At 44.8% G+C, this 258,377-nt stretch overlaps 1 protein-coding gene across 3 annotated transcripts; it reads left to right on the forward strand.

The window, feature by feature from the left end:
- Positions 1 to 31,190: 31,190 nt before the first annotated feature.
- Positions 31,191 to 165,896, forward strand: TMEM245 (transmembrane protein 245). 3 transcript variants are annotated; one of them, XM_073678486.1, is made up of 18 exons: positions 31,191 to 31,888; positions 37,355 to 37,472; positions 40,916 to 41,017; positions 53,593 to 53,706; positions 54,897 to 55,088; positions 60,782 to 60,951; positions 61,477 to 61,500; positions 75,713 to 75,817; positions 76,024 to 76,106; positions 94,464 to 94,554; positions 102,670 to 102,768; positions 103,165 to 103,296; positions 103,850 to 103,972; positions 105,826 to 105,971; positions 128,586 to 128,686; positions 143,065 to 143,239; positions 161,243 to 161,437; positions 163,079 to 165,896. In XM_073678486.1, the coding sequence occupies exons 1-18, from the start codon at positions 31,250 to 31,252 to the stop codon at positions 163,122 to 163,124; spliced, it is 2,655 nt and encodes an 884-aa protein (XP_073534587.1). In that variant the 5' UTR covers positions 31,191 to 31,249; the 3' UTR covers positions 163,125 to 165,896. The 3 variants fall into 3 exon arrangements, 2 of the variants coding, with proteins under 2 accessions (XP_073534587.1, XP_073534588.1); XM_073678487.1 differs by lacking the exon at positions 61,477 to 61,500; XR_012320093.1 differs by lacking the exons at positions 128,586 to 128,686; positions 163,079 to 165,896 and having other exon boundaries at positions 161,243 to 161,374.
- The last annotated feature ends 92,481 nt before the right edge of the window (positions 165,897 to 258,377 follow it).

A 258,377-nucleotide genomic window follows, 5' to 3' on the forward strand; every position in this document is an offset into this window, starting at 1 on the left:
ACCCTATTACCCCCTTGCCACCGCACCAGGGCAAGTGGGAAGACCCGAGGTTAAGCGCCAGATTTGGCGCATCTTATTGATGCGCCATTTCTTTGTCAGCTGAGGGCTAATGTTTTTAGCCTCGGAAGGGGCCAGGATCCATGGCCCCTTCCCTGTCTATAATATCAGCTCGCAGCTGTCTGGTTAGCCTTTGCTGGTTAGATTTTATAGGGGGACCCTACTTTTTTTCTGAGGTCCCCCTGTAAACTAGCTAGTAAACGCTAATCAAACAGCTGTGAGCTGTTAGTATTAGCGAAGGAACATTTGGGCCTAATGGCTCCTTTCTAGGCTATTAATATCAGTCCGTAGATGTCTATAGGGTGGAACCCAAGTAATTTTTTGGGGGGTCTCCCCTATAATAACCAGTAAAGGCTAAGCAAAAAGCTGTCAGCTGATATAAATAGCTAGGGAATCTTTAGGACTATGGGTACGTTCTCAGAATATTAACATCGGCTTTCCCTCTTCTTATTAGGAAATTTACTGGAGACCCTACTCCTTTTTTTTTTTTTTATTATCAAGTACAGTAGAATACACACCCAAGGTTGTTTTAGTTCTCAGCTTCCACGTGTTCCAGCAGCTGGAAACGGCAGTAATCTTAAAGGTTTTGTCCGGTCAGAACCAATAAATCTGAAGTTACTCTGTGTGACTGCAGTCTTATGAATCCGCCCAGCGCACCCATTGTGCGCTGCAGGGATTTGCCGCTTTCAGGCCCGGGCCCGGAGGGTATTTGATCAGTTTTGATCAGACCCCACAAAGTTTTCCATGAGGTTTACGGGCCTCGCAGCTGCCAGGAGACCTGTTGGTTTTGAACTCTGTTGCAAGGTTACCTGAGATCAAGCCACCGGGTCTCACGGTGGCTCTAGAGCCAGACAGGCGCCGGGTGCTGAGTGCATATCATTGTCGCCTGTTCTCCCTAAAATCAGCGCGACCAGGCGACAATGATGGGAGCTGTAGTCAGCACCCGCAGTGTGTAAAATAAAGAATTAAACTAAAAAAATAAAACAGCATGGGCTCCCACAGATTATTCAATACCAGCAGAGGGAAAGCCACTGGGGGCTGATATTACTAGCCAGGGAAAGGGGCCACTAGCTCAAAATGTTTCCTGGCTATTAATAACAGCTCACAGCTATTTGATTAGAGTTTACTGGCTAGTTTACAGGGGGACCCAGGAAAAAATTGACATAGGGTCCCCCTATAAAATCTAACCAGCAAAGGCTAAACAGACAGCTGAGGGCTGATATTAGTATGCAGGGAAGGGGCCATGGATCCTGGCCCCCTCCGAGGCTAATAACATCAGCCCTCTGCCACCCCAGAAATGGCGCATCTAAGAGATGCGCCAAATCTGGCGCTTAACCTCGGCTAATCCCACTTGCCCTGGTGCAGTGGGATAATAGGTTTGGGGTTCATATCAGCCTTGTATTAGCAGCTGACATGAAGCCCAGGTTAGTAATGAAGGGTGTCTATAAGACACCCCCATTACTAACACCATAGTAAAAGGTTTTAAATAAAGACACAGCAAGAATAAAATCCTTTATTTGAAATAAAAGTCCACACCATTTTTTACACATTTATTTAAAAATAAAAAACACAGTTATACGCACCTAACGCCCAATCCATTTGAAGCCATTGTCACCTGTAAAAAAATAATAATAATAAAAAAACAGCAATATCCCTCACCTGTCTAAAGTGATGAAATAATCGATAGTGTCCCATGACGATCAGCAAATGTGACTGCTCTACATGACAGCAGGCTACACACTGACACAGGCAGTGTTTAGCGCTGAGCTGCTGTGCGAGAGTTCACAGGAGTTCATCAGCTGATGAACCCCGGTGACCTCACGGCACAGGCGCTGCGTGAGTACTTTCTCACAAAGCGGTGGTGCCGTGAGATCACTGGAGCTCATCAGCTGATGAACTCCTGTGAACTCTGTCACGGCAGCTCAGCACTATAAACTGTGGGAGCGATTACACTCCTGTCAGTATGTAGCCAGATTCCAGGTAGAACAGTCACACTTGCTGATGTGACTATTTTACAAGTGAGAGTCGTAGGACAGTATGGATTACGTGGATAGCGGGGGATAGGTGACTATTATGTTGGTTTATTATTTTTTCTCTTTTACAGGTGACATGGTCATCTGGGTGTTAGGTGACTATAACTGTGTTTTTTATTTCAATATTTATTCATTATTTTAACTTTTTATATTTTATTTTACTTTGAGCACAGGCGCTAGCTGATGACTACTCCCATCAGCCGCACCTGCATTCTCTGATGGGAGTAGTAGTACTCTTATCAGCCAACGCCTGTGACCCATGGTAAGCTTTTTACCGCGGGTCACAGTGACAGCTGCGGGATCACACTGTCATCTGACAGCATGATCCCGCAGCGCTCTGACCTGGGGTAAAGATCTTAAAACCGATCAGAGGATCAGAGACCCTGTTTCCCGCACTGTCACGCAGTTGACAGCGTGGGAAACCACGGATGCTCGGGCTCCTGTAGTATAAACATGAAAAATGGCTATTTTATATTTTAAATCCATATTGAAATAAAATAGGAACCAGACATGTCAGCATTTGTATGTATCCTACCTCAGTAGACTAGGGGTCATTAGTCCAGACATACTAAAACATAGCTTTAGGTTGATTTTGCTAACAGTCTGAGGTTTAATCTTTATTGCTGAAGGGAATTAGCCATGAGAGATCCGATGTAGAACCAGACACAGACGATTGCACAATATTGTAAATAAGACTACAGGCATATGGCTTAAGATGGAAAAGCTTATTGTAGCACCAAAAATATAAGTGGCTATCTGAAACCCATTATGATGTATCTAACCTTTAATTAATATTCTGATTATATATTCTTTGTTAGGCTGTGTGCCCACGATGCGTTTTTTAAGCGTTTCCGCAGCGGCAAAAACGCTGCGGAAACGCTTAAAAAACGCATGGTAGAAGGCCTGCCATGGTCCCCAATGATAATCCGCATGTGCTGTGCACATGCTGCTGAAATTTCCGCTGCAGATTATCATTGCGGAAAAAAACGCAGCACTACCAATTATTTTGCGGAAGTGCTGCGTTTTCGCCACCATTGACTTGCATTGAAACGCATGGATTACGCATCACTGCATATGTAGATGCGCATTCCACGCTTTTCAATGTGCGGATGGTACCCGGGTCTAGAGGACAGGAGACTCTCCTCCGGACTCGGGTACCATAGAACCTGTAAAAAAAGAATAAAATAAAAAATAAATGTTATATTTACCCTCTGACGGCCCCCGCTGCGCTCGTCCTCCTTTGCCTGCAGATCGCGGTGGACTGAAGGACCTGCGCTGACGTCAGAGTCATGTGACAGCATGTCCTTCAGTGCAGTGTACCGCGAGCTGCCGACAAGGGAGAACGGAGCGAAGCAAGACAGCGGGGGCCATCGGAAGGTAAGTATAGATTTATTTTTTTATTTTTAACCATTCTTTACGGTCACACTATATAAATCCATGCCGTTTTATATAGTGTGACCAAGTTGACAAGCACTTTCCAAGTGATGCTAAAATCGCTTGGAAAGCGCTTGTCAACCCGCATGCGGAAATGCATGTGAAGAACGCTTCACATCCGCATGTCCCTGGCAGGAAAAACGCATGTACAATCCGCATGCGTTTTTTTCTGCCAGGGAGATGTAGAAACGCTCAGGAAAAATCCGGAGCATTTCTTCATCGTGGGCACATAGCCTTAAGGTGTACTTTATCTGTGAATGTATCTCACTGATACATAGCTTCTTAACACAATATACTGTCTGGGAAGAAAACCTTGTTCTGATTTATAACCCGATGTAGGATTTGCTCTTACCATATGTAAACATTATGACAGAAGTAGAATGGTCCGTGAGTAGGTCTTGTTCGGTATTGCTTATCTGTGATAGCTGGCCACTGTCACATGATTGGAATGTTGGACAACAACCTATGAACTTTCATGCTTACGTAATATTAGGTTGTGTAAGCCTTTTTCTAAAATATAAAAGCTGTTGAAGAATTCAGTTATGGCAGAAGCATTGTGGACCTGTGAAGAGGACGCTCTTCACAGTGTAGGACCTAGGACGCATTCTCTGCCCATCGCTGAACGCTTCTCCAGCTGAAGTTTCCGGACAGATGACGTACATGCTACTAGGGAAATCTTTTTCTTCTTCTATTTAATAGTAAGTATGCAACCTTTATAAGTATTTAACCTTTATAACCTTTAATCTACAAAAGTATACGCAATATCATAATATCATACTATTCCTTTGATCCTATATTTTATCTTTCAAATTAACTGTTATAAATAAAATTGCATTATATTACAAGTGGTTGCCTTCTTTAAAGCCGTATCCGAACCTTATTGCTAAAAACTTGGCAATACAGCCCCCCATACATATGAATGGTGTTCGGGTTCTGGTACCTGAATTCTAACTTTTAATAGCTATTCGGGCAAACCCAAACATCCAGGGATCCCCCAATCTCTATTCATGACTCCATCATAAGAAAGAGACTGGGCAAAAATGGCAGAGTTCCAAGGCAAAAATCACTGCTGAGCAAAAAGATCATAAAGGCTTATCTCAGTTTTGCCAGAAAACATCTTGATGACTGCCGAGACTTTTGGGAGAATACTCTGTGGACTGACAAGAGAAAAGTTGAACTTTTTGGAAGGTATGGTATCCCATTACATCTGGCATAGAAGTAACACAGTATTTCAGAAAAGGAATATTACACCAATAGTAAAGTATGGTGGTGGTAGTGTGATGGTCTGGGATTGTTTTGCTGCTTCATGACCTGGAAGACTTGCTGTGGCAAATGAAACCATGAATTCTGCTGTCTACTAAAAATCCTGAAGGAGAATGTCCACACATCTGTTCGTGACCTCAATGTGATGCGCACTTGGGTTATGCAGCAGGACAATGATCCAAAACACACCAGCAAGTCCACCTCTGAATGAAAAAATTAAGACTTTGGAGTGGCCAAGTCAAAGTCCTGACCTTAATCCGATTGAGATGCTGTGGCATAACCTTAAAAGGTGGTTCATGCTCGGAAACCCTCCAATGTGGCTGAATTACAACAATTTTGCAAAGATGAGTGGGTCAAAATTCCTCCAGAGCGTTATAAAAGACTCATTGCAAGTTATCGCAATCGCTTGCTTGCAGTTGTTGCTGCTAAGGGTGGCCCCAGTTATTAGGTTTAGGGGGCAATCACTTTTTCACACAGGGCCCTGTAGGTTTGGATTTTTTTCCCCTTAATAATAAAGACCTTCATTTAAAAACTGCATTTTGTGTTATCTTTGTCTAATATTTGCATTTGTTTTGTGATCGGAAACATTTAAGTGTGACAAGCATGCAAAAGAATAAGAAATCAGTAAGGTGACAAACACTTTTTCAAACCACTGTTTGGGGGCTCTACACTTTATGGGGGCACAATGTATCGGCAAGCAATAGATGCTACTGCGCACGAACGGGCGCCATTTTGCTACAGGTAAAAGAAACTTTCCTGCAGCAATATGGCTCCCATCGCTTGCGCAGTAGCATGTCTCGATTGCCGAGATGCTACTGCACATGCGCGGCGCCATATTGCTGCACCCACACCCTCACTGAAAGCACAGTGACCTGTCAGAGGCCAGAGATAGGAATACATGAATACAGAAGCAGATCACATGCATATCTTTATGGCAGAACTGAAACTAAAGATTATAAAAGAACCACTGGATGGATTTCATCATCAAAGGTATAAATTTACTCAGTGTAACGGCGCCCACCTGGCAGTGTATGTAGTTTACTAAGCACAATCCTGCTGACAGGTGACTGAACAAGGATGTGTATGAGGAAAAGGGTTTTTAAAGATAAAAGGGAATATCTAACTCTGTTTAGAAATAGCTATTGTCTTTCATAGGTGAATATTCCTTTCATCCACACATATTTGCTGGACACTAAGACACCAAAAGAAAATATAGAATATTGGAGATTCTATAAACTCAGTAGGGATAGGATATACATTTTCACCGGGGGCAAAGTGGGGAAGAATATGCATATTTTTTCATATCTGTGGCACCTGCCTATAAGCCATAAATCTACAGTGGCCAGATAACTGACAACAGCTATGCCATGCTTGGTCTCTAAGTAAAGATAAAATCCCAATAAAAAATATGGCATCAATCTTCAACTTCTGCGATCATCCAGAGAGGAGGTATCGCATAAGTTGGGGATGTCATAAAATCATGAAGAGCTGAGATCAGCCCTCAATCTGGCCCATGTGAGGTCAACCTGGGGTAGTGTGTTGGTAGGACTCAGGGGCTGATAAAAGATCAGTCCGAATTATGATCTGGGTTACTGTAGAGTGATACATATTGTGTATGCAGGAACCTCGCTTGCGAAACAGCCAATCTAAGTTCTCTCCTTCGGCTAAACTAAATTGTCTTCGCAATCGGCATAGTAAGTTCTTCTGTCAATCCCTTTTATTTTTCCGTAACTGTATATGCTGTATTGTTTTGTCCACTTTGTAAAATCTTTTGTATATTTTTCATAAACACTACATCCCTTTGGATTAAATATAAAATGTAACAGTTCTGTTCTTTTTGTTCTGTAATCGTGCCTTGCCTCAGAGCCATATGCTACCTAGAAACATAGCAGGCATCCAATTAGCCAGGGTTTAAAAACGGATTGGTGGTGGCAGCGAGTAGTCTGGGCTTATTGTGGAGTTAGCAGTGATCGTAAGGAGGGATATACATATATTCCAGGTGTTAGAATCCGTAGGTGTATATGTCATACGCTCTCTGTTAGTTTTCCGATAACCGGCCAGTTAGTGCAAACAGCCTGCAGCCTCTTCCGTTAATTATCGGCCAATCGTGTAATTGTCCGGATGATAGGGGGCAGCAGAGAGCTGTTGGCTCCAAAGACCACAACGGGTGGTTCTGTGTGACTCCTGGTCTGTGATTGTGATAATTGGATCTATGTTACGGGTCCGGGTGGTGGAACCTCTGAGCTTCGGTGCAAGGAGGGACCAGGGGGGCGTGACTAAGTGCCTACACGGCCCGACCAAGGCTCCGTAGGGAGCCGTCTTTCTTCTTGACGAAGAAGAATCCTGTACTAGCCGGAGGTGGATTTCTGGATAAATCCCCTAGCAAGATTCTCCTCTATGTACTCAGACATGGCCCGGGTCTCAGCCAGCAACAAAGGTTAGATACGCCCGTGGGGAGGAGAAGCACCAGGTACCAGGTCGATGGGGCAATCGTACGGCCTATGAGGTGGTATTGTCTCTGCTTCCTTTTTTGTCAAAGACGTCCGCATTGGACCAGTAGGGTGCGGGCAGACCAGGTAGACTAGCCAGAGTAGATGGGGGTCGAGCTGGACGAACCGGAACCAGACAGGACTCATGGCATTCCTGACCCCAACGGAGCACTTCACCAGATCTCCAATTCAGGACGGGCTCATGTCTTTGTAACCAGGGTGGACCAAGCAAGAGGGGGAGAGAGAGACCGGACAGCATATGAAAGGAAATCTTCTCCGAGTGCAGCATTCCCACCTGAAGGGTTACAGAATCTGTGACGAGTAAGATGGTCTTCGGAAGAAGCCTCCCATCCACGGAGGCAACCGCCAACGGTTCAGCCACATGTATAGTAGGAATCTGATACCACTCCACAACAGCCTGTTGAATGAGATTCCCAGCGGCACCGGAATCCAGATGGGCAATCCGAAGAAGCAGGTCTCACCACTGGAAATAAAAACAGACAGAGTCAAGGACGGAGAGGATTTACTCTTGCCTAGGACGACCTCTCCGAGAGGTCCCAGACACTGGAGTTTCCCGGCCTCACCGGGCAGGAACGGATCTGATGCTCTTTACTGCCACAGTAGAAGCAACTCCCCTCGGCTTGGCACGTCTCCTGGTGAGACTTGACCATCCTGGTTTGATCAATTTGCATGGGCTCAGGCGAACATGCCCGGGAAATTGCTGGTTGCGAGGCTGGCTTTTGGAATACAGGAGCAAGACCCGGAAATCTTCTCTCCCGGGTAGTCTTCTTAGCACGTTCAAGAAAACGGATGTCAATCCGGGTAGCTAATGACACCAGGTCCTCCAGGGTGGAAGGGATGTCACGACCGGCTAGTTCATCCTTGATCCGTCCGGAAAGACCCTCCCAGAAGGTGGACATCAGGGCCTTGTTGTTCCAGGCAAGCTCAGATGCGAGGGTTCGGAAATATATGGCATACTGGCCCACGGAGAGGCTCCCTTGGTGGAGACGGAGAAGTGAGGAGGCAGTAGAAGATTTTCGTCCGGCCTCATCGAAGACCTTCCGGAAGGCAGCGAGGAAAGCTGGAAGATCGCACACCAGGGGATCCCCTCTTTCCCACAGAGGGTTTAGCCATGCCAATGCCTCCCCGGTGAGGTGAGACATGATGAACGCCACCTTGGCCCGGGGAACTGATGTGCCAGGAGTTCAAAGTGCAGCGTGCACTGATTTAAGAAGCCCCGACATAAGACGGGGTCCCCACCAAAACATGGAGGCGCAGAGAGCCGGGGTCCAGAGCCGGATGCCATAGCGCCACTAGGTTGAGGTGCAGCCGGAGCGGGTGCCACTCGGCTAGAGACTGACACAGACGGGGCGGGAGTTGACAGTCCAGGCGGGAGTTGACAGTCCGCAAATAGGTCAGGATAGTCTCCTGATAGGATCTCTGACGTGAGATCTCCTGGTACAGGTCAAAGAGTGAATGAGCCCGGGGGCCACCGGATTCCATGGCCTGTGCAAACTGTTATGGGTCCGGGTGGTGGAACCTCTGTGCTTCGGTGCAAGGAGGGACCAGAAGGGCATGACTAAGTGCCTACTCGGCCTGACCCAGGTTACACGGCGGCTTAGTCGACTCCGTGAACCAGGGAGGAACCAGGCAGGTGGACCACGTGCCACTCTGGGACCGACCTTGTGTAAGAGCAGGTGACTCCCACAGGTAAGATGGCAAGAACTGACCGGTACAGCGGATGAGCACGGCAGGAAGACTGACGGGTGGACCGGGTAGATAAACAGGCTGGCGGGCACAACTGTAGACAGACTGGAGAACAGAACTGTTAGACAGGCTGGCGGGCTAGACTGACGGAAGGCTGGCAGGCAGGACTGACAGGCAGCGGGACCTGAGGGCTAGAGCAAGTGTTTAGCACATGGAACAACAACCTTGCACAGGCACCTCCATATTGGAGGAGGTGCCTAATATAGGGGAAGTCCTCCGGCCATTGGCGGTGACTCTATAGGACGGCGCGCGCGGCCCCTTTAAGAGGGAGGGACTGCGCGCGCACCCTAAGCACAGAGCCCGGGAAGCTGCGCGCAGAGCGTGCCACAGCAACAGGGGAGCGGAAGGACGCCGGACCTGGACCGCAGTGGTGAGGGGAAGGCATCTCTGCCAGGCTGGAGGCAGAGACGCCGATGCTACAATCTAATCGATGACACCGTAAACTATTCTACCTAAATCTGTGCTCCAAAAGCCAAATAGCGCTCTTTCCTCCTCAGCCCTGACACGTAGCCTAACAGTAATTTCTGACGACATATGGGGCATCACTGAGTTCGGGAGAAATTGCGCAAGAAATTATGGGGTCCAGTTTCACCTATTAACCCTTGTGTACCTGACAAATTTGCAGCAAATGCAAAAATTAAATTTTTACCAGTAAAATGTCATATTTTCGCGTCTCAATGTTATAAAATTCTGTGAGGCACCTATGTGTTCAAAATACTTACTGCGGGGGCGTGGTTTGCAGAGGACAGAAGCAGTAGGAGCTCCTGCAGTTCCTCTATTAAAAGCTACTTTAGCATACTTAAAAGTGGATTTATATGGATTTAAAGTTGTGGGAAGCCTTCTGGAACATGGCAGAACTATCAAAGATGAAGAAACAAGTGGATTTAATGAGGAAACAGCCTTTGTTTGGACTGAGGACAGAGCGGAGGAATGCTGTGGTCTCTGCTTCCTTGCTTGCTGTAGGAGTGACGTCATAGAAACATGGAGGCCATGCGGCCCTGGACAGGAGTGCCCGAAACACTCCACATACTGTTGCAGCAAGAAGGACTACAACCTAGGTGTCCGGGATTCATTTGGAAAGGGACCAAATTATCAAGAGGAAGGATGAAACCCCGCAGTGTCCCCCGCGGACCCAGAATTCTTACAAGGGACCCTCTCCTTCTCAGGTGTTGGATAAGCTTTCCTCAGCTTTAGAGGGGTCCATCTGCCCCTCTAAGGCATATCCACCAGTTGCTGGGGAGAAGAACATCGCAAATGAGACCCTGACTGAAGGAGCAGTGAGTGTGAATACATCGCAGCAGCGCGGCAGTCCACACCCCCCTCCCTAAATGTGTGCTGTGCCACCCCTAAAACTTTAAGGCTCTGTGCCCACGATGCATTTTTTAAGCATTTCCGCAGCGGCAAAAACGCTGCAGAAACGCTTGAAAAAAGCATGGTAGAAGGCCTGCCATGTCCCCCAATGATAATCCGCATGTGCTGTGCACATGCTGCGGAAATTTCCGCTGCGGATTATCATTGCGGAAAAAAACGAAGCACTACCAATTATTTTGCGGAAGTGCTGCGTTTTCGCCGCCATTGACTTGCATTAGAACGCGCCAATTCCGCAAGACTGCATCTGTACTTGCATAATTGGCGCGTTCTATTGTGCGGATGGTACCCGGGTGTGGAGGAGAGGAGACTCTTATTCACACCCAGGTACCATTAAAAAAGCTGTAAAAAAATAATAAAATAAAAAATAAATGTATACTTACCTTCTGGCAGCCCGCGCTGCGCTCCTCCTTGCTTCCCGGCACTTCGCGATGGAATGAAGGACCTGTGCTGACGTCAGAGTCATGTGACGGGTCACGCGGTGCTGACGTCGGCAGGTCCTTCACTCTACCACTGCCGGCAGCCGGGACCGAGCGAAGCAAGACAGCAATGGCCATCGGAGGGTAAGTATATATTTATTTTTTTATTTTTTGACATTCTCTCGGTCACACTAATTATATAAAACCATGCTGCTTGCATGGATTTATATAGTGTGACCAAGTTGTCAAGCACTTTCCAAGTGATGCTAAAATCGCTTGGAAAGTGCTTGTCAACCCGCATGCGGAAATGCAAGTGAAGAACGCTTCATTTCCGCATGTCCCTGGCAGGAAAACGCATGTACGATCCGCATGCATTTTTTTCTGCCAGGGAGATGCAGAAAAATCCTGAACATTTCTGCATCGTGGGCACATAGCCTTAATTCAGACTCCAAATTTCTGGGGGATACTCCTCAGGGTTCCCTCTGCCCCACACAAGCACGCACGAGCCCCGCAAACAATGTGGTTGGTGTGTCATAGCTACAGAGCCCTTCTGGCTCTGCTGAACTGGCAAGGTCGCATATACTACACTTAAAAACAAGGGATCGCGGGCAGAGGAGAGCGGATGGGATCCTGACTGCGGGAGAGGTGACTGAGACTACATTGCCGAGGCGTGGAGATCCGCGCCACCGCTCCCTAGAAGAGGGCTGTGCCACCCCTAAACCTCCTAGGGCTGGCTCCATATATCTGGGGGGCATCCCTCAGGGTCTCAGGGAACCCCACAGACAAAGTCCTCAGCATGTCACAATCACGGATCCCTTCTAGCCCCGCTAAGCCGACAAAGACTCCTATAAAACAATATAAAGCATACTTTAACTAGTGCTACAGGCATTACTTCAATAAACAATGGTGTCTTTTTATCTGACCCTTATGACACCCCTGTTTATTAGGAGGAAAACCGCTAAAGAAACAAATCCTAATAGTGCTAAATCAATATCTCAATTAGATCTCACTAGGGCACAAAACTATAAATTCAACCTACTTAAGGGGACCAATGAACTATGTATCAAACTCAATAATGACTTTTCTGACACTATTAGATCAATTTGCAACCCAGATGGAGAACTGTCTAATAATAAGATCAGCAATAATACAGACAACTCTGATGTTGCCTCTGATTCTATATCTGAAATAACCGCATCCTCTCATTCTAATATGGAGGTGGAGGGTATGTGTTCAGAAGAGTTTACTGACACAGCTGAATCCATCAACCTGAAGAGAGTGATAGTCCAGATCACTCATGTTCTGAAGACTCTGTTGTCGACCATTATATGGACTATATGGAACTTCACGTGACAGGTAGATGTCCAAATAGAGAAAACCAAGCAGTTATCTTTTCAGACTCTCAGCAAATTCGGAATCCTATACAAATGCTTTGATGGGGACAGTGATACTGAGAATATGCCAGCTATTAATCCTAGTCTATTTAAGGAATACCAAATAAAAGAACAGCATGATGGAGAAGGTGGCCAAGTGCACATTTGTCCTGAGGGACTAAGGCTGAGTGCCCACTATGCGTTTTTCAAGCGTTTTTGCCGTGGAATTTCCACAGCGAAAACACTAGAAAAACACTTGGTAATACGTGCCCCATGGTCCCCAATGATAATCCGCATGTGCTGTGAACATGCTGCGGAAATTTCCGCTGTGGATTATCATTGCGGAAAAATATGCAGCATGTCCATTAATTTTGCGGACACGCAGAGTAATTGACTTGCATTGAAATGCTTAATATCCACATGACTACATGTGTACATGCGGATATGAAGCGATTCAATGTGCGGATGGTACCCGGGTCTGGAGAAGAGGAGACTCTCATCTAGACCCGGGTACCATGGTACCTGTAAAAAAAAAAAGAATTTAAAATAAAAAATAAAGATTATACTTACCTTCCGATGTCCCTCGGCCTCCTCAGCGATGCGTCCGGTGTGTTGTATGGGTCGCGGTGGTGTGAAAAGACCTTCCATGACGTCATTTAGTCATGTGACAGGTCACGCGACCGCTGACACCGGGGAGACCGGAGAAGGAGACCGGGGGCCATCAGAAGGTAAGTATCTTTATTTGATATTTTTACCATTCTTATTATTTTTTTTTAACTATTACAGTACTTGGTCACACTATATAAATCCATGCCGGTTGCATGGATTTATATAGTGTGAACAAGTTGTCAAGCACTTTTCCAAGTGATGCTAAAATTGCTTGGAAAAGCGCTTGATAACCCGCATGGCGAAATGCATGCAAAAACGCTTGATAAACGCTTCTACCTGGCAGGAAAAACGCATGTAAAATCCACATGCGTTTTTCCTGCCAGGGAGAAGCGGAAAAAATATGCAGCATTTCTGCATTGTGGGCACATAGCGTAAGTGGTACTTACATTCTGAATAATATAAGTAGGAATATCATTCCCTTTATCAATAACGTACCTGCTTATGATAATCCTCCCTCAGAAGAATTAATGGAAAATATTTGTAATGCTTTCCTAAAGACGATTTACCAGAGAATAAAACCTGGCACCGAGATAATCAGACAGGGGCAAACTCAAACACTTGTGAACAAATTTTAATAAAAAAGGTGAATGCTTCAGAAACTTTCATTAAAAATATACTAATGGAAATGATATCCCTCATGTGATAATACACTAACTTGAGAGCTGGCAACAACCCTTAATCCTCAAAAAAATTTGGTACACATTCCCAAACATAGTGAATCTTAAATAACCAATACTTCCCTAATTCAAGCTGAAATCTCTAATTCCCTTAATCAGATCCAAAAATAAATTTTATCTTTTAAAAACTGCTTGGCCAACCTTGAGGATAATAAGAGGAAAAATCTAAAAATCAGAGGAATTCCAGAATCAATTAAACCCTCCCAATTAAAGAAATACGTCTCTCTAATGGTATCCCAACTCCTGCCCTATACAAAGGAAGACAATTTAGTTGCTAAAATATATAGGATCCCCAAGCCAGACCTTCTACCATCAGGACTCGCTAGAGACGTGATTGTGTCCTTTTATTCACCTTGGGTGAGAAACGACTTATTCGCACTAACTAGAGACTCTAAAAAACTCCCAGCCCCATACAACAATATAACCCTGTTCAAGGATCTGTCCAAATCCATGATCCAAACATGGAAATCATTTCGGCATATAATGCAAGAACTTCTACGTGCTGGAATAACCTACCGTTGGTCTCAAACTTCATCTCTGCAAGTAAAGAAAGGCTCAAGAACATTCTTCATCTCTTCTCCAGAGGAGGGCGCTGGTTTGTTGAGACTCCTGGGCTTAACAACTCCTACACATCCACTTGACTTCTTTCCTACATGATGAACTTCTTTCTTCATCTTATATCAAACCTCTTATCAACGTCTTACAGTCTGGATTACAATTATATATAACTTCCTCTGATGGCTTACTTTTCTTCTGGATTACAATTTGACTATACACTTTGGATAACAAATAAATTATCTAAGCATACTGATTTTGGACTATATCTACCATTATATTTTTTCAGCTTACAAATTCTTTATGGCCAATAACTTTCATGAGCTACGTAATTTGGGCCTTATGCGAACAAGAAGAAACTATTTTGTATACTCTTAATACATTCATTTCTAGGACATTCCAGATATCACTTTGTATACTATACAATTTGAACCGAACTTTCCTCCCACAGGGTCAATGAGATACGCCTCGACCCTTGACAAGTACTCATACTCAACCAGTGTTTTCATTGTAATGTACCAAGCTGTTTTACTAATTATGTCTCTAATATTTTAACGGTAACTAAGGTTTGAGCTACAAACATTTAAATATTTGACATTTGACTCTTACTCTTAACTTGTATAGGGATACTCTTCCCTATATTCCTTCCCTCTCTCCTTTTCCCTCCCTAATAAATATTTTTGTGTCTCGTTAGTATAATTTTGTTTGTGTTATAAAAAATTTCAATAAAAACCATTGAAACACAAAATACTTACTACACCTCTAGATGAATTCCTTAGGCAGTGGAGTTTCCAATATGGAGTCAACTGATGGGGTTTCTGTTTTTTCTGGCACTTCAGGTGCTCAGCTAGTGGAGCCCACAATCTATTCAAACTAAATCTGCATTCTAAAAGCCATCCAATCCCTGCCGTTTGCTCAAACAGTAGTGTACAACCACATGTGGGGTACTGCCACATTCGAGAAAAATTGTAAAAAAAAATGTGGGGTCCAATTTATCCCATTATCCCTAGTGTAAATTATAAATTTGGTGCTAAAACAGTATTTTAGTGGAAAAAAAACAAACAAATTTCTCACATCTAAATGTTATAAAGTTTTGTGAATCAACTGTAAATTAAAAAAGCCCAGCACACCCCTAGAGGAATTCCTAGAGGGGTCTAGTTTCCAAAATGGGGTCACTTGTGGGGGGTTTCTGCTGTACGCATGTCAGGGGCTCTCCAAATGCGACATGGCATTCAGAATCTATTCCAGACAAATGGCGCTCTTTCCTTTCCTAGCCCTGCGTCATCGTGTTCAGGAGAAATTATGTAACAAATTATGAGGTCAGTTTTAACCTATTATCCATTGTGAAAATTACAAATTTGGGGCTAAAACAACATTTTGGTGAAAAAAAATGAAAAATGTTAATATGACGACCTAATGTTATCAAATTCTGTGTAGTACCTGTGGGTTCAAAATGCTCACTATACCCCTTGACAAAATCCTTGAGGGGTGTAGTTACCAAACTGGGGTCACTTTTGAGGGGTTTCCACTGCTTAGGCACATCAAGGACTCTCCAAACGCAACAAGACACCCACAGACCATTCCATCAATGTCTGTGTTCCAAAATGTCACTTCTTCATTTCCAAATCCTGCTGTGATCCCAAACAGTAGTTTTCCCCCATATAGGGTATTAGCATACTCAGGAGAAATTGCTCAACAAATATTATGGTCCATTTTCTCCTGTTACCCTTGTGAAAATAAAAAAAATTGGGGTTAAAATAAAATTTTGTGTAAAAAGTGAAATGTTCATTTTTCCCTTCCACATTGCTTTAGTTCCTGTGAAGCACCTGAAGGGTTAATAGACTTCTTGAATGTGGTTCTGAGTACTTTGAGGGGTGTAGTTTTTAGAATGGTGTCATTTGGGGTATTGTCTGTCATATAGGCCCCTCAAAGTGACTTCAAATGAGATGTAGTTTCTAAAATAATGGTTTTGTAAATTTTGTTGGAAAAATGAGAAATTGCTGATCAACTTTTAACCCTTCTAACTTCCTAACAAAAAAAATATGTTTAATAAAATGATGCAGATGTAAAGTAGACATGTGGTAAATGTTATTTATATTGTGTGACATAACTCTCTGGTTTAAGGGCATAAGAATAAAAATTGCGAAATTTTCAAAATTTACGCCAAATTTCCTATATTTTCACAAATAAATGCAGGTCATATCAAACAAGTTTTACCACTATCATGAAGTATAATATGTCGCGAAAAAACAGTCTCAGAGTTCTTGAGATCCGTTGAAGCGTTCCAGAGTTATTACCACATAAAATGATACTGGATCCAGTTGGATGACCCTGTAAGTGGGCTGCGCTGCTGAAGTAAATCAATTCTTCAGCGATGATGATGATAAGGCTTCTTCTTATTAACAATGCGTTTAAACGCCATGCCGGCGTCTTTTTCATGTAGAAAAACCCATTTGGATCCAATATCTGCTGGAGGATTTATCTTCCAGCCACAGGGCAGCAGCAGCTGTTTTTTTTCTTCATGCCTTCATATGAGTTGTGCCTGTCACAACTCCATCAGGTGAGTGTAACCAGCACTCTTTTACTCTCTCTCTCCATAGGGTATCACCCTATTGTGCGCTCTGTTCCCCACCTTTAGATCTACATAAAATGACACTGGTCAGATTTCAAAAATGTGCCCTGTTCATTAAGGTTAAAATGAGCTCAGTCACTAATGGGTTAAACAGTACTAATCCTAACTGCCATTCTCGGGTGATGAGACCGAGACATTATGGTTTTAACTTAGAAAAATTACAAAAATAAATGGGTTTCACATCCTGCTCTAACTGCTTTTTTTCACTAAAACCGCAGCAAAACTGATACCTTCGTATTTTGCTACGTTTTTGCACTTACTCATTGCTTTCAATGGGTGAAAAAATCCTACAAAAACGCTGAAAGTGACATGCCACAGTTTTCAAAAACGCAGCAGTTTTCCAATTCAGTGAGGGAAAAAAAAAACAATCTCTGAAATCTCATAGCTTTCGCCGGTACTGTAAAACGCAGCTTAAAATTTGCATAAAAAAGCAGCAAAAATGCAACGTGTGAACATAGCCTAAGGTTGTCATTCAACCAAGGAGCATCTAACAGCTGGCTCTACAGTATTAGCAGTGCCTGAGGAGAAATCATCAGCACACAGTTCTATAGTAATAGCAGTGCCTTAGGAGAAATCCCCAGCACACGGCTCTATAGTAATAGCACTGCCTGAGGAGAAATCACCAGCACACGGTTCTATAGTAATAGCAGTGCCTGAGGAGAAATCACCAGCACACGGCTCTATAGTAATAGCAGTGCCTGAGAATTCACCAGCACACGGCTCTATAGTAATTGCAGTGCCTTAGGAGAAATCTCCAGCACACGGCTCTATAGTAATAGCAGTGCCTTAGGAGAAATCACCAGCACTCGGCTCTATAGTAATAGCACTGCCTGAGGAGAAATCACCAGCACACTGCTCTATAGTAATTGCAGTGCCTTAGGAGAAATCTCCAGCACACGGCTCTATAGTAATAGCAGTGCCTTAGGGGAAATCACCAGCACACTGCTCTATAGTAATAGCAGTGCCTGAGGAGAAATCACCAGCACACTGCTCTATAGTAATAGCACTGCCTGAGGAGAAATCACCAGCACACTGCTCTATAGTAATAGCACTGCCTGAGGAGAAATCACCAGCACACTGCTCTATGGTAATAGCACTGCCTGAGGAGAAATCACCAGCACACGGCTCTATAGTAATAGCAGTGCCTTAGGAGAAATCACCAGCACACGGCTCTATAGTAATAGCAGTCAGGGCCGGCTCCAGGTTTTTCGGGGCCCCGGGCGAAAGAGTCTCAGTGGGCCCCTTTAACACATACCACGATTCATGATGCAGAGATACGGCGGAGAAATATATATATATATAGTACAATGCAAAGATTTCACTTCTTACATTACATGAGTGATATCTATTGTAAATTCCACAATAGCTCAGAAACCGGTGAATCGCTCCACACAGAATACTGGCCCCCATATAAGGCTCCATACGGAATACTGGCCCCCATATAAGGCTCCATATGGAATACTGGCCCCCATATAACGCTTCATACGGAATACTGGCCACCATATAAGGCCCCATACGGAATACTGGCCCCAATATAAGGCCCCATAAGGAATACTGGCCCCCATATAAGGCCCCATACGGAATACTGGCCCCCATATAAGGCCCCATACGGAATACTGGCCCCCATATAAGGCTCCATGCGGAATACTGGCCCCCATATAAGGCTCCATACGGAATACTGGCCCCCATATAAGGCCCCATACGGAATACTGGCCCCCATATAAGGCTCCATACGGAATACTGGCCTCCATATAAGGCTCCATACGGAATACTGGCCCCCATATAACGCTCCATACAGGATACTGGTCCCCTTATAAAGCTCCATACAGGATACTGGCCCCCATATAACGCTCCATACAGGATACTGGTCCCCTTATAAAACGCCATACAGGATACTGGCCCCCTTATAACGCTCCATACAGGATACCGGTCCCCTTATAACGCTGCATGCAGGCTGTTACCCCCCACATAATGCCCCATACAGGCCCCCCCCCTTTTAATGCTCCATGCAGGCTGTTACCCCCCACATAATGCCCCATACAGGCTGCCCCCCCCTTATAATGCTCCATGCAGGCTGTTCCCCCCCACATAATGCACTATGCAGGCTGCCCCCCCTTTATAATGCCCCATGCAGGCTGTTCCCCACCTTATAATGCCCCATGCAGGATATCCCCCCCTCTCTTTATAATGCCCCATGCAGGATGTCCCCCCCTCTCTTTATAATGCCCCATGCAGGATGCCCCCCCCCTTCTCTTTATACTGCCCCATGCCTCCATACATTAAAAAAAAAAAAATCAAATACTCACCTCCCTTCTCCTCACCTGCTACCTGCTGCCCGCTGCCCGCTGCTCGGGTCCGAACTCCAGCATTGTCGGCGTCTTCCCGCTCAGCGCTCCCTGTGACGGCTCAGGGGAGGGCGCGGTGTAAAGACGTCACCGCGCCCTCTGACCTGAGACGTCACAGGAAGCGCAGAGCAGGAAGACAGCGGATCTGCGGAGGGACGGGGAGAGGTAAGTATCCAGCTGCCGGGGCCCTGAGCAAGCGGCGGAGAAAGGCGGGCGCTGACACCGCTCTCCTCCGCCCATAGCCCAGCGGGGTGCGCGACCGCCAGTGGGCCCCTCTGCCTGCTCAGGGCCCCGGCATTTGCCCGGGTGCGCCGGGTGCTGACGCCGGCCCTGATAGCAGTGCCTGAGGAGAAATCACCAGCACACGGCTCTATAGTAATAGCAGTGCCTTAGGAGAAATCACCAGCACACAGCTCTATAGTAATAGAAGTGCCTTAGGAGAAATCACCAGCACACTGCTCTATGGTAATAGCACTGCCTGAGGAGAAATCACCAGCACACGGCTCTTTAGTAATAGCAGTGCCTGAGGAGAAATCACTAGCACCCAACTCTATAGTAATAGCAGTGCCTGAGAATTCACCAGCACACGGCTCTTTAGTAATAGCAGTGCCTTAGGAGAAATCACCAGCACACGGCTCTATAGTAATAGCAGTGCCTGAGGAGAAATCACCAGCACACTGCTCTATGGTAATAGCACTGCGTGAGGAGAAATGACCAGCACACTGCTCTATGGTAATAGCACTGCGTGAGGAGAAATGACCAGCACACTGCTGTATGGTAATAGCACTGCGTGAGGAGAAATGACCAGCACACTGCTCTATGGTAATAGCACTGCATGAGGAGAAATCACCAGCACACTGCTCTATGGTAATAGCACTGCCTGAGGAGAAATCACCAGCACACGGCTCTATAGTAATAGCACTGCGTGAGGAGAAATCACCAATCAACAACACTTACCCATGGGCTGAGAACCCCCCCAGTGGGGATGAAAGGGTGCAAGGACACCTACCGAACGTGCGTTTCGCGTGGACAATGCGTTGCTTTGTCAAGGGATGAAAGCAACGCATAGTCCACGCGAAACGTGCGTTGGGTAGGTGTCCTTGCACCCTTTCATCCCCACTGGGGGGGTTCTCAGCCCTTGGGTAAGTGTTGTACTATCTATGGTCTTTTACATTGCACTTCTCAGCATACTGCATTTCCATGTTCCTTCACCTGTGACCTTCCATCTCTTTGGCTTTGACTTAATGTGGATGCACCATAGCAGTATTGTCTGCTTCCCCCTCTTGCTCTATAAGCCTTTATGTGGCCAGGTGTTAAAGGTGCTTACTGTTGGTCGTGCCATAAATATTTTTTGCTCTACTCTGCAGCATTTGCCCAGGGCTTACTACTCTCTTTTGGGGTGTCTGCTCTTTTCTTAATACATCGTTTGTTATCCTTTTTTATGGACTCTTTATGAATTTTATGGTGTATCATAATATTTATTAAATATTTTTCTACTTTCATTAAAAAAGCTCCCTCTGTCTCTTGTTTTCAGATGACACAGGCAGTCTGTAGCGCTGAGTTGCCGTGAGAGAGTTCACAGGAGTTTACCAGTTAATGAACCCCGGTGACCTGACTTATGGCACAGGACCAGCGTGAGAACTTTATCACGCAGTGAACTCAGTCACGGCAGCTCAGCGATGTACACTGCGGGAGTGATTACTCTCCTGTCAGTGTGTAGCCGGCTGCCGGGTAGAACAGTGACTGTTCTACAAGTGAGATAGTCGTGGGACAGTATGGATTACGGTGGATAGGTATTATGTTGGTTTATTTTATCTCTTTTACAGGTGACATGGGGCTTCAGGGATTAGGTGTTAGGTGAGTATAACTGTTTTTTATTTCAATATTTATTCATTCATTTTAACTTATTTTTTAACTCTGAGCCCAGGTGTCGGCTGATGAATACTCCCATCAGAGACACCTGCGCTCACTGTTAACAGTGACAGCAGATGTAGGCTGATGGGAGTAGAAGTCTCTCATCAGCTGATGCCGGTGACCTGCGGTAAGCTTTTTACCACAGTCAAAGTGACAGCTGCGGGATCACGCTGACATCTGACAGCGTGATCCTGCAGCGCACTGACCGACGGTAGCGATCTTACTGCCAATCAGAGACCCTGTTTCCTGCACTGTCACGCTGAAACACCTGAACCCAAAAAGTAACACGGACATCATGAGGAAGTCCGTGTTCAGGGTCCATGTGTAGGATGGTGGGACAACAGTCCGGCGCTTCAGGGATGGAGATATATGCTGACCCACCAAAGTGGTACAAAGTATGGATACCAGTGTTCACATGAATATAAACCTTGTTTCCTGCAGATATCAGCTCATCCATTTATATATGCTAATGTATGATATGTATAAGCTGCAATGGCGTCTTGTGACCAGAGGAGGTCACTGTTTCCTTACTACTCTCTGCTAAGTTTGTTTTTCAACGGAAAACAACGGAAATTGGTATCTAGGGGAGATGGCAAAGATGGGCAAGTACAGCCGGAGGCCCGCGTGAGGAGTGACGGTTGTCGGAGAAGGAGACCAGCCACGATTGTCTGGATGGATATACCCCCGTTTGGGAAGGAAGCCCCCTCAGCTGCCTGCTAGCACCTGATGAGTCAGACCCGGGTCTGTAAGAGATGTAAAGGGGAATTCCCATCTGATAGATCCTATCCCAATGTGCAGGCATCGCAGGACCTTAGAGATCCATGGTTACGTCCACTGATAAAGTCACAGTTAGTTAGCTAGTTGCTAGTGGTCGTAACCATGGATACCTAAGGTCCTGCAATGCCTGCACATGAGGTAAGAGAGATAGCGAATCAAAAATGCTATACTACATTTCTAATTGGAGATATTTGCTAATATTACTATTATTACACCTACTACATATTGGGATAGGATCTATGAGATGGGAATACCCCTTTAAGGCCCTCGGCATCATTGTAGAGGGTAACCGTGCACGCAACTAAATTTTTTTTTGGTGCCTAAACCAAAGCCCGATCAGAGGCCTGTATATAGCTAGTCAGTTAGTTAGATGGTGTTTTTGCGCAGGCCAGAACTTTCCCCACTAACGCAGCCCGGGATCTTGTTGTTATTTAGACTTTTATTTTTTAATTTATGCTGGACTCCTGAGTATCTAGTACGGTGTGGCCGTACCTCACGTGCTATATAATTGAGTAGCTTTGAACCTTACGGACAGACTTGTTTTACATAGTAATGTGCTTGAAAGGCACCTATGAACATTGCTATCATAAAAGTCCCTGATCCAAAGTCCTGTTGGAGCAGCTGCTGTTAAAACGTAAATGTGTACACTAAGCGCTTTGGGGAGCCGGGATATTTAGAAGTAGTATTATAAGATTGTAAACTGCTGTGTTGCACCGCGGGCAGCCCAGGCCTCGTATTCACGGAAATTGTTCCTGGTTCAAGTATTAATAGTCTTTATATTCTGCAGTACATATCGTGGGCTGCTCTGCCGTACACCATAATAGTTTCAACTCTAGACTAAGTGTTTGGATTTGTATACGTTGTGGGTGTAGTTTAATATAGCTCCCTCTTGATTGAGTAAAAACTTATTTTCTGGGGATAAATTGTCTGGGTCGTCTTCCTTGTCTGTGACTTTGTCGTATCCTGAGAACCCCCTCGGTACTCGGCTTACAATTTGGCGTAGTCAGCAGGATACGACGATCATCATGAACGGGGACGCAGCGGGAGGTGGCGCCTCCGCGCCAACTGCACCAGCACAGGCCCCAGCCCTGGACCTTTCAGTGACATCGGGCCAGGTGGCCCCGATGGTGTTCGAGCGACCCGCCCCACCTCTCCGGCTCGTGTAGAGTATCTTCCCGCAGGGACGTTAATTCACCGCATGGCTAAGTTTGACGGTAGTAATATAGACCTCCAGGATTGGAAAGAGAGGTTCCGAAGCATGGTTAAATTGTGTAATCTAGCCCCAGAAGCGCAAGCAGAGGTGGTCCTGAGCACACTAGAGGGGGGTGCTAGGCGGACGCTGATGGTGCGCTCTGAGCCTGAGAGAGACACTGTGGAGAAGATACTGTATTTGCCATGCTGGAGAGGGTCCATGGGTCCCGTATACAGGTGACCCAGCTGAGGAGTAGTTTCTTCAACAGGCCGCAGGGCGAGGAGGAGACACTGATGCGGTATGCAAACGCTCTCCAAGAGGCGGTACAGGAGATTCGGAGGAAGGATGCCACAGGCCTTGGCGCATCTCAGGAGTTAGACCAACTCCTGAGGGATCAGTTTATTGCAGGTATTAGTAGTGAGTCTTTGCGCGAGAAGCTCAGAGAGATGACTCGGAGCAATCTGGTTATGACGTTTGATGGTAGCTACGTGGTCGCTCTGGAAAGAGAAAAAGAAATCAACCCGGTGGTCCAAAAATCAGTGAGCAGTGCCCAAATCACAGAACCTCGAGTGGAATCAGGAGAAACAGTAGCCATGAGGGAGGCTCTCCGGGCCTTGACCACGACCCTGCAGGAACAAATGCGAGAACTCAGCCTAGAGATAGCCGAAGAGAGGGCTCAACCACCCCAAGCACCACCCGTAGCATCTCAACCTCGAACCCCTACAACAGGTTCGGCAAGAGGAAGGAATCGCGCGGGATACGGCACTACAGAGGCCCAGCCCCGCTGTGGACGTCAGTGCTGGTACTGCAGACAGTATGGCCACACTGTTCCAGAGTGCCCTAGCCTGACGAGACCCGAATCAGCGTTAAATGTCAGCCCGCCGCAGTAGATCGGCAACCTGCGGCGGTCCACCAAAAGCCGAGCCCAGTATGTGAGGAAGATGACCTGTATGCCAGTAGCTCCCTAATGGAAGTGGCGTTAGAAGGCCGACGTGTGCGCTGCCTAGTTGATACTGGGTCAGAATGTACCATTATGCCTCTGGAATTCTTCTAGAGAAACTTTGGACACATGATGGAGCCCGAAGACGGGAGTATCATTAGACTGATGGCCGCTAACAATCGCGAGATGAATGTGCGAAGGATAGTCTGGATGCGGGTCCATCTGTTTGGCCAGAACATCGGTAAGAAGGGGATCGTGCTGGTGAATCACATGCCCCAGATGGGATTAGATGTAACGCTGGGAATGAATGTGCTGCGAGACTTGGATCACCGTCTATATGCCAAAGAAGGTCCTAACTATTGGCAGCAGACCACTACGCACTGGCCGACTCAGAAAGTTCTGCAACAAATGGTGAGGAGCTGTGGGCTGCAGAACATCAGGAGTGGTTGGCCTGTTGGACAGGTGAGAGTGCCCCCTAGAGGACCGGTAAAGATTCCACCATGACAGGAGAAGTTATTGATGCTACCCGTGGGGACTGGACAACGGTTGAATGGGGTGGAAGTCCAGATTGAGCCTGCCAACCGAGTAGACACGCCGACCCGACCACTGGTGGCTTGAACCCTCGCCACTGTGAAAGATGGCTGCGTGCCCATACGCTGCATTAATGTCCTAGACACTGAGATGATTATTCCTAGGAGGACACTATTGGCTGAAGTACATGTACTCAACGGGAAGGTCATTCGACGGGAAGATTTCACGCTGTGGCCTGAAGGGAAATGCGCTTGGACTTTTGCCATAGAAGTTCGACAGAAGGAGCCCCCGACGGCGGATTGGAATGGTTCCATGATTATAAGTCGAATGGGAGTGGATCGGCGTACCCTAATCTATGGGCAACAGAAACTCCTGGAAGACACTCTTTGGGAATTCCAGGAGGCGTTCTCACGACATGACGAAGACTTTGGGTGTGCCTCCGCCATCGAGCGTGAGATTCCCACAGGTGATGCCACGCCAGTCAGGGAACGATACCGGCAGATTCCACCTAAAATATATCAGGATGTGAAGGACATGGTGGCGAGTATGCTGGAGAATCAGGTGATTCGAGAAAGTCAAAGTCCCTGGGCAGCCCCAGTGGTCTTGGTGCGGAAGAAGGACGGGTCTCTCCGGTTTTGCATGGATTATTGAAAACTGAATACACAGACCGTCTGGGATTCGTACCCCCTTCTACGGATTGATGAATCATTGTCTGCCCTGAGTCATGTAAAATTTTTCTCGACTCTTGAGTTGGCCAGTGGATATTGGCAGGAGCCGGTCACCGAGAAGGACAAAGAAAAGACAGCTTTCATCCTACCTATGGGACTCTTTGAGTTTAATTGGATGCCTTTTGGCCTGTCTAACGTGCCAGACACCTTTCAGCGGTTGATGGAGCATGGTTTGGGCGACCTCAACTTCGAGTTGGTATTGATATACTTAGACGACGTGGTGGTGTTTGGAACCTCTTCGAGGATCACCTTCAAAAGCTGTGACAGGTCCTAGAACGACTACGGAACCATGGCCTTAAGATCAAGCCTAAAAAGTGCCAAATATTCCGACGTCAGAAAGAGTACCTAGGACATGTAATCACTTCAGAAGGGGTACAACCCGCCACGAACAAAGTAGAGGTAGTTCTGAACTGGCCTCGTCCAAACACGCTATGGGAAGTGCGAGCCTTCCTTGGACTGGCTGGGTATTATCGAAGATTTGTACCCAAGTTTGCCCATCTGGTTGGCCCGATAAACGAGTTGCTGAGAGGTGTCAAAGGAGGACCTAAGACTCGGCCCATCGAATGGGGACACCGACAACAAGAAGCATTTGCGGCTGTGAAAAAGGCCTTGACCAGTGCTCCGGTCTTAGCCTATGAACGATTTGATGCCCCATTTTTGTTGTACACTGATGGAAGTTTGCATGGTCTGGGAGCTGTGCTGTCTCAGGTACAAGATGGCTGCGAAAGGGTGATTGCTTATGGCAGCAGAGCTTTGAGGGATTCGGAATGTAATCCTGATAACTATAGTTCCTTCAAATTGGAACTATTGGCGTTGGTGTGGGCCATGACAGAACGGTTCGCTGAGTACTTGACAGGTGCTGAGGTGACCGTAATGACAGACAATAACCCATTAGCACACTTGGAAAATGCTAAACTAGGTGCCCTCAAACAGAGATGGCTGGCCCGACTCTCCAAGTACCAGTATCGCATTCGATTCCAGTCAGGGAGAGAGAACGGCAATGCAGACGCCCTCTCTCGGGTTCCTGTAGGGGTAGCAACCCAGAGTGTCGATGAAGAGTTAGAAGACACTGAAACCCCGAATCTCGGTCAGTTGCCCCTGTTGCAGAACGTGCCCCATTCAAGTGGGGTGGCGTCCGGGATGACGATGATGCTGGGGAAAACACTGACAGATTGGGAGAGAGTTCAGGGTGAGTGCCCAGACATTCAAAAAGTAAGAGAGTGGGTGCGAATTAAGGTCTGGCCCCAACCAGAGAAAGCACGTCTGGGTTCTGAGGGTGAGAAGTTGCTGAGACAGTGGGATAGGTTGAGTGTTGTCCAAGGGCTCCTGTGCAGGAGAGTGTACTTGCCGGCGGAGCTGCAGCAGCGACAACAGATTGTTATGTGAAGGTTTCACCAATTTAAGATACACTAGGTAACTGCTCTCCTCCAAATTAGAGATGTCCGAGTGCATGCAAAGAAGCTAATTAACCAAATCTGCTAATCTGGTTGATAAACTTCACTCAGAGACTGAACCACGCGAATGGCATACTTTATTACGTAGACATGGGGTTAAATAGCATTCTCCTTCTAGGTGGGATTAGTAAAATTTATTGCTCTTTTCTGATAACTTGGCATGCTGTAATTTGTCCATCTATGTATCTCTTGGTTTGAGTAATGCCTTAGGAATTCCGATGGGAGGGGTGAGTTCGTTTCTCAACGCCATCTTTGCCAACTCGACATGAATTTCTCTGTTATCAGCCGTGCACATGCATACGTCATTCCCAGGAAATCATTTAGTTGTTCGTGTCTACAAATTAGAACAGAAGCTGTTAGTTATATATTCATTAACTATTAACATAATCCATGTGCATATACGCATTTGCATACATACATACACATAGGTTATTCCATCATCCCTATATTGATTCACATTGATTAGGTAATCTATTAAAAGAAACTAATTGATTTTCTATAATATATACACTGTGTTCCAAGTTATTATGCAAATAATATTTTCTCAGATTTTCCCAAATTACCTATATGAATTGCAGTCATTGTAATTTTCCAGTCAAATAACTATTAGAGTACAATTGAAAGGTTTTTGTACAAACTGCCTATGATAACAGTATATTTTTAAAAAAATAAAAAAGTCAAACTGCACTCAAAATGCATGTTCCAAATTATTATGCACAGCAGAGTTTTCAACCTTTTCATTTTAATAAAGAACAAAAAAATGGTCATTTTTGAAATTATAAGCATTAGCAGGTTATTACAAACTGAAATCAAACAGTTTTCAACTCAAAACTTTATTCTAGGTGATGTTACATTTGCACATAGGACCGCTTGTTCGAAAGGAGCTTCTGAACTCGCTCGTCCATTGAATTTGTCAGGTTTTGGATGGTGTCTGCTTCAATTGTTTTGCATGAGGACAGAATACCCTCCCAGAGCTGTTGCTTAGATGTGAACTGCCTCCCCCCATCATAGACACTCCTTTTGATGATGCTCCAGAGGTTCTCAATGGGGTTGAGGTCAGGGGAGCATGGGTGCCACACCATAAGTTTGTCCCCTTTTATGCCCATATCAGCCAGAGATGCAGATGTGTTATGTGCAGCATGAAACGGGGCATTATCATGCATGAAAATGATCTTGCTGCGGAATGCACGGTTCTTCTTCTTGAACCATGGAAGGAAGTGCTGTTTGAGAAACTCAACATACATTATGGAGTGCATCTTTACCCCTTCAGGGATCCTAAAAGGGCCGACAATCTCTCTCCCCATGATTCCAGCCCAAAACATTACTCCACCTCCTCCTTGTTAGCACCGTAGCCGAATTTGCATGGGTGTCCATCAACCAGCCATCCTCCACTCCATCTATCTGGACCATCGAGATCATTTCATGCATGATAATGCCCCGTCTCATGCTGCACATAACACATCTGCATCTCTGGCTGCTATTTTTTTTGGTGCCTAAACCAAAGTCTGATCAGAGGCCTGTATATAGCTAGTCAGTTAGTTAGATGGTGTTTTTGAGCAGGCCAGAACTTTCCCCACTAACGGAGCCCGGGATCTTGTTGTTATTTAGACTTTTATTTTATGCTGGACTCCTGAGTATCTAGTACGTGCTATATAATTGAGTAGCTTTGAACCTTACGGACAGACTTGTTTTACATAGTAAGGTGCTTGAAAGGCACCTATGAACATTGCTATCATAAAAGTCCCTGATCCAAAGTCCTGTTGGAGCAGCTGCTGTTAAAATGTAAATGTGTACACTAAGCGCTTTGGTAGGGTCGGCGTCAGCACCCGGGCAAGTGCCGGGGCTCTGAGCAGGCAGGGGGCCCACTCGCGGTCGGGCACCCCGTTGGACTATGGGCGGAGGAGAGTGGTGCCAGCGCCCGCCCTTCTCCCCAAGCTTGCTCAGGGCCCCGGCAACCAGATACTTACCTCTCCCCGTGTCTCCGCAGATCTGCTGTCTTTCTGCTGTGTGCTCCCTGTGACGTCACAGGTCAGAGGGTGCGGTGACGTCTTTCCACTGCGCCCTCCCCTGAGCCATCACAGGCAGCACAGAGTGGGAAGACGCCGGCGACGCTGGAGTCCGGACCTGAGCAGTGGCAGCAGGTTAAGAGAAGTGAGGTATTTGATTTTTTTTTTTAATTTATGGAGGCATGGGGCATTATATGGTGGGGTGACATCCTGCATGGGGCATTATATGGGGGGTGACATCCTGCATGGGGCATTATATGTGGGGGGGGTGACATCCTGCATGGGGCATTATATGGGGGGTGACATCCTGCATGGGGTATTATATGGGGGGAGAAGTGATATCCTGCATGGGACATTATATGGTGGGTGACATCCTGCATGGGGCATTATATGGGGGGTGACATCCTGCATGGGGCATTATAAGGGGGGAACAGCCTGCATGGGGCATTATAAGGGGGGAACAGCCTGCATAGGGCATTATGTGGAGGAAACAGCCTGCATGGAGCATTATATGGGGGCCAGTATCCTGTACGGAGCGTTTTATGGGGGCCAGTATCCTGTACAGAGTGTTTTATGGGGGCCAGTATCCTGTACGGAGCGTTTTATGGGGGCCAGTATCCTGTACAGAGCGTTTTATGGGGGCCAGTATTCTGTATGGAGCGTTATATGGGGACCAGTATTCCGTATAGAGCATTATATGGGGTCCATTATTCTGTATGGAGCGTTATATGGGGGCCAGTATTCTGTATGGAGCATTATATGGGGGTCAGTATTCCGTATGGAGCATTATATGAGGGCCAGTATCCTGTATGGAGCGATTCGCCGGTTTCTGACCTATTGTAGAATTTACAATAGATATCGCTCATGTAATGTAAGAAGTGAAATCTTTGCATTGTACTTTATATATATTTCTCTGCCGTATCTGTGCATCATGAATCGTGGTATGAGTTAAAGGGGCCACTGAGACACTTTCGCCCAGGGCCCAAAAAAACCTGGAGCCGGCCCAGCGCTTTGGGGAGCCGGGATATTTAGAAGTAGTATTATAAGATTGTAAACTGCTGTGTTGCACCGCGGGCAGCCCAGGCCTCGTATTCACTGAAATTGTTCCTGGTTCGAGTATTAATAGTCTTTATATTCTGCAGTACATATCGTGGGCTGCCCTGCCGTACAGCATAATAGTTTCAACTGTAGACTAAGTGTTTGGATTTGTATACGTTGTGGGTGTAGTTTAATATAGCTCCCCCTTGATTCAGTAAAAACTTATTTTCTGGGGATAAACTGTCTGGGTCGTCTTCCTTGTCTGTGACTTTGTCGTATCCTGAGAACCCCCTTGGTACTTGGCTTACACATGCCTGAACACTAGGTGTTCGGTACACACCCCGAACTTTACTGTTTGGGTTCGCCCATCTTTAGTCATGAACACTGACCTGGGTTGGGGTAGCGGTATTGCAACCACTAGAGGCAGCACAGGCAGGTAGCGTAGTCAGGAAAAGCCAGAAGTCTGTACACAGGAGCAGCAGTATAATCTTGGAGGGTTTAGCAGGTTGCGTAGTCATCGTGCGCAACCACATACCCTTTTCCATCCACTGTGCTTGTATGGTAGAACGCAGCGTTCTGGATGCACTGCAGGTGAGTTGAGTCTGAACCGCTGCACATACTGATGGCGGCACTTACTACCCAGAACAGACAAGTTTCCTGCGCTCTATGGCTGTGTGCACACTATGCGTTTTTTAAGCGTTTCCGCAGCGGCAATTCCGCAGCAGAAACGCTTAAAAAACGCATGGTAGAAGGCCTGCCATGTTCGCCAATGATAATCCGCATGCGCTGTGCACATGCTGCGGAAATTTCCGCTGCTGATTATCATTGAGGAAAAATCCGCAGCACTACCAATTATTTTGCGGAAGCGCTGCGTTTTCGCCGCCATTGACTTGCATTGGAACGCATGTAATCCGCATCACTGCATCTGTACATGCGGAATCCATGCGTTTCAATGTGCGGATGGTACCCGAGTGTGGAGGACAGGAGACTCTCCTCCGGACCCGGGTACCATAGAACCTATAAAAAAAGAATGAAATAAAAAATATACATTATACTCACCTTCCGATGGCTGCGTCCGGTCTCTTCTACGGCTCGCGATGGTCTAAAAGGATCTGCTATGACTTCATTTAGTCATGGGACGGGTCACGCGACCGCTGACGTCATAGCAGGTCCTTTTAGACCACTGCGAGACACCGGGGAGACCGGACGCAGCGGAGAAAAGACCGGGGGCCATCGGAAGGTGAGTATAATGTTGCAGTCTTGCAGATGTCACACGGTCCAATGCAAGTCAATGGCAGCAATTACGCTGCGTGTCCGCAAAATTAATGGACATGCTGTGGATTTTTCCGCAATGATAATTCGCAGTGGAAATTTCCGCAGCATATGCACAGCACATGCGGATTATCATTGGGGACCATGGGGCACGTATTACCAAGCGTTTTTTAAGCGGCAAAAAAGCTTGAAAAACGCATAGTGGGCACTCAGCCTATGGGCCAGTGAGCAGCCGCTGGGGGCGGGGCTTTGACGGTATCTGGTGGGCGGGGTGTACACAGTAACAGTCGGGCAGGGGCAGTGGACGCCCTCAGACATGGCAGAGAATGAGGATTCTTTTCATGCCACCCCTCCATCCTGCAGCCTCGCACCTGGCCCCCGGCCTGGCATTCCTACCCAGCCGAGCAGTGCGCCCCTGCCCGAAACCCCCGCCGCGACCAGGCAGCCGGCGCAAACTCCCCCCCGCAGCCCTCCAGCCCTGCTCCAGCTGCCGGCCGGGCTGCCGCTGCGCTTTGATCGGAACATCAAGCAGGCTTTCTACAACACCGGAGCGCTGCTGTTCGCGGCCGGGTGCTGCGGGGCGGCGGTGCTCGTCTACTTCATCCTGGAGGCCTTCCTGCGGCCGCTGCTGTGGGCCGCCCTGTGCGGCACCTTCCTGCACCCCTTCAAGCACTCGCTGACAGGAGTGTGCCGCCGCTGGCTGTGCCGCCTTCAGCGCCAGGGCTCTCCTATCGTCCTGGCAACTCTGCTGCTGCCCGTCAGCTTCGTCAACCACAGCCTGGAGGCCCTGGGGGAGTTCATTGCGCGCCGGCTGCGGGTGCTGGTCCCCGTGCTGGCTGGGGCGCCCCTGCTCTACCTGCTGTACATGGCCGGAAGCTACCTCGGGGTGCGGCAGCTGCTGGCACATGTGTGCGGCCTGATCTGCGGGGCTCTGGACTACTTCAGCTCACTGTGGGTGAGGAGGGTCACATGCACTGCACACTGTGGTGGTCTACACACAGGGAGGGGGCACTTCCAGCAGTACTTGGGGAAGGGACGGTGTTAACTGTAGTGACCAATCTGAGGGAAGGACCTTCTGGTTGGCACAAAGCTTACACTAGTTACTATGAGCAACAGCTGCACTGTATCCTGGTGATCTGGAGATGGCGCTCAGCGTGTTGGGGTTGTCAGAGAATAGGCATACCTTATAAAAAGGTAGTCAGGACCACGGGCTAGAGCAATGTCTCTCCTCATAGATGGGATGTGTGGCCGTAGGGAGCGCTGTACACCTCCTGCATCCATGGATGGGACGTGTGGCCGTAGGAAGCGCTGTACACCTCCTGCATCCATGGATGGGACGTGTGGCCGTAGGGAGCGCTGTACACCTCCTGCATCCATGGATGGGACGTGTGGCCGTAGGGAGCGCTGTACACCTCCTGCATCCATGGATGGGACGTGTGGCCGTAGGGAGCGCTGTACACCTCCTGCATCCATGGATGGGACGTGTGGCCGTAGGGAGCGCTGTACACCTCCTGCATCCATGGATGGGACGTGTGGCCGTAGGGAGCGCTGTACACCTCCTGCATCCATGGATGGGACGTGTGGCCGTAGGGAGCGCTGTACACCTCCTGCATCCATGGATGGGACGTGTGGCCGTAGGGAGCGCTGTACACCTCCTGCATCCATGGATGGGACGTGTGGCCGTAGGGAGCGCTGTACACCTCCTGCATCCATGGATGGGACGTGTGGCCGTAGGGAGCGCTGTACACCTCCTGCATCCATGGATGGGACGTGTGGCCGTAGGGAGCGCTGTACACCTCCTGCATCCATGGATGGGACGTGTGGCCGTAGGGAGCGCTGTACACCTCCTGCATCCATGGATGGGACGTGTGGCCGTAGGGAGCGCTGTACACCTCCTGCATCCATGGATGGGACGTGTGGCCGTAGGGAGCGCTGTACACCTCCTGCATCCATGGATGGGACGTGTGGCCGTAGGGAGCGCTGTACACCTCCTGCATCCATGGATGGGACGTGTGGCCGTAGGGAGCGCTGTACACCTCCTGCATCCATGGATGGGACGTGTGGCCGTAGGGAGCGCTGTACACCTCCTGCATCCATGGATGGGACGTGTGGCCGTAGGGAGCGCTGTACACCTCCTGCATCCATGGATGGGACGTGTGGCCGTAGGGAGCGCTGTACACCTCCTGCATCCATGGATGGGACGTGTGGCCGTAGGGAGCGCTGTACACCTCCTGCATCCATGGATGGGACGTGTGGCCGTAGGGAGCGCTGTACACCTCCTGCATCCATGGATGGGACGTGTGGCCGTAGGGAGCGCTGTACACCTCCTGCATCCATGGATGAGACGTGTGGCCGTAGGGAGCGCTGCACACCTCCTGCATCCATGGATGAGATGTGTGGCCGTAGGGAGCGCTGTACACCTCCTGCATCCATGGATGGGATGTGTGGCCGTAGGGAGCGATGTCCTAGAGCAGTGTTCCCCCAACTCCAGTCCTCAAGGCCCACCAACATGTCATTGGAATTATCACCTGTGCAATACTAAGGAAATTCTGAAAACATAACCTGTTGGTTGGGCCTTGACTGGAGTTGGGGAACCCTGCCCTAGAGAATGGTAGTTAGCAAGGTACAGATCATTTATGACTGCCTGTTATATGCAAGAACTAAGAGTGCCATGTTATCTTTACCCTTCTCTCTTCCTGGTACAAATTCGCGCATATTACCTACAAAATAATGGAAAAGTGATACATCAACACTTAAAATCTTGTCTCAAGACAATTTTACTGTGCTTCACAAGGCCATATGTCTTAAAGAGGTTGTCCACTACTAGTACAACCCCTTTTTAATCCGCATGTTTTCCCCTGTAAAATAACGCTCCCTTCCAGCGCCATACCAGCTTCCGGGATTACAGTTCTGTCACATGATGCTTGTGGCCAATCAACACTGGCTTCACCCTCCCTGCCTTCGGAATCCAGAGGAAGTCAGAGCTGTGTCTGGCTACTCGCTTTCTTTTGCTAAGTCCAAAGAAGGAGAGAGTGAAGCCAACGCTGATTGGCTGCAGGACTTTCATGACAACTATGTCACATGAGCCCTGGGAGAGCGAGTGCCAATGGCGCTGACACCAGAGGTGAGTGTAAGGTCACGGTTAAACGTTCAGTATTTGGTCAGTATTTTACATCAGTTTATGAAAGTCAAAACCAGGTGAAAACAATGAGAGGAAAAGTATAAGGCTATGTGCCCACGATGCAGAAATGCTCAGGATTTTTCCTGAGTGTTTCTGCATCTCTCTGGCAGAAAAAAACTCATGCGGATTGTACATGCGTTTTCCTGCCAGGGACAAGCGGAAGTGAAGCGTTCTTCACATGCATTTCTGCATGCGGGTTGACAACCGATTTTAGCATCACTTGGAAAGTGCTTGTCAACTTGGTCACACTATATAAATCCACGCAAACAGCATGGATTTATATAGTGTGACCCGAGAGAATGTCAAAAAATAAATCTATACTTGCCTTCCGATGGCCCCCGCTGTCTTGCTTCACCGTCCCGGCTGCCGGCAGATCGCGTTACACAGAAGGACCTATGACGTCAGCGCAGGTCCTTCAGTCCATCGCGAACTGCCGGCAAGTGAAGAGAAGGAGAGCGGGGGCCGCCAGAAGGTAAGTATATATTTATTTTTTATTTTATTCTTTTTTTTTACAGTTTTCTATGGTATCCGTGTCCAGAGGAGAGTCTCCTCTTCTCCAGACCTGGGTACCATCCGCACATTGAAACGCATGTTATTTGCATGTACAGATGCAGTGATGCGGATTCCATGCGTTCCAATGCAAGTCAATGGCGGCGAAAACGCAGCGCTTCCGCAAAATAATTGGTAGTGCTGCGTTTTTTTCCGCAATGATAATCCGCAGCGGAAATTTCCGCAGCATGTGCACAGCACATGCGGATTATCATTGGGGAACATGGCAGACCTTCTACCATGCGTTTTTTAAGCGTTTCTGCAGCGTTTTTGCCGCTGCGGAAACGCTTAAAAAAACGCATCGTGGGCACACAGCCTTAGAAACACGTCACCACTTCTGTATTTATCACCTACTCCTGGTTTTGGCTTACAGATACTAACCAAATACTGAGCGTGACCTAAGTGTTTTTATTTTATGGGTCCAAACGTGTTGATTATGATGGGATTGTCTGAGGAGTAGACCACCCCTTTCAATAAAAAGAAAAAACTTCAAAACCCTATAAAGTAAAATCGTCCTAGAATCAATTATCAAATATTTGACTTTGTAAAAGCATAAAACAAGTAAAAGTTACAATAACTAATCTGATCTCTTTTAGCAAATTAAAGTTGGATTTTATTTACAGTGTTGATACTTCCATGCATTTGGCTGGCAAAGTGCCATGATCCTATAATGCTTGGCACTGAACACTTTACTTGAAGTTGCAGTAATAAAGTCAATTAAACTGGCATCTTATTTCTTATCCCAATATTTTCTATGGAACTCTACGAGACAGAACCTGGTCTGTCCCTTTTTGATGTACATGAAATCTGACAAATTACTTTGAAAATAACTGTTTGGAATCATCCTTATGTGTAAAACACAGGGATAGGGGCGGGTAGCACTAAATTGTTCCACCCTTAGGCTGTCAAGTTACAGTAGTTGTAAAAACAAGTCAGACTAGTTCATAGTTTTTGTTTTTTTTAATTGCTAGACAGTAAAACCTTCCATAGATGTCTCATCTTAAATGAGTGTTTCTGGAATAGAAAAAAAAAATCCTAAATACCTTAATTAGCAAATAACATTTCAGTGTATTTAGGGATATACTGTAAAACATTACAAATTCCACCATCTTGTTAAACTGCCAGAAACCTGTCCTTGATCAGGGATGTCAGACTCAAACTCACAGAGGGCCTAAATAAAAAACTTGATCAAAGTCACGGGCCAACCAGTATACAGAATAGTGGGCCCCTCATAGTCCCCCATACAGAATAGTGGGCCCCTCATAGTCCCCCATACAGAATAGTGGGCCCCTCATAGTCCCCCGTACAGAATAGTGGGCCCCACATAGTCCCCCCGTACAGAATAGTGGGCCCCACATAGTCCCCCTGTACAGAATAGGGGGCCCCACATAGTCCCCCTGTACAGAATATGGGGCCCCACATAGTCCCCCTGTACAGAATATGGGGCCCCACATAGTCCCCCCGTACAGAATAGGGGGCCCCACATAGTCCCCCCATACAGAATAGGGGGCCCCACATAGTCCCCCTGTACAGAATAGGGGGCCCCACATAGTCCCCCCGTACAGAATAGGGGGCCCCACATAGTCCCCCCGTACAGAATAGGGGGCCCCACATAGTCCCCCCGTACAGAATAGTGGGCCACAGAACTATGTGGGGCCCATTATACTGTATGAAGGACTATGTGGGGCCCATTATACTACATGGAGGACTATGTGGGGCCCATTATAATGTATGCTGGTTGGACTGCGACTTTGTTCAAGTTTTTCATTTTGGCCCTCTGTGTGTTTTAAGTTTGACATCCCTCCCCTACACAGTCACAAGGCTAAAAGCCCTTCTGTGTTTACAAAAACACCTTTAATATAAAACAACCCAAAAACATCTGTTGCCAGTAGAAGCTTTTTAGCTGAGATAAGTGGTGAATGGTTGAGCCAAGGTGTTCTCGCTTTTGTAGCTTACAGACAAGATATGCTTTTGCATACAGGTAGCACGTTCTTACTAGTGTTATCCGCTTCTCATAGTAGATCATTGAAAGAAGTGGATAATATTCTAGTCGGCTTGTGACTGTCTGTAGGCAGATACTGACGGTCATCACCCAAGCAATCTGGCAAGTGAGGGGAATCATGTCAGTGAGTGTAGTGCACACTGCTCACTATGTGATTTCATAATGGCGAATCCTGTCTTCAGAAACTATTCCAAACCTAGAAAACTTCTAAGAGCGTAAAATAATTGCTTATCTGTTCAATGCCCTGCTGGTCATGTGACGTCACGTCAGTCATGTGACTGCTGGAGATCTTATCAGTAATGCTTGTATACAAGACCAGTGATTTGCTACAGTGGTAATGAGACTGATGTATGTGATGTCATTGCTGGAGGTGCATCTGGGGATTAAATTGGAAAATAAAGATAATTTAACACATTTCTTGCTTTTAACCTTTTTTTTTTTTAACAAAAAAAAAATCCCCTACATATTGAATGCATTAGGCCACATACAACTATTTACAAAGAAGAGCCATATTAAGACCACTATGCGCGTGCGGCTTTATTCTTTATACTGCTGGCAAATCTGTTTATGTGCAGTAAATGCATAGCCATGCCTGGATGAAGCGCAGGTCCGCCGCGGCCATGTAGCTTTGTATGGCGGCTACGGTTGTCCTTGTAATCCATGTATACTGATTGTTGATTTCTTTCTAGATTTGGACGCTGGTTGTTGGGTATGCTCTGGCAGTCTCATTCAAGTGGAATCCAGATACTCAGCGCTACCTTACTGCCTTTTCAATTCCTGTATGGCTCATACTGCTCTTCCACTTGGGTAAATATTTCAATATTTTGATTAATCTGCTGCCGCCATGACCTTTTCTATGAACATAAAAACTACAGCATGTTAATGAACTATTGGTGAAAAGGTAAAAATCTGTAATATCAGTTACCAGTGCTAATATCGCTGCTCACACCAACTGTACAAACTATCAAACAGAACAAACATGCCTTATGCCAACAAAACAGCTAGTCAAGCTGCGTTCCCAATAATATACTATTCAGTATGACTGTTTGAGGCTTAAGTAGCTGGGTATTTACAGTTAATCAGTATTATATTGTTAATATGTGATTCCTAAGGTTGTCTACATGTTCTAGAGATCTGGCTGCCTTAGTAGTTAAAAGGGTTGCCCGGGCATATTAACATTTGCCTAGAGGACGGGATAAGTAAAAAATAAACTCGACCATACTCGCCTGCCGACACCCACCGGGATCCAGTGCAGGACATTGGCGCATTGACAGGAATCTGTGATGTCACCATCTACTGGCTCACTGTGGACTGTGATTGGCTGCAGCAGTCAGACAACTCGAGCAGCACATCATTGTATGTTTTATGGTGACGTGCTGCACAATGTCACCAGTCCGCTGCAGCCAGTTACAGGCCGAAGCTGGCCGGTGGCTGGTGAAATGATGACCTCATCACTTCCTGTCTGCACAGACCACGCGTGTCCTGGTAGGCGAGTATAGCTGAGTTTGTTATTTTTCATATATCCCACGTTTCCTATACAAAGATTTTATTTTACCCAGATAACCTCTTTAAAATGTATCCGTAAGGCCCTGTTAGTATCATATTGATGGCCTGTTTTGATGTATATTCATTGGATAAAGCTGCTGATGGTGCCTCTGGATCAGTCTAATGACCCTTCTTCCCAGTAACCTGATGTAAATCCTGCCTTAAAAATTGTGAAAACATGCTGTGGTACTCTCTTTAAACTTTAACCCCTTGAGGATAAAACTTATGGACTTTCAGGATGTTCAATGTACATTTTCAGAATCTTATAATGACAGTAGTCATTGTTTTTTTTCCTTCATTCTAGCTGTATAAAGCCTCTTTGGTGAGACAGATTTTATTTGTCTCACAAAAGAGACAAATAAAAAAAAAGTGTCATTATTTGAGGTACAGTACTGGGGAAAAATGCTACAAAGTCAGAATGTTTAATAGTTTATTTTTATCAATGAACCAATTGAAAACTGAATGCACACAGTTTTAGAAGGAACTTGGTAGGAAGTTGTTCTAAACATCTTCAAGCTAATAACAGCTCTCTTATGGATGTTTCCCTTTTGTATTGTCATGTAATCCTAGAGCGTCTCGATTTATGTTGAGATAAGGGTTCTGTGCGGGCCATATCATCACTTACAGGACTCCTTGTTGACCATTACACTGAAGATTGTCATTAAGGACTATCGGCTTTATGTTTTTGGTCCTTGTCCTGCTGCAGAATACATTTGGAGCCAATCAAATGCTTCCCTGATGGTAGTGCATGATATAAACCTATAAAGAATTGAAAAAACATTCTTTATTAGATCAACAACATGATAAAAATTCTAAATATGGGATTTTAAAAACAAAACCACAATAGGCAAAGAGATGACCTAGTGGAGAATACAAATACTGGAAAAATAGTACAATAGGTCATATGCGGTGCAAATAATTTACAGGAATGGGACATAAATGCACAATGATGTAATTCTAAAATGTTATATAAGTACATGCATGTACATAATATACCAAGTGGTATAGTAGGTGAACAAATGTCATTGCAACATATATCATACATTAAGGTAAATAAACAAAAAAGACAGCCTCACCGTGTCCTCTTAGTATAGCTCAGTCCGTTTTGCAATGCTGTGGGTCTCCAACCAATAGCCGTGACTTAAGGCTTCACATAAGAAAAATAAATTTGGTGAGTCCCAAGAATAATTAAAATCCTCAATTTATTAGAAAATAATTAAAAGATCATACAGGTTGGGGATACATCTCAACGCGTTTCTGGCAAAAGCCCTTATTCACTGAGATACAGATTCCTTATGATACATGGTATAAAAACAAATGGTAACCAACCATTGATCAATAAACACATATGTTAGCAATCAATCACATTTGAGAATAATTAGCACAATCACAAGGCTAAATCCAAGAAAGCCAGAGAAAAAGAAAGAGAAAAAAAAACAAAAAAAAAAAAAAAAAGACATTCAATTCTCTGAGATCTAATAGAGATAAAGGGTATCATTCCTATAGTTCACGCCATTGGGGTATTTTGTATCCAGTTTAATAATCCAAAATAACTCTCTTAGGAGGAGTTTTTTCCTCCAATCCCCTCCTCTAATAGGAATATCCACTTTTTCTAACCCATAGAAAGAAAAATTATTCAATTCCCCTTTATGTCTCTCTACAAAATGTTTGCAAGCTCCTGAATAGGATGCATTTTTATTTTTGATGTTGGTGACATGTTCTGCCATCCTTTTCTTTAATTTGCGTATTGTGCAGCCAATGTATTTAATTTTACATTCTTTGCAAAATATGCAATACACAACATGGTTAGTATTGCAATTAATAAATCTTTTTATATCATTGGCTGCATCAATTTTTTGAGTTTGCAATGTCACCAACATTAAAAATAAAAATGCATGTATGTACCTTGTATGTTGTTACTGTGCTCAGTATTGTCATGGTGTATGACCAGAGACATGACACTTTCTTCCACAACCTCATCTTTGTAGCAGAGTTTGTTTTTTCCTCACCTAGTTTTAAAGGGAATCTGTCAGGTCATTTTGGTGATACATTAATATTGCAGTCTCTTGATGACATGTAATTTTTAATGTACATATACTTTTTCTGTACATGTAGTTTTTATTGTTGTACTCCCCCACTTTTGTCAGCTATAAGTTTGTGACGCTAGTGTGCTCTACAGCTGTAAGTAGTCGGCTTGTTATATGTTGCATGCATCCTAGCTCTCCTTATTCTAATACATCACTAAGATGTACCCCCATACTTGGTGCTTCAAACTTGACTTTTTCAGTTTGTTTAGGTTTCCAAAATCTCACTTATTCGTGGTTAACAAGAGCTTGGTCCTCAGATCTGCCTAATTGACATACACAGAACTACCACAAGTGTTCTATAATAGTTTGGTGGATTACACGAACTGTTATTCAGCCATGACTCACTATTGGATGTTGGATGATAGGGTTAATTTTGCCGTAAAGTGCTTCTGAGGTTCAGCAGTATAGACACCTATGCTGGCACACAAGTTCTGTGGCTACTTCATACTAGCAATCATTGGTCTCTGACACATCAGAAGATATGCAAAAGTTGTTATAAATGATAGCTCCATGTAGATTTGTACTGTGTAATGATATAAAATACTGTTATATGCTGGTTATTTTTTATGCTGTAATTTTTCTCTCTACTTACGTGCCCTATTTTGTGTTCTTTTTCAGCATCTGTTGCTGGGCCTTGGAAGATTCCAATTTTTCTCATGATCGTGTTCCTGATGACAGTGGGTACACTGCATGAGAAACAATCTGTTCAAGGGTCATCAGGTAAGGAAATATAAAAACCCCAGTGAATTGTTATTTCTTAAAACACAAGTAGACTATTCAAAGTGATTCATGAATATAAATATTTGAAGATGACCATGGAGATGCAATCTCTTATTTCTTCCACCTTTCATTATAGACTGGCAATAACCCGTTCCCGAGCCTGTACTGCCTTTTTATGTCCTAATGGTCCTTATTATGAATACATAAAAACAATAATGTCAATAGTAATGGAACAAGAAACCAAAGTGCAATGTGCATAAATGAACACCAACATTTAAAAATCTGGTATACAAGTGTGACCAGAGCTCTTTCTGCTAATCCCTAGATCAATATCTAGAAAGCAAAATACCATATACTCGAGTATAAGCCAACTTTTTCAGCAAATTTTTTATGAAAAATGAAAAAGCCCCCCTCGGCTTATATTCGGGTCTATACTTATATATAGCATATACCAGTGGTGTAGGGGGGTTGCGGCGGCAGAGGAGCGGACACATGCAGTAGCCGGCTGCTGCAGTTACCACGTGTGCCCACTGCAAAAAAAAATGAATATTCACTCTTCTCTACGCCCTTGGGCATGGAGAAGACTGAATATTCATTCTCTTTAGCAGCGGGCACAGAGGATCGCTGAGCCTCAGCGCTGCTGCTGCAGTGTACGCTATTATAGAAAATGACTATTCACTCCTCTCAACGGCCATAGTGCCGGTGTGGAGAGGAGTGAATATCCCCACAGTTCACCTCGGCGTCTGAGGGCGCATGGCAGTGACGTCATGCGCTGCTCAGATGCGGAAGTGGACGCAGCGCTGGAGCAGAGGCAAGGAAGGTGAGTAGGAGTGTTTTATTTTTTTTTCATGAGTGCAGTGATGGGGGGCCATGCATCCCAGGAGTGGGGATGAGGGGTGCCATGCATCCCAGGAGTGGGGATGAGGGGTGCCATGCATCCCAGGAGTGGGGATGAGGGGTGCCATGCATCCCACGAGTGGGGATGAGGGGTGCCAGATCAGATAACCTCTTCAGTAGGTATCAGGACTCTATTATTCTCCATTCAAAGTCTGTGCCATTCACAAGCCTAACAAATCAAACATCTGCCTTCTTAGTCACTGTGTCAAATAGTTGGTTGTGCAATATACCATTCACAGTATTAGATCAGCAATATAATGATGCAGGGAGTTGCTAGAATCATTACCTACAGATCAGTATACATACACATCTCTTGGTAAGTGGTAACAAATTAATGATAGCAGCATGTGCCTGCGTAAAAAATGGCTGTTTCTGATACCCATAACTTATTTTTCTGGAGACCCCTACCAGTAGGAATTAAATGATTTATCCACTACAAGGTAACCCCGATTTATTCAATTCAAAACATCATCTAAAATAAAAAAGTGTGTTTCCGCCTCCTGCAGTGGCACCGTTCCAGCGAAGTTGAATTGCTGTTCTAGGAGGCTCGTGAGGTTTTTGTGTCACGTGCCAATTACAGCCAATGAGCAGTCACTCGTCAACTGCAGCTTATCAATATTCCATCAGGGCACCCGCTCATTTGGCCGCAGCCGTTGATACAACATTGTGACATCATTCTCCTGGAAAAGTGGTACCGATCTCAATGGAATGTCACCAAATCAAGAAGTGAGGGTACACTGTTTATATTTTACATGAGGTCTTGAATCGAATAAACTGGGTTGTAGTTGTAGCTGAATTTACACTGAAAGATAATTGTGAGCAAGTGTTCTTAAAAACATGATAACCTTTCAGTGTGATCAGACTGTTGATCACCCAATGCACGAACAAAACACTTGTTCATTTGCTGACATACAGTGCTGCTCACCATTATTGGCACCCCTTCATTTTTTTCATAGACTGTACAATATCTTTAGAAATAAATGGAAATGTACCAAAGTTATATCCTCAGGATGTTTTATTAGTGGTCCAAAGTAATACAACAATAAAACATTTGTTTTTCAACTTCCATGTTGCAGTTTCAAAGAAGAAACAGAATAAACAGCATGTGCAGAAATAAAGGCGCCCCTAATTAATACTTGCTTGCACACCCTTTGTCATTGCTGACAGCCTCCAGATGTTTCTTGTAGCCATCTATAAGCTTCTTGCACTTCTCAGCGGGAATTTTCTCCCACTCTTCCTTTGCAGTTTGTTCAAGCTCTTGAATGTTTGCATGGTTCTTTTTCCCAATGGTCGATTTCAGCTCACCCCAAAGATTTTCAATAGCATTAAGGTCAGGGCTCATTGCTGGCCATTTTAAAACAGTCCATTTTGTCTTTTTCAACCATTTCTGTATATTTTTGGATGTGTGCTTTGGGTCATTGTCCTGCTGGAGGACTCATGATCTTCGACTCAAACCAAGTTTTCTTACACTGGGTAGGACATTTCGCTCTAAAATCTCTTGATAATTCTCTGATTTCATGATTCCTGTGATATACGGTCAAGGCCTCCAGTGCCAGATGCAGCAAAGCAACACACAGCAAGACACAGCATTATGGATCCTCCACCATGCTTAACTGTTGGTAAGGTGTTCTTTTCCTTATAAGCTGCATTGCACCATCTGTAAACAGACTGTTGCTTTGCATTGCCAAAAAAGCTCTATTTTTATTTCATCTGTCCACAGAACATTTTCCCAGAAGGATTGTGGTTTGTCAAGGTACTCTTTGGCAAAAATCAGTCGTTTCTTTTTATGTTTTCAGCAATGGTTTCTTCCTTATCCCTCACCCATAAAGCTCTGCTTGGTTTAGTGTGCGGCGTATGGTACTTGTTCAAACCATGACCCCAGACTGTTACAGGTTGGCCATCAGGTCTCTGGATGTTTGACGTGGTGTTTTTTCCACCTTTCGTACCAACTTTCAAAGACATCTCTTGTCAATTTTCCTCCTTCCCCCCACGTCCAGGGAGGTTCTTGACGGTTCCATGCTTGGCAAACTTCTTAATAACATTGCTCACTGTTGAAACTGGGATACCAAGGTCTTCAGAGATGGTCTTATACCCTTTGAAAGTCTTATGTTTGCTAATAATAGCAGTTCTGATGTTCTCAGACAGCTCCTTTGTCCTCATCATTGTGACAAAGGAACTGGGCCTACCATGTGGCTTTTTAAAACACTGAAGTCCTCATTCATTGGGTAATTGATGTCACAAGGGCACTGACAGTTAACCCTTTACCCCCGAGGGTGGTTTGCACGTTAATGACCAGGCCAATTTTACCAATTCTGACAACTGTCACTTTATGAGGTAATAACTCTGGAACGCTTCAACGGATCCCACTGATTATGAGATTGTTTTTTCGTGACATATTGTACTTCATGGTAGTGGTAAAATTTCTTCGATATGACTTGCGTTTATTTGTGAAAAAATCGGAAACTTGGCGAAAATTTAGAAAATTTAGCAATTTTCAAAATTTGAATTTTCATGCCCTTAAATCAGAGAGATATGTCACACAAAATAGTTAATAAATAGCATTTCCCAATTATCTACTTTACATCAGCACAATTTTGGAACCCAGATTTTCCTTTGTTTGGAAGTTATAAGGGTTAAAAGTTGACCAGCGATTTCTCCTTTTAACAACAAAATTTACAAAACTATTTTTTTAGGGACCACATCACATTTGAAGTGACTTTGAGGGGCCTTTATGACAGAAAACACCCAAAAGTGGCACCATTCTAAAAACTGCACCCCTCAAGTTGCTCAAAACCACATTCAAGAAGTTTATTAACTCTTCAGGTGCTTCACAGGAATTTTGGGAATGTGGAAGAAAAAAAATGAACATTTAACTTTTTTCCCCAAAATGTTTCTTTAGACCTCAATTTTTTTTTACTTTCGCAAGGGTATCAGGAAAAAATGGACCCCAAAATTTGTTGTGCAATTCCTCTTAAGCATGCCGATACCCCATATGTGGGGGAAAACCACATATGGGTACACGACAGGGTTCGGAGGGGAAAAAGTACCATTTGACCTTTTAAATGTAAAATTTGCGTCATGTTGCGTATGGGGAGCCCCTGATGTGCCTAAACAGTGGAAACCCCCCACAAGTGACACCATTTTGGAAACTAGACCCCTCAGGGAACTTATCTAGATGTGTGGTGAGAATCTTGAACCCCCAGGTGCTTCACAGAAGTTTATAACGTTGAGCCGTAAAAATACAATTTTCACATTTTTCCCACAAAAATGTTTCTCAGCCTCCAATTTTGCATTTTCATAAGGGTAACAGGAGAAATTGCACCATGCAATTTGTTGTGCAATTTATCCAGAGTAAGCCGATACCCCATATGTGGGGGAAAACCACTGTTTGGGCGCATGGCAGGGTTTGGCAGGTTGACTTTTTGAATGTAAAATTTGCCCGAATAATTAGCAGACGCCATGTTGCGTTTGGAGAGCCCCTGATTAGTGTTGAGCATTCCGATACTGTAATATCGGGTATCGGCCGATATTCGCGGTATCGGAATTCCGATACTTAATTCCGATACTTTTACAATATCGGATACCGGAATCGGAAGTTCCCATAATGCCTGCGCTCTGCAGTGTCTGTGAAGGATGACAAGTTGGATGGCAGCGCGATCCAGCCTGTCATCAGAATGCCATCCCAGCGGGGGAGAATTCTCCTGATTGTTTAAAAGCCGGCGGGCGGTATAAAGCCGCCGGCTTTTAAATAATCACACAGCCCCATACTGCTTCCCCGCAGCCTCCCATCCCGATCCTCCGCTCCCCTCGCCACCTCCCATCCCGATCGTAAGTTAGGACCGGGCGGGGAGCGCAGCTCCAAGGAGCGGGGAGTGAAGGACCCGGGCGGGGAAGCCGGCAGTGAAAAGACTTCACCGCCGGCTTTCCCGTTCTGTGCTGCGCTTTCCCGCCGGTTATTTCAAATGAACAGCTGAGGTATCAGCTGATGCCGATCAGCTGTTCATTTGAATTAGCCGCGGTGCCCTCAGAGGGTTCATGTGAGTTCATGCTTGACTGCATGAACTCACATGAACTTTCCCACGGCCGCACAGGTCAGCCTCACCTCCCAGACGATCAGACCGTCATGATTAGTGTGTGTGCGGGGTGTGTGTGCGCGATGTTTGTGCGGGTGTGCGCGGTGTCTGTGCGATGTGTGCGGGTGTGCGCGGTGTGTGTGCGGTGTGTGTGCGGGTGTGTGCGTGCAGGCAGACATAGGCCGATGTGACACTACTACTCCCATCGGCCTATGTCTGTCCCCGGTCCACTCGTGCCAGCAGGATCAGCTCGATGGGAGCAGTAGTTCCCATCAGACTGATCCTGCTATTTAAATTGCCCTACTGTGTCCCCAATAAATGTTAAATACATGTCATTGGTGGCCAGTGGTTACCTAAAAGAAATTAGTTCATACATTACCTGTCCCCGCCGATCGCCACCTAAAATAAAGTAAAAAATAAAAAACTACACCTATACTCACCAAGACACCTAATTCCCCGAAGCCATCGATCTCCTGTAATAAAATATAAAATAATAAACCACAACCTTATCCTTACCCCTCCGTAGCAGTCCACGAGTGTCCCACGAAGATCTCCAGTTCAGAGCAGCCACATAGAATGAGACCGCTCTGAACCGCTGCCGCCGCTAGAATGACGGGGCCGTAAGGGTTCACCGGAGTTCAGGCAGCGCTGCTCCGGTTAGCTCCTTTACGGCCCTGCTGTATCGTGAGAAATTCCCACGGTACAGCAGTGCCGTAAAGGAGGTCTCCGGAGCTGCGCTGCCTGAATGCACTCCGGTGACCTCAGTCAGTGGCTCCCGCTGCCGGGAGCGGACGTGTTCCCGGCAGCGTGAGCTTACAGCAGCCATGCACAGCTGTCACCATCTCCAGATGTGACAGCTGTGCATGGGAGATCAGCGCAGGAACGTGGACAGGTAACTATTATTTTTAGTAAACTAAGAATTAAATAAAATTGTGTGTTTTATTTCAAATAAATTATTTTTTTCTGGGTGTAGTGTGTTTTTTCTTTTTAACACTTTGTAGGTTAGTAATGGGGGTGTCTTATAGACGCCCATCATTACTAACCTGGGCTTCATGGCAGCTGGTGCTGACATGAACCCCACCACTATTACCCCCTGCCACCGCACCAGGGCAGCGTGGAAGAGCGAGGCTAAGTGCCAGAGTTGGCGCATCCTATGGATGCGCCATTTCTGAGGCGGCTGACGACTGGTGTTTCTAGCCTGGGAGGGGGCCAATATTCATGGCACCCTTCCTGGGCTATTAATATCAGCCCCCAGCTGTCTGCCTAGCCTTTGCTAGCTATTAAAATAGGGGGGACCCCACGTCATTTTTTTGGGGGGCGTCCCCCATTTTAATAGCTAGTAAAGGCTAGGTATTCAGCTGGGGGCTGATATTAGTAGCCTGGGAAGCTCCGTGGGTTTTACCCCCTTCCCAGGCTTCAAACATCTGCCCCAGCCGTCTGCTTAACCTCCGCTAGAGACTAAAATTATGGGGGATCCCACGCCATTTTTTTTTTAAATAAATCCATTATTTTAACACTAAATGACATTTGAGGAGTTAATAAAGATGCAGTCCCTAAATTATTATTTATTTTTTAATTAATTTTTCCCAAAACTTTTGACGTGGGCTTCGCCATATTTTTGTATGCCAGCCAGGTACAGCATCCAGCTTCTATGAACGCGCCATTTTCCGGGGCGGCTGCGGACTGCAATTTTCAGCGGGGGGCAGAAAGCTTGGGCCTCCCTGCGCTGCAGATTCCATCCCCCAGCTGCCTAGTTGTACCTGGCTGGACACAAAAATAGGGAGAAGCTCCACGTTTTTTTTTTTAAATTCATGAAATTCATGGAATAATTAAGAAAAAAAGGGCTTCCCTATATTGTTGTGTCCGGCTAGGTACAAATAGGCAGCTGGTGGTTGGGGGCAGCCCGTTCCTGCCTGCTGTACCTGACTGGACACAAATATAGGGCGAAGCCCCACGTCAATTTTTTTTAATTATTTCATGAATTTCCTGAAATGATTTAAAAAAAATTGACGTGGGGCTTCTCCCTATTTTTGTGTCCAGCCAGGTACAACTAGGCAGCTGGGGGATGGAATCTGCAGCGCAGGGAGGCCCAAGCTTTCTGCCCCCCCCTCCCCCCCCGCTGAAAATTGCAGTCCGCGGCCGCCCCGGAAAATGGCGCGTTCATAGAAGCTGGATGCTGTACCTGGCTGGCATACAAAAATATGGCGAAGCCCACGTCAAAAGTTTTGGGAAAAATTAATTAAAAAATAAATAATAATTTAGGGACTGCATCTTTATTAACTCCTCAAATGTCATTTAGTGTTAAAATAAAGGATTTATTTTAAAAAAAATTGACGTGGGGCTTCGCCCTATATTTGTGTCCAGCCAGGTACAGCAGGCAGGAACAGGCTGCCCCCAACCACCAGCTGCCTATTTGTACCTGGCCAGACACAACAATATAGGGAAGCCCTTTTTTTCTTAATTATTCCATGAATTTCATGAAATAATTAAAAAAAAAAATGCGTGGGGCTTCGCCCTATTTTTGTGCCCAGCCAGATACAACTAGGCAGCTGGGGGCTGGAATCCGCAGCGCAGGGAGACCCAAGCTTTCTGGGCCACCCCCGCTGCAAATTGCAGTCCGCAGCCGCCCCAGAAAATGGCGCGTTCATAGAAGCGCCATCTTCTGGCGCTGTACCCAACTCATCCAGGGCCCTGGTGCGGTGGCTCACTGGGTAATAAAGGGGTTAAGGCCAGCTTGGCATTATCAGCTGGCCCTAAGCCCGAAATTCATGGGGTCACGCCAATATTAGACATGACCACCATGAATTTCTAGTAAAGTATTTAAAAAAATACACAAACACCCAGAAAAAAGTCCTTTAATTGAAATAAACACACAATTCTTTATTGTTCTAAATTAAACCATACTTACCATCACGCCCATTCCAGCTGAAGCCAACGATCTCCTGCAATAAAAGTAAAATAATAAAGCCACATCATCCTTACCTTTCCATGGCTCCCACGACCGCTTCAGCTCTGCTACATCGAGATGACAGGCTGGACCGCAGCAGAACGCTGCCATCCATCCTGTCATCCCGCAGACACTGAGAAGCGCAGGCATACTTCCACTCCTCAGTGTCTGGCTGTGACGGCATCCAGATGAGCCGAGGTCATGTCCAATGAACTCAGCTCACCTCATGTACGTCACTGACAGCGTGGGAAAATTCTCCTGCACTCAGCACTTCAGCGTGAGAATTTTCCCACGCTGTCAGTGACGTGCATGAGGTGAGCTGAGTTCATTGGACATGACCTCACCTCATGTATGTCACTGACAGCGTGGGAGAATTCTCACGCTGAAGCGCTGAGTGCAGGAGAATTTTCCCACGCTGTCAGTGACGTGCATGAGGTGAGCTGAGTTCATTGGACATGAACTCGGCTCATCTGGATGACGTCACAGAGAGACACTGAGGAGCGCAAGCATGCCTGCGCTTCTCAGTGTCTGCGGGATGACAGGCTGGATGGCAGCGTTCTGCTGCGGTCCAGCCTGTCATCTCAATGTAGCAGAGCTGAAGCTGTCGTGGGAACCATGGAAAGGTAAGGATGAGGTTGCTTTATTATTTTACTTTTATTGCAGGAGATCGTTGGCTTCAGCTGGAATGGGCGTGATGGTAAGTATGGTTTAATTTAGAACAATAAAGAATTGTGTCTTTATTTCAATTAAAGGACTTTATTCTGGGTGTTTGTGTTTTCTTTTAACTTTGACTATGGGGTTAGTAATGGGGGTGTCTTATAGACGCCTCTCCATTACTAACCTGGGCTTGATGTCAGCTGGCATTATAAGCTGACATCAACCCCAACCCTATTACCCCCTGCCACCGCACCAGGGCAGCGTGGAAGAGCGAGGCTAAGTGCCAGAATTGGCGCATCCTATGGATGCGCCATTTCTGGGGCGGCTGACTGCTGGTGTTTCTAGCCTGGGAGGGGGCCAATATTCATGGCACCCTTCCTGGGCTATTAATATCAGCCCCCAGCTGTCTGCCTAGCCTGTGCTAGCTATTAAATTAGGGGGGACCCCACGTTATTTTTTTGGGGGGGGTTCCCCCATTTTAATAGCTAGTAAAGGCTAGGTATTCAGCTGGGGGCTGATATTAGTAGTCTGGGAAGCTCCGTGGGTATTACCCCCTTCCCTGGCTTCAAACATTTGCCCCAGCTGTCTGCTTAACCTCCGCTAGAGCCTAAAATTAAGGGGAACCCCACGCCAATTTTTTTTTAAATAAATCCTTTATTTTAACACTAAATGACAAGTACAGTAATCAACACTGTCACTGTACTTCATATATATGTGACTGACATGTTTCTATCTATCTAATCTATGTGTGAAGCTCTATTCTGTCTGTTATAAATTGTCGGGTACCGCTGCTGAATTGCCGGCCGGCTTTTTTAAAGAGACGGTGCACGAAAACACTAATATTTTTTTTAATAAATCCTTTACACTAAATGACAAGTACAGTAAGCAACACTGTCACTGTACTTCATATATATGTGACTGACATGTTTCTATCTATCTAATCTATGTGTGAAGCTCTATTCTTTCTGTTGTAAATTGTCGGGTACCGGTGTATGCCGCTGATGAATTGCCGGCTTTTCATGTCATTCTACATTATTCTTAGTTGTTTTCCTTCATGTAGAATTAACCTACAAGGAAAGAAAGGGTTTATTTTCATTCCGATATTTGTGTCCCATTGACTTGCATTGGTTTCCGGTATCGGAATCGGCGATATCCGATACTTTTTGGGTATCGGCCCGATCCAATCCGATACGATATTTCCTGATATCGGAAGGTATCGCTCAACACTACCCCTGATGTGCCTAAACAGCGGAAACCACCCCACGGTTTCCACATTTTGGAAACTACACCCCTCAAGGATTTTATCAAGGGGTATAGTGAACATTTTGAACCCAGAGGTACGACACAGAATTTGATAACATTAGGTCATCATATTGAATAAGTTGTCATTAGTCTTGTGCGCAAGTGCTTGCTACTTGAGTTTGCATCGGGTACTCGGATATGCACAAAGTATCGCGGGTGCTCAAGTGACAGGCTCGAGTCCCCACCCCGCATGTTCCACGGTTATTAGACACCCCAAAAAAAACATGAGGGGATCACTCGTGCATGGAAGGCAATCCCCGCAAGGTTTTTTTGGCTGTGTAACAGCTGCAAAACATATGGGGCGGAGACTCGAGCACCCGCAATACTTGGTGCATACCTGAGCGCCCGATGCAAACTCAAGTAGTGAGCACTTGCGCTCAACACTAGTCGCCATATCGTCGTAATTTTTTTTTCTTTACTTTTGAAAAAAGCCCAACTCCAACCATTGCCTAACTCTAGCCCAACCCTAACCCTAGCACAATCCTAACCTTAACCCTAGCACAATCCTAACCTTAACCCTAGCACAACTCTAACACCACCCTAACCCCACCACAGCCCTTACCCTAAAGTTTATTTTTTACGCCTTTCCTCGTGTGATATAAGTGATTAGACGACTTTATTCTTCGGGTCGGTGCGATTACAGCAATACCAGATTCATATCGGGTTTTTATGATTGGCAGCTGTCACACTCTAAAAAAACCATTTTTTTGCAAAGACTAGTTTTTGCTTTGCCATATTTTGAGAGCTATAATTTTTCCATATTTTGGCCGACAGAGTCATGTGACGGCTTATTATTTGCAGGACAAGTTGACATTTTTATTGGTACCATTTTCAGGCACGTGACATTTTTTGATCGCTTTCTATACCGATTTTTGGGAGGCAGAATAAACAAAAGCCGACAATTCAGGAATTGTTTTTTTTTTAATTTTTTTATGCCGTTTTGCGTGTGGTAAAATTGATAAAGGTAGCTTTATTCTTTGAGTCAGTATATTTACAGCGGTACCACATTTATATCTTTTTTTATGTTTTGGCGCTTTTACACAATAAAAGCTATTTTATAGAAAAAATATTTTTTTTTGTATCCCTTTATTCTGAGAGCTATAACTTTTTTTTTTTTTTTTTTTCGGCTGATGGAGCTGTATGGCGGCTTGTTTTTTGCCGCAAACATGACGTTTTCAGTGGTACCATTTTTATTGAAGTTCGTCTTTTTGATTGCGTTTTATTCCATTTTTTGTTTGGCAGTATGATGATTAAGCATCGGTTTTTGCTTCGTTTTTTTTTTTTTTTACCGTGTTCTCTAAAGGGGTTAACTAGTGGGACAGTTTTATAGGTCAGGTCGTTCCGGACGTGGCGATACCAAATATGTGTACTTTTATTTATTTTTTTATTTTTTTCAGAATGTTTTTATGGGTACAGTATATTTTTAATTTTTTTGGATTATTTTATTTATTTATTTTTAAAATATTTACAATTTATTTATTTTTTCACTTTCTGAATCTTTTTTTTTTTTTTTTCTTTTACACTTTGTCCCACTATGGGACTTTCACTTTTTTAACCCAGATTTCTTGCATAGCGATGCAGCTGCAGCATCTCTATGCTATGCAGGCTTCAGCCCTGCACACACAAGTTAGACCACGCACTGAGCATGATCTAGCTAACTTCCTGCTGTCTGGTGACATCGGGTCACCATGCCAACCACTGGGACCCGGCACAGACAGCGTGGGACGCTGGAGAAGAGGTAAGTAAGCAGCGCTTACCTCCCTTTGCTCCCGGAATCCTCCGATCGACATTGATCGCAGCATTTCGTGTATTAATGTGCTGGGAGCGGTGAAGGACCGCTACTGGCACATAGCATCGGGTGTCAGCTGTAACAATCAGCTGACACCCGGCGGCGATCACCCCGCACCGCTTGTGTGCGTGTGCGATCACATAATGCGTAATAGTACGTACCTGGTCCAATAGGCCCGGGTCAGTGCAGTGCATTTTACTATTACTGATCACATCATAAAGGGGTTAGTCACAGGTGAATCTCTTTTGTGATTTACCACAGATGAGTCAAAATGTGTTTCCATACTAAATTAATGTAAAGGGTGCCAATACCAGTGACACAGCAAGCTTTAGGTTTGTCTACTTTTCCCTCCCATTGTTTTTAGCTTTAAATTATTGTTTATCATTTACTCTTTTGTATTTAACACGGGTGATCTACACAAAAAAACTGATTCATTTTTTTCAGGAGATATTCCACATAATTCATGGGTGCCAATAATGAGGAGCAGGACTGTAATATGCTCAATGCACATCATTTGCTTTGGTGTGCCTGTGTAAATAATCACTTAAACGACCACGGACCTTTAAAGTTTTACTGATCGGCAGTCCTATCGTGATGCCAGGTGGTCCTTGTATATGGACCCGTATTCTAAAAGGACTGCTGCACTCCAGTCAGTATTGCATCGAGAATATCGATACTGGTATCATTGGAGAACTATTCTGGGCTTTAATATTCAATGATCTAGTCCGTATCTTCTTTCCATAGTAGGCATTTAAAGTTGGGATTATATGCATACATGTTTGTCAGTAATTACTAGGAATATGACGTGATTATACTACATATGCCATGGATATTTTTCATTTTTAGACATTAGAATACTGGGTTTGAGACAGTTACATTTTACTTTATTTTTTTAACTTTTCATTTGTAGCCACGGTACTTCCTGGCCAAGTGATAACCATTGCGGCATCAACTATTGCCATGGCAATATCCATCACAGGTTATGAGGAATACCAGGAAGAACTGACCACAAGACGATCTCCAGGTGACTAAGTATTTTGTAAGATCAGAAACTTTCTAAAAATATCATGTTTGGAAAGTATTAACCCAGTTTTCACCTTCCTGATCAGGACAATTTTTCAAATCTGACATGCATCACTTTATGTGCTATTAACTTTGGAATGCTTCTACATATCCCAGTGATTCTGAGATTTGTTTTTTTCTGTGACACATTGTACTTTATTTTAGAGGTAAATATAAGTCAATTTGATGTGATTTTTTTTTTATGAAAATATCTAAAATTTGACAAATTTTGAAAAGATTGCAATCTCAAACTTTGAAATTTCTTGCACTTCTTCCCGACGTGGCCAATTTCTGTTTTTTGCCATAACTTTTTTATTTTTCTGTCCACATCGACATATTAGCGTATTTAGTAAAGAAAAAATAAAGGCTACACTCACTGTTCTTTAAAACAGTAAAGACTGAAATAAATACTGAAAAAAGTTTTAAAGAACGGTGAGTGCAGCATTTATTTTTTCTTTACTAATTACGCATAACCGTTGTTTTAAGGCTAGCACCTATATGTTCTTAAATCCTAGGTCAGGGTACTCTTTATAACAGGTGGGGGTCTATTGGTTGCCTCTATAGGCGGTGTAGACTACTAACTTTTTTTTTTTATCGACATATTAGCGCTTGTTTTTTCCAGAACGAGTTGTACTTTTGAATGACACCGTTCATTTTACCACATAGTGTACTGGAAAATGAGGAGAAAAAATAACAAGTGCAATGAAATTGTGGGAAAAAAAAAATTTGACGATATTAAACTTGTACAGTATTTTTGTGATTAAAAAAATAAAAGATGATGTTTCAGCACAAGTGACTGATGCAGCCAATCAAAAGTTGATATGTCATCATTCCCTGTATCTTTGGGTCTTCATACTTGGTGGATCTTGAAATATTATTTGTGATGCCTACTGTTTCCATGGCAACCTTCCTTTTTATAGGGTAGAGACTGGAGCATGTCCCAGCAACTAAATCCACTTAATAGTTTATATGAAGGACATGTTAGAAATAGTTTTCTTTGGAACAACCACTAAATTCACTAAACAGAGGTGGAGATGATTCATAGCTAGTGGTCAGACTGCATGTGACCTGTAGACGGAAGACTTGGTGCTTGTGCGTTAATAATTATCCTGTGATTTATGTCATTAATTTGTTTCTTTTATTTTTCAAAAGAGTCTGTTACAGATGAAACACCGACCACACCCAGTTCATTTTCATTAGGAAGGCAAAGAAGTGATATTGGAGCGTTTCTTAAAAAAAAGAAAACCAGCGACATCTATTTTGTTTTACTTGTATGGGCCATAGTCATTGTCCAGCTATGGCTTCATCTGTGGATCGTACAGCTCCTTCCAGTGCCTATTGCTGGTAAGCGCTATGGCATAAAGTTCATCAGGAGCCATGCTCTTACACCTATGTTTTATAAAGTGAATGAAGGGCCAGTAGAACTCCCTTACTGGGCTGATATTGGGACCTGGTGCTATAGGTAGATCATTGTTTCTCTCATCTGGTGTACTGTTATTTAGACTCTGTCAGAAGAGATATTAGAATAAATGTATCTTGGGCAGCATGGGGAAAAAATCTTTTCTGAACTTGTGCACACTTAACACCTTTGGAAAGACCCAAAAAAATATGTCTTGACACCCCAACTCGGGTTACATATCAAGGCTGAAGCACAGATCAATCAGCGATTTTTCACTCTAAGCTTGTGGTGTTCAGAATGACAACCTTCATTACCCATCCATGTCTGTATGACCCACTTTACACTTCTTTACTTCTTTCTTCAGAGGTCTAGAATGCTTTCTAATTCAGTATGCAGAAATAGTCTAATGCTGGTTTAGCAGGAAAATACAATTGCATGTTTTCTTTACCTAATGGTATAAAGGAAGGTGATTTTTCATGTACTTATGAAGTTACAAAAGCAAATAATGAGAACTGCACCTATGTTGGTCACATAATGTGATTGAAACTTTCTGTATGTATAATGAGATTTCATTGCTGCAGTTAAAGTAACACTAACCATACACTTGCAAACAAAATGATTTAAAATTCAATGCACATTAGGTTTATTAGTAGTGATGAGCGAGTATGTTCTGTTAACCCTTTCGCCGAGTATGCTCGGGCGAGCACCGAGTATTTACAGCTGCTTGGTGATATGGTTGAATCGCTCCCGTGTGCATGATTTGCAACTGTTTGACAGATTTAGTACATGTAAGGAATGTCTATTTCTTACACATTCCTCACATGTATTAAAGTTGTCAAACAGTCGCAAATCATGCACACGGGAGCGATTCAAACATAACACCGAGCAGCTGTAACTACTGGGTGCTCTCCCGAGCATACTCGGCGAAAGGGTTAACAGAACATACTCGCTCATCACTATTTATTAGCAAAATTAACCAACTTTGCGCTGTTTTTAATAAACCGATCAAAGAAGAACAATTTATGTATCACAACTAATGTAACAAATAATTTCTCCAAATTCAGCATTCACTAATATTATTTCATTTTCATGCTGCAACTGCAGTTTTTCAAATCCTATCAAAGATTTTCACTGTCCAATTGTTGGCTCCAATAATGTCCAAGCTCCTGCTTCCTCAAAGAAGGCATGACATTTTCTCCTATTTTCTGATATTTGATTGATTTCATCATGACTTCTACAAGCTCAAGGTTTACAACTCCAAAGTATGAAGAGCAGCTCTGAGCTACCACCATGCTTCACTGTAGGCATGGTTTTCTCTTAAGCGTATCCTTCATTCTCCCTCCTCCAGACATACTGCCGATCCATCAATGTGAAAAGATCTAGTTTTGTTTCATCCCTTTAGAGAATAGAATCTCAAAACTTCGATGTCTTATTTTTATGCTTTTGACATAATGGAGCCAAGTTGCTTGTACTTTTGCTCAGTAGAGGTGTATGTCTTGGAGTTTGAACATGGAGACTTACAACTTTTAGTATTGTGCAATCTGTGCAAACAAACTGACTCTTCCGCACCTGCTGCCACCAAATCTTGCTGCAGAGATCTTTAACAGTTACTCAGGAACTTTTGACTACTTGCCTCCTCAGGAATCTGGTTGCAGCCAGTGATGACTTTCTATTTCTGCCACATCCACATAGTGAAGCCAATGTTTAACTTTGAACTTGAGAACTATGCTTTCAGTTGGCTATTCATCACATTTACAGTAGGTAATAACAGCCAATGGGCATTCTAAGGACAGAAGACACTTGTCATGAAGGAGTTGTATAACTGAGACTGCGGTAGTCATTTAACGTGGCATCTTATAGTGAATTTGGAGAAAACACTTGTTATTAGTTATCTTGAGCTATTCTAATTGTTGTTTTTTCATATGTGTGTTCCATACAGCAGAAAGTTTGGCCAAGATCCTTATATGTTTTGAGGAGATTTTCCACCAACTCTTCATAGTTGTCTGCTTTTGAGCTTCCCAAAAAATCAGTTACCACAAATGTGAATGCTACCCATGCAGCCTTTTCCCTGCAACAAACGGAAGAACTCTTCATCTTGAAGAAGCTTACAAATCTGAGGTCAAATAAAGACTCCTTCCTTTACCTTTGCTTCACTCAACCTTGGAAATGTATTAATCAGATACTTCAATGCTTTTGCATTTTTATCCATTGCCTTTACAGAGTTCTTTATTAGGCCCAACTTGATATGCAATGGTGATAACAAAGTCTTCTGTGGGTCAGCAAATGCTGGATGCAGGGCATTTTTACTCCATGGCTGAAGTGAATGTCTGAGAGGCCAGTCTTTTTTTATTTTATATCAAAAAAGGTCAATAAATATTCCTCCGCCATAGAATCTTTACACACACAAACCACAGTTATAAACCTGGTTTAAGAAAGATATACAATAAAATCTAATAAAATCATTCTTTTATTTCACCAATTTAAGAATATAATTCATGAAAATACAATAAAAGATAAGTAAAAGCAGAGACCTAAAAACACTAAAGGAGACCCCTCCAAATCAATTCAGTCACATATAATGTTATCCCTAATTAATATAACTGCAAAAATTTTAATATGACTCCAGGCCCATATAAACTAGGACATCAGAACAAATTGCACTATTCCCACAAAAAATGCTCTTAATTAATATTGTGCACAGTATACAGAATACAAAGCCAAGTATCATAGATAAATATCAAGTACGAAAATAATTAGAGAATATATTCATATTATAAAGTGCCAAAGTAGTTCAAGTAAATATAGTGTAATTGGGACCTAAGTATTAGATGCCTATAGTAGTATCCAAATTGAGCCGGCCATTATACTTACAAAGGGATTATTGATAGCACTGTGTATCTGGAGGTCTCCTTAGAAGAACCTGTGGTTTGTGTGTGTAAAGTCTTTTTTTATTGTAGTGATATTCTTTTGCACAACTATCCCAGTCACACAGAAAGCAATAGTACTTTGTGTATCCACTCTGGAGACCAAGTAAGAGGGCAACCACCTTTAAGTCACCACAGAGGGGCCACAAATGTTGTTCATAGTTCAGGCACCTCAACAACTATTACATGTTGTCATAGATTGCTTTCCTATGGACTGCATAACCAACTGGAATTAAAGGTAGCGCATTGCCATTATGCAGCAAGATGGCTTTTAGGCTTGTTTTGGACGAATTGATGAAGGGCCTCCACTCCTCTTGATTATGACTTATCTTCAGAGATTCCATTAAACTATTGATGTTGTTACCTGCAACAACATCGCTCTTCATGAAGAAGTATTGGACAAGATCTTTATCACTGCTGCTTAACAAATAAATCTGAACTTCGCCCGCTAGGAGATTCTACAGCTGTAGCCTGGAATACAAGAGCTCAACCTTACCCTTGGGCACATCCAAAATGACTAAGAAGATTGTTCACTTCACTTTGTGTTATAAGGTGTTATTCTGTTTAGGTTGCTGACAGAAAGTCTGTGTTGTGAGAGGAAGATGCTTCATGACACCAAGTGCCCTATTCTTCCTCACTTGACTCGACTGAAAATGTTTCTGATGCTTTTGGAACCGGCAGTTCCTATGTATGCGTTACTGGGCCTATTGCAGATAATTTTTTGGATACTGTAAAGTCCACTTCTTCTTCATTGAAAATCCTTTCCTAATGGGGGGCACCATGCAGAAATAGAAAATGATATTGGCTCTTGCCTTTTTTTTTAATGAGCTTACAGAATTATAAATCTGAAACTACTGCACCTGTATGTAAGGTGGAGTCTATAAAATCCATGATTCATTTGGTTGGCAAAGACTTTTTTTTATGGCCTCAAACTAGCTTGAAGATGTCTACCGTCATATCCCTTTCAGAAGTAAAGAAAGTGCAATTTACCATTTCTTACAAAGAAAAGGCTTAAAGTGAACCTGACGTCCACAGGCAGCATGTTTCAGGCACTGTCTGTATGACCTCATGCAGGTGTGTTTAACACTAAAACGCTGCGGCGTTTAAGAGAAAAATATATTTTAAAAGCCGCTGTGGACGGAGCAGTACTGGAGACTAGTCGGACAGGAGCGGTCTCTAGCGGATTCTGCTTGGCCCGCTGCTCTGGATTGACAGATCTCTGCCTACATGCTCATGGATTGGGCAGCGTGTATCAGCTTTCAGGTACACTTTTATTTCCAGTTCAGTATGCTACCATTAGGGATTTTACCAACTACAAGAATATTTACAAAAGTGGCATAAGCATTGGTGTACATCAAAGACCAAAAGATCAGCATCATCACTATCTTGAATGATCTTATGACAGTTGGTCTATTCTCTCCTTTTCTGTCCTCTTGCTAAAATCTGTCCAACAATAAAAAGTTCAATTCTTTTTAAGTGCACAGAATTATTCTCTGCTACCTAGGAAGAAACGTATTCCTTGACAAAAGATGTGAATCTCTTCACACAATATTGTTGACCTAATAGGAAAAAGATAGTGTCTAAAAACAGTATTGTCAACTGGCTCAAGTAAGCCATCTATAAAGGTTTCCAAGATCAAGGGCTATCTCCTCCAGGGAAGTTAGAGACTCATTCCACCAGAGCCTTGTCTGTCATCTGGACTGACTGGATAAATGCTTCCATTGAGCAGATGTGTAGAGCCACCACTTGTACTTTTGGTCCATGCTTTTTCAGTACATTGTAAATTAAACTTAATATATTTTTTCAAGATCTTGCATGTGAGCGGAAAACCTTCCATGCTCTTGTCCCATTCTAAATATTCTTATTTGGTATGTCTCCTGTGAGGCTGCCCTGGTGGGTGATTAGAAAAAAACTTGGCCTACTGGTAACTTGGTTTCAAGAAACCCTCTACAACAGCACAAATGTTTTTTTTTCTGTTAAATAATTTGAGCATTCGTCCTGGTCTGGTTATTTGGAAATACACTGAGGAGTGAAGGTGGGGAGAGGCCATTTAACCTCTGTTTCCTATTCCTAATTAGGGCATGAAGTCAACTTCCTGGTACGCTGTCGAGGTTTCCTAGAAACCTAATTACTGGTAAATTGAATTCTGTATTTGCAGACAATTTTTCGTTCGACAGAAATCTTAAGGCTGACTCTTATCAAAATGAACAAGGGCTAGATTGGGCCGGACTTCTCAACACCACCGGATGATGGCAGCGGAACATAAACTCAAATCCAGTATTTTTTTTCACATATACCCCTTCACACCCAGATATGTGTGTACGCTTCAGCATTTTGTCTATTTTATCTCGTCCTCCTCCTTATCCTCCTTATCCTTCTCCTCATCCTCCACCACCATATCACCAGGGTGATCATCATGCAACGCCGACATAATTTTTTAGGGGGGTTTATGATGCCCGTAGGAATTATTTTTATAGGCCTACCTCTAACATTCTATATAATATATATGTATACCCCCCAGGGGTAAATATTTCTCAGCCCATGCACTTAGTGTATGAGCATTACCAGTTGGCACCACTCAGATGATTGGCCACCATGTAATTCAAAGACTGTTTGTTTGTTCTAGCAGCTTCCATTTTGGAAAGCTCAGTGTGGTTCAACAACTGAACAAATGTATAAAAGCTCTGCTAAAGAGTGTTTCCTCTTTGTATTAGTTTTTGCAGTTAAAAAGCTGGTGATCCATTTTGGAGTCATTGGTTTTTTGGGGAATCGTTTTGGCTGCTGGTGGGAAGTAATAGAAGAGTTTGTGAGGGAACGTAAAGAAGCTTTGGCACCAAGACCAATTCGAGGACTGGGAAAATTTGTTCTGAAAGTTGACAGTAAGGTAAGCGTCTCTAGTTTTGTTCAGTGCCAGCCTCAACATTACATATTACTAACATACAGCATTAAAAATGTAGTCTTTATTTAGCCACATCATATATTATCATATATTACTTTTTACTTATGTTCCGAGGCTGATGTTGTTTTTGTTTCATATTTAAGTGCCACAAAAACTTGATGATCAGTGTAAATGCTTTGTGAAAAATGACAATTGTGTTTGCAGAATATAAGAGTTGTGTACATAGAATATAACATTTCTGTATAAGGCTAATGTGTGCTATGTTTACATGGATTTTGGAGGTTTTACCATGTTGCATGATCTCAGTTATCGCCATCAACGTAAGCTTTTATTAGTGTTGTCATAGAAATATATAGCGCTCTAGCTATGTATTTGTCCCTTGTTACTTGTGTTCCCTTTTGTTTTTGCCTCATTGTATTTGCACATTATTCACTAAAGTTATACTGTCTTCTCTTCCTCCCATTTTCTCCTTGCCCCTTTTTTTCATTGCACTTTCTTGCCCACATAAAGATGTGGCATTGGCTTAATGAGCAGGTAAAGCAACAGCTTATTGAACTTTTTGTCTTGTGAAATGAGATCCTGTCCATGTGTTTAACACAAACTGCTCACACGCTTCAAGAAGTGGCTCAGGCTGGCCACACACTAGAGATTTTGGATGGCAGAAAAAGTGCTATTTTTGATTGTCTTTTGCTGACCATCGTGGTCTTTTTGTGACATTTATGTATGTATTTTACTCATACAGCTACATCATATTCTATAGTGTTTTATAGATATTGTCATCACTGTCCCCATTGAGGCTCACAATCTAAATTCCCTATCAGCATTTCTTAGGAGTGTGGGAGGAAAGCCATACAAACTCCTTGCAGATGTTGTCCTTCATGGGAACGGAACCCAGGACCTTAGCGCTGCAATGCAACAGTGCTAACCACTGAGCCACCGTGCTGCCAATACATGATTGAGTGTGACTGATGCGGACCGTTGGCAGTTATCTATTGAAAGGTTGATCTGCCATTGGACTTAGATGTTCTCTGGTGCAAAAAGTTGAAAAGTTGTTCATGATGGAACAACAGATCTCAGACTCAGGCCCCAGATCATGGCAAAGATGGACAATGATTTGTCATTTTAACCTTTGACATTCTCTTTCAACACATCTGTCACTGTCCACTCATAAATGAAAACAAAAAAAGTCTCTGAAATCAATATTGTATGGCCAGCTATAAGCTTTACAAACACTCATTCCAGGCTTTAACATTAATGTAATGTAATTTGTTCCTTTTAGTACATGTGCAGTATCTGTCATTTTATACAGCATTGACACAAGCATTGGTTTGCTATGCATCTGTTATAAAGGTGGCCATGCACATTAGTTTAGTTTAAAGTTGAGCAATATTGATGATTTCAACCCCAAAAATTGTTCATCGGGTGAATTTTGTCAACGAACAGGCTGCTAAGGACAGTCATCATTTGAATAGAATGAACTTTGCAGTGTGGACTAAAATATGTATTACATCTGTTTGTGATTGTTTACTAGAAGATCATTCAGTAAATGGTTGCTTAACCATCTAATATATATGGCCACCTTAAAGGGAGTCTGTCGCCCCTAAAAATGCATTTTAAAAACCCCTTTCTGACCTGGGGCATATTAATACGCCCCAGGTCATCACCCCTGGTTCAGCGCGGGCTCCGATGTTGAGCCCGCACTGAACCGGGCACATGTCAGCTGATTTATACAGCTGGCATGTGCCCGCAACAGCCGCGGGTGGAATTGCGATCCACCCGCGGCTGTTAACCAGTTAAATGCCGCTGTCAATCTCTGGCAGCGGCATTTAACATCGCCGCGCCAGAAATACGGCACTAGCCCCGCCCATTGGTGACCGCGTCACATGATCGCGGGTCACCGATGGGTAGGCATGGCAACCCGAGGTCTGCAGCAGACCCCTGTGGTTGTCATGTCTCGATTGATATGAGCGCCAACCAGTTGTCTGCGCTCATAGCAAGTGTGAATTTCTGTTGCATACAAGCGATCTACTCATCGCTTGTATGCAGTAGGCAATCTGACAACTGCTGCTTCTAGTCTCCTACGGAGACTATTGAAGCAAGCAAAAAGTGTTAAAAAAAAAAAAAAAAAAGTTTTTAAAAATATAAAGGTTTAAATCACCCCCCTTTCACCCCATTCAAAATAAAATAATAAAAAAACCCACATAAACATATTTGGTATCGCCGCTCTCAGAATCGCCCGATCTATCAATCTAAAAAAAATTAATCCGATTGGTAAACGGCGTAACGAGAAAATTAATTCTGAACTCCAGAATTAAGTTTTTTTGGTCGTCGCAACATTGCAATAAAATGCAATAACTGGCGATCAAAACATCAAATCTACCCCCAAATGTCAATAAAGACGTGAGCTCGGCGCTCAAAAAATAAGCCCTCACCCAGCCCCAGATCACGAAAAATGAAGACGCTACAGGTCTCGGAAAATGGTGACTTTTTTTATTTTCCCCACTTTGGATTTTTTTTTTCACCACTTAAATAAAAAAGAACCTATACATGTTTGGTGTCTGTGAACTCGTAATGACCTGGAGAATAATAGTGGCAGGTCAGTTTTAGCATTCAGTGAACGTGGTATAAAAAACCCCAAAAAACAACTGCGGTGTTGCACTTTTTTTGCAATTTCGCCGCCCTTTTTTCCCCCATTTTCCAGTACACGAAATGGTAAAACCAGTGATGTCATTCAAAAGTACAACTTGTCCTGCAAAAAATAAGCTCTCACGCGGCCATATTGACCAAAAAATAAAAAAAGTTATGGCTCTGGGAACAAGGGGAGCAAATAAAGAAAACGCAAAAACGTAAAATGGCCCGGGGGTAAAGGGGTTATGTAAACACACTGCCTGAAAAAAATACTTTATTTGAAATAAAAGTCCACAGTGTCCGGGACAGAGGTCACATGAGTTCATCAGCTGATGAGCTCCGGTGACCTCACTTATTTCACCGCTGCAAGAGAATTTTCTCACACAGCATCAGTGCAGTAAGTGAGGTCACTGGAGCTCATTAGCCTATCATCAGCTGATGAACTCATGTGACCTCTGTCCCAGTAGCTCAGCGCTATACACTGTCGGGAGCATTTGCGCTCCTGTCAGTGTATAGAGTTGCTGCTGGGTGATCTGATCGTCTCGGGACACCCGGGATTACAGAGGATAGGTGAGTACTATGTGTTTTTTATTTTAACTTTCATTTATTTTAACTTTTTTTTTTCACTTCGATCACAGACACCAGCTTATGACAGCTCCCATCAGCTGATGGGAGGAGTAGCCTCTCATCAGCTGACTCCTGTCATCCACGGTCAATTCTTTGTGCTTTTTTGACGCGTTTTTGACCCATTGACTTGAATTGAGTCAGTCAAATACGCAGCAAAAATGCTGCAGTGAAAAACAAGGCAAAACCCCCAAAAGAATTGATATGCTGCAGATTTAAACGCAATGACATTCCTGACAGGAAAATTCCTGATCAAGTGCACAACACTTCAGTATTGTCATTGCATTAGCTGGCACATGGATTACCTGGCATTTTTGGCCCATTTCCACGCTGAAAAAAACGCAGTGAAAACATACAGTGTGCACACAGCCTAACACATTTGTGTGTAATGTAAATATTTAAAGAAGCACTCCCATCAAAGTTTTTATCCTCTTAAAGGGAACCTGTCACCAGAAAAAATGCTATTAACCTGCAGATTTGGGGTTAATCTGAAGTTTAACCCTAGAACGCATACCTGGGGCCTCGCAGGCCCGCCCTGTTAATTGTTTTCCATTTTCTGCGAGATTACTTTAGTTAGAATTTTGAAACTCTAGGTATTCTTCATGTATATAGTTGTTTGTCATTTTTGTTTGAGTTATTCCATGTTATTTGCACACGGGCCTAAAAGGCCCCAGGTATGTGAAAAAGTAACATAGTAACATAGTTTGTAAAGCCGAATAAAGACTTGCGTCCATCAAGTTCGACCTGTTAGTTCTGTAATTGCTAAAGTTGATCCAGAGGAGGGCAAAAACCCCAAATGATTTGGCCAATCTTCACCTGAGGAAAAATTCCCTCCCGACTCTGAAACCAGCAATCAGAATAAATCCCTGTATCAACCTACTATTTTATTCTATTTTTAAGTATATGCTGAAATCTGCCTGGTATCTAGAAATGCATCCAGTCCCCGCTTGAACTGGTGTAGTGAATCCGACATTACCGTCTCCTCACTCAGTGAATTCCATATTCTCACTGCTCTTACCGTAAAGAACCCCTTCCTATGCTGGTGCTGAAACCTTTTCTCTTCCAGTCTTAGTGAATGCCCTCTTGTTACCGTAATATCCCTCCTTTTGAACAAATCCCGGGCAAGATCTCTATACTGTCCCCTAACATATTTGTACACATTTATTATGTCCCCCCTCAACCTTCTTTTTTCCAGGCTGAATAGTCCTAGTTTTGCCAACCTCTCTGGGTATTGCAGTCCCTCCATTCCCTTTATTAATTTTGTTGCCCTCCTTTGTACCTTTTCAAGCTCATTTATATCCTTTCTATATATTGGGGCCCATATCTGAGCACAGTATTCCAAGTGTGGTCTGACCAGTGCTTTGTACAGTGGAAGAACAATGTTCTCATCCTTTGCAGCTATACCTCTTCTGATACATCCCATTACCCTGTTTGCCCTTACAGCAGCGGCCTGACTTTGGGCACTCCAATTTAGTTTGCTATCAATCAAGATGCCCAAGTCCTTCTCCATCTCTGAATTCCCCAATGATTTCCCATTCAGTGAGTACTGGTGACTTCCATTTTTCCTTCCCATATGTATGACCTTACATTTCTCCTCGTTAAACCTCATTTGCCATTTAATGCTCCACCTACCCAGCTTATCCAAATCCCTCTGTAGGTCTGCACTGTCCTCTTTTGTATTAATTGTTTTACATAACTTTGTGTCATCTGCAAATATTGATATTTTACTATTTATCCCGTTGACTATGTCGTTAATAAAGATATTAAATAACATTGGGCCTAGTACAGACCCCTGTGGTACCCCACTAGTGACGCTTACCCAATCTGAGTATATTCCATTTATAACCACCCTCTGCCTTCTATCCTTTAGCCAGTTAGCTACCCACTTGCAGACATTTTCCCCCAGCCCCATCATTCTCATTTTGTATACCAACCTATTATGTGGCACGCTATCGAACGCTTTTGAGAAGTCGAGATACACGACATCCACTGGTTCCCCCTGATCTACTCGAGAGCTAACCTCCTCGTAGAAGTCAATCAGGTTTGTTTGGCAGGAGCGATTCCTCATGAATCCATGTTGGTTCGGGATTAAAAGATTATTAGCATCAAGATGCTCCGTAATTGCCTCTTTAATGAAGCTTTCAAAAATTTTGCCCACAACAGACGTCAGACTCACCGGCCGATAGTTTCCGGCGTCACTTTTCGCTCCCTTTTTGAATATTGGCACTACATTCGCCTTTCGCCAATCAAGTGGCACAGACCCAGTCTCAACAGAGTCCTTAAATATGAGATATATTATTTAGTTCCCTTAGTACCCGTGGGTGTATGCCATCAGGTCCTGGTGATTTGTTTATTTTAATGTTACTGAGGCGTTTCTGTACCCCAGCTTGGGTTAGATTTGTCATACTTAGTGGAGGATTAAGTTTGTCACTTCTCATTTCTCCTGTTAGTTCGATTTCCTTTGTGAAAGTTGTCGAAAAAAAATTATTTAATAGATTAGCTTTATCCTCATCTTTCTCTATGATTTTGCCTTCCTCACTTTTTATCGGTCCAATATTATCCGATTTAATCCTTTTACTATTTATATACGTAAAGAACAGTTTGGGATTTGATCTACTTTCCCTAGCAATACGTCTCTCTGTTTCCTCCTTCGCTATTTTTATTTGTTTTTTACAGGTTCTCGTTTTTTCCTTGTAACACATTAGTGCCTCCTTACTGTTTTCCTGTTTTAATCTCTTGAATGCCTCTTTTTTGCTATTTAACGCCCCTTTTACGTTCTTGTTCAACCATATTGGTTTCCTCTTATTTCTGGCCCTTTTATTCCCATACGGTATATATCTCTCGCACTGAGTATTCAGAATTCTTTTGAAGGTTTCCCATTTACTATTCGTATTCCTTTGATTAAGAACTTTGTCCCAGTCAATAAGTTGAAGGCTTTCTTTCAGCTGATCAAACTTCGCCCTCCTAAAGTTTAATGTTTTTGTTGTTCCCTTATTGATAACCCTACTGAAGGGCATTTTGAAGTCGATAATATTATGGTCGCTATTACCTAGGTGCCCCCCTATCTGTACCTCAGTTATTCTATCAGGCCTATTAGTCAATATTAAGTCCAACACGGCCTTCCCTCTCGTTGGTTCCTGCACTAGTTGGGAGAGATAATTATCCTTAATATTTGTCAAGAACCTTTTTCCTTTCTGAGATCTACAGGTTTCTGTTTCCCAGTCAATATCCGGGTAGTTGAAATCCCCCATTACAATCACTTCATTATGTTTTGCTACTTTGTCTATTTGTCCTAATAGCAGATTCTCATTCTCCTCTGTTATATTGGGTGGCTTATAGCAGACCCCCAGTAATATTTTATTATTATTTTTAGTTCCCTCTATCTCTACCCACATGGACTCGACCCCCTCTTCTCCCTCTCCTATATCTTCTCTTAGTCTGGGTTTTAGACATGACTTTACATATAAGCAGACTCCTCCGCCTTTCCCCTGTTTCCGGTCCCTTCTAAATAAACTATAATCTAATAAATTTACCGCCCAGTCATAGCTATCGTCTAGCCAAGTCTCTGTAATACCTACGATGTCATACCTCTCCTCCGATATAAGCGCCTGCAGCTCATCCGCCTTATTGGTCAGGCTTCTTGCGTTGGTCAGCATGCAAGATAAAACTTTGGGGTTATTTAGCATCCTATTCTTCTCTAACGATCTAACTGTACTATCCCCACCCCCCTCTCCACCCTCATTATATTCACTTCTCCCCTTCCCCCTTGCTTGCCTCACATCCCACCTATTTCCTTGGTTCCCCCCCCCCGTCTCTAGTTTAAAAACTCCTCCAACCTATTAGCCATCTTCTTCCCCAGCACCGCTGCACCCTCCCCATTGAGGTGCAGCCCGTCCCTACGGTAGAGCCTGTAGCCGACCGCGAAGTCGGCCCAGTTCTCCATGAACCCAAACCCTTCTGCCTTGCACCAACTCTTTAGCCACTTATTCACCTCCCTAACTTCCCGTTGGCGCTCCTGTGTGGCTCGCGGGATTGGTAGTATTTCTGAGAAAACTACCTTGGAGGTCCTTGCCCTAAGCTTCCTACCTAGGTCCCTGAAATCATTTTTAAGGACCCTCCATCTACCACTCACTTTGTCATTGGTGCCGATGTGGACCATGACCGCTGGGTCTTCGCCAGCCCCACCCAGTAACCTGTCAACCCGATCCGCGATGTGCCGGACTCGAGCGCCAGGGAGGCAGCACACCGTTCGGCGATCCCGGTCTTTGTGACAGATTGCCCTGTCTGTCCCCCTAATAATAGTCACCCACTACCAGAACCTGTCTTGCCTGCCCTACACTTCCCCCCTCCCCCTCCCCCTCATTACTGGAGCATACACTCCCCCGGCGGTCAGAGGATCTGTCGGGCTCCAATAATGCCAGTTCTGAACCAGCCTTCCTATACTTCTTCCCTCTATCCCTCCTAACTGTTATCCAGCTCCCTGCCTGTTCAGCCTGCACTTCCCCTCTATGCTCCACCCCCAGTATTGACCCATTGAGTGTCTGCTCGGTGAGCAGCAAACTCCGTTCCATGTTGTCGATGCTCCTCAGTACCGCTATCTGAGCACTTAGATCCAGAATTTGGGCTTCCAAGTGCACGATATGCTCACATCTCTCGCAGCAGTATGGATCCTCGAGCGGTTGCTCACGGAATGCATACATTGTGCAAGATGTACACTGCACGGCTCCGGCCAAAATGGACGTCATTCTAAATATGGGGATACAGTCAGTATATATATACAAGTACAAAACACAATTATTTATATATAGGTGTATGGACGGGGATCAATTAGGGATGTGCAAGTGTATCAATTAGATATCAGCGGGGGATCAGTAAAGTATGGACGGGGGATCAATTAAGTATCAAGTATGGACGGGGGAATCAGATAAGTAGGTCAGGTGGATTAATTAAGTAAAAAGTAAAGTAAAGAAAGATGAAATACAGTCAGCAATTCAGTCCTAAGTCCTCCCTTCCAAACTCCCTGAATCCAAAGTCACTGAAAAACAAGTCACACACTTACTTTCGTTCGCACTTACGCTCCGGACACACGCAGCTCGTTCACACTCGCAAACTAAGAGATTTAAAGAGTTTTTTTTTTTTTTCCTTTTCCAGCAATGTACCCTTCACCTCAATGCACTTCCAAAGGACTTGATGTCCAACCAGCTGCCCCTTATAAACCCTTAATTATGACCCCTTCCCCTTAATTAACCCCTTGTGAGTAAATCTACACCTCAGGATTTTAGTGCAATGTAGTTAACCCTTAAATACACAGGTAGTAAACTAAGAAACTAAAACTGTAGTGAGAAAATAGGTTTTAAAAAGCCCAATAAATCTAAACAGGTAGAAAAGCACTCAGCAGGTCACAATGCAGCACTCACCGCAATTCACACAGGTATTTTCTGCAGGATTCCCAAATACCTCTTCACTGAAAAACATGTCACACACTTACTTTCGTTCGCACTTACGCTCCGGACACACGCAGCTCGTTCACACTCGCAAACTAAGAGATTTAAAGAGTTTTTTTTTTTTCTTTTTCCAGCAATGTACCCTTCACCTCAATGCACTTCCAAAGGGTATGTGAAAAAGTAGATTTTTATGGTCATGCGTTCTAGGGTTAATAGTGTTATTAACCTGCGAGACGCCTGCACTTAGCCGAACTTGGGGAGAAACCGCAGCGTTTTGATTTCAGTCCCAGGTGCGGAGCTTGCGCTGCTTCAGTCACCCCCCTGAGAATACAGAGCAGCGGCTGTAACCGTGCCTCCGGCCTCGACTGACACTTGCTCTGCATTGGGGCCGGCTGTCAGTTAGTGCCGGGGACGGGGTTACAGCTGCTGCTCTGTATTCTCAGAGGGTTGACTGAACCAGCTCCGCCCCCGTGACTGAAACAGGAACGCTGCGGGTTCTCCCCGCAGCATTCAGCTAAGTGCGGGCATCGGGCTGGTTAATAACGCTTTTAAGCTGAAGATTAACCCCATATCTGCAGGTTTATAGTGTTTTTTCTGGTGACAGGTTCTCTTTAGTATATTGCAGTCATCATATTTTGTAGCACTTTGTGCTTAAAACTGCTCATTTCTCTTTTCCGTGCTCTATATAGAAACAGGAAGTCTCTTGTCCCTGCATTCATCATTCCCCTCTTCAACTGCTGATCCAGCTGCTCTGCTCCTCCCCCCTGCCAGGGACTTTTGCAGTAACTTATGTCTCATACAGGGAGATTTGACCTCCTGTTTCTACAACGCCTGGCAAAAATTATGGGGTCATCGGGCTCGGAGGATGTTCATTCAGTTGTTTAACCTTGTTGAAAAAAAGCAGATCACAGACATGGCACAAAACTAAAGTCATTTCAAATGGCAACTTTAAGGCTTTAAGAAACACTAAAAGAAATCCAGATTAAAAATGTGGCACTCAGTAAGGATAATTTTTTGCAGACCAAGCAGAGGGAAAAAATTATAGAATCACTCAATTCTGAGGAAAAAATTATGGAATCATGAAAAACAAACACACAAAAGTACACTCCAATACATCACTAGTATTTTGTTGCACCACCTCTGGCTTTAATAACAGCTTGCAGTCTCTGAGGCATGGACTTAATGAGTGACAAATAGTACTCTTCATCAATCTGGCTCTAACTTTCTCCGATTGCTGTTGCCAGATCAGCTTTGCAGGTTGGTGCCTTGTCATGGACCATTTTCTTCAACTTCCATCAAAGATTTTCAATTGGATTGAGATCCGGACTGTTTGCGGGCCATGACATTGACCTTATGTGTATTCTTTTAAGAAATGTTTTCACAGCTTTTGCACTATGGCAGGATGCATTATCATCTTGAAAAATGATGTCATCATCCCCAAATATCCTTTCATTTGATGGGATAATAAAACTGTCCAAAATATCAATGTAAACTTGGGCATTTATTGAAGATGTAATGACAGCCATCTCCCCAGTGCCTTTACATGACATGCAGCCCCATATCATCTATGACTGTGGAAATTTGCATGTTCTCTTCATGCAGTCATCTTTATAAATCTCATTAGAACGGCACCAAACAAAAGTTCCAGCATCATCACCTTGCCAAATGCAGATTCGCGATTCATCACTGTATATGACTTTCATCCAGTCATCCACATTCCACAATTGCTTTTCCTTAGCCCATTGTAACCTTGTTTTTTTCTGTTTAGGTGTTAATGATGGCTTATGTTTAGCTTTTCTGTATGTAAATCCAATTTCCTTTAGGCGGTTTCTTACAGTTCGCTCACAGACATTGACTCCAGTTTCCTCACATTCTTTCTTCATTTGTTTTGTTGTGCATTTCCTGTTTTGGAGACATGTTGCTTTAAATTTCCGGTCTTGACACTTTGATGTCTTCCTTGGTCTACCAGTATGTTTGCCTTTAACAACCTTCCCATGTTGTCTGTATTTAGTCCAGATTTTAGACAGCTGACTGTGAACAACCAACATCTTTTACAACATTGCATGATGATTTACCTTCTTTTAAGAGTTTGATAATCCTCTGCTTTGTTTCAATTGACATCTCTCGTGTTGGAGCCATGATTCATGTCAGTCCACTTGGTGCAACCGCTCTCCAAGGTGTGATCACTCCTTTTTAGATGCAGACTAACGAGCAGATCTAATTTGATGCAGGGGTTAGTTTTCAAAATGAAAATTTACAGGGTGATTCCATAATTTTTTCCTCAGAATTGAGTGATTCTATAATTTTTTCCCTCTGCTTGGTCTGCAAAAAATTACCCTTACTGAGTACCACATTTTTAATCTTGATTTCTTTTAGTGTTTCTTAAAGCCCTAAAGTTGCCATTTGAAATGACTTTAGTTTTGTGCCATGTCTGTGATCTACTTTTTTTCAACAACCATTAAACAACTGAATGAACATCCTCGGAGCCCGGTGATTCCATAATTTTTGCCAGGGGTTATACATAGAGCTTAGAAGGATTCAGCTAGTCGGTTTATAATCACATTATGTCATAGATCTAATGGCAAAGAGAAGAATTAGCTGGGTAGAAAGGCAAAATGAGCAATTATAAGCACACAGTGTTATATATAACATGATGACGCCCGCTCTGTCTGCAACAAGCTCCATTTTGTCTACGACTTCTTTACCACTCATCGTCTCTCCTTCCTGGGTATCACAGAGACTGGTTGATACCCTCCAACACTGCCTCCCCTGCTGCTCTGTGTTCCGGTGACCTCCACTTCACCCACACTCCTCGCCCTGGTAACAGACATGGTGGAGGAGTGGGTCTTCTCCTTTCCACCAATTTCACCTTTAGCCCTATCCCACCTCTACTCTCCCTTATTCTCCCTTCTTTTGAAGTCCACTCTGTCCACATCTACTCTCCCTCCAACCTCCAAGTGGCTGTGATATACCGACCTCCAGGCCCGGTCACTGCCTTTATTGACCAGTTCTCAACCTGGCTTCTTTAATTTCTCTCTGCTGACATTCCCACAATCATCATGGACGATTTCAACATCCCCACTGACACACGCCAGTCAACAGCATCCAAACTCCTGTTGCTTACTTCATCCTTTGGACTTACTCAGTGGTCCTCTTCAGCCACCCACACAGACGGACACACACTAGACCTCATCTTCACCCGACTCTTCTCCCTATCTAGCCTCACAACCTTCCCCTATCCCTATCTGACCACGATCTACTCACTTTCTCATCCCTGTCCTCCTCACCTGTCACCCATGTCCAGCAACTAGCACATCCCCGCAGAAACCTTGTACATCTAGACATTCACACACTCTCTGACTCTATTCTACCACTGACATCCATATCTTCCCTCCACGACACAGACAGCGCCACTGCTTTCTACAATGACACACTCGCATCAGCTATTGACTCGGTCACCCCTCTTGTGTATGGCGGAGCGCGACAAATTAATAGGCAACCCTGGCACAACAACCGCACTAAACAGCTTCGGCAAGCGTCCAGGGTTGCGGAGCGGCATTGGAAGAAAGCACATTCGCAAGATGACTACACTGCATTCAAACAAGCAACACTCGCATTCAAATCAGCCCTCACCTATGTTAAACAGTCCAACTTCACAACCATCATATCTTCCTTACCCTACAACCCCAAACAGTTATTCAATACGAACTCTCTCCTCCGCCCTCCACTGCCCCCTCCGACCGCCGTCATCTCTGCTGAGGAGTTTGCCACACACTTCAAAAACAAGATTGACCAAAAACGGCAAGTCTTTACTGTTCAACCACCACAACCCCTTTGTTTCCCAGACCATTGTCCTTCCCCAGTAACCTCCCACAATCACGCTCATCCTCAAAAAGCCATCCCTTGACCCAACTGCCTTATCCAGCTACCACCCCATATCGCTGCTACCATTTGCCTCCAAATTCCTTGAGCAACATGTTCACGCTGAACTTTCCTCTCACTTCTCATCTTGCTCTCTCTTCGACAACCAACAATCTGGTTTCCGCCCCCACCATGCCACCGAAACTGCCCTTACCAAAATTACTAATGACTTACTTACAGCCAAATCTAACAGACAATTCTCTGTACTCTTTCTTCTTGACCTGTCCTCTGCCTCCTACTACAGATCCTCTCTTCCATTGGCATCAAAAACCTTGCCCTATCTTGTAACTCCTCATACCTTTCTAACCGCACATTTAGCGTCTCCCACTCCCACACTACCGCCTCATCCCCCCCCCCCTCTGTTGGAGTCCCTCAAGGCTCTGTCCTAGGACCCCTACTCTTCTCCATCTATACCCTTGCCCTGGGACAGCTCATAAAATCCCATGGCTTCCAGTACCATCTGTACTCTGATGACACTCAGATCTACTTCTCTGGCCCAGATGTCACCTCTCTGCTGTCCAGAATCCCATCATGTCTATCAGCGATAACCTCCTTCTCCTCTCGCTTCCTCAAGCTCAATGTGGACAAAACTGAACACATCATCTTTCCCCCATCTCGCATATCTTCCCCACCTGATCTTTCTATCACAATAAATGACATCACATTTTCCCCTGTACTGGCAGTTCGCTGCCTCGGAGTAACCCTTGACTTGTCCTTCAAACCCCACATCCAAGCTCTCGCCACCTCCTGTCGCCTCCAGCTCAAAAATATTTCCAGAATCCGTCCTTTCCTCAACCCTCCATCTTCTAAACTGCTTGTGCATGCCCTCATCATCTCCCACCTTGACTACTGCAACATTCTCTTCTGTGGCCTACCTGCAAACACTCTCGCACCCCTCCACTCCATCCTCAACTCTGCTGCGCAACTGGTTCATCTCTTGCCATCGCTACTCCTCTGCTATCCCTCTTTGCAAATCCCTTTGCTGGCTCCCAATTGCCCAGCGTACCCAGTTCAAACTACTGACTCTGACCTACAAGGCCATCGCTAACCTTTCTCCTCCGTACATCTCTGAACTAATCTACTGATATATTCCCTTACGTAATCTCCGGTCATCCCAAAACCTCCTTCTCTCCTTCACACTTATTCGTTCCTCACCCAATCGCCTCGAAGATTTATCCCGAATAGCTCCCATCCTATGGAATTCTGTGCCTCAACACGTCTGATTAGTCTCCACATTTGGATCCTTCAGACGGAACCTGTAGACCCATCTCTTCAAATAAGCTTACAGCCTGCCATGACCTTGCTTGCTGCCATGACCTTGCTTGCTGCCATGACCTTGCTTGCTGCCATGACCTTGCTTGCTGCCATGACCTTGCTTGCTGCCACGACCTTGCTTGCTGCCACCTCAACAACATCGGAGCTACTACAACCGCCCCCAACTTACTGTCTTCTTCCCCGTTCCTGTAGAATGTAATGCGGCAAGGGCAGGGTCCTCTTCCCTTTGTACCAATCTTTCATTGTTAGTTTGTTTACTGAGTGATATCTGTATTTGGTATGTAACCCTTTGAATAATAATACTAATGACTGCAATATATTAAGAGGATAAAAATGTTGATGCTTGTTTAAGACGTAAATTACTAAAAGTATGATTACCCTTCCAGTTTTATCTTAAATAATGGGGTACATTTATTCAGATTTTACCTAATTTATATTAATAACTTAAACTTGGCTTAAAACTAGTCCATACAGTTAGGGTGTGTGCCAATATTTATCAGTGATGCGCTCTGTGATAAATTTGGCTCATATTGCTAGTAGTGTTAGACACTTTTCCAGACTTCAAAAGTATATATCGAGGCATGAAAATGATCTAAGACGCATTATGAGTCTAGTTTCGGGCATGTACATTTGTTTTTTGGCACAAATTGAGTCAGAATTCAGGTGTATTCAACCTATTAAATCTCCCCAGTCTTCTAGTTGTGGTTACTGCATGGCAGGCATTTTCAGTGAAGCCTGTCTTTTGTGTATTGCTTTGGAATATGTTTGTTTTTGTGCTACTTTAATTTCAGCAATGGAGAGCAGGAATTGTGGAAAATCATTGAATGGCTTGTTTTTTTCCCCTATTTCTGCAGATGATAGTTTGGTTGGAGAAAACTCTTGACAAAATCATAAGCATATTCATTATATTCCTGCTTGTCATCGGCACTCTCCTTTTAGCCTTACTCTTAACAGCAAAGGTAACATTCAACTTTTTTTGGAAAAAAAAATACTACCTGTGCCCAACTTAGTAACCAGTTGCTTTAACTAAAAAAAGAAAAAAATTTTGCCACTAGAAAGAAATCTGCAATCATAACAGTATTACAGTATTAGTGTGACATGTTTATACAGTTTGTACATGTAGTTTGTTCATTATTTATAAATTGTTTCTAATACGTTTCTCCAGGTACACGAGGAAAGTGTGCATATCATTGAAGTAACCAGCAATCTAATTAATGAGACTGTGTCTAATCATCCAGAATGGGCAAAGTAAGGAACTATGTGCATACATTAACCCTTTAAGGACCAGGCTATATTCCATTTCCATTTTTTGTTTACATTTTGGCCCGACTCGCCTTCCAAGAGCCATCACTTTTTTCATTTTTTCTTCGACATAGGATGCTTGTTTTTAGCATGGCGACTCTTAGTTTTGAATGATATGATTTATTTTACTATACAATGTATTGGAAAATGGGAAAACATTTGATGCCATTAAATAGTTCAAGTGAAATAGTGAAAAAATGCAATTACTCCATGTTTTTTTGCTTTGTTTTTATGGTGTTCTCTGGTAAAAACTATATAGAACCATGACTCTTCAGGTCAGTACGATTATGGCAATGCCAAACTTGCATAGCTGTTTTTGTCTTGTAAAAAAAAAAAAAAAAAAAAAAAAAAAAAAGTTTTGCTTGCTTCACTTTTAAGAGAACCATAGGATAGTCTGCTGCCACTTCGAGGCTGACACTGTTATTACATTCTAAAATGGAAATTGGCTCCTGTCCAGCAGACTATACCTCACCTACTAGCCTCATGCTCCTTTAGTTTTGTGTAGTGTCAGTTTGAGACAAGGTCTATCTTAGAGCTGTCTTATTCGTTAGTTTAGGCGTTAATCGTCTGTCTTTCAGCTGCATCCTGTTCAGGGTAGCAGGCTGTAATTGTGCAGTCCATGTCCTCTCGTCAGTATAGCCTAACCAGAATACCCTGACACAGCCGGTGGTCAGGTACTGGGGCGTCGGTGTGTAAGTAAGCAAGCAAGCCAGCTAGCTCCTGTCTGCCCATCCTATATAGCCTGCATGGAGCTGAAGATAAGATTTTGCGTCTTCAGGACAGGTGAGTATGGCCTTGTTGCGACTATGTGTCACGATCCTCTACCCTCACCTTTTTCCCCACATCCTTCTTCACTTCTTTTTCTCCTCCCCCACTCCCTGTCTCTTAAGGTAATTTAGGAACATCTAGGACAGGGGCTCGTTGGCATGAAGGAGAGGCACGGACCTGTGATGCCCGGTTGCTAAGTCCAGTCGGCGGCTCAGGCTTCCACTACTTTGTCTGCTGAGTCGAGTAGGGTGGACCGCATGGAGGCCATTGCACGGCGGCGTCGCCTTTAACCTGGCACAGTGGCCCTGTGCGGCCAGCATCTCTGCTACTGTGGCAGCGTTGTAGCTAATCCACCTGCTTGTGGCTTCTGCGTTCGGCCATTCAGCACTTCCTGGCGCCTGCCCCTTTAACCACGCACCTTCCTTTTCCAGTGGCGGCGCTGTATCACGTGGCAGTATTTTAAAAATATCACCTGGATCTTCACTTTCTACGTCCTGCTTCCGGCACTCATTGAAGCATAACGGACACCAGCGACACAGGGGTGCTCTTCTGGGACCGCAGACAGGGTAGGCTGTTGACATCTGGGGGCTGATTAGTGGTTCTGCTTCTTTTAAAGCACTGTTCATTGTGTTTTTTTCCCTACTTTTTGGCTCTTATAACATCAGAGTCTAGAGAAGATCATGCTCACCCATCGGCACAGCCCGCACTAGTCACACTTATTATGCATGCTTGGCCTGTACTAATTAGTTTTCCACTGGGCAATTGGTGTCCTGCTGTACCTCCTGTACTCCTTTGCTTCCCTCCCTGCTTATACCTGCTCAACAGACCTCTGTAATGTCAAAGGAGAGTATAGCCCCGCCTGCTTGGGCTTGTGATCTATCCTAGTCGATAGCTGAACTAACCAGGGGGTTCAGGACGCTGGTTACTGTTGTGGAGCGTTTGACAATGGCAACTGCAGCCCCACGAGTTCCTACCGCCTCTGCGACTGAGTTGAACCCCCCTGCTACGCCACACCAGTATGGCTGGTCTTGGACGAGATCCAAGCAGCCTCACTTTACCACATCCTTCATGTTTCCCTCGCTTGGAAGATGTCCAAGATCTTTTTCCTCCTCTCAGGAAGTACACTACCCCCAACAATTGGACTCTAGTTCCAGCTCAGAGCCTGGGTTAGACTCATATCAGGTGGGAAGGTTGGTGATGACGTCAGACAACCCCCCCCCCACCCTCCACTGAAACAGGTTTCTTTAGGGGAGGCAAGCGCATGGCTAGATCTTTTTCTAACCATGAGGAGTTTGTGAAACTCCTACAGAAGGCATGGGAACACCCTGACAGGCGATTTAAAAAACAGTCATATGGAGATGTTATACTCGTTTCCAGCGGAGTTGGTGGCATCCTGGTCTGTGCCAACTGTGGTAGATACTCCCGTATATCGCCTATCTAAGACAACTACTTTACCTCTGGCTGAGGTAGCGGCACTTTGAGAACTCACTGACAGACATAGTCTGTGGCTAAGTCCGCTTTTGAAGCAGCAGGCTTTCTCCTCTGCCCTACTTTCCCTGCTACTTGAGTATCCAAGGCAGTTACTGCTTGGGTGAAGCATTTATGGTGCAGTACTCTGGCTGATTCCTAGGAGGTGGAGCAAACGGATATTGCAGATCAGATCGCACAGGCAGGTAGATATTTATGTTCAGTATCATTATATGCAGCTTAATGCTCTGCCCAGGTGGCAAGCAATTGTGTGACCTTTTGTCGTATTCAGTGGCTCAAGCTATGGAGTGCATATTTGGCTTCAAAGAAGACCCTTATGGGTTTAGCGTTCCAGGGGTCGCGCCTGTTCGGTGCTAAATTGGACAAGATAATTGCTGACATCATGGGCGGCAGAAGCACCATGTTTCCCCAGGCCAGGCCCAGCTGTCCATTTCAGAGACGGGTGGCTTTGCAGTTCCGACCCTTTCGTCAGTTTCTAGCACGGAGGATTCCGGCTGCAAGGCAGACCCAGAGTCTGCTAGAGGTCAAGGAGATCATCCTTTAAACCTACACCAACCGGGCCTTCTCTCAGTTTAGGTGGTAAACCCTCTGGTTCCAAAGGTGGTGGAAGAGTTAATATCTAATAGGCGGCTCCCACTCGGGGATTTTCCTGGATGCATGGCACCTCCTCCTCTTCAAGGAGGCATGGCTGGGGGGTGTCAGTGATCGATGTGTCAGAGAGGTCTTCTCTTCTGGCTAAAGAATAGAGTTTGTTGCTCTTCCACGAGATCGTGTTTTCAGATCTCACCTCCCCCAGTTGCCCTATTATAAGAGCCAGTTTTGATCAAGTGATAGCTTCCTTGCTTCAAGCAGGAGTAATCATGAGTGTTCCTCCTTCAGAACACTTCAGAGGGTTCTACTCAAACCTATTCGTCATCCCCAAAAAGGATGGTTTTATATATGACCCATTCTTGATCTTAGACGGGTGAACAAATGGTTGTGGCTGCATCACTTCAGGATGGAGTCGCCCTGGTCAGCCGTGACATCCATCGAGGCTGGGTATTTTCTATCCTTGTTAGACCTCCAGGACGCCTATCTTCATGTACCTATTTGGCTGGCCCATCAGCGATTTCTTTGCTTTCGAGTTCAGGTCCCTTCCCTTTTGGCTGGTAACAGCACCCAGGGTGTTTACTAAGTTTCTGGCCACAGTTATGGCTTTTCTCTGGACAAAGGGGGTGGTGGTAATCCCATATCTGGACAATATTCTGGTCAAGGTGCCTTCCTTTTCTCAGAATCTGGAAATTTTGCAGATTGTTCTAGATTCCCTGGAACAATTTGGATGGATTGTCAACAAGGCAAAGTCTGCGTTAATTTTAGCTTCTGTTTCTAGGGATGATATTCAACACCGTTCAGGTGTCAATCTTCCTTCCAAAGGAGAAGAGGTTAGCTTTGCAATCCTCTGTCCGAATTTTGAAGCGACCAGAGAGACATCCTTTCTGGTTTTGCATGAGAGTCTTTGGAAAGATGGTAGCAATGTTCGAAGCAGTCCCGTTTGCTCAGTTTCATTCTAGGCCTCTGCAGAACACACTTTTGGTCTCTTGGGACAGGTCAATTCTGTCTCTAGATCGCCCAGCCCTCCTTTGACCTCTCTGTCGCCAGTCTCTTAGGTGGTGGTTCGTGTTGCCTCTATTAGTCCAGGGTCACTTCTTCCGCCCCATCCTGTGGCAAGTTCTGACCACGGATGACTGCCTTATCAGATGGGGGTTCACCTTCTGCCACTTGTCGGTTTAGGGATGCTTGAGCAGTCAGGAGAGACTCCTTTTGATCAGTGTTTTGGAGCTGTCTGTCTGGCTCTTCTACATTGGCAGCACCTGGTTCTAGAATTGCCCATCAGGATACAGTCAAACAATGCCATTGCAGTGGCCTATATCAAATATCAAATAGGGACGCAGTCTATCTGCCATGTCAGAGGTAGTGGTTATACTGAAATGGGCAGAGGACAAAGTCCCTCTGATCAATGGTCCATATACCCAGAGTGGACAACTGGGCAGCAGACTTCTTGAGCCACCAGCAGGTAGTGGCAGACAATGGGCTCTTCATCCAGAGGTGTTCGAGCACATTTGTCATTGGTGGGGCTCACCAGATGTCGATGTATTAGCATCCAAACTAAACCACATGGTGCCAAGATTCGTTGCAGGATCTCTGGATCCTCAAGCAGTCACGACCAACGCATTGGCAATTCTTTGGTCCCAGTTCTTCCTACCTTACCTAATTCCTCCTCTATTTCTTCTGCCCACACTCCTAAAGATGGTCAAGGCAGAGGGGATTCCAGTTATCCTCATTGCACTAGACTGGCCTTGGAGGGCCTGGTACGTGGACGTGATCAACATTTTACCAGATGTTCCTTGGACCATCCAGATCTTCTTTCTCAGGGTCCATTCTTCCACCAGAATTTACAGTCACTCAGTTTAATAACATGGCTGTTGAAGCCGCGATTCTGAGGGCAGTGGGTTTGTCAGAATCAATCATCCAAACCTTGATCGGGGCACTGAAGCCCTCCTCACAGCGCATCTACCACCGCACTTGGAAGACCTACTTATGCTGGTGTGAATCTTCTGAAATTTTTCCAATGTCTTTTTCTCTGCCTGTACTGTTCTCCTTCTTGCAGTCGGGGCTGCAGTCAGAGTTGGTGGTTAGTTCGCCCAAGGCACAGGTTTCCACCTTGGCTGTTTTGTGTCAGAGAAAAGAGATGTGGCCTCTAGACCTCAGGTTAGGACCTTTCTTCAGAGGTTGCATGCGCTAGACCACCCTATCACGATCCCCTTGATCCGTGGGATCTTAATCTAGTCTTGAAGGCTCTTCAGTCTCCATTTGAGCCCAACAGAGATTTTATCTTTCTTATAAGATTGCTTTCCTTATAGCCATCACCTCTATCAGGAGAGTATTGGAGCTCGCAGCTCTGTGTTGTCACACTCCTTACCTCATCCTGCACCAGGATAAGGTAGTGTTGAGACCTAAGGTGGTTTTGACTTAAGGAGGACCTTGAGGAGGACCTTAAGGAGGACCTTGTCTTGCCTTCCTTTTGCCCTGCGCCTTTTCAGCTGATCGAGAAGACTCTGCACAAATTAATATCAGGGCTGTACGGTGCTATTTATCAGCCACTTCAGATGGTCTGATTCCTTGTTTGTCATACCAGACACCTCTAAGGCAATTATTGCTCGCTGGATTAGAACAGCCATCATTCAGGCCTCTAAGGCGAAGGCCAAGGAGCCTCCTTTTAATGTTGAGGTGCACTTTATGTGGGCGGTGGGAGCTTCCTAGGCTGTTCAGCACCAGGCATCGGTGCTGCAACTCTGAAAAGCAACTACTTGGTCATCAATATTTACCTTCTCCATGTTTTACAGGGTCCACATCTTTGCTTCTGCGGATGCAAGTCTTGGCAAGAAGATTTTGCAAGCGGCAGTTGCTCAGGCTTAGGCCTGAACAAGAGTGGAGAATTTGGTGGTAACAGTATATTATTTATTTTCCCTCCCCAGGGACAGCTTTAGGATGTCCATGTGTCCCCCAATGAAGCAACTGAGAAATAATGATTTTTGGTGCTAACCGTAAAATCTGTTTCTCGATAGTCTTCATTGGGGAACACAGCACCCATCCTTAGTTGTTCGGTTGGGCATGCATTTAGGTTGTTTTCTTCTCTTGGGTTGTAATTGAATTATTTTTTAAAATGTGTTAATGTTTAATATTGCTTCAACTGATTTCTCACTAAACCGAGGGAACTTTAGGCTAGTAGGCAAGGTATAGTCTGCTGGGGAGGAGCCAATTTTTATTTAGAATGTTATAATAGTGTCAGCCTCCAGTTGCAGAAGACTATCCCAATCTTCTCTGTGCTCCCCAATGAAAACAGATTTTACGGTGAGTACCAAAAAAATGTTGTTTTTTACATTGATTGAGCTGTGGTTAGCTGACTGTTTTATTGACACCAATTTGGAGTACATATGACATTTCGATCGCTTTTTTTAGCATCTTTTTTTCGGTGAGGTTGTGATTTTATTCTATTTTTTTTGTTACAGCTTTTACCATATGGGTTAATTAAAGTAAAATTTTTCTAGAGCAAACTCTTACGGATGCGACGGTACTAGTTATGTCTGTGTTGTTGTTTTTTTTTTCTTTTCTCTTAATGGGGTGAAAAGGAGGGTGATGCGAATTCTTAAAGAGGTTGTCCGCTACACTTACATTGATGCCCTATCCTTAGGATAGGGCATCAATGTCTTATCAGCTGGCGTCCCAACACCCGGCATCCCCGCTGAGCTGCTGTTATCGGTGGCAGCGGCTGTCGGCCGAAAGTACTTAGTTGCTGAGCTTGGCCGTCTACTTGTAGTGGCTGGGGTTGGTACTGCACATCCGCCTCCTACTGATTTGAATAAGAAGCGGATGTGCAGTACCAAGCCCCGACCACTACAAGTAGATGGCCAGCTCTGCAAGTAAGTACTTCTGGCCAGCTCTGCAAGTAAGTACTTCTGGCCAGCTCTGCAAGGAAGTACTTCTGGCCAGCTCTGCAAGGAAGTACTTCTGGCCAGCTCTGCAAGGAAGTACTTCTGGCCAGCTCTGCAAGGAAGTACTTCTGGCCAGCTCTGCAAGGAAGTACTTCTGGCCAGCTCTGCAAGGAAGTACTTCTGGCCAGCTCTGCAAGTAAGTACTTCTGGCCAGCTCTGCAAGTAAGTACTTCTGGCCAGCTCTGCAAGTAAGTACTTCTGGCCAGCTCTGCAAGTAAGTACTTCTGGCCAGCTCTGCAAGTAAGTACTTCTGGCCAGCTCTGCAAGTAAGTACTTCTGGCCAGCTCTGCAAGTAAGTACTTCTGGCCAGCTCTGCAAGTAAGTACTTCTGGCCAGCTCTGCAAGTAAGTACTTCTGGCCAGCTCTGCAAGTAAGTACTTCTGGCCAGCTCTGCAAGTAAGTACTTCTGGCCAGCTCTGCAAGTAAGTACTTCTGGCCAGCTCTGCAAGTAAGTACTTCTGGCCAGCTCTGCAAGTAAGTACTTCTGGCCAGCTCTGCAAGTAAGTACTTCTGGCCAGCTCTGCAAGTAAGTACTTCTGGCCAGCTCTGCAAGTAAGTACTTCTGGCCAGCTCTGCAAGTAAGTACTTCTGGCCAGCTCTGCAAGTAAGTACTTCTGGCCAGCTCTGCAAGTAAGTACTTCTGGCCAGCTCTGCAAGTAAGTACTTCTGGCCAGCTCTGCAAGTAAGTACTTCTGGCCAGCTCTGCAAGTAAGTACTTCTGGCCAGCTCTGCAAGTAAGTACTTCTGGCCAGCTCTGCAAGTAAGTACTTCTGGCCAGCTCTGCAAGTAAGTACTTCTGGCCAGCTCTGCAAGTAAGTACTTCTGGCCAGCTCTGCAAGTAAGTACTTCTGGCCAGCTCTGCAAGTAAGTACTTCTGGCCAGCTCTGCAAGTAAGTACTTCTGGCCAGCTCTGCAAGTAAGTACTTCTGGCCAGCTCTGCAAGTAAGTACTTCTGGCCAGCTCTGCAAGTAAGTACTTCTGGCCAGCTCTGCAAGTAAGTACTTCTGGCCAGCTCTGCAAGTAAGTACTTCTGGCCAGCTCTGCAAGTAAGTACTTCTGGCCAGCTCTGCAAGTAAGTACTTCTGGCCAGCTCTGCAAGTAAGTACTTCTGGCCAGCTCTGCAAGTAAGTACTTCTGGCCAGCTCTGCAAGTAAGTACTTCTGGCCAGCTCTGCAAGTAAGTACTTCTGGCCAGCTCTGCAAGTAAGTACTTCTGGCCAGCTCTGCAAGTAAGTACTTCTGGCCAGCTCTGCAAGTAAGTACTTCTGGCCAGCTCTGCAAGTAAGTACTTCTGGCCAGCTCTGCAAGTAAGTACTTCTGGCCAGCTCTGCAAGTAAGTACTTCTGGCCAGCTCTGCAAGTAAGTACTTCTGGCCAGCTCTGCAAGTAAGTACTTCTGGCCAGCTCTGCAAGTAAGTACTTCTGGCCAGCTCTGCAAGTAAGTACTTCTGGCCAGCTCTGCAAGTAAGTACTTCTGGCCAGCTCTGCAAGTAAGTACTTCTGGCCAGCTCTGCAAGTAAGTACTTCTGGCCAGCTCTGCAAGTAAGTACTTCTGGCCAGCTCTGCAAGTAAGTACTTCTGGCCAGCTCTGCAAGTAAGTACTTCTGGCCAGCTCTGCAAGTAAGTACTTCTGGCCAGCTCTGCAAGTAAGTACTTCTGGCCAGCTCTGCAAGTAAGTACTTCTGGCCAGCTCTGCAAGTAAGTACTTCTGGCCAGCTCTGCAAGTAAGTACTTCTGGCCAGCTCTGCAAGTAAGTACTTCTGGCCAGCTCTGCAAGTAAGTACTTCTGGCCAGCTCTGCAAGTAAGTACTTCTGGCCAGCTCTGCAAGTAAGTACTTCTGGCCAGCTCTGCAAGTAAGTACTTCTGGCCAGCTCTGCAAGTAAGTACTTCTGGCCAGCTCTGCAAGTAAGTACTTCTGGCCAGCTCTGCAAGTAAGTACTTCTGGCCAGCTCTGCAAGTAAGTACTTCTGGCCAGCTCCGCAAGTAAGTACTTCTGGCCAGCTCCGCAAGTAAGTACTTCTGGCCAGCTCCGCAAGTAAGTACTTCTGGCCAGCTCCGCAAGTAAGTACTTCTGGCCAGCTCCGCAAGTAAGTACTTCCGGCCGCCGCCACTGATAACAGCTGAACTGCGGGGATGCCGGGTGTCGGATCCCGGCCAATCAGACATTGATGCCCTATCTTAAGGATAGGGCATCAGTGTAAAAGTAGTGGGCTACCTCTTTTTAATTTTCTTTTTTTTTTTTTCTCTTGCTTTATTCATTTAGTATTTTTTAAAGTACTTGAATCTACAATCTCTTATCGTGTATACTGCAATACAACAGTATTGCAGTATATAGCGAGAGTACGGGTCTCCCTGGAGTTTAGCCTGCGATTGACCTTTACAAGAGTATCAAGATGGCAGCGATGGAGAGCTTCCGCAGGTCCCTGGCTGCCATGGTAACCCACTTTGCACTGTAGGTTGGGTCTTATCTTGGTGCTCTAGGCCAGATCAGCAAGAAAAGAACTGCCCACATGCCCACCCCATAGTCCAAGTATGTTCCTCATCATAGGGACAGACAGAAAGATAGAGAGAGAGAGACAGCCAGAGAGAGCCAACCAGAGAGAGAGAGGGATGTAGAGAGACAGCCAGAGAGAGCTACAGCCAGAGTGAGAGGCAACCAGCCACAGAGCAAGAGACAGCCAGTCAGCCACCCCTAGCCCCAACTACATCAACCCCCATGGATATACTCAGAGACTGCCTGTCCCAACTAGAAAGTAAGTTTATCCAATTCAAAGAGGGAAACTAAGGTGTGACAAATGCAAATGACCAACTGAGGGACGAAATATCAAAGGTGAGAACAGACCTGTGTGAAATGCAATGACACTTCAAATGCTGCAGAAAGAAAATTCACAGCTCAAAGAAGAAATAACACAGCTAAAATCATCAAACCTGCAACAAAAACCTGAGCAGGCACCACAAAGTACAATCACCACCCCGAAACTGATGCCTGCACCAACTTCCTCGGTGCCTGACACATCACAGACCTGCGTCTGCCAGCCTCAGCCAGACTGACTCTGCACGCTATTCCAGCAATAAAAATACAGCCCCATCGGCAAACATGTCAGGGTAACCAGCACGCCTGGACCCAGCACCACAAAGAAAAACTCCACCCTCAATTCCAGCAACAAAAATACAGCCCCATCATCACAGCAACCCAGGGCAACCAATACCCAAGGACCCAACAACACACAGAAAACAAATGGCGCAAATAAAACACCAGGCCCTGACATCATCCTATTAATTGACGGGAAATACCTGGACACTAAGAGACTGTTCCCGGGGGCACGGGTCCTAAAACTCTGCTACTCAACGATCCCACAAGCAGAGGAGGTTATCAATAACCCATACTTCACAGAGCCCACACACCTCACTACATTACACTACAGATCGTCTCAAACCATATCCACCAAGAGACAGTCTCACAAAACTTGCAATAGCGACCCAGCAAAAATTCCCCCAAACCAAAATAATCCTGTCTGCCCTGCTTCCAAGGAAAGACATACGCCAACAGGTAGCCCAACAAATAAACCCAGAGCTGGCCACTAGCATTACCTCAACACCAAACATACATCTAGCAAGACACCCCGAAATAATGCTCTGTCATCTATATGACAACAAACACCTCAATAAACAAGGGGTCAGCCATCTAGCTAAAGCGCTAAAGGACATAGTTCTAAACAGACCTCCGAGACCACAAGCAAGACGCCTTCCAAACAGATGGCAACCTACAGTGATCCCCAGAGAGAGCCCACAGAGGGCATAAGTACAGGAGTCCACATGCCCCACAATGGCAACCCAAAGCAACAGAGGGCAGCAACATGGCAGAAATAAGGACATTGCTCAACACACTGTGCAGCAAACTCATTGGAGACCCCTAAAACATGCCACCGAAACCCACCACTAGAACCGGTTATGTCCTATGAAAATCTGTCTATCTGCATTATAAGGTATATCGACAAAATATTACATCCTTAGTTATCAGCAGCTGGAACATTCAAGGACTGAATGCTTCAGTTTTTGAGTCCAAGACAAATGACCCAGACTTCAAACAAAGGCAAAAAAACATTGACATTCAGATCCTCCTGGAGACATGGGCCCGAGCAGAGGAGGAATCTCTTACATCCATGGGATACAGGGAATTATCTGTCTTAACCCAGAAAAACAAGAACACCAAACAGGGCTGCTGCTCAGGGGGCATACTAACATGGTACAAAGAGGAGATCAAAGAACATATCAAGGCAATAAAAAAAGGAGACAGCCACAACTGGATGAGGATAAGCAGCTCCATCCTCACCTCTCAGCAGGACATCTACCTCTGCGCAGCTTACATCCATCCATCAGAATCCCCATACTTCAAGCCAGACATCTTCGAGGTCCAACAGAAGGAGACAGCCCAATTCCAGTCCAAGGGCAGGGTGCTTACCTTCACGCAAGGACGGGTACAGAGAAAGACTATGTGTCACCTGATGGAAAAACATATATACTGAGAGATGAGTCCTTTTTACAGCAACTCAGTACAGACAGCAAGAAACAGCTATGACCGAATCGTGAACAAAAGTGGCAGAGCACTGCTGAACCTGTGCTGGAGCCTTGAGCTCTATATATACTGAATGGGCGTTTCAGGGGGGGACTCTTTAAGGAGATTTACACTAAACTCCCACACGGGCAGCCGTGTGATAGATTACGCCATAACAGACATGGACCCAGCAAACATAAATGCCTTCATAGTCACCCCCCGAAACCCACTTGTCAGACCTCAACCAGACACTGCTGTACATGAGATTCATGGACAAGCCTCCAACACAAAAGCCCCACTTGACTGGTCTCCACAACCTGCCACTGTTCTTTAAGTGGCCCAAACAGTTAGCCCCTATACACCAAACCAGCAAGAGGTCAACCTGGCAGTGAACGACTTTAATAATACTGTAGCATTCTATATACCATGGCAGAACTAGCGGGTGTTAGAAGGACGAACCCCAACAGACCTACAAATAAACAATGCCAAAAATGTTACGACAAAGAATGCAAGACCATACACAAATCCCTAAGGGTAGCCTCAAACCAAAAACAGAGACCCCAACAACTGGGACCTAAGCACGGCCCATGACATCCCACAGAAGCAATACATGTGCATCCTCAAGGATAAAAAACCGAGGCACATCTCCCTCCAACTACAGCAGCTTGAAGACTCCCTCCAGTATAACTCATTCTGGGAGACCTGGAGTCAAATTGACACAAAGCCTAAACACCCTCCACATTCAGAACGGCAACATCTGGCACAGTTATTTCGAGGGCCTCTGCAGAAACATACAAGAAGAAGACCTAACCCCAGAAAAGGAGCATCTAACCATAAAACTGAGGGATATGGAGGAGACAATCAAGGACTTCCAAAATCCTCTGGACACACCAATCGGCATGATGAAAATAAATGGCAGAATCCACCTGATGAAATGCAAGAAGGCTGGGGGCAGTGACTGCATCTTGCCAGATATGATCAAATACAGTTCCCCAGACATACATGCAGCACTGGCAAAAAAATATTCACACACATCCTGAATGCCGGCTATTTCCCACAAAGCTGGAATCAAGGTCTCATAACGCCCATCTACAAGAATGGGGACCTATATGATCCAGCAAACTACAGAGGGATCTGTGTGAACATCATTCTGTGAAAACTGTTTGAGCATCAATAATAAAAGGATCACCACCTTCCTCACCCAACATGACATCATCAGCAGAAGCCAAGTTGTGTTCATACCGAACCACTGCACCACCGATCACATTTACACCCTGCAGAGCCTTGTCAGGACCCACGTCCACAGCAAAGAAAAAAAAAAAGGGAAAATATTTGCATGTTTGATGGACTCTAAGAAGGCCTTTGGCTCCTTGTGGCACCCTGGGCTGTTCCTGAAACTCCTAGAGAGCGGAATAGGTGGCAGAACATACAACATCATCAAGAGCTCATACACCGAGAATCATTACAGTGTGAGGGTGAACGGGAAAAGGACGCCTTTCTTCAGGCAGGGCCGCGGGGTCAGACAGGGATGCAGCCTGAGCCCAACCCTATTCAACATCTACATAAACAGACTGGCGGCAGCTCTGGAATCCTCCTCTGGCCCAGGCCTCAGTGTGCACGACCAAGAGGTGAAGTTGTTGCTGTACGCAGATGACCTCCTGCTACTCTCCCCAACTGAGAGAGGCCTCCAAGATGGCCTGGCAGTGCTGGGAACATTCAGCACCACATGGGCGCTGCCCATAAGCCAAAAGAAGACCAAAGTCATGGTGTTTCAGACAAGAAACCAGTACAAAACCCCCCACTCCCTCCCTCACATTAAATGGATCCATGCTGGTGTAGATCAGCAGCTATACCTACATCGTTCTGGAGATAAGCCAAACAGGGAGCCTCACGTGGCCCTGAAAAAAAAAAAGCATGCAGGACCTTCTACGCCATCAGAAAACAACTGTACCACCTCAAACAACCGGTGAGAGTCTGGATTAAGATATTTGACAGCGTCATCACCCCTATACTGCTGTACGGCAGCGAAGTATGGGGCCCAGAGACCTACCCAGACCAGACAAAGTGGGATCTCAGCCCAACTGAAGTCTTCCACCTGGAGTTCAGCAAATATCTCTTCCAGGTCCATTGCAGCACCTCAAACATAGCCTGTAGGGCAGAGTTGGGCCAATTCCCCATATGGCTCACTACACACAAGAGGGCGCTATCACACCAGGCGCACATACAGAGCAGAAACTTCAGCTCTTCCCATCATAACACCCTGCTGAGCCAGAGCAAGTCAGGAACCCCGGCAGCCAGTCCAGCCAAAGACAGCAACACCCCCTGACAAAAGCCCAAATAAAGGGGACCTCAGAGAGCTGCAAGGAGTAATACATAAAGGGATGGAAAAGTGAATTAGAGAGCGCCCAGAAGCTCACCATCTATGGGTCACTGCGGAGGGACTACACTTTGGCCCCATGTCTGGAGAGGTTACGCCACCCCAAAGACAGGCAGATCCTGAGACTGTACAGACTGAGTGTCCACAGCCTAGAGGAAACAGGGGGAAACAGGGTGGCGCCGACAGACCTACACGCCGTGGGAGAACAGACTGTGCCAGCACTGCCGGCAGGGGGCCCTGGAGGACGAGGTGCACTTCCTGCTGCACTGCAATAAATACTCAGCTTTGAGGGCCTCCCACTTCCAGAGACTCTTCACTCACATCCTGAACTTCCCATCCATGGACGAGGAGAGAAAACTCTGCATCCTACTGGGAGAAGAGGAATCAATGGTGGAGATCACTGCCCAATATGTCACACTCACCACATGTCATAAGCTGAAAGGAACGTAAGACCCCCGAACGGACTATTGACTATTACTGGCCAAATTGTGCCGCTCATCATCCCATCTCCATAACCCCGATACGCTCCCCTGTCACACTTATTTTTTTATTGCTTTGGCAACACTAATTGTATTTTGGTCCCGCCAATAAAGCCTATTTGAATTTGGAGAGAGAGAGAGACAGCCAGCCAGAGAGACAGCTAGAGAGAGACAGCCAGCCAGAGTCTCACTGTCTCTCTCTGGCTGTCTCTCTCTCTGGCTGTCTCTTTCTCTCTGACTGGCTGTCTCTTTCTCTCTGGCTGGCTGTCTCTTTCTCTCTCCGGTTGGCTGTCTCTCTGGCTTTTTCTCTCTCTGGCTGTCTGTATCTAACTGTCTGTCTCTCTGTCTGACTGTCTATCTGACTGTCTCTATGATGAGGAACATACTGTGCTTCGGGGCGGGCCTGTGGGCAGGTCATTTCTTGCTGATCTGGCCTAGAGCACCATGATAAGACCCTGCCTACAGTTCATCCCCGAAGCACGAGAATCTCCTTAACTCAAAAATGCAAACACTGATTACACAAGAACCACAAGACGGATTTCTTCACCCCAGATATTATTTTATTTAGTGTAACAGTCCCAATATGACAATGTCTGTGGTTTACTTAGCAAAATCCTGCTGACAGATTCCCTTTAAGATCATAAAATGGAGTTCCTGTAACCTCTCACCTCTTTATATCCTTCTGACGTGCCCCTGCATACTTACGAAAAAGTGTTTTATAGTTGTCCCGGGCTGTATTTAAATTGTGCGGTCCAGTCTGATGGGTGTCTCCACTTTGTAATCAGCTCCACTCTGGTCCCTTCAAACGCCGCCTCTTATAAGTGGATGACATCTGTCCGTCATCCACATAGTGCCCGAAGTCTCACGCCTGCGCAGTGAATGTTCAGTAGGGCGCAGTGAGGCACGCGTGCGCAGCTCTCCGATTCCAAACCATTAATAAGGCGGGCACCACCAATAAAGTAGAAAGAGATCAACCCAATGCATATAAATAGGACATGAGTGAGAGCAGAAGAAAAGATATGCAAAACTGGGGATCTCTCAAAAATTGATTTTTTTTTTTTAACACATGATGTATATACAGACTACAAGAAAATAAATGAAAAACAATTAAAAATGCCCACAGGCCACATTATTATAACCAATCAACCCTAATAAAGCCATGGTATACCCAAGATAACAATAGAAAAGAGGTATAAGACTATATGGAGCTTACACTGGGGACCATAAGTATTTGATACTGCAAATTTTGCAAGTTTTCCCACCTACAAAGAATGGAGAGGTCTGTAATTTTTTCGTAGGAACATTTCAACTGTGAGAGACAGAATCTAAAAAGAAAAAACAGAAAATCACATTGCATGATTTTAAAATAATTTTCATTTTATTGCATGAAATAAATATTTGATCACCTACCAACCAGCAAGAATTTTAGCTCTAACAGACCTGTTAGTTTTTCTTTAAGAAGCCCTCCTACTCTACACTCATTACCTGTATTAATTGCACCAGTTTGAACTCATTACCTGTGTAAAAGACACCTGTCCACACACTCAATCAATAACACTCCAACCTCTCCACCATGTCCAAGACCAAAGAGCTGTCTAAGGACGCCAGGGACAAAATTGTAGACATGCACAACGCTGGGAAAGGCTACAGGACAATAGGCAAGCATCTTGTTGAGAAGGCAACACTGTTGGCGCAATTATTAGAAATTGGAAGAAACACAAGATGACTGTCAATCTTCATCTGTCTGGGGCTCCATGCAAGATCTCCCCTCGTGGGGTAATGATGATTCTGAGATAGGTCAGGAATCAGCCCAGAACTACATGGGTGAACCTGGTCAATGACCTGAAGAAAGGTGGGACCACAGTCTCAAACATTACTGTTAGTAACACACTACGCCGTCATGGATTAAAACCCTGCAGGGCACGCAAAGTCCCCATGCTCACGCCAGCACATGTCCAGGCCCGTTTGAAGTTCGTCAATGAACGTCTGTATGATCCAGAGGAGGTATGGGAGCAGGTCATGTGGTCAGATGAGACCAAAACAAAACTTTTTGGTATATTCTCCACTTACTGTGTTTGGAGGAAGAAGCAGGATGAATACAACCCCAAGAACACCATCTCAACCGTGAAGCATGGTGGGGAAATTATCATACTTTGGGGATGCTTTTCTGCAAAGGGGACAGGATGACCACCATATTGAAGGGAGGATGAATGGGTTCATGTATCTAGAGATTTTGGCCAACAACTTCCTTCCCGCAGTAAGAGCATTGAAGATTGGTCGTGGCTGGGTCTTCCAGCATGACAATAACCTAAACAAACAGCCAGGGCAACTAAGGAGTGGCTCCGTAAGAAGCATTTCAAGGTCCTGGAGTGGCCTAGCCAGTCTCCAGACCTGAACCCGAAAGAAAATCTTTGAAGGGAGCTGAAACTCAATGTTTCCCAGCGACAGCCCTGAAACCTGAAAGATCTGGAGAAGATCTGTATGAAGGAGTGGGCCAGAATACTACAAGAACTACAGGAAACGTCTGACCTCTGTAATTGCAAACTAAGGTTTCAGTACCAAATATTAGGTTCTGTTTTTCTATTGTATCAAATACTTATTTCATGCAATAAAATGCAAATTAATTATGTTAAAATCATACAATGTCATTTTCTGGATTTTTTTTTTTTTTGGATTTTGTCTTTCACAGTTCAACTGTACCTACGATAAAAATTACAGGCCTCTCCATTCTTTGTAGGTGGGAAAACTTGCAAAATCAGCAGTGTATAAAATACTTATTTTCCCCATTGTAGATAAAATGCCTTATTGATAGAAAAACTTACAAGGTCAATGAAAACAATATGACATGATCTGAAATATCAGGGTGTCTCCAATTCCACTGCACAGGCTCATGACTGTGGACATTATGTGAATGACGGAGAGACGTTATGCACTTATAAGAGGCGTCGTTTGAAGGGACCAGGCAATGCTGGCCACAATGTGGAGATGCTTATTGGACTTGACCGCACAATTTACATACAGCGCGGGACAACTATAAAACACTTTTTCAGAGGTATGCAGTGGCACGTTTTTTTTTTTTTTTTTTTATTTTGCCTCTCCATTGTGGAGATATTTGCAATCAAAGTATTTTTCACCCAACAAATTAAAGTGGTTCTCCACTACTTTTACATTGATGGTCTATTTTTAGGATACATTATCAATGTCTGATCGGTTGAGGTCCGACTCCCGGCATGCCCGCCAATCAGCTGTTATCAGTCGTGGTGGCTGCCGGCTCGAAGTACTTGCTTACAGAGCTGGCTGTCCACTTATAGTGGCCAGGACTTGTTACTGCACATCCGCCTCCTATTCAAATCAATCAATCGGATGAGCAGTACCCGGCGGCAGCCACTACAAGTAGACGTCCAAGCTCTGCAAGTAAGTACTGGCGGCCGCCACCACCGATAACAGCTGATTGGCGGGGGTGTCGGGTATCGGACCCCCGCCGATCAGACATTTATAACATATCCTGAGGATAGACAATCAATGTAGATGTAGTGGACAACCTCTTTAAGACCGACTTGGCTGTAACAAAAGTAATCAGATTATTTTCACTAGGGTTGTGCACTTCTTCTCCCTTTATGAGTTGCCAAATCTTAAGCAGGTATCAACACAGCAGAAAAAAGCACATGCCCCACTATAGCTTAGGTGTCTTAGTGTGTGAAATTTACGGACACAGTCTGTTACAACGTTTTGGTAACGTGCTTACTCAGAATCTCTTTATCTAATACATTATCAAGCAACTTACCAACCTTGTCCTAGTCAGAGTGAATGATAGGTTCAGGATCAAGGAGTGCGGGGGAGTGGCTTAAAAAATAGAGAATGAAGCAGAATTCTGTGATGTATTGATTTATGGAGAGTTTGTTGAAAGTACAGTTCCTTTTAAAATTAATAAGGCATGGCACTCTGATTTAACCCTTCACTTTGTCTCTTTTTCTTCAGACTTTTATGTGGTCATTTATATTCCACTCCCCCCGCTGTTATTTGTTAGAATGAAAGCAGTAGTTTTCTTTGAACTTCGACATTGTACTAAATAAACCAATGTAGTTTTTTCTATGTTATAATGCAGCTGGCTGCCTGAAGCACAAGTAATTCAGAAGGCTCTTAACTCTGCTGCTAACAATGTGTATCAGTACGGCAGGGAGTGGATCACCAATAAGGTAAACTTGTAGTTTGTGTCAGATATTACATATGCAGTTTTCTTACCGAATATGAACTCCAGAAGATTGCATCTGACTTAAAAGGGTTGTCCAGCCTTGAAGTACAGTCATGGCCAAAAGTTTTGAGAATGACACCAAAATTATATTTTCACATGATCTGCTGGCCTCTGGTTTTTATTAGTGTTTGTCTGATGTTTATATCACATACAGAAATATAATTGCAATCATATTATGAGTACCAATAGGTTATATTGACAGTTAGAATGAGTTAATGCAGCAAGTCAATATTTGCAGTGTTGCCCCTTCTTCTTCAAGACCTCTGTAATTCTCCCTGGCATGCTCTCAATCAACTTTTGGACCAAATCCTGACTGATAGCAGTCCATTCTTGCATAATCAATGCTTGCATTTTGGCAGAATTTGTTGGTTTTTGTTTGTCCACCCGTTCATTTTCTGGGCAAATATTGACTTTGCAAGTACAGTAATTGCTGTTAAGCTGATCACTCTTTGACATTCAGGAGTATATGCAAATTGCCATTACAAAAAATGAAGCAGTAAACTTTGGAAAAATTACTATTTGTCTCATTCTCAATACTTTTGGCTATGACTGTACAAGTCTGCACTCTGTGACTTCAGATATGTGAATCCTCACATTGCATGCACTGTGATGATTCTCCAGCATTTGAGTGTAAGTATGCAATTTGCATACTCCCGGCCGCATTCTGACTAGATTGTTTCCGGCCCCACTCAATTCACTTGCGTTGAGGGAGTCCGCGCCCATGTAGTCGGCACGTGACAACATGTATGCTAACCACATTCTTGCAGTCATGCGCCTGCTGCTCTCAGCACCGGCACCGGAGAATCCTCACATCTCGCAGTGTGATAGAGTGAATGATATAGTGTGACTACATACTTGTAGCCTAACGCTAGACAAACGCATATTTTTAAAGGGGTTGTCCACTACTAAGACAACCTCTTCTTAAACTAAATGGTTGGCCCCGATAAAATAAAAAAAAACTATAATCCCCTCCCGTGTCGGCACCGTTCCAGGTGTCGACACTCGTGGTCCCGGAGCTCTGGTGCGGTGTTATGACACGTGGTGCCCGGTCCACAATCAGCGCCGGCGTCACTGTCCCTGCCTAAGTACGGATTGAACATGAAGAGGAAGTCTGAGATCGCTGCAGCCCGGACTTCCTCTTCATATTCAATCTGTACTTAGGAGGGACAGTGACGCCGGCGCTGATTGGGCACTGGGCACCACGTGTCATTCCACCGCACCAGAGCTCCGGACCACGAGCGATGACCCCGCCGGCACGGGAGGTGAGCATAAGCTTTTTTATTTTTTCGGGGCCAAACATTTCGTTCAAGAAGGGGTTGTCCTAGTATTATTATTATTATTATTTATTATTATAGCGCCATTTATTCCATGGCGCTTTACATGTGAAAAAGGGGGTATAATACAAGAACAATTTCAATAATCTTGAACACAATGTGACAGCGACTGGTACAGGCGGAGCGAGGACCCTGCCCGCGAGGGCTCACAATCTACGAGGGATGGGTGAGGATACAGTAGGTGAGGGTAGAGCTGGTCGTGCAGCTGTATGGTGGAGCGGTGGTTACTGCAGGTTGTAGGCTTGTCGGAAGAGGTGGGTCTTCAGGTTCCTTTTGAAGGTTTCCACGGTAGGCGAGAGTCTGATACGTTGGGGTAGAGAGTTCCAGAGTAGGGCGGAAGCACGGGAGAAATCTTGTATACGGTTGTGGGAGGAGGAGATAAGAGGGGAGTAGAGCAGGAGATCTTGTGAGGATCGGAGGTTGCGTGCAGGTATGTAACGGGAGACTAGGTCGGAGATATATGGAGGAGACAGGTTGTGAATGGCTTTGTATGTCATGGTTAGGGTTTTGAACTGGAGTCTCTGAGCAATGGGGAGCCAGTGAAGAGATTGACAGAGAGGAGAGGCCGGGGAATAGCGGGGGGACAGGTGGATTAGTCGAGCAGCAGAGTTTATGATAGATTGGAGGGGTGCGAGAGTGTTAGAGGGGAGGCCACAGAGCAGGAGGTTGCAGTAGTCAAGGCGGGAGATGATGAGGACGTGCACTAGTGTTTTTGCAGATTCATGGTTTAGAAATGTGCGGATCCGGGAGATATTTTTAAGTTGGAGTCGGCAGGAAGTGGAAAGGGCTTGGATATGTGGTTTGAAAGAGAGTTCCGAGTCCAGGGTTACCCCGAGGCAGCGAGCTTGAGGGACTGGGGAGAGTGGGCATCCATTGACTATGATGGATAGGTCAGTTGGGAGGGTTGAATGAGATGGCGGAAAGATGATGAATTCTGTTTTGTCCATGTTAAGTTTTAGAAATCTAGCAGAGAAGAAGGATGAAATAGCAGACAGACATTGTGGGATTTTGGTTAATACGGAGGTGATATCGGGTCCAGAGAGGTAGATCTGTGTGTCATCAGCATAGAGGTGATAATGAAAGCCATGAGACTCTATGAGCTGTCCCAGGCCTAAGGTGTAGATGGAGAAGAGCAGGGGTCCTAGAACTGAACCTTGGGGGACACCGACAGATAGGGGGCGAGATGAAGAGGTGGTGTGTGAGTGGGAGACACTGAATGTCCGGTCTGTTAGGTATGAGGAGATCCAGGATAGGGCCAAGAGATGAGAGAGTCTGTAGTAAGAGGGAATGGTCCACTGTGTCAAAGGCAGATGACAGGTCTAGGAGGAGGAGGACAGAGTAGTGTCGCTTAGATTTGGCGGTTAGTAGGTCGTTTGTGACTTTAGTCAGTGCAGTTTCAGTAGAATGGTGCGGTCGGAAACCAGATTGTAGGCGGTCAAAGAGGGAGCAGGAGGAGAGGTGGGAGGACAGTTCAGAATGGACATGTTGTTCCAGTAGTTTTGAGGCATAGGGGAGAAGTGATATGGGGCGATAGCTAGACACAGAGGATGGGTCAAGGGAGGGCTTTTTGAGGATGGGTGTGATTGAGGCATGTTTGAAACATGAGGGGAAGACACCAGTTGTTAGTGACAGGTTGAAGAGGTGGGCTAGGTTTGGGATGAGGTGGGACGGGATAGGGTCAAGTTTACAGGTGGTGAGGTGTGATTTGGAGAGTAAGGAGGAAAGTTGATCTTCAGAAATGGTGGAGAATGTAGTTTTGGAGGAGGAGGGTTGAGTAGGTGTGGGGAGGGGCTGTGGGGGCTTTAGGCAAAAGCTTTGTCTGATGGTGTCAATCTTCTGCTTGAAGAATGAGGCAAAGTCTTCGGCTGAAATAAGAGGAGAGGGAGGAGGCACTGGGGGACGGAGGAGAGAATTGAAGGTGTTGAATAGTTGTTTGGGGTTGTGGGACAGGGAGGATATGAGAGATGTGAAGTATGTTTGTTTTGCTGCAGTGAGTGTGGACTTGAAGGTAGTGAGGGACTGTTTGAATGCGATGAAGTGCTCATGGGAGTGGGACCTTTTCCATCTACGTTCAGCAGCCCTGGAGGCCCGTCGCAGTTCTTTAGTTAGGCTGGTGTGCCAGGGTTGTCTGTTGATTGTGCGAGTCTTGGTATGCATGAGGGGGGCGACCGAATCGAGAGCTACAGCTGTTGTGTTGTATAAAGTGGCAGCAGCATCTGCATCATGTAAGGAACTAATGTCTGTAAGAGGGAGGAGGGATTCAGAGAGAGAGTGTAGGTCAAGGTGTTTGAGATTTCTACGAGGGTATTCAAGTTTGTGGAGTGGGGATTGTTGACCTGGAGAGGAGCGGGTAGAGAATGTAAGTAGGTTGTGGTCAGAGAGAGGGAGAGGTGAGTTAGAGAGGTTAGATAGGGAACAGAGGCGGGTGAAGATGAGGTCCAGCGTGTGGCCGTCTTTGTGGGTGGGTGTGGAAGACCACTGGGTAAGATCAAAGGAGGAAGTGATGGATAGAAGCTTAGAGGCAGCTGAGAGGGAAGTATCAATGGGGATGTTAAAGTCGCCCATGAGGATAGTGGGGATGTCAACAGAGAGGAAATGAAGTAGCCAGGTGGTGAAGTGGTCAAAGAAAGTGGTGGCTGATCCTGGGGGGCGGTAGATGACAGCCAGTTGGAGGGGGAGTAGATGCGCACACAGTGCACTTCAAAAGACGGGAGAGTAATTGCGGGCGGCAGTGGGATCTGGGTGAAGGAGCAGTTATCTGAGAGGAGGAAACCTATTCCTCCACCGTGCTTGCCGTTGGGGCGGGGGGTATGGGAGAGGTGGAATCCGCCATACGAAAGTGCAGCAGGAGAGGTTGTGTCGGAGGGGGTGAGCCAGGTTTCAGTGTTTCCGAGGAAGGAAAGCTTGTTAGTGATGAAGAGATCGTGAATGTAGGAAAGTTTATTGCAGACAGAGCGAGCGTTCCATAGAGCTCCTGTTAGTGGCACTGGGGAAGCGGGGGCTGGGCGGATGGGTGTAAGGTTAGAAGGGTTACGAGAGTTTGGGATAGATCGGGGGTAGGAGGTGGAAGTGAATGTAGGGATGTGGTGAGGAGGGCCAGGATTAGGAGAGATGTCGCCGGCAGTAAGGAGGAGCAGAGAAAGCGTTATTAGGTGGGAGCAGGAGAGGGCATGAGGAGGCTGTCTGTGTTTGGAGACAAAGGATTGTATGTTGTGGAATAGCTCTGAGGAAGAGGTGAGATGGGTGGGGAGAATGGAGGGAGAGATGAAGAGTTCCTTTCCAGGTGTAGGGATTAGGGGTGGTTGAAAGAAGTGAAGGATTAAGGGGGTGAGAGTGAAAACAAAAACAAACATTGTTTACTGTGACTTAGTATCCAGGTACCTTCAGTTCACTTCAGGATTAATTCAAATTTCAGACACTTCAGCTCATGGACACTTAAGCTGAGGGACACAGACTTCAGTCTGACACAGACTCCTAGTTCTCAATATATGGCCTACAGAATGCATTCAGCTGTGAACCAGAGGGGAGTGGTCTGTGCTCATCTTGATCAGCTGATTAAGGCTGAACCAGATGTAGGATACTCAAAGGTTCAGTAAACAAGGTCATAAATGAAAGTGGGGGGTGGGTAGTGTAACTTGGGTCACGTACCATTAGTATATAGTAGGAGCAGAGAGATATAGGGAAGGCTGCATGGAAATCAGGATGGAAAAGTTGGGTCACGTACCTGTAAGAGGAATGGATAAACAGAGATGCTGATTAGAGTGCGGTGGTGGCCGGTAAGGTACAGTCTGCATGCATCATATTATTCAGGATTAATTCAAATTTCAGACACTTCAGCTCATGGACACTTAAGCTGAGGGACACAGACTTCAGTCTGACACAGACTCCTAGTTCTCAATATATGGCCTACAGAATGCATTCAGCTGTGAACCAGAGGGGAGTGGTCTGTGCTCATCTTGATCAGCTGATTAAGGCTGAACCAGATGTAGGATACTCAAAGGTTCAGTAAACAAGGTCATAAATGAAAGTGGGGGGTGGGTAGTGTAACTTGGGTCACGTACCATTAGTATATAGTAGGAGCAGAGAGATATAGGGAAGGCTGCATGGAAATCAGGATGGAAAAGTTGGGTCACGTACCTGTAAGAGGAATGGATAAACAGAGATGCTGATTAGAGTGCGGTGGTGGCCGGTAAGGTACAGTCTGCATGCATCATATTATTCAGGATTAATTCAAATTTCAGACACTTCAGCTCATGGACACTTAAGCTGAGGGACACAGACTTCAGTCTGACACAGACTCCTAGTTCTCAATATATGGCCTACAGAATGCATTCAGCTGTGAACCAGAGGGGAGTGGTCTGTGCTCATCTTGATCAGCTGATTAAGGCTGAACCAGATGTAGGATACTCAAAGGTTCAGTAAACAAGGTCATAAATGAAAGTGGGGGGTGGGTAGTGTAACTTGGGTCACGTACCATTAGTATATAGTAGGAGCAGAGAGATATAGGGAAGGCTGCATGGAAATCAGGATGGAAAAGTTGGGTCACGTACCTGTAAGAGGAATGGATAAACAGAGATGCTGATTAGAGTGCGGTGGTGGCCGGTAAGGTACAGTCTGCATGCATCATATTATTCAGGATTAATTCAAATTTCAGACACTTCAGCTCATGGACACTTAAGCTGAGGGACACAGACTTCAGTCTGACACAGACTCCTAGTTCTCAATATATGGCCTACAGAATGCATTCAGCTGTGAACCAGAGGGGAGTGGTCTGTGCTCATCTTGATCAGCTGATTAAGGCTGAACCAGATGTAGGATACTCAAAGGTTCAGTAAACAAGGTCATAAATGAAAGTGGGGGGTGGGTAGTGTAACTTGGGTCACGTACCATTAGTATATAGTAGGAGCAGAGAGATATAGGGAAGGCTGCATGGAAATCAGGATGGAAAAGTTGGGTCACGTACCTGTAAGAGGAATGGATAAACAGAGATGCTGATTAGAGTGCGGTGGTGGCCGGTAAGGTACAGTCTGCATGCATCATATTATTCAGGATTAATTCAAATTTCAGACACTTCAGTATATATAGTATAATATAATATAATATAGTAGTGGACAACCTCTTTAACACAGTACATTTCAGTAGTTGTCATCAGTCCAACTGATGCATTTTGTTTGTATTAAAAGAAATCTACCTTTTGAATACATATATATATTACAGACCAAAAGTTTGGACACACCTTCTCATTTACAGATTTTTCTGTATTTTCATGACTAGGCATCAAAACTATGAATTAACACATGTGGAATTATATACTTAACAAAAAAGTGTGAAACAAGAGAATGCCGAGAGTGTTCAAAGCAGTCATCAAAGCAAAAGGTGGCTACTTTGAAGAACCTAGAATATAAGACATATTTTCAGTTGTTTCACACTTTTTTGTTAAGTATATAATTCCACATGTGTTAATTCATAGTTTTGATGCCTTCAGTGTGAATGTACAATTTTCATAGTCATGAAAATACAGAAAAATCTTTAAATGAGAAGGTGTATCCAAACTTTTGGTCTGTACAGTGTATACACATACAGTTATATGAAAAAGTTTGGGCACCCCTATTAATCTTAAGCTTATTGTTTTATAAAAATTGGTGTTTTTGCAACAGCTATTTCAGTTTGATATATGTAATATCTGTTGGATACAGTAATGTTTCTGCCTTGAAATGAGGTTTATTGTACTAACAGAAAATGTGCAATCTGCATTCAAATAAAATTTGACAGGTGCATAAGTATGGGCACCCCACCAGAAAAGTGACATTAATATTTAGTAGATCCTCCTAGATTTTTCTGTATTTTCAGGACTATGAAATTTGTACATTCACACTGAAGGCATCAAAACTATGAATTAACATATAAGAAACCCTTAGTGGGTAAAGATAAGTATAAGATATAGAAACAGTATTCTAAGTTGTTGCTAATCTTTTTGTGTGTACACACGTAATTCTGTGATTTCAGTATGGTTAAAGCGGTATGAAAATTGCATAGACTTTTTTGTTATTTAAAGCATGAATAAAAATGTAAGAGTATGAGAGAAGAAAATGTTTTTTGTCGCCATTTTTCAAGTCCCATATCATTTTTATTTTTGCGTCGATGGAGCTGTGTGAGGGTTTGTTCTTTGCATTTCTATGCCGACGGCTTTATTCATACAAATTTGGGGTACATATGACATTTTCATTGATTTTATTCTATTTTTTTTAGGTAGGTGCTTTGACTGAAAAAACACAATTCTTTTTCATTTATGTTTCTCATTCATCTTTTACTGAATGGGTTTTATTTTGACACTTTGGAATTTTACAGATGAGGTGATACCAAATATGTTTATTTTTTTTTTATTTCATTATTTTGAATGGATGGGAGGGGAAAGGAAATTACATTTTGTTTTAAAGGTCATAAATTATCTTTTTATAACATAAATTCCATAACAACTTTTCGTGGGACACCTTGTCATTGATCTTTCATGGAAAACAGAACGAACCGATGAACGAACCACCGCCAGTGGTGCGGCACAAAAACAACACGAAATGACTATGGTTACTGTACCAAAATTTGTTTTATTTTCACGTTTTAGCTTAATTGCAATAATTTTGATAACTCTGTGAACCTTAGGTTTAGTCTAAGCTCTAGTTGGGAGTGCAACGATTTTGTATGGTTTCTAATATCCTTATTTCCTACAGCTACACAAGGTACTAGGGGAAAAGATGAACAATACCGCTATTATTGAGAAGCAAGTCCTAGAACTATGGGACAGACTGTACCACTCTTGGGTCACAAAGGTAACGCCGTTCTTAATGAATTGGTTTGCTTATGCATCAGAGCTACTACAGTGGGGATTTTTTTTATCAAAATTGGTTGTTAAACAGTGCAAACTTAGTCTTAAAACGTGCAAGATTTTTGGTCAATTTGCACCAGCGCTTTTAGCTTGATAAATATGCCCCAATTTTGTTTTTGTTCTACCTGAAATACTATTTGTACCATATGCAGTTGATGTTCTTCATTAGCGATACTTTATACATGCACATATGCCATCTACTACTTATATGCAGCATATTTGCCATTAATATACATCTTCAGCATTCAGTTCTGTCTTTATACCGTAAATATCTATGTATGTATTTCACAATGATAACTTGATAATTCTATAATAACTAACTTGAATCTGCTTTTGATAGAACGTGACACATTCCGGAAGGCACAAGGGTCACAAGATGACAATCCAGCGCCAGAACAGTTGGCTGGGGGATATTTTGGACTGGCAAGATATTGCATCTTTTGTTCATGAGAACATTGAAACCTTTCTATCAGTAAGACTTAAGGCCTTTTCTCTCATGTTATCCTCTCATTGGTTATGTAGTCCCTTGTGGCTGATTCTGCATTCAATAAATAACTAAAGCACCAAAGATTTCGGGCAATGTGACATACTATTCCTATACAGTGCATGCAGTCTTTAGCTCTTGCAAGCAGAGGATCAGTGGCCATTCAGTTGGTGCAGATGCTGGCCTTCACTTTGCGTACATCATCATCCTTTCATACTGCGTTATTAGGCACTTACCAGACTGCCAGGGATGGGGTTCTAACAAGATGCTGCAGTCATGATGTAAGAACAGTGGGTCGATAACTCAAGGCTTTCTAGCTGTTTAGCAACTACAAGTCCCAGCTTCTGCTGTCTGGCAAGTGAAGTTTTAGAACAGCTGGAGAACCTCAGATTGCAGACACTGGGGCAGAATTATTTGTCTTAAAAACAATCTTTGCTCTTTACGCATAATGACATGAATATTGCAAATAACTGGCCTGAAAATATATGGTTATTTTCTGGAATTAGGATTGATATTATTTTCCTTTTTCTATTCCCATTAGATACTGGAGTCCCTCTGGATTGTGATGAGTCGCAATTTAAGTTTACTTTTTACCACAGTAACAACACTCTTTACAGTCATCATCTACAGTGGCACGGCACTCCTTAATTTCGTCCTGTCTTTGGTATGTGCTACACTTCCAAGTTGCTTGTCTCTGTGCAGCATAGAATATTAGTCGGGTTGTATTTGTCATAGCCAAGCTACTACTATTGTTATTCATAATCAGGTTTGAGGCTATTCACTCTGTACACCCCCATAAAATTAATAACCCCTTACAACATGTCTTAAAAGGACACCTGAACACTGGCAAAGTTTACCCTACTCGAGACATCCATTTATTAGCCAAAACTGAGTGACGCTTCAAAAAAATAGATCATGCTGTTAAAGCTCGGTATGGTGATGTGACTTTAATAGTCTGAGGAGATGGCTACTCTTAGTAAGCACCTGTACACACCAGTTCTCTGTTTGGAAGTGACGATCAGTCTTTTGATATTTGTATACATAGGCTCTCTGACTGAGCACTCCATCACTAAGCATCAGGCGGTTTTAAGTATAGCATGATCCTACCCCATATTAATGCAGGCTTCAGCTTAAGAGAGGAGTCACACCTGATAGGTTCCCAGCAACGAGAGTCACCTTACCATGGCTGCCGGGTACACATGGATTGGCCAATTTATGTGCTAAGTATTATCAAATTATTTATGTTATTATTTATATTTTCTAGAGCAGTAATGCAATTCAGATATCATATATTTCATGTTTGCATGCTATAATGCTACTGAGTGCTACTTTATTTGTTAGTTATATATGGAGATGGCTACTCTTAGTAAGCACCTGCGCACACAAGTTTTCTGTTTTGGAAGTGAGATTCAGTCTTTTGATATTTGTATACATAGGCTTTCTGACTGAACCCCTAAGCCTCAGGCGGTTTTAATTATAGCAGGATCCTACCTTCCCATATACATGTAGACTTTAGTCTAAGTGAGGATTCACATTAGACAGGTTCCCAGCAACGAGAGTCGCCTTTCCGTATTCTCAATTATTCCTATTTTCTAAAGCAGTAATGCAATTCAAATTTCATATATTTCATGTTTGCATACTATAGTGCTACAGAGTGCTGCTTTATTTGATCCAATATTCAAATCGCACTCGTCCATGCAAATCAATGAGCTCAGGGAAAACAGACTGCACCTGGATGACTTCTAAGTGCAGTCTGATTTCCACGCAGTGACATAATGGAGACTATGAAGAAATTTTGTCCTCCATCTTCTCACAGTTTTCTGATCTCATCCAAGAGAATAGGACCGCCCCTTGCTGACACGGAAGAAACTCTGATCAGAGTTTGATCAGACTGTAATTGGCATAATCGGACAATTCTCTCTCTAATGAGAGAATCTACGGCTGTCTGACCGACCCTAGCCAATTGCTGCAGGCCCGTAGTACAGTCTGTACACCTCCGCATAGCTTCCCGCACACTACATTTTTGCATATATGAGTCCTATTGAAACATAGAGGAAAATTTATTATAACCATCATAAAATTCAGACATAAAACTAGATTAGATGAGTAGAATCTAGCATATGAGAAATTTGAAACCTCTTGTTAGACATGATTGACTTTTTTGATATTCCAATTCTTGGCTTCTTTACACCAATATTTTGCCACAATATACACTAGTACACTACATTACACTATTAATAAATGATAATTCCTCCTAAAATAGCCCCATTTTCTAGACACTTCTTAAAACAGACTAATAATGTGAAAAGTGTGTAAAATACATAAAGTAAACATTTTGCATGGCATGCGTGCCAATTTTCTGGTGCATTTTGCTTAGCAAGTCTCCCTCATTGCATGCCTCTGATTATTCCGCCATATGAGATTCTCGTAAGATTAGCTTGTATTAAATGGTGAGAAATCTTTAAAATGACTCATTGTTTTGTGTGAACAAAGGAATAATTTACTGCTGTGTTTCAGGTAATTTTTCTTACAACGTTGTTCTATCTACTGAGCTCCAGTGATGAGTACTACAAACCAGTCAAATGGGTTATAAGCCTGACTCCTCTCTCTCAACCTGGCCCATCCTCCAATATTATTGGACAATCAGTAGAAGAGGCTATAAGGTAGTATAAAACTCCAATACCTAACTTTATTTAGTACCGGTAAGTTAAATAAAAAATGCTCATTACGGAATGTCTGACCAGATCAGCTATTATACTAATCACTTCACAGTCCCCAATGTAGCTGCAACCATCCGACCCCAGGCCAAGACCATGGATGTGCCTCCAAGCATGCAGTGCCTGGTGGGCAGAAGGCACCCCCACCATTACTCTCTCTTCCCGTCCTCAGCTGGTTTTAAAACTGTCTCTTTCTAATTCCCATATAGATTGTAAGTCCTTGTGGGCAGGATTTCTCTCCTACTGTATATTTGGTTGTTACTCAGGGAGCTCAAGTTATGTATTTAAAGGGGTATTCCCATCTCCAAGATCCTATCCCAATATGTAGTAGGTATAATAATAATGATAATAATATTAGCAAATGCGTACCTCCAATTAAAAATGTAATAGAGTTCATCTGGTGAACTATGTTGCTTACCCCATGTAAAGGGCATTCCAGTAGCTTAGATATACATAGTTACGATCACTCATATAGTGACAGTTAGTTGTTAGTGGTCGTAACCTTGGATACCTAAGCTACTGCAATACCCTGATTTGCTATGTCGCTTACCACATGTGTAGGGCATTGCAGTAGATGTAGATGTCACATGCAGTCCTATGTAACGCCACGGCTAACACATTGATGACTCTGAATACAGCTAAAATAGATGTCACCTGCAGTCCTATGTAACACCACAGCTAGCAGTGATAACTCTGAATACTGATAATGTAGATGTCACCTGCAGTCCTATATAACACCTGAGCTAACACTGTGATAGCTCTGAATACAGATAATGTAGATGTCACCTGCAGTCCTACGTAACATTACAGATAACACAGTGATAAATTTGAATCTATATAATGTAATAGATGTCACCTGCAGTCCTATGTAACACCACAGCTAACAGTGATAACTCTGAATACAGATAATGTAGATGTCACCTGCAGTCCCATGTAACATTACAGATAACACAGTGATCACTTTGAATGCATATAATGTAGTAGATGTCACATGCAGTCCTATATAACACCTCAGCTAACACTGTGATAGCTCTGAATACAGATAATGTAGATGTCACCTGCAGTCCTATATAACACCTCAGCTAACACTGTGATAGCTCTGAATACAGATAATGTAGATGTCACCTGCAGTCCTATATAACACCTCAGCTAACACTGTGATAGCTCTGAATACAGATAATGTAGATGTCACCTGCAGTCCTATATAACACCTCAGCTAACACTGTGATAGCTCTGAATACAGATAATGTAGATGTCACCTGCAGTCCTATATAACACCTCAGCTAACACTGTGATAGCTCTGAATACAGATAATGTAGATGTCACATGCAGTCCTATATAACACCTCAGCTAACACTGTGATAGCTCTGAATACAGATAATGTAGATGTCACCTGCAGTCCTATATAACACCTCAGCTAACACTGTGATAGCTCTGAATACAGATAATGTAGATGTCACCTGCAGTCCTATATAACACCTCAGCTAACACTGTGATAGCTCTGAATACAGATAATGTAGATGTCACCTGCAGTCCTATATAACACCTCAGCTAACACTGTGATAGCTCTGAATACAGATAATGTAGATGTCACCTGCAGTCCTATATAACACCTCAGCTAACACTGTGATAGCTCTGAATACAGATAATGTAGATGTCACCTGCAGTCCTATATAACACCTCAGCTAACACTGTGATAGCTCTGAATACAGATAATGTAGATGTCACCTGCAGTCCTATGTAACACCACATCTAACACAGTGATAACTCTGAATACAGATAATGTAGATGTCACCTGCAGTCCCATGTAACATTACAGATAACACAGTGATCACTTTGAATGCATATAATGTAGTAGATGTCACATGCAGTCCTATATAACACCTCAGCTAACACTGTGATAGCTCTGAATACAGATAATGTAGATGTCACCTGCAGTCCTATATAACACCTCAGCTAACACTGTGATAGCTCTGAATACAGATAATGTAGATGTCACCTGCAGTCCTATATAACACCTCAGCTAACACTGTGATAGCTCTGAATACAGATAATGTAGATGTCACCTGCAGTCCTATATAACACCTCAGCTAACACTGTGATAGCTCTGAATACAGATAATGTAGATGTCACCTGCAGTCCTATATAACACCTCAGCTAACACTGTGATAGCTCTGAATACAGATAATGTAGATGTCACATGCAGTCCTATATAACACCTCAGCTAACACTGTGATAGCTCTGAATACAGATAATGTAGATGTCACCTGCAGTCCTATATAACACCTCAGCTAACACTGTGATAGCTCTGAATACAGATAATGTAGATGTCACCTGCAGTCCTATATAACACCTCAGCTAACACTGTGATAGCTCTGAATACAGATAATGTAGATGTCACCTGCAGTCCTATATAACACCTCAGCTAACACTGTGATAGCTCTGAATACAGATAATGTAGATGTCACCTGCAGTCCTATATAACACCTCAGCTAACACTGTGATAGCTCTGAATACAGATAATGTAGATGTCACCTGCAGTCCTATATAACACCTCAGCTAACACTGTGATAGCTCTGAATACAGATAATGTAGATGTCACCTGCAGTCCTATATAACACCTCAGCTAACACTGTGATAGCTCTGAATACAGATAATGTAGATGTCACCTGCAGTCCTATATAACACCTCAGCTAACACTGTGATAGCTCTGAATACAGATAATGTAGATGTCACCTGCAGTCCTATATAACACCTCAGCTAACACTGTGATAGCTCTGAATACAGATAATGTAGATGTCACCTGCAGTCCTATATAACACCTCAGCTAACACTGTGATAGCTCTGAATACAGATAATGTAGATGTCACCTGCAGTCCTATATAACACCTCAGCTAACACTGTGATAGCTCTGAATACAGATAATGTAGATGTCACCTGCAGTCCTATGTAACACCACATCTAACACAGTGATAACTCTGAATACAGATAATGTAGATGTCACATGCAGTCCTATGTAACACCACAGCTAATACAGTGATGACTCTGAATTAGGTATCCATGGTTACGACCACTAACAACTAACTGTCACGATATGAGTGGTCGTAACTATGGATACCTAAGCTACTGCAATGCCCTGCACATGTGGTAAGCGACATAGCAAATCAGAAGAACTATACTACATACTAATTGGAGGGTATTTGCTAATATTATTATTACACTTACTACATATTGCGATAGGATTTTGGAGATGGGAATACCCCTTTTAATGGCATTTTCAAGCATAGAAATATTTACACACTGATCTATGTTTTTTAAAGGAGTTGCCCACTACTTTTTACGATTCCCCCAGTGTATTAAACCTGTGATTATAAGACTTTTTGTAATTACCTTTGGTAGTCTTTATTGTCTGTGAGCGGCGCTATCCTTGGCATCACATGACCCCGGCTGCAGCCGGCTCTGGCATCCGCTGATGACATATTAAGTTCCGGCTGCGGCCGGGGGTGACTCACTTCTGCGTTCCACAGTGGAAAGCGCGTGGTGGATGCTGGGTGTGACTGCGGAGTAACCCCGCCCACAGCCCAGCATCCACCGCGGGGACCGCGTCACTGATGTCATGCCTCACTTGACGTGACATCAGCGGGGGGTCACGTGATGCCTGTGAGCGGCCAAGGATAGCACCGCTCACAGGCAATAAAGACTACCAAAAGGTAAGTCTTATAATCACAGGATTAATACATTGGGGAAATCTTAAAAAGTAGTTGACAACTTCTTTAATATTCACCAAGTGATGCCACCATGAATCAAAAGTAGATATTTTTAATTTCAGTTATCTTGCCCAGCTTTGTGATGCACTTCTGTTTAGATGCTGTGCAGACTTGCTGTGGTGGGATTACCATGGAATATAGTTCCATGATTTATCTCCCTGCTGTCATTGCCTTTGTTTACATATGCATCAATTCCCCCTATATTACAAAGTGTATAGCCCCGGTCTCACATAGCGAGATCGCTGCTGTGTCACGGTTTTGGTGACGCAACAGCGACCTCACCAGCGATGTCGCTATGTGTGACACTTTGCAGCGATCAGGCCCCTGCTGTGAGGTCGCTGATCGCTGCAAAGTGTCCTGAACCATTTTTTGGTCGTTGCCCTCCCGCTGGTCAGCACACATCGCTGTGTGTGACCAGCGGGAGCAGCGATCAGGCTGGTAACCATGATAAACATCGGGTTACTAGGGGCACACGCGCACTTAGTAACCCGCTGTTTATCATGGTTATGAGCCTGCTAAAGTGAGCAGTAACCTCCCGCTCACCGTAGCAGAGTGGTAACCATGATAAACAACGGGTTACTAGGTGCGCGTGTGCCCCTAGTAACCCAATGTTTATCATGGTTACCAGCCTGCTCCTGCTTCAGCAGGCTGGTAACCAGGAGCAGGACATCGTGGAAAGATTCTTTCCACTATGTCGCTGCTCCCCTGATCGTTGGTGAGCCTGCATGTTTGACAGCTCACCAGCGACCACATAGCGACACAGCAACGATCCCTGACAGGTCGTATCGTTGTCGGGATCGTTGCAGCGTCGCTAAGTGTGACGGGGCCATAAGGCTGTGTTCATATGTCCAGTAATCATCAGTTAGAACTGATCCAGCAGCAATTCGTTAACAATAACGTTGTGCAGACACATTATTTTTGTCCGCCTGAAAAAAATAATTTCAACTGGATCCATTTTTTTTTTAACTTTGAAGTCTATGGAAAACGGATCCGTTAAATAGCTATCCGATTTTCTCCCATTTGAAATGGATCCGTTGTTTGCTTACTGGATCAGTTTAAAATGGATGATTACTTGACAGTTCACATGTCCTGCAGTATATGTTACATATTTATTATTGCACCTCCAGTAAGCTTAAAATGGATCCTTTTAACCCCTTAACGACCGCCGATGCACATTAAAACGGTGGCCGCTAAGGTGCCTTTTTCCCTCATTGCCGTTTTAAAATGGCGATGAGAATAAGGGTATAGCTCCCCCCCAGAGTCGGAAAATCTCTGGGGTCTCCGCTACCAGGGTAGCTGAGACCCTGAAGAATATGATCAGGGCTGGATTTTCTGGTCCCCTATCAAAAAAAAACAAAAAATTGTGCCCGCTGTTAAAATCATTTCTCCCTCTTCTGACATGATATACATGTCAGAGGACAGAGAAACGATGTCCCCAAGCCCCCACTCTACCCTTCCCCGGTAGGTCCGCCATTCCCCGGACCTCCTGATCTGTCCTCCGCTTCATCTTCCCGAAAAAAATGGTGGGCGCATGCTCAGTGTGCCCGCCGAGCTCTATCGACCGGTCCCTGGCAACACCAGAAGTATTTTTCCTATTGGTTCATTTTGCTCACTGTGATAGACCCTATCATGGTGATCAAAAGCCAGTAATTAGTATGTCACTACCCCCTTTGACCTCCCCTTAATCAGATTAATTTTTTTTAATTTATCATTTTATTTCTTCCATTTTTTGCAGTAAGGGTTATGGTTTTGCTAAGGGTTAGGGTTGGGCTTAAGATTAAGGGTGGGCTTAGGGTTAGGGTTGGGCTTAGAGCTAGGGCTGGGCTCTTAGGGTTAGGATTCGGCTAAGGGTTGGGGTTATGTTTGGACTAAGGGTTGAGGTTAGGGTTGAGCTTAGGGTTTTTTCAAAAGTTAAAAAAAAAATGATGACACTATGACGACTAGTGTTGAGTCAAGTGCTACTCGAGTTTGCAACGAGTGCTCGGGTATGCACAGAGTATCGCAGGTGCTCGAGTGACATGCTCGAGTTTCCACTCCGCATGTTTCACGGCTGTTAGACAACCAAAAAACATGCAGGAATTGCCTGCCATACACTTGCAATCCCTGCATATTTTTTTGGGTCTCTAACCGCCACAAAAAATGCAGGACGGGGACTCGAGCATCTCTCTCAAGTACCCGCGATACTCTGTGTGTACCCGAGCACCTGATGCAAACTCAAGTAGCGAGCACTTCTGCTCAACACTAATGACGACATATTCAATATGATGACCTAATGTTATCAAATTCTGTGTACTACCTTTGGGTTCAAAATGCTCACTATGCCCCTGGATAAAATCATTGAGTGGTGACGTCTCCAAAATGGGGTCATATGTGGGGGGTTTCTGCCGTTTGGTCTCATTAGGGGCCCTGCAAATGTGACATGTCCCCTGCAATCTATTTCAGCCAATTTGTGTTTCAAATATTCAAATATTGCTCTTTCTGTTCCACAGCTGTTTGTCCAAACAGACCTTTTTGACTACATATGGGGTATTGCCACGCTCATAAGAAAGTAGTTAACAAACTGTGGGGTCCACTTTTTGGTGTTACCTCTTGCATAAGTGAGAAATTTGGGGCTAAAGCAAGATTTTTATGAAAAATTTGAACTTTTTCAATATGACGACCTATGTTATCAAATTCTGTGTCGTACTTGTGGGTTCAAAATGCTCACTATACCCCTTGATAAAATCCTTGAGGGGGGTGTAGGTTCCAAAATGGGGTCACTTATGGGGGTTCCCACTGTTTAGACACATCAAGTGCTCTCCAAACCTGACATTGCATCCGCTCAAAATTTCAGCTATTTTTGCATTCAAAAAGTGTAAAGGTGCTTTTTTTCCTTCTGAGCCCTGCCTTGCGCCCAAACTGTAGTTTTCTACCACATATGGGATATTGGCGTGCTCAGGAGAAATTGCATAACAATTTTTTAGGTCCATTTTCTCCTGTTACCCTTGTAAAAATAAAAAAAAATTGGGGCTAAAGTACATTTTTTGTGAAAAAAAGTAAAATGTTAATTTTTCCTTTCCACATTCCAATAATTTCTGTGAAGTACCTGAAGGGTTAATAACCTTCTTGAGCATGGTTTTGAGCACCTTAGGGGTGCAATTTTTAGAATGGTGTCACTTTTGGGTATTTTCTGTCATATAGGCCCTTCAAATGGGATGTGGTCCCTAAAAAAATGGTTTTGTAAATTTTTTTGTTAGAAAAATTAGAAATTGCTGATCCACTTCGAACCCTTATAACTTTTTTTTAATCTTAATTTGTTTTATTAAACAATCTTATAAACAATTACACATTACATTTGGTAATAGGAAACATCCAGAGACATCACATCAACACAGATCTACATCTCTTACCTCAATGAGAACACATTAAAATAAACTGGTCAGATGAGTTGTCACGTGTGTATGAGTGATTTCTTTACCCTGTGGATTTCGCATCTTCTGGATTTATGCATACGAGTCCAATATAAAAAAAGAAAGAAAAAAGGGTATTTACCTAATTAGGATACTATTCAAACTTTGAACCCTCAGCCACAACTTATCAAAGTTGTGCTGTCTTTATCCTTTCCATGCTAAAATTGACTCTCATCATAATGTATATGGACCTTCATGCCTGCCCCTATAAGCAACATTTGTCACTTATAACCTGTGGTTTTCTATTTGTTCACACATCCATTTCAGATTTACTCTCGCAACTCAGACCCTTTGCCTAAGTAGAGACCGTAAGATATGAAGAATTCCAATAGTCCCATATTTTGGAGAATTTTAACGGACAACCTCTATTTTGTTATACTATCTTTTCGAACGAGATGATTGAGTTAACCAATGCAATCCAAGATCACAATGTTGGCTGTGAATTGCCCATCCATCTCAATGCCAACAATTTCCTGGCCAAAAATAAGGTTTATCTCAAGAAAATCTTAATATAGTGATCCCAGGCATCATCCCCCACTACCCCAAAAAGGCAAATCAAAGGATCGCATTTAATTGCTATGGATATTAAAGAAGATAAGAAAGAGGTTACTTCCTGCCAGAAGGACCTAATAATTGAGCAGTCCCAAATTAAATTAACAAAGTCAGCATCTATGGCATGACATCGTAAACATTCTGAATTAGAGGAACACCCCATTTGATATAGTCTGAGGGATGTGAGGTATGATTGATGAATAATATATAGCTGGATCAACTTATTATTGGCGGAGAGGGAGACAAAGGACGGGGACTCCAAAACTCCCTCCTATTCCTCCTCCCCATATTCGGAATCAGAAGTTTCCACTTATTTTTAGCTGACAAAGGGTTCCGATCTAAGCCTGTTGATAACAAGTATGTATGCAAGCTAGATCTAAGACCTTGTGGACCTTGAGATTTAAATATTCCTATTAAGGGAAATGAGGAAATAGTTTGATTTGTTTCTAAATTTTGTAGGTGAAATCTGAGCCCTGTTCTAAGTTGGAGGTATCTAAATTCAAAATTCCAAGATCTCAATTCTTCATTTTGCACCTGTTCAAATGACATCAGTATAGACCTTTCATAAATGTCTCTTAACAAATAGACCTCACTAGCTATCTGAAAGGAGGCAGATGGATGTTCAACTAATGTCGCAAAATACGGATTCCCCCATATAGGCATTTCAGCTATAACATGTGTAAAGTCGATCCTTTTCTTTGCCTGTTTCCATACCGTTTTCGCCAATATATGTAGGGGTAACATCTTAATGGCAGTAGATTTATTCAATTCTAGAAAATCCAGTAAACAACCTGTGCCTAAAATGTGTGCCAAGTGGTTCTCAGTATTTGGTAACTGGGAGTCAGGCATCCAGCTACGGCTCGCTTTTAGTTGACCTGCTAAATAATACAGATGGAAGTCAGGCAGAGCTGCTCCTCCCATATCTTTAGGCCTTTGAAGGGTAGATAAACTGAGTTTAGGTCTGGAATTCCCCCAAATAAATGTGGACATCAAAGAGTTAAGAGATGTGAAGAATGTTTTAGGGACCGGTACTGCACTATGTTGTAATATATAGTTAAATTTAGGGAGTAAAAGCATTTTAATTAAGTTTATCCTTCCCGACACTGATAACGGTAATTTCCCCCACAAAGAAAATTTACATTTAGCGTATTCTAATAAAGGGAGAATATTACTCGAGAGGTCCTCTCTATCAATCATAATTCCCAAGGATTTCAAACATGACACTACAGGTAAAGGAGATAACGTTTCCAAATCAGCATTCGGAGTGGGCGACAGAAACATAAGAGAAGACTTATCCCAATTTATAAAGAGACCTAAATATTCACTAAACTTATCAATAGCAGATATAACATATGGAAGAGTATCTTTAACCTTGTCCATAAAAATTATCATGTGATCTGCATATAAACCAATTTCATCAATTCTGTCTGCAATTGTAATTCCACTGATATCCTCAGATGATCGTATTCTTATAGCCAATGCTTCAATTGCCAGAGCGAATAGAGCCGGGGACAGAGGGCATCCTTGGCGAGTTCCCCTTTCCAATGAAAAAGATGTGGAGGATATATTATTTATCACTATCTTAGCTTTGGGGGCCGCGTACAATATTTGAATCCAGGCCCGAAATTTAGGGCCAAAATCAAATTTCTCTAGGCAAGCAAATAAAAACGGCCACTCTAGTGAGTCAAAAGCCTTGGCCGCATCCAATGAAGCCAAGGCCCAGTCATTTTCCCGTACAAGAGAGCTATATTGAGCTATTGATTGTACCCTTCTGATGTTAATAGAAGTGTTTTTTCCTGGCATAAAGCCTGTTTGGTCCGAATGAACAATATATAATATCACCTTATTAAGTCTCATGGCTAGAATTTTTGTAAGAATTTTGTAATCCACGTTTAATAGTGAAATAGGGCGATATGATCCACACTCCAGAGGATCCTTTCTCTCCTTTTTTTAAGACAATAATATTAGCATCATAAAAGGATTCAGGCAAGGAACCACTTTGCATCGCCTCTGAGAAAGTCTCTAGAAAGTGAGGCATCAAGACCTTCTGGTATCTATGGTAGAGTTCTAGTGGTAGGCCATCAGGGCTCGGAGCTTTACCCAAAGCCATATCTGCCAGGACTGCATTTATTTCCTCTAGAGTAATATCTGCATCTAAAAAGGATTGTTGTGTGACACTTAGTTTGGGAAATTCAAGATCTGCTAAATAAGTGAGACATTCTAATTTATTATGGGCACTTTGGGATTTATATAATGATTTTTAAAAATTATGAAAGCCACTTAGAATATCTTCTGTGGATGTAACTATCTGACCCCCTAATGTTCGAATCCTAAGAATAGCACTAGAGTCTTTGTCTGCGGACCATAAAGGCCAACAACTTGATTGGTTCCCCAGTTCAAAATATGATTGTCTAGTGAAGAATAATTTACGTTTAGATTTAGTGTCAACGTTTTGTGTATACAATCTATAGGAGTGTAGCCAGTTTACTCTATTCTTATTAGACGGGTCTGAAACATAAGACTGTTCAGCTTCCTTTAATTTATGTTCAAATTCGGTATCATCCTGTGAAGTCGTTCTCTTGATGTATGAAATAGTGGAGGAGAGGCATCCTCTAAGGTATGTCTTCAAAGTATCCCAAAAAATCTTAATGTTCCTTGGCAACGGATGTACTTCCACTAAACAGTCTATTTGACCCGGTATTCTATCATTAGGACCTATTAATTTTTAACCAAAAAGGATTAAGTTTCCATGTGGGTCTGTCTCGTACCTGGTCAAATTTAAGTGTTAGTATCACCGGACTATGATCTGAGATCCCTCTTACCCCATGCTCTATACTATCTGCCCAGGTTGCTGTATTACTAGAACTGAAAATATAATCTAACTGTGATAACGTAGATTTGGTTGAGGAGTGACATGTGTATTCTTTAGTTCCAGTGTGATGTAATCTCCACAAGTCTATCCAACCAATACTCTCCATATAGGTTAAAAACAAATTAGAAGATGGCGTTACTGTCGTTCTGGTGTTGTCACCTATTCTCAATCTATATAAATTATCGTCCATAATCAGGTTAAAATCCCCCATACACAAGACCTCAGCGTCCGGGTGCTTTAGTGCGAAGCTTACTGCCTTTTGGACAATTGTTATATTAGCAGGAGGTGGGTTACATATACATAGTATTACATACTCTCTGGAGTCAATTATAGCATTTATAAAAGCAAATCTTCCCTTGAATCTCTGCGGGCACCCCTAACCTCCCAGCTAATGGCCTTGTGGATTAAAAGCGAAACTCCTCTTGAATAGCTAATATGGTAAGAGTGTATTGACCATTGCACCCAGGGTTTATTTAGCCACCTAGCTGAATCTCTAGTAAGGTGTGTTTCAACTAAAGCCAGGATATGTGGCTGGTAATTTTTGATTAGCGAGGATACTTTAACCCTCTTCTTAGGGGATTTAAGGCCTCTTATATTCCATGTTATACATTTCAGTTGCGACGCCATTTACCTAATATAAGAAGATGGGAATAAATATGAGGGGTAGAAACAAGTGGTCATTACACTATTACTGCTCATATTCATTATTTCCCGCTTGACATATCCAACCATTTCCACCCATTTTATATATTGATAGGGCTCACCAGGTTGATCTATCGCCCCCATGGGTCCCAACACATTATATTGCATGGAAACAAAGCAAAAAAGATTAAGCATTTTGACAGCACTTAACTTATAAACAACAACCCTAAACACAACCAAAACAAGAAGTGAACTTAAGCTTTTCTTATGACGCTTCCTTTCATTGAATACCATCACTGATCCCAGTGTGAGGTATTATGTTGTCTTTGACGATTCAAAGTCTGAACTCCCGCACATGTAAAAGGTGCGTCAAACCACATCAAACCCAATATTCAATATAGGAACAGCGGCACGAAAGGTATTGGTCATCCTTTTCCAGGCTCTGGGTGCAATTGGAGCCACTCCAACGCCTCATCCGGGGTAGCAAAGAAAGTAGTAGAATTTCCAGAAACAATTCGAAGACGAGTAGGATAAGCCATTGCATAGATAATCCCTTTGTCTTTAAATTTCTTTTTTTACATCCATAAACTGGGCTCTCTGTAATTCCACAGAAAAATCAGGAAAAATAGAAATTGTAGAATTGTTATATTTGATAGAACCTTTTTGTCTTGCCAATATTAGGGTGGTATCTCTGTCCTTAGAATTAAACAGTCTAACAAGAAGAGGTCGAGGAAGGGCCCCAGGAGGGGGGGCGGGTTTGGCTGGAACTCTATGGGCCCTCTCCACAGCAAAGACCGGGGAGTATTCATCTCCTAGGGTAGATTTAAGCCAATTTTCCAAATAGATTTCAGGTTGCTGTCCCTCTGTTCGCTCTGGTAGACCAATAATTCGTATATTGTTTCTTCACATTCGATTTTCTAGGTCGTCATCTTTTTGACGCCAGGCGTTTATGGATCCAGCCACTTTGGTCAACTTATTAACAATAGGCGGCAGTTTATCTTCCAGTTCTGTTACCCTTGTCTCAGCCTCAGTGACAGGTTTCTTCATGGTTTGCATGTCTTGGCGAAGCAGGCCCACATCTGAATGAACCTCCTCTATCTTTGCAGTCAGAGAGTTCTTGCAAGTGGATATAGTTTCTAAAAGTTGGTCAGCAACTTGCTTCAAGGTCATTTCTTCGTGTTCCTCCCCCTCCTCCTCATCAGATACCTGACTCTTACTTTTATCTGTTGTTTTGTTTGACAAGGATGCTGGCCCCTTCCTCAATCGAGAGGTTTCCTGGGGGTCTCCTCTGGCAAAGTCTTTCAATTTATCTGCTATGCTAGAATTTTTCCCTCGGCTCATTTTGTAACAGTATAGGCAGGGTATATTATATTATACTTACTCCAGTGATATATTATGCAGAGTTATTATGTAAAGGTCAGTGGCTGGATAATGCTGCCACCTGGTGTCTTTACTGCAGTAGTGCACCAGTAATATCTTTTGTAAATTATATGCCTGTTTCAGTAGTAAACATATGTTATTTCCAGTAATAAAAGTTGGAGGAAATAGTGACTTCTGGTTGCTTTATATAATATTTCAGTCACTCTGTGTTCCATATATGGATGCAGGGGACTAAATATAGGCTGAATGTCTCATGCCCCTGGGCTTCCACTTCCCCTTGCATAGTTAGGATGTGGCTGCTGTGTTTCCCTCCTCCAGTTATTCCAATGGCCTCTAGACAGGCCGCGGGACCGGGTTGTCCGGTACACTCACCGCTGCACCCTCCCAGAAGCCCGTCGCTCCTCATGCCTTTCACAGGGAGACCGACTTCCAGCGCGTATCTTCAGCGGCGCCTGTATGCTGCTCCATGAGCAGAGCCCTCAAAATGGCCGCCGCTCCTCAGAGCGTTTACTCTGCCGGGGTCCACAGAGCGTGCCAGACCGGAGCCCTCTCCGTAGCAGCTCCTCAGAAGGCCAGCCGCTCCCCGCTTCTCCGCAGCTGTGCTGCAGGGCACAGAAGTGAAGTTCAGGGTCCGGTGAGTACCGGATTATAAGCTGGATAGCGGGAGCTCAGACCTCCTGCGTCCTCTTAGCTCCTCATAATCGCCACGCCCCCCCCTTGTACCTTATAACTTTCTCACAAAAGAAAATTGTTTTAAAAATTGTGCTGTAGAAAAGTAGACATGTGGAAAATGTTTTTAATAACTATTTTGTGTGCTATAACTATCTGGTTTAAGGGCATAAAAATGAAAAGTTTGAAAATTGCAAATTTTCGTTATTTTCATAAATAAACGCTGCAAACTGTCAGCCCTGGGCCCACTTCCAGAAGACACAATATTAGCCACCATGGATGTAGAGTCTCTCTACTCCAACATTCCTCATGAGGATGGGATTGCAGCATGCAAGCATTTCCTGCAAAAAAACAATCTGGCCACAGAACCAACTCTGCAATTCATCAGGTTTGTTCTCCATCACAATTATTTCTCCTTTGGGAATAGTATATACCAACAATGTGTGGGCAGCGCCATGGGAAGCAAAATGTTCCCACAATATGCTAACCTATTTATGGCTAAACTAGAGGAGGACTTTTTGTCATCTTGCTCTATTAAACCTCTAGCATACTTCCGCTACATTGATGATGTGCTAATAATCTGGACAGGCTCAAAAGATGATCTGCTGACCTTCCACGATAACTTCAACAGGTTCCACCCAACCATCAAGCTCACCCTCAACTTCTCAAAATCCCAAATACATTTTCTGGACACGACCATATACATCAAAGGCAACACCATACAAACATCAATTTACCATAAGCCCACAGGACGCCCGGCATATCTTAGATGGAACAGCTTTCATCCAAGACACACAAAAAAATCCATCATCTACAGTCAAGCTCTGAGGTACATTCGAATCTGTTCAGACTGTAAGGACAGAAAACTGCAGCTGCTATCACTGAGGAATACATTCCTACAACAAGGATACCATCCACTGCTAATAGATGAACAGATCCACAGAGCTACGAGGATACCAAGAAGTAGCCTCCTGAATTACAGACAAAGGGAGGACAACAACAGGGTACCTCTTGTAGTCGCATACAACCCCCACATGAACATCTTGAGGAAAATTGGTGCTAATCTCCAACCCATATTCCACAGAGACCACAAACTGAAAGAAATATTCCCAGAACTACCACTTCTCTCCTACAAACAGCCCCCTAACTTAAGGAATCTCCTTGTCAGAAGGGCCCTCTCATCACCATCAGTGACATGCACATTCCCATGTAAAAACAAAAAATGCAAAACTTGTACCCACATATTACCATCAAATACAGTCCGTATACCAAACACAAATCATGACTACAAAATCATGGATGTCTTTTCATGTACATCCTCAAATGTGGTGTACATGATACAATGTACAAGGTGCCCGGAGGGGTTCTATATTGCGGAAACTATGCAAAAACTGCAAACCAGAATGAATTTACACAGACATACAATTAAGAATGAACTGGACACGCCTGTGGGAAAACATTTCATTGGTCCAAGACACTGTATGTCAGATCTAAAAGTCTTAGGCTGTGTGCCCACGATGCGTTTTTTAAGCGTTTCCGCAGCGGCAAAAATGGTAGAAGGCCTGCCATGTTCCCCAGTGATAATCCGCATATGCTGTGCACATGCTGAGGAAATTTCCGCTGCGGATTATCATTACGGAAAAAAACGCAGCACTAACAATTATTTTACGGAAGCGCTGCGTTTTCGCCAACATTGGCTTTCATTGGAACGCTTGGATTCCGTATCACTAGATCTGTACATGCGGAATCCAAATGTTTCAATGTGCGGATGGTACCCAGGTCTGGAGGACAGGAGACTCTCCTCCGGACCCGGGTACCATAGAACCTGTTAAAAAAAAAAAAATAAATAAATATTATATTTACCTTCTGATGGCCCCTGGTCTCCTTGTCTTCGCTTGCTGGCAGATCGTGGTGGACTTAAGGACCTGCGCTGACGTCATAGTCATGTGACGGTAGGTCCTTCAGTGTAGTGCACCGCGATTTGCCGGCAGCCAGGATGGAGCGAAGCAAGACTCCGGGGGCCATCGGAAGGTAAGTATAGATTTATTTTTTTATTTTTAACCATTATTTAAGGTCACACTATATAAATCCATGCCGTTTGCATGGATTTATATAGTGTGACCAAGTTGAAAAGCACTTTCCAAGTGATGCTAAAATCGCTTGGAAAGCGCTTGTCAACCCGCATGCGGAAATGCATGTGAAGAACGCTTCATTTCCGCATGTCCTGGCAGGAAAACGCATGTACAATCCGCATGCTTTTTCTCTGCCAGGGAGATGCAGAAATGCTCAGGAAAAAATCCTGAGCATTTCTGCATCTTTGGCACATAGCCTTAATACTGAAAGGTCACCTCAAGGACGACAGAGAGAGAAAAATCTGGGAATTCAAATTGATAAGGCTATTCAATTCTTTATCAACAGGACTCAACCTAACACCTGGATTTATGACTCACTACATGGACACAATTCACACCTCAAGATAATTAAACATTCCCATGGCATCTCCACTTGCAACAAAAAAAAACTAATTTGATCTCCTTGACTTATCAGTAGGAGGCATCACCCCCTCCACCCCATGAACAAATGTCGTACTGTAACATCTCTTAAATGTTGTGCCTTGTGTCTTATGAATTCATTTGTAATATTGCCTGAAGAAGGAGCCTTTGTGCTCTGAAAGCTTGCATATATATATTTTTTCTGGTTAGCCAATAAAGGTATCACTCCGAGAATACTTTTATCATTTTTGGACATAAGTATTTGCATCGATTTTTCTGGCTAACACGGTACCACAATATAACCTTGTATTGTACATCATAAATAAACCCAAATCATATCAACTAAATTTTATCACTAGCCTGAAGTTCAATGAAAAAACATTCTTAGAACCACTGGGATCCGTTGACGCGTTCCAGAGTTATTACCTCATAAATTGATTGTGGTCAGATTTCAAAAATTTGGCCTGGTCATTAAGGTCAAAATTAGCTCTGTCACTAAAGGTTTAAAATGGGAGAAAAACTGATGTATTTGTAAAGGACCCGTTTTCAATAGACTTCATTGTTAACAGATTTCAGCTTCATCCTTTTTTTTCTGGCAGACAAAAAAAAGTTGTGTCTGCACAACCTTTTTATTAATGGATTGCTGCTTGATCTGTTCTGACAGATGATTACTGGACATGTGAACTTAGCCTAAGCTGGTGGTGTAATTCCTTACTGACCTGTCTTCACACACGACACAGATATGCTACTGACACATAGCCTTCCTGACATCTGCTGAACGTTAGGCAAAATATGATCCCCTTCCTGAGACAGGGAGGGAGCAGAGGAGGTAGTAGACCTGTGATGTGTGACTTCCAGTACTATATAAAGCGGCATAGAAGGAGATACCTAAGTGTTCACAGGACAGGACATAACACTCGTAGGAAATACCTGGAGCAGAGCATGTGACTGCGGGGGGAAATGACTAAGGCATCTCGGACACTACATTTACTAAGTCACTAATAATACTGCACGTAAATCTTTTACACAATTTTCAAAGTCCAGAAAACATCTTTCAGCCCTATCTGTGCACAGTTCCCTGGCAGATACCAAAGTTGTCTGGGTAGTGTTTTTTAAAAGGATTTACCCCTTAGTGACGGAGCCAATTATGTCCTTAATGACCAAGCCAAATTTCACAATTCTAACCACTGTCACTTTATGAGGTAATAACTCTGGAACACTCGAACGGATCCCACTGATTCTGAGATTGTTTTTTCGTGACATACAGTATAGACCAAAAGTTTGGACACACCTCATTTAAAGATTTTTCTGTATTTTCATGACTATGAAAATTGTACATTCACACTGAAGGCATCAAAACTATGAATTAACACATGTGGAATTATATACTTAACAAAAAAGTGTGAAACAACTGAAAATATGTGTTATATTCTAGGTTCTTCAAAGTAGCCTCCTTTTGCTTTGATGACTGCTTTGCACACTCTTGGCATTCTCTTGATGAGCTTCAAGAGGTAGTCACCGGAAATGGTCTTCCAACAATCTTGAAGGAGTTCCCAGAGATGCTTAGCACTTGTTGGCCCTTTTGCCTTTACTGTGCGGTCCAGCTCACCCCAAATCATCTCGATTGGGTTCAGGTCTGGTGACTGTGGAGGCCAGGCCATCTGGTGTAGCACCCCATCACTCTCCTTCTTGGTCAAATAGCCCTTACACAGCCTGGAGGTGTGTTTGGGGTCATTGTCCTGTTGAAAAATAAATGATGGTCCAACTAAACGCAAACCGGATGGAATAGCATGCCGCTGCAAGATGCTGTGGTAGCCATGCTGGTTCAGTATGCCTTCAATTTTGAATAAATCCCCAACAGTGTCACCAGCAAAGCACCATCACACCTCCTCCTCCATGCTTCATGGTGGGAACCAGGCATGTAGAGTCCATCCGTTCACCTTTTCTGCGTCTAACAAAGAAACGGTGGTTGGAATCAAAGATCTCAAATTTGGGCTCATCAGACGAAAGCACAGATTTCCACTGGTCTAGTGTCCATTCCTTATGTTCTTTAGCCCAAACAAGTCTCTTCTGCTTGTTGCCTGTCCTTAGCAGTGGTTTCCTAGCAGCTATTTTAGCATGAAGGCCTGCTGCACAAAGTCTCCTCTTAACAGTTGTTGTAGAGATGTGTCTGCTGCTAGAACTCTGTGTGGCATTGACCTGGTTTCTGAGGCTGGTGACTCGGATAAACTTATCCTCAGAAGCAGAGGTGACTCTTGGTCTTCCTTTCCGGGGGCGGTCCTCATGTGAGCCAGTTTCTTTGTAGCGCTTGATGGTTTTTGCAACTGCACTTGGGGACACTTTCAAAGTTTGCCCAATTTTTCGGACTGACTGACCTTCATTTCTTAAAGTAATGATGGCCACTCGTTTTTCTTTACTTAGCTGCTTTTTTCTTGCCATAATACAAATTCTAACAGTCTATTCAGTAGGACTATCAGCTGTGTATCCAACCTGACTTCTGCACAAAACAACTGATGGTCCCAACCCCATTTATAAGGCAAGAAATCCCACTTATTAAACCTGACAGGGCACACCTGTGAAGTGAAAACCATTTCCGGTGACTACTTCTTGAAGCTCATCAAGAGAATGCCAAGAGTGTGCAAAGCAGTCATCAAAGCAAAAGGTGGATACTTTGAAGAACCTAGAATATGACATATTTTCAGTTGTTTCACACTTTTTTGTTAAGTATATAATTCCATATGTGTTAATTCATAGTTTTGATGCCTTCAGTGTGAATGTACAATTTTCATAGTCATGAAAATACAGAAAAATCTTTAAATGATAAGGTGTGTCCAAACTTTTGGTCTGTACTGTACTTCATGATAGTGGTAAAATTTCTTCGGCATGACTTGCGTTTATTTGTGACAAAAACAGAAATTTGGCGAAAATTTTGCAATTTTCAAACTTTGATTTAAGGGCATAAAAATTCAGAGAGATATGTCACACAAAATAGTTAATAAATAACATTTCCCACATGTCTACTTTACATCAGCACAAATTTTGCAACATTTTCTTTTTTTTATTAGGAAGTTATAAGGGTTAAAAGTCGACCAGCGATTTCTAATTTTTCCACCAAAATTTACAAAACAATTTTTTTAGGGACCACATCACATTTGGAGTGACTTTCAGGGGCCTATATGACAGAAAATCCCCAAAAGTGACACCATTCTAAAAACTGCACCCCTCAAGGTGCTCAAAACCACATTCAAGAAGTTTATTAACCCTTCACGTGCTTCAGAGGAACTGAAGCAACGTGGAAAGAAAAAAATGAACATTTAACTTTTTTCACATATTTTACTTCAGACCCCAATTTTTTTTATGTTCACAAGGGTAACAAGAGAAAATGGAGCACAAAATTTGTTGTGCAATTTCTACTGAGTATAAGACATACCTCATATGTGGGGTAAAAGTACTGTTTGGGCAAGGTTCAGAAGGGAAGGAGCACCGTTTCACTTTTTAAATGCAAAAATGACTGGAATCAAGAGCGGACGCCATGTTGCGTTTGGAGAGCCCCTGATGTGCCTAAACAGTGGAAACCCCCCACAAATGACCCATTTTGGAAAATAGACCCCCTCAAGGAATTTATCTAAATGTGTGGTGACCACCTTGAACCCCCAGGTGCTTCACAGAAGTTTATAATGTTGAGTCGTGAAAAAAAAATCTAACTTTTTCCACAAAAATTATCTTAGCCCTAAATTTTTTATTTTCGCAAGTGTAAGAGGAGAATATGTACCCCGAAAATTGTTGTGCAATTTTTCCTGAGTACGCTGATACCCCATATATGGGGAAAAATCACTTTTTGGGCGTACGGCAGGGTTCGGAAGGGAAGGAGCACTGTTTGACTTTTTGAATGTAAAATTTGCTGGCCTGATTAGTGCACACCATGTTGTGTTTGGAGAGCCCCTGATGTGCTTGAAGAGTGGAAACCCCCCACAAGTGCCCCAATTTTGGAAACTACACCCCTCAAGGATTTTATCAAGGGGTATAGTGAGCATTTTGATCCCAGAGGTACAACATAGAATTTGATAACATTAAGTCGTCATATTGAATATCTTGTCATTAGTGTTGAGCGCAAGTGCTCTCTGCTTGAGTTTGCATTGCGTGCTTGGGTATGCACAGAGTATTGCGGGTGCTTGAGTGAGAGATGCTCGAGTCCCCGCCCCACATGTTTCACGCCTGTTAGACACCCCAAAAAAAAACGTGGGGAGTGCCCGTGTATGGCAGGCAATCACTGTGTGGTTTTTTTGCTGTATAACAGCCGCGAAACATGGGGCCGGGACTCGAGCATGTCATTCGAGCACCTGCGATACTCTGTACATACCCGATGCAAATTCAAGTAGCGAACATTTGCGCTCAACACTAGTCGTCACAACATTAGCATTTTTTTTCCTTTACTTTTGAAAAAAATCACAACCCCAACATAACCCTAACTCCAACCCTAACCTAAACACAACCCTAATCCTAACACTAACACAACCCTAATCTTAACCCCAAGACAACCTTAATCCTACCCCTAATCCTAACATTAATTCTAACCCAAATCCTAATCCCAACCCTAACTGCAAAGAATGGAGAAAAAAATATTTTTTTATAATTTTTATCTAACTAAGGGGGTGACAAAGGGGGATTTGATATATTATTTTTTTTCTTTTGAACACTGTTTATCACAGTGATCAAAAGCAACCAATAGGGAAAATTCCCTACTGTTTCCGGGTACCGGCCGGCAGATCTCGGCGGGCACACTGCGCATTCGCCCACTATTTTTTTTTTTACAGCAAGATGACGGAGGGCCGGGGGATGGTAGAGGTGCTGGGAGGGCTCGGGGGGTTTCATTTGTCTCTCCTTTGACTTGTATATCATGTCAGAGGAGAGAGAAATCATTGTAACAGTGTGCACACTTTTTTTTTCGTGATTGCCGCTATTCACTGAATAACAGCGATTACGTGATCGGACAAACCGGCCCTGATCATGTTCTCCAGGGTTTCAGCCACCTCAGGTAGCTGAGACCTCAGATATTTTCCGACGCTGGGGGTGGTGGCGCTACACTGTTATTACTCAGTGGCGTGAAAAAGCGGCACTGAGGAATAAGTTACATAACTGCTGCCGTGGAAATGTGCTAAGGTGGTTGTTAAGGGGTTAAAAGTACTTCATCAATTCCCTGACGATCCATTGGTGTTCTGTCTCTCACCTCTCTCTTCTGATGAAATCTCTTCTGCCTGCTGGGGTGATGTGACCACTGTAGCCTGTCACTGGTTGCAGTGGTGACCCACCACAGCAAGTGACTGGCTGCATCTGTCTTACGTCCACGTGTTAGGACTTCAACGCTGGAGCCAAAAGACAAAGGTAGGAAACCAGACAACATCGAAACATGAACAATAAAGAATCAATGAGGGAAAGCTTTTTTTTTTTTAACTCCAGCATTTCATAAAAATAGCCAACTCTTGTTATTAGTCTAAACTATTGATAAATTGTGTTAATCTCAGAATTATTTGAATGAGGGTCACTTTCCTCTCATTTTAGATAAATGGTCAATCAGAATTTAGATTCTTTGATAGTCTGTTTTTTCAGATTTTTAGGATATCTAGGTGTCTACATTTTCTATCAGTACATTTAGGAAATATTGTAAATATTTTATTGGCCATTGAAACCTTTGAATGATTTGGCATGTGCATGTTTGCATAAAAGTTCCCCCTTTCCCATTGCAGCATGTTCTTTTCCTGAATGATCCATGTCATTGTATCCTGCTACTCCTTTTTTTTGCTTACTCCGGTGGGGGTATTGCACATTACTAAGTTGCATGTTGTCCTGGTGCAATTTAGTGTGTGCGATATTTTCACATGAGTGTTTGCACGTGGGCCTGCTTGTTACTGTTGATGCACCTTATGATGTCTGCACTGTTCGAACCCATTCTGCTTTCACTTTATTGCTGCTTTATATGAGAAGTTTATGTATGTGCACTCACCTCAATATATAAAATGTATTAATTTTTATGGTACACACTTATTTGATTGTAGATTGTGAGATTTATTTGGAGTTGTCCACATTTCTTGTGAACCATCAGCTTCTCACCTGTCTGCCTATACCACATCCATAACATTATGCCTAATCATTGCTGCCCATAAAAGCTACATAATTCTATATATAGCTTACTTAATTATTATTTTATTTCTTTTCTGCACGTCTGCATTATCAGCAAGTTGACTGATTGCAATTTTTCCTTGCCTATATGGATGTGTGTCACATCTCCGCTTTTGTGTTTAGCTATAAAGGGATGTATTTTGTATGGGCATCTAAAATAAACGAGCTCCCAAAGTGTCCAGAGAAAATAATTTGTACAATGTGAAAATGTGCTTCACAATGCAGAAGATGGACTGCTAATACATGTCCATGTTTTGTAGGGCTGTATATGTACACTTCTGTGCAAAACATTTCATGCATCTAGTCAATAAAGTCCAATTCTGTACTCAATACCTTCTGTCTGTAGTCAGTAACTGAATATTAAGTGTATATGGACATTCGGGCACTAAGTATAGTACAGAAATTTGTCCCTGAAATACTGATCCCTTTATGTATCAATATACGTTATGTATATTTATATATGAATGTATGTTACCTATATACATTATGTATACTGTCATATTTCTGCTGCATTCTAATTGGTATTTGGGTTATCTACTTGTTTTGTCCTTGATATTTAGGGGTGTATTTGATGCTTCCCTAAAAATGGCTTGCTTCTATGGATTATATACTTGGCTTACTCATACAGTCTTTGGGATAAACATTGTCTTTATACCTTCTGGTAAGAAGTTTCTTTTGTCTTATTAAAGTTGCTTTAGTGAAGTAATCCCAACCTGTGTATGAATGACTACGATATGGTGGAGAGCGCTGTAATCTGTTCCATTCAATCCTACTACAGGAGTCAAAATCCTCATAGTATTCATTCATAAGACACCTACTTTATTATTGATTTTTGGGAAATGAATGCAAAACTAGATTAATTGTGAATGTCAAATGGCAGAATGTCCATGCACTGAAGAGTTAATCTCTGAACACTTCAATAGTGAAGAAGGGTCATATCACTTCTTTTAGCCGCTTCATGACTTTGAAAGCCTGAATAATGCATATGCTTATGGATCTATAATACAATAAGGCCAGCAAGGGTCTGTGAGGCTAAGTAGGGCTTCATACTGACAAAACTGTTATGCAATACTACCAATATACGTAGATCCATAATCATGGAGGATGTAATCCACACCATATGAATTGTTAGCAATATGGTATATTACTGTGAGCATCATTTCATACATAGGGGGTCAGCTCTTTATGCTACATTCTCATTACCTGCTTGTTATTTAGGTGCAGACATTAATTATGGACTGTAACCCAGCTTATACCATCCTCCTATCAGGGATATCAAACTCAGATACACAGAGGGCCAAAATTTAAAGCTTGGAACAAAGTCGTGGGCCAACCTTGATGATTATTAAAAAAAAATGTATTCAACTGAGGAAGTCTTTCCTTATCTAATATAACTATGAACTTTTTCATATGGAAACAAGCTTAAAGGGGTTGTCCACGAACAAACTACTTTTTAATTAATATATTTTACTATAGAATAAAATATTGGAATAATATGTTATGTAAGAACAGTAAAATGCATATGGTCCAATGGCCTAATTTAAATATATAATAAGATAAAAATCATTGAATAATACAGATAATAAAGTATGATGCAAAGAAAAGTGCCCCCAAACACAGTATGTTACCCCCACAGTGAATTCCTCCACACGCATGGTATGATGACCCTACTGTAACCCCTGCTCTCAATCCCCCCCGACTACAAATGGTGACCCCATCACAGTATGATTTTCCAAATGTAATCTCCACACAGCCCTCCATACAGCATAATGGGCCCACGCATAGTGCTCCATATAGATAATGGCCTCACATAGTCCTCCATACAGTATAAAGGGCCCCACACAGTGTTCCATACAGTAAAAGGGCCAACATAGTGTTACATACAGTATAATGGCCACAAAAAGTGCTCCATACAGTATAATGGGCCCACATTGTGCTCGATATAATACTGATAATGAAGTATGATGCAAACAAAAGTGCCCCCAAACACAGTATGATACCCCCACAATGAATTCCTCCACGATACCCTCACTTGCATGGTATGATGACCCTACTGTACTGAAAAAGAATGGTGACCCCATCACAATATGATTCTCCAACTGTAATCCTCACACAGCCCTCCATACAGTATAATGGCCACAAAAAGTGCTCCATACAGTATAATAGGCCCCGCTTAGTCCTCCATACACTATAACAGGGCCCTGCGTTGCCTTCCATACGGTATAATGGCTCCACTTAGTGCTCCAGTATAATATCCACAAAAAGCGCTCCATACAATATAATAGGCTCACATAGTGCTCCATATAGTATAATAGGCCCACATAGTGCATACAGTATACAGTTGAAACCGAAAGTTTACATACACTATATAAAAAGACACATATGCCTATCTTTCTCAATATCTGATATGAAATCAGAATAAACCTTTCCCGTTTTAGGTCAATTAGGATTACCATAATTTTTAATATTTGCCAAATGCCAGAATAATGAGAGAGAGAATGTTTTAAGGCATTTTATTACTTACTGCAAAGTCAAAAGTTTGCATACATTTCATTAGTATTTGGTACCATTGTCCTTAAACTGAATGACTTGGGTCAAACGTTTGGGATATCCTTCCACAAGATTCTCACAATAGTTGGTCAGAATTTAGGCTCAAACTGGTGTAACTGATCCAGGTTTGTAGGTCGCCTTGCTCGCACCTGCCTTTTCAGCTTTGCCCATAAATTTTCAATAGGATTGAAATCAGAGCTTTGTTTTCGCCAATCCAAAACATTGACTTTGTTATCATTAAGCCACTTTGCTACCATTTTGCCATTATGCTTCGTGTCATTGTCCATTTGGAAGACCCATTTCCGCCCAAGCTTTAACTTCCTGGCTGATGTCTTGAGATGTTGCTTCTGTATTGCCACATAATCTTCTTTTCTTATGATGCCATCTATTTTGTGAAGTGCACCAGTCCCTTCTGCAGCAAAACAACCCCACAACATGATGCTGCCACCACCGTGTTTCACAGTTGGGATGGTGTTCTTAGGCTTCCAAGCTTCTCCCTTTTTCATCCAAACGTAACAATGGTCATTATGTCCAAAAAGTTCAAGTCTAGTTTCATCAGACCACAGGACATGTCTCCAAAAATTAAGGTCTTTGTTCCTGTGTGCATTTGCAAACATTAATCTGGCTCTTTTATGTTTCTTTTGGAGTAATGGCTTCTTCCTGGCAGAGTGGCCTTTCAGCCCATGTTGATACAGTACTCTTTTCACTGTGGATATTGACACAATCTTACCAGCTTCAGCCATCATCTTCACAAGGTCTTTTGCTTTTGTCCTTGGGTTGATATGCACATGTCGGACCAAAGTTTGTTCATCTCTGGGACACATAACCCGTCACCACCTTGAGCGATATGATGGCTGGACATTCCCATCTTGTTTGTACTTGCATATAATTGTTTGTACAGATGAACGAGGCACCTTCAGGTATCTTGAAATTGTACCCAAGGATGAGCCAGACTTGTGCAAGTCCACAATTCTCTTCCTGATATCTTGGCTATTTTCTTTCCCATGATGCTCCACAAAGAAGCAGTGTGTTTCATTAAAATACATCAGAATCTTCCAAACACATGACATCATCATATGGGAGGTCCAGAGTTGTTTAATAAAGGCATAGTAATCTTAGTGTATGTAAACTTTTGACTTTGCAGTAAGTAATAAAAAATGCCTTAAAACATTCTCTCTCTCTCATTATTCTGGCATTTGGCAAATATTAAAAATTATAGTAATCCTAATTGACCTAAAACTCGAAAGGTTTATTCTGATTTCATGTCAGATATTGAGAAAAACATGCTGATGTGTCTTTTTATATAGTGTATGTAAACTTCTGGTTTCAACTGTAATAGGCCCCACATTAAAAAAAACAAAAACACTCACCTCTGCCCATTCCCCCTCTGCTCCTTTTTCTTCATGGTGTCTTCAGATCCTCTGCATAACTAAGTACAGTGGGTACGTTGTAATCACGTCATCGCGCCCGCTGCGCTGAGACATCAGATGCAAAGGGGAAATGATGGGAGAGGGAGCATCAGCTGACGCTCCTTCCTCCATCATTGCTTTCAACTGGATTGGCATCTAGGATGCTGATATAGTTAAAACTGCGATGCCGGACAGGAGACCTGCCCAGCGTCGCAGGTCCAATATATACTCGGGGAACTCGCCCGGCGTTGCTTGCCAAATGTACTCACCCTGTGGGCCAGGGTTTGACATATGTGTCCTAGATGGACGCTGAAGAAAAATTAGTCTTTTTCATTCACTAGTTATGTGACAGGAAGTTACCCAGCAAGGTGACACTTGGCCTTCTTTCTACTTTTCTTTTTTTTTTTTTTTTACTTGCATACTCCATTCTGAGCATGCTGTGGACAACATGAATATTCAGTGTGAAGGTATTTATAGAATGACATCACTAGCCATGTGATATGTTTTTTTATGAATGGAAACAATAGTGGATCTAAATACACTTGTGAATTATACATTTGATGGATTAGTAGATTCTCTTCACATATTACATAGGTTAAAAAAAGATCTAGGTTCATCGAGTTCAACCTTTCTCCACCAATTATACATATTTTGTCACCAAATTAACTATAACCCACAGTATTATGTGTACTAAGGAAATCTTCCAGCCCCTTTTAAAAGCTGTTATAGTGTCTGCCATTACTACCTCTTGTCCAATATACTAACCAAAAAGCCAGCGCCTGCGATAAAATCTTGGTAGCCATTACACGTTCATTAAAATCAGGCCACAAACAGAGTGTTCCGGTGTTGATGCGTTTCGACTTGAACAGTCTTAATCGTATCATGTCCTCCCCGTGACATCGCTAGAATCAATCAATTATGTGTAAACACATGTGCAATGGATCCGTAAATTCAAATGTGAAAATATAAACAATGTTCCAAAGTGTAAACAATGTTTCACATAGCAATTGTTGTTTTTGCAATTTTCTGTTCAGCATGTTTTATAGTGTTTTTGTTATAGCCTCTTTGTCTCAATCTGTCCTGAATCATGTATTGTTCAGAAAAAAACACAGAATCTGAACAGATACATTTAGTGCGAACCATTTCTCCATAGGGGATGGCAGTCAAAATGTGTCTGTGATAACAACTATCCACTTTTAATGTTGTATGTTGCACAAGGTTTTATATTAATGGTAACATGAACTTTGTGCTGTATAATATCCCCCATAAAAAAATGCCTTACTAAATATACAGAAGATCATTCCGATAATTAAAAGGGTGGTCCGAAGGCAAAGCATTTTTCCCAATCAATTTAGTCCCATAATTTAAGCTATTTTCCAATATACTTGCTTTAAAAATTCCCTACTGTTCCCTAACTACACTATCAAACTACTTTTGTATTTTTCTCTACTTCCTGTCTGATGACTATTTGTTTGAGTATTCCCAGTGCATGCTGGGATACTCAAATAAAGCATCATCAGAGGCTGCGGTCACTATCACAGCCACTGCCCCCTCCCTGAAACGGAGTATCATCAGTGACACTCATTCCAGGTGCTGCTCCCTGAGTGTCTCCCTTGTGCAGTCTCCCTCAGTGCCCTGTGCGATGAGTGCTGTGTCCGGTCTGCTGTCTGCTTCTCTGAATAGTAATGAGCTGGCAGCAGATCGATGTCACTATACCCAGCGTGCAGAAGGAGCAATTGTGGCTCCGGCAGGTGACGCCACTGGTTTCTGCCGGGTATAGTGACACCGCTCTGCTGCCGGCTTATTACTATTCATCTAAGCAGACAACCGACCAGATGCCACATGCATCGCACAGGGCACTGAGTGATACACTGCACAAGGAAGACACTCAGAGACAAGCCCCTGAAACGAGTATCACTGATGACCAGGGGCGTGACAACCGCTGTTGCTGCTGCAACCGGGCCTGGCAGGTAAGGTGTCCGCTGACGCCATCAAATAGTTCAGCTGGATGAGCGTCCGAGGACGCATATCCAGCTGAAATGTACTGAAGCGCACAGACCCATCGAGTCCGTGCATCGCAATACACGCTGCCAGTCATTCAAAGGCCAGCAGCTTATCTTATGTACGTGAACGGGGGCGCATAGAAGTAACCTCGTGCGCTCCCGTCGCTTGCACGCTGAAGTCAGCTGCCGGCTTCAGAAGTGGGCTCTGTGCGGCAAGACAGGGGAGCAGTGGGAAGGTGAGTATTTATTATTTAAATCAGTGAGTACACTGTGCCCTTTGCCATACTACTGCATGTATAATTACGGGCTGTGCATTATTCTACATGTATGATTATGGGCTGTGCATTATACTACATGTATGACTTTGGACTATGCATTATATTACATGTATGACTATGGACTGTGCATTATATTATATGTATAATTATGGGCTGTGCATTCTACTACATGTATGACTATGGGCTGTGCATTATAGTACATGTATGACTATGGGCTGTGCATTACTGCATTACATTAAATGTATGACTATGGGCTGTGCATTCTACTACATGTATGATTATGGGTTGTGCATTATAGTACATGTATGACTATGGTTGTGCATTATAGTACATGTATGACTATGGACTATGCATTATATTACATGTATGACTATGGACTGTGCATTATATTATATGTATAATTATGGGCTGTGCATTCTACTACATGTATGACTATGGGCTGTGCATTATAGTACATGTATGACTATGGGCTGTGCATTCTACTACAAGTATGATTATGGGTTGTGCATTATAGTACATGTATGACTATGGGTTGTGCATTATAGTACATGTATGACTATGGGCTGTGCATTATACTACATGGAGGACGAGGGGGGCACATTCTAATTTGTGGAGGACTATGGGGGCCTATTATAAACTATGACTGACTATGGTGGGTGCATTATATTATAGGGAGGACAATGGGCTGTGCATTATACTTCTTCTATATTCGCCCCTAGTGAGTATAATGGTTTATTTATTTTTCTATATATTAAAGAACTGTGGTGGAACGGGGGACATATACCAGGATGGGGCCCAAGATAAGGGACATATACCAGGATGAGGTATATACTGTATTTTGCGGACCATAAGACGAACCCCAAATTTTGGGGTTGAAAAAATGTGTTTTAAATAAAATGGTGGTGCGTCTTTAATGGTAGGTTCGTTTTAATGGTAGTTTACTAGGAGTGTCGGCGGAGGTGGAGTGGGGTCACAGGAGGCAAGGATGCTGCTTCAGGAGGCCAGCAGCAGGAGTGGGGCCTTGCTGCAGGCCCTGGGCTCTCGTAAGATGTCGGCGCCAGTGAGCGGAGTCCCCTTTTCTCATGATTTACCTGCGGTGGGCTTCAGGAAAATTAATCCAGAAAATCACATTGTATGATTTTTACATAATTAATTAGCATTTTATTGCATGAAATAAGTATTTGATACTATAGAAAAACAGAACTTAATATTTGGTACAGAAACCTTTGTTTGCAATTACGAAGGTCAGACATTTCCTGTAGTTCTTGGCCAAGTTTGCATACACTGCAGAAGGGATTTTGGCCCACTTCTCCATACAGATATTCTCCAGATCTTTCAGGTTTCAGGGCTGTTGCTGGGCAACATTGAGTTTCAGCTCCCTTCAAAGATTTTCTATTGGGTTCAGGTCTGGAGACTGTCTAGGCAACCCCAGGAGCTTGAAACTTCTTACGGAGCCACTCCCTTAGTTGCCCTGGCTGTGTGTTTCGGGCATTGTCATGCTGGAAGACCCAGCCACGACCCATCTTCAATGCTCTTACTGAGGGAAGGAGGTTGTTGGCCAAAATCACGTTAAACAAAACCCCATCCATACTCCCTTCAATACGGTGCCGTCTTCCTGTCCCATTTGCAGAAAAGCACCCCCAAATGTGATGTTTCCCCCACCATGATTCACAGTTGGGACAGTGTTCTTGGGGGTTGTACGAATCCTTCTTTTTCCTCCAATCACGGCGAGTGGAGTTTATGCCAAAAAGTTCTATTGGTCTCATCTGATCACATGACCTTATCCTATGCCTCCTCTGGATCATCCAGATGGTCATTGGCGAACATCAAACAGGCCTGGACATGTGTTGGCATGGCAGGGGGACCTTGTGTGCTCTGCAGGATTTTAAACCATGACGACGTAGTGTGTTACTAATGGTAATGTTTTAGACTGTGGTCCCAGCTGTCTTCAGGTCATTGTCCAAGTCCTCCCATGTAGTTCTGGGCTGATTCCTCACCTTTCTCAGAATCATCCCCACTAGGCGAGATTTTGCATGGAGTCCCAGACCGAGGAAGATTGACAGTCATATTGTGTTTCTTCCATTTTCTAAGAATTGTGCCAACAGTTGTTGCCTTCTCACCAAGCTGCTTGCCTATTGTCCTGTAGCCCATTCCAGCCGTGTGCAGGTTTACAATTTTAACCCTTGTGTCCTTAGACAGCTCTTTGGTCTTGGCCATGGTGGATGGGTTGGAGTTTGATTTAGTGTGTGGACAGGTGTCTTTTATACAGGTAACAAGTAAAAACAGGTGCAATTAATACAGGTAATGAGTGCAGAGTAGGAGGGCTTCTTAAAGAAAGACTAACAGGTCTGTGAGAGCCAGAATTCTTGCTGGTTGGTAGGTGATCAAATACTTATTTCATGCAGTAAAATGCAATTTAATTATTTAAAAATCATACAATGTGATTTTCGTTTTTTTATTTTTAGTTTCCGTCCCTTACAGTTGAAGTGTACCTACCATTAATATTACAGACCTCTCCATTCTTTGTAGGTGGGAAAACTTGCAAAATCGTCAGTGTGGCAAAACTTTCAAAATCGGTAGTGTATCGAATACTTATTTTGCCCACATAGCCCCACCACTTTCCCTACTTCGCCTTCCTGGGCTGCAGTCCATCTGCTCGCAGACATAGGACAACAGGTGGCTATGTGTCCAGGACTGTGATATCTCCAGCACAGCAAGTCTTTACCAGCGGCCTTTAGCAACCCCTCAGCAACCTCTTTGGATCTCGGCCCAACCCCAGTTGTGGCTCTACCACCCCTCTTCTGAGATTCGGGCTCATTCTGGGTACCCCAATACAGGGATGCAACACCGCACCGACTTCTCGACCACCTGGTACCTTTCCACTAAGCCAACTAGGTCGTCTGCATTCCGAGGTCTCCCTGAGAAACCCGGGTCTGCATTGGCCTCAAAAGTGAGTGGATAAGTCTGTCCATAACAACCCACTCGACCATCTGGGCTGGAGTGGAGGAGTCTGGCTGCATCCACTTCTGTACAAGATGCAGTAAGTCGAACATTTTGGAGCCAGGGGGTTTGTCACCACAGTACGCAGTGTGAACCCTTTGTGCTCTGACCAACATAGTGCTTGCCAAAGTTTCAGTTATTAATTTGGCATATTCCTGTGTATTGTAATGCCAGGTCCTAATAGGCCTTTAAGGAAGTTTGAGGAGGCTAGGTTTTTATAATGCTGGGACATTTGCATCACCTGGCCTTTCCTAACTATGATAGTGAACAAGCCATAGCCATAACAGGCTAGTTAAGGTCTGAAACCTTGGTCAAAGTTATCTGAGCACACAAATCTCCAAGGGTGCCAAAACTTTTGCATCGGCCCATTTTCCTTTTTGTAACTTTTATAATGTTGTGCCTAAAACACAAATGAAATGTGTCATCTTTAACTTTATCCCCTTTAGAGATCATTTCATCTTCAGCTTGCTTAACTGTTCACAATAACAGTAATCGTGCCCAAAACTTTTACATGCCACTGTAGGTTTAGCACGACCCATTTCACCACAGGGGATGGCATACAAAGTGTGTATTTGGGATGACCTATATCCACTTTTAATGTCATATTGCCCACACAAGGTTTTCTATAAATGATGACATGAAGTTTATGCTGTATAATATCCCCCATTAATAAAAGATCCAAAAAGGAAATTGGTATCTGATACCTTGCAGTTAGTGAATTTTAAATTAATTGATTGGCATTTATGTATTGCATGAACTCTGGTACCATCGCTCCATCTTCCGACCATAAAAGGAAGATATTGTCTATGAAGCTACCACACCAGAGCAGGCAATCCACACAAGGGTTTTTGTAGGAAAAAGTAAATAGTTCCTTCCACCATGTAGCAAAAATAATAGCTAGGGACAATAAAACTTTTGACCCCATTGGAGTGCCCTGAATCTGTAAAAAGTGCCCCACTGCCAGGATGCCGCTGACAAACTGATATTCTGTTCTAACCACCCATCTGCATGCCCATGATGCAATCGCAGGACACTGATGAGTTGCCGCGACAGCAGAAAGTCGCTGAAAACCTCCATGCCTGTCATGATGGCATGCCTGTAAAAGCCAGCCTGTGGTTGGCGTTGATAAGAGACCATAATTTTTGACATATACACCAATCCTCTGGTATTGCTGTATATATCACAAGTGATCGGACGATCGCAAGTTCAAGTCCCCTAAAGGAACTAACAAATAAAATAAGTAAAAAATAAAGCTTTTAAAAAACATGAAAAAAATATAAAGGTTTGAATCACCACCTTTTTCCTCTATTACAAATTAAGAAATAAAAATAATGTAATATAAAAATACATATATGGTATCTCCACGTTCGTAAAAGTCTGGTCTATTAAAATATAAAATGAATTAACCTGATCTGTAAACTGCAACAGATCTGTAACAAGAAAAATTACAACGTCACAACTGCGGGTTTTTTTGCTGCCACAAAAAAAAAAATTGCACTTTTTTTCGCTATTTTGTCTCAATTGGAACTTTTTTCTGCTTTCCAGTACATCTAATGATAAAATGGATGGTGTGATTCAAAAGTACAACTTGTCCTGCAAAAAAATCCCTCAAATGGCTATGTCAATGGAAATATAAAAAAGTTATAGGAGGATAAAACAAAACCTCAAAAATGGCAAATTGCTCGGGAAGGAGTTAAACGACCCATGATCAGCAAACAAGCAGGTGTCCGGAGGTCGTCATCATCGCAAGTCAGGGGGTGTAAAGCCACCCTTAGGGTTTGTGCACACGGTGCAGATTTGCTGCGGTTTTGACTCTGCAGAATTTCTGCACCATTTCCACACGTAATATGCAAATTAGGTTACTTGCGGGTTTTGGTGCAGTTTTTACATGCGGTTTTGCCGCATGCGTTTTTTATGCATGCTTTTTTCATGTCTTCATGTTGAAATTAGAGAATAGTTTTTTTTTTTAAAACAAACTTTATTGATCATGATGCAGCGTTTTTGTGCGGAAACGCACACAAAACAGACACGCGGTTTTTACGCATGCGTATTTTCCTCATGTGGTGCAAGTCTATGGGGAAAATCCGCATGCGTTTCTGCAAGAAAAATAGACATGCTGTGGATCTGAAAAACGCACCTCATGTCAGTTTCCGCAGGTGAGCCGCAGGTGCACAAAAACGCATAGTGGACATAGGATTTCTAGAAATCCCATCCACTATGCTGTAACATCTGGCCGCTGCTGTTTTGACGCTGCATAAAACCGCAGCAAATCTGTGTGCACATACCCTTACTCTGTAATGTCTGATATTGTTATCAGATGTTACTTGTTCATGTGCCGTCTGAAAAGTGCTGCAATATTTTGGCTCTGTAGAAATAAAATTGTTATTAATCAACGTATAAAGGTGAGCAGGCTGAATGCAGATGTCCGATTTCTTCAAAGCCTGCTTCCAATATGTTGGGTTGTCCTTTTGTTTCCTAAACATAAACTCCATAGACAATTTAGAGATTAGCCGCTCTTCAATGGACAGTCTCCCATTTGACCTTCCCTACTATGAATATGTTTTGGGAGCCACAAAACAGAATGGCCATTCTGAGTTAGCATGTGGATCCTACCACATGCAAACCAAGGTGTAAATTAGTGTATTTTTTTTGTTAAATTACATTGCCCCTTTAAATACCTGTGTTGTTACATCTGAAACCAATCCAGTTTGTTGGAGATGTATTCTCTGTGGCACATTTCTAATATATAATATATTCTCTGTGACACATTTCTAATATATAATATATTCTCTGTGACACATTTCTAATATATAATATGTTCTCTGTGGCACATTTCTAATATATAATATGTTCTCTGTGACACATTTCTAATATATAATATGTTCTCTGTGGCACATTTCTAATATATAATATGTTCTCTGTGGCACATTTCTAATATATAATATGTTCTCTGTGGCACATTTCTAATATATAATATGTTCTCTGTGGCACATTTCTAATATATAATATGTTCTCTGTGGCACATTTCTAATATATAATATGTTCTCTGTGGCACATTTCTAATATATAATATGTTCTCTGTGACACATTTCTAATATATAATATGTTCTCTGTGACACATTTCTAATATATAATATGTTCTCTGTGACACATTTCTAATATATAATATATTCTCTGTGACACATTTCTAATATATAATATGTTCTCTGTGACACATTTCTAATATATAATATGTTCTCTGTGGCACATTTCTAATATATAATATGTTCTCTGTGACACATTTCTAATATATAATATGTTCTCTGTGACACATTTCTAATATATAATATGTTCTCTGTGGCACATTTCTAATATATAATATATTCTCTGTGACACATTTCTAATATATAGTATGTTCTCTGTGACACATTTCTAATATATAATATGTTCTCTGTGGCACATTTCTAATATATAATATGTTCTCTGTGACACATTTCTAATATATAATATGTTCTCTGTGACACATTTCTAATATATAATATGTTCTCTGTGACACATTTCTAATATATAATATGTTCTCTGTGACACATTTCTAATATATAATATGTTCTCTGTGACACATTTCTAATATATAATATGTTCTCTGTGACACATTTCTAATATATAATATGTTCTCTGTGGCACATTTCTAATATATAATATGTTCTCTGTGGCACATTTCTAATATATAATATGTTCTCTGTGACACATTTCTAATATATAATATATTCTCTGTGACACATTTCTAATATATAATATGTTCTCTGTGGCACATTTCTAATATATAATATGTTCTCTGTGGCGCATTTCTAATATATAATATATTATCTGTGGCACATTTATAATATATAATATATTATCTGTGGCACATTTATAATGTATTATCTGTTACACATTTCTAATACAACCCCTGGCAAAAATTATGGAATCACCGGGCTCGGAGGATGTTCATTCAGTTGTTTAATGTTGTTGAAAAAAAGCAGATCACAGACATGGCACAAAACTAAAGTAATTTTAAATGGCAACTTTATGGCTTTAAGAAACACTAAAAGAAATCAAGATTAAAAATGTGGTACTCAGTAAGGGTAATTTTTTTCAAACCAAGCAGAGGGAAAAATTATGGAATAACTCAATTCTGAGGAAAAAAATATGGAATCATGGAATCATGAAAAACAAACACACAAAAGATCACTCCAATACATCACTAATATTTTGTTGTACCACCTCTGGCTTTAGTAACAGCTTGCAGTCTCTGAGGCATGGACTTAATGAGTGACAAACAGTACTCTTCATCAATCTGGCTCCAGCTTTCTCTGATTACTGTTGCCAGATCAGCTTTGCAGGTTGGAGCCTTGTCATGGACCATTTTCTTCAACTTCCACCAAAGATTTTCAATTGGATTGATATCCGGACTATTTGCAGGCCATGACATTGACCTTATGTGTCTTCTTTCAAGGAATGTTTTCACAGATGCATTATCATCTTAAAAAATGATGTCATCATCCCCATACATCCTTTCAATTGATGGCATAAGAAAACTGTCCAAAATATCAATGTAAACTTGGGCATTTATTGAAGATGTAATGACAGCCATCTCCCCAGTGCCTTTACCTGACATGCAGCCCCATATCATCAATGACTGTGGAAATTTGCATGTTCTCTTCATGCAGTCATCTTTATAAATCTCATTGGAACGCCACCAAACAAAAGTTCCAGCATCATCACCTTGCCCAATGCAGATTCGCGATTCATCACTGAATATGACTTTCATCCAGTCATCCACAGTCCACAATTGCTTTTCCTTAGCCCATTGTAACCTTGTTTTTTTCTGTTTAGGTGTTAATGATGGCTTATGTGTAGCTTTTCTGTATGTAAATCCCATTTCCTTTAGGCGGTTTCTTACAGTTCGGTCACAGACATTGACTCCAGTTTCCTCCCATTCGTTCCTCATTTGTTTTGTTGTGCATTTCCTGTTTTGGAGACATATTGCTTTAAGTTTCCGGTCTTGACGTTTTGATGTCTTCCTTGGTCTACCAGTATGTTTGCCTTTAACAACCTTCCCATGTTGTTTGTATTTAGTCCATATTTTAGACACAGCTGACTGTGAAAAACCAACATCTTTTGCAACATTGCATGATGATTTACCTTCTTTTAAGAGTTTGGTAATCCTCTCCTTTGCTTCAATTGACATCTCTCGTGTTGGAGCCATGATTCATGTCAGTCCACTTGGTGCAACAGCTCTCCAAGGTGTGTTCACTCCTTTTCAGATGCAGATTAACGAGCAGATCTAATTTGATGCAGGTGTTAGTTTTGGAAATGATAATTTACAGGGTGATTCCATAATTTTTTCCTTAGAATTGAGTGATTCCATATTATTTTCCCTCTGCTTGGTCTGAAAAAAATTACCCTTACTGAGTACCACATTTTTAATCTTGATTTCTTTTAGTGTTTCTTAAAGCCCTAAAGTTGCCATTTGAAATTACTTTAGTTTTGTGCCATGTCTGTGATCTACTTTTTTTCAACAACCATTAAACAACTGAATGAACATCCTCCGAGCCCGGTGATTCCATAATTTTTGCCAGGGGTTGTATATACAGTAATATATTCTCTGTGACACATTTCTAATATATAATATATTCTCTGTGGCACATTTTTAATATATAATATATTCTCTGTGGCACATTTCTAATATATAATGTACTGTCTGTGGCACTTTCTGATATGTAATATGTAACGGAGCATTTTTTGATGTTTTCCTGTACTTTCCCTTGTATGCACAAGCTTTGGCAGCCATTCTTGGAGCGGTGCCTTTTCTGGGGACTTACTGGGCTGCTGTACCTGCTGTTTTGGATCTGTGGTTTTCTCAGGGCGAGAGCTGTAAAGCTGTATTGCTTCTTGTGTGCCATTTGCTGCCAACATATTGTGTCGACACTGCTATCTACTCTGATATATCTGGGTAAGTAATGAGGCTATTTCCAAATACAATATGTTAACCTTCTCTATTATAACCATCTCAGAGAAAAGATGACCTTAGCCCTAGATTACCTATCATTTTTTATTTCACGTTCATCATTTGGTTCTTTCCTATTATGGGGTTTCAGATACTGAAGTTGAGATGGATTTAGGGCTACATGCAAGGCTGATTCTAGCTTTTCTGCTGTCTGAGGCAAAAATGTAAATGCTGTTCAATATAAACATATTGTCAGTAAACTATTTCCACCATTGTTTTTTGGGTTTTGTTTTCACGGAATTCATTGTAAGTTAGAAATGACCTGTGAACATGTATACGGCAATAGCAAACTTTCATGCATCTAAAAATAAAAAAAAATGGTTTGTGATGCCATTTTTTGAAACCTTAACCATTTCTCATCTTTCATTCATGGAGCAGTGTGAGGCCTTTTTTTTTTTTTTATTTGGGCTGGCGGTTTTATTGTTACATATAACGCTCGTTTTGATCACTTTTTTATTGCATTTTGCAATACTGGTGTCTGGATCTTTTTTCTCTTTACAGTACATAATTCATTTAACATCTTGATAGAATGGACTTCTATGCATGCCAAATGTTTATTTTTTTTTATTTTTAACAGGAGGAAACAGAAGTGATTCATATTTATCCCCTTAACAACCGCCGATACGCCTTTTAATGGCGACCGTTAGGGGGCCTTATTTCTTACCGCTGATTTTTAATGGTGCTAAGGATTAAGTGTATAGCACCGCCACGCGGCCGAACTTCCCATGGGTGACAACTGCACCCTGCAGTATCGGCCCCATCCGGTTTTGTAACCGATCGCGGCAAATTAACCCCTTAAATACCGCTGTCAATTGCGACAGCGGTATTTAAGTGGTTAAAAGACCTCCTTTGCAACCATCGAATCCCCTCTTTGAGAATCATCGGAGCCGATGGATACCATGGTACCATGAGGTCATTTCATGACCCCAGGGTATGGTGGCCTGTGACCCCAGGGTATGGTGGCCTGTGAGATCCAGCTATAAGCTGGGTCTCCCAGGCTCAGTCAGAGACTCACTAACTGCTCTCATGCATTGCTGTACACTAGTACTGCAGTGTATGAGACCAGTAATCAAAGTAAAAAATATACATATCCCACAATGGGACTAAGTGAAAAAGTAAAAAAAAAAAGTAAAATAAAATATGTAAAAAAGTAGACAAAAAAAACGCTCTCCACTCAAAGCGCAGCCACTCTGTTAAAACAACAAGAAACAAAAAAAGTTCACATAATTGGTATCACCTCTTCCGAAAGACCAAATCTATAAAACTGTCAAGTTATTTATGCTGTGTGGAGAACGCCGTAAAAAAAAAAAAATAAACACTGCAAAAATGTTGTTTTTTTCATCGTACTGACTCAAAAACAAGTGAATAAAAATCATTCAAAATGTCATATGTAAAAAAAAAATGTAAGAATGAAAATGCCAAACCATCCCGCAATAAAACAAGACCTAATATGGCTCATTCGGCAAAAAAATAAAAAAGTTATATCTCTAAAATTTGGCAATGCGAAAACAAATACATTTTTGGAAAATATTATTTTTAGTTTGTAAAAAAAGATATGAATCTGGTATTGCTGTAATCGTACTGACCCGAAGAATGAATTGGTCTTATCACTTATACCGCACTGTGAACTGCTCAAAAGAGAATAAATGAAAACAATAGCTGAATTACTGGTTTTTGTTCATTCTGTGTCTGAAAAATGTGAATAAAAAGCGATCCAAAAATATTATGTACCAAAAAAATCTGCAAAAAATAAGCCCTGATACAGCTCTGTTCGCCAAAAAGTAAAAAAGTTACAGCTCTCAGAATATGGAGACGAAAAAAACAACTTTTTATAAAAAAAAAATAAAAAAGTCGCTTTTACTGTGTGTTAGGAGCGAAACATAAAAAAACTATACTAATCTGGAATCACACCGACCCGAAAAAGAAAGTGTCTTATCACTTATTCCGCATGGGGAGTGGTGTAAAAAATAAAAATAAGAGCTATTCTTTTACTGCTGTCTATTTGTTCATTCTGCCTCCCAAAAATCGGAATAAGGTTCAGCTGACATTTATCCTGTGCTCTCTGCTGAATTCCTCTTACACCGGGGTTTCCATGTAAATTCCACAAAACTGTGATTTATACAAAACCCCCAACGGATCCACTCACTATAAGGAGACACATGGAGTCTCTTTGGACTCTGTCTGGTCTCTGTTCCGGCGGTGTTTCATCTGAATCACATTTTTTGAGGGATTTACACGGAAACACAGACGTAAGTGCTCAGCGTAGAACACAAGTATGTTATCCTTCTTTATACTCAAGGCGACCAAAAAATATTATGTACCCCAAATGTTACCAATCACTAATTTCTCCCACACGAAACCAGCTCCCACTCAGGTCCATCATCTGTCACTGGAAATATAGGGGGCTCCCACGTTACTGGTAGAACAAAGACTCTGGAAAATCAACATGGCTTCCACACCCTCAGATAATATACAGTGAATTCTGTGCTCCCATATCCAAATGCCCCCCTCCTTCTGAGTCCACTGTGCCTAAACCGCAGTAAGAGACTGTATGTTTGGCTTTACTGTACAATTTATGTAGCTCGTATCGCCAGAAGCACAAGCTGGGCACAATGTATGTGGGCCCTACAATATATGGGGGCACAGTGTATGGGCACTAAACTGGCTTATTTGCAGTTCTCCAGGAAAAAGCATGATGTGGATGTTACAAAATAGTCACTGTAACCGTAGATTAATTCATTAAGAGGTGCAATTTCTATATTGGGGTCACTTTTGGGGTTTTTCTGCTGTTCTGGCAAATTAGAGGCTCCGCAAATGTTGTCCACAAACTGTTCTAGTAAAATCTGTGCTTCAAAAGCCAAATAGCGCTACATACCTCTCAGCCCTGACATGTGGACTAGCAGTAGTTTCTGATGACATATGGGGCATCGCCATGTTCAGGAGAAATTGTGCAATAAAATGTGGGGTCCAGTTTCACCTATTAACCCTTGTGTAACTGACAAATTTGCAGCTAATAAAAAAAATGACATTTTTACCAATAAAATGTCCACTTCTCAATGTTATAAAATTCTTTGAGGTGCCTATGGGTTCAAAATACTCACTACACCCCTAGAAGAATTCATTAGTCAGTAAAGTTTACAATATGGGGTCACATGGGGGGCTTCTGCTGTTCTGGCACCTTAGAGGCTCAGCTAATGGAGCCCACGATTTATTTAGAATCTGCATTCTAAAAGACAAGTAGCGCTCCTTTCCATATGATCCCCGCCAAGTGCTGAAACAGTAGTGTACAACCACATATGGGGTACTGCCATGTTTGGGAGAAATTGCATAACAAATTGTGAGGTCCAATTTCTCCCATTACCCCTTGTGTAAATTATACATTTGGTGGTAAAACAGTATTTTAGTGGAAAAAATACAAATTTTTCTCACATCTAAATGTTTGTGAATCACCTGTAGGTTAAAAATGCTTAGTACAGACCAAGGGTAGCCAAAACAACACTCTAGAAGAGAAAATTTAATGGAGGTTTGGAGGTCCTAAATCTTTCTAATTATTATTTATCAAATCTAATTAAACAGAGCCTTCGCTGGTTCATACCCAACAATACCTCAAGTTGTTTGCTCCTTGAAAAATCTCTAAACAAAAACATTTCCCTACAAACCTAATAATGGCACATCAGATCGACAATTAACTTCCTCCACCTAATTCACCAACCATGATTGCCACCATTCAAGCCTGGAAATCCCTATATAAGTCACTGAAGTCAGCCCTTTTTAGTTATGAATCGGATATCTCGATTTAAGTTTTAGAGATAATCATTCCTTACTTAAATTTACAAGATTGGAAAAAAATATTAAATTTATATCAAATCTATTCATTGATAATGATAAAGAAATATCCCCATTCTACTTCCTCCAGGAGAAATACAATCTGAATGATATCAAATTTGTTCAATATTTAGATCTTAAAAGATACTTGATCAACTCCAAAAAAAAAATACAATTCCAAAAAAGCACCATTTCCGAAACCGAAACATAAATTATTCAAAGAGCCACATAATTCCTCTATCTGGAGCACTAACAACATATGTAAGTATTTCAAAGATGACCTATATCTAAACAAATCTACTATTATTTGCAATTGGGAAAAAGATCTCAGAATTAATCCACAACTAGAACAATGGGAAAAAACTCTAAGGCTGTGTGCCCACTATGCGTTTTTTAAGCGTTTCTGCAGTGGCAATTCCGCCGCAGAAATGCTTAAAAAACGCTTGGTAGAAGGCCTGCAATGTTCCCCAATGATAATCCGCATGTGCTGTGCAGATTATCATTGCGGAAAAATCCACAGCACTACCAATTATTTTGCGTAATCGCTGCGTTTTCGCCGCCATTGACTTGCATTCAATCGCTTAATATCCGCATGACTACATGTGCACATGCGGATATTAAGCGATTCAATGTGCGGATGGTACCCGGGTCTGGAGAAGAGGAGACTCTCATCCAGACCCGGGTACCATAGTACCTGTAAAAAAAGAAAATAAAAAAAAGCGTGACAAACGCTTGTCCCTGGCTGAAAAAACGCATGTACAATCCGCATGTACAATCCGCATGTACAATCAGCATGTACAATCCGCATGTACAATCCGCATGTACAATCCGCATGCGTTTTTTCTGCCAGGGAGATGCAGAAATGCTCAGGAAAAATCCGGAGCATGTCTGCATCGTGGGCACATAGCCTTAACATAGTTTAGAAATCTTAACACCTGTCATCCTTCACGAAACTCGCTATAAACCTCTTACTAAGTGGTATTTAACCCCCGAGAGATTAAAGAAAATTTTTCCAACTTCATCTCCTCTATGTTGGCGAGAATGTGGACAGAAGGGTGACTTACATTGCATTCTCAGAACAGGTATTTTATCAACAGATTATGGAAGAAAGTTGAAATTTCTGAGGTTATTGAAGATACCATTGTACTCATCCCTCAGATGGCTCTATTAGCCCTAGGTATTAACAAGTTGCTGAAAGAACGCCAACTTATAGTTTCTCATATTCTAATGACCACCAACCACTTGATTGCCACATTTTGGGAAAAAAAGAAAAATTCTCGCAATTATTAACTTAATCAAACGGATTGCTGAACATAATATTTATGAACATAATCACGCCTTAAAAAACAGTTTTTTAAAAAACGAGAAGGGATGGTCTCTTTGGAGCAAGAAATTCCAGTCTTCTATGTCTTAAGAATATTATAGTCTATCTATGATAATATGATGGATAGCCCAATAGAAAAGTGTTGTGCCTGTAAGATTATTCTATCTCTGTTCTTTGTTTGTTCATGTGATTGTTTTGTATGACTCCTTACCCTTCTGTCCCAAATCTCTCCTCTCTTTTCCCTTCCCTCTCCCTTTCTTTTATCCATTTTATATGAATAATTTTAGTTGTATGCTAATAAAATTCGTCCTAATGTTTCCATTCTTTTCTGTCGCACTTTTCCCTCCCTCTTTCCCTTTCCCAGTTAAAAGTTAATTATTATTGATATTGTTGATATACCATCTACCTATTGTTAAACTCTGTCAACTCAATAAAAATCATTTACATAAGAAAAAAAATGCTCAGTACACCCCTAAATGAATTCCTTGAGAGGGGTCTAGTTTCAAAAATAGGGTCACTTGGGGGAGGTTTTCACTCTTTTCGCATGTCAGGGGCTTTGCAAATGTGACATGGCTTTCAAAATCTATTCCAGACAAATGGCACTCTTTCCTTTCCTAGCCCTGCTATGTGCCCAAACAGAAGTTTTTGACCACATATGGGATATCATCGCATTCATGAGAAATTGTGTAACAAATTTTGGTGTCTGTTTTTTCCTATTATCCATTGTGAAAATTACAAATTTGGGGCTAAAGCAAGATTTTTGTGGAAAAAAATTAACTTTTTCAATATGACGACCTAATGTTAACAAATTTTGTGTAGTACCTGTGGATTCAAAATGCTCACTATACCCCTGGATAAAATCTTTGAAGGGTGTACTTTCCAAAATGGGATCACTTATGGGGGATTTCTGCTGTTTAGGCAAATGCAAAATTGTGCCCGCTGTCTCTTTCAGCCAAATTTGTGTTCCAAAATTCAAATATTGCTCATTCCGTTCTGCCGTTTGTCCAAACAGAACTTTTTGATTACATGTGGGGTACCACCTTGATCGTAAGAAAGTGAGTAACAAACTGTGGGGTCCACGTTTTGGTGTTACCTCTTCCAAAAGGAAAAAAATTGGGGCTAAAGCAACATTTTAGAGGTAAAATTTTAAACTTTTTTTTCTTTCCACTTTGCATTAATTCCTGTGTAGCACCTGAAGGGTTAAAAAAAATTCCTGACAACAGTTTTGAAGTATTTGAGGGATGCGATTTTTAAAATGGTATCACTTTTGGGGAGTTTGTAATATATAGGCCCCTCAAAGTCCGTGTATATCTGAATAGGTCCCTAAAGAAAGATTCAGATGTAAAGTAGACACATGGCAAATGTTACTTATTAATTATTTTGTGTGATATAACTATCTGATTTAAGGGTATAAAACTTTTAAGTTTGAAAATTGTGAAATTTTCAAAAATTTTTGTAAAATTTTCGATATTTTCATAAATAAACGCAAATCATATTGAACAACACAATTTACCACTAATATGAAGTACATTATGTAACAAAAAAACAGTACCTTAATCCGTTGTATCGTTCCAGAGTTATTACCACATTGACACTGGTCAGATTAAAAAAAATTGACCTGGTGATTAAGGTCAAAATTGGTTTTGCCATATTTTGAAAAAGTTGTTTCTTATTTTTTTAAATAATTTTTTAGTCACTAAGGGAATTTGAACCTGCAATTGTCTGATCTATTTTACTATACACTGCAATTCTACAGTACTGCAATAAATAGGACAAATAAAACTCGCCCATGAAGCTCAGCCCACATGACTGGGGTCTTCAGATACAATGGTTTTAATGCTTTTAAAATAAAGACACAGATGTAGTAATTCTTATCACCCCCAAGAATGTTTTCACCCTCATGACCATGCCAAATTTTACAATTCTGACCAGCATCACTTTACGAGATAATCACTCTGGAACGTTTTAACGGATCTTACTGTTTCTGAGATTGTTTTTTTTCGTGATATATTGTACTTCATAATAGTGGTAAAGTTTGTTCTATATGAATTTTTAAATTAAATTTAAAAATTAAACAGTGGAAACCCCCCTCAAGTGACCCCATTTTAGATACTAGACCTCCCAAGGAATTTATCTAGATATGTGGTGAGCACCTTGAACTGCCAAGTGCTTCACAGAAATGTATAACGTTGAGCCGTGAAAATAAAAAAATTTTTTTTTCACAAAAATGTTCTTTTAGCCCCCAATTTTTTTTATCTTCACAATAGTAACAGTTGAAAATGGACCCCAAAATTTGTTGTGCAATTTCTCCTGAGTACGTGATACCCCATATATGGGCGGGGTAAACTACTGTTTGGGCGCATGGCAGGGCTTGGAAGTGAAGAAGTGACGTTTTGGAGTGCAGACTTTGACGGAATTGTCTGCGGGCGTCGTGTCGCATTTGGAAAGCTCCCAATGTGCCTAAACAGTATAACCTGAAGTGCATCAGGTTGGCATACGCTAGTTGTGTAGAGTGCATCAGGTTGACATACGTGAGTTGTGTAGAGTGCATCAGGTTGGTATATGTCAGTTGTGTAGTGTACGTCATTTTGGCATAAATGAGTTGTGTAAATCAGAAATGAATTTAGTAGTTTATGAATGTGTGGTACAGTTTGAAGCACTCTTTTATACACAGGCCAGGTTTGTCGGGGCAGGTGTCGCATTGATAAGTGATGTCCTCCTTTTGTAACACACGCAGCACCTCTTTTGCGACTTTACTTTCTTTGTGGTTAGAGGCACCTCACCGGGGAAATGTTGGCCTGGTATGATACGAGCACTTCAGTTCTAGAAGTACTGGGGCCAGCACCTCCCTGACCTCCAAAGATTAGGGCCTTGATCACTACCTTCTGGAACTGAAGGTACGTACTGTTCTGGCCTGCACATCGTGATAGTATTTAATTGTTCTATATTGCCATCTGTGCAATGTGCACGGCCAGCTTCTTGTACTACACCTTGGCTTTTATCATGGCAAAGTTGGGATCATCTCAGGGAGGACATTGTGCATTATCACTGTAATGCAAAAATTTGTGAATTGCCTCATATCGTTTACTGTTCATAGCCATTCTGAACACTGGAGTGTTGTATATAACATCAACACTCCAATATTGCTGAAGGTCTGGCGTCTTCAATAACCCCATGTGAAGGCTAAGACCCCAAAACGTTATAATTTCTACAGTGTCTACAGGGGTCCAGTTAGAAAATGATGAAGAGTGGTTTTGTGCCAAAAATTGCTGGGCGCTCAAATTTGTGTGGGCCACCATGAGGTTTACAAAATCCTCAGAGAAAAAGACTTTGAAAAGTAAGATTTAGCAGGCATCTAAATGCGGTCGCTGCGACTGTGGTCGCAGTGCCGCATTAAAGATAGGACATATCCATATGTCCAAGGTCGGTAAGTACTTACTATCCTGGATGTATGGATACGTTCAAGTTTGTGAAGGGGTTAAAGGCGTTGTGCCACCATAGAACATATTGGTAATGCTGTAGGCATCTTGTAAAGAAATGATTTTGTAAATTAAACTGATTACAATTGATGCCCCATTCAAAACACATGTACCATTGATGGTCAGTATGGCGCCCCTAATGATAGCATTACTGGTATCTATGTCCGTCCATCCGGCCCTCTCTAGAGGTCGAGCATGCACAGTTCCTTTCTCTTTCAAATGACCATGCAGGTTGGATCCCTCTGCATGTCAGCTGGCCGGATCTCATCCAGCTGACTTAAAGCAGTTAGGTGGGAAGCGTGTAACGTCCCTGTGCCTCTGCTGTTCTAATTCAGTCAGTGTGTTTTGTATCGATGGCTTCTGCTGGAAAACAGCTGATTGACTGTTTGCTCTAATCCTGATATTACATTGAGGAATGCACAGGCTCAGGACATTGTCTCTCCCATAGACATACAGAACAGCAGGTCACTCAGCAATTGTGGCTCAAGCCAGTGATGTCTGGGAGCACCTCCCTGCAGTTAATGAGTGAAGTGAATTTTCATAAGCCGCTTGTAAAGCCACCAAAGCTGGACCAAGTACAGAATGTCAACACATAGGCAGAGGACAATACATCTCTCAGGGACACAGATAACAATGGTAAACAACTTTACATGAAATCTACCTCCCTAAACCTGCTCATCCGGTAAATAGTTTTGTCATACTTGTGCTGGATGTATTGACGTGCGTTCTGCCAAAAAAAAACGGACATGTCTACGTGTTGGTCACATGGACACACGGTTCGTTTGAATACACAGATGTGCGCAACCCCATAGATTCTAGTGGGTGTGCATGTGTGTCACCACATGTACCGGAAACACTTGTGTGAAGGGGGTCTAATGTTTATGGGGCCAGAGAATGCTGATTTTTCAGCAACCTTAAAAATCATTTCACCTGATGACAGATTTTACTTGTTTGTTGGGTGATTGGTGGCCTCTTTAAAAAAAAAAAAAAAAGTTGATAATTGGGAAACAAGTGTTTCCCAGTGCTTGTTACACCTTGTGTAAATGTGCTTTTAGTGGGCACAAAATACTTGCCATACCCCAAGTGACTGCCTTCCATGCTATGCCATTGTGTGCATGCATAAAAAGAGTTCCCTAACACAACTGACATGCTGCGGATTTTAAAATCTGCACCATAAACCAAGTGGTAAAAAGACCTGCAATGTGTACACCTTGGGTGAGGAGTCCCAAATCCATTCTCAGACTGTGACATGGGAAAGGAGCTTGTGTGCATTATCATATATATCATATTCAAGCATATGATGACTAACCGTTAGACAGGGGAGTGTTTTTCAGAGATGAAGAAATGAGCACAAACAAAAAAAAATAATGGATTACTGTGAAGCTGGAATGTACAGTCATGGCCAAAAGTATTGAGAATGAGACAAATAGTAGTTTTTCCAAAGTTTACTGCTTCATTTTTTGTAATGGCAATTTGCATGTACTCCTGAATGTCAAAGAGTGATCAGCTTAACAGCAATTACTGTACTTGCAAAGTCAATATTTGCCCAGAAAATGAACTTTAACTCCCAAAACACATTTCAACATCATTGCAGTCCTGCCTTAAAAGGAGCAGCTAACATCGTTTTAGTGATTGATCCATTAACACAGGTGTGGGTGTTGATGGGGACAGGGCTGGCGATCAATCAGTCATGATTAAGTAAGAATGACATCACTGGACACTTTAAAAGGAGGCTGGTTCTTGGTATCATTGTTTCTCTTCAGTTAACCATGGTTATCTCTAAAGAAACACGTGCAGCCATCATTGCACTGCACAAAAATGGCCTAACAGGGAAGAGTATCGCAGCTACAAAGATTGCACCTCAGTCAACAATCTATCGCATCATCAAGAACTTCAAGGAGAGAGCTTCCATTGTTGTCAAAAAGGCTCCTGGGCGCCCAAGAAAGACCAGCAAGCGCCAGGACCGTATCTTAAAACTGTTTCAGCTGCGGGATCGGACTACCAGCAGTGCCGACCTTTCTCAGGAATGGCAGCAGGCTGGTGTGAGTGCTTCTGCACGCACTGTGAGGCGGAGACTCTTTGAGCAAGGGCTGGTTTCAAGGAGGGCAGCAAAGAAGCCACTTCTCTCCAGAAAAAACATCAGGGACCGACTGATATTCTACAAAAGGTACAGGGAGTGGACTGCTGAGGACTGGGGCAAAGTCATTTTCTCTGATGAATCCCCTTTTCGATTGTTTGGGACATCTGGAAAACAGCTTATTCGGAGAAGAAGAGGTGAGCGCTACCACCAGTCTTGTCTCATGCCAACTGTAAAGCATCCTGAAACCATTCATGTGTGGGGTTGCTTCTCAGCCAAGGGAATCGGCTCACTCACAGTCTTGCCTAAAAACACAGCCATGAATAAAGAATGGTACCAGAATGTCCTCCAAGAGCAACTTCTCCCAACCGTCCAAGAGCAGTTTGGCGCCCAACAATGCCTTTTCCAGCATGATGGAGCACCTTGCCATGAAGCAAAGGTGATAACTAAATGGCTCATGGAACAAAACATAGAGATTTTGGGTCCATGGCCTGGAAACTCCCCAGATCTTAATCCCATTGAGAACTTGTGGTCAATCATCAAGAGACGGGTGGACAAACAAAAACCAACAAATTCAGGAAAAATGCAAGCATTGATTATGCAAGAATGGACTGCTATCAGTCAGGATTTGATCCAAAAGTTGATTGAGAGCATGCCAGGGAGAATTACAGAGGTCTTGAAGAAGAAGGGGCAACACTGCAAATATTGACTTGCTGCATTAACTCATTCTAACTGTCAATCTAACCTATTGCTACTCATAATATGATTGCAATTATATTTCTGTATGTGATATAAACATCAGACAAACACTAATAAAAACCAGAGGCCAGCAGATCATGTGAAAATACAATTTTGGTGTCATTCTCAAAACTTTTGGCCATGACTGTAGTAGGGGGCTATTTGACCACTACAATGGGGAAGGTGACTATAAAGGCAGTGATATGGCAGCTGAGCCAATGAAGGAGAGGCACCTGTTATCAAATGGGTCTTCTTGTAATCCCTCCCACAATCTCTCCTATTCACTTCGACATGAAGGGGACACAAGCGAACCAAAGAACATAGAAAAAAGTTTTATTATTAAAGTTATTCACTTTAAACATTTTTCGTGAACATTTATACCTGTTTAGAAGCTTTTAACAGGAAAGTGTGTGTCATGGCCCAACCCCTTTAACTTGCCAGACAACACTATACTTTATTAAAGGGGTAGTCTATAACTAACATTGATTTTAATCATAAATGTCTGTCTACTTAATGTAATAGTCTAATAGCTTTTCTAATATACTTTAATTAAAAAGTCCCTATAGTTCCCTTTTTTCTCTAACTGCTTAATTTTTTTAAACTACTTCCGGTGTCATGACATTTTGTTTGAGAATCCCCAGTGCATGCGGGGATAGTCATATGACCTGTCATCTGAGGGCAGAGGGTATGGCCACTGTAGCAGCCTCTAGCCTCTGTCCCCACCTTGAAATGAAGTGTCATCAGTGACGTCCGTTTCAGGGGCTGGGCAAGTCCTTGTTCTATTGAGCACGTGTCTGTTGTCATTGTGCGACATTACTTTCAATGCACAGTGACAGTGCTCTCTCTCTGGCTCTGATGAGAAGTGACATGCCGGCAATAGAGAGCACTGTCAGTATGCATTGTAATGAGAGAACACAGCAAACAGGAAAAGTAGAGACATCCCCCACCCCCAAAAGTGATATCACATGTATTACTTGTAGGCGCAAGTCAACAGACTTAATTCTGCTCAATATTAAGTGATGAGGATTAATATACATCAATAATTACCATCTCTCTTGTGGCTAGTTGCCCACCCCTGGTCTACAACATGGTTTTCCAGTGTCCCTGATCTCCTATTGGAGCCAGAGTGGCGAGGAAAGTTCCTTATTCTGCCGTTAGCCTTACAGCAAGAGTCACAGGATTTTGAGGAGTGAAAAACTTGTTCTGGGACACATAAAGAGGAATTATTTATATTTTATTATTTTAGTGCTTCAGACTAAAAATATTAACAAAGCCATTTTGTCTCCTAAACTAATTTAATAGACACATTTTTTTAGTTGGAAAATTTAAGTCTGTATGACAAAAATAAATAATTCCCTAATATTCTCTGACAAATGGATAGCACAGTGCCATTCGTGTGCTGTCCATTTATTTTTCACTAAACCAGTCACCTAATATGAATAGCTCCATAAATATAATGTGTCAAAAAAATCTGATAGCACGTGGATGACGCTGACATCTGAATAAGGCTCTACAATGGAGTAGAATTCACTGTGTGGGGTGTATAATGGACAACTGCTATATTTATCTCTGTTTTATGCATAATGATGTTCATAAGTGGCAGCCTACAGAGTTATATTTGCTAAAATTTGTGAAATCTTTGGAATCAACTACATTTTTACATTGATTACAAAAAAGTGATCTAATTATTAAAGTCAGTTCTAGACCAACACAATCTAACTAAGAAAAAAACACACATACTTTTCCTTCCTGTACTGTAATTGTTTATTGTAAGTGAACCCTTGAAAATAACATGTAGATCACCCTTTAGCAGCAATCCCCTTCACCAAATTTTTCCTTTTGGTCAGTTGATTATAGTTATAATAATAAGAATTTTTATTTATATAGCGCCAACATATTCCGCAGCACTTTACAATTGAGCGGGGACATGTACAAACAATAGCTTCAATACAAGGTGAGACAGTTTAACGGTTATATCAGGAGTGAGGTCCCTGCTCGCAAGCTTACATTCTACAAGGAAATGGGGGGACACAATAGGTGGAAAGTGCTCGTTATTTCAGGTCAGGCAATTATAATAAGTCGGAATTATCATATAAAGCTGTATGATCCGGTCATCAGCCTGTATGTTCAAGTGCAATGCTCAATTACCGAGCGCAGTTATCGTGTGCATGGAGGGTGAAGAGACAGATGAACAGTAGGGAGCAGATTCTGAGTAGTATTTAGGAGGGAACAGGGGAAAGTTAGTTTACTGGGTATTTGGGATGGTAGGCTTGTTTAAAGAGATGGGTTTTTAAAGCGCGCTTGAAGACATCGGGGCTAGGCATCAATCGGATCGTCTGGGGTAGAGCATTCCAGAGAACTGGCGCAGCACGAGAGAAGTCTTGGAGACGGAGGTGCGAGGTTCGGATTATGGGGGATGTTAGTCTTAGGTCATTTGTGGAACGGAGGGCACGTGTAGGACGATAGACTGAGATGAGAGAGGAGATATAAGGTGGTGCAGAACTGTGGAGAGCTTTGTGGGTGAGTGCAATGAGTTTATATTGGACCCTGTAGCGAATGGGTAACCAGTGTAATGACTGGCTCAAGGTTGAGGCATCGGTGAAGCGGCTGGACAGAAATACGACCCTGGCTGCCGCATTCAGGACAGATTGGAGAGGGGAAATTTTGGTAAGAGGGAGACCGATCAGAAGAGAGTTGCAGTAGTCCAGACGAGAGTGAATAAGAGCGACAGTAAGAGTTTTAGCAGTTTCCAAAGTGAGAAAAGATCGGATTCTGGAGATGTTTTTAAGATGCAGGTGACAAGAAGCGAGTTGAGTGATCGGCTATAGGGAGTAAAGGAAAGGTTAGTGTCGAATATGACCCCAAGGCAGCGGGCGTGCTGCTTGGGAGTTATGATTGACCCCTCCAAGGTAATTTCGATGTTAGGTAGAGTTAGGTTAGTAGAGGGGGGAAACACAAGAAGTTCAGTTTTGGAGAGATTCAGTTTAAGATAGAGGGAGGACATGATGTTAGACACAGCAGACAAACAATCCTTGGTATTTTGTATTAGGGTAGGGGTGATGTCAGGGGAAGAAGTGTATAATTGGGTGTCGTCAGCATAGAGATGATACTGGAACCCAAATCTGCTGATTGTTTGTCCAATAGGGGCAGTGTATAGAGAGAAGAGGAGGGGGCCTAGGACTGAGTCCTGCGGAACCCCGATAGTAAGGGGATGAGGAGGGGAAGAGGAGCTGGCAAAAGATACAGTGAAGGAGCAGTCAGAGAAGTAGGAGAAGAACCAGGAGAGAACGGTTTCCTTGAGGCCTATAGAGCGGAGCATAGTGAGGAGGAGCTGGTGATCCACAGTGTCAAATGCTGCAGAGAGATCCAGGAGAATCAGCAGGGAGCAGTGACCTTTGGATTTGGCTGTTAGTAGATCATTAGAGACTTTAGTGAGGGCAGTTTCAGTGGAGTGTAAGGAGCAGAAACCAGATTGTAGAGGGTTGAGGAGAGAGTTATCTGAGCGATAGCGGATTAGATGGGAGTGGACCAAGCGTTCCAGGAGTTTAGAGATGAAAGGAAGATTAGAGACAGGTCTGTAGTTAGCAGTGCAGTTCTGGTCCAGGGATGGCTTTTTAAGTAAAGAGGTTATGATGGCGTGTTTAAATGAGGGAAAGATACCTGAAGAAAGAGAGAGGTTAAATATTTTAGTCAGGTGAGTGGTGACCACCGATGAGAGGGACTGCAGGAGATGTGAAGGAATGGAGTCACTGTTGCAGGTTGTAGGCTGAGAAGAAGCAAGGAGCTGGGTAACTTCTTCTGTGACAGGCTCAAAGATGGCTAGTGAGCTTGAAGTGCGGCAGGGAAGGGGATCCAAGCACTGAGGAGGTTGGGCTGAGATGTCCTGATGGATGTGGTTGAATTTTTCTAGGAAATAAGTGGCCAGATCCTCCCCGCTGAGGTTGGTGGTGGGGGCCTGTGCCTTAGGTTTCAGGAGGGAGTTTAAGGTTTCGAAAAGTCGTTTTGGATTGTTGGACATTGAAGTGATGAGGGTGGTGAAGTAGGATTGTTTGGCCAGATGAAGGGCACAGTTATAGGTTTTGAGCATGAATTTATAGTGGATGAAGTCCTCTGCTAAAAGAGATTTTCTCCACTGACGCTCAGCACACCTTGAGCAACGTTGAAGAAAACGTGTTTGCATCGTGTGCCAGGGCTGCCGTTGTCTGTGTCGGATCTTTCTGCGAGTAGAGGGAGCTGCTTCATCTAGGGCACTCTTCAGTGTATTATTGTAGTGTGACAATGCTAAGTCTGGACAGGAGAAGGAGGAGATGGGGACTAAAGCTGTGTGGAGATTGTCCATAAGCTGCTGGGTATTAATTGTACGTGTATTCCTATAAGTGTGGTAAGTGGGGGTGTCCCGGGTGAGGAGACAATTCTTAACAGAGAAGGAAAGAAGGTTGTGGTCTGAGAGCGGGAGAGGGGAGTTGGTAAAGTCATCCAGCAAGCAGAGACTGGAAAAAACCAGGTCCAGAGTATTCCCGTCTTCATGGGTAGGAGAATTAGTAAACTGTGAGAGACGGAATGAAGAGGTTAGAGAAAGTAGATGAGAGGCAGATTGGGAGAGGGGATCATCGATGGGGATGTTAAAGTCGCCCATGATGAGGGTGGGGATGTCACAGGATAGAAAGTGAGGAAGCCAGGTGGCAAAGTGATCCAATAACTGGCGGGGGGAGCCTGGAGGGCGATACACGACTGCCACTCGCAGGGAGAAGGGTTTAAACAGTCTGATAGTGTGGACTTCAAAGGAAGGAAACATAAGTGAGGGAACCGGGGGGATGACCTGGAAAGCACATTGTGAGGAAAGGAGCAGACCAACACCTCCACCCTGTCTGTTGCCAGGTCTGGCGGTATGTGAAAATTTCAGCCCACCAAACCAGAGAGCAGCAGCAGCAGCGGTGGTGTCTGGCTGTTGAATCCAGGTTTCTGTGATAGCCAGAAGGTTAAGGGAATTAGAGAGGAAAAAATCATGGATGTAAGTTAGTTTGTTACACACAGACCGTGCGTTCCAGAGAGCGCAATGGAAATCGATAGGAGAGGGCTTGCACTGAACGTTAATAAGATTAGCAGGGTTTCTATATGCAGCTGGAGGAGGGTGGTGTATGCTAGTGGAGGGGGGCCCAGGGTTGGGGGAGATGTCACCTGCGACTAGTAAAAGGAGAAAGAAGAGAAAGAGCAGGTGGTCTAATGATTTGTATGAACGTTTTGAGTGCTTTATGGATGTAGAGGATGGTTTGCAGTGGGTGAGGAATGTCAGTAGAGCCTCAGAGTTACACATGGGAGAGGGGAGAAGGGAGGGGCTGATATAGAGTGAGTGCACAGAATGTGTTAAAGGGCGGGTGAGTTGTGAGAAAGCAGAAGTGAAAACAAATAAAAAGCAGATTGATAAGACTAATGCATAATGCAGTATTAGTGACCGAGAAACATGTTTGTATGAATATCTTATGTATCTTACCTGTCTCCTGCCCTGTCCAACTGCCATTGTATAACTGCACTTGTAATTATTGCACTTAAAATCTATTGCACGCGTGACCCAGTTGTCCTAAAGATTATTTTTAAAATATACTAGTGCTGGCAAAGCAATTTGTATTTGTTCATTATGCAAACTTCTATTTTCCTCTTTAGCTACATGAGAATTTTTTTTTTTTTTTCTGTCTTTATTTCTTATGCATTTATATTTTTCTCAGCATTGTGTAGTGAACCATCATATTATGGGGTTCCAATGTGAATATTGACTCCATTAAAGGGCCACTTACTGTATCACAGCTGGCCAAAAAGGGGGTAAAACACATATAGGTTTACTCTATTCCTTTTTTACACTGCTGTATTGGTAGCCATCATTTTCACTAAATATTTTATTAGCTTAAAGGGGTATTCCCATCTCCAAGATCTTATCCCAATATATAATAGATGTAGTAATATTATTAGCAAATACCTCAAATCCAATTAGAAATCTAGTATAGTTTCTCTGATTTGCTATGTCTCTTTCCTCATGTGCAGGCATTGCGGGACCTTAGGTATCCATGGTTACGACCACTGATAACTGTCAGACCACTAACAGTTAGCTAGTTGCTAATGGTCATAACCATGGATACCTAAGGTACTGCAACGCCCTGCAGATGAGGAAAGAGACATAGCAAATCATAAAAACTATACTACATTTCTTATTGGAGGTATTTGCTAATAATATTACTACATCTATTATATATTGGGATAAGATCTTGGAGATGTTAATACCTTTTTAAGGCAACACGACTTTGATGTGGTGATGATTTTTGCCTTTTTGTCATCAATATAAATGTCTCAGTGGCATCTCAAATTTTATGTTGTATTATAATATTTGATAGTAGTGGTGATTTTTAGGACACCACCATTATGAAGTAGTAGTATATTAGGCACTATCATGTGTCTGTGATTACCACTACAATGAATAGTAAAGGAACTTTACATTTTTGTTTCCTGTAATACAGAGGGGGTCATCCTTATTTAACTGGCCTTGCAGTGGCAGGTGGTGCTTATTATTTAGGACTGGAAGGAGCAATCATCGGACCTATTCTTCTCTGTATCCTTGTTGTTGCTTCTAACATTTACCGTGCCATGTTAGTAAGTCCAACCTCCACGTTACCCACTCCATCAACAACTCCAGGGCCTCTACTAATTCACAGGTATGCCAGCTGTATTAATGCATAAAAATTGTTAAGGTTATTCATTGACTACAGCATGTTTTAATTTCTGGGTATGTTTTTTTTTTATGTCTCTCTTTTTTAACACTTTGTTAACACTTGCCACATACACATTAAACAAAATCCATTATACAGTATTGTGCAAAGCATTTATTCAGGTATGGAAAATATGCAGCAAAGAAAGCATGCTTTAAAAAGTAGGAGTGATAGTTTATTTTTTAAATTTACAAAATGCAACGTGAATGATAAAAGAGAAATCTAAATCAAATCAATATTTGGTGTCACCACACTTTGTCTTCAAAATGGCATGAATTATTTTGGGTCCATTTAAAAACCGTTTTCATAATATTACTGGATAATATTTAGCTAAAGTGCAGATTGAATGGGTATGTGGTAAATGCTAGTAAAAGAAAATCTAATACAATAATAAATAAGGAAAATATAATAAACGTAGTTGACAGCCAAGAAATAATAGATCCAAGCAATTGCTTGTAGCACTGACATGCAAGATATAACCTACAAGATACCAGTGCAGCCAGATAGAACCTGGGAGGTATTAAAAAAAAAAAAAAAAAAAAAGGGAAATTGCCTTGGTGGATGTGGTCCCCACATGTGTCGCTACCACATTGTTGCTTCGTCATCGTACCAATCCAGTCATGGGGACATAAATATTTGGAATCTGTCATTTTAAAGGAAAAATCTGGAAGTGGACTTCTAGCCATCTCTAATATACAGAATATACAATTCAATTTAACAAAAAAGATCATTTCTATGTAATCTTATTTATTTGGTGATAAATCACCTGCAGGAAGTAACATTGTAATGAGATCCAATGCCATAAACTAGCTAGTGTACACTGGTGCTTCCACTTGACCTTTTTCTTGGCTGTGTGCTCTTCTGCAATGGTTGTAAAGTTACCGTCACACTTAGCGACGCTACAGCGATCCCGACAACGATACGACCTGGCAGGGATCGTTGCTGCGTCGCTGTGTGGTCGCTGGTGAGATGTCAAACAGTCAGATATTCCCAACGACGCAGCAACGATACGGCGACCCGTAGCGACCTGTATAACGATGCACGCCTATGTGTCTCAGTTCTGAGTCGCTAACGAGGTCGTTGGTAAGGTGTCAAACACACCGATGCATGCTACCCAGCGGGACCTCAGCGATCAAAAAATGGTCCAGGCCATTTCGACACGACCAGCGATCTCACAGCAGGGGCCTGGTCGCTGCTAAGTGTCAAACGTAGCGAGATCGCTGCTGAGGTCGCTGTTGCGTCACAAAACTTGTGACTCAGCAGCGATCTCGCTTAGTGTGACGGGGGCTTAACAGTGTACAGTGGATGTACAGATATAGGAGATTCTACTGCTTGTATCTTAGTATGGTTTCTGAGAGGGTGCAACAGTGATAAAAACTGACAGACAAACCAAATACTGAAGAAAATCTAATTCAAAACATTGATTTAAATCGGTCCTTTTTTTGTGTACAAAAGCAATCACTGATTACTGAATGAGCCTTTTTTCTGAACACATTGCATATATCCATACAACATAAATGGTAACTGTGTATGCATACCTTATCACATTAGAATGTTTTTAATAATCTTCCCGTATTTTTTTCTTAGGCCACTCAAAGAACATCTTCCAGAGATGAGGCAATCATCTGAGTGATAGTGATGAGACTTCTTGACTTTGTCTGTCTTCAAAGTGAAGGCCTTTTCTTATCTAGTATTGACTTAAACTGAGGTGATTGTCACCTAAATCCACCAAGGATTTAATTCACAATGTAAAAATAGCAGTTTTTAAAAGTGTACTTAACACATGCATTTCAAACACAAGGTTTGTTGATTGAATGAAGGAAATCATCCAAAAGCCTTACAATGCTAGAAAGAGACTTATAGTAGCCATTCACAGTTAAAGTCTATAATGGTAGATCTATTTGAAAAAGTTGTTTCATCAATGCAGCGAGCTGCCTAAAAGGAGAGGCCCACTGAACAGCTTTTGTCTGCTTGGAAAGTTTTGAATGACCACAGCTTTACATGGTAATATCAAATGGCTAGGTGGCACCTGCCTTAGCAGGGAACACTCCCTCAATTAGCAGCATTTTGCTCTGGCTTATAGAGAGTGGTCCAAATAGGGATACACTTCCCTTTCGAAGGTCCATATGCCCAAAACCATAGCATGTGGACATGGGTTATCTTAAATGGTTTGTCCAATAGTGGACAGCCCTTTTTTAAATGCCTCCATTCTACTGTATAGAAATAAAAAGAAAGAAAGAAATAATAATTATCTCCTGGAATAGTACCCCTCTGAGCGCTGTGTCCACTGGTGATCCTGTGACATTATTTATGTCACATGAATGCTGTAGCCCATCAGGGTGACTGATAGCCTTAACCTTCAGAGCGAACGTCACTCCCGGGATCTGCATTACTCTTGTGACATACCCAATGAAGCTGGTCAGGAAGGCAAGAATGTTTTTTGTTTGTTTTTTTATCTTATTTAGCACATACAGCCTTAGTTTATTTTTCCCGTTCCTTCTTAATCCACAAATTCCAAAAATTGCATGAAAGCATTTTTTACCCAGAAAACACTGTATAAAACCTCCCAAAAAATAATCCCATTTATACCGCCTTCTCTGAGTGCAGCATGTAATAGTGACTTTCATGCACATTTGAACAATGTGGCTTTTAAGCAGGCAGGTGGGCATTTAAAGAGAACCTGACATCTCATTCATTTGCCGGATCCACAGGCTGCATTAACTCAGGTAATTTGTCAGCGTCTGCTGAACAGGGTGAACACACTTGGACACTGTAAAATCTGACAGTGTATTGTTTGGCTCATTAGAATGTTCACCTTCCTCATCAGGACTAGGTATTCTGTATAATAATATATACAGGTTATGTTATTAGATCTGGTGCCAGATCCTTATAAAATTTGTACAAGCCTATGTATATTTTTGCTCTACATTTTACACTTAAATTTTAATCTTACAGTAGAATAAATTCATTAGACTATAGGAGACAGCGCTCATTTGCAAAGTCCTACCCACTTGTCTTTAGTGCTGTTAGTGACCAAAATAAAATGGTGCAAACTGTTTCTCTGGATGGCATGTATCATAATTGGCTACTTCTTTATGCCATAAAACTGTGGGAGAATGATAAATTCCCTTCAGTGTTCATATTTGCATGTCACTACTTTCGATGGGCAGCATAAAGTAGGTGATATATATGCCTTTTTAGGACATATAGATTGGGGTCACATAAGTAATTACAGAGAGTCCCCGAGTTATGAACATCAGACTTACATAGGACTCCTAATTACAAACGTTGGATGTTTAAAAAAAAAAACGTAATATAGTCTCCTTTCCGGTCGCCGTCCTCTTCCTCTACTTTTCTACTTTCTGCCGCATCTCCGGCCTCTTCCCTGTAGACCAGCACTTTCAGCGGCATCCAGTCCGGAGTTCACTGCTCGTCATAAGGTTGCATCGTTATCGCAATCTTATGATGCAGCTGGAAATCCTGGCTTATAGTATTATAGTAGAGAGGCCAGAGATGCAACGTGCCTGACGACAGAAAGAATATTTGTTAAAAAAAAGTAAACCTAATACCTCTCCATCTGCTCCACTGTTCACTTATACAGTTCTCTTTTGTCCACCGTTGCGCGCCACATCTCCAAGACTTCTGTCTGTGTCTAGGCCACGAAGGATGTCAAGACCATATGATGTGTAGTAACCTCCAAGTACTGGACGCGACCATAAATGCTGGCCTGTAGTGAAAAGGCCAGAGATGCGGCATGCGCAACAATGGAAAGAAGATGACAGTGGGGTGTCCGGAGTGGTGAGGTGATATTTTTTTTTTCCCAGCCTTGTTCCAACTTGCATACATATCCAGGTTCCGAACAAAGTTCTAGAACTTACCTAGTTTGTAACATAGGGACTGCCTGTATAAGTTTATTCCCCATAGCTCATATACCATTTTAGTTAGGACTACCTAAAATCTTTCACATTTTAGCAATGCGTATAACAGTGTATGTTTTCTGGACTAAAATAGTTTACCAAAAGTGAATTCAATATTTTTAATTCTAGCTTTTTTTTCTTCAAGGAAAAAATGTGTTTTTTTTTCAGTGGCCAACTCTCTTTTTGCACTTTATGCATATTTAAAAATGCAAATATGTTTAATGATTTATATTCATCACATGTTTTGTATATGTAGGTTCTAGTTTTTTGTTGAACGAGCATTGATATAGTTTGTGCAATTGAGATAAATGATTGCAAATGACCTCAATTTTCTTTCTGATATGGAAAGAGAGCTCATTGCCATGTTAACTTATTGCTTTAGGTAAAAAAAAATCAGATTTTACAATATTTCTACCTTTTGTGGGTAAAAAACTGTAAACCTATTTTTTATCCCAGAATAAAACAAATCTTTAAATACTGACTATAAATGTCCCTATTATTGGTGCGTGCTGACTTGGATTTACATTGAACCCACACCGTTCACACCAGATTTGCAAAGAATCAGAATGCTTAATAACTAACTTTTTCTCTATTAGCACTAGTATGTTGAGACTTTCATATACGTCCATACTTATTTCTTTCTAAATTCTTATTAAAAATTGTAGTTAAGATTTTGTCTGTTAATACAACATGTATTCTGTAAGAACTGTGGCTGAGGTCTATGTACAGCAACTTTACATTCATAAAAGGATAAAAGGTCTTCATATGGTAGGACTACCTTGGTATAATTACCAGTATTGCCCTATAGCTGAAAGCCTGATCGTTTCAGGCCACGACAATCTCTAACAAGGAGTAAGCACAAATCTTTATGAAATAATAATTTGTCACCATACTACTTTACACCTGAAGGATACAGTCACCAGAATCAATTACATTATGGTCATGTCAGACATTTTCTTATTCCAGTATGAATGTAGAATCCTTCTATTGTAATCAGAGGCGTAGCTAGGGGTTCAGCTCAGGGAAGGGAGAAACATCTGAGTGGGCCCCTAACCAGGTAACCGTGGGTACAACTACAGTGGTGAACCCTGATCGTGGGTGTAGATAAACCTCAGGAGATGAACGCGCGGTTACTGAAAATGAATTTCTACACAAAGACCAATATTACCACCATATGGTGACCATATAGTGGTAGACACGAGACCTGCAGACCAAACAAGTAATACCAGTACAGGTATGTATAGTAACTTAATGACGTTTTTTCTGGTGGAATAGTTAATTTTCCTGTCTTTTCCATCTAGCCCAGACCGACATGACAGCTTCTTCCAGCCAGGAGTTGTCTGCACAGATTACAGCGAAAATACATTTGACTTCTCACATTTACAGCCCCGTCCCCATCTATTCCCAATCTGCACAAACTCTGTAGTACAAAAACAGAGCTCCTGTTAGTGCCACGCATAATAATACCCACTACTGTGCTCCTTGCAAAGTAATAACGCATCCTTTATGTCCTCTAGATGGTAAAATTTCTCCCTTTAAAAGCTTAATGCATTGTGCAAATGCCCTAGAAAGGTGTCCACATTTTGCCCCTTTGTTTACAATACTCTGAGTGCTCCTATAATGTTATTGCTTCTTAAGTCCCCACTTGACATTTAATAATGTCCACTGGGTCCTCAGTATAGTGGACCCATAGCTCCCTTATACGGAGTATGATGTCCCCACAGCTCTCCTATATACGGAACCACCATGAGTATATGAATGCAGCACCAGAACCAGTATTGGTAAATGAATGCAGTGCCAGAACCACAGTCAGTAGATGAATACAGCACTAGAACCACACTTTTCCTCCTCTGCTTACTGCCCTCAAGATACTGTGCCTTCACATTAATATCCCTCATATACAATAAAAGTCCCTATAACCTTCGACTCTATAAGGCACTTACCTTACCCACTTCGGCAGAAGGGTGACGGCGGCAGCCACAGTAGGGAGCCAGTGGCAGAAAGGTGACTGCCTCAGCCGGGTGACGACCTTTGGTCAATTATGGATTGCTACATTTGTACACGATCAGGACCACAGTCAGTAATTGAATCTATTACCAGATCCATTGTCAGTACATGAATCCAACTTCTCCATACTGTGCCCCCACTTCTCCATATTGTCCCCAAAGTTCTCACCTCTCCATACTGTCCTCTCACGCTCCCATCTCTACATACTGTGCCGCCACTTCTCCAAATTGTTCCCAAAGCTCTCACCTCTCCCTACTGTCTCGCCACGCTCCCATCTTTCCATACTGTGCCCCCACTTCTCCATACTGTGTCCCCACTTCTCCATATTGTCCTCCATTCTGTCAGCTTTCCATTCTGTCCCCCCACGCTCTCATCTCTACATACTGTTCCACTACTTCGCCATACAATCCCCTCACACTCCCACTTCTCCATATGGTCACTACACGCTCCCAATTCTCCATCCTGTACCCCTATTTCTCCATATTGTCCTCTACGCTTCCACCTCTCTATACTGTCCCCCCACTTCTTTATATTGTACACCCACTTCTCCATATGGTTCCCCCCACTTCTCCATATTGTCCCCCACTTCTCCATACTGTGCCCCCACTTCTCCATACAATCTTACCACGCTCCCACCTTTCAGTACTGTCCCCCCACTTCTTCATATTGAACACCCATTTCTCCATATGATCCCCCCAACTCTCCATAATGTCCCCTCTTCTCCAGATTTCCCCCCCACTCCTCCATATTGTCCCAACACTTCTCCATCTGGTCAACCCACCTCCACGCTGCTTCATCTCACAATTTTCCCCACAGCCCAATAATATCAGCAAGCAGGATGCGTCCTTTACCGCTCTGCGACTTTGCGTGATTTGACAGCAGCAGAGTTATGAGATCAGCAGTGTGCGACCTCTTTCCTCCACTGCACATCAGGCAGGGAGATAATGAGCGCTTCCCTCCTCCTAACGCTGCAGTGTTGTTCAGAGGTATTCATGTCTAAAACATGTGAATACATCTGAGTACAAGGAAAGGGAGCCAGCAGCATGCTGTGCAGCCGTGGCTTAACCATATCTGAGTGCTGTGCACTTTGGTATAGTTAAGTATAGCGTAGTTCCGGGTGGGCGCCCTGTGGTGGGCCCTCCATGAGCCCGGGGCAACCGCACCCTCTGTCTCCTCCGGTAGCTACGCTACTGATTGTAATATTTGGCACAGCTTGGGATTTAGAGCTGCACAATTTGGACAAAAAAAGTGCTTAATTTAAAGCATACTACAATTTTTTATTGTCACTTTTAGATTTTGTTCTGACAGTTATTTTCTATTTCATGGTACCTTTTACCACCAAATAATCAGCATCTTTATGTGACGGGGTTTGTACACCAAATTTGGTACATTTTTTTCTAGGTTGGTAAAAAAATCAACATGTTTTCACAGAGTGTTTTCTTGTTTTATTCCATCCACACTGTATAAACTGGCACTTTATCGATGATGTTTTGATTATTTGGCATGTGAGATAATACACCTTTTTAGTTGATTTTTTCTTTATAAACCATGACCAACCTGAAATTTACTTTCAGAATACATTATAGAGAATTACATTTCCTTAACCACAGACTGTGTCCAAACATTTACAGGACCCCAGCAGCCACCAACAGTTTCCTTCATTCGCAGAGCTGTCTGTCTTAACCCTTTCACCACCGAGCCTGTTTTCACCTTCATAACTGGGCCAAATTTTACAATTCTAACTAGCTACTGTCACTTTATAAGGTAATAAATCAGGAACACTTCAATTGATCTCACTGATTCTGAGATTGTTTTTAATTGACATATTGTACTTCTTGATAGTGGTAAAATTTCTTCAATCTGACTTTTTTTGCCCTTAAATCAGAGTTATGTTACACAAATAATAAATAACATTTGCCACATGTCTACTTTACATCAGCAGTTTTTGAAACATAATTTTATTTTGTTAGGAAGTTGTAAGGGTTAAATTTCTCATTTTTCCAACAGAATTTGCAAAACCATTTTTTTAGGGACCACATCACATTTGAAGTGACTTTGAGGGGTCTATATGACAGAAAATACCCAAAAGTGAAGGCATTCTAAAAACTGCATCCCTCAAGTTGCTCAAAACCACATTCAAGAAGTTTATTAACCCTTCACATGCTTCAGAGGAATTAATGGAACATGGAAGGAAAAAATGAACAATTTTTTTTTTTTTCACAAAAAAAATTACTTTAGACCCTAATTTTAATTTTTCAATTGTCACGAGGGTAACAGTAGAAAAGCACACCGATACCCCATATGTGGGGGAAAACCACTGTTTGGGCTCACGGCAGGGCTCGGAAGGGAAGGAGCGCTATTTGACTTTTTTTATGTAAAATTTGCTGAAATCAGCGGACTCCATGTTGCGTTTGGAGAGTCCCTAATGTGCCTAAACAGTGGAACCCCCCCCCCCCCACAAGTGACCCCATTTTTGAAACTGGACCCCACAAGGAATTTATGTAGAGATGTGGTGAGCACCTTGAACCCAGAGATGCTTCACAGAATTTTACAACGTTGATCTGTGAAAATAGAAAAAAAATTTCCACAAAAATGTTGTTTTAGCTACAAATCTTTTAATTGTCACATGGATAACAGGAGAAAATGGACCCCAACATTTGTTGTGCAATTTCTCCTGAGTACGCCGATAACCCATATGTGGTCGAAAACTATTTTTGAGGCACAGTGCAAAGCTCAGAAGGGAAGAAGCGCCATATTGGAGTTCAGATTTTGCTGGACTGGTTTGAGGGTGCCTTGTTACATTGGTAGAGCCCCTGAGGTGCCAGAACAGCCAAACCCCCCATAAGAGACCTTATTTTACAAACTACGTCTCTCAATGAATTCATCTAGGTGTGCAGTGATCATATCGACACCACAGGTGTGTCGCAGCATTTTATACCATTGGCCAGTGAAGAGAAAATAATAAAAATTTTTACTACCAAAATTTTGTTTTAGCCCCAGATTTTACATTTTTACCCCGGGAAATGGGTAAAAATGGCACCAAAAATTGTCCCACAATTTCTGCTCAATATCCCATATGTGGCTGTACAGTACTGCTTAGCCATACGACGAGACTCGAGAGGGACAGCACTATTTGCATCCTGCAGCACAGATTTTCCTAGAATAGTTTGTGGACTCCATATACAGAGCCCCTAAGTGCTAGAAAAAGCAGAATTCCCCCTCAATTGACCCCATTTTGGAAATTATACCCCTTTGGGAACTTGTCTACAGGTGCAATGACGATTTTGACTCCATGGGTGTTTTCCAGAAATAAGCAGTAGTGGATGTTGCTGAGTGAAAATTGCAACTGCCGCTATAGTGACCAGTACATTGTAGTGCCCAGCTCGTGCTTCTGGGGACATGCACCGGTAAATTAGGTGGGCTGTCATCGCTTCTGAAGTTCTAAATGTGGTTTAGACTTACAGAGGCTCAGAAGGGAGGGGGGTCCTTTGGATTTGGGAGTGCAGAATTTGCTGAATTTCTTTTGGGGGGGTAAAGAGCCCTAGCACTTTTCCAGAGTCTTTGTACCACCAGTAACGTGGAAGCCCCCTATATTTCCATTGACAGATGATGGACCTGAGTGGGGGCTTTTTTGTAGATTGAGTTGAATTTTTTTATTGGGAACATTTTACATAATATTTTGGATCACATTTGTCCGGTGCTCTACGCTTAGCATTTATATTGGGTTTTCCATCGAAATCTCCAGAGTGATGTGACAGATGAAACCCCCGACAGATCCATTCACTATAATGAGGCAGCAGAGTTACTCTGCAATCTGTCTGGCCTCTGTTCAGCGTTGTCCTTTTCAGAAATGCGCAAAACTGTGGCGGACCACGCTTTTATTCTCGCCTAAAAAGACGAACACCTCCGGATAACAGGCTAGACAGCGTCCACAGTACCTCCATCTACCTCATTACAGGGAATCTTCCGCCGAGGGTTCTGTCTGAATCACGTATTTCAGAGATTTACATGGAAACCCCGATGTAAGCGCAGGATAAGTGTACGTCGAGCCTTACTGCGAACTTTGGGAGGCAGAGTGAACAAATCAACAGCAGGTGAAGAATTGGTTTTATTTATTTTTTACACTGTTCCTCGTGTGGTATAAGTAATTAGACGACTTTATTCTTCGCGTCTGTGCGATTACAGCGATACCAGATTTATTTTGGGTTTTTATGCTTGGCAGCAGTCACACACTATAAGATGCTTTTTATTGCATATTTTGTTAGCTATAATTTTTCCATATTTTGGCCGACAGAGTCAGGTGTTGACTTGTTTTTTGCGGGATGAGTTTGTTTCTATTAGTAACATTTTCGGGCACATGACATTTTTTGATCACTTTCTATTCTGATTTTTGGGAGGTAGAATAAACAAAAAGCAATTCAGGATTTTTTTATGCCCTTTCAAATTGAAAGGCAGCTTTATTCTTCTGGTCAGTACAATTACAGCGATACATTTTATATATTTTTTTTTATGTTTTGGCGCTTTTACACAAGAAAATCTAATTTTATAGAAAAAATAATTTTTGCATCGCTTTATTCTGAGAGCTTTAACTTTTTCATTTTTCCACTGACGGAGCTGTATGGCGGCTTGTTTTTTGCAGGACAAGATGATATATTCAGCGGTACCATTTGTATTTCCATTTGTCTTTTTGGTCGCGTTTTATTCCACTTTTTGTTCGGCTGTATGATGATAAAGCATAGTTTTTTGTATAGTTTTTTATTTATATTATTATCGGTGTTTATTGAATGGGTTAACTTGTGGGACAGTTTTATAGGTCGGGTCGTTCCGGACTTAGCGATACCAAATATGTGATTTTTGTTTTTGTTTTTACATATATAAATGTATTTATTAAATTAAAATTTTTTCTTTTTTTTTTTGCTCTTTATTTTGGTAATTTTTTTAAAATATTTTTACAATTTTTATTAACTTTTTTTTTACTTTTTTAAATTGTCCTAGGATTGGTCGTGTTGCTGCCTTGTATTTTAACCCTTCTGTTCTGTTCTGGTCTGCTATACACTTATAATGTTCCGGTCATTTTTGACCGGACCTATTAAAGTCTTGATTTTTAGCTAATTTAAGTGTTTTATTTGAATACCTGTTGCATTATTATACTGTATGTGAACATGGTTGTTCATAAATAAATGACGTAAAACGTAATTATTTTTTTTGTATCAAAAAATGTTACATGGCCTTCATGCATATTGCACATTTGCACATAAAAAAATATTCTTTATATAACTGTAAACTATAACTAATAACATCAAACTGTATTTAAATATATTTTTTGTTCAAAAAAATAAATAAATAAAAAGTTCAGTTTTCTCTATATAAAATGGTAAATAAGGTTCACGGTGCTAAATTTACTGTTTGCATTTGTCACAAGTATAATTTACATGTCTTTTGCATAAGTCCTTTGCACAACTGCAACATATCACATTTGTTTTGTGATTACTTGATGTTGGACAGAAGGCGCATCATTTCCGTTTTAGGCTGGTTGCGTTGCTGGTGGAGGCCGTGGGTATTGTAGCAGTGGCGGTGGAAGCCGTTGGTTCACTTACTTAGCATGCTGTTCGTTCCTGTGGACAATGGCTGGCGCTCCATCGTCTCTGGGTGTTACTTTTCTTTCTTCGATATATGGGCTAACCAGTGATTTTCCCTACACAGTAATAGAACCAGCTAACACAAGGAAAATAAGAAAATCATTTCATTTACAATGTAAAATGTTGACAACTGAATTGAACTATTTCTATATGAACAGCAGGGTAAATACAGCGACATTTTTTTTCACATAACTACACTGGAAGCGAATGCATCTGCTATATCGTAATTTGAAAATGTATGTATGTGTAAATCTGCACTGACCAAAAGGACCTAGATAAATTGATAAATAGTGGTAGATGCGATATATAGTCCAAAATGAGATTATAACTCCTTTATTTTACTCAAAAAATGTCTGGAGAGAAGTATAAAAGGCTATCGGTCTTTTTGTGTGAAAAAAAGCAAAAACAAAACGTGCAGAAAAAAGTAAACAAAAAAAATACCCATAGTAAGAACCCCTCAAATGAGGAAAAGTCAATTAACCACAAGTTTCAGTACCACATAATGAATATTTTAAATATCAAATTTCAAATTCGGTCATTTTTGACCAAACGGAACAGCAGGGTTAACTACTTTGTGAATTAACTTAATCTTTTTTTACTTTTGGATCTCCACTGGAGCTTCTATTTTTACACCTGCTGTTCAGCTTGGTCCCGGGTCTTCCGAGCAGATCCCTGCAGCTGTGTCCTCGACACTACTTACTGGTGAGCTGATCTTCCATTCCCCCTCCTCCCTGCATATATATCAGTACTTGGGATTTTATGATTGTGCTCCCAGTTGTTCACTGTTAAAATATTGCAATCTGCATAGTACGCATCATTATGGACACAGGTTTTGAAGCAAAGAGGAATGATTTTTTTCTCCTCAATTTTCAATAATCCGGAACAGAACATGGATGCTCCTACTTCCAGCAGGAACACAAGCACATTGAATAATGACTTTTCTAGCCTCATGAATCAATTAGAGTCTAGCATGTTGAAAGAAACCAAAATTTGGTGGGATTGTAGCACATTAAAGACATATTTCAAAAAACATGATTCTCAGGGGACTCAGACTGCGGAAAAACTGTACTTATATTTATCCACAGCAGTTTCAAATCAAATGCTACGACATTCTCTCTAAATGTTCTATTAAACTCATGACACTAATAGTCAAATATGAGGAATTGGGACTAAGCAAGTTAAAAGTGGACATTAATAACATACAAACCTCATTGACTAATTATACACATGTACCTGAGTTTAAAGAACGAAAGGAGAAAATATTGGTAAATGTTGAAAAGTTACATTCCTCAGTTGCAAACTTAAAAAAATCTAAATTGGCAAGAGACACTTCATTATGATACGAATCAAGTATATACTTGGCATCAGAACAGATCCATTTTGAAAAATAAATATGGACGGAATCAGCATCAAAAATGGAACCAAAGAAGGGTAAGTTTTGCCAACCCAAATACTTCCAATGATTCCATGTCCACCAATACAGAGGAGGATCAATCTGATGTCTCTTTAGAATGTGAAACTACTACAGTCCCTACTACTCAGCTACTGCATAGAACACAGACAAAAAACGCCACAGGAGGAGGGGTGTTAAAAAAATAAATAAATAAAAAAGCAAAGATATTCACCTTGTCTGCAGAATCGTTATTAACATGCCCCCAGTCTGGAATTTGTCAACTTAGGCTGTGTGCCCACGATGCGTTTTTTAAGCGTTTCTGCAGCATCAAAAACGCTGCAGAAACGCTTAAACACATGGTAGAAGGCCTGCCATGTTCCCTAATGATAATCCACATGTGCTGTGTACATACTGCGGAGATTTCCGCTGCGGATTATAAGTGCAGAAAAAAACGCAGCACTACCAATTATTTTGCGGAAGCGCTGCGTTTTTGCCGCCATTGACTTACATTGGAACGCATGTAATCCGCATCACCGGATCTGTACATGCGGATTACATGCGTTTCAATGTGCGGATGGTACCCGAGTGTGGAGGACAGGAGACTCTCCTCCGGACCCGGGTACCATAGAACCTGTAAAAAATAAAAATAAAATAAAAAATAAATATTATACTTACCTTCTGATGGCCCCCGGTCTCCTTGTCTTCACTTGCCGGCAGATCTCGGTGGACTGAAGGACCTGCGCTGACGTCATAGTCATGTGACGGCAGGTCCTTCAGTGTAGTGGACCGCGAGCTGCCGGCAAGCCAGGACGGAGCTAATAAAGACTGCGGGGGCCATCGGAAGGTAAGCATAGATTTATTTTTTACCATTGTTTAAGGTCACACTATATAAATCCATGCCGTTGGCATGGATTTATATAGTGTGACCAAGTTGACAAGCACTTTCCAAGTGATGCTAAAATCGCTTGGAAAGCACTTGTCCGCCCGCATGCGGAAATGCATGAGAAGAACGCTTCACATCCGCATGTCCCTGGCAGGAAAAACGCATGTACAATCTGCATGCGTTTTTTCTGCCAGGGAGATGCAGAAACACTCAGGAAAAAATCCTGAGCATTTCTGCATCGTGGGCACATAGCCTTATACTCTTTCAGAATCACAAGTTTCTCTCCTCGCATGTGGTCTGTTTCTCTCACAAATAAATTAAATGTGTTCCGCACTATACTGGACATCAACAAGTTTGCAAGAAATGTAACTCTTAAATGCCACTTCCTGGAGGAAACTGACAATTCTACACTTGTGTGCAGTCAGACTGCGGAACTTAAAATATTTAACAACTACCAGACTTTTGAAGAACTAATGAACTTATCTAATCTAAGATCTTTACAAGCAGAGTTTAAAGGTACCGTCTTACATAACGACGCACCAGCCATCCCGACAACGATGTGACCTGGCCTAGATCGCTGGTGCATCGATAAGTGATCGCTTGTGAGCTGTCAAACAGGCAGGCTCACCAGCGATCAGGGGAGCAGCGACATCGTGGAAAGAATCTTTCCACGATGTCCTGCCCCTGGTTACCAGCCTGCTGAAGCAGGAGCAGGCTGGTAACCATGATAAACATCGGGTTACTAGGGGCACACGCGCACCTAGTAACCCGCTGTTTATCATGGTTACGAGCCTGCTACGGTGAGCGGTAACCTCCCGCTCTCCGTAGCAGAGTGGTAACCATGATAAACAGCGGGTTACTAAGTGCGCGTGCGCCCCTAGTAACCCGCTGTTTATCATGGTTACCAGCCTGATTGCTGGTCTCGCTGGTCACACACAGCGATATGTGCTGACCAGGGGGAGGGCAAAGACTAAAAAAAGGTCCAGGACATTTTGCAGCGATCAGTGACCTCACAGCAGGGGCCTGATCGCTGCAAAGTGTCACACATAACGACATCGCTGGTGAGGTCGCTGTTGCATCACAAAACTTGTGACTCAGCAGCGATCTCGCTAGCGATCTCGCTTAGTGTGACGGGGGCTTTACTCTTTCAAATCCTTACTTTTATCCAATACAGTCCAGACCCAATTTCAAGAAATAATAGAAAGAGAACTTATATCATTGGAGAAAAATCAGAATTTAAATAAGATACAGAATCTTTCTCCACAAGAAATTATAGACTTAGACATGTTAAGGAATAATTCTAATCTTCTTACACATCCTGCAGATAAAGGAGGAGCCTTAGTTGTATTGAATGCTGATTTATACAGAAAAATAAATATGAAACTAATAAATGACAGTAATATCTATAGGAAACTTGCACATGATCCCATGGAACTTTTTCTCCAGGAACTTTCCTCTCTCTTAACAGAGGGGGTACATATTGGTGCTATTGACAGCAAATTTAGGGATTATTTGCTAGTTCAGAATCCAGTTCTACCCATTTTTCATTCATTACCTAAGGTGCACAAGGGCAAGTTCCCTCCACCCCTTAGACCTATAGTTTCGGGAATAGGTTCTCTCAATGAGAGATTGGGAGCCTGGGTAGATCACCATCTCCAACCGTTAGTCATTAATATTCCTGGATAAATCAGTCATATCCATATTCTCTGAATTTACATGGCCCCCAGATTTATTTGGTTAACCTGCGATGTTGTAGGTCTGTAGCCCTCAACCCCTCACATTGTGGCCATAGAATGTCTGACAACATTTCTGCATAAATACCGCCCATATTCAATTCCCACTCAGGATTTTTTAGTTTCTTCAGTTTTTTTCTTACTTAAACACAATTTTTTTTCATTTGACAATCAATATTTTCTTCAGGAACAAGGAGTGAGCATGGGAGGCAAATTCTCCCCCTCCTTGGCTAATAAAGTGATGAGCGTTTGGGAAGAAAATGTTATTTTTCACACTAGAAATTTTTACAGTAAAAACATTCAATGGTTTGGTTATTATATCAACAACTTCTTGTCTGGAAAGGAAATGAAATTGAGGCCACAAATTTTATAGGTTAGATGAATAATAATTCATATAACTTAAAATTTACATCTGAATATAACATCAATTGTATTAATTTTTTAGACATAAAACTTACAGGTAATTGCAGTGACAACACTGTACTTTTCACTCCTTATCCTAAACCTACGGATTCTAATGCCATACTTCGAGATGAATCTTGCCTTCCTGGACACACGATCCGTAATATTCCCAAAGGTGAACTAATTTGGGTCAAAAGAAACTGCTCCACTCCTGACTATTTTTCTCAAGAAGCTGCTAAAACCATATCTAGACTACAACGCAGAGGGAATAAATCTAAACATCTTAAAAAAGCTCTCTATGAAGTGGAGAAAATGAAACACATTATTGAACAATAAATTACAATCTAATACATCAGAACAACATCCCAACCCCTGTATGACAGCAACTACAAACCATTTTATTACATTTTCCATGGAGAATAGTCCGAGTTCTTATAATGTGGTTAGAATAATTAAGAAATACCTATATTACAACAAGATGAAATATTGGCACGGGTTCTAGAAGAAAATATCAGATTAGAGCCCTCACTATTGGCTCTATATTGGCTCCTAGTATGTATCGATCTATCCAACCACAGATCTCAGAGACATGGCTGTCCTTAAAAGGATTTTTCATGTGTGGCAGTACTAGATGTATTAGTTGTGAGCATGTGTTAAAAAGGTAACAAATTCACTTCTTATTCCACTAATAAAATGTACCATATTTTGCATTTTATGAATTGCAACACCGCGGGTGTTGTTTACTTAGTCAATTGTGTCCAGTGCCTCATTCCGTATGTTCGATGCACTATTGCACCGCTAAAAAAACGTATAAGACGACATATGTCGGGTGCAACCAGCACAACAGCTATTAACATCTCTGCAGTATCACATCATTTTGCTAATATACATAAGGGTGATTTGTCAGGACTCAAATTTTAAGCTATTGAAAAAGTCCATAAATCGAGCAGAGACGGCAATTACAGAAGAATGGTACTAAACCGTGAATCCTATTGAATCTTCCAACGCGGTACCAGGCTGCTGCTAGATCTGAATGTGAGGCAGGATTTAATCCTGCAGTACGTCTAATATATTAATCTCTGCAGTCAGGTATTATTCCTCATACTATTATTTATTACATACACATGATGATAAATACATAATTCCATTATGTGCAATTTGAACATAAATTCTAAAGTACAAATACACAATGATTACGATCTGAACAATTTTTTATCGTAGATCCTTGAATTTTGGTATGCACCTGGTCTATTGCAGGGAGAGATTTAAATGATACATTGTAACTTATATATGCCTCACTTAATACTTGTTCTGTTTCGATTCCATCTTTGTCTCTGCTATTATTGTTTTTAACTACATTATTTTATGTTTGAATATGGGATATTATATGTTGTATTTTTCCTTCCGTCAAGTATTATACTCTGGGTCTATTTAACTGTTTTCATGCAGGACTTTTTTTCCTATAGGACTCTGTTAATGAAATTTATATGCACACCCTGATGGTAACAGTTTCCTTGTTACTCAACTAAGAACAAGTGTGATGTAATTAGTAGAGATGAGCGTTGTTCAACTCGAACTGTTCGCCAATCTCAAATTCGAGCTGTTTTGAGCGGTGTTCGAGCCGTTCGGCGAACATGAACGATTTGAAAAAAATCCGGCTGTTCGAGGTTATGTTCGATAACTGTTCGTGCACCAAAATCATAACTGGATTTTTTCACAGTAATGCTGATAATCAATGTTAATACGCAGTTTGAATGTACAGCGGGGGGAGGGGCAGGGGATGGATCTCTGCAGAAATAATGAAGATCTCCATTTTTTTTCTCTTTCCCGCATTTACAGTGGGGAGGTGCAATCTGTCAGCCTATCAGCACACGGAGCGAACTGCTTTTTTTCACACAAGCAAGGGCATGTGTCATTGGCTGTGTATGTCACATGTCCTTGCCCTATAAGACCCAGCCATTTTCCCCGTCGCCACCATTTTCTCACTGCTGCTGCTGCGTGTTAGACTGCACCGAAGTTGCTGTGTGCGCTATACTTTCAGTGTTAATTTCAAGCCAATTTTCTCTGAAATATACAGATAGCTTGGGAGTAGGGAATAGTTGTGATTGCAGTCCTTTTGAGGACTAGGTTACAGCATTTCCTACGACTTTTAGCAGGCAGGTCTGTGCTCTTAAATAGACTTTTTGCCAGGCAGGTCTGTGCCAGTGCTGTGCCAGTGCTGTGCAAGTGTTTTTCACAGCATTTGGCTAAATCTAGCTAAGCAAATCCTTTTTGGCCTCTTGCAGTGTGTGTTAGTCAGTGGAGTAGCGTATCTGTGTTGCAAGCTACACCACCTCTATATAGAATACAATTTTTTTTTACTGCACCTAGCCAAGTAAAACCTTTTGGGCATAGCATCATTCTATTAGGCCATCTATACTAAGCTCCACCAGCTTGCAAATTAGTAATAATTTTTATCTGCATCTAGCTCTGAAAATAATTTTGGGCTTGTAGCAGTGTGTGGGACTTATTCTTAGTCCATCTATACTAAGCTCCTCCAGCTTGCAAATTACAAATAATTTTTATCTGCATCTAGCTCGGAAAATAATTTTGGGCTTGTAGCAGTGGGTAGGACTTATTCTTAGTCCATCTATACTAAGTTCCTCCAGCTTGCAAATTACAAATAATTTTTATCTGCATCTAGCTCGGAAAATAATTTTGGGCTTGTAGCAGTGTGTGGGACTCATTCTATTAGTCCATCTATACTAAGCTCCACCACCTGTGTATGTAATAAAATTGTTTTACTGCATCTAACCCAGCCATCCTTTTGGGCTAATACCACAGTTTGGCCACTCAGCTCTGCTCGGTTCCCATCCATCGTTTTTTGTACAAACAACTCCAGAGTTGTCAATTAGTTAACCACCAAAATGAGTGGAAAAAGGCCTGCTGCTAGTGGAAAGGGGAATAGGTGTGTTGGGAAGGGAAAAAAGGTTGTGTCCGTGGGGTAGGTGTTAAAACAACAGTAACATCTGCAGGAGAAAGACAATCTTCCAGCCAAACTAAGATACTAAGATGTCTACTTCTTTTAGCGGACAATGTGATAAGATCCCTTTCTTACGGCCACGCCAATCGCTACAAATTCCAGATGAGGCACAAAAACTTCAGGTGCTTCAACGGATATCAAGTGCTCCTTTAAGTGGGCTCTCCTCCACCTCAACTTCAACATTACAAATACTCCAGTCCTCAGAGGTGTCACCCCAAATCGCACTTGCTTCCTCACAGCTCCCAAGTCTCCAGCTGCCCGTCTGAGTATGGGGTAGAACAGATGGTTGAGTCTGCAGAGCTGTTTACTCATACTATAGCCTGGGAATCAGAGGTCGGCTCCAGAGCTTCTGTGAATCCAGACGAGGAAATGATCTGCACTGATGCCCAGAATCTTTATGAGTCGGATCCAGGACCAGACGCAGAAGGTTCTGACCATAATGTAGACCCTCGTTCCCAAACTGTAACTCCTGTTGGTGGAGACAATGAGGAAGATGATGATGAGACTCAAATACCTGATTGGAGCGACAACTTGAGTTTTTTGTCAGGGCAGGAAGAGGTTGGCTCTGAGGACGACGGGTGTGAGAACACACAGGGTGATGATGACGAGGTTGCAGATCCCACTTACTGTCAACCCACAGTCAGCCAGTCGATGAGGTCAGCAGAGGAGGTGGAGGAAGATGCTAGTGACGACGAGGTCTGGTTGCGCCTTCCTGGACAGAGACGTAGTACTGGAAGCACGTCAACAACTGCATCCTCAAACACAACTCTGCCTCTGACCACAAGTCGTGGTGGCTCTTCAGGTCGCATGGCTGCTAAGCCTTGCATAGCCTGGGCATTTTTTCAGATCGATAAGGATGACCCAACTCGTGTTATCTGTAACATTTGTCACCAAAAGCTAAGTAGAGGCCAAAAAATCCATAGTTTGAGCACTTCATGCATGAACCGTCACATGGATATGAAGCATAAGTTGCAGTGCGAAGCTCACTGTGCTACAATGCGGCCTAGCGGGCCGGGACAACCACCATCTGTCCCACCTGTGTCATCCTGGGGAGACTAAAAGCTACTGCGTAGTCTTTTCCAAAAATTTGAGGGAATTACCACGGGAATGGTTTGGAAGAGGTATAAGAGTTTAGGTAGGACGTTCATTTTTAGCATACTTATTCTGCCGAACCAGGAAAAATCCTTCACCGTCCAAGAAGTAAGATCTTTATGGAGTTGTTCAATAAAGGGCCCGAATTAAGATAAAATAGACGGGAGAGGTCTCTATGAATACAAATTCCTAAGTATTTGATACCCTGTGAGGGCCAGGCAAAGGGAAAGTTGGGCTGGATGGAATCCTGTATGGATTTGGGGAGGGAGACATCGAGGGCCTCAGACTTCTCTGTATTGATTTTAAAATTTGACCATATAACAAAGTGATCTATTTCAGCTATAACAGCAGGGATGGATATATGTGATTGAGTGATATATGCTAGGACATCATCAGCAAATGCAGAGCACTTGTACTCGGTACCTCCCACCTCAATCCACCTAATATTGGGGTTATGGCGAATTGATGAGAGCAGGTGCTCCATCACTAGGATGTATAAGAGAGGGGACAGAGGACATCCCTGCCTTGTCCCATTGGTGATTATAAAAGGTGATGAAAATGTTCCATTTATCTTCAGCCTAGCTGACGGATTGCGATACAGGGCCATGATTTTGGCTATAAAAGGGTCCCCTAGACCCCTACCCCAAGCTTTTTAAGAGAATAATATATGGCGTGCCAGGAGACTCTATGGAATGCTTTCTCAGCATCCAACGAGAGTATCTAATTACAAATTTTTAACTGCATCTAGCCCAGGCAATACTTTGGGCCTAGTAGTAGTGTCTGCTAGTCAGCGGAGTAGCCACCGCCTGTAGATCTAATTACAAATTTTTAACTGCATCTAGCCCAGGAAATAATTTGGACCTAGTAGCAGTGTCTGCTAGTCAGCGGATTATCCCACCTGTTAAGCAAGCTACACCACCTGTAGTTTGGACGCTTAATTTTTTCAAAGGAAATGCTTCGGGCCCCCGGGACACTCAGTGAAGAGCATCGGGGAGGCACCCCAACGCACAGGGGCTGGGACTGGCGGTAGGACGCCTTGCGGTGGACCGCCAAGTTCGATCCTTATAAAAGCTTTTTAACTGCAGCAGCTTTAGTGGACGCTACTGGAGCTGGAATTCCCGCGGCTGCTGGCATCAGACTTGCCCTCCAATAGATCCTTGTAAAAGGATTTAAAGTGTACTCATTCAAATTACAGAGACAATTTAAATTAGAAAGCTTAGACCTGCCTCCACCGCAGGGGGGCTCGCTCGACCCACCAGCGTACAGGCACCAGTATTGGGAGAGGGGGGCTGGCTGTCAGGGTCCACCGCAGCTCTGGCTCAAACCCGGCGACACGGAGGTCGCACGGGCAGGAACGGACTGGCTGTGTCAGCTTCGCACTTTTTTGGTATTAGAAGGGCATGACATGCCTATATCTGTGTCTCCCCCTCCTTTTACTCCTCCACCTCTTTTCTTTTCGCATGACTATATGTACTTGTCACTTTTCCATGTGTTAGTTGTGTCTTCTGAGCAGTTTGTCAGCTTTTTGTTTGCCTGCCATTTGTTTTAACGGTGTTAGACGGTGTTCGACGAACAGTTCGACGAACATACGGGTGTTCGACGAACCGAACTCGAACACTACGGGGGTGGCTCAACTCTAGTAATTAGCATGACTAATCTGTTGCATTCATTGGTAGCCATTAACATGTGACTTGTGCATTTTTTCTTTTAAATAGCACCATTGTTTTTTCAGCAAACAGCCATGAGTAAGACCCTTTAGGTGGTCGAAACGTGTTGGTATTCACACTAGCTGGTCCTGTTGCTGCCCTGTATTTTAACTACTTTGTGAATAAAGCTAATCTTTTTTTACTTTTGAATCTTCACTGAAACTTCTATTTATACACTTGCTGTTCAGCCTGGTCCCAGGTCTGCTGAGCGGATCCCTGCAGCTGTGTCCTGAACACTACTTCCTGGTGAGCTGATTTTCCATTCCCCCTCTTCCCTGCATATATCAGGATTGGGCATCAACTTCAAACTAACAGATCGCTGATCCAATACTCTGCAATGCTTCTGCATTGCAGAGGATTAGATCAGCATCTGACATGCACCGTCCCTGGGTGACCCCGCGTCCATCTTGGAACCCAGGGTCACCATGTAGACCATCAGCACAATGCGATCTCCATTGCGTTCTGCTGATATAAGCGCAGAGGGAGCTCCCTCCCTCTGCGATGCCCCGCAATGTCGCTGTTACTATTGACAGCGGCATCACAGGGGTTAAATGCCCGTGATTGCGGGCATTGCTGCAGGTGTCAGCTTTCCCATTGAGCTGACACCCGTATTTGATCGGAACAAGGGCCCTAAAGGTCACTTTTTTGCCATTTATTTTAGCACGTTTTGGAGAAATGAGGGTCGGTGTGATACCCTCACCCTGTGTTGTCCATGTAGTGTTCAGCCCACTAAGACTTTATTGGGTTAGCAATAGAGATGAGCGTTGTTCTACTCGAACTGTTCGCCAATCTCAAATTCGAGCTGTTTTGGGCGGTGTTCGAGCCGTTCGGCGAACACGAACAATTTGAGAAAAATTCGGCTGTTCGAGGTTATGTTCGATAACTGTTCGTGCACCAAAATCATAACTGGATTTTTTCTCAGTAATGATGAAAATTAATGTTAATACGCAGTTTGAGTGTACAGCGGGGTGGGGGGAGGGGCAGGGGATGGATCTCTGCAGGAACAATGAAGATCTCCATTTTTTTTTCTCTTTCCCGCATTTGCAGTGGGGAGGTGCAATCTGTCAGCCTATCAGCAGCGCACACACGGAGCGAAGTGCTTTTTTTCACACAAGCAAGGGCATGTGTCATTGGCAGTGTATGTCACATGTCCTTGCCCTATAAGACCAAGCCATTTTCCCCGTCGCCACCATTTTCTCACTGCTGCAGCTGCGTGTTAGACGGCACCGCTGTTGCTGTGTGCGCTATACCTTGTTAATTTCAAGCCAATTTTCGCACAAATCTACAGATAGCTTGGGAGTAGGGAATAGTTGTGATTGCAGTCCTTTTAAGGACTAGGTTACAGCATTTCCTACGACTTTTATCAGGCAGGTCTGTGCTCTTAAATAGATAGATTGTGGGAGTAAAGACTAATTGTAATTGGAGTCCTTTTCAGGACTAGGTTACATCAGTTCCTATCAGTTTTTGCCAGGCAGGTCTGTGCCAGTGCTGTGCAAGTTTTTTTCACAGCATTTGGCTGAATCTAGCAAAGCTAATCCTTTTTGGCCTATTGCAGAGTGTGTTAGTCAGTGGAGTAGCCTATCTGTGTTGCAAGATATACCACCTGTGTATAGAATACCAATTTTTTTACTGCACCTAGTGAAGTAAAATCTTTTGGGCATAGCATCAGTCTATTAGTCCATCTATACTGACCTCCATCAGGTTGCAAATTGAATATAATTTTTTTCTGCATCTAGCTCTGAAAAAATATTGGGCTTCTAGCTGTGTGTGGAACTTGTTGTATTAGTCCATCTATACTGACCTCCATCAGGTTGCAAACTGAATATATTTTTTTCTGCATCTACCTCTGAAAAAATATTGGGCTTCTAGCTGTGTGTGGGACTTGTTGTATTAGTCCATCTATACAGACCTCCATCAGGTTGCAAACTGAATATATTTTTTTCTGCATCTACCTCTGAAAAAATATTGGGCTTCTAGCTGTGTGTGGGACTTGTTCTATTAGTCAATCTATACTGACCTCCATAAGGTTGCAAACTGAATATAATTTTTTTCTGCATCTACCTCTGAAAAAATATTTGTGCTTCTAGCTGTGTGTGGGACTTGTTCTATTAGTCCATCTATACTGACCTCCATAAGGTTGCAAATTCAAAATAATTTTTTGTCTGCATCTACCTCTGAAAAAATATTTGGCCTTCTAGCTGTGTGTGGGACTTGTTCTATTAGTCCATCTATACTGACCTCCATAAGGTTGCAAACTGAATATAATTTTTTTCTGCATCTACCTCTGAAAAAATATTTGGGCTTCTAGCTGTGTGTGGGACTTGTTCTATTAGTCCATCTATACTGACCTCCATAAGGTTGCAAATTCAAAATAATTTTTTTCTGCATCTACCTCTGAAAAAATATTTGGGCTTCTAGCTGTGTGTGGGACTTGTTCTATTAGTCCATCTATACTGACCTCCATAAGGTTGCAAACTGAATATAATTTTTTTCTGCATCTACCTCTGAAAAAATATTTGGCCTTCTAGCTGTGTGTGGGACTTGTTCTATTAGTCATCTATACTGACCTCCATCAGGTTGCAAATTCAAAATAATTTTTTGTCTGCATCTACCTCTGAAAAAATATTTGGCCTTCTAGCTGTGTGTGGGACTTGTTCTATTAGTCCATCTATACTGACCTCCATAAGGTTGCAAACTGAATATAATTTTTTTCTGCATCTACCTCTGAAAAAATATTTGGCCTTCTAGCTGTGTGTGGGACTTGTTCTATTAGTCATCTATACTGACCTCCATCAGGTTGCAAATTCAAAATAATTTTTTGTCTGCATCTACCTCTGAAAAAATATTTGGCCTTCTAGCTGTGTGTGGGACTTGTTCTATTAGTCCATCTATACTGACCTCCATAAGGTTGCAAACTGAATATAATTTTTTTCTGCATCTACCTCTGAAAAAATATTTGGGCTTCTAGCTGTGTGTGGGACTTGCTCTATTAGTCCATCTATACTGACCTCCATAAGGTTGCAAACTGAATATAATTTTTTTCTGCATCTACCTCTGAAAAAATATTTGGCCTTCTAGCTGTGTGTGGGACTTGTTCTATTAGTCCATCTATACTGACCTCCATAAGGTTGCAAACTGAATATAATTTTTTTCTGCATCTACCTCTGAAAAAATATTTGGGCTTCTAGCTGTGTGTGAGACTTGTTCTATTAGTCCATCTATACTGACCTCCATAAGGTTGCAAATTCAAAATAATTTTTTGTCTGCATCTACCTCTGAAAAAATATTTGGCCTTCTAGCTGTGTGTGGGACTTGTTCTATTAGTCCATCTATACTGACCTCCATAAGGTTGCAAACTGAATATACTTTTTTTCTGCTTCTACCTCTGAAAAAATATTTGGCCTTCTAGCTGTGTGTGGGACTTGTTCTATTAGTCCATCTATACTGACCTCCATAAGGTTGCAAACTGAATATAATTTTTTTCTGCATCTACCTCTGAAAAAATATTTGGCCTTCTAGCAGTGTGTGGGTCTCATTGTATTAGGCCATCTATACCAAGCTCCACCAGCTTTTCAATTAATAATAATTTTTCGCTGCATCTAGCCCTGAAAATAATTTTTCTTCCCAATAGTGGTAGCAATAGAAATATGGGGCGCGCTCCTGGCTTACAAAAATATACGCTTCATAACAAAAAACACCAGCTTAGCGCACTGCATTAATAAGATGGCATCATCGTCTCTCCCAGTGCTAGGCCTACTACCCAGGCTAGCATTCCTGTGCCTAAAACACAATGTATGGGTCCGCGCTAGCCACTATGCTGAGGGGTCTAAAGCTGCTTTATAACAATTCAATTGGCAGATTTTCACAGAGCTCTTCCACAATGCCCACCCATCGGGACAACAGTTGCCCACCTTCCCTATGGGATCTAGTGGCGAATAGTTGATGCCATTAATCAGAGCGTCAGTTGCCCCGTCGACGTGGCAAGCATACTGTAAGGCATGGGAAGAGTGGACACGACTAGTAGCAGGCAGACGGGTTGACCAATGTGAACAAGCCAGATCACAAGTCACCATAGAATTTCTCCACCAGTTAATGATGAGGGGCATATCAGGGGCGTCAGCGCAGCGGTGTCTGACCGGAGTAGCATTTCACTTCCAACTACTGAATTGGGGAGATGTGACAAAGATTCATCATCAGACAATCCATAAAAGGGTGGAAAAGGGGTCAGCCAAGTCAGGAGTGTAGACGTCCCGTCCCGTGTCACTAAAACTGATTTCTCACATCATATCCCTAACACCATTAACATGACACTCACAATTTGAAGCAACACTACTGTCTACTGCATTTGTGATCGCCTTCTTCGGGGCGCTATGCATAAGCGAATTAGTCCCTCAATCCAAAATTAGCACCAGTGGAGGCTTATTACACCAGGACGTAGTCATAGCCAATAATGCAATACGTCTACGCATACACAAATCGAAAATGGTTCCAGCGGGCAGGGGCACTTGGGTACTTCTACAACCCACAAACGGTACACTGAGTCGGGTAACAATAGTAAAACCATATCTAACCATCAGATAACAAAGTAATTTGTTCCTATCACACATTGATGGGACGCCATTAGAAAGATACCAGTTCCAAGCTATATTTAATAAATGCATAACATCGGCAGGGAACCACCCCAAAGATTACGGGACACACTCATTCCGCATAGGCGCGGCCACAGAAGCAGCAAGAGCAGGACTGTCAGAAACGGAAGTTCAGAGGATAGAGAGATGGTGATCCACGTGTTTGGCAAGATACATAAGACCGGACTTGTTATCCTAACGTGGTTTGTTTCTTTTACAGGTGACGCTAAGCCAACAGTGTGGGTGATAGGCCACTCGTATATATATTGGGCAGATTAAAGGGCGAAAGTCCGCCCAGGCGGGAGGAAATTAGAGTTTCATAACAAATATTTCAACTGGAGAGGTATTAGAGGCCTGCTATGGCCACAGGTACTAATGGAGGTAATCAAGGTAGGGAGAGAGGCAAGATGTCTGGTCATCTTAGTTATACAGGCCGGGGGAAACAACCTAGGTCATCACAAGAGCGCATAACTAATGGCAATAATGAAACTAGACACTGAGCGCTTCAGAGAATTTTTCACAAAACTAGCTATAGTATGGTCAGAGATTGTGCCGATAGCAGTATGGCAAGGTGCGCGAGACATCACGGCCATCGAATGGACAAGGCGGGTAATAAATATTCGGATGGCAAAATTTAGAAGCGACAGAGGCGGTGTAGTGGTACGACACCGACAACTGGAAGGAGATAAAGCAGGCCTCTTACGGCCCGATGGTGTTCACTTAATGGATATTGGACTGGACATATTCCTGTCAGGACTCCAGGACGGAGTGGAACAAGCGTTAAGAGTGATGGGTGGGGGTCAGAGTCCTGCATACGAGTACGCAGGATCATCCGTGGCCTGGAAATAGAAAGGACATGTTGGAGAGTTACACTTGTTGGCCAAGTTGCCGGAGTGGAGACCCAGGGCATGCTGCAACAAGCTGAATTATTTTAGAAATAAAATGTCTTTCTAATGGAATGAGTATAAAGAGTTAATAAAGCTGTGACCGATCCTCACCCATCCAGTTGTAAGAGTTACATTATTGTATTGTCAAGGAAAGGGGGGCGGTAGGGGGGCTGAGCGTCTGGGTTTGGTTGGGGGTCCCCACAGTCTGCCTAGGCTAGATGCATTTAAAAATTCTTATTAGATACACAGGCGGTGCAGCTTGCTTCGCAGCTGGGCTACTACGCCCAAAGTATTGCCTAGGCTAGATGCAGTTAAAAATTCTACGCTGACTAGCAGACACTGAAGATTTGGAGCAGACCTCTGAGTAAACAGCTCTTCAGACTCAATCATCTGTGTTACCCCAAGCCATAGTGTATGTAGTTTCTTACAGTTAAAAGGGGGGGGGGAGCGACCCAACCCACCTGGAATTGATGATGCCAACGTCACGTAAGACACAGCAAGGGGACTCCAAAAAGAGTTTCCATTTTTTCCCCAAATTGTGGCACAGACACCACTTAACCCTAGAACGCATACCTGGGGCCTCGCAGTCCCGCCCTGTTAATTGTTTTCTATTTTCTGCAAGATTACTTTAGTTAGAATTTTGAAACTCTAGGTATTCTTCATGTATATAGTTGTTTGTCATTTGAGTTTGAGTTATTCCATGTTATTTGCACACGGGCCTAAAAGGCCCCAGGTATATGAAAGTGTAGATTTTTATGGTCATGCGTTCTAGGGTTAAGTGGCATCAATTGCCCCACAGTTGCTTAAAACGGTTGGTGAGGTGATATTACCAAATCCTCAAGCTTTTAGCCTCCCAAGGATAACACAGGATTAGAAAAGTCCTTGCGAATCCATGATTTGTTCATCTTTATGAACGTGAGTCTGTCTACATTCTCAGTGGACAGCCGCGTGCGCTTATCTGTCAGCACACCATCAGCAGCGCTGAACACACGTTCAGAGAGAACACTGGCTGCAGGGCATGACAAGATCTCCAAGGCGTGAGTGGCGAGCTCCGGCCATTTTTCCAGATTGGAATACCAAAATGAGCAAGGGTCCAGTGACACAGTCATGGCTTCGATGTTCACTTGGAGATACTCCTGCACCATCCTCTCTAGGCATTGACTATGTGTCAGACTTCTTGTCTCCTGTGGACTTGCAAAGGATGGTCTAAAAAAGTGGTGAAACGATTTCACAAAATTGCTGTTACCAGCAGATACTGTGTTACTGTTACGGTTTGAGTGATGAAGACTCGACAGTCCCGCGGTTGGCAAGTTAGAACTGTGAGATTCACTTCGTGCACCACTGGTGTTTTGTGGAAAAGCACATGTAAGATTCTGCAACAGCGTCTGCAGATACTCCTGCATGCGTCAATCCCTTTTTATGGCAGGAATTATTTCGGCAAATTTACTTTTGTACCGGGGATCTAAGAGTGTGGCAACCCAGTAGTCGAGATTACTTCGAATTCTGCAATCTGAGGGTCATGTTGCAGGTAGTGCAGCAAGAAGGCACTCATGTGTCTTGCGCATCCAGGAGGACCAAGTCCTTGTTGTGTTGGTAGCGAGGTAAGAATCATGCTTCTTTCCTCTGCCCTCTCCCCCCAACCTCGCACAACAGAAATGTGATCAAGGTCTCCCTCATCTGATGAGTCTTCCATGCCCATCGCCAGTTCATCCTCCACTTCTTCCTCGGCTCCTGCACCTTCCTCAACAGTTTGGCTGCTACCATGCGCCCTGTTTAATCCCTCTCCCCCACCCTCCCATGCCTGCCTCCTTGGTGCTGCCAACCGTCTGGACCTTGGAGATGTTATCCCTTCCGCATACGACTCCTCCTCTACTTCCTCCACCTCCTCTTGTCCGACCACCTGACTCTGAATTCTGTTTAATGTGTGCTCCAGCATGTAAATCACCGGAATAGTTATGCTGATAATGGCATCGTCGTCAGCACTAAACATCTTCGTCGCCATTTCAAAACTGTGCAGAAAGGTGTGTGGCGCCCCTGAGGGTGCAGTCACCACAGAGTTACTGCATCTCACCCAGAGTTGTGGTATCTCACCCTCAGGTAAGGAAGGCGTATGGCTCGGGACCCTAACACCTGCATCCAACACATACCCGCAGTGGGGTTAGGGCGAGATTGCTCCTAAGGGAGAGCACAGTCCCAGGTCCCTAGCTGGTGGGAGGATCCTATGTAGTGGGTGCTTAGGGGAGCAGCTTAGGGGAGCACATGACAGGGAGAGTATAAATAGGAAGCCATCTTAGAAAGAGCAAGCCAGTCAGAGGAGGAAAAGTGACAGGAGCAGAGGCTCGGCATGAGCTCTGCTCCGGAGGCGGGCCTAGCCTGGGAGGCCCAGGACTGAAGGAGAGAAGAGAGGAGTGGGAGCAGGAAGGCTCCAGGAACCGAAGGGACCCTAGGGCTACGGGCCGTGCAGAAGGCCACCTGTACTCCCGCTGCTACCAGGAGGTAGAGGGGTCAGGCCAGATAAGGGGAACCGGTCCCTCAACTAGAGGAGAAACAGCAAGGCTCAACTAGAAACCGGAGGCTGCAGCATTTCATGTACTGCAGGCAAAAGTCCACACCAGTCTCACTAAGAAGGTAGCCACATAGGACCCAGGGGAAGGAACACAAGTCGCCCGCCAAGGCCCGAGGATACCGGATAGAAGTGTCACTGAGTGTGAGGTGCAGGGAGAAGGCCAGAGAAAGGACACACAGAAGGGGGTCCTGCTAAGTACTCCGGAGCTATCTGGGGGTGGACTGAGCCCCTCACTGAGTACGCCCCTCACTGAGTACGCACAGCACGACGGGTGAGATAGCTCTGGTACCTGTAATCTGGACTGCAACAACTGTGAGTAAAGATCTTGGGACTGCATCACACGGACTCTGTGTTCATTACTGACTCCCTGCACTACAACCACCATCATCCACCCACACTGCCCTGAAGCTACACTCTTCCTGTGGTGAGTAATAATACCATTGCAGCAAAACCACCAGCTTCAGAGGACTGTTCCGCAGCGGCGGCCCCTTTGGCCGCACTCCACAGGTGGCGTAGTCGGACATTATAAAATCCATATATACAAATTACCGTTGGATTGACCGCCCTGGGTCACGGACCGGGTCACCGCCACAGTGACTACAACCCCCAGCGTCTACCGGCCCGGCTCCGGGTACCCCACGGCCCAGGGGGCGCGTCAACTTCATAGGTCCCTGATCTGAGACCACTCCTGCTGTGTGATTTGCCCCACCTCTGGATCTCGTTGGCCCAGGCTATACGTCAGAAACTATTGCACCAGGGCTTGTCGGTGCTGCCACAGTCGCTGCAACATGTGCAGAGTTGAATTCCACCGTGTCGGCACATCGCATTTCAGCCGGTGAACTGGCAGGCCCAACGACTTCTGTAGAGATGTAAGTCGTTAAGCTGCGGGATGCGAACGGCGGAAGTGAGCACACAGCGACCGTGCCCTCTGCAGAAGGCCATCTAGTCCGGGATAGTGGGCTAAAAATTTATGGACAACCAGGTTCAACACGTGAGCCATACAAGGCACGTGTGTAACATTGCCCCGGCGAAGGGCCGCACCCAGGTTTGCAGCATTGTCGCACACGGCCTTCCCTGGTTGCAGGTCCAGTGGAGACAACCATTCATGAAACTGGGTCTCCAGAGCTGACCACAAGTCCTCAGCTGTGTGACTCACATTTCCCAGACATTTCAAAGTAAACACTGATGCCGTTGAGCCCTGCTGCCAGCATAGTAAGGAGGTGCGCAGTTAGAAAGCAGGTAGCATTACCAGACAGGCTTTGGGTGCAGGTGGAGGACCGAGAGGAGGTTGAGGAGGCAGAAGCAGTGGAGGAACTTCTAGATAAAGAGGATTGACGTACAACTCGCGGGGACGGCAAGACTTGGACAGCAGCCCCTTGTCCTGCTGTCACCATAGTTACCCAGTGCCCTGTCAGCGACATGTAACGCCCCTGTCCATGCCTACTCGTCCAAGTGTCTGTGGTGAAATGCACCCTGTCACACACAGAGTTTCTCAAAGAAGCGGTGATGTTGTGTGTGACATGCTGGTGGAGCGCAGGCACACCTTTCTTTGAGAAGTAGTGCCGACTGGGCATCTGGTACTGGGGCACTGCGACGGACATAAGGTCTCAAAAATCCACTGTGTCCTCCAGGCGGAAAGGCAGCATTTCTGTAGCCAACAGCTTGCAGATGGTGAAATTCAACCTCTTAGCTTTCTCATGGCTAGGAGGAAATGGTCTTTTACTTGTCCACATCTGAGGGACCGAGGGCTGGCTGTTGTGCTTTGACGGGGTTGAGTAGGGTGTCCCTGGCAAACTGCCGGTCTGTGAGGAAGATGCAGGCGGACATGTTAGGTTGCCTTGATCCAAAGGTGGTGCTCTCGATGTCAGAGAGCTCTCAACACCAGCAGGTGTTTCCACTTCCCAATGAACTGACGACCTGCCAATCACACTGGCTCTTGCAGGTAAAGAGGTGGCAGGTCTGCGTCCAAAAACATGTGTGACTGCTGTCCCCCCAGTCACAGAGGATGAAGAGGCCGCGGATGCACAAGATGGGGCAGACGGTGGTTGGCCCAGCCTGCTAGGCCGCATTGTAGCACAGTGAGCTTCCCACTGCAACTTATGCTTCATATCCATGTGACGGTACATGCATGAAGTACTCAAACTATGGATTTTTTGGCCTCTACTTAGCTTTTGGTGACAAATATTACAGATAACACGAGTTGGGTCATCCTTATCGATCTGAATAAATGCCCAGGCTATGCAAGGCTTAGAGCCCATGCGACCTGAAGAGCCACTACGACTTGTGGTCAGAGGCGGAGTTGTGGTTGAGGATGCAGTTGTTGACGTGCTTCCAGTACTCCGTCTCTGTCCAGGAAGGCGCAACCTAACCTCGTCGTCAATAGCATCTGTGACGCCCCGCTGCGCTTGGTATCACAGATCCTAGAAGAGTGTATTGATGGAATCCTCCACAAGAGGCCCCCATAAACATTCACACATCTCCACCTTCCACCTCAGACCAGCAGAGGGAGCCCGTTAGGGATATAAATAGGGAAGGTGGAGCTAGGCAGTTCAGTTCCTCTGAAGAGTTCCTGCAGTAGAGAAGCCTAAGAGAGGTCAGTCTGCAGTGGAGCTCAGTCTAGTCTAGAGAACTCAGTTAATAGTTCAGCAGTGGAGCACGAGGCTCCTGCTAGCTAGATTCAGGGAGCCCAGATAGAGCTTAAGGTGTGCCAGCGTCATAAGATCGGTGAAGCGCGGCAAGCTGCCGTTAGTGTGTATAGCCTATTGAGGGCCCGAGTAGGCCGAAGGCGAGTGGCGAGTTAGTACATAAGGGGCAGAGGAGCTTAACCAGCTCACCCCGAAGCATTTACCGGACACCGGATCCGAGCTTACCGGGATCTCTATGACCCAGTAAGGCATAACCGGAATCCCTGGAGAACTACAAGTCCCAGGATCGCTAAGGTGCTGATACGTAACAGAGCCAGGAGACGCTTAGGCCCCCCATACTGGGAGCGTGAACTTCAAGAGAAGGCCCTACCACAAGGTCAGCCAGCGCAGGACAGAGACAAAGTTAGGCCTAGCTCCAGGCAGGTCAGAAACTTACTGCGCAGAGGCAAGAAACAGGAGGCCCTACACCCGCTCATTGGGGAGGATCCTGATATGCACCCTTCACCCTACAGTGCTCCAGGATGTGCCTGAATTTCCTCCAGTAAAAGGTACTGAAGTGACTACCGTGTCCGTTACCGTTCTTGCTCTGACCCAGCTGGGTCTCGCCTGTCCTGCATTCCCCCTGCATACGCTGCCCTGAGACCTAGCTCCACCTGTGGGGAGCTATACCATCGAGCTGCCTTATCACGGGCCTCAGTGGACTGCTGCAGCGCTGGTGCTTCTCACCAGATACCACAGGTGGTGTCACAAACTCTTATAAAATTAACAATTATCCACCCTTTTAAAGAGTGACCCCAGGGTACGGGCCAGGGAGCCGACCACCGCGACATCCCAAAGGCCAGGCAAAGGCCCGGGTGACCTCATCGACTGGCTGACTGTGGGTTGACAGTAAGTGGGATCTCCAACCTTGTCATCATCACCCTGTGTGTTATCACACCCGTCGTCCTCAAACCCAACCTCTTCCTGCCCTGACCGAAAAGTCAAGTTGTCGCTCCAATCAGGTATTTGAGTCTCATCATCGTCTTCATCATTGTCTCCACCAACAGGAGTTACAGTTTGGGAACGAGGGTCTACATTATGCTCAGAACCTTCTTCATCTGGTCCTGGATCCGACTTATAAAGATTCTGGGCATCAGTGCAGATCATTTCCTCGTCTGGATTAACAGAAGCTCTGGAGCAGACCTCCGTTTCCCAGGCTATAGTATGAGTAAACAGCTGTGCAGACTCAACCATCTGTGTTACCCCATACTCAGACGGGCAGCTGGAGACTTGGGAGCTGTGAGGAAGCAAGTGCGATTGGGGTGACACCTCTGAGGACTGGAGTATTTGTGATGTTGAAGTTGAGGTGGAGGAGAGCCCACTTGAAGGAGCACTTGATATCCGCTGAAGCACCTGCTGTTTTTGTGCCTCATCTTGAATTTGTAGCGATGGGCGTGTCCGTAACAAAGGAATCGTATCACATTGTCCTCGAAAAGAAGTCGACATGTTAGTTTGGCTGGAAGATGGTCTTTCTTCTGCAGATGTTACTCCCCCCCCACCGTGGGGGGCTCGACCCACCAGCGGACAGGCACCAGTATTAGGAGAGGGGGGCTGGCCGTCAGGGTCCACCGCGGCTCTGGCACAAACCCGGCGACATGGAGGTGGCACGGGCAGGAACGGACTGGCCGTGTCGGCTTCTCACTTTTTGGATTTTAGAAGGGCATGACATGCCTATATCTGTGTCTCCCCCTCCTTTTACTCCTCCACCTCTTTTATTTTCGCATGACTATATGTACTTGTCACTTTTCCATGTGTTAGTTATGTCTTCTGAGCAGTTTGTCAGCTTTTGGACACCTTTGAAGGTGTTTTCTATGTGTTTCTATGTGTTTTTGTTTGCCTGCCATTGGTTTTAACGGTGTTCGAAGGTGTTCGACGAACAGTTCGACGAACAGTTCGGCGAACACACGGGTGTTCGACGAACCGAACTCGAACACTACGGGGGTGGCTCAACACTAGTTAGCAACAGTCATCAGTATATATTACATTTCCAGCAAGGGCTCAAGATGGTGTCTCACCCTTCCGCTGGCTCACGGGGGGATTATAACCTCCATGACTTCGGGGCATCCAGGGCCAACTACCCCAACCAGCACCCACAGAGAGGAGGTAGCGGGAATCTTAGGAAGCTGAATGAGTACAGTGAGGTATGTGGCAAGGTGACAGGATTGTCCCAACCTGGGTTATCCAAACAAATTTGTGTGCTCAGTGTTGGGCAGTGGAGCAGTTCTGTAATCCACCAACTGGAACCATAGGATGAAGTCCTGTAGAATCACACTGGTGACGGGAGCAAGCCCCTTTTATATCCCTCAGCTCCTTTCCCAGGGCATTGTCACACACGATTGGGGGGTAGATTGTCATGGCGGTCCCTCATTGTTCGATTGTTCAATTAGTCTGCATAATTGTCCCTCAAATGATGCAGACCAGTACACCACAGTGGGCTGATGCAATCAGCAGTCATTCCACAAATCAGCATACAAAACGTTGCACCGAACAGTCTCACATGAAATAATGGCTCATGTATTTTGACTCACTGACAAAGGAATAGTATGTCTGGCATAATTAAGAATAGTTCACCCCCGCACAAGTGGCCAGATTGATGCTGAGTTGTCACACCTGTTTCATAGGTGAAAACAATATCCTTCTTTTTACTTTTTGCATGTCTAAATTGAACTATGGCAGAATTCCAAAAGCCAAGTTCCTGCACTGGCCATCCTGGTCCAACAGAAGTTATCTTATAGGCCAGGGGTCAGGAGGACCCCCTCTCCCCCACCCACCATGTTATTCCCTGGGATCTGGGAGACCTCCAGGTATAAATAAAAAAACACCATATACTCACCTTACTCCAAAGCCCTTTATCACCTGTATAAACCTTATCCTCACCTGTTCGACGTAGTCCAAATAGCGAGGGTCCCACGTCGATCCCATGACTAGAACGGCCACATTGTGAAATGTGACCGCTCTATTCAGCAGCCGGCAATACACTGCGGGAGTGAGGTCAGACGAGTTCATCATGAACTCGTGTGACCTCACTTATAGCTGTACTGCTGTGTAGGAATTTCAGCAGTAGTGCTGTAAGTGAGGTCACACAACTCATCATCTGATTGTGAACTCTCTGCCAGCAGCTCAGCCTGTACACTGACACAGGAGTGATTACAATCCTGTGTCAGTGTATAGCCTGCAGTTCTCTAGAATAGTCACATTAGTGACTGTTCTAGAGGTGACCCAGATCGCCGTGGGACAATCTGGAGTGTCATCGCGTCGGACAGGTGAGGGATTTTTTTTTTTGTTAAGAATCAAATAAAATTGTGTGTACTTTTACTTTTAAATAAAGGAATTTTTTGGCAGCGTCTTTATTTCTCCAATTTTACTATAGAATTAGTAATGGGGACATCTTATAGACGCCGCTCCATTACCAACCTGGGCTTCATGTCAGCCGCCAATACAAGGCTGACATGAACCCCAACCCTATTACCTCACTCGCCACCTCTACACGGCAGTGGGAAGAGCAGAGACTAAGTGCCAGATTTGGCGCATCTTATGGATGCGCCTTTTCTGGGCAGCTGAGAGCTAATATTATTAGCCTCGGAGGGGGCTAATATCCATAGCCCCTTCCCTGTCTATTAATATCAGCTCTCAGCTGTCTGTTTAGCTTTTACTGGTTAGATTTTATAGAGGGACCATACATCAATTTTTTTCAGGGCTCCCCCTGTAATCTATGTATTATCCGTCTATTAATCTATTATCTATCTAGCAGTCTATTCGTGATGAGCGAACGTGCTCGGTACTCGCCCGAGCATCACTGTGCTCGGTGAGTATTTCTGGGTTGCTCGATCGGGAACGCGGGTCCCCACCCTGCATGTTTGGCACTCTATAGAGAGCCAATGAACATGCAGGGATTGCTTGCCACGCACTGTAATGCATAGCCATGTTGGTTATGGGCATTACAGTGATTGGCTGGCCGCACAGCGTCATCAGGTCTATATAAGACCTGGCGCCGCTATCCTCATCACAATCTATCCCTGAAACAGGCAGAGTAGGGAGAGCTGCTGCTGAATCAGGGAGAGAATTGCTTGTTTATAGTTACTATAGGTATTCCACAACATATATATATATATATATATATATATATATATCTATAATATAACGGGAGCTGTGTGTCTCTATTTAAAGCCTTTATAAACTACGCAAACGCGACATGCCTTCGCAGTCTGGCTCCAGACAGAAGCACGCCTGGAGCCATTACAGGTAAGAGTCGTGTATATGGCGCCGGAGATCACGGTATGCGTAGACACTGAACGCATACTGAGATCTCCGGCGCAATACTTACATACCTGACCTGGAGGAGCGTTACTGAGGTACCTCTCTTCGCCGGAGACTGGGGCAGGAATGAGCCGTCAGAATCGGCGCATGCGCATAGCGCTATCCGGTGCCGTTTTACTGAAGACACATTTGCAGGGTGTCTTCAGCAAAATGGCGCCGGACAGTGCGGTATGAGCACGCGCGTACTCTGGCACCGCACTCCTCCAGCAGAACAGAACAGGACACCGCAGCGCTGGAGCACAGGGAAGAAAGGTAAGTATAAGTGTTTATTTTTTTTGTATGTGTGCAGCGTGAAACGGATGAGGGGTACCATACATACCAGGATTGGGGGATGAGGGATACCATACATACCAGGATTCGGGGGTGAGTGGACCATGCATACCAGGATTGGGGGGTGAGGGGTGCCATGCATACCAGAATAGGGATGAGGTGTACCATGCATACCAGTATAGGGATGAGGGGTACCATGCATACCAGGATAGGGATGAGGGAGTCATACATACTAGGATTGGGGATGAGGCGTGCCATGCATACCAGGATGAGGATTGGGTGCCATTCGTACCAGGTTTCTGGGATGAGGAGGCCATACATATCAGAATTGGGATGAGGGGTGCCATGTATACCAGGATGAGGGATGGGTTGTCATCCATACCAGGATGAGGGGTACCATACATACCAGAATAGGGATGAGGGGTAACATGCATACCAGAATAGGAATGCGGGGTACCATGCATACCAGGATGAGGGATGGGGTGCCATGCATACCGGGATTGGGGGATTAGGAAGCCATACATACCAGGATTGGGGAATGAGTGGTGCATGGCATACCAGGATGAGGGATTGGGTACCATACATACCAAGATTGGGGAATGAGGGGTGCCATGCATACCAGGGTGAGAGATGGGGTGCCATGCATACCAGGATTGGGATGAAAGGTCCAATGTATACCAGATTTGGAATGAGGGGTGCCATGCAAACCAGGATTGAGGATGAGGGGTGCCATGCATACCAGGATTGGGAGTGAGGGGTGCCATGCATAGCAGGCTTGGGAATGAGGGGTGCCATGCATACCAAGATTGGGAGTGAGGGGTGCCATGCATACCAGAATTGGGATAAGGGGTGCCATGCATACCAGGATGATGGGTATCATACATACCAGAATAGGGATGAGGGATGCCATACATACAAGGATGAGGGATTGGGTGCCATGCATACTAGGCTTATGGGATGAGGAGGCCATACATACCAGAATTGGGATGAGGGGTGCCATGTATACCAGGATGAGGGATGGGGTGCCATGCATACCAGAATAGGGATGAGGGGTACAATGCATACCAGAATAGGGATGAGGGGTACCATGCATACCAGAATAGGAATGCGGTGTGCCATGCATACCGGGATTGGGGGATGAGGAGGCCATGCATACAGGATTGGGGGATGAGGGGTGCCATACATACCAGAATAGGGATGAGGGCTACAATACCTACCAGGATAGGGATGAGGGGTTCCATACATACCAGTATAAGGGATGGGGTGCCATGCATACCAGGATTGGGGGATGAGTGGTGCCATGCATACCAGGATGAGGGATTGGGTACCATACATACCAGGATTGGGGGATAAGGGGTGCCATGTATACCAGATTTGGAATGAGGGGTGCCATGCATACCAGGATGAGAGATGGGGTGCCATGCATACCAGGATTGGGATGATGGGTGCAATGTATACCAGATTTGGAATGAAGGGTACCATGCATACCAGGATTTGGAGTGAGGGGTGCCATGCATACCAGTATTGGGTGTGAGGGGTGCCATGCATACCAGGATTGGGGGTGAGAGGTGCCATGCATAGCAGGATTGGGGATGAGCGGTGCCATGCATAGCAGGATTTGGGGTGAGGGGTGCCATGCATACCAGGATTGGGGATGAGGGGTGCCATGCATAGTAGGATTGGGGGTGAGGGGTGCCATGCATAGCTGGATTGGGGGTGAGGGGTGCCATGCATAGCAGGATTGGGGATGAGGGGTGCCATGCATAGCAGGATTGGGGGTGAGAGGTGTCATGCATAGCAGGATTGGGGATGAGGGGTGTCATGCATATCAGGATTGGGGATGAGGGATCCCATGCATAGCAGGATTGGGGATGAGGGGGCCATGCATACCAGGATGGGGATGAGAGGGCCATGCATATCAGGATGGGGATGTGGGGGGCCATACATACCAGGATTCGGATGAGGGGCCATGCATGCCAGGATAGGGATGAGGGGTACCATGCATACCAGGATGAGGGATGGGATGCCATGCATACCATGATAGAGATGAGGGGGTACCATCCAACTAAACGCAAACCGGATGGAATAGCATGCCGCTGCAAGATGCTGTGGTAGCCATGCTGGTTCAGTATGCCTTCAATTTTGAATAAATTCCCAACAGCAAAGCACCCCCACACCATCACACCTCCTCCTCCATGCTTCACAGTGAGAACCAGGCATGTAGAGTCCATCCGTTCACCTTTTCTGCGTCGCACAAAGACACGGTGGTTGGAACCAAAGATCTCAAATTTGGACTCATCAGACCAAAGCAAAGATTTCCACTGGTCTGATGTCCATTCCTTGTGTTCTTTAGCCCAAACAAGTCTCTTCTGCTTGTTGCCTGTCCTTAGCAGTGGTTTCCTAGCAGCTATTTTACCATGAAGGCCTGCTGCACAAGGTCTCCTCTTAACAGTTGTTGTAGAGATGTGTCTGCTGCTTAAACTCTGTGTGGCATTGACCTGGTCTCTAATCTGAGCTGCTGTTAACCTGTGATTTCTGAGGCTTGTGACTCGGATAAACTTATCCTCAGAAGCAGAGGTGACTCTTGGTCTTCCTTTCCTGGGGCGGTCCTCATGTGAGCCAGTTTCTTTGTAGTGCTTGATGGTTTTTGCAACTGCACTTGGGGACACTTTCAAAGTTTGCCCAATTTTTCGGACTGACTGACCTACATTTCTTAAAGTAATGATGGCCACTCGTTTTTCTTTACTTAGAATTTGTATTACGGCAAGAAAAAAGCAGCTAACAGTCTATTCAATAGGACTATCAGCTGTGTATCCACCTGACTTCTGCACAACACAACTGATGGTCCCAACCCCATTTATAAGGCAAGAAATCTCACTTATTAAACCTGACAGGTCACACCTGTGAAGTGAAAACCATTTCCGGTGACTACTTCTTGAAGCTCATCAAGAGAATGCCAAGAGTGTGCAAAGCAGTCATCAAAGCAAAAGGTGGCTACTTTGAAGAACCTAGAATATAAGACATATTTTCAGTTGTTTCACACTTTTTTGTTCAGTATATTATTCCACATGTGTTAATTCATAGCTTTGATGCCTTCAGTGTGAATGTACAATTTTCATAGTCATGAAAATACAGAAAAATCTTTAAATGAGAAGGTGTGTCCAAACTATTGATCTGTACTGTATATGTGGCACCCCAGGGGTCTGGTTACCACAGTAATAGAGATATTATGTCTGAGAGCAAGTGGGAGGTTTCTCTGGTCAGGAGCCCTAAGCATGCAACACGGCCCACCCAGACCTGGGAGGGGAGGAATCTGCCCTTATAAACTGGGTCTGGGGCGGGATTAAGTCAGAAAGAGTTGAGTTCCAGACACAGGGAAAGTGACAACAGGAGCTCTGTAGGAGCAGGAGTGAGTGCCAGAGGCTGGAAGCTAGATAGCTCGCCTTGGCTGAAGACACTAACCCGGACACGGAGTCTGAGGCTGTGGGGACATCCAGGTCCAGCAGCAGAATCCAACCGGCAGGGGATTCCATGTCCTCTGGCCTTAGAAACCCGAAGGCACGGTCACAAGCAAGGGACCAGCACCGCCATCGTGAAGCGAAGGCTAACGGAAGGCCCCAAGTCACCGGCCATATGGGTGAGCACCACACGGTATACTCAGGGACGTGGGCTACTTCTACCTGCATAGAGCAAGGTAGCCAGGAAAGAGTGCAGATAGTCGGGAAGGCCTACAACTCCACCTGGCCAGGGGAGATCCTGCTTGCTCACAGACTGACCAGGCCCCTACTGCTAACCAGTACTCCTGGGAGGGTCTGCTTTATACCATCAGTAAAGACCCTGAACTGCACCACACGTCTCTGTGATTCCTTGCCGCACCGGCACCATTACTACTGGGACGCTCACACCATCACTCCCATCATCCACATTAGCTGCCCTGAGGCAATACTTCTCCCGTGGGGAGTTATCCCATACTCGGCTGCGCAAATAACATCAGCCTCAGCGGTCTGCAGCGCAGCGGCGGTCCCCACTAACCGCAATCCACGGGTGGCGTAGTCGGACAATTACAATACCAAAAGACTGCCACTGGTTTGACCGCCCTGGGCACGGACCGGGTCACCGCCACATTGAGACTACAACCCCCAGCGATCCGGCTCCGGGTATCCCCCTGCACAGCACAGGCCCAGGGGGCGCGTCAACTTTGGCGTAGTCGGCAGGATTTCGTGCCCGCAACCACTGGGTACTGCGTTCCTGAAAAAGACTTTTGAACTTACCTGTGGTGAAGTTTCTCGCCATCCGGAGCCGATTCCCGCCATCAGACGCCATCTTGGACCGTTTCCCGCCGTCTTCTGCCTTCTTCCCGCCATCCGCAGCTGCTTCCCGCCTTCGAATGCCATCTTCGGGATGCCGCGCGGGAAGAAGAGGGGCGTGGACGCCGAAAGCGCGCGAGATCCGAAGCTCCGCCCCACGCTCCGCCCCACGCTCCAACGCTGCGTAAGGTCCTGGAAGGAAGGAAGAGCGAAGCTGACGTCATCGGAGGCCAGGTCCTCAACCCCGACGATCGACTGCGGAGCCGCGGCCTACGGAAGAAGAGCATCGCAAGGTAGGCCACGGTCCACTAGGGGGGAAGGAGGATGTCGGACACCGAGGGGAGCTCCACCGCCACATCGGCCGCCAGCGCAACCGCTGCAGCGGTCATGCCATTCACCATGCCCTATATCCCGGGGGCAACCTGGCTACCCCAGTACTCAGGGGAGTCACATACCCTGAGTGACTTTAGGGAAAGACTTGATAGCCTCTTCCATGTATACCCCCTCACAGAAGAGCAAAAAGTGAGCATTCTGGTGGCCCAGTTAATCGGGGCAGCCCAAAGGGAGGTAAAGTCCTGGTCACCTGGGAAGTGGAGGACTGTCAGAGAGATACTAGCCCGGCTGAAAGACACATTTGACACCCGCACCTCAGCCAAGATAAAACTAAGATTTTACGGGTGCAAACAACGGGCACATGAAAGTATAAGAGACTATGCTGTAAACCTACAAGAGGCCCTGAGAGCCATTAAGCAGGCAGACCCTGACAGCGTGGGAAATGAAGACAAGCTGTTGACCGAACAATTTATTGAGGGTCTACTGTGCAATGCCCACCGAACCCAGTTGCGGGCAATGGCCTTACAGGACCCTGACCTGGACTTTGCACAGTTCAAGGACATAGCCATCCGGGTGCTCCGAGAACCGGCACCAGGTGGCGCTGTGACCCACAGGCGCCCTGCTATTACTTACCACCAGGAGACGGCGCCCTTGTCTGCAGGTCCTGTGGGAGCTGATGTGCAGGCTTTGAACAATGACCCAGCAACAGACCTGCACCACCAGGTCCAAGAGCTGACTAAGAGTGTTGCCGCGCTAACCAGAACTGTGCAGTCTTTACAGGTCTCTTCTCCAGAAAAGATCCAGCTGGCATCCGGACCGGAGGACGTCTCGTGGCTCCGACTGACGAGGACCCCACCGGCCAGAGGAAGACCCAGCGACAGATACAACGAGGACGGACGACCCATCTGCCGCCGCTGCAATCAACCCGGACATATGGCAAGGTACTGTCATTTAAACGGGCACAACCTGGGGTAGAGGGCCAACCCCCAGGCATAAGATCATCAGGCCCATCAAACTGGCGTGACAAATACGTAGGGGGACGTCCGGTCTTGCCTGTGGTACTGGATGGCATTCCTATGAGTGCCCTACTGGACACCGGGTCACAGGTCACCACCATCCCGTACGTGCTCTTCAAGCAGTACTGGAATGAATCGGACATAATCCGCTACCCAGATGACGACCTGAGCATTATCGCCAGCAATGGTCAGCCCGTGCCACAGATAGGATTTAAGGAAATGACCATCAAGGTCGGTAAAGTTAAACTGCCGGCACAAGGACTGATCATTGTGGACACTGACCATCGCGAGAGTCACCCAAAAATAACCCTAGGTACTAACGTAATTGAAAACTGTCTTGCAGAGGTGATTCTTATTTTTCAGCAGGTTGCCAAGAACGCCAGTTCCAGCCAGCAGCGTGTGCTCCAAAAAGAGATCCGAGCACTGATGAAACGGCAACAGGTGGAATTATCTGGTGGTGAGATAGGTAGCGTGAGAATGTGTGACCCGTTCCCTATTGCCATGCCCCCAAAAAGTGAGATGATGATTTGGTGCCGGGCAGCTATTGGTCTAAGAGGTAGAGACTACCAAGCAATGGTAGAACCCGTCTACTCAGACAGTAGGCCCACCATTTTGACAGCACGGGGGGTGGTCGATGTACGCCATGGGAGGGTGCCCGTCCGCATCATAAATATCGGGGAGAGAGAAGTATACCTGCCCCTGTATGCCACGCTAGCCAAATTGTTCACCATCAACCAGAACTCTGTACAGGCCGTGGAATCCTTGCCTCCATCTCAACCAGAGGAAGGTAACGGCTCTAAGAAACCAATGGAGGACTGGTGTCAGCAACTGCATTTGGGTACTGACTCCACCCCCTCACACCAAAAACAGGGAGTCTATCGGGTGGTTCAAGAGTATGAGAGAGTGTTTAGTAAACACCCGCTAGACTTCGGGCGAGTAAAGGGGGTAGAACATCACATCCCCACGGGAGACCATCCTCCCATAAAGGAGAGATACCGACCCGTACCCCCTGCACACTATCAACACGCAAAGGGGATGCTAAAAGACATGAAGGAGGCTGGGGTAATTAGGGACAGCTGTAGCCCCTGGGCAGCTCCATTAGTCTTAGTGAAAAAGAAAGACAACACCATGAGAATGTGTGTAGACTACAGGAAGGTCAACCGTATCACACACAAAGATGCGTACCCGTTACCAAGGATAGAAGAGTCCTTAGCTGCATTAAAATCTGCTAACTTCTTCTCTACTTTGGATCTCACTAGCGGGTACTGGCAGGTTCCTGTAGCAGAGGCGGACCGGGAGAAAACCGCATTCACCACCCCGATGGGACTCAGCGAATTTAACTGTATGCCGTTCGGGCTCTGCAACGCACCAGGAACCTTCCAACGGTTGATGGAATGCTGTCTGGGACACCGGAACTTCGAGACGGTCCTATTATACCTGGACGACGTCATCGTCTATTCCAAGACCTATAAGGACCATCTGGAACACCTGGCAGAAGTGTTTGAAGCCCTGGCAAACTATGGCCTAAAGGTAAAACCCTCGAAGTGTCATCTACTGAAGCCAAAGGTACAGTACCTGGGACACGTGGTGAGTGCTGACGGAGTAGCCCCCGACCCTGACAAGATCACCGTGATCAAGGACTGGCCAAGACCATCCAGCATAAAGGAAGTGCGGCAGTTCCTCGGGTTGGTAGGCTACTACCGAAGATTCATTCCCGGTTTTACCAAGAAGGCAGCTCCTATGCAGGACCTCCTGATAGGCCAGTCCAGGAAGGCCAAAAAGCAGAAGCCACCCTTCAAATGGGAAAAGCTCGAAGAGGAGTCCTTCCGCCAGCTGAAGATGGCCCTCACGGGGTCTGAAATCCTGGCGTACCCTGATTACAGCCAGCACTTTATCCTCTACACGGACGCAAGCAACATTGGGCTAGGAGCCGTACTGTCCCAGATCCAGCAGGGGAGAGAACGGGTAATTGCTTACGCCAGCCGAAAACTGCGACCCACGGAAAGAAACCCTGAGAATTACAGCTCGTTCAAGCTCGAGTTCCTGGCAGTGGTGTGGGCAGTAACCGAACGTTTCAAGCATTACCTTGCCTCTTCCAGGTTCACCGTGTACACGGACAACAACCCGCTGACACACCTGGACACTGCAAGACTGGGTGCCTTGGAGCAGAGATGGATGGCCCGCCTGTCCAATTTTGAGTTCACGATCAAATACTGGGCAGGACGCTCCAATACCAACGCGGACGCCCTGTCCAGGATGCCAAACCTACCGGACAAAGGGGAGGATCCAGAAGAATTGGACGAGATTGAACTCCCTGCTTTTCACCGTCATGGGATTAAACAGTATTCCCACCGTGTAAGGGGCCAGCGATCCGCTACGTTCAACCCCTTACCCCACTACAACTGGGCGGAGATGCAAGACAGTGACCCCGCAGTCCGTCTGGTGAAGGAGATGCTGACCCAGGCTGACGCCCGCCTAGACCCAGACGCTCCGGAAGAGACCAAGCAACTGTGGACGGAGAAGAGCAGACTGTTCCTCTACAAGGAGAAGTTGTGCCGCAGAATGGTCAATTCCCGGACACATGAGCTGATCTGGCAGGTGGTGGTACCGAGACGGGACGCGGCTATAGTGCTGGAGGCCTACCACAATGGAGCCGGGCACTTCGGATGGAAGAAGCTGGAGTTCCTGCTGCGTGAACGGTTCTACTGGATAGGCATGAGAGGAGCCATTGAGAGGTGGTGTAGAGACTGTGGCCCGTGCAATCTAAGAAGAAGGGACCGTGCCAGCCAGAGGACTCCCCTGCAGCCCATCATCACCAGGCAGCCGCTGGGACTGGTCTCTCTGGACCATGTTAAACTGGCTCCAAGCAGAAGCGGGTATATCTACGCCCTAACCATCGTGGATCACTACTCCCGATTCCTAGTGGTGGTCCCCGTCAAAGACTTAACAGCACAAACAGCAGCTAGAGCCTTCCAGCTGCACTTCTGCCGCCCACACGGGTACCCGGACCAAGTGCTGACGGACCAAGGACCAGCCTTCGAAGCGGAGGTCTTCCAGGAGTTCTGCAACCTGTATGGCTGCAAGAAGATAAGAACAATGCCCTATCACCCCCAAACCAATGGACTCTGCGAGAAGATGAACCAGGTGGTGATAGATCTGCTAAAAACATTGCCCCTGGAAGAACGCAGTCTGTGGCCTGAGAAACTGCCCGATCTGGTGGACCTGTATAGCCACATCCCGGTAGGTTCCACCAGCTGTACCCCGGCTTACCTAATGCGAGCAAGACCTGGTAAGCTGCCTGTTGACCTGGATATGGGAGTCCTGATACCCGAGGACACCTCACCAGAGACAGACTGGGATACAGAACGGCAGCAGCAGTACCAGAAAGTACAAGAGAGCGTTGAGCGAAGTCTCTGTCAATCAAGAGAAAGGCAGGAGAGAACTTATAACCAACATGCTCCCGCTGTTCCCCTGGTACCTGGAGAGCAGGTCTTGAAAAGAAAAAGGCGGCTCCATAAGTTGGACGACCAGTGGGAAAAGGACCCGTACACCGTACTGCCCTCAAGCCACCATAATCCAAAGGTGTACGTCATCAGCAAGGATGGAGGAGAGACCACAGCCACTGTCTCCAGAGACCACCTGAAAAAGTGCCCCGAGAAGCTGCAAAGCACGGATGAAGATCAGGAAGACCCTCAACCCGTAGAGGAAAAGGAGGAAATGATCAGCACCATACTCGGAGACTTTCCCCGGTCCTGGACGCAAGTAAACAACGCTATCGTGGTGCCCGTCCTCACCTTTCTCCAGCCAGCCCCTCAAGTGCCTACAGAAGACCAGGTAGAGCTGGAAGAGCAGCCGGCCCAGGAGGCAGAAGAGTCCACACCAGCAGCACAGGAGAATCAACCCTCTGCTAGTAGTGAGCCTGCCATGCCCCTAGTGAGCCAAAGAGTGCGCAGACAGCTGCCCAGCTTACCCATAAAACCTCCTACACCCTGTAGTGCAGGACTAGTTAGTGAGCTCCGTAGGTCCACTAGAGTCACTAGAGGTCAGATGCCCACTCGCTGGAAAATATAAACTAATGCACTGTGAATTTATCTGTTTAACTGTTTATGGTTTATGTTTGTTGCCTGTTATTAATTATGTTTCTCAGTTACCCTGCAGATTTATTTGGACTAACAGGTTATGGACACTGGATAACCGGAACAATTCTTGTAGATAGTTGCACATTGTGCCTCTTGCGAAGACGACTGCGGAAGAGAAAACCTGTCTGGTGTGGCCTACTTGCGGCCCAAAGTAGTTAGCTTCAGCCTTGCAGCCACGCCCAGGGCCAACGCAAGGGGTTTGCTTTGGACAGGTCCCCTACTTCGCTTAAAACTTCACCTTGGGTGATATGGACACCCGGTTGCGGACACGCCGTGACCTTTAAAGAACCAAAGCTTCTTGTAAATATGTTATTGTGTTATTGTTATACCCTGTATTTATGTTTCTTTAAAAAAAAAATGTGTTTAGTCCCGGAGTACTAAAATTTACTAGGGGGGAATGTGGCACCCCAGGGGTCTGGTTACCACAGTAATAGAGATATTATGTCTGAGAGCAAGTGGGAGGTTTCTCTGGTCAGGAGCCCTAAGCATGCAACACGGCCCACCCAGACCTGGGAGGGGAGGAATCTGCCCTTATAAACTGGGTCTGAGGCGGGATTAAGTCAGAAAGAGTTGAGTTCCAGACACAGGGAAAGTGACAACAGGAGCTCTGTAGGAGCAGGAGTGAGTGCCAGAGGCTGGAAGCTAGATAGCTCGCCTTGGCTGAAGACACTAACCCGGACACGGAGTCCGAGGCTGTGGGGACATCCAGGTCCAGCAGCAGAATCCAACCGGCAGGGGATTCCATGTCCTCTGGCCTTAGAAACCCGAAGGCATGGTCACAAGCAAGGGACCAGCACCGCCATCGTGAAGCGAAGGCTAGCGGAAGGCCCCAAGTCACCGACCATACGGGTGAGCACCACACGGTATACTCAGGGACGTGGGCTACTTCTACCCGCATAGAGCAAGGTAGCCAGGAAAGAGTGCAGATAGTCGGGGAGGCCTACAACTCCACCTGGCCAGGGGAGATCCTGCTTGCTCACAGACTGACCAGGCCCCTACTGCTAACCAGTACTCCCGGGAGGGTCTGCTTTATACCATCAGTAAAGACCCTGAACTGCACCACACGTCTCTGTGATTTCTTGCCGCACCGGCACCATTACTACTGGGACGCTCACACCATCACTCCCGTCATCCACATTAGCTGCCCTGAGGCAATACTTCTCCCGTGGGGAGTTATCCCATACTCGGCTGCGCAAACAACATCAGCCTCAGCGGTCTGCAGCGCAGCGGCGGTCCCCACTGACCGCAATCCACGGGTGGCGTAGTCGGACAATTACAATACCAATAGACTGCCACTGGTTTGACCGCCCTGGGCACGGACCGGGTCAACACCACATTGAGACTACAACCCCCAGCGATCCGGCTCCGGGTATCCCCCTGCACAGCACAGGCCCAGGGGGCGCATCATATATATATATATATATATATATCCATTTGAAAGCAAAACCACTGGAAACCCATATAAGTGTAAACATGTATTGAGATCCAGTCTCCGGCATGAAATCCAAATCAAGGAAGTCAGCACAAGGACCATAGAATGGCAGACCATTCGGTAAAATTGCATGAAAAAATGAGAACAACCGAACATGTGGTCCCCAAGCCAATAGAAAACAGCAGAGTAGATTGGGTAATTATTAAAATACCTTTATTAATTAAAAAAGTTGGTACACCATACAAAAGAAATATACGTTTGCAGCACATATTGTTCACAAACAATGCTAAATTAATGGCTAGTTTAGTGAGCAAATGGATAATAAAGGGCAATATGATATATAAATATCTATATCAAAAATCCATAATCAAATATACATACCACCCAAAATGTCTCACAAATCTATACCCCAAACCACGTCTACAACGCCAGCTATGCTGGAGAGACATGTGGCAAGAATAAGGACGAAAGAAAGGAGAAGGGCCATACTTAGTTAAGATCTCCAGACATGCCAAACATACTTCTCTGTGAATAGCCGACTGCACCACGTATACCCCGATGCGCGTTTCGGACCGCCGTCCGTCGTTAGGGGGTAACGTGCATAGAGTGTTCAAGGTTTAAAAAAGGTGAAGGAATGGTGTAGCTCATGAATAGATGGAGGGAGAACATGATGAAATATCCGGGCACACTTGTGGTGCAAATACCGGAAGTTTGCGTTCCATAGGAGCGGAAGGGGTGTGTCCACAAAAACAACGCCACGAATAGACATCAGAGGTGGCATATGCGCATGCGTGGGGGGAGGCTCTATATCTGCGGCTCAAATATCCGAAAAGTGCGTTGCAACAAAGCGGAAGGGCATATATCATGTGACAGCATGGATATGTCAGTGGTACAATTAGTGACTGCACATGCGTCCAACATTATAATAACCAGAATGATATCCTTGAAATCGGAATAAAAGCGGCGCATGCGCCGTCAGGAGGGACTGGAGGCAGCAACCTATGCGGCAAACAATCGGCGACATCGAATCAGGATCCGAGTAACCAGTCGTCTAGAGACGCATGAGCGGCAGCCAACCAGAGCACAGACGGGGCATGCGCTCAACCCGATCAGGTCCACCATCTAAACCTATCAATCAGAACCACCAACAATAAAATGGTTACAAAACATTATTGAGATATATATAAGAAGTAAAATAGCATATAGTCACAATCAAAAAGTGCAAGGATGAATGTGAATATATATACTACATTAAGATATATCACAAAAAATGTGAATATGTAAAAAAAGTGCAAAGTGCGAGATCAGAGAAAAATTTATATAATGTGGTGAAGAAAAAATGTATCAAAAACAGAAAAAACACTAAGGGATGAAATAAAAGTGCTATGTAAAAAGAGGAAAATAACACAGTAGTAAAATAACTAATACTAAATAATTGAAAGGTGAAATATGTAGATGTGATACAAGACTATATGTCTAAACCGTATAAGAGAACCTATAAAGATATATATGTGGCACCCCAGGGGTCTGGTTTTCCACAGTAATGTAATGTTATGTCTGAGAGCAGGTGGGAGGTCCTTTGGTCAGGGATCCTGTGCATGCCACACCTCCTGCCCAGTCTTGGGAGGGGAAGAACTTCCCCTGTATAAACCCGGGGCTGAGGCAGGGTGAGTCAGACAAGGAGAGTGGAGACAAGAAGCAGCATAGGAAACAGCAGAGTTACAAGGAGTCAGGGGCTGGCAGCTGCAGAGCTCGCCCTGACTAAGAAGATTCTTTACCGGACCCGGAGTCCGAGGCTGTGGGGACTAACTCCTACCCAGCAGCAGAATCCGTCAGGCAGGGGATTTCAGGTCCTCTGGCCCAGAAGCCCGAAGGCACGGTCACACGCGTGGGACCAGCACCGCCATCGTGGAGCGGAAGCCATTAGAAGGCCCCGAGTCACCGGCCATACGGGTGAGCACCACACGGTACACTCAGGGACGTGGGCTACTTACATCAGCTTCTAGCAAGGTAGCCAGAAGAGTACAGTCAGTTTGGGAGGCCTACAACTACGCCTGGCCAGGGGAGATCCCATCTGCTCAAAGACTGACCAGGCCCCGTTTGCTAGCAAGTACTCCGGGAGGGTCTGTCGTTGTTACCAGTAAAGACCCTGAACTACACCGTACCGTCTCTGAGTGGTTCCTGCTACCCCCATCATCCACGTCGGCTGCCCTGAGGCCATACCCCTCCCGTTGGGGGTTATACTATCACGCTGCACAATCCTACCACCGGCCTCAGCGGTCTGCCCTGCAGCAGCAGCTTCCTGGCTGCACTCAACGGGTGGCGTAGTCATCAACTATTTACTACTAATAGACTGCCGTCTAGTTTGACTCCCTGGGCACGGACCGGGTCACCGCCACGAGACTACAACCCTCCACTGATCCGGCTCCGGGTAGGCTCCCGCGTGCGCAACGCAGCGCGACACAGGCCCAGGGGCGCGTCAACTTTGGCGTAGTCGGCAGGATTTCGTGCCCGCAACCACCGGGTACTGCGTGCCTGAAAAGCAAAGACTGTTCAAACTTACCAGTGGTGAAGGTTTCCCGCCATCCGGCGCCATCTTCTACCTTCTTCCCGCCATCCGCGAAGTTTTCCCGCCATCCGGCGCCATCTTCGACCTTCTTCCCGCCATCCGTGGAGTTTTCCCGCCATTGGACGCCATCTTGAGGACGCCGCGCGGGAAGAAGAGGGGCGTGGACTCCGAAAGCGCGCGAGAACTGAAGCCCCGCCTCACGTCCGGACGTTGCGTAAGGTCCTGGAAGGAGCCCAGCAGACGCCGACGTCACAGGAGCGCGACGGAAGGTCCTCAACCCTGACGATCCACTGCGGAGCCGCGGCCTACGGAAGAGGATCATCGCAAGGTAGGCCACGGTCCACTAGGGGGGAGGAAGATGTCGGATACGGAGGAGAGCTTCACTGCCTCAACCCCCGCCAGCGCTACCGCTGCTGCAGTTATGCCCTTCACCATGCCCTATATCCCGGGAGCAGCTTGGCTACCCCAGTACTCAGGGGAGTCACATACCCTGCATGACTTTAGAGAAAAGCTGGATAGCCTCTTCCAGGTGTACCCCCTCACAGAAGAGCAAAAAGTGAGCATCCTGGTGGCCCAACTAACCGGGGCAGCCAAAAGGGAAGTAAAATCCTGGCCACCTGGGAGGAAGACTGTCGCAGGGATACTAACCCGGCTGAAGGACACCTTTGATACCCGCACCTCAGCCGAGATTAAGCTTAGATTCTACGGGTGCAAGCAGCGAGCGCATGAGAGTATAAGGGACTATGCACTAAACCTACAAGAGGCCCTGAGGGCCATAAAGCAGACCGACCCTGATGGGGTGGGAAACGAGGACAGGCTATTGACTGAACAATTTATAGAGGGTTTATATTGCAATGCCCACCGAACCCAGTTGCGGGCAATGGCCTTACAGGATCCCCATCTGGACTTTGCACAGTTCAAGGATAGAGCTATCCGGGTGCTCCGAGAACCAGCACCGGGTGGCGTTGTTACCCACAGGCGCCCAGCTATCACTTACCACCAGGAGGCGGCGCCCTTGTCGGCAGGGCCTGTGGGAGCTGATGCGCAGGCTTTGGACAATGACCCGGCTCCAGACCTACACCATCAGGTCCAAGAGCTAGCTAAGAGCGTTGCTGCGCTAACCCGAACTGTGCAGTCTTTACAGGTTTCCACCCCAGGGAAGATCCAGCTGGCATCCGGACCGGAGGACATCCCGTGGCGTCGACCAAGGAGGACCCCACCGGCCAGAGGAAGACCCAGTGACCGATACAGCGAGGACGGACGACCCATCTGCCGCCGCTGCAATCAACCCGGACATATGGAAAGGTACTGTTCTTTAAACGGGCACAACCTGGGGTAGAGGGCCAACCCCCAGGAAAAAGATCACCAGGCCCATCGAACTGGCGCGACAGATATGTGGGAGGACGTCCAGTCTTGCCTGTGGTACTGGATGGCATTCCCATGAGTGCCCTACTGGATACCGGGTCACAGGTCACCACCATCCCGTACGTGCTCTTCAAGCAGTACTGGAATGACTCGGATATTACCCGCTACCCTGACGACGACTTGAGTATCATCGCCAGCAATGGCCAGCCCGTGCCACAGATCGGATTTAAAGAGGTGACCCTCAAAATCGGTAGAGTCGAACTGGCCGCACAGGGACTGATCATTGTAGATATTGATAAACATGAGAGTCACCCAAAAATAACTCTAGGAACTAACGTAATTGAAAATTGTCTTGCAGAGGTGATTTTCCTTTTACAGCAGGTTGCCAAGAACGCCAGCTCCGGCGAGCAGCGGGTGCTCCAGAAAGAGATCCGGGCACTGATGCAACGGCAACAAGTGGAACTCTCCGGCGGTGAGATTGGTAGCGTAAGAATGTGTGACCCTTTTCCTATTGCCATGCCCCCAAAAAGTGAAATGATGATTTGGTGCCGGGCAGCTATTGGTCTGAGAGGTAGAGATTACCAGGCAATGGTAGAACCAGTTTACTCAGACAGTAGGCCCACCATTTTGACAGCACGGGGGGTGGTCAATGTACGCCATGGGAGGGTGCCCATTCGCATAATAAATATCGGGGAGAGGGAAGTGTACCTGCCCCGGTATGCCACGCTAGCCAAATTATATACCACTAATCAAAATTCTATACAATCTGTGGAACCCTTGCCTCCATCTCACCCGGAGGAAGGTAACGGCTCTAAGAAAGACATGGAGGACTGGTGTCAGCAACTACATTTGGGTACTGATTCCACTCCCTCACATCAGAAACAAGGAGTCTATCGGGTGGTTCAAGAGTATGAGAGAGTGTTTAGTAAACACCCGTTAGACTTCGGGCGAGTCAAGGGGGTAGAACACCGCATCCCCACGGGAGATCATCCTCCCATAAAAGAGAGGTATCGACCCGTACCCCCTGCACATTACCAACACGCCAAGGGGATGCTTAGAGACATGAAGGAGGCTGGGGTAATCCGGGATAGCTGTAGCCCCTGGGCAGCCCCACTAGTTTTAGTCAAAAAGAAAGACAACACCATGAGGATGTGTGTAGATTACCGGAAAATCAACCGTATCACACACAAGGATGCGTACCCCTTACCAAGGATAGAGGAGTCATTGGCTGCTTTAAGATCTGCTAACTTCTTCTCTACCTTGGATCTCACTAGCGGGTACTGGCAGGTTCCTGTAGCAGAGGCGGACCGGGAGAAGACCGCATTCACCACCCCGATGGGACTTAGCGAGTTCACCTGCATGCCGTTCGGACTCTGCAACGCCCCAGGAACCTTCCAACGATTAATGGAGTGCTGTCTGGGCCACAGAAACTTCGAGACGGTCCTGTTGTACCTGGACGATGTCATCGTATACTCCAAAACTTATGAGGACCACCTGAAACACCTGGCGGAGGTGTTCGAAGCTCTGGCGAGTTACGGCCTAAAGGTGAAACCCTCCAAGTGTCACCTCCTGAAACCAAAGGTGCAATACCTGGGACACGTGGTGAGCGCTGACGGAGTGGCTCCCGACCCCGATAAGATCACCGCAATTAAGGGATGGCCAAGCCCCTCCAGCGTAAAAGAAGTGCGGCAGTTCCTAGGGTTGGTAGGCTACTACCGAAGGTTTATTCCCGGTTTCACCAAAAAGGCAGCGCCTATGCAGGACCTCCTGATAGGCCAGTCCCGAAAGGCCAAGAACCAGAAGCCGCCCTTCAAATGGGAAGAGCTAGAAGAAGAGTCCTTCCGCCAGCTGAAGATGGCCCTCACGGGGGATGAAATCTTGGCTTACCCGGACTATAGCCAGCCCTTCATCCTCTACACCGACGCCAGTAACATCGGGCTAGGAGCCGTACTGTCCCAGATTCAGCAGGGGAGAGAACGAGTAATCTCCTATGCCAGCCGAAAACTGCGACCCACCGAAAGGAACCCCGAGAATTACAGCTCATTTAAGCTAGAGTTCCTGGCCGTGGTATGGGCAGTCACCGAGCGCTTTAGGCATTACCTCGCTTCTTCCCGGTTCACCGTATACACGGATAACAACCCGTTGACACACCTGGACACGGCAAGACTCGGTGCCCTGGAGCAGAGGTGGATGGCCCGTCTGTCCAACTACGAGTTCACAATCAAATACCGGGCAGGACGCTCCAATACTAACGCGGATGCCCTGTCCAGGATGCCCAACCTGCCGGACGAAGGAGAAGATCCGGAGGGACTGGAAGAAGTTGAACTCCCTGCGTTCCACCGTCATGGGACTATCCAGTATTCCCACCGGGTAAGGGGTAAGCAGGCTGCTACGTTGAACCCCTTACCCCACTACAACTGGGCGGAAACGCAAGACAGCGACCCTGCCGTCCGACTGGTGAAGGAGATGCTGACTCGGCCGGAGGCTCGCCTTGAACCAGACGCTCCGGAGGAAGCCAAACAACTATGGGCGGAGAAGAGTCGACTATTCCTTTACAAGGGGAAGTTGTGCCGCAGAATGGTCAACTCCCGGACGCATGAACTACTCTGGCAAGTAGTGGTGCCACGAAGAGACGCAGCCATGGTGATGGAGGCATACCACGACGGAGCTGGACACTTCGGGTGGAAAAAGCTGGAGTTCCTGCTGCGCGAGCGGTTCCACTGGGTAGGCATGAGGGGAACCATCGAGAAGTGTTGCAGAGACTGTGGCCCGTGCAATCTGAGAAGGAAGGACCGGGCCAGCCAGAAGACTCCCCTGCAGTCCATCGTCACCCGGCAACCGTTGGAACTGGTAGCCTTGGATCATGTAAAACTGACCCCAAGCAGAAGTGGCTACGTCTACGCGTTAACCATCGTGGATCATTACTCCCGGTTCTTGGTTGTCGTCCCCGTCAAGGACTTAACGGCTCAAACAGCAGCTAGAGCCTTCCAGCAGCACTTCTGCCGTCCACACGGGTACCCGGACCAAGTGCTGACGGACCAGGGACCTGCCTTTGAAGCGGAGGTCTTCCAGGAATTCTGCAATCTGTATGGCTGCCGGAAGATAAGGACGACACCCTACCATCCGCAAACTAATGGACTTTGTGAAAAAATGAACCAGGTGGTAATGGATCTGCTAAAAACATTGCCCCTGGAAGAACGCAGTCTGTGGCCTGAGAAGTTGCCCGATCTGGTGGACCTATACAACCACATCCCGGTAGGTTCCACCAACTGTACCCCGGCTTACCTAATGAGGGCGAGACCTGGTAAGTTACCTGTTGACCTGGAAATGGGAGTCCTGACACCTGAGGACACTTCACCAGAAACAGACTGGGACACAGAGAGGCAGCAGCAGTACCGGAGAGTACAAGAGAGCGTGGAGCGAAGTCTCTGTCAGGCTAGGGAAAGACAAGAGAAGACTTACAACCAGTATGCTCCCGCTGTTCCCCTGGTACCCGGAGAGCAGGTCTTGAAGAGGAAAAGACGGCTCCACAAGTTGGATGACCAGTGGGAGGAGGACCCGTACACCGTACTGCCCTCAAGCCACGAGAACCCGAAGGTCTGTACCATCAGTAAAGACGGAGGGGAAACCACAGCCATTGTATCCCGGGATCACCTGAAGAAGTGTCCCGAACAACTGAGGAACCCTGAAGAGGAACAAGAAGACCATCGACCCGTGGAAGAAAGGGAAGATATGGTTAGTACCGTGCTCGGGGACTTCCCTCAGTCTTGGACTCAAGTCAATGGTGCAGTTGTGGTACCCGTACTCACCTTCCTCCAACCATCATCCCAAGAACCTACGGAGCAATGGGTAGAGCTGGAAGAACAGCCGGTCCAGGAGGCAGAAGACTCCACACAAGCAGAACAGGAGAATCAACCCTCTGCTTATAGTGAGCCTGCCGTACCCCTAGTGAGACAAAGAGCCGGTAGACAGCTGCCCAGTTTACCCTTGACAGCTCCTACACCCTGTAGTTCAGGGCCAGACAGTCAGCTCCGTAGGTCCACTCGGGCCACTAGAGGCCAGTTACCCGCACGCTGGAGAATTTAAAGTGTATAAATTGTTTTATTTATGTTTTTCTGTGTATTGTTGCTTGTGAATAATTTTGTGTTTCCAGTTGTTTTTAGGAAACCTTGGTGGATTTACCGGGAATCCTTGTATATAGTTGGAGCGTAACCCAGGATGGACTAGAGACTGTTAAGGACTCGGGGTAGGACAGACCCCTACCTGGTTACGTCTCCCTGTGTTGGTGAAATGGACACCTTTGCTTTTCTTCAAAGACTGCACCCGGTTGCGGACACGCCGCAACCATCTTATGTGTTTTTCTTATTGTGTTGTTATTGTTATACTTTGTTATGTTTTTCTAAATGTGTTTAGTCCCGGAGTACTAAATTTCACTAGGGGGGAATGTGGCACCCCAGGGGTCTGGTTTTCCACAGTAATGTAATGTTATGTCTGAGAGCAGGTGGGAGGTCCTTTGGTCAGGGATCCTGTGCATGCCACACCTCCTGCCCAGTCTTGGGAGGGGAAGAACTTCCCCTGTATAAACCCGGGGCTGAGGCAGGGTGAGTCAGACAAGGAGAGTGGAGACAAGAAGCAGCATAGGAAACAGCAGAGTTACAAGGAGTCAGGGGCTGGCAGCTGCAGAGCTCGCCCTGACTAAGAAGATTCTTTACCGGACCCGGAGTCCGAGGCTGTGGGGACTAACTCCTACCCAGCAGCAGAATCCGTCAGGCAGGGGATTTCAGGTCCTCTGGCCCAGAAGCCCGAAGGCACGGTCACACGCGTGGGACCAGCACCGCCATCGTGGAGCGGAAGCCATTAGAAGGCCCCGAGTCACCGGCCATACGGGTGAGCACCACACGGTACACTCAGGGACGTGGGCTACTTACATCAGCTTCTAGCAAGGTAGCCAGAAGAGTACAGTCAGTTTGGGAGGCCTACAACTACGCCTGGCCAGGGGAGATCCCATCTGCTCAAAGACTGACCAGGCCCCGTTTGCTAGCAAGTACTCCGGGAGGGTCTGTCGTTGTTACCAGTAAAGACCCTGAACTACACCGTACCGTCTCTGAGTGGTTCCTGCTACCCCCATCATCCACGTCGGCTGCCCTGAGGCCATACCCCTCCCGTTGGGGGTTATACTATCACGCTGCACAATCCTACCACCGGCCTCAGCGGTCTGCCCTGCAGCAGCAGCTTCCTGGCTGCACTCAACGGGTGGCGTAGTCATCAACTATTTACTACTAATAGACTGCCGTCTAGTTTGACTCCCTGGGCACGGACCGGGTCACCGCCACGAGACTACAACCCTCCACTGATCCGGCTCCGGGTAGGCTCCCGCGTGCGCAACGCAGCGCGACACAGGCCCAGGGGCGCGTCATATATAACAAGAATATAACTATAACAAGTAAATAGATAGTAAATTTTCGTATAATGATCCATATAATAGGCCGCAGATAAAATTGTATATAGAAAAACCATAGTTGCAAATAGACCACATGTGTGGCAATATCATAGCCAATAATTATGGTAATAATATATATTATGTTTAATAAAATTTTCCTCTAGATCTTGGAACCAAGTCTTCAACGACAATCCGAAGGACAACCGCTTCCACATTGCCAGGGGGGAACAAAAGGAAAGGACTGGATCCCCAGACCAGACACCAAAACCAAACGGTAAGTACTAAAAAAAAACAACAAACAAAAACCATATATTAAAAACAACTCTAAAAATGTAATAACACAGGTTCAGTTGATTTACAAAAAGGACGCGAAACTCAAATTTTCATTTAGACCCAAGGGCGAGACGGTATTCAAGGTCCAAATCCACCTAGCCTCCAATTTAGCTAGAGAAGTACTAATCTTTCCACCCCTAATGTGTGGTACAAGCCTGTCAATCCCTATCACATGTAAAAGTGAAGCGTCACAATTATGATGTAACTTAAAGTGACGGGGTATGGTTTTTAAAGATGATGCTTCCACACTTTCTTTCGCTGCAATAATCTCCAAAACATGTTCCTGTACCCATACTTTGAGTTGTCGTGTTGTTAACCCGACGTAGATAAGTGCACTCGGGCATGTGGCATAATAAATCACAGCTTTAGTATTGCAATTAATGCTATGTTTGATCAAAAATATCTTTTTGCCATCAGAGTCCACAAAGGAGTCTGCTCGTCCAATGTTAGGGCATGCAATACATTTGCCACAGGGTTTACATCTCCTCGGGGGTTTTTGGTTGGATAGAAAGTTCACCGAATCATTAACATAGTGGCTCTTGACTAATTTATCACCCAAATTTGGAGATCTCCGAAAGGTAATAGTAGGTTTAGTGTCCAAGTATTGGGCCAGAATGGGATCTGATAATAGAATGGGCCATGACTTGTCCAAGTACTGACGCATCATATTCACATTGCCATGGTATTGAGAAATCAGGCGGACAAATTTTTGAGGAGTCCTTGTCCTCGTTGAGTACAGTGCATTGTGCCTGGTAGTGTGCCTGGCCCTATTAAAGGCTCTCTTAACTGAGCGTTTACTATACCCTCTATTGAATAGTCTTTCCTTCAATTCTTCAGCTTGCTTCATGAACTCAACATCCTCAAAGCAAATCCTTCTCAATCTAAGAAATTGGCCCGTAGGTATCGACTTTATCACTGCGGCCGGATGGGCCGAAGTAGCCAATAGGAGAGAATTGACCGAGGTAAGTTTTCTAAAAAGGCATGTCTGTAGACAATTTTGTTCATCCCTTTTTACTCGTACATCCAAGAAATCTATGGTATGTGTGTCATACTGAAAGGTAATGTGGATGTTGTAGTTATTCTGGTTAAGGGATTCTATAAACATACAGAGTTCCTCCCCAGATCCATGCCAGATCAAAAATATGTCATCAATGTACCGTGTCCAAAAAAGAACGCGGTCCATTGATGTACATTGATCCTCCAAAAAAAGTTCCCTCTCCCACAGCCCCAGGAACAGATTGGCATAGGCCGGTGCAAATGATGCCCCCATGGCTGTCCCCTGGAGCTGCAGGTAGAAGGACCCTTTGAAAAGAAAAAAGTTGTGTGATAAAGAAAAATTAAGCAATTGGATAACTAATTTAGCCATCAATGGTGTTGTCTTTGATGAGGAATCCAGAAAAAATTTGGTGGCCTGTATCCCATCCGTATGTCGGATATTGGTATACAACGACTCAATGTCACAAGTTACCAACAAGGTATTTACATCGATATGTAGCCCATCTATCTTTTTCAAAAATTCACTAGTATCCCTAGTATATGAGGGGATAGATTCCACGCTATTCTGTAAATTGTGATCAATGAATCGATTTACATTCTCCAAATAACTGCCACAGCCAGAAATAATAGGTCTTCCCGGTGGTATATGACAATTTTTGTGTATCTTCGGTAGAAGATACAACGTGGGAATAGATGGTTCTTTGACCTGTAGGGCTAAACATACCTCCTTAGTGATAATACCTTCATCTCTCGCATTTTGGAGGATCACTGATAATGTTGTTTGAAATTTGGTAAGTGGATTGAAAGTCACGGTACATTGATGACATATTTTTGATCTGGCATGGATCTGGGGAGGAACTCTGTATGTTTATAGAGTCCCTTAAGCAGAATAACTACAACATCCACATTACCTTTCAGTATGACACACATACCATAGATTTCTTGGATGTACGAGTAAAAAGGGATGAACAAAATTGTCTACAGACATGCCTTTTTAGAAAACTTACCTCGGTCAATTCTCTCCTATTGGCTACTTCGGCCCATCCGGCCGCAGTGATAAAGTCGATACCTATGGGCCAATTTCTTAGATTGAAAAGGATTTGCTCTAAGGATGTTGAGTTCATGAAGCAAGCTGAAGAATTGAAGGAAAGACTATTCAATAGAGGGTATAGTAAACGCTCAGTTAAGAGAGCCTTTAATAGGGCCAGGCACACTACAAGGCACAATGCACTGTACTCGACGAGGACAAGGACTCCTCAAAAATTTGTCCACCTGATTTCTCAATACCATGGCAATGTTAATATGATGCGTCAGTACTTGGACAAGTCATGGCCCATTCTATTATCAGATCCCATTCTGGCCCCATACTTGGACACTAAACCTACTATTACCTTTCGGAGTTCTCCAAATTTGGGTGATAAATTAGTCAAGAGCCACTATGTTAATGAATCAGTGAACTTTCTATCCAACCAAAAACCCCCGAGGGGATGTAAACCATGTGGCAAATGTATTGCATGCCCTAACATTGGACGAGCAGACTCCTTTGTGGATTCTGATGGCAAAAAGATATTTTTGATCAAACATAGCATTAATTGCAATACTAAAGCTGTGATTTATTATGCCACATGCCCGAGTGCACTTATCTACGTCGGGTTAACAACACAACAACTCAAAGTACGGGTACAGGAACATGTTTTGGGGACTATTGCGGCGAAAGAAAGTGTGGAAGTATCATCTTTAAAAACCATACCCCGTCACTTTAAGTTACATCATAATTGTGACGCTTCACTTTTACATGTGATAGGGATTGACAGGCTTGTACCACACATTAGGGGTGGAAAGATTAGCACTTCTCTAGCTAAATTGGAGGCTAGGTGGATTTGGACCTTGAATACAGTTCCGCCCTTGGGTCTAAATGAAAATTTGAGTTTCGCGTTCTTTTTGTAAATCAACTGAACCTGTGTTATTACATTTTTAGAGTTGTTTTTAATATATGGTTTTGTTTGTTGTTTTTTTTTTTAGTACTTACCGTTTGGTTTTGGTGTCTGGTCTGGGGATCCAGTCCTTTCCTTTTGTTACCCCCTGGCGATGTGGAAGCGGTTGTCCTTCGGATTGTCGTTGAAGACTTGGTTCCAAGATCTGGAGGAAAATTTTATTAAACATAATATATATTATTACCATAATTATTGGCTATGATATTGCCACACATGTGGTCTATTTGCAACTATGGTTTTTCTATATACAGTTTTATCTGCGGCCTATTATATGGATCATTATACGAACAATTTACTATCTATTTACTTGTTATAGTTATATTCTTGTTATATATATCCTTATAGGTTCTCTTATAAGGCTTAGACATATAGTCTTGTATCATATTCACACATTCCACCTTTCACTTTTTGCATTAGTTGTTTCACTCTGTATTATTTTCCTCTTTTCACATAGCACTTCGTTTCATCCCTTAGTGTTTTTTCTGGTTATGATATATTTCTTCTTCACTCCATTCATATTATATGGGTCATTATATCTACGATTCACTATCTATTTACTTTGTTATATTTATATTCTTGTTATATATATCCTTATAGGTTCACTTATACGGTTTAGACATATAGTCTTGTGTCACATCTACATATTTCACCTTTCAATTATTTAGTATTAGTTATTTTACTACTGTGTTATTTTCCTCTTTTTACATAGCACTTTTATTTCATCCCTTAGTGTTTTTTCTGTTTTTGATATATTTTTTCTTCACCACATTATATAAATTTTTCTCTGATCTCGCACTTTGCACTTTTTTACATATTCACATTTTTTGTGATATATCTTAATGTAGTATATATATTCACATTCATCCTTGCACTTTTTGATTGTGACTATATGCTATTTTACTTCTTATATATATCTCAATAATGTTTCTAACCATTTTATTGTTGGTGGTTCTGATTGATAGGTGTAGATGGTGGACCTGATTGGGTTGAGCGCATGCCCCGTCTGTGGTCTGGTTGGCTGCCGCTCGTGCGTCTCTAGACGACCGGTTACTCGGATCCTGATCCGATGTCGCTGATCGTTTGACGCATGGGTTGCTGCCTCCGGTCCCTCCTGACGGCGCATGCGCCGCTTTTGTTCCGATTTCAAGGATATCATTCTGGTTATTATAATGTTGGACGCATGTGCAGTCACTAATTGTACCACTGACATATCCATGCTGTCACATGATATATGCCCTTCCGCTTTGTTGGAATGCACTTTTTGGATATTTGAGCCACAGATATAGATCCTCCCCCCACGCATGCACATATGCCACCTCTGATATCTATTCGTGGCGTTGTTTTTGTGGACACACCCCTTCCGCTCCGATGGAACGCAAACTTCTGGTATTTGCACCGCAAGTTTGCCCGGATATTTCATCATGTTCCCCCTCCCTCTATTCATGAGCTACACCATTCCTTCACCTTTTTTAAACCTTGGACACTCTATGCACGTTACCCCCTGACGAAGGACGGCGGTCCAAAACGCGCGTCGAGGTATACGTGGTGCAGCCGGCTATTCACAGAGAGGTATGTTTGGCATGTCTGGAGATCTTAACTAAGTATAGCCCTTCTCCTTTCTTTCCTCCTTATTGTTGGCATATGTCTGTCCAGCATAGCTGGCGTTGTAGACGTGGTTTGGTGTATAGATTTGTGAGACATTTTGGGTGGTATGTATATTTGATTACGGATTTTTGATATAGATATTTATATATCATATTGCCCTTTATTATCCATTTGCTCACTAAACTAGCCATTACTTTAGCATTGTTTGTGAATAATATGTGCTGCACACGTATATTTATTTTGTATGGTGTACCAACTTTTTCTAATTAATAAAGGTATTTTAATAATTACCCAATCTACTCTGCTATTTTCTATTGGCTTGGGGACCACATGTTCGGTTGTTCTCCTTTTTTCATATATCCCTTTGAACTAACAGTCCTTCTGAGGACTAATCCAGCTGCGTATATTCAGTGGTGATAGCAGGAGTTAGGCAGGCAGGCAGTGTACGTGGCAGACTGCAGTGCATATAGTGCAAGAGGGTCCATAGCAGGTTCCTGCTGCTGTTCTTACAGATATTTATAGACATAGCCCCAGATATCAGGGGCCAGGCCATTTTTTTTTATCTTAATCCTGGTTATTTGCTTAAAAACCAAGGCAGACAGGGTATGTGACAGACTGCAGGGCATGATACAGCACAAGAGGGTCCATTGCATGTTCAACTTCTGAGTGATCCTGCTGTGACAAATATTTGTAGACATAGCCCCAGGTATCAGGGGCCAGGGCAATTTTTTTTATCTTAATCCTGGTTATTTGCTTAAAAAGCAATCCAGAGTGCACCATTTTTTTGCTCCATTTGCTTGTTAGCACATCAGAATACAGCCAGATCTTTTCCATATTACAGCAATAAAAATCCAGAAATTTGAACTGAACGTGGAAAATATTGGTCTCCTTTTCCATTTTGTTGCAGTGTGTCGGTCAAGCCATTCACACTAGGTCTCTGTGAAGATTATTATTAGTAAACTACAGGCCTGCTATTTAAAACCGTGGTTCTCTGTCAGACGTATCATATATAACAGCATTCCAAAATCAGCCATTTCTGCCTTCAATTTCGTTGCAATGTGTCGGTCAAGCTATTCACACTAGGTCTCTGTAAAGAATAGTATTAGTAAACTACAGGCCCGCTATTTAAAACCTGGGAACGTGGGAAATAATGTACTCCATTTAAAATGGGCAAAGTGCATGGCAAGGGACGGAGAAGTGGACGTGAGAGTTATGGTGCATGCAGAGGCCGAGGACGTGGCCGTGGGCAAGCTGAAATTGTGCCACAAACACCCTCATCTTGTCACTAAACCTTCCTGTCCCAATTTCTTTAAGTTTCAGCTTTGTAACCATACTCCCCCCAGAACCCAAAGACTTTGGTTTCCCGGACGCTGCTCGGTGGGTCATGGGAATAACGCCGCCGGATCGCCAGTTAGCATCATTTATGGTCGGAACTACGACGGTATCTGATCATCTTCGAACCTCCGACTTTCATTCTTGATTAATGAACACATTCTTGGCAAATGCTTTCGCTTTGGTTCGTCTTTCGCCGGTCCAAGAATTTCACCTCTAGCGGCGCAATACAGATACCCCCGGCCATCCCTCTTAATCATGGCCCCAGTTCCGACAACCAACAAGATAAAACTGGAGTCCTATTCCATTATTCCTAGCTGGAGTATTCAGATGTGGCTGCCTGCTTTGAACACTCTAATTTTTTTAAGTAAACGCTTCGGGCCCCAGGGACACTCAGTCAGGAGCATCGGGGAGGTGCCCCAAGGCAATGGGGCTGGGACTGGCGGTAGCACGCCATGTGGCTGACTGCCAGCTCGATCCCAAGATCCAACTATGAGATTTTTAGCTGCAGCATCTTTAGTGTACGCTACTGGAGCTGGAACTCTATTTTATTAGGAAAATATAAACGCTACCAAGAAAAAAACAGAAAATTTTCCGCTGCAATTTTCCTGCAATATAAACAAAAAGAACCCCACCTGCCCAACATCATACCAACTGCACCATGCAACCGTGCTACAAACAGTACATAAGTATAAGCTTAAGCATGGACATACACTCAACTAACTAAACTACAGGTTCAATTGCCTACGCCTATTTCCATAGACCAAAATACATATATATTATAGTGATATATATAGTAACATAATACAAAATGCTACATAATCACATAAAATAATGCATACACTACATAAACCCCGGCCTATTCTAACTACCCCCCTCCCCCGACCCAAAAACCGTCCTCCAAGTTCAGGAAAAGTCCTCCAGGCTTGGGACAGCCCCTAAAGTTCATCTTTCCAGATGGGGCCCGGCCAGTCCAAGTCAGTTCATGACACCTTCCTTCAAACCCACCACAATCTTACTACACACTGACATCCTACAGTTTCTGTAGGGGTCAGGTGAGCACTGCTTCCCGAAATCCCTCTCAAAAACCAAGGATGTGTGTCTATCATACTGGCATCTCTTTAGCAAGGTTTTAACCCTGGTGATGTCCTCTCGGCCACCCCCAGTCGAGACTAGCTGCTCGAGTTTCCTCCTCTGTTCAGGCTTCTGAGGTTAGAAAGCTAGCGGAAGAATCTCGCTACCCGATGTTTGAAGATCTCCCACCACTCCGACTTAGAGTTACTAAGGCCCAGTAATGGTACCTGACTTTGAAAGAAATCCTCAAAGGACCATCTTACAGCTGCTTCCTTAAGGAGTGACAAATTCAACTTCCAAACACCTCTTCCCATCCGAGGAGTTTCTGCAACATTCAGAGAAAACATAATCAGACAGTGATCGGAGAATTAAACCCCCACCACCGATAAAGGTGAAGAGATTGCCTCCTCCTTGAAATAAAACCTGCCTATTCTAGACCTACTCTGACTACCTCTAAAATAAGTGTAACCCGCGTGGCCTGTGGTGTTCCGGATGTGGACATCCACTAGGCGAGCCTCACTAACTATGCTATTCAACGCGACGCTGTCGTAGGCCAACTGGTCTCTGGAACCTCCTCTGTCCTTGGGCCTCGAGACATTATTGAAGTCCCCTCCAAAGACCACTTGTCGGCTACAAAACAGAAAGGGTTTAATACTCCTAAAGAGACATTTTCGATCCCATTTAGTCTGGGGACCATAGATAATTATGAGCCGAAGCTCCTGTCCCCTCATGAGTACATCTAAGATCAAGCACCTCCCCATTTCCAACTCAATAATCCGTCGGCATGCTACATCTGCGGTTTTAAAAAGGACCGCCACCCCGCTATATGGCTCAGCCGCAAGAGACCGATAGGGAGGCCCATGCACCCACTCCCTCTTTGCTTTTTCAAGGGATGTGAGGTCTGCCAACCTGGTCTCCTGCAAAAACAAAATGTCGGCATCAAGTTGGCAGAGAAAATGAAAGTCCGTAAACCTAGCCGAATCAGACTTTATGCTGGCAACATTAATGGTTGCCAACGTCAATGGGGTGAGTGCTGCCATCATGAATGATCAAGTTGGACAGCAAGCTTCTTTCCACGCACTTTACCCTTTACCTGTATGGTACTCTTCTCCTCAGAGGAAGAAATGACTCGTTTCAAACATACAGACACATTGTAACATACCTGGCGGCGTCCTTGCATAGTGGTCCATCTCCCACTGTGCAAGAGCGCACACTTGATTTCCAGTCCAGACTGTCACTCTGGCTTCTTTCCATACTGTCTGCTTTGCTCTGCTCTGGCTGCTTAGGGCGATGCCCGCTGAACTTCCTGTTTCTTGTAGCTGCTGCAGACACACCCCTAATGCGTCCTCAGCCTATTGCTGTCTGTCACCTGGTATTTAAACCAGCTCCTCCTTGGAATCCATGCCTGAGCATCTTGTTCTGTCAGGTGGCTTCTTGTCACTGATGTGCCAGGTCCTGTCTATGTTTCCTGCCTTGCGGTATCAGTTCCGGTGTCTGAACTGTGTCCTGTCTGTGCACTCTAGCCAGCTGTCTTTCTGCCTTTCCTGGAGGCTGTATTTCCAGGCCCGTGTGAACACGCTCTTAGCCTGTTTGTCCCACCCTCTGGGGGCCGCATACCCAGACTCGCTCCTGTATCTCGCTTCAGTAACTGTTCTTGTCTGAACTGTCTTCTAGTTTCTTACCTGTTTTGTCTTTATGTCCGTTTGCTCCCTTTTTCTGCAGTGTCTGAACCAGCACTTGGCTTTACCTGGGCTTTTTCCTGCATTTTTGTTGCAGTAACTGTTCTTGTCTGAACTGTCTCCTAGCTTCTTACCTGTTTTGTCTTTATGTCCGTTTGCTCCCTTTTTCTGCAGAGTCTGAACCAGCACTTGGCTTTACCTAGGCTCGTTCCTGCATTTTGTTGCAGTAACTGTTCTTGTCTGAACTGTCTCCTAGCTTCTTATCAGTTTTGTCTTTATGTCCGTTTGCTCCCTTTTTCTGTAGAGTCTGAACCTGCACCTAACTTCTACTTGTTGTCATTGTACTTCCGTTTGTGAGTTGGAGTCCTTTCGCTACTTCTTTGCAAGTGCCTTGTGTGTATCTGGTTCTGCCTTTCTTTTCCAGTCTGTTCCGTGTGAACAGAGCCCTGTCCCCTTTGCTTTGTCTTTGTTTACCGCTTTGGCGATTTATCTCTGTCCTGTCTTACTTACCGCTTCGGCGGTTCCTGCCCGCTCAGCCTTGTCCACCGCACTTGCGGTTTCGCTCTGCTCCGCCTTGTCTGCCGCGTCTGCGGTTTCGCTCTGCTCAGCCTTGTCTACCGCGTCTGCGGTTTCGCTCTGCTCAGCCTTGTCTACCGCGTCTGCGGTTTCGCTCTGCTCAGCCTTGTCTACCGCGTCTGCGGTTTCGCTCTGCTCAGCCGTGTCTACCGCGTCTGCGGTTTTGCTCTGCTCAGCCTTGCCTACCGCGTCTGCGGTTTTGCTCTGCTCAGCCTTGCCTACCGCGTCTGCGGTTTTGCTCTGCTCAGCCCTGTCCACCGCGTCTGCGGTTTTGCTCTGCTCAGCCCTGTCCACCGTGTCTGCAGTTTTGCTCTGCTCAGCCCTGTCCACCGCGTCCGCGGTTTTGCTCTGCTCAGCCTTGTCCACCGCATCTGCGGTTTTGCTCTGCTCAGCCTTGTCCACCGCGTTTGCGGTTTTGCTCTGCTCAGCCTTGTCCACCGCGTCTGTGGTTTTGCTCTGCTCAGCCTTGTTTACCGCGTCTGCGGTTTCGCTCTGCTCAGCCTTGTCCACCGCGTCTGCGGTTTTGCTCTGCTCAGCCTTGTCCACCGCGTCTGCGGTTTTGCTCTGCTCAGCCTTGTTTACCGCGTCTGCGGTTTTGCTCTGCTCAGCCTTGTCTACCGCGTCTGCGGTTTCGCTTTGCTCTGCTTGATTACCGCATCTGCGGCTCTGAACCCGTCTCCCAGTCTGTACTGGACCCTACCCAGCCTGCGCTCTAGCCTGCCTGTTCCTGTATTCCCCAGTGTGGGTCAACAGCCGTGTCCGGGGTCTGACCTGGAGTGGCACCTGGTCCCTCTACTCGGTTCCTCCCTGGTGCACTGGCGTCGTATGCCGTCGTGTGACCTTGGTCGGATCGGGCAGATACTTAGTTACGCCCCTCCAGGCACTCTCCGGTTCATGGCACAGTGGAATCACTAATCACGCACACGCCAGTCAGTCTGGGCACGTGCATTACACACATCCATACCAGCATTGCCATTATCAGGCACACTTTTAGCTGGCACTCTTTTGCCTTTATCAGGCACACCTTTGCCTTTATCAGGAGCCCCCTTACCCTTTTCAGGCGGCCCCGGGAAGACCACCCCACCAGGGGCCCAGTACTGATTTCTTAGCTCCACCGGAGGAAAGGTGGATAAACCTTCCTTTGACATTTGGCCCCGGGTGGTTTCCCTCTGGTTACTCTTCTTCTTCACCTTCTTTTTTTCCCTCTTCCTTTGCTGTTGCCACCCATCCTTCCGATCTTCATCCACACCTTCACTGGATGAGGATGAAGTAGCAGCGGCCCCAACCTCTCTAACCAACCTCCTGACCTCATCATTTATTTTGCTGTCCGGGACCTCAGCAGCAAACTCCCCCGAACTGGGGACCAAGGGCAGGGACATAACCCCTTGCTCCCTTTCCGCCGGTCTCCTCTTGTGCTGCACCTGCTTTTTCTCCTCAGGGGGAGGTCTGTTCCTCATTGGTCCCCTGCTTCCCCTGTCGCTGCTAGTCCCTTCACCGGCCGAGTTGGTCCCCTCCTCCTCCCGACCAACACCCCCCGGATTCAGTCCAACATTGGCATAAGAGCGTGGATAGCGACTAAACGGGTGACCAAAGACACCACACAGGTTACACCGAATATCCCGTCAGGATGCGGCTAGATGACCCACACCCTCACACATCGCACAGTTCTCCACCTTACACCCAGCGCTGAAATGTGAGGGGCTGCCGCACCTGTGGCAGAGCTTCGGCTGCCCCTGGTTGAAGATCAGGATTCGGTCTCTTCCCAAGAATGTTGAAGTGGGAATTTGAGTAGCCTGAGACCTTTAATTTTACCATAAAAGTCCAGGCCCCCGAGCAAATGCCATGTTTGTCCAGGTTTTTTTTGGAACCTGGACAACCTTAACATACCTACTGAGCCAGGTCATGATGTCAATACCAGAAAGAGATTCATTACTGGTCAGAATGGTCACTTTCTTTACAGAATTCTGGTGAGTGATAGCTTGGACAATAAACCACCACCATTCAGGGCAACTTTGAGACAGCTCGTACTGAGACCAGAAGAGCTTCCAGCCCTCTGACCTCACGAAACTGACATCGAAGAAGGTGGTGCCATAGGGATGAATCAAGGCATAGATGTCATCCACCTAAAAGCCCATCTCTAGGAAAGCTCTACCACCACAAGATAGAAGGGCACGCATCATTGCTTCCCCACCGGAGACGCATCCTCATCCTACGGGCTCCACTTTGCCCCACTGTCGGCAGAGACCACCTGATATTCTCTGCCCCTGTCTCTCGGAAGGCGGATAGCCCATGATGGTCTATCCAGAATGACAAATCAACCTCCCTATCCTCCAGATTGATGGACTCCTCACCTCTCCCCAGGGCCTCCAGGAGGCGCCTTTGCAAGTCATCGCTCCCAGGGCCACCCGACAAGGGCTCACCACTACCCCCAGCAGCAACCCTCACAAAAGTACGAACATGTGAGCCTGTTGCCGCCGTGGGTGCAATGGAACCAGCTCCCTTATCCTTAGGACGCACACTTGGCCCCTCATTCACTCCCTGCCCCACACTCTCACCCTGCCCCACACTCTCACCCCCAGCCACCAGACCACCACTACCACCATCAACACCCTCCTCATGTACCTAATTCACAACACCTCTCGCACTCACATCAATCAGAGCAGGTGGGGTACCAGTGTCAATGATAACATCAGCTATAGAAACAGTATTTGCTTTGGTCCCAGCATCATTGGGAGTGGGTTTAAGGACCTCTGCCACAGACACCATGGCACTGTCCTTAATCCCCTCCCTCCCCTCCGCCACCTTGGATCCCCCAACATTACTAGCCTGAGTTTCACTGGGGCCTGAGTTCAGGGTGCTGGGTTTCATAGACCTTTTGGGCCCACTAGCCTGTTCACCCCCAACACCCCTACCCTCATCACTCTACCCCTCCACTTTTTGTTTAGCTGCACTCCCAACAGCAATGTCCTTCACATTTTTCACAACTGCTTTACTGGATGCTGGCAATGAGGTAACAGCCCTCTCTTCCTTGACTATCCTCCTGACCTCTGCCATGATTTCAGCATCCAAAAATGCCATACCCGACGTACCACCTCCAAGCCCCGCCCCCTTGTCTTCCTGTGATCTAGAGACCACCGGAGACAGAGAGGGGAACTCCGCCTCACTGAAAATGTCTGGCGCCTCCGCCTGCATTAGAATCCCGCCATCTCCACTGTTACCCGTAGAGATCGCACCGCCTTTACCTTTTCTATTTTTACTCTCGCCGCTGGGCCTGACCCGTGGACCTACTTCAAGGTCCGGGGACTCATGCCCAGCGGAGGTCACACAAGAGGTGGCAGCCGTACCCACAGATACATATTGGAAACTTACCACCTTTCGTGCCGCCTTCTCCACTTCTTCTGTTCCCTTCCTCCCGGACCTGGATCCTCATCACCGAAAGAGAAGTGCTGCAGGTCTACAGGGGACTCCAAAAGCTTAATAGCCCTCAGCAGCCCCCCGGACCCTGACGACTCCTCCATGTCCTACTCCTCTCCGGATGAACTTGATGCTGGTAAGGCTACTTGCTCCGGGCGCAGACCGGTGCTCACCACTTCCTGAGTCACATTCACCGCTTCCTGGGTCGCATCCCCGGCTCGCCGCATAGCTTGCTGCACTCCCTCGCCGCCCCCCGCAGTGACCCGCCCATCCCTCTCCTCCCCCTCATCCAGGTGACCTCCCTGACCCATGCTGGATGCAGAGGTGGGTGGGACACAGGGTGGGACGCAGGGCTGCAGACTGCAGGGCTCTGACCTCACACCCGGATTCCTGGGAATGTCTTCACCCGCTGACAGGCCTCCCGCACACGCCCCCTCCTTCTCTGACCGGGTTGACCCTTTCATTGCCAGAAACCGCTGATCATTGGAAAACTTCTCCAAAAAGGGATTTTCTCTATTTCTGCTTGCCATGCCTCCACCTCTGCAATCTTTGCCCTGACCTTCTGCACTACAATCCCACTGTGTTTTTTCTGGGATGCATTACTGTACAGGGTCTTGGCTTGCCATAGCTCCGCATTCAATTTTGCCAGAAAAGCTTTCCCTTTCTCATAGCTCCTTAGTGTATCCACCACCCTTAATGTAAAGGCTTCCGTGGTCTCCTCCAGGTGCTTTACAGCCCATGAGGCCTCAGCTATCCCCCTTGACTCACCGCGCTTGCCAGACGCTTTGCTTGCTGACACTGGCATGTTTGCTACTGGAGCTGCCTCCTTCTGGGATAGCCTCCCCGACCTCCGAACGCTGTCTTCTGAGGATTCCATGGCTTCTCAGTCCCTACCCGACCCAGGCCGGGAGGGCCGGAGCCCAAGGCTTTTGTCTGACACCTCTGCCTCTGTCCTGGGAAACAGTAAGGCAAGGTCCTGGTCTTGGCTTCCTTGGCTGGAGCTTGCAGAGAGCTCTTCCACACCACACACACTGCTTCACTAGCCACACCCACAAACAAACTCCACCCGCGGCTGCTGGCAGCAGACTTGCCCTCCAATAGATCCTCGTTAAAGGATTTAAAGTGTAGTCATTCCAATTACAGAGCCTCGAAAGAGCCTTGTTATTTTTCGACACTACCTCACCGGGTCGGGAGTGGCTAATTTGTGCGCCTGCTGCCTTCCTTGGATGTGGTAGCCATTTCTCAGGCTCCCTCTCCGGAATCGAACCCTGATTCTGCGTTACCCGTGGTCACCATGGTAGGCACAGAAAGTACCATCGAAAGTTGATAGGGCAGACACCCGAATGGATCGTCGCCGTCACTGGGACGTGCGATCGGCCTGAGGTTATCCAGAGTCGCAAGGCTTATGGGGAGAGCGCAACAGGGGAGGTTTTTGTCTGATAAATGCACGCATCAGTCAGTGCTCATTTGCACGTATTAGCTCTAGAATTACCACAGTTGTCCGAGTCAACGATTTGAAGCGATCAAAGGAACCATAACTGATTTAATGAGCCATTCACAGTTTCACTGTACTGTACGTGTGTACTTACACATGCATGGCTTAATCTTTGAGACAAGCATATGCTACTGGCAGGATCAACCAGGTAGCCCCCCAACACGACTGGACCGCATCGAGGTTCGGGAGAGAAGAGGCCTGCAGGAAAAGAGAGCAGAAAAACCCCGCGGCGGCAGGGTGCCTGGACAGAACGGAAAAGTCAGGGCGTGCGATGACCAGAGAGGATGCGGGATGGCATGGGGCCTCCCTGGGGCCAGGGAACGAAGCCCATGCGGTACGCTGGGACCTGTGCAGGAAGAGCGGCTCACTATTCGGTGCATGGTCCCGAAGCGGCAGGCATCTGGAAAACACCCCTTGTGACGCGCCCCCTGGGACATATTCCTTTTTGAGGGGAATACCCGGCACCGGATCAGATGGGGGGTTGTAGTCTCCGAGCGGCTGTGACCCGGCCCGTGCCCAGGGCGTCAAACTCAGTGTTATGTGGCAGTCCTACAGATGTTATTAAGAGTTCTTTTGTGTCGACTACGCCACCCGTTGTGATGCGGTCACTGTGGCCGCCGCTGCAGCAGGGTCCGCTGAGGCTGATGGTGGATGCGCAGCTTGGTGGGATAACCCCCAATGGGAGGGGTATAGCCTCAGGGGGGACAGGTGCAGAGGATGGGGGTTGTGGTGGTGCAGTGCAGACGGCAATGAAGACAGAGTCGGGTTGTGCAGTTAAGGGTGTTTACTTACTGCAGATGTTGTACTGGTCACTCCAGCTTCGAGTGACCACCCGAGCCGTGCTGCGTCCACCAGGTCCTGGATCCAGCCAACCCCCAAACAAGTCCGGAGCGTGGCCCTGAGCTCTCCTTCTGTCCCGTTCTCTGGCCGTCCCCACTAGTGATCCACCTAGGTCCAGCTCCCTCGGGCCTTCTGTTGGGACACCCTTGGCCTTGGGTTCCCTGACCCTTCATGTGGTGTGCCTTCGGGGTGGATGTGATGGGTGGCCGTGGCAGATGCTGCCCACGGCCTCCGGTCTCTGGCTAGGGTGTGTTTTCTGCCCCCGCCAGTTTGGGATCCGGTACCCTGTGCCGACTCTTCACCCGGGGATTTAAGTTGGGTTCTTGGAGTCCTCTTTTCTGTTTCCCCCTCTGGGTCTCTCTTCTCCTCTCTCACTCTGGGTCTCTCTTCTCCTCTGCTTGCTGACTTGTTCTCTGCATCTGACCCTGTTCTTAGTTGGTGCCCACCTTATATACACCCTCTATGTGTGAGCTCAGGTGACCAGCACCCAATGAGCTCCTATCACTACCCAGACTGCACCCCCTATCTGCCCCTACACTACATGGGATGTTCCAACCCCCTCCCACTCCAGCCAAGGACAGACTCGGTCGTACCTGCACATTTCTAAGTGGGAGTACCGTTGGTCTGCCCTCCGGAAATGGGATGTGTGTAGTGCATGCAGCCTACCGAGCTCAGTTCCACTCTCCATCCTTGCCCGGGAGTGGAATATCACACCTCTGGGTTGAGGTGCAATACCCCTGTAGCAGCCGAATCCTCAGGGTGCTACATTCCCCCCTGGTAAATCACAGCACGTCCTCGGGCTGTAAGACATAAACACCAAACATACATTTTTTTTTTTTTTCATAAACATATAAAACAACATATATTAGCAAATAAAACATTCTCGTCGCCTCTGGCTCCTCCTCCGGTCACTGTGCAACGTGTGACCGGGTAAAGTGCGACAGTCTTTCTAGAAAAATGGTTTTCCTATAAAACCGGTAGGGGGCGCTCTAGGAAGCGCAACTATATACAGGGGAAGTTGGCCGCTCTCAGTCCTCGGCCAGGTAAAGGGAAGGGAATGGCTGCTCACAGTCCTCAGCCTGTGGGATTAAGGGTAAACGGGTGAACAGTTCACTCATGCTGGTCCCAACGGGGACTATATATGTAGCAACAGTTTCTTTGGTACCCGGTCGGGTAACTATTTACATCTACTGCTCTGCCGCACTCAACGGCGTCTTCCTCCTGCTCTTTGCTTGTAGCTGGTTGTAACTTCAGACCCGTCCGGGTCCTCTCCCAGATGCGGCACTCTTGGTCTTATGGGCGCGGTGGTGTTAGCGCCCGGGTTGCCCAGGCCTTGCGGCCAGGCCTGGGGCACCTGGAAGGTGAAGGGCACCGTTAGGACGGCGGCGCCCTGGGCTACCTGGCCTTGCGGCCAGGCCGGAGGCTCCGCGGAGGTAGGGGGCGCTGTTGGTGATGCGGCGCCCGGGGGTACTAGGCCTTGCGACCAGGCTGGTGGTATTTCCTGCTTTGTCACGCTCCGGGTCGAGGCGCGTGACGTCACAGGGGTCGCTGCGGCGGCTTCCGGTCGGGGCCTAGTCCAGAGCGGTGACATGGCGGCTACGGGCACAGCAGGGGGACTTTCGGGCTCTGCGACGGGGAGCGGGGGCAGGTGGGCGGTTTCCCGGCTTGGGGTATAGGCGTCCCCTTTACCTGCCTCCTTGCGTCCGGCTCCCTTCTCGGCGCCGTCTCCGGCCTTTGGTCCTCCCGCGCCATCCTCAGAGGCGGTCTGTCTCCTCGTCTCGGGTGGCGTGCTCCGCTGACAGGTCTCGGTCTGCTGGGCCATCTCACGGCTCCATTCCGCCAATATCTCGCGCTGTACCCGGGCCATCCTCCGTGCGAGGCCCTCCAGGGCAGTCTGTGCACACTCCCGGTCTCGGGGGAGCTGTGCTAGGACCTCCACTAGTCCTAGTGGGGTCGTGGTTTCTAGCAGGCTCCTGACCAACGGGTCGGTGCTGCTCTGCTCTTCTTCCAGCAGGCTCCTGGCCAGCGGGCCGGTGCTGCTCTGCTCTCCTTCCTCGGTCTCTAGCAGACTCCTGGCCAGCGGGCCGGTGCTGTTCTGCTTTCTCTCCATCTCCGGGTAAGCTCCTCCGCTACTCCTCTCCAGGCTTCTTGCCTCCGGGTGCGCTCGCTCCAGACTGCTCGTTAGACTTCTTGTCTCCGGGTGCGCTCGCTCCAGACTGCTCCAGGCGGCACCCATCTTCGTTCTTTTCTTTCGTCTCCTCCCACTTCGAGGGCGGTCCCGGGGCAACTCGGTGACTGTCAGCTCCAGGGGTAGTTCTTTCACGCTGACAGACACCTCCAGCATCACAGTCTCTGTTGGTGGGGGCGGTTTCCACTTTTGGCGCCATTTTCTGTCCTGGCCCACGATGGGAGGCGGCCTCTTGCCCTCCTTTGGCACGCCCATAATGGCGTCCGCTGCTCTTCCAAGGCGGGAAATCTTCGGATTTGGCGGGAAGCGTCGCCCAGTGGCGGGAAACTCTGCAGATGGCGGGAACAAGCTGGAAATGGCGGACAATCGGCGGGAAACGACCTGTGATGGGGTCCGATGGCGTGGACCCTCCGGAACCGGCGGGAGACTTCTTTCTGAGGTAAACTTGCACTTTTCTTCAGGCACGCAGTACCCGGGTGTTGCGGGCACGTAATCCTGCCGACTACGCCAAAGTTGACGCGCCCCCTGGGACATATTCCTTTTTGAGGGGAATACCCGGCACCGGATCAGATGGGGGGTTGTAGTCTCCGAGCGGCTGTGACCCGGCCCGTGCCCAGGGCGTCAAACTCAGTGTTATGTGGCAGTCCTACAGATGTTATTAAGAGTTCTTTTGTGTCGACTATGCCACCCGTTGTGATGCGGTCACTGTGGCCGCCGCTGCAGCAGGGTCCGCTGAGGCTGATGGTGGATGCGCAGCTTGGTGGGATAACCCCCAACGGGAGGGGTATAGCCTCAGGGGGGACAGGTGCAGAGGATGGGGGTTGTGGTGGTGCAGTGCAGACGGCAATGAAGACAGAGTCGGGTTGTGCAGTTAAGGGTGTTTACTTACTGCAGATGTTGTACTGGTCACTCCAGCTTCGAGTGACCACCCGAGCCGTGCTGCGTCCACCAGGTCCTGGATCCAGCCAACCCCCAAACAAGTCCGGAGCGTGGCCCTGAGCTCTCCTTCTGTCCCGTTCTCTGGCCGTCCCCACTAGTGATCCACCTAGGTCCAGCTCCCTCGGGCCTTCTGTTGGGACACCCTTGGCCTTGGGTTCCCTGACCCTTCATGTGGTGTGCCTTCGGGGTGGATGTGATGGGTGGCCGTGGCAGATGCTGCCCACGGCCTCCGGTCTCTGGCTAGGGTGTGTTTTCTGCCCCCGCCAGTTTGGGATCCGGTACCCTGTGCCGACTCTTCACCCGGGGATTTAAGTTGGGTTCTTGGAGTCCTCTTTTCTGTTTCCCCCTCTGGGTCTCTCTTCTCCTCTCTCACTCTGGGTCTCTCTTCTCCTCTGCTTGCTGACTTGTTCTCTGCATCTGACCCTGTTCTTAGTTGGTGCCCACCTTATATACACCCTCTATGTGTGAGCTCAGGTGACCAGCACCCAATGAGCTCCTATCACTACCCAGACTGCACCCCCTATCTGCCCCTACACTACATGGGATGTTCCAACCCCCTCCCACTCCAGCCAAGGACAGACTCGGTCGTACCTGCACATTTCTAAGTGGGAGTACCGTTGGTCTGCCCTCCGGAAATGGGATGTGTGTAGTGCATGCAGCCTACCGAGCTCAGTTCCACTCTCCATCCTTGCCCGGGAGTGGAATATCACACCTCTGGGTTGAGGTGCAATACCCCTGTAGCAGCCGAATCCTCAGGGTGCTACACTTGCACTGGAGGAAACAATGGCCACCCCATCAGCCACCGCACCCAAGGGGACGCACAGGGTCGCTCGGGGAGGGGTGATGGTGTGGAGGGCCTATGCAGCGCCACTGTCTGGCTTAGACCTGCCTCCACCACAGGAGGTCCTTGACCAACCGGCGGATAGGCACGAGGGTTGGGAGAGGGGGGCTGGCCATCAGGGTCAACCGCGGCTCTGGCACAAACCCAGTGACACAGAGGCAATGAGGGGGAATCGACCTGGCCGTGTCGGCGTCGCCCTCCAGCATAGTCCCTCTGCCCGCTCGCGCCCGTAACCCCAAAGGGATGCCTGAGCGGCTTTTCTTCCCAGGGCTATTCTCCACCTGGCAGGTACATGGGGGCCTCAGCACTCAGGGGACACGTGCGGGAAGAGCGGATCACTGCACGGTCATGATCCCGAAGTGGCAGGCGTTTGGAATACACCCCTTGCATGGGGAGGACAAGGGGACTGGCCTCTGGAGGAAACCACAGCCACCCCGCCTCATCACCTACCGCACCCAACATTACACAGAGTCGGTCGGGAGAGGGGCGAGGATGTGGGGGTCTAAGCGGCGCCACTGTTAGAACCTTGCTCTTAGGTTTTTTCCTTTGCTGGTCACATGACCTTGTTGGCCTATTTAATCCTGCTCCGCCCTTCTGGCTTTGCTGGACTTCATTGTATAACTACTTTCTAGCTAGCCTGTGCTCTGTATCTAACTCTGTTAGTTTGCTTGGTCTACGGACCTCTTTGTTCTATTTATTTTGTTTGTTTGTCTGTCTGCTACTATTTCTGTTAGGAGGTGTCCCATTTTCCTCCCAGTCCTTAGTACTTGTAGGGATTCCTTCCCCACATCTATAGGTCTCCGTACAGACTAGCTTAGGACTTTAGCAGGTCTGATCGCAGGATCAGGTTCCCTGTTACATCGTAGGGATAAAGCTGAGTTCTATCGTAGGGACAGATCTCCTCTCTTTCCTTAGCTCTGGTAGCAGAACATAACAGTAAGTCCAGCCTGCAAATTCTCTAAGGAAAGATTTTTCTGTTCCATCATGGTGTCGGTTCAGGATTTGGCTCATCGCCTGCAGGGACTCTCTCTGGAGGTGGCCGAGCTCCGTCAGCACGTGAGTAACTGTCCTGGAGCACATTTCTTGGAGCCTAAGGTATGTTTGCCGGATTTATTTTTTGGTGAACACCGAGAATTTTTTTCATTTAAAAATGCTTGCTTATTGTATTTTCATTTGAGACCCAAGTCCTCTGGGGATGAATCCCAGCGCATAGGGTTCATAATGTCACTTTTGCGCAAAGAGCCTCAGGAGTGGGCCTTTTCTTTGCAACCTAGTGATACATGCTTCAGATCAGTGGATAGTTTTTTTTCTGCTTTGGGGCTATTATATGATGATCCTGACCGTGTCGCATCAGCTGAGACTGAGTTCAGACGTTTGAGACAGGGATCAGGTAATGTGGAAAAATATTGTACTCATTTCCGTCGTTGGTCTACTCAAACAGGGTGGAACGATTCTGCTCTGAAAAGTCTATTTCTTGCTGGGCTCAATGAAAGGGTTAAAGACCTGCTAATTGCTTATCCTACACCTGAAGATTTGCAACAGGCTATGCAATTAGCTATACGGGTGGATAGGAGACTGCGTGCAAGGGTTAATGAGAGCAAATCCTCTGCTATGTCAGTTTCTGGTTATGAGAATGTGTGTACTAACAGTGGTGAACCGATGGAGATTGGATCGGTGGCACCTCGCTCTCAAGAAAAAGACCGTAGATTTTTTGAAGGCTTGTGTTTCTATTGCGGAAAATCTGGTCATTTGATTAAAGGCTGTGAGCTTCGTATGAAGAAAGAAAAAAAAATGGTCAGTCATGCCCGTATTGCCTGTTTAAATTCCAAGGGTGTATTTTTAGCTGCTTCCACGATTGCTCAGGAAAAATTAATGGAATTTCGGGTGTTTGTCGATTGTGGGTCTACTCTGAATGTAATTGATGGGGGATTCTTGGAAAGACTCAATTTAAAACCCGAACCTTTATCATCCCCCATTGCTGTGGTTTCTGTGGATGGTTCCCCTTTGAAGAATATTACTCTCAAGGTCTGTGAATTTCCTCTCACTATTAATGGTGTTCACCATGAGAAATTGGATTTGGTAGTTTTGAATAACTTGCCTTCTCCAGTAATATTGGGATTGCCCTGGTTAAAATTTCACAATCCTGTACTGGATTGGTCTACCAGTGAAATTAAATCCTGGAGCCATAAATGTTATGACAAGTGTTGTAACGGGCGTATTGCAGCTTTGGATAGGGGAGAATTGCCTGTTCCTATTCAGGATTTTTGGAGAGTTTTTTCTGAGAAGGAATCGCAGGTTTTGCCTCCCCATAGAGACTATGATTGTTCAATTGAATTTGTCCCTGGAGCGACTCTTCCTAAAAGTCGTTTATTTAACCTTACTATTCCTGAGAGGAAGGCTTTGGAGGAATACATACAGACAAGTTTGGCCGCCGGTCACATTAGGCCCTCTGAGTCTCCTGTGGCGGTTGGATTTTTTTTTGTAAAAAAAAAGGACGGCGGTTTACGTCCTTGTCTGGATTTTCGTGAGATTAACAAAATTACTGTACGCAATCCTTACCCACTGCCATTGATTCCTGATCTGTTTAACCAGTTAATGGGGGCCAAGTGGTTCTCTAAAATTGACCTTAAGGGGGCATACAATCTGTTGCGCATGAAGGAGGGTGACGAATGGAAGACTGCTTTTAACACTCCTGTGGGTCATTTTGAGAATCTGGTTATGCCTTTTGGTCTTACTAATGCTCCTGCATTTTTTCAGAATCTTATTAATGACATCCTTAGACCTTTGATCGGCAAAAATGTGGTTGTGTATTTGGATGACATTTTGATTTATTCGCCGGATCTGGAGTCTCATTGGCGGAGCGTACGTGAGGTATTACAGTTGTTAATGGACAATTCGCTTTTTGCTAAGCTGGAGAAATGTGAGTTCGCTGTACAGAGAATTAGTTTTTTGGGCTACATTATCTCCAGCGAAGGCTTTGAGATGGACCCGGTTAAAGTTCAAGCTGTACAGGAATGGCCTAGGCCTATTGGTTTGAAATCGATACAGAGGTTTTTAGGTTTCGCCAATTATTACAGAAAATTCATAAAAAAATTTTCTAGTATTGTCAAACCTCTGACCGATCTCACCAGGAAAGGTGCTGATGCGGTTCAGTGGTCTTCTGAGGCTATTGAAGCTTTTGTGTATCTCAAGGAGAGGTTCACCTCTGCTCCCATCCTTATGCAGCCTGATGTGACTAAGCTGTTTTTGGTTGAGGTTGATGCTTCCTCTGTGGGGGTTGGCGCAGTATTGTCTCAGGATAACGGGGATGGATTACATCCCTGTGCCTTTTTTTCAAAAAAATTTTCGGAGACTGAACTGAATTACGATATTGGTAATCGGGAATTATTGGCTATTAAACTCGCATTTGAACACTGGCGCCACTTCTTGGAAGGTGCGGAATTTCCCGTTCAGGTTCTTACGGATCATAAAAATCTGATATATCTTGATGCTGCCAAGCGCCTGAATGCCCGTCAGGCTAGGTGGGCACTGTTTTTCTCGCGGTTTAATTTCTCCGTTACTTACATCCCTGGTACTAAGAATGTTAAGGCGGATGCCTTGTCTCGCAGTTTTTCTCCCATAGTCGGTGCTGAGAAAGAGGAAAACATTTTACAAGAAGGTGTTGTGATAGCTGCTTTGGACTCCGTTTTGGAAGATGAGATTCTTAAAGCACAGGAGAATGCCCCATCTAACACTCCTCATGGGAGGTTGTTTGTGCCTGGGACCTTTAGGAGAGATTTGTTTGTTGAGTGTCACGAATCTCGGTTGGCAGGTCATCCCGGAATCTCTGAGACCAAAAGACTGGTGGGTCGCAGTTTTTGGTGGCCTGGATGGCAGAAGGAAGTCATTAAGTGGGTGCGTCAATGTACTATATGTGCTAGATCTAAGTCCTCACATACTCCTGCTGCGGGGTTGCTTTGTCCTTTGGATGTTCCCAGTGCTCCTTGGACACATTTGGCTATGGACTTTATAACTGACCTTCCCCCCTCTGAGGGTTTTACTGTCATCTGGGTGGTCGTGGACCGTTTTAGCAAGATGTGTCACTTGGTTCCCTTCGTCAAACTGCCCTGCGCTAAAACTCTCGCTAAGGCCTTTGTCAAGGAAATTGTCAGACTTCATGGCGTTCCTACTGACATTGTTTCTGATAGGGGTCCTCAGTTCGTGGCTCGCTTTTGGCGTGCCTTTTGTGACAGGTTGGGAGTTCATTTGTCGTTCTCGTCCGGATATCATCCTGAATCTAATGGCCAGACAGAAAGGAAAAACCAGGATGTTGAGCAGTTCTTGCGTTGTTTTGTGGCAGACAATCAAGAGGGGTGGTCTGAGTTTCTGCCACTTGCTGAATTTGCTCTGAACAATCATACATCTTCTTCTGCTGGTTGTTCGCCTTTTTTTTGTTGTTCTGGGAGACATCCGTCGTTTGGGTCGTTCTCCAAGTTGGGATCTGCCGTGCCTGAGGAGGAGAATTTTTCCGGTGATTTGGAGAGAGTTTGGACGGATGTGCGTGGTAATCTTCAGGAGGCCAACAGAAAATCTAAAGACTACTTTGATAGGAAACGACAGGAGGTTTTGTTCGCTGTTGGTGACATGGTTTGGTTGTCCTCTAGGAATCTGCGGTTGAGGATTCCTTCTAAGAAATTGGGTCCCAAGTTTGTAGGGCCCTTTAAGGTGCTTCAGGTTGTCAACCAATCTGCTGTTAGGTTGGAGGTTCCTACCTCCTGGAGAATTAATCCGGTATTTCATGTCTCTCTGTTAAAAAAAAGCTGTTGTGTCGGATGGTGACGCCTCTGCCTCTGTTCCTCCGGTGGTGGAAGACGGGGAATATGAAATTTCTCGCATCCTTAACTCTAGACGGTATAGAGGTAGTTTGCAGTATCTTGTGGCCTGGAAAGGTTTCGGACCCGAGGATAACTCTTGGGTGAGGTCAGATGATGTTTCCGCGTCCAGACTTATCAGAGCGTTTCACAGGAGATTTCCTGATAAGCCTGGTCCTAGGGGATCCGGAGGATCCTCTTAGAAGGGGGGGTACTGTTAGAACCTTGCTCTTAGGTTTTTTCCTTTGCTGGTCACATGACCTTGTTGGCCTATTTAATCCTGCTCCGCCCTTCTGGCTTTGCTGGACTTCATTGTATAACTACTTTCTAGCTAGCCTGTGCTCTGTATCTAACTCTGTTAGTTTGCTTGGTCTACGGACCTCTTTGTTCTATTTATTTTGTTTGTTTGTCTGTCTGCTACTATTTCTGTTAGGAGGTGTCCCATTTTCCTCCCAGTCCTTAGTACTTGTAGGGATTCCTTCCCCACATCTATAGGTCTCCGTACAGACTAGCTTAGGACTTTAGCAGGTCTGATCGCAGGATCAGGTTCCCTGTTACATCGTAGGGATAAAGCTGAGTTCTATCGTAGGGACAGATCTCCTCTCTTTCCTTAGCTCTGGTAGCAGAACATAACAGCCACGATCTGGCTTAGACCTGTCTCCACCGCAGGGGATCCTCAAACCACAGGTGGACAGGCACGAGGGTTGGGAGAGGGGGCTGGCTGTTACTGTCAACCGCAGCTCCGGCACAAACCCGGTGACACAGAGGTCACACGGGGGAATCGGCCTGGCTGTGTCGGCGTCGCCCTCCAGCGCAGTCCCTCTGCTCTCTCGAGGGACAAAGTCACAAAAGCATCCACCTCATGGAGCCTCTCTTCAGGCCTAAGACTCCAGATTTTCTCCTTGACGGGACCCCCATGTGGAGAACCAGGGCCCGCAGGGGGGGGTGTGTGTGTGTGGTCTGGCCACGCTCATGTAAACACAGGAACGCCTCTCTGACTTGGGACGGGCGACCGGCAAAAGTCCCCCCGCGCAGCTGCGGAAGCCTGGGCTCAGCAGAGGTGCGAACCTCCAGCCGAACAGGGACTCAAAGCTAAAACACGTACCCGAGGCTACGGACGTGAAAACCAGCTTAAATTAGTCTAAATACATTGGGGTAGAGAGGTCTAGCTCTCTCATATATTCCGCCAGTGGTGTGCAAAACTGGGTATTTAACATGGAGTGACCCCCACCCCCTTCTAAGGGGACAAAACCGGGAAAGTGTCCAGCCCCCTCGTACTGTGAGGCAGATACGACACTCAAAAATTTCCTCATTATGGTTCTAGTTCACTTTTTGCCTCTTTGGCGACATCTAGTGGACACATTGCATTACTGCAACCGGGAAGAGCTGAAAATGCTTGGAACTGGTGAGCGGGTTCAATTTCCCAAAGTTCTGTGGTTTCTGGAAGTCAGAATTGGGAAATCGCCAAACGACTAAGTATAAAGGACTCTTTGGCCGAATCGCTCTGGAACTGAAATAGGACTCTCTCACTGACATTTCCCCCTCTATGGAAGTCTGACCCACGCAGGCACAGAGACTAAGGCTATGTGCCTACGATGCAGAAATGCTCTGGATTTTTCCTGAGCGTTTCTGCATCTCCTTGGCAGAAAAAATGCATGCCGATTGTACATGCGTTTTTCCTGCCAGGGACATGCGGATATGAAGCGTTCTTCACATGCATTTCCGCATGTGGGTTGACAAGCGCTTTCCAAGCGATTTTAGCATCACTTGGAAAGTGCTTGTCAACTTGGTCACACTATATAAATCCATGCAAACGGCATGGATTTATATAGTGTGACCCCAAAGATTGGTTAAAAATAAAAAAATAAATCTATACTTACCTTCTGATGGCCCCCGCAGTCTTGCTTCGCTCCGTCCTCCCTTGCCGGCAGATCGCGGAACACTGAAGGACCTGCCGTCACATGACTATGACATCAACGCAGGTCCTTCAGTCCACCGCGATCTGCCAGCATGGGAGGACGAGCGCAGCGGGGGCCATCAGAACGTAAATATAACATTTATTTTTTATTTTATTCTTTTTTTTACAGGTACTATGGTACCCGGGTCCGGAGGAGAGTCTCCTATCCTCCACACCCAGGTACCATCTGCACATTGAAACGCATGGAATGCGCATCTACATATGCAGTGACATAAACAAACTGAGGCCCACATAATAAATTGTGTGCATGAGAGGTCTACAGAGGAAATTCATCCCCCATCTCCACACAAAAGTGCCTACTCATTACCATATATATATAAATAGGAGAACCATTGAGTATAGTGGCATAAGAAACTTTATTTCATAAATATCACATCTAAAATTAGTACATCACATCAATAATTTAGAATTTATTACAAACTGAGACATGCGGACAAATAGTCCCCCATTTTTGATTGCAGACCTCTACAAAAGGTCCATCCCATGGGTCATGAGGAATGCTAATGCAAAAGTGGAGAGGGAGACAAATTCTCAAGCGGCTTATATATACTAACATTAGGTTATGGAGCCCACTCTACCACAAGAGCTATGTTATACCTCACTCACCCAATAAAGGTGGATCCAAATTCGAGAGGAACCGCACGAGGACAGAGCACTGGCAAAAGGAAGCCTCGACGCGCGTTTCGCCGGTGGTAACTCTTGGCTTTCTCAAGAAAGTTACCTATACATTTAGGTAAAGATAGACAGGGCCGCCGCGGGTTCGCAATCCAAATTGAAAATCGATCCAATTTTGTTCTTTATGAAAACTTAATACAGATTCTATATCTCACAATTGCTCTCAAGCCCGAAAGTAATGGAAATTTCCCTTGGCTAGATAGAAAGCCTTATTGTAAGTAAATGTAAAAAAAAAAGCACTCCATGGATTCAAACTCATGACCTTCTGTTTACAAGACAGGTACATTAACCCAGTAAGCCACTGGAATATCACTGATGAACAATGTTATCAAGAAGGGCAGTGAACATTGAATCGCTAATTGGTAAGTTCAAAAAGAAATCCATTGGTTTTATTGTGTCATTCCTAATGCCAATCTATACAGCGTATGAAGACATTTTGTTCTTTATGAAAACTTAATACAGATTCTACACTGCTCAAAAAAATAAAAGGAACACTTACGCAACAGAATTTAACTCCAAGTAAATCAAACTTCTGTGAAATCAAACCGTCCACTTAGGAAGCAACACTGATTGACAATCAATTTCACATGCTGCTGTGCAAATGGAATAGACAATAGATGGAAATTATTGGCAATTATCAAGACACACTTAATAAAGGAGTGTTTCTGCAGGTGGGGACCACAGACTACATCTGAGTACCAATGCTTTCTGGCTGATGTTTTGGTCACTTTTGAATGTTGGTTGTGCTTTCACACTCATGGTAGCATGAGACGGACTCTACAACCCACAGAAGTTGCTCAGGTAGTGCAGCTCATCCAGGATGGCACATCAATGCAAGTGTGGCACCCCAGGGGTCTGGTTACCACAGTAATAGAAATATTACGTCTGAGAGCAAGTGGGAGGTTTCCTGGTCAGGAGCCCTAAAACATGCAACACCTCCAGCCCAGACCTGGGAGAGGAGGAATCTGCCCTGTATAAACTGGGTCTGGGGCGGGGTTAGTCAGAGTCAGAGAGACAGAGCCTGGAGACAGATCCAGACACAGCGCAAGAAAGAGCAGGAGCTCTGTAGGAGCAGGAGCTGAGTGCCAGGGACTGGAAGTAGATGTATTGCTCGTCCTGGCTGAAGAAACTACTACCGGACAACGGGGTCCGAGGCTGTGGGAACCTCTAAGGCCAGCAGCAGAAACCAGCCGGCAGGGGATTCCAGGTCCTCTGGCCATAGAAGCCCGGAGGCTCAGTCACAAGGAAGGGACCAGCACCACCATCGAGGAGCGGAGGCTATCAGAAGGCCCCAAGTCACCAGCCATACGGGTGAGCACCACACGGTATACTCAGGGACGTGGGGTACTTCCACTCGCTTACAGCAAGGTAGCCAAGAAGAGTGCAGATAGACGGGGAAGCCTACAACTCCACCTGGCCAGGGGAACTCCTGCTTGCTCGCAGACTGACCAGGCTCCGTATGCTAGCCAGTACTCCCGGGAGGGTCTGCCTTAATATCATCAGTAAAGACCCTGAACTGCACTGCAAAGACTCTGAGTCGTTCCTGCGTTCTCACCGCATACAGCACTATTAGTACTGGGACGCCCGCGCACCATCACTCCCATCATCCACATTCCCTGCGCTGAGGCCATACTCCTCCCGTGGGGAGTTATCCCATCTTTTGCTGCGCACACCACACCAGCCTTAGTGGACTGCCTCGCAGCGGCGGTACACCCTGACCGCAATCCACGGGTGGTGTAGTCGGACAATTAACCTAAAACCCCTAAAAGACTGCCACTGGTTTGACCACCCAGAGCCACGGGACCGGGTCGCCGCCACGGAGACTACAACCCCCAGAGACCCGGCTATGGGTATCCCACACGCGTCCACACTAGGCCCAGGGGGCGCGTCAACTTTGGCGTAGTTGGCAGGATTTCGTGCCAGCAACCACCGGATACTGCGCGCCTTCAAAAGACTGTGATACCTGCCGTGGTGAAGGTCCCCACCATCCGGAGCCGTCTCCCGCCATCTTCAGTCGGTTCCCGCCATCCGGAGCCGTTTCCCGCCATCTTCAGTCAGTTCCCGCCATCCGCAGCTGTTGTCCCGCCATCCGCAGTCGTTTTCCCGCCATCGAACGCCATCTTCGGGACACCGGGCGGGAAGAAGAAGGGCATGGACGCTGAAAGCGCGCGAGACCCGAAGCTCCGCCCCACGCACCGACGCTGCGCAAGGTCCTGGAAGGGAGAGAGAGCGACGCTGACGTCACCAGAGCGCGACGCAAGGTCCTCCACCCTGACGATCGTCTGCGGAGCCGCGGCCTACGAAGAAGAAGCTACAAAAGGTAGGCCACACTTAACTAGGGGGGAGGAAGATGACGGACACGGAGGGACCCTCTACCACCAGCTCGGCCACTGCCGCAGTAATGCCACTTACAATGCCTTACATCCCCAGAGCGGCCTGGCTGCCCCAATACTCAGGGGAGTCGCATACCCTAAGCGACTTTAAAGAGAGACTGTACAGCCTATTTAAGGTATACTCCCTGACGGAGGGCCAGAAAGTGAGCATATTGATAGGCCAGCTAACCGGCGCAGCCCAGCGTGAAGTAAAGTCCTGGTCAGTCAAGGACAAGGAGACTGTGAAGGAGATCTTAGCCCGTCCGAAGGACTCTTTTGATACCCGCACCTCAGCCGAGATCAAAATGAGATTTTATGGGTGCAAGCAGCGGGCCCAAGACAGTATAAGAGACTATGCTTTGAATTTGCAAGAGGCCCTGGGAGCCATTAAACAGGCAGACCCTGACAGTGTACGGAATGCATATGAACTGTTAACTGAGCAATTCATTGAGGGTCTGCTGTCCAACGCCCACCGAACCCAGTTACGTGCAATGGCCTTGCAGAACCCTGGTTTAGACTTTGCACAGTTCAAAGACAGGGCCATCCGGGTGCTCAGAGAACCGGCACCGGGTAGCGCTGTAACCCACCGGCGCCCTGCTATTACCTATCATCAAGAGGCGGCACCCTTGTCAGCAGAGCCTATAGGAGCTGGTGCGCAGGCTTTGGACAATAACCCGGCTACAGACCTGCACCATCAGGTCCAAGAGCTAACTAAAAGCGTAGCCGCGCTAACCCGAACTGTACAGTCTTTACAGGTCTCTCCTCCAGGAAGGATCAAGCTAGCCACCAGTACGGAGGACGTCCCGTGGCACCGACAGAGGAGGATCCCATCGTCCAGAGGAAGACCCAGCGACAGATACAACGAGGACGGACAACCCATCTGCCGCCGCTGCAATCAACCCGGACATATGGCAAGGTACTGTCATTTAAACGGGCACAACCTGGGGCAGAGGGCCAACCCCCAGGCATAAGATCATCAGGCCCATTGAACTGGCGTGATAAATACGTAGGGGGACGTCCGGTCTTGCCTGTGGTATTGGATGGCATTCCAATGAGTGCCCTACTAGACACTGGGTCACAGGTGACTACCATCCCGTACGTGCTCTTTAAGCGGTACTGGAATGACTCTGACATAACCCGCTACCCAGATGACGACCTGAGTATCATCGCCAGCAATGGTCAGCCCGTGCCGCAGGTGGGCTTCAAAGAGGTGACCATTAAGGTCGGTAAGGTCGAACTGGTGGCACAAGGACTGATTATTGTGGACATTGACTGTCATGAGAGTCACCCTAGAATAACCTTGGGAACTAACGTGATTGAAAATTGTCTTGCAGAGGTGATTCTCATTTTACAGCAGGTTGCCAAGAACGCCAGTTCCAGCCAGCAGCGTGTCCTCCAAAAAGAAATTCGGGCACTGATGAAACGGCAACAGGTGGAATTATCTGGTGGTGAGATTGGTAGCGTGAGAATGTGTGACCCATTCCCTATTGCCATGCCCCCGAAAAGTGAGATAATGATATGGTGCCGGGCAGCTATTGGTCTAAGAGGTAGAGCCTGCCAAGCAATGGTAGAACCCGTCTACTCAGACAGTAGGCCCACCATTTTGACAGTACGGGGAGTGGTCGATGTACGCCATGGGAGGGTACTTGTCCGCATCGTAAATATCGGGGAGAGAGAAGTACACCTGCCCCGGTATGCCACGCTAGCCAAATTGTTCACCATCAACCGAAATTCTGTAAAGGCCATAGAACCCTTGCCTGCACCTCAACCAGAGGAAGGTAACGGCTCTAAGAAACAAATGGAGGACTGGTGTCAGCAACTGCATTTGGGTGCTGACTCCACTCCCTCACACCAAAAACAGGGAGTCTACCGGGTGGTTCAGGAGTATGAAAGAGTCTTTAGTAAACACCTGCTAGACTTCGGACGAGTAAAGGGGGTAGAGCATCACATCCCCATAGGAAACCATCCGCCCATAAAGGAAAGATACCGACCTGTACCCCCTGCACACTATTAGCATGCAAAAGGGATGTTGCCGGACATGAAGGAGGCTGGGGTAATCAGGGACAGCTGTAGCCCCTGGGCAGCTCCACTAGTTCTAGTGAAAAAGAAGGACAACACAATGAGAATGTGTGTGAACTACAGAAAGGTCAACCGTATCACACACAAAGATGCGTACCCGTTACCTAGAATAGAAGAATCTTTAGCTGCATTAAAATCTGCTAACTTCTTCTCCACTTTGGATCTTACTAGCGGGTACTGGCAGGTTCCTGTAGCAGAGGCGGACAAGGAGAAGACCGCATTCACCACCCCGATGGGTCTCAGCGAATTCAACTGTATGCAGTTCGGGCTCTGCAACGCACCAGGAACCTTCCAGCGGTTGATGGAATGCTGTCTGGGACACCGGAATTTCGAGACGGTCCTGTTATACCTGGACGATGTCATCATTTATTCCAAAACCTACGAGGACCATCTGAAACACCTGGCAGAAGTGTTTGACACCCTGGCAAGCTACGGCCTAAAGGTGAAACCCTCCAAGTGTCACCTGCTGAAGCAAAAGGTGCAGTACCTGGGACACGTGGTAAGTGCTGACGAAGTGGCTCCCGACCCCGATAACATCACCGTGATTAAAGACTGGCCAAGACCCTCCAGCATAAAGGAAGTGCGGCAGTTCCTTGGGTTGGTAGGCTACTACCGAAGATTCATTCCCGGTTTCACCAAAATGGCAGCTCCTATGCAGGACCTCCTGATAGGTCAATCCAGGAAGGCCAAAAACCAGAAGCCGCCCTTCAGGTGGGAAAAGTTGGAAGAAGAGTCCTTCCGCCAGCTGAAGATGGCCCTCACGGGGGATGAAATCCTGGCGTACCCTGACTACAGCCAGCCCTTTATCCTCCACACAGATGCGAGCAACATCGGGCTAGGAGCCGTACTGTCCCAGATCCAGCAGGGGAAAGAACGGGTAATCGCTTACGCCAGCCGAAATCTACGGCCCACAGAGAGAAACCCTGAGAATTATAGCTCATTCAAGCTAGAATTCCTGGCAGTGGTGTGGGCAGTGACCGAACGTTTCAAGCATTACCTTGCCTCTTCCAAGTTCACCGTGTACACAGATAACAACCCGTTGACACACCTGGACACTGCAAGACTTGGTGCTCTGGAGCAGAGATGGATGGCCCGCCTGTCCAACTATGAATTCACCATCAAATACCGGGCGGGACGCTCAAATGCCAACGCGGATGCCCTGTCCAGAATGCCAAACTTACCGGATGTAGGGGAAGATCCAGAAGAACTGGAAGAAGTCGAACTCCCTGCGTTCCACCGTCATGGGATTACCCTGTATTCCCACTGTGTAAGGGACAGGCGCTCTGCCACGTTCAATCCCTTACCCCACTACAGCTGGGCGGAGACACAAGACAGTGATCCCGCAGTCCGTCTGGTGAAGGAAATGCTGACACAGGCTGATGCCCGTCTTGACCTAGACGCTCCGGAGGAGACCAAGCAACTGTGGAAGGAGAAAAGTAGACTGTTTCTTTACAAGGAGAAGCTGTGCCGGAGAATGGTCAACTCAAGAACACATGAGCTGACCTGGCAGGTAGTGGTCCCAAGTCGAGACGCGGCTATGGTTCTGGAGGCATACCACGACGGAGCAGGACACTTCGGATGGAAGAAGCTGGAGTTCCTGTTGCGTGGACGGTTCTACTGGGTAGGCATGAGAGGAGCCATCGAGAGGTGGTGTAGAGACTGTGGCCCGTGCAACCTGAGAAGGAAGGACCGCGCCAGCCAGAAGACTCCCCTGCAGCCCATCATCACCAGACAGCCACTGGAACTGGTAGCCCTGGACCATGTGAAACTGGCTCCAAGCAGATCTGGGTACGTCTACGCCCTCACCATCGTAGACCACTACTCCCGGTTCCTGGTGGTGGTCCCTGTCAAGGACTTAACGGCTCAAACAGCAGCTAGAGCCTTCCAGCAGCACTTCTGCCATCCACACGGGTATCCGGAGCAAGTGTTGACTGACCAAGGGCCAGCCTTCGAAGCGGAGGTCTTCCAAGAGTTCTGCAATCTGTATGGCTGCAGGAAGATAAGAACAACCCCCTATCACCCTCAGACTAACGGACTATGTGAGAAAATGAACCAGGTGGTGATAGACTTGCTAAAAACGTTGCCCCTGGAAGAACGCAGTCTGTGGCCTGAAAAACTGCCTGATCTGGTGGACTTATATAATCACATCCCTGTAGGTTCCACCAACTGTACCCCGGCTTACCTAAAGAGAGCAAGACCTGGTAAGCTGCCTATTGACCTGGATATGGGAGTCCTGGCACCTGAGGACACCTCGCCAGAGGCAGAATGGGATACAGAATGGCAGCAGCAGTATCGGAAAGTACAGGAGAGCGTCGAGCGAAGTCTGTCTCAAGCAAGAGAAAGGCAAGAGAAGACTTATTACCAGCATGCTCCCGCTGTTCCCCTGGTACCTGGAGAGCAGGTCTTGAAGAGAAAGAGGCGGCTCCACAAGTTGGACGACCAGTGGGAGAAGGACCCGTACACCGTACTGCCCTCAAGCCATGACAATCCAAAAGTCTGTGTAATCAGTAAGGATGGAGGAGAGACCACAGCCATTGTCTCCAGAGACCACCTGAAAAAGTGTCCCGAGCAGCTGCAAAGCCCTGACGAAGATCAAGAGAACCCTCAACCCACGGAGGAAAGGGAAGAAATGATCAGTACCGTACTCGGAGACTTTCCCCGGTCCTGGACTCAAATCAACAACGCAGTCGTGGTACCCGACCCCACCTTTCTCCAGCCAGCCCCTCAAGTGCCTACAGAAGAACAGGTAGTGTCAGAAGAGCAGCCGGCCCAGGAGGCAGAAGAATCCATACCAGCAGCCCAGGAGAATCAACCCTCTGCTAGTAGTGAGCCTGCCGTGCCCCTAGTAAGCCAAAGAGTACGCAGAAAGCTGCCAGACCTGCCCGTAACACCTCCCACACCCTGTAGTGCAGAACCAGATAGTGGGTTACGTAGGTCCACCAGGAGCACTAGAGGACAAATGCCCGCTCGCTGGAGAATCTAAAATGTAAAGTGAATTTACCTGTAAATTGCCAATGTTGAAAAAGGTTTATGTTTTTGCTACTTGGTTGCTAATTATGTTTCTCTAGTTACCCTGCAGGTTTATTTGGACTGACAGGTTATGGACGCTGAGTAACCGGAACTACATTGTAGATAGTTGCACCTTGGTGCCTCTTGCGAAGATGGCCGCGGAAGAGAAAACCTGTCTGGCGTGGCCTCCTTGTGGCCCAAAGTAGCTAGCCTCAGCCTTGCAGCCACGCCCAGGGCCAACATTTGGGGTTTGCTTTGGACAGGTCCCCTACTCTGTTCCAAGACTTCACCTTGCTGGGTGATATGGACACCCGGTTACGGACACGCCGTGACCTCTAAAGACTAAAGCTTCTTGTACATATGTTATTGTATTATTGGTTATACCCTGTATTTGTGTTTTCTTAAAAATGTGTTTAGTCCCGGAGTACTAAAATTCACTAGGGGGGAATGTGGCACCCCAGGGGTCTGGTTACCACAGTAATAGAAATATTACGTCTGAGAGCAAGTGGGAGGTTTCCTGGTCAGGAGCCCTAAAACATGCAACACCTCCTGCTCAGACCTGGGAGAGGAGGAATCTGCCCTATATAAACTGGGTCTGGGGTGGGGTTAGTCAGAGTCAGAGAGACAGAGCCTGGAGACAGATCCAGACACAGGGCAAGAAAGAGCAGGAGCTCTGTAGGAGCAGGAGCTGAGTGCCAGGGACTGGAAGCAGATGTATTGCTCGTCCTGGCTGAAGAAACTACTACCGGACAACGGGGTCCGAGGCTGTGGGAACCTCTAAGGCCAGCAGCAGAAACCAGCCGGCAGGGGATTCCAGGTCCTCTGGCCATAGAAGCCCGGAGGCTCAGTCACAAGGAAGGGACCAGCACCGCCATCGAGGAGCGGAGGCTATCAGAAGGCCCCAAGTCACCAGCCATATGGGTGAGCACCACACGGTATACTCAGGGACGTGGGCTACTTCCACTCGCTTACAGCAAGGTAGCCAGGAAGAGTGCAGATAGATGGGGAGGCCTACAACTCCACCTGGCCGGGGGAACTCCTGCTTGCTCGCAGACTGACCAGGCCCCGTATGCTAGCCAGTACTCCCGGGAGGGTCTGCGTTAATATCATCAGTAAAGACCCTGAACTGCACTGCAAAGACTTTGAGTCGTTCCTGCGTTCTCACCGCATACAGCACAATTAGTACTGGGACGCCCGCGCACCATCACTCCCATCATCCACATTCCCTGCCCTGAAGCCATACTCCTCCCGTGGGGAGTTATCCCATCTTTTTCTGCGCACACCACACCAGCCTCAGCGGACTGCCTCGAGCGGCGATACACCCTGACCGCAATCCACGGGTGGCGTAGTCGGACAATTAACCTAAAACCCCTAAAAGACTGCCACTGGTTTGACCACCCTGAGCCACGGGACCGGGTCGCCGCCACGGAGACTACAACCCCCAGAGTCCCGGCTCCGGGTATCCCACACGCGTCCACACTAGGCCCAGGGGGCGCGTCACAAGCTCTGCCAAGAAGGTTTGCTGTGTCTGCCAGCGTAGTATCCAGAGGCTGGAGGTGCTACCAGGAGACAGGTCACTACACCAGGAAACGTGGAGGGGGCTGTAGGAGGGCAACAACCCAGCAGCAGGACCGCTACCTCCGCCTTTATGCAAGGAGGAACAGGAGGAGCACTGCCAGAGCCCCGCAAAATGACCTCCAGCAGGCCACAAATGTGCATGTGTCTGCACAAACGCTTAGAAGCCAACTCCATGAGGGTGGTATGAGGGCCCGACATCCACAGATGGGGGTTGTGCTCACAGTCCAACACCGTGCAGGACGCTTGGCATTTGCCACAGAACACCAGGATTGGCAAAGTCGCCACTGGCACCCTGTGCTCTTCACAGATGAAAGCAGGTTCACACTGAGCACATGTGACAGACGTGACAGAGTCGGGAGATGCCGTGGAGAGCGATCTGCTGCCTGCAACATCATTCAGCATGACCGGTTTGCCAGTGGGTCAGTAATGGTGTGGGGTGGCATTTCTTTGGAGGGCCGCACAGCCCTCCATGTGCTCACCAGAGGTAGCCTGACTGCCATTAGGTACTGAGATGAGATCCTCAGACCCCTTGTGAGACCATATGCTGGTGCGGTTGGCCTTGGGTTCCTCCTAATGCGGACAATGCCAGACCTCATGTGTCTGGAGTGTGTCAGCAGTTCCTGCAAGATGAAGGCATTGAAGCTATGGACTGGCCCGCCCGTTCCCCAGACCTGAATCCGATTGAGCACATCTGGGACATCATATTTCGCTCCATCCACCAACGTCACGTTGCACCATAGACTGTCCAGGAGTTGGCGGATGCTTTAGTTCAGGTCTGGGAGGAGATCCCACAGGAGACCATCCGAAACCTAATCAGGAGCATGCCTAGGCATTGTAGGGAGGTCATACAGGCACGTGGAGGCCACACACAATACTAAGCCTCATTTTGACTTGTTTTAAGGACATTGCATCAAAGTTGGATCAGCCTGTAGTGTGTTTTTCCACTAATTTTGGAGGTGACTCCAAATCCAGGCCTCCATTGGTTAATAAATTTGATTTCCATTGATGATTTTTGTGTGATTTTGTTGTCAGCACATTAAGCTTTGTACATAACAAAGTATTCAATGAGAATATTTCACTCATTCACATCTAGGATGTGTTATTTGGGTGTTTCCTTTATTTTTTTGAGCAGTGTATATCTCACAATTGCACTATCTCAAGCCCGAAGGTAATGGAAATTTCCCTTAGTTGGATAGAAAGACTTATTGTAAGTAAATGTAAAAACGCACTCCATGGATTCGAACCCATGACCTCTTGTAAAGACCGGCACATTAGCCCAGTAAACCACTGGAACATCACAGGTGCATGTTGTTATCAAGAAGGGCAGTGAACATTGAATAGCTAATTGGTAAGTTCAAAAAGAAGTCCATTGGTTTTACTATGTCATTCCTAATGCCAATCTATACAGCGTATGATGACATTTTGTTCTTTATGAAAACTTAATACAGATTCTATATCTCACAATTGCACTATCTTAAGCCCAAAGGTAATGGAAATTTCCCATGGCTGGATAGAAATCCTTATTGTAAAGAAAAGTGAAAACGTACTCCATGGGTTTGAATTCATGACCTCCTGTTTACAAGACAGGTGCATTAGCCCAGTAAACCACTGGAAGATCACAGACTCACATTCCTATCAAGAAGGGCAGTGAGCATTGAATCGCTAATTGGTAAGTTAAAAAAGAAATCCATTGGTTTTACTGTGTCATTCCTAATGCCAATCTATACACTGTATGGTGACATTTTGTTCTTTATGAAAACTTAATACAGATTCTATATCTCACAATTGCACTATCTCAAGCTCGAAGGTAATGGAAATTTCACATGGCTGGATAGAAAGCCTTATTGTAAGGAAATTTAAAAAGATACTTCATGGATTCGAACTCATGACCTCCTGTTTACAAAACAGGCACATTAGCCAAGTTAACCACTGGAACATCACAAATACATATTGTTATCAAGAAGGGCAGTGAACATTGAATCGCCATTTGATAAGTTCAAAAAGAAATCCATTGGTTTTACAACAACCCCTGGCAAAAAATATGGAATCACCGGGCTCGGAAGATGTTCATTCAGTTGTTTAATGTTGTTGAAAAAAATCAGATCACAGAGATGGCACAAAACTAAAGTCATTTCAAATGGCAACTTTAGGGCTTAAAGAAACACTAAAAGAAATCAAGATTAAAAATGTGGTACTCAGTAAGGGTCATTTTTTTCAGACCAAGCAGAGGGAAAAAATTATGGAATCACTCAATTCTGAGGAAAAAATTATGGAATCACCCTGTGAATTATCATTTCCAAAACTAACACCTGCATTAAATTAGATCTATTCGTTAGTCTGCGTCTAAAAAGGAGTGATCACACCTTGAAGAGCTGTTGCACCAAGTGGACTGACTTGAATCATGGCTCCAACATGAGAGATGTCAATTGAAACAAAGGAGAGGATTATCAAACTCTTAAAAGAAGGTAAATCATCATGCAATGTTGCAAAAGATGTTGATTGTTCACAGTTAACTGTGTCTAAAATCTGGACCAAATACAAACAACATGGGAAGGTTGTTAAAGGCAAACATACTGGTAGACCAAGGAAGACATCAAAGCGTCAAGACAGGAAACTTAAAGCAATATGTCCCAAAACAGGAAATACACAACAAAACAAATGAGAAACGAATGGGAGGAAACTGGAGTCAATGTCTGTGACCGAACTGTAAGAAACTGCCTAAAGGAAATGGGATTTACATATGGAAAAGCTAAACATAGGCCATTATTAACACCTAAACAGAAAAAAACAAGGTTACAATGGGCTAAGGAAAAGCAATTGTGGACTGTGGATGACTGGATGAAAGTCATATTCAGTGATGAATCGCAAATCTGCATTGGGCAAGGTGATGATGCTGGAACTTTTGCTTGGTGCCGTTCCAATGAGATTTATAAATATGACTGCATGAAGAGAACATGCAAATTTCCACAGTCTTTGATGATATGGGGCTGCATGTCAGGTAAAGGCACTGGGGAGATGGCTGTCATTACATCTTCAATAAATGTTCAAGTTTACATTGATATTTTGGACAGTTTTCTTATCCCATCAATTGAAAGGATGTTTGGGGATTATGACATCATTTTTCAAGATGATAATGCATCCTGCCATAGAGCAAAAACTGTGAAAACATTCCTTGAAAGAAAACACATAAGGTCAATGTCATGGCCTGCAAATAGTCCGGATCTCAATCCAATTGAAAATCTGTGGTGGAAGTTGAAGAAAATGGTCCATGACAAGGCTCCAACCTGCAAAG

Source organism: Phyllobates terribilis, unplaced genomic scaffold (genome assembly GCF_046119375.1).
Source record: "Phyllobates terribilis strain yellow unplaced genomic scaffold, ASM4611937v1 Scaffold_4__5_contigs__length_816908805, whole genome shotgun sequence".
NCBI lineage: Eukaryota > Metazoa > Chordata > Amphibia > Anura > Dendrobatidae > Phyllobates > Phyllobates terribilis.

Coding starts and splice junctions, on each gene's coding strand:
- TMEM245 (XM_073678486.1), top strand. CDS start 31,250: ATGGCAGAGAATGAGGATTCTTTTCATGCCACCCCTCCATCCTGCAGC. Junction 94,555..102,669: donor GGGAGTGGATCACCAATAAG/GTAAACTTGTAG, acceptor TATTTCCTACAG/CTACACAAGGTACTAGGGGA. Junction 143,240..161,242: donor ATCTACTCTGATATATCTGG/GTAAGTAATGAG, acceptor CCTGTAATACAG/AGGGGGTCATCCTTATTTAA.